The 288,358-nt window shown below is 36.9% G+C and overlaps 4 protein-coding genes, 3 long non-coding RNA genes and 1 pseudogene across 11 annotated transcripts; 3 read left to right on the forward strand and 5 right to left on the reverse strand.

Moving 5' to 3' along the window:
- Positions 1–38,150: 38,150 nt before the first annotated feature.
- Positions 38,151–47,884, reverse strand: LOC149791164 (uncharacterized). The gene is made up of 3 exons (XR_016423319.1): positions 47,775–47,884; positions 44,864–44,954; positions 38,151–41,483 (listed from the first exon to the last, which is right to left on the reverse strand). It is a non-coding gene; the product is annotated as an uncharacterized LOC149791164 (long non-coding RNA).
- A 3,588-nt stretch (positions 47,885–51,472) lies between these two features.
- On the reverse strand, positions 51,473–53,535 carry LOC149791165 (uncharacterized). Its single transcript, XR_016423154.1, has 2 exons — positions 53,379–53,535; positions 51,473–52,437 (listed from the first exon to the last, which is right to left on the reverse strand). It is a non-coding gene; the product is annotated as an uncharacterized LOC149791165 (long non-coding RNA).
- Positions 53,536–58,041: 4,506 nt separating this feature from the next.
- Positions 58,042–71,902, forward strand: LOC149791166 (uncharacterized). 2 transcript variants are annotated; one of them, XR_016423155.1, is made up of 3 exons: positions 58,042–58,364; positions 60,937–61,031; positions 71,380–71,902. It is a non-coding gene; the product is annotated as an uncharacterized LOC149791166 (long non-coding RNA). The 2 variants fall into 2 exon arrangements; XR_016423156.1 differs by having other exon boundaries at positions 60,940–61,031.
- Positions 71,903–80,345: 8,443 nt separating this feature from the next.
- Positions 80,346–89,131, reverse strand: LOC149791167 (uncharacterized; annotated as a pseudogene).
- A 3,177-nt stretch (positions 89,132–92,308) lies between these two features.
- LOC149791168 (centrosomal protein of 70 kDa-like) lies at positions 92,309–169,712 on the forward strand. Its single transcript, XM_089969617.1, has 19 exons — positions 92,309–92,373; positions 95,865–95,942; positions 97,240–97,345; positions 101,102–101,228; positions 104,691–104,787; positions 106,737–106,940; positions 115,450–115,535; positions 120,265–120,333; positions 122,625–122,733; positions 125,532–125,620; positions 129,674–129,751; positions 130,468–130,579; positions 131,120–131,218; positions 134,686–134,850; positions 140,368–140,508; positions 149,787–149,958; positions 152,907–153,021; positions 159,970–160,049; positions 162,759–169,712. The coding sequence occupies exons 1-19, from the start codon at positions 92,332–92,334 to the stop codon at positions 162,818–162,820; spliced, it is 2,031 nt and encodes a 676-aa protein (XP_089825743.1). The 5' UTR covers positions 92,309–92,331; the 3' UTR covers positions 162,821–169,712.
- A 4,792-nt stretch (positions 169,713–174,504) lies between these two features.
- LOC149791169 (uncharacterized) lies at positions 174,505–181,408 on the reverse strand. 3 transcript variants are annotated; one of them, XM_089969620.1, is made up of 2 exons: positions 180,874–181,408; positions 174,505–180,773 (listed from the first exon to the last, which is right to left on the reverse strand). In XM_089969620.1, exon 2 carries the CDS (start codon positions 177,940–177,942, stop codon positions 177,058–177,060), a length of 885 nt encoding a protein of 294 aa, XP_089825746.1. In that variant the 5' UTR covers positions 177,943–180,773; positions 180,874–181,408; the 3' UTR covers positions 174,505–177,057. The 3 variants fall into 3 exon arrangements, with proteins under 3 accessions (XP_089825746.1, XP_089825745.1, XP_089825744.1); XM_089969619.1 differs by having other exon boundaries at positions 174,505–180,824; XM_089969618.1 differs by having other exon boundaries at positions 174,505–178,350; positions 180,774–181,408.
- Positions 181,409–184,674: 3,266 nt separating this feature from the next.
- LOC149791170 (uncharacterized) lies at positions 184,675–196,220 on the reverse strand. Of its 2 annotated transcripts, XM_089969621.1 has the most exons (3): positions 196,136–196,220; positions 191,506–191,695; positions 184,675–189,771 (listed from the first exon to the last, which is right to left on the reverse strand). In XM_089969621.1, exon 3 carries the CDS (start codon positions 189,743–189,745, stop codon positions 185,471–185,473), a length of 4,275 nt encoding a protein of 1,424 aa, XP_089825747.1. In that variant the 5' UTR covers positions 189,746–189,771; positions 191,506–191,695; positions 196,136–196,220; the 3' UTR covers positions 184,675–185,470. The 2 variants fall into 2 exon arrangements, with proteins under 2 accessions (XP_089825747.1, XP_089825748.1); XM_089969622.1 differs by lacking the exon at positions 191,506–191,695 and having other exon boundaries at positions 196,136–196,202.
- Positions 196,221–202,616: 6,396 nt separating this feature from the next.
- On the forward strand, positions 202,617–229,342 carry LOC149791171 (perlucin-like). The gene is made up of 5 exons (XM_089969149.1): positions 202,617–202,775; positions 214,554–214,684; positions 220,307–220,406; positions 224,187–224,409; positions 229,092–229,342. Exons 1-5 carry the CDS (start codon positions 202,724–202,726, stop codon positions 229,123–229,125), a joined length of 540 nt encoding a protein of 179 aa, XP_089825275.1. The 5' UTR covers positions 202,617–202,723; the 3' UTR covers positions 229,126–229,342.
- Positions 229,343–288,358: the final 59,016 nt, after the last annotated feature.

Consider the following 288,358-nt stretch of genomic DNA (forward strand, 5'->3'; position numbering starts at 1 on the left):
ATGTCTCCTAAACCGTGTCCTCGCTGTCGAGCCACCCCTCGGTACACTGGATACATGACTTACTTACGAGTCGTGAGAGAACCGTTTTCGAAAATGGAGTTTCACCGTGACTTTTCCTTTGGTGAATGGAATATTTTGTCCCAGATCTCCTTTTATAGCAATGTTGACCGTGTCCAAATACGACTTGCTGACGGGCAAATAGTGAGGATGTACAAATTCGCGGTGGATGTGGTAAGTGTTTCCACCTTCCTCGTCAGTGGCCGTGGCAGAATTTACTTTGAAAGGAATGACACGTAGTAACGGTACGGAGGTGTGTCCCACCACGTTGTACTCCACCACATCGGAGTACACGAAGATCAAATTCAGTCCTTGGTTCAGTTCTACCGGGTAACGAAAATACCTTGCAAAATGCCCGTCGTTGTCAATCTCTGCCATTTTAATCTTTTTGGTGTCCTTATCCATGACCATTTTGAGGTCTCCACCCAAAATGTCATACAATCCACGGCAAAATTTAATACGTATACTTTTTTCATCACTTTCAAATCTGATGAGTAGACGGTGAGACTGTTTGTGGTACTCGATGGTGACACGTTTTTTTGCATTGGTCAGAACTTTGTCAAAGGTTGCATAGAATTTGTCAGCGATGGCTTCCACCAGATGTTGACCACTAAAATAATGGCCTGGGTTAATTTTAAAGTGATAAACGAAAAGAGGAGGAGGAGGAGGAGAAGAAGAAGAGTCACTGCTGCGGGATAATAGCTCCTTTGCAGAATGTGAGTTATGTTGAGGACTGCCCGTCATCTTTTGCTGCAGTGCTGGGTCCAAAATTTCGACGTAAAAAGTGTTCTGAGTTTCAGTGATGTTTTGGATTTGTGTTGGGTGAATCATTTCTACTAAAGCCACTTCCCAATGGGCTTCGTGATCTAAGGGGATGGCTTGAGGTAATTTGGCCGTGTAACAGCACAACGTGTTGTTGGGAAACACCTCCATGGAACTGTCACTGGGTAACGTTAAGTAAAATTGGTTTTGGTGACTCATAATTCCAGAGTTCTGTGGCTGTCCGAGGGGTTAGTGGACGTCAGAGGCGTGTCTCCGTCTAAAATGGGGTTCTGATTGTGGTTGTTGGAGTGGTGACTGACACTGGCGCTGGACACAACGTTCCCGTTCGAGGAGAATTTCAGGGAGGGATTGGGAAGCAGGTAACCGATGCAACTGCTCAATAAAATGGTCCACAATTGTTTGCCTCCTTGTTGCAAACTCAAATTGGCAATGGCTGCCCCGATGACACAATACACCACGAAGATTTGGCAGAAAAAGACGATTTGCGTTTTAGGCACACGTTCTCCACACCACACCCACAAGGGTTGTTTTTGTAAATCTTGCACAGAAGAACTAGGTGAAGAGGGAGTGGTCGACGTAGCTGCGTCTGATGTGTGAAAGGGCATGATGGTCACTTCTTCTTTTTATAGTCGATGACTTGCGAAGCGTCGATCCAAGAATCGAAACTGGGTGGATATCCTTTCCAACGTACATTGACTTCTTTGACACGTCGTTTGCCCACTTTACGGGTTCTGCGTTCGAGAATGCTTTCGATGTCGTACACGTCGTCTTCTTTTTTGGTGACACGTTGTAACTCGGGCAAATAAAACGTTCCTTTGAGCACTTCTCCGTTCATGTCTTCCAATTTATAGACGGCAGGATGACGGCCATGCACTCGTCCAGTGACGCGAAACAATTCGGTCGTCCAGTTAGGTAAGTAACCTTTGTCGAAAGTGCGTTTGGTTTTGCCAATGCGCACCCAATCTCCTACGGTCAACTCTCCACTTTTCTTAGGGACAGCCCTCGTCGGGGACGTACCGAACAGGCGCTCAAACAGCAGCACTTCGTTGTCGGGAGTCACGTCTTGCGGGGCACGTCCGATGCTTCGATGGTAAGATTGGTTGTACGCTTACACCAGGTGCGGTAAGATGTCTATGTACTTCAGAGTGTGGTGATGCGTAAAATATTTCCACATGCGTTCTTTCAAAAGTGCGTTGAAAACGTTCCACGATGCTGGCTTTGGTTTCGGGATTCTCGGTGGTAAAAAAGTGAATGTCACGTTTCTTTAATTCTTTTTGGAAAGCTTGGTTCAGAAATTCGGTGCCTTTGTCCGTTTGCCATCGAAGAGGGTGACGACCGCTTTGTTTCAACACCCGTTGCAGGGCTCGCACTAACTCGCTGCTGGATTTGGAAGTCAAAGGCACAACCCAGGCAAATTTGGAAAAGACGTCGATGACACAGAACAAATATTTGTAGCCACGATTGTAGCTGGCCAAATGAGAGACATCGGCTAAATCGGCTTGCCATTGATGATCGATGCCTTCCACTCGGGTGCGACTTCTGGCAAACTTGCGTCGAATGGGTTTGTGTAAAGTGTAGGTAGCTTGTTCTTGTAACCATCGTTGCACTTGAGGTAAACGGAGACTTTTCAGTCGCGTTTTGGCAGCACGATACAATTTTTGAACTCCTGCGTAACCTGCAGGATGGGAGGGATCGTAGTAAATGCTGGCTAAGACTTTTTCCATTTTTTTTTTCTGTTGATTGGTGTGTTAATAAGGCACCCACTCTTGGAAGAGGCTACTCTTTTTCTCTTGGGGTATTTTCTTGGATTGCAAGGCTTTGCGTGTGCGACCGGCAATAGGTGTCGAAGAGGAGGAGGAGGATGTCTGAGCGGGGGATATCGCTTCTTGTTTCACTTCTGTCTTCACTTCTGTCTTCACTTTCTTTTTCTCTTGTGAGGAAGAAGGGGTGGCCATCATCTTTTTAATCCATCCAATTCTGGAGGTAGGTGGTGTTGTTAACTTGCGTACTTTTTCTGGTGGAGTTTGAAACCCTTCCTCTTCTTCTTCTCCTTTTTCTGTCTTGGTCACGGGTACTGGTGGTACTGGTACTGGTACTGGTACTGGTGATGGTGCTGGACTTTTCATCAAGGTCTTAAAATCTTTCAGAGTGGGTAAAGCTGTTTCGTCTAAAGCTTTCTGGTGAAAGAGTTGCAGTCTTTGCAAGAGTTGACCGTACTTTTGCGATTTTTCTGTTTCGGACAAATCTTGGCGATCCATCAAGGATTTCAATTCGTGTTGTAACTGGGACATCTCGTTCAAATTGGGATTGGGAGGTAAATGCGGGGTGCGTTGTTCTTGCCACCGATGGTATTCCATCCATCGTTTGTAAGGCACTAAAGCTAGTTTTCGTCCTTCCATGGGGTTGTCAGGGGTGAATTCTGAGATCTTGGGACTTCCGAGGGCCTTTCTATCTTGCTCCCACCAGTCCTCCCAACATGGTTCCCAAGACTCCTTTCAGTATGGGGCCTAACAAGAGAGGTAAAATACCTCCACGTTGGACCAACATCTTCTTTTTTTGACGAATGGGAATTTTCTTTTGAACCATTTTCCGAAGAACGTGACGATGTTTGCCTAAGCATTGTTTCTGGTGTTTGGACAAAGGGATCGTGCCTTTCAAAACGTTCAAACAACATTCGCACACGGTATCGATGACCTCTTTGGAGGCCGTTTGAATGAGGTTTTTTCGTAGGGGTGGAGAAGCTTTGGACAGGACAGATAACAGGTCCCCATGTTTGGCTAAACGTGGTGGCAGTCCTTTCCTTTTCTTTCCTTGGGGTTTTCTGGAGGGTGACATCTTTGAGTCTTTAGGAGCACCTAAAAACACTGATACCCTACTCGGTCACAGGCCGTTTTTATACTGGAACGCGTCGCCATTGATTGTCTCTACGGCGTATCAGTTTGAGGACAGGCATGACACGTCGTGCAAGGGTACGCAACGGACTAAATCGAGCCAGTTCTTGCTTGGACAAATCCAGTAAACTTTGTAACATACCCGATCTTTCATGGACTTTGATTTTGGGAGAAGGTACTTTGTGAGCAGCAGCCACTGCCGCTAAATTGGAAGGTCCTGCCACTGGGGAAGTTCTTTTGGGGGTCATCAACGGAGAAGTTCTTGGTGTGATCAACGTCTCCAAGTACTCTTCAGTTCCTGGTGACATCAACGGAGAAGTGGATAAACGTGAGGCTGCCGGAGACACAGTCACCGCTGTGGCATGTCGTGGTTTGCGAGTGTAAGGTTGCGTCCTGGCCGAAGTGCCTCTCTTGCGACTAGTTTTCTTCTGTGGACTTTTCTTTTTCTGAGGACTTTTTCTCTGTTTCTTTTTCTGGGGGCTTCTTTTCTTTTTCCGGGGTGGTGGTGTCTGGTAAGAGGAGGGTCCTGCCACTGGAGAAGTTATTCTTCTTGGGGACCTGGTCTTTTTCTTTTTCTTCTTGGGGCTTCGTTGGACTTTTGTCTTGGGGAGAACTTTGGGGGCATTAGGATCCCATCTTAAGAGTGAGCGAATGATGACCCCTCCTAGAGTACCGCTCCCTCCAGGTTTCAAAATGATTTGTTTTTTGGTTTGAGTGTCGATGCGGGGATCGGCCAGTTGGACCAAAGAGACTTTGTTTCGATCGAAAAAGCGTTTGGTTTGATGAGGAATCTGAATGATTCCTTGGAGTAATTGACGTGCCGTCACCGTGAACCATCGTAAGACTTCTTTGAGACTAGCTTCTAAGACACGAGCTCGTGTTTGTGGATCTTTTTCTCGACTGATGCCATACAAGGCACGAATCAATTTGACGGGAAGATGCGACTGAAGGGACGTCATGTTCACACTGTGTGAGACAGACGAAAAAGGGTCTGAGGTTTTTATAGATTTTTTTTCATGGGGAGTGAGATGAAGTCGAGGACAGAGACGTGTACAGGACAGGCCCTCCGTCTTGGCACCAGTGGTGAAACAAGTGGGTACGAAATCGCAAATCCTCGGGAGTCGTAGGTTTCAAATCGACGAGTAAATAGGCGTGTGGAGTTTGAGTGGCATTGTCGTACGCCTGAGTCAGCCAAGGCGTTCCTAACTGTTTGGCTAAGACTTGCACTTGCGATTTATCTCGAGGGCTTTTAAACAAGACCACGTAATGCGCATTGAGACTGATGGTACGATGGGCTTTACTTTGTTGAAACAAATTTTGGGTGATGTAAACGACACTGGCATTACGGTGATGCCCTTTGCGCGTGAACCACAATTTAATTTCTTCTTCGTCTTCTCCTAACATGTCGTCGAAAATGACCAAATGGGTTTGACAGGAGTCAGAGACGATGCCGTCGTCTTCTTTAGGAATGCCTTCCACAAACACGATGGAATCGCCTTGACTTTCTCGCAATAGGCTGTACGCCGATTGCCACTCTTTGTAACACCACACGATCCGTTGAGGGGGCCGATCGATCAAATGATGTTTATGTTCGATCAAACGTTTGACGAATTCGGTTTTGCCTGAACCGCTAGGTCCAGCAATGAGCATGTTAAAGGGATGGCGAAGATACAAAGCCTCCCAACTGGCACGATCTAAGTGTTCGTCGATGACTTTGACAGTAGAGGAAGAGGGAGCAGAGACAGTAGAGGTAGCCATGGTGTGAGAAATGTCACTTGTGACACGAAAAACAAACAAGACAAGAGTTTATATACTTTTTCAGAACACGTTTATTGAATGTTTTTTTTTCAAACATGAATACGAAAGACAAAAATACATAAAAGCCAAAGGCTTAAGTACAAGGATAAAAGGCACATGATAACTATGAATGTGGAATAAACACAAGTGTCTGTACAACAACCACATGTTTTGGGTAATGTTCTAACCAGTTCTATAGTAGGGGGTAAGGTCACACAAGTGTCCTCCCGAAAGGGTCTTTCAGGCCTGTCCACGACAGTCCTGTCCTGGGTGACCGGTTCTTCTGGCACCGTCACTAACACGGGTTGAAAAGTAACTTTTTTCCTTGAACAACTCTCGTGCATACTGGGCCACTTCTTGGGTCCAAGCTTCAAAACCCCATTCTTTCCAGGCACGGACATCTGTCCAATGGGGATGTAAGTCACAAGCTACACACCCATCGTCATACACGTCTTGGGTAGCTAAAAGTTGACGAATCTTTTTTTCCTGTTGAGGTCGAGAAGTATCCAGATGAAAACGCAAGGCTTTGAGCAAAAGGAGTTTTTCGTGACCATTTAAGGCCATGGAGGTGGTAAGTACTGATCGTAAAGAGTCCACAAAGAATCGGCTGGTAAACGAAATCCCAGAAAACAAGTCACTAAGACACACACCACTTGTCGTCCCAAATTGAATGGATACAATTCTTGTAATAATCGATGGTAATGATCCACGGTTTGAATATGGTCATTGAGTTCCTTCCACGGAATCTGTTGGATTACATACGACATAAGTCGTGGCATAACAGCCTGTTTTTATAGTCTCTTTGTTTCGAAAAGAATACACGTACTTTCTAGCCAGTGATCTTCGTTCTCCAGTTGGGAATGTAAATCTTGCATACTGTAACCGAAACGTCAGAGTTCGATTAGAACTTTCCTCTTCCGCTAAGTAGATTCCACGTAACAAATGTTGGTAATCCTTTACCTCGTCTTCCTCAATGGGTTGCTCTAGGTGAATCTCGAAGTAACCAAAATGATCAACACGTGAATCATCAGGGGCCTGGAAGTATCGAACAAGGTCTGACCACTGAAACAATTTCTGACGAATCAGTTCTCTTATACCATTCAGGTACCAGTGGTTAAAGATCTGGTGACGTAACGGATGCAGTTGTTCTTTACGTTTCACTTGTATTTTCACCAGCTCTCGGTAAATGCGTTCTCTCAACTCCACAGGCAAAGCACGAATGTTCTCTAGCAAAGTATCCATGAATAGGTCATACTAAATCCTCTTTGGTCTGACACAAGAAATGTACTCTTTGCACAAACATGGTTTCACTTCAGTGTCGAATTTAAATCGTTGAGTCACTAATCTACACATTACAATTCGTTCAGAAGTTTCCTCTTTCACTAAGTTGACATTGTGTTCAAGATGTTGGTAATTCGTTAACTCTTCCTCTGGAATTCGATGCAGTACGTTTACAATGATGTAACTACAATCGTCCATACCAAACCAATCCTTTTTAAAACTAGAGGATCGTTGATCAATGTCTGTCCGATGGAACACTTTCAATTGAATCAATCCTTGTATAGCCTTCAGGTACCAGTGGTTCAAACACCGGTGACGTAACGGATGCAATTGTTCTTTACGTTTCACTTGTATTTTGACCAGTTCTCGATAAATGCGTTCTCTCAACTCCACAGGCAAAGCACGAATGTTCTCTTGTAAAGTATCCATGAACAGATTATTATGGTAAGAAGTTACTTCAATGTCTCGGTCCCACTAAGGGTAAGTAATGACAATTCGGTGACCATCGAGCATGTTCTACGTAGGCCGAATCTTGCGGTTCCCAGTGGTGAAGTGACACACCGCAACTGAAGCACTTGACTTTATCTCCTTCGCCCAAGTAGAAAAATCCGGCTCTGGCTAATTCTTCAGGGGTCGGTCCTCCCAGATACTTTGGCCATTTTCCTTTGAATGATTGAAGACGATTTTCAAAGTCGCAGTATTCCGACAAACGCACAGGAAACGAATATTCGTCTTTCACAGGTTCGTTTCGATGAGGGTTGAGTGACATGGGCAGGAGTTTGTTCAGGGCTGGATGACATCCGTAGGGGGGTAGACGTGAAGGTGAACATTCCCCTTTAAAACGAAACCCAGTAAAATGTCCAAGAGGACGAGCGGCATCGCTTTCGCATCCCACAGGTTTGACACGCACAGCATCACTTTCCATGATAGGGGTAGGGACACTAAAGTTCCCATGATGCTTTACGGCATCGCTCAGGTCACAAGGTACAGCATCGTATCCATCGCAAGGCTCACAATCGCACTCATCTGCAAACTCCGTTACGCAATTACAATGGTAACCACATGGACAATCGCAGTTTCCTTCCGGACATTTTCCGTCGCAATGCATGGGTCTTATCCATCCAATATTAGTCACACTAGAGGAAGATACAACTTTTTTACAATCCCCAAACTGGAACGATGCCTCTTTCAAAGTATTCATCTTGTTCGCTCGGTCTTGGTAGTCACAATGAACTATCGATCTTGCCTAGGGTTCCTTTTTTATATACAGACCAATTCCGACGTGTCCATACGGTAAGGTGAAATGATTGGGAAGTCGCACTCGCTTCTGGTATACGATTTGATAGACTTTTTCCAGGGGTCGACTGACGATGTGGTGAGTGGGTAAACGTACAATCTTGTTCGGTTGGTGAGTGGTCACTTTAAAGTTTCCATCCTCTCCCGATTGCAAGGCTTCTTTCAATACCCCAAAGTTGACCACTCGACTGGTACGATAATTCAGAGTCAGTCCCTTCACTTTGCACGTCGTGTGCACTTCTCCTTGTGGGTCCCGGTATTCGTAGCCGTAATTTTTGGGACCACCACTGACGAAACTTAGAATCTTGTCGTCGGGATGCTCGTCTGTCCAGGCTCCTAAACGGTCTCCTTCGATGTCAGGGTGATGTTGAATCGGGTGATGGATGTAAATGCAACTGTCTGTGTCAAAGTACAGGACGCGTTCTTCTAACAGTTCTAAAGCTTCGTACAATTTTAAGCGAGCATGGGCTGTCACGTAAGCCGCAATGATGACATTTCCAAAAGGGTCGTCTTGTACAAAGTCCAGATCTTCTTCGTAATTGACCAAGATCAAATCCTCACGAACGACGTCCACGTGTTTCATGTATTTGGTTTTGTCGTGAATCATTTGGAAGTAGCGGGAAGGTTCTGTCAAATATTCCGTCTTGGGTAAACACGGTCGTTGTGCCATTTTACCCCACAAGCAATTTAACATCACTTTGGCAAACGATCGCCTGCCTTCGTTTTTCTCGATGTGGTCTAAAGTGATGCCTTCTTGTTCATAGTATTTCTCTTTGAATTGTATTTGGTCTTCGGGAGTGTGACACCAGGAAGGATAGCCGCTGGCTTCTTGTTTCAGTTTCAAAAAGGCATCCACGTAGTCGGCGAAAATGCTTTTCTGAGTGGGGTCACCCTTGCGGTATTGTTGTGTCTTGGGAAAGTGGCAAATTTCGTACACTTCTAACAGTTGGTATCCCATGTCCAGAGCTTTGAACAATTCCACGCTGACCCAGGTTCCCGTCAAGGCACGTTCTTCCTGGCTGTGATGGCAAGGTTGGTCCTGGTTGCACGTTTCGGCACAAGTACGGCACAAGGGAAACATCAGTTTGCCTTGACAATGGTGAGGTAAGACGGGATGGTATAGGTTCGTGGGAGGCAAAACTTTGCACTTGATCAAGCCTTCGTATTGTCGAATGTTGACCAGGTCGATGTGTTCCGTCAGCAATTGCGGGTGCCCTACAGGAAAGCGACAATATTTGCACACGTAGGGATACAGCGAACACAAGTCCAAGTATTTGATTTCTTCTCCTTTCTCTTCGTCGGCTTGGTACAGCAAACAGGTGGCATTGGTCCTTCCTCCTTACAAACTTTCCCTCGGGTTTAGCGGGTCCATCAGCTTGTAACTTTCCACGGCACGTTTAAACTCGGGATCGGTTTTCATACGGTGATCGTATTCGTGTTCCCACATTTCCACCACTTGGTATCCTTCCTGTTCCAACTTTAGGCGCCGCTGACAAGTGTCCTGGTACAAGTCTTCCATGGTTCGTTGCAAAAACTGATTTTTAGTGCCACGGTCAGGGTAACAGACGGGACATCCGTGAAATAAGCAACCGTTAAACTCGTACACGATCTTGGGGTTTTCTAAGTCCCAGCCATCGACCGAATACCTTCCGATGGTCTTTTCGCCCCCTCCGTTGCGGGCATGCTGAATCCACTTGTCTTCCTTGTCGCACAAGTAATGTAACCAACGTAGGGCTTTGACCGAGTATTGACGTTTGACAAAGTGGGTCGTTTGAGGACTGATGACAGCCACGGTGTTTTCAGGCATGAATCGTTGTCGATACACTAAGGAACACGCTTTGGCAATGGTGCAAGCTTCTTTCAAAGGATCGACCCCTCCGTGTTCCATGAACAGTTCTCGAAATTTTCCACAGCAACGCCGTAAAATGTCCACGTCGGAACGACAATACTTTAGCATTTCTTCCTGAAAGTCGAAACGGTCCGAGGCGTGAGCCTGGTACCAAGCGTAGAAAGCTTCTCGTTGTTCGGTACGCATGTTGTCGGGGTCGTAATAGTGAGCCTCAGGTAAATGGGGTAGAACGGCGTGTTGATTGGCTTCCGTATTGAAAAAGTGTGGAAAGTACCCTTTAGCCATTTCTGTCATTCCAAACGTTTTAGGCATTCGACTCAAAGGCATGGCCAAGTAACTCATCGAATCTTTAAACTGTACTTGTCCCACTTGCATGAAAATGATTTTGGCTCCGTTCAAAGTCACTTTAGGACGCTCGGTGCCTTGTTCCGTATAGTACCTCAAAAGAAACTGTCCATCGTATCCGGAGAAATTGTGAGCCATCACCGTGGCATGACGATGACAATCTCCGTAACGTTCGATGTCCTCTTGGCTCCACGTCTTGTCGATGGGGTCCAAGACCCATTGGGCAAAATCGGCTAGCGTGTTAGGTCCTCGAAAGATTTTTTCACGCCCTCCGGGAATCTTGCTGCAGTGAGGGCAATGACTGAAGATAGGTTCTTGAATGCACTTCTCGCACGCTCGATGAGCCACGCAGAAATTAGGAATGTGAATGCCGGTCTCTTGCATGCATTCGAAATCGAAAAAGATGAAATTGCCTTTTTTATTCTTGTGACCGTCCTCTTTCTCTGGTGGGGGTTGGTATTTTTGCACGTAACATTGGTGTTCCAAGTCCACGATATGGTGACAAATGCGACATTTTTTCTTTCCTCGACATATGTGTGCCTTGGTATTATTGGTACGTATGCCTTGTCCACACGTAGGGCACAATCTCAGGAGTTGACAAGCACATTTCTTCTGTGAACCTTGTGTCTTCAGATGTTGTTGGTAACAGGTAGGGCTGACAAACGTGCGCAGACAAGTTGAACAAGGCACTGGTTCTTCGCTCAGACAGGGTGGAGAGGCCAAACATCCTGAGCATTTCGATCCACAATGTTTGTGTTGCTCTCGATTATTATAACCATAGTCACATTTCTCACAATAATAAACATATCCCAGGAATCCAGTGATACTGGTAATGGTATCGAAATGTTCATAGTGATGATAGACATGAATGTATTTTCCGTCCTTAAAATGTTGGCCTCGAAACAACAGAGGCCTGCGCATTTCTTGAGGGTGCACTTTCAAGGTGTAGCGTGGAGCTAGGACATCTTGCAATTTTTGCATCTCAGGAATGCCACAGGGTGTGTCTTTGGACAGGCCAGCTTGTTGCAACAGGAGTTCTGCTTCATTTCGTTGTTTGGCTCGATCGGATCGTTGAATAGTTTTCCAGGTTCTTTTCCATTCTACCGTGTCGTTCTTGTTGGCATAGGTTCGTCCCACCACGATGGCACGGGCTAAACACATCTGGTCTTGAGGGTTGTGAATTTGGACGAGGCTCTTTTTGGTACTGCGAAGTTCGTTCACCAATAACACCTTATTGCGTTGTCCAGTCCCTTGAGGAAGAGAGACGTGGGCCATTTTCAGTGTGGCTTTACCATCGGTGATGTCAAACTGGTCATTAGATTGTTGTACGTGTTGAATCTTGTCCATGATTTTGGAAGGGGTTAGTTCTGCGGGTCTGCTAAACTCGATCCAAACAGGGGATTTCAAACCGTCGTGATCTATGGATAGTGTCAAGCGATCGTCTTCTTTGGGTTGACATTGTCGCTTAAGTGAAGTGAGCAAAGAATCCCACATCTCGGTGATGAACCCTTCTGCTTTCTCCAACGGTACGTCGGACTTGAAATCTTTAAACTTCACCGTGTAGGTGTAAGCCGTGGTTCTAAATTTTCTAGAGGAGCGCTTTTCCGTCTCTCGAATGGAATAGTATTTTTCAGGGTTGACTAAGGGTGACGAACTTGGTTTAGAGGGTTCGGATTCTGGTTCACTCATGTCCTCTTCAAAATCACTGGCATGAATTTGTGCCAAGATTTCAGCCCTGGTACGAGGCGATAGATCACGTTTCTGCCTCTTACTTTCTTTTTCTTTCCTCTCAAATGAATGGGATCGTTTCATCTTGAGTGAAAAACGTCAAATGACTCAAGTTCAAACACCATAGATTAATTTATAGTCATGGCAGACTAGCGTATATAAAAGGGTGTGTGTCTTGTTCTTTCACTATTCATTTCACTCTAAAGCCGAGCACAACGATGGAAGAGACTAACCAAATCGAACGTTTCGTCAGAGCTTTGCGAGGGGTCATTAGAAAATTCTCTTCAGACCAGCCTACGGACTACTCTCCTTCCTTTCGAGATAAAAGTCAGGATACTTGCTATATCTGTCAGAAGAAAGGGCATTGGTCTTCAGAATGTCCAGACCGTCAAAAAAGAACAAAAACAGGGACTAAAAAAGACAAAAGTCAAGATACCTGTTATTATTGTAAAGAAAAAGGACATTGGTCTCCAGATTGCCCAAAAAAGAAACAAGAGGAGTCAGAAGAAAAGAAGGATTCTTCAGAAGAAGAGAGGGATTCTTCGGAAGAAGAGAGGGATTCTTCAGAGGAAGAAGACGAAGAAAAAAGACAATTCTATTTAAATGAGGCAAAGAAACACGAGAAGAAAAGAAGAAGGGAAGAAAATGAGAAGAAAGAAGAGGGAATGAAGGTGAAGAAATTCAAAAAACAGAGAGACTAAAAAAAAAGAGAAAGAAGAAGTCAATGAACTTTTTATTAAAGTGTTCTGTGGTGAATTGTGAATTGGATTGTAAAAAAAATGGAGAAAAGAATAAATTAGGTATAAAAAGGTAAGTGTCTTTGAGTTATGATTTTAAAATAAGAACGTACACTCACGCACTCATACACAAACACGTACTATAAGGGTAAAATGGGTGGGTTTTTTTTTTTGAGTTATTGGCAATTTGAAATTGTATATCTTTTCGAGAAATGTGGCTGGCCCTGAAAAGGGCCTTTTATTATTTCGGTGCAGGGGTGAGTTTAACCAATCAACTTTAACTGCCTTATGCTTTTGCCACGGCCAAGGCCTACTTCTGAACTGTGTAATGTTGATGATTGGGTTGAAATCACTAAGGGTGGTACGGTAGGCTTAGTCACAGGGTTAACGTGTTTAGCTCGGGAAGGTCGTATTCTCTTCGGTCGTGATAAAGAAGTCTGATACATTTGTTTCATACTTCTTAACTCCGCTAAAATGTCCAACAGTACCGTGACCGTTTGATTTTCACCCTCTTGTTTCTTTGCTGCTACTTCTTCTTGCTGTTGCTGCTGTTGTTTTTTTCTTACCTCTTCTTCTTGCTGCTGTTGCTGTAGGAGAAAAACTTGTTCGGCTTCCTTTTGTCGTTGTATAAATTTCTCCAATTCTTCTTTCTGTCTCTGTCTAAAATTTTCCACTTGCGGTAATGAAGAAGGTAACACAGGTTCCGGAACAAATTCTTGCGAGGAGAGAAAATCCACAAAATCCCAATTCACCTCTTCTGAAAGTAAGTCCGGGTTCCCTTGGGCGGTCTCCCCTGCTGGTGCACCCCATTGGATCGTTTTCTGAGTTTCCGTCATGTTGAATCACTGTCGCATAGATTGACTGCACACAAGCGCTAGCGAATCTGTATTGACTACGTGACGTCACAGACTGCTCTCTTCGGATTGGATGCGGGCTGACTGAATTCTGTAACGCGTGTTCGGATTGGTGAATGAACTCAATCCGTTTCAATCCTTTCTGTCCCTATAAATCAGCGCAGTTCACTGCATTGATTCACCTATTCTCGGAGCCTCAACATGTGGACCGACGTTGAATCTTCAACCCTTGTGTCAACAATGATGTTCAGGACGGACATGCTCATGTATGTCCGATCCAAGTGGACCGTTGTCCACAGGACCAGCAGCAGCCTGTGGATAAGAAGAGTCTATATACAGAGACAAGGTTGCCTCAAGAGGACTCTGATGTATGGCCCTGCTGTAAGACGAAGTTTGAGGACAAGAAGATGTCGCAAATGCCCTTTATGTTAAGGGCATATTAGCATAAACCAAAGGCCCTTTTCAGGGCCAGCCATATATCTCGAAAAGAGATAGCCTTTATAATTGCCTACCCTTTTTTAAAAAAAAAAAAATCCCATGTTAATTTCCCTTGACGCTAATCAGACCCAAGATTTTTTTTTCTCCATGTTAATTTTCCCTTGTCGCTAATCGGACCCACGATTTTTTTTTCTCCATGTTAAATTTCCCTTGTCGCTAGACAGACCCACGATATTTTTCTCCATGTTAATTTCCCTTGTCGCTAATCGGACCCACGATTTTTCTCCATGTTAAATTTCCCTTGTCGCTAATCGGACCCAAGGGTCTCTGTAATGCTAATTCCCATTGTCGCTAATCCTACCCCTTTCACTACTGTTTTTGTCCATGATGCAGATGAAGATGATACCACATGAACTATACTGGTAATACCCGCGGTTAATACGAGTAACCGTTCAACATCCTCAGATTTTTTTTTAATCGCACCAATATTTGTTCTAATTTCAGTTAGTTTTATACCAGCCAGAAAGGGATCTCCAAAGAATTCTTCACCGACTCTGTTTAATTTTGAAAAATTTCTTCTGAGTTTTGCAAATGACGTTAAATGAACATCATATTCGGCAGGTAAAAGAGCTAATTTAACATTTACGTCCTCGACGTATTTTTTTGTTACCGCGTCTTCACCTGCTGTCGGGTATCCAAGTGAAGACATTTTATTTTTACCCATGTTAAATTCTCCTAACATTGTATCGCCGGCAATTTTCACGCGACTAGATGATAATTTATTAATTTCTTCGTTAATGGTCGCAAATGATTTTTTTTTTAGTCTTTAATCTTACCGTTACTGGTAAGGATTGGAATATTGTCCTCAACAGCATCTAAAACGCATCTAATTAAATCACTTAATTTGATATTGCTTGTTTTTAATTTTCCATGTTGATCCTAAAGAATAACAACTTCGTCAGGATCTATTCCTAATATTGCTAAGAGATTATTAAGGTCGTCTTTTGTTGCATATTTCGACAAATCAACCTCAACGGGAGTTTTCTTTAGTGTTCGCGATGACAGAGATCTTCCGTAAATGTCAACCATTAAAATTTATCGCGATTGATTTAATTTATCAGACGTGTATCTCAGTACAACCTTGTGGTATGGTTTCGTCGACGTTGATATTGCATCAAGAACATTAATTGCTTCCCTGCCACATATTGGTGGATCAATTAGCGTCTGCGTTGGTAACATTGAATACCAAATTGGAATATTTAATTGTTCTGCATATTTTAGAAATTCTCGTGGCGGCGCTAGCCCATACGAGTCAAAGTAAATAATTTCACGTGATTCATCGCGTAGGATATCCATTGTGTTCCTGGACCAATGCTGTCAGCGAGATTTATAATTCCGGTTTCGTTACGATTTGGTTGAGCTGGTAATTGATCTCGCATAAATACGCCTCTGAAGAATTTTATTTTTCTATTTCTAGCTTCGTTAGATAAATCAAAATTCGACATCGGCGTTATCGTGGGAGATTCTTTTGATGCCATGACGCTGATGTTCCTGGTAGTCGAAGACCTTTTCCGTATCGTGGTTGTGTCCCTGGCAACCCTGGATTTACTCGTGCTTTAAAAATGTATATCAACGACAGATTGTTTTACTAAATCGAGATGTTCTAGTGAAACCTAATAGATTGGATAAAGTTTCATAAAATCTAACTGTGATACTTGCAATCCGGTGTCAATATTTTGATCTCTGCCCATAAAACCTAACAGACGGTGATATGCACGAGCCACTGAATAATCAGCAAAATCTAACGATAATTCCTCAGATGGTTCCTGTTGTCCATTTATTCGCAACGATATTTCGCTAGCATTAAAAGAATCAAATATCATGTGACTACGTTGCTGACTATATCTATTAATATTCTGAAGAGCAACAAAGATATGTCTAGGTGCAGAAACACCCTGCTGTAATGCCATGTGCCAAGTAAAATTACCGTTAATATCACTAGTGATACTATCAGTGGTTGTTGTTAACCACGACATTACTGATTTACCGCCTTGATCCATAAGGGAAAGTAATTTACTTTCTTCAGATATTGATGGAGTCCTCGCTGGAATCCACAGGGTAATTTTACTTATACTACTTTAGCGTTATCTTCAGCGCCAGCACCAGCCTCTCTCCAGATTGCATCATCGCTATTACCTTTTCGATAAAGAACAATTGTGTGTTTGGCTCCAAAAACTACCTTTCTAAAATTTCTACAAAACCCAAAAATACGTGATAACGGAATTGCACAAGAAAATCTTCTGCGATCACCTGATAACATACCTGCGCGTGTAGCAAAACCTAAATTAAAATTAGCATTACCAGAAATAACTACTGGTTCAACATCAGCGTCATCATTCGAATTATGTCTTTTTGGTCTTCTCATAGTATACTGTACATTATCAGCGTGATCAGAATTATCCTTGGCAAACATCATGCTTGGGCCAGCTGATCTAGTAAAATCATCTGAATATCTAGCCAGGCCTATAATTGTCGTAACAAGATCAACATCATTATTAATTGATTTCATTTCTCTTCCATCAATCATGTATACGGCGCTCTTAAATAACGTCATAATGCCATTATTGACAAATCCTATTTTAAAACCTGCTGCATATGCGGTATTGTCAGTTTTTATAATTTCACCCACAACTCAATAAACGCCTCACATGGCAGAAAATATCTACTTGTGTCATGAAACTGAATTTCAACTCGATTTTCACTATTTGGTATTTCTGAATCATACGAATAATACTGAAAATCACGTACTGACGTATCTTTACTTATAGATTCATCCATGTCAATGCTGCATTGGATGTCCGCGCAAACATTTTATTATAAAGATTATCTTCTAAAACGAAGACCACTTCCCGATATCGCACTAGTATTTATTATTTGATTGGCTTCCTGATTCACTAATTCTGTTAGTTTTTTTTTTGTTTTTTTTTTTTGCTGCGCCATTTATCACTTTACTGACATCGCTAGGAATCACTGTGGTGCTAGGTAATTTAACCGGAGAGGCGTCAGGTTGTTTTTGTCCGCGTATCAAATTTGATATCCTGTCCGCGACTGCACCAAACGCTTTACTGTCAATTTTACTAGCAACAGAACGAACGAGACCCATAGCTTTCATTGATAATTGTTTTGCAACAGATCCAGCTTTAGGAGCTATCCTTGTGATTAAACCGTAAGTAAACCTGTACATGGGCAACCGAGCATTTACTACTCGAACAGGTACAAGTTTACGATGATGTTTGTGAACGATCATTTTATTTAATTAATGATTTATCTAACAACTAGTCGCTGTGATCGTCAATAATTTCATCAATGAGATTTCTATAAATGTGAACATCCATGATATCACCGCGAAATAATCGCTGACAAATATCAGCTGCCTCGTTAATTATTTCCGGTGAATTATTTCCAGCTCGTTTTCCTCCAATAAGAACCTCTAATCGTGATACGTCAATGATGACACTATCAGGACAAACAGGATTATAACCGCTACCGGTAGCACCTAGATCTTTTAGTAAATCATAAGGTTCCTCTGGTTCTTCTTCACGAGGAAGTTGTTGAGGAAGTTGTTCTTGAGAATGTTGTTCTTTTAGAGCTCGTTCAGTCCTTAATTTTGCTACATTTTTTATAAAATTTTTGTAGCCTGGATCTGATGAATTAGGTTTAGATCTCATAGCGGCAAAATATACTGAGTGAACCCATTTACTTTTGACCATTTTTGCAACATGTTCTTGGGTTAGATATTGATCTCTTTGATCATAACCAAATGCAGCAATTCTAGTTAATTCTTCTCGATTTTCAAAAGTATTAAGAACATCGTCGGTAAACATTACATCGGGCGTAGGTTTTGTTTGCAAAGGTTGAGGTAGTGTTTGTTTTCTTTGTATTTGGACAGATGGAGATTGTTGTCTTGGTAATGTAGAAGATGAACGTTGCTGTAATTCGTCATATACCACATCTATCTCTTTAAGAAAATTAATATATCTAGGACCGGAATTACTGACACGATTAACATCATAATATATATAAAATATCCACCTGAACCATGTTTCACGATCTACAGGTTTATCAGCATATTCAAGTTTTAAAACTTGTTCTCATTCATTATATGTCGATATAGCAATTTTAACATATTTAGTTGCTCTTATACCATTAATACTATCTTCGGTAAATTTTTCAATCGCAGCAACTCTGCCACTAGCTTGTTCTGTATCATCATCAATTATATCTGTGTCATCTTCGGGTGTTTCTTCAGCTTCAATTTCAACTTCAGCTTGAGGTTTACATCCAGTCTGAGGTCTAGCTTTAGATTTATGTTTAGATTTAGGTACAGTTTGAAATCGAGGTCTACGAGCAGGTGCAGGTCGCGTTTGTTCTTCAATTTGTTTTAACACCGGAAGGATACCACGTTTTCTTACTTCAGGATCTTTAACATCTCCTAGTAGAATTTTTTCAGTGGTTGTAGTTATTGGTTTAAATAATAATTCAGTAGACTCAGTAAATCCTTGTTTTGCATCTTCAAGTGCACGTATTTTTTGTTTGACTGATTCTCTCACAGGAAGATACTTATTTATTATTTTTAGTCGTTCTCGTGCTAATCTAGCAGAATGTGATTCTCCGATAGACGTCATTATTAATATACTAATAATTTTAATTGATAGTAATAAAAAAATTACGGATCGGTCTCGACCATATATTTTAATTTTTTTTTTCATTACCTCAGCTATGTCGCCAACATATATGTTATGTCACCGTTACTTGTTGGAGCAAAACTAAAGTCCCGTAGAAGCTTTTAATTTTGAAAATAGAAGTTTCTAGAAAAGATTATTTCGCAGGAGCCTTCAATCGAGGGAATAAATCTGGTCTGTCTGCCCTTGCTGCTGCTAACCTTGAGTTGCTATTGGTTTATCTGCTTTTTCACAACTATCGATTCCTATTTGATCTATTGCAAGATTATATTTTAGCGTACACATGGGTATGTTAGCACCGCTGTAACACCTACATTCATTCGACACGTGGAAGAAAATCAACATTAATGTTAGCATTATTGGTAAGCTGGTGCAACACTCCGTCACCAAAATTCCGTAACCTCATCACCGCGGTCAGAATCCGTTACTTATATGTAACGATAAATCTAATCTAAACTACAAACTCAAATAACGCTTTCGTATCAGTCTACATAGAGGTTGGTTACTTCTAACAAAATTTCATCTCCAGGGACAAACGATTTAGGTACTGCATATGTGAACAATTTCTTGAAAGTTGGCGTCTTTAATGTCAAGCGAATGTTATAAAACAATAGGCAGCTGATTAATTGTAGATACTTTCACTGTCCCCTACTTACCAATACATCTGTATAAAATGAACAAATATGATCCAGACTTAACCGAGATGGCAAATGGGAGTGTGAGAATTTAGTTTATGACAAAATTAAATGTCCAATTGCTTCTTATATTGATTCCATGTTGTATGCGCCGGAGGAGAAACAAATGTTTTTTTCCAGGTTGCACCATCTTCTAATAAAAACAAAAATTAGTTATTCCCGGGAAGCCCACCGAACAGACGTGATCGGATATTAGGTCATCTATAATAAACGCGCAATAACTATACAACAATCTCAAGTGTGAGTGATGATAAGGCCAACATTACTTAAAATTATGGCTTCTTTGATGAAATTGTAAACCTAGAGGTGACACTCACAGTTGTTTAAACAGCACGTTGCATATACTGCATTGAGTACGCTATAAAGTACTCACAATTGATCACTTGTGTAAGCTTTGTTCGTTATATTCATGAAAAATGTCTTCAACGAGTTCGTGCATCTATAAACGAAATGTCCCAAAGTCGTCTAAAGATTAATTGTCTTAGTTAATATTGAAAAGTCTACACTGTGATGGCTTTGTTTTCAAATTAGAAGACCGATCTGTTGGCCTAGGGTTAGAGTGTCCGTTTCGTATGCAAAAGGTCGCGGGTTAGAACCCCGGCCAAGTCATATCAAAGGCTTATAAAAATGGTACTAACAGCTGCCTCACGAGGCGCTCAGCGTAAAGAGTGTGTCTCTGTGTGTGTGTGTGTGTGTGTGTGTGTGTAGGTGTGTGTAGGTAGGTGTATAGGTAGGTAGGTAGGTAAGTGTCAACATTTTTCCTAAAATATAGAACTTCGAGACGAATATTTAAATAACCTATAGGTATAATCTACCCCACCATCATACTTAATAAATGTATTTCACAAAGAAATTTCTTCGGGAAAAAAGCCAAAGTTACTAATTTCAAACTTGTTTCCAACATATAAAGAAAACGCAAATGCATATTTCTGTGGTGATAATTTAATAATGTTTGTCATTAGTATCTGACAAAATATAATTGTTAAGTTTAAGTTGACTTAGAGTATTGAACACATTTCACCAAATTTGAAAACAAATTACGTGTAATCTCAACACATAAAACACGGTACAAAAATAGGATCAACGAACGAAAAAATCCCCCCATATAAATGAATACAAATTAAATAGTCATAATTACACAATTACTGTTTTACAACTAAGAGATATGGCTCTTAGATGAATAGTTCCATTCTAGAGGATGTATTTTAGAAACCTTCATATCAAATTGGTGTACATTCAAACGTAAGGAAAAAATTCATTCTCCACACTGTTGTCTTATTCTTCTTATGGAATTTTAACCTATTTACTCGTTCTGTTTTTAACTTCTTCATTGAAATTTTTTAACAGCTTCTCTTTGCTCAATTTAGAGGACTTTTCCAACTTTTATAATTAATGTCTACCTGAAAGAATGACATACTCTTCTGTGTACTAATATCACCATGCCATAACAAATACGGTACCTGTTTTTATTTCAGTATGAATTAGACAACGTCATGGTTGTTTTGGAATACAAACAGAATAAGAGCAAACAGGAACAACTCTCCCTCGGGTAGGCCACTGATTCTACACTTATTGCCGGATGTGGAGAATATAGAAGATCATTTGTGTGATGTTTCTGAAGGGGAGATAGAAGTGGGCCGCATTGAATGTACTGAGGAAACGATATATCCTTGTGAGAAATAATTATTCCAACTTTGCTGTCTCCATATGGAGGAAAACAACTGGAATCTACCAAGAGCTATCACCGAGGCAATAGACTTATATTTGCGCCTACGCAACTGGCTTTTAACACAACTGTGACCGGTTTGATGCCAGATATAGCAAGTTCTGTACATCTTAATGTGTCACAAAAAACCTTCCTCAATGCATGTGTCAAACAGTCAGTAACATAGATTTATTTCGGGGAGGCGATATACAGGTGTTTATCTTTGCTTTCCTACCCGATTAAAGTCATATCAATTATGTAAATACTACTAATAAACATATTCTTCTAACCGATTTTACTGTAATATCCTCTGAAATTACTTTGCATTTTTAGTAGCTCTGTATGAATTACGGTTAACAGAGGTTAGGCGAAGATATGTCGCTGTCGATAGGTTGCCCGCTTTGCACCTGGGTTTTTATTTCTCACTCCTCACACAGCTGGTGGTCAAGAAACATGGCAAATACCTTTGTGTTGAGGTGTAATGGGTGCTAAACGAAAATGATTTTGCTTTTTTTGGCATTCAACTCGATGCAGTCACCTTGAAAGGTTTTTAGTCGTTACTCCTATTGGATGGATGGTCATATCAACATGAAAATGTCTCTTCTCCAGGAACACTTCTTACAATGCATTACTAGTAAAATAAATAAATAATAATCGTCCTGATCTAGTATCCAATAGCATGGCCTTCGTAGAAGCCATAAGGCCGTGACGGCCGTGTTATCGCCTCGCCGTTTGAACAGATAGCAACATCGATATATGGTTTCTCACTTGAACACTTCATACGACATCCTTAAAAAATCTTGTCATCGTTTTTCCTTAATGGACGACATTTTCAACAGAGCAAAATTTAGGAAAATATTTAATATAGATTGTTCTAAATGAAAATGGTGTTGATATGACACAAATACGATCACCCTGCAGCCCCATTGAAATCTTGTAACGCGAAAAATGAAAATAATGAATCAAATGCAGCCATCTTTCCACAGTGCGCTGGGCTGCGGTAAAATAAATGTTACATGAATACAAAAGAACGATACCCCACCAGTGTAACTAATACATGAAAAGTAAAATAAAGAAACGTTCCTTCGGTGCATTTCTGAAAATTTTATATCGAGACTGTACATAGATTTTACATTCAGATTCAGTTCGGAACTGTGACCTTGGACTGGTAAACGAATTGATATTATCCATTTGGATAAGTCTCTCTTTTAGAATGCGAATTAATTGTAATATCAGGGTAAGCTATTGTGGCTTTTCTCATTTTTGACTCGTCGTCTCTGATTGGTTATGTTATACGTTGACTCATGTCTTCACATGACGGTGTGATTACAACGCACTTTTATTACTTCATAATGTGTAACACGAATCCCGCGCAATCGGGACGTCCCCTGCACTTTCCATCGCATGATGCAACAAACCACCTCTGATGTAAACAATGACCATTTCGAACTGATTTTACGTCCGTTGGTGTTACATTATAATAAGTTAATGAGACCACAATTACTACATTACGTGTCATCACTAACGGCAATGTAAACAATAGCTTTAGATCTTGGAAAGCAAACGATTTCTTCAATTTGTACATTACAATGTTTCAGTAAAAAAATAAGATATTAATTAGTTTCGATAGCACCGCCAACATAAATTATAATATGACATAGGTACAACCTATGCCAGCTGAATGACATTGCGTGTTGTCATGGAATTGTGAGATGTGATGCCTTTTGTCTTGTGCGCGTTCTCAGAACTTGTAATCTAATACTCCCTCGTTGCAAGAAATATTTATTGATATTGTTAGTAGTAAATAGGGGCACTTTAGCCTCAATGGGAATTAGCATTACAGACCCCCCTTGGGTCACTTTAGCCTCAAGGGAAATTTAACATGGAGAAAAATCGTGGGTCACTTTAGCCTCAAGGGAATTTAACATGGGAAAAAAGTCTTGGGCTACTCTAGCCTCAAGGGGAATTGAACATGGGAAAAAAGTCTTGGGTCACTCTAGCCTCAAGGGGAATTGAACATGGGGGAATAAAGTATGGGTCTATCTAGGGACAAGGGGAATAAAACATGGGATTTTTTTTTTTAATTTTTTTTTAAAAAAAGGGGTAGGCAATGGAAAGTCATTCTCTTTTCGAGATATATGGGTGGCCCTGAAAAGGGCCTTTGGGTTTATGTTAATGTATCCATTAACATAAAGGGCATCTGCGGCATCTTCTTGTCCTCAAGCTGCGTCTTACTCGAGGGCCATAAATCAGTGTCCTCTTGAGGCAACCTTGTCGTTCTACGTACACTCTTCGTATCCACAGACTGGTGTCTGACTTGTCGACAACGGTCCACTTGGACCGGACATACATGAGCATGTCCGTCCTAAACATCATGGAAGACACAAGGGTGGATGATTCGACTGTGGTCCACATCTTGAAGCGACGAGAACAGGTGAATCAATGCAGTGAACTGCGCTTATTTATAGGTAGAGGAAGGATTGAAACGGATTGAGTTCATTCACCAATCCGAACACGCATGACAAAACTCAGTTAGCACGCATCCAATCCGAAGAGAGCAGTCTGTTACGTCACGTGGTCTATATAGATTCGCTAGCGCTTGTGTGCAATCAATTTATGCGACAGTGATTCAACATGACGGAAACTCAGAAAACGATTCATTGGGGTGCACCAGCAGTGGAGACCGCCCAAGGGAACCCGGACTTACTTTCAGAAGAGGTACATTGGGATTTTGTGGATTTTCTTACCTCGCAAGAATTTGTTCCGGAACCTTCGTTACCTTCTTCATTACCGCAAGTGAAGAATTTTAGACAGAGACAGAAAGAAGAATTGGAGAAATTTATACAACGACAAAAGGAAGCGGAACAAGCTTTTCTCCTACAGCAGCAGCAGCAAGAAGAAGAGGTAAGAAAAAAAAAATAACAGCAACAACAGCAAGAAGAAGTAGCAGCAAAGAAACAAGAGGGTGAAAATCAAACGGTCACGGTACTGTTGGACATTTTAGCGGAGTTAAGAAGTCTGAAACAAATGTATCAGACTTCTTTATTACGACCGAAGAGAATACGACCTTCCCGAGCTAAACACGTCAACCCTGTGACTAAGCCTACCGTACCACCCTTAGTGATTTCAACCCAATCATCATCAACATTACGCAGTCCAGAAGTAGGCCTTGGCCGTGGCAAAGGCTTAAGGCAGTTAAAGTTGATTGCTTAAACTCACCCCTACACCAAAGAAAGGCCCTTTTCAGGGCCACCCACATTTCTCGAAAAGAGATAGCCTTTCAATTTGCCAATAACTCAAAAAAAAAACCCAACCCATTTTGCCCCCTATAGTACGTGTCTTTGTATGAGTGCGTGAGTGTACGTACTTATTTTAAAATCAAAACTCAAAGACACTTACCTTATATCATTAATTTATTCTTTTATCCATTGTTACAATCCAATTCACAATTCACATCATAACATTTAAAAAAAAGTTCATTGACTTCTTCTTTCTCCTTGTTTAGTCTCTCTGTTTTTTAAATTTCTTCACTGTCACAGGCTTTTCCTCTTCTTCCTCCTCACTTTCTTCCCTTCTTCTTTTCTTCTCCTGTTTCTTTTTCTTCACCTGTCTGCTTTCTTCCTCTGCAGAATCCCTCTCTTCTTCTGAAGAATCCCTCTCTTCTTCTGAAGAATTCCTCTTTTCTTCTGACTCCTCTTGTTTCTTTTTTTGGGCAATCTGGAGACCAGTGTCCTTTTTCTTGACAATAATAACAGGTATCTTGACTTTTGTCTTTTTTAGCCCCTTTTTTTCATTTTTGACCGTCTGGACACTCTGAAGACCAATGCCCTTTCTTCTGACAGATATAGCAAGTATCTTGACTTTTATCTCGAAAGGAAGGAGAGTAGTCCGTGGGCTGGTCTGAAGAGAATTTTCTAATGACCCCTCGCAAAGCTCTGACGAAACGTTCGTTTTGGCTAATCTCTTCCATCGTTGCGCTCGGCTTGAGAGTGAAATGAATAGTGAAGGGACAAGACACACACCCTTTTATATACGCTGGTCTGCCATGACTATAAATTAGTCCATGGTGTTTAAACTTGAGTCATTTGACGTTTTTCACTCAAGATGAAACGATCCTATTCATTCGAGAAGAAAGAAAAAGAAGAAAGTAAGAGGCAGAAACGTGATCTATCGCCTCCTACCAGAGCTGAAGTCTTGGCACAAATTCATGCCAGTGATTTTGAAGAAGACATGAGTGAACCAGAATTTGAAACCTCTAAACCAAGTTCACCACCCTTAGTCAACCCTGAAAAATACTATTCCATTCGAGAGACGGAAAAGCGCTCCTCTAGAAAATTTAGAACCACGGCTTACAAATACACGGTGAAGTTTAAAGATTTCAAGGCTGAAGTACTGTTAGAGAAAGCAGAAGTGTTCATCACTGGGGTGTGGGATTCTTTGCTCACCGCACTCAAGCGACAATGTCAACCGAAAGAAGACGATCGCATCTAGACAAACTCTGACGTTTCAGTTACAGTATGTAACATTTAAATTCCCTACTGGAGAACGAACATGTCTAGTTAGAAATTACCTTTATTGCTTCCGAAACAAAGAGACTATAAAATCAAGTTGCCATGCCACGGATTATGTCACATATTATTGAACAGATTCCGTGGAAGGAACTCAATGACCATATTCAAACCGTGGATCATTACCATCGATTATTACAAGAACTGTATCCATTCAATTTGGGTCGACAAGTGGTGTGTGTCTTAGTGACTTGTTTTCTGGGAGTTCGTTTACCAGCCGATTCTTTGTCGACTCTTTACGATCAGTACTTACCACCTCAATGGCCTTAAATGGTCACGAAAGACTCCTTTTGCTCAAAGACTTGCGTTTTCATCTGGATACTTCTCGACCTCTACGGGAAAAAAAAGATTCGTCAACTTTTAGCTACACAAGACGTGTATGACGATGTGTGTGTAGCTTGTGACTTACACAACCATTGGACAGATGTCCGTGCCTGGAAAGAATGGGATTTTGAGCTAGTCTCAAAGAAGTCTTACGATGGTTCACGGTGACGGCACGTCAATTACTCCAAGGAATCATTCAGATTCCTCATCAAACCAAACACTTTTTCGATCGAAACAAAGTCGCTTTGGTCCAACTGGCCGATCCCCGCATCGACACTCAAACCAAAAAACAAATCATTTTGAAACCTGGAGGGAGCGGTACTCTAGGAGGGGTCATCATTCGCTCTCTCTTAAGATGGGATCCTAATGGCCCCAAACTTCTCCCAAAGAAAAAAGTCCAACGAAGCCCCGAGAAGAAAAAGACCAGGTCCCCAAGAAGAACTTCTCCAGTGGCGGGACCCTCCTCTTATCAGACACCACCCCGGAAAAAGAAAAGAAGCCCCCAGAAAAAGAAACAGAGAAAAAGTTCCCAGAAAAAGAAAAGCCCACAGAAGAAAACTAGTCGCAAGAGAGGCACTTCGGCCAGGACTCAACCTTACACTCGCAAACCACGACCTGCCACGACGGTGACTGTGTCTCCGGCATCCTCACGTTCATCCACTTCTCCGTTGATGACACCAAGAACTGAAGAGTACTTGGAGACGTTGATCACACCAAGAATTTCTCCGTTGATGACCCCAAAAAGAACTTCCCCAGTGGCAGGACCCTCCAATTTAGTGGTAGTGGCTGCTGCTCACAAAGTACCTTCTCCCAAAATCAAAGTTCAAGAAAGATCGGGCATGTTACAAAGTTTACTGGATTTGTCCAAGCAAGAATTGGCTCGATTTAGTCCGTTGCGTACCCCTGCACGACGTGTCATGCCTGTCCTCAAATTGATACGATGTAAAGACAATCAGTGGCGACGCGTTCCAGTATAAAAAAGGCCTGTGACCAAGTCGGGGGTATCAGTGTTTTTTTTTTCGGTGCTCCTGAAGACTCAAAGATGTCACCCTCCAGAAAACCCCAAGGAAAGAAATGGAAAGGACTACCACCACGTTTAGTCAAACATGGGGACATGTTATCTGTCCTGTCCAAAGCTTCTCCACATCTACGAAAAAAACTCATTCAATCGGCCTCCAAAGAGGTCATCGATACCATGTGCGAATGTTGTTTGAACGTTTTGAAAGGCACGATCCCTTTGTCCAAACACCAGAAACAATGCTTAGGCAAACATCGTCACGTTCTTCGCCAAATGGTTCAAAAGAAAGTTCCCATTCGTCAAAAAAGAAGATGTTGGTTCAACGTGGAGGCATTTTACCCCTCTTGTTAGGCCCCATACTGAAAGGAGTCTTGGGAACCATGTTGGGAGGACTGGTGGGAGCAAGATAAAAAGGCCCTCGGAAGTCCCAAAATCTCAGAATCGACCCTTGATAACCCCATGGAAGGACGAAAATTAGCTTTAGTGCCTTACAAACAATGGATGGAATACCATCGTTGGCAAGAACAACGCACCCCGCATTTACCTTCCAATCCCAATTTGAGCGAGATGTCCCAGTTACAACACGAATTGCAGTCCTTGATGGATCGCCAAAATTTGTCCGAAACAGAAAAATCGCAAAAGTACGGTCAACTCTTGCAACGACTGCAACTCTTTCACCAAAAAGCTTTAGACGAAACAGCTCTACCCACTCTGAAAGATTTTAAGACCTTGATGAAAAGTCCAGCACCATCACCAGTACCAGTACCAGTACCAGTGCCACCACTACCAGTGACCAAGACAGAAAAAGGAGAATTAGAAGAAGAAGGGTTTCAAACTCCACCAGAAAAAGTACGCAAGTTAACAACACCACCTACCTCCAGAATTGGATGGATTAAAAAGATGATGGCCACCCCTTCTTCATCACAAGAGAAAAAGAAAGTGAAGACAGAAGTGAAGACAGAAGTGAAACAAGAACCGATATCCCCCGCTCAGACATCCTCCTCTTCAACACCTATTGCTGGTCGCACACGCAAAGCATTGCAATCCAAGAAAATACCCCAAGAGAAAAAGAGTAGCAACCAACACAAAAAAAAAATGGAAAAAGTCTTAGCCAGCATTTACTACGATCCTTCGCATCCTGCAGGTTACGCAGGAGTTCAAAAATTGTATCGTGCTGCCAAAACTCGACTGAAAAGTCTCCGTTTACCTCAAGTGCAACGATGGTTACAAGAACAAGCTACTTACACTTTACACAAACCCATTCGACGCAAGTTTACCAGAAGTCGCACCCGAGTGGAAGGCATCGATCATCAATGGCAAGCCGATTTAGCCGATGTCTCTCATTTAGCCAGCTACAATCGTGGCTACAAATATTTGTTTTGTGTCATCGACGTCTTTTCCAAATTTGCCTGGGTCGTGCCCTTGACTTCCAAATCCAGCAGCGAGTTAGTGCGAGCCCTGCAACGGGTGTTGAAACAAAGCGGTCGTCACCCTCTTCGATGGCAAACGGACAAAGGCACCGAATTTCTGAACCAAGCTTTCCAAAAGAATTAAAGAAACGTGACATTCATTTTTTTACCACCGAGAATCCCGAAACCAAAGCCAGCATCGTGGAACGTTTTCAACGCACTTTGAAAGAACGCATGTGGAAATATTTTACGCATCACCACACTCTGAAGTACATCGACATCTTACCGCACCTGGTGCAAGCGTACAACCAATCTTACCATCGAAGCATCGGACATGCCCCGCAAGAAGTGACTCCCGACAACGAAGTGTTGGTGTTTGGTACGTCCCCGACGAGGGCTGTCCCCAAGAAAAGTGGAGAGTTGACCGTAGGAGATTGGATGCGCATTGGCAAAACCAAACGCACTTTCGACAAAGGTTACTTACCTAACTGGACGACCGAATTGTTTCGCGTCACTGGACTAGTGCATGGTCGTCATCCTACCGTCTATAAATTGGAAGATATGAACGGAGAAGTGCTCAAAGGAACGTTTCATTTGCCCGAGTTACAACGTGTCACCAAAAAAGAAGACGACGTGTACGACATCGAAAGCATTCTCCAACGCAGAACCCGTAAAGTGGGCAAACGACGTGTCAAAGAAGTCAAAGTACGTTGGAAAGGATATCCACCCAGTTTTGATTCTTGGATCGACGCTTCGCAAGTCATCGACTATAAAAAGAAGTGACCATCATGCCCTTTCACACAGCAGACGCAGCTACGTCGACCACTCCTCCTTCCCCTAGTTCTTCTGTGCAAGATTTACAAAAACAACCCTTGTGGGTGTGGTGTGGAGAACGTGTGCCTAAAACGCAAATCGGCTTTTTCTGCCAAATCTTCGTGGTGTATTGTGTCATCGGGGCAGCCATTGCCAATTTGAGTTTGCAACAAGGAGACAAACAATTGTGGACCATTTTATTGAGCAGTTGCATCGGTTACCTGCTTCCTAATCCCTCCCTGAAATTCTCTTCCAACGGGAACCTTGTGTCCAGTGCCAGTGCCAGTCACCACTCCAACAACAACAACCAGAACCCCATTTTGGGCGGAGACACGCCTCTGACGTCCAGTAACCCCTCGGACAGCTACAGAACACTGGAATTATGAGTCACCAAAACCAATTTTACTTAACCTTACCCAGTGACTGTTCCATGGAGGTGTTTCCCCACAACACGTTGTGCTGTTACACGGCCAAATTACCTTAGGGCATCCCCTTAGATCGCGAAGCCCATTGGGAAGTGGCTTTAGTAGAAATCATTCACCCGACCCAAGTCCTCAATGTCCTTCCTAATCAAAATTTTTTTGATGTGGAAGTTCATGACGAGCAAATGCAACAGTGGATGGATAGCAATGTCAAATATGACAAGAAAACCCGTACACAAAATCAAAAGTACACCACCTGTCACTTGTTCATTCCCCCAGGCTATTATTTTAGTGGTCAACATTTGGTCAGCACCATAGCCACCAGGTTTAATGGCGTGTTTCTGAAAGCTTTGGAGCATGTCAACAAAAGTGTCACCATGGAGTACCACAAAGCAGCTCGTCGCTTCTCGATGAAATTTGAACGGAGTAAAATCATGTCCATTTTATTTTGTCCTGAATTGTTTGACATGTTGGGCGGAGACATGAACATGAGAATGGCCATGATGAAGAAAAACGAATTACCTATCGTTTACGACAACGAGTCTTTTGTCAAGTTATTTCGTGCCCCAGTAGAACTGAATCAAGGACTGAATTTGATGTTCGTGTATTCCGATGTGGTGGAGTACAACGTGGTGGGACACACCTCCGTACCGTTACTGCGTGTCATTCCTTTCAAAGTGGATTCTGCCACGAACGCTGACGAGGAAGGTGGAAACACTTACCACGTTCACCGCGAATTTGTCCATCGTCACTATTTGCCTGTCAGCAAGTCGTATTTGGACACGGTCAACATTACTATAAAAGGAGATTTGGGACAAAATATTCCATTCACCAAAGGAAAAGTCACGGTGAAACTCCATTTTCGAAAACGGTTCTCTCACGACTCGTAAGTCATGTATCCAGTGTACCGAGCGGTTGCTCGACAGCGAGGACACGGTTTAGGAGATATGCTGAAATCGGCCTTTCGTTCGGTGGCCCCGGTTTTGAAACCGATGGTGACACGCGGATTGCACGCCTTGAAAGATGCGGCACTGACGCAAGGCAAAGAATTTCTCCAAAATGTCATCATCGACAAACAAAACCCTAAAGAAGCCTTCATGAGGGCAGGCAAAAATGTCTTGCTGCAAACGGGCAAAGACATTTTGGGCCGACGAGACACACCTATAAATGCCCTGCACGCTACCGAGTCAAGCATTCAGCAAGGACAAGGCAGAAAGAGACGACGAAGAAAACACCCTTTCACCAGACTTCAAGCTAGAAAGGCCAAGAAAAGAAGAACCGTTCGAGACTTAGACGTTTTCGATTATTGAAACACAGAGAAAAATGATGCACCGAGAATCTTGCGCTTGTTCCAAGTCGGAACTGGATCTGTTTGCCATGCCCCCCACCATGATGACGATGCAAGAATCCCTGGAAAATCTCTTGACGTACAGAATAGACGCCAAGAACACTCATCTCAATGCCTGTGTGCTATGGGAAGCTGACGAAGCTAACACGTTTGAAAATTTCGAAACTAATGCTACCAAAGACAACAATGACGGATTTGTAGAACGAAGAAACAGAATCATAGAAGTCAACACAAGTTTAGAACTAATGGATCGTTTGCATTTGGACATGTGGTTGCAAGAGAAATATTTGCTGAACGGGGTGAATGTTCGCCTGAGACTGAATCGTAGCAGTGCCGCTTTCCATTTGATAGGTACTACCGCTTGCAAAACTGTCATCGAGGAAGCCAGGCTCTACGTACGACGCGTGGAAGTGTTACCTAAAGTGGGTAACGATATCAGTCAGACGTTGAGCAGAACGACCGCTAAGTATCCGATGCGACGCGTGGAAGTGAAAACCTTCACCATTCCCAAGGGACAGCGATCCATTATCGAAGATCATCTGTTCCAAGGACAGCTATCCAAACGTTTGATCGTTGGTATCGTCGAGAATGAAGCCTTCAAGGGAGCTTTGGGTAAAAATCCTTTCTACTTTCAACACTTTGGCGTGTCCAAGATCGAAGTCAGTCGCGATGGCAAAACCTTGTGTACCCGACCCTTTGAGCCTGACTTTGAGAAGAAGAATTACTTGAGACCGTACTTGTCCCTGTACGAAGCCACGGGACAGTTAGGAACCAACACCAGTCACGGCATTACGTACGACGATTACAAAGGAGGCTATGCTTTGTGGGCTTTCCATTTCACTCCAGACCAAGTCAGCGACGAGGGACATTTCCACCCTATAAAATCTGGCCAGATTCGTGTGGAAATTCAGTTTGCAAACCGAGACCCTGATGTAACGATGAACGTCATCCTGTAAACAGAATTCGATAATACTATAGAAATCAACAGTTTGAGAGAAGTCATTCTAGATTACTAGAAGTCATGGAAGACTGTTATCCCTCTTTACCTAGTGGAGAAACTTTGGACATGAAATGTGAGGAGACTGTGGAAGAAGAAGTGATCATAATGAAGTCGAGATGGCCAGAACAAGAAGCCCATTCAGTCTGCTGTTTTGCCAAACAATTGGTCGAAAAAATGACGGAACTGATCAAGAAAAATTGCTATGGATGTCAAAACGATCATCCCAGTCAAATTCAACACGATAAATGCCTGATGTTGAGTCAAGAAGAAAAATTGGACGAATATCTGGACGAAGCTTGGAGTCTCATCTCGGACGAAGACGTGTGGCACCAGTGGTATAAAGACTTGCGTGAACATTCTTGTCCACGATTAACCACTCAAGAGATCCATCGCATCGAAGCTCTCCTGAATCAGAGTGAGGACACGAAACGAAGAAACGGTTATTTGTCAGACATTTTCAAGCAAAAAGTCAGGATCGAATTGACAACGTATTATTACCTGTGAAGAAGAAAAAAACAACACACAAATGGATACCTGGGAACTTTATTACCTTTTGAACCACAGTTCGTATACGGCTTCTTGGAATCCTGTCGTCTGTGCTAAAGATGAACTCCCTCATCGCAAACCTAAAGACCATCTAGCTTACGTGATCAACACGGACGACAGTCATCTCCCAGGAACCCACTGGGTAGCCGTCTACTTTCCTCAAGAAGGATGTGTGCAATATTTCGATTCGTACGGATTGCCCCCTTTGGAAGACGATATCATCGACTTTATGAGAAGAAATGCTCAAACCACCCGATTCAATAATGTGAAATTACAAGGCACAGATTCCTTGGTGTGTGGACAGTACTGTGTGTATTTTCGGCATCATCGCAGCCTGGGCTATTCCGTAGAACATTTAGTGACTCATTTTGATCCTCGTTCTTCTTCTAGAAACGATGTGAAAGTAGATCGATGGTTTTGTGACCATTATGCTTATCTTTTGTCTCAAGCTAGGAAACATAGTGTCCATCATTGGCCTAATGATTTCCAACAGTGGAAATCACAATTTCATTCACAACGTTGTCAGCCCTGTTTAAAGTAGAGTGTGAATTGAGAAAAATGTTTGTCATTTTTTTGAAGAAAAAAATGTTTGATGTTATCATGTTGGATTATTGTTAAAAATGTTAGAGTTGTTGTTGGTTAGTGTTAAGTGATTTTTTAATAAAAAATGTTGTGTTTTGAAAAAAAAATGCCTTTGTCTTTTGTTTAGCTATAAGAATGTTTGATTGATGCTCTTTAATTTCTTACTATCCCTCTCATGACACTCATTGAACGTTGCGACTCGAAATCCGTGTGGGGATGTTTTCCTTCACGTCCGCTCTTTGACTTTAAGAACCGGGGTTGTTTCCAGTCTAACCATCCATTGTCGACTCATCTTCCTACGAAGATGTTCTCCAAACTAGCTAAGCTCAACGAAGCTTACGTGAATTTGCATAGGGTCAGACACAGTCTGATACCGAAGCCAGAAGAAATAGAGAATGTGAGAATGTTAAAAGTCACTGAAGACCTGATAGAAGAGCTCTTCAGAGAGGAAGTGAACAGGGAGAAAGAAGAATGGACAGAGAAGTACAGACTTCAGAGACAGCAGCAACAGCAGCAACAGCAACAGCAACAACAACAGCAGCAGCAACCTGAACCTGACAGAGGCTTTGTCGATTGTCGTATCGACACCAAAGAGTTCTTCTTCTCTTTCCGAAGAAGCAGACCTATTGCCAGAAAGTCCATCCTCAGAGGACATCGCATTCCTAGAAACTAAAAAAGATTGCCATAGCAAACAAAAAAAACCCAGCCCTTTTCAGGGCTACCCCAATACTCTAGAAAAGAAATAACGATTGATTTGCCAATGTGTGTAGGTAGAGTAGTGTGAATATAAACACTAACTCCTTTTTTTAATAGTGTGAGTGTATGTGTTTGTGTGTTTGTGTTTGTAACCGCTCACGTACGTTGGTGTGGATAGTAGATTAAGATGATTTTTTTTGGTGTTTGAGGTGTGGGAGAGTAGATTTGGGGTTGGATTGCTTTGCGTATGTGGATAGTCTTTTGAAGCGGTTAATAAAAAAAAAGTTTAGAATAGGAATGGGTAGTATAAAAAAGTGAGTGTTTCTTTTAGGTCCGCGCGTTGTTTTGGTCATGATCTAGGTAAGATCAATTTTATGTTTTTAGGGGGATGTTTTCCTTCACGTCCACGCTTTCACTATAAATTGAAACTCGCTGGGCAGTCTAGCTACCCTTGTTGATTGATCAACACCAGAATGAATACCAGAATAAGCAAACTTCTTGAACTCTAGATACATCTGGAATATGTCAGGCGCCTGTTAAATGAACTGGCTGCGGAGGCTATAGTAGAAGAGGAAAGAATAAAGAAGGAAGAGGAGGAGAGAAGACAGAGGGAAGAGGAGGGAAAGAAAATAGGAGAGAGGATGGCTTACAAGATACCAGAGACAGAGGATTGGGGTGATGAAGCTAATCATCCTCCCTCTGCGCTCCCAGCCAAACGAGTCAACTGGAAAGACTGGAGTAGAAGATGCATGTGTGGCGCCAGGCCAGGAAGGTGCCATCATTAGATAGGTGCATCTGGAGTTCAAAAAAAGAAACAACAGCCCTTTTCAGGGCTACCCAATACTCTAGAAAAGAAATAATTATTAATTTGCCAATGTGTGTAGGTAGAGTAGTGTGAATATAAACACTAACTCTTTTTTCATAGTGTGAGTGTATGTGTGTTTGTGTTTGTGTTTGTAACTGCTCACGTAAGTTTGTGTGAATAGTAGATTATGGGTTTGTTTATTGTTTCTTAGCGTATGTGAAGAGTATAGTTTGGGTTTTATTATACGAAATGAGAAAGTAGGAGATGTTTTCCTTCACGTCCGCGCGTTGTTTGGTCATGATCTAGGTAATATCAATTTTATGTCTTAGGGGGATGTTTTCAATCATGTCCGCGCTTTAAGTATAAAACTAACAGTGTTTGCCATTGGAGCCCATTCTACGGAATAAGCAAACAAGAATATGCCATCAGCTTCAGCTTTGTATAACAACCTTATGGGAAGTTGGTATTGGATGGTGGATGGATTGAATGTAGCAGAAAGGCTTGAACAGGAATGGAGGCATGCAGTGACAAAAGACTTCGTCTCAAGACAAGTAACCAGCCTCCACTTTGCCATCGATATTTAAAAGAAATGATAGAGGATGAGGAGAAGAGAATCAGAGGTTTAATTAACCCACCATATGTGAAAGTGGGTAAGTTGAAAGAAGCGATAGTTTATGTGACGAGTGTAAGGTGTTTTTTAGAAGACATTGTAGAATGGACAGATTGGTCTTTTGTGAAGTGGGGCTTAGACAAGCTTAAGAAAGCGGAAGAAGTAATGAGGAATGTGCTGACCGAAGAGGTCAAGAAGATCAAAGAAAAGTGGTCAAAGGAAAGAAAAGAAGAAGAAAATAGAAAGAAAAAGGAAGAACTAGAGAAACTAAACGCTAACTGGATGAAAATCCAAGAGAAGTTCCGAGCCATGGGTCACCCGGACTGGATGCCGGAAACAGAAAAATAGAAGAAGAAAGGAATGATGGAAAAAATAAGAGGATGGTGGAAGAAGTTAAGGAGTTAGATAAAGAAGAAAAAAACCCAAAGGCCCTTTTCAGGTCCACCAATATTTTTCGAAAAGAGGATGACTTTGAATTGCCTACCCCTTTTTTTAAAAAAATTTTAAAAAAATAAAAAAATCCCATGTTCAATTCCCCTTGTCCCTAGATAGACCCACACTTTATTCCCACATGTTCAATTCCCCTTGAGGCTAGAGTGACCCAAGACTTTTTTCCCATGTTCAATTCCCCTTGAGGCTAGAGTAGCCCAAGACTTTTTTCCCATGTTAAATTCCCTTGAGGCTAAAGTGACCCACGATTTTTCTCCATGTTAAATTTCCCTTGAGGCTAAAGTGACCCAAGGGGGGTCTGCAATGCTAATTCCCATTGAGGCTAAAGTGCCCCTATTTACTACTATTGTTATTCAATTAAATGTAAATGTGTCACACGACTACTGTGTTATTTACGTTAATATACCCAAATAATATTTTGTAGGTGCATAATAACACATAATGGGGTCACAAATAACGTCATGCAAAGGAAATGCGTAACGACTAAGGCTTCCGAATGTATTTCGAAGTCATTACACTACATCCTTTTATTTCTTTCCATCCTTCCTTCTGTCTCTCTCCACGATGGACAAAATTACGTGGGAAAATGTGGAAGGAGAGATAGAAAGAAATAGTTTGAGCTGGATGAAAACCTCGAACTTATGCCAAGCAGCCTAGAGGGACCGGAGCCGTTATAGTGTTGTGTTTACAAGTTTCCTTGGGATTTGTCAAGTCTCACACAATACTAGAGACACAACTTCGCACTTGCCTGTCGAAACAAGAAGGCCATACCTGGCCAGGTAGCACTTATATCCTTACAATCGATTTTATGTTTGATTCTGTTTTTAAGTTCTCTTTAACCTATAAATGTAACATCTCTAAATAAAAAAACTAGCTTAAGACCCCCTCTCTCTGTGCACGTTGGTCAGTTAACATGTACATTTCCACTTTAACCGATCATGATCACGCTCTGACTCTCCCTGGATATATGATGGTAAAAACTGATAGACTAATCGAGCAACAAAAATCCAAAGAGATGGATGATATATACATTGTTATGGACAGCCCCTTTCCGCGAAAAATAATTGATCCAGCATACCTTCATCTCTCTCTCTCTCTCTCTCTCTCTCTCTCTCTCTCTCTCTCTCTCTCTCTCTCGCACTGAGCGTCTCAAGACACGGGCGGAAATCAAAAAGACGTATCGGATTTGCATGAGACCCAGTATATGATGGTACATCTGACATACAAAGTGACCAACAGCGACAGAGATATGGAGGATAAAAACAATCTTATGGTCAGTAGCAACGATAAGTAAAGCACTGTAAATAACTGTTACATGGGTGATGCGATGATCCATCGGACCAGCCTGGGTCAGTTATAGTGGTATGCCATTGAGCAGGGCACTTTACTCCAATTACTTAAATAACATACCTGTGTTGTTGTGCCATAGGTAACTAACTTGTGTTGCTGTACCATAAAACACTAAACCGAACCAAAATTTAAATGTTTGAATTACCTCTTGTTGGTTAGTTATTTCAGTTAGCATATTCCTCACTCGTTTAGAAGTACTTGCCGGTTATCGAATTGCAGCACTTTCACTGTTCGGTATGCTAGCCATACAATGCCTGTAGTGCACTCTTCATTTAAACCAATTTTCATTTTTAAATTCTACGCGACTATAACAAATGTAAATGAAGCTAAAAAATGGAGCAAACTAAATATTTTCAAAATGATTGTGAGTAACTATAACAGATGCAGTGCTATATTTCGTAGCAGGTGTCCCACGTGGCCGTGTAGTCGAAAGGGCCGACCTTTACCGACTACTGCCATTCCACCTCTGTCCTCGAGGGTTCGATTCTCGGGTCCGTCTTTCGTAGGTATGTGAGAAAGCTTGCCAGTGACTTCCTATGGGTCGGTGGGTCATATCGAGGTATTCCCTGATTCTTCCTCCACCAGCTATACTAACAGACATGTATTGTTTATCTTGCGCTGTAAAATGTTCAAGCCAAAAGAACGACATTTCGTACCGGACTCAGTAGGAATGGATGTATAAAGAACACTCCCTCCGTCATTGCAGTTTCTTGTAGTCAATCTTACCCGAGTTGGAAACATAACTATGTGTATTTGTGTGGGTATAAATAAAGCATGTATGTTATGCAAACATCACGAATCTTAATGGAGAGATTATGGCTTGAATCTTGCAAAGAACGTCCACACGCTGAAAATTTATCGGGATAGTGCCAGTTTATATGATGATGTCACAGTGTCCAAATTGATATTTTCTGGCGCAGCTGCTCATATGATACAGATAAATAAAAAAATAAATGCATAACTTTGTGTGGTTCATTATACATATTTTATAAACTTTCACAGGATTGATTGTCCAAGAAATGAATAAGAGTATAAAGCTTGGCTATCTATTTCAGCTGTATAGTAATCCATGGTATGCATAAATAATCATATAATGTGGATGGGGACACAGTATGTATCGACAAGAGAACTAAACCCTGAAATCAAATGTGCCAATTTAATCCCATGCATGAAACAGACAAGAATTTATTAGAATTCAAGCCATTATTCATAAATGTAGTATGATGGATCGACAGACAAAAAGAATGGATAATCATGGAGGAAAGGAAAATATCAATACAGACTTTTATCACATGTCCTTCAATATGAAATTCAGCAGAAAAGACTTCCAAGAGTCATTATTCTTGTTTTCCATTGACGAGATTCGTACATTGCTGAAACAGAAAATTTGCATAATATACATAATATACTTTTAAATCAAATCCAATTGATATATATATTGAAACATATTAACTTATATGAAAGATGCAAAACAATGTCATCAATCATCACAACTTCAATCCTGAAAGAACAGAAATAAGTCAACGTTTACCCTGAAAAGAAATGAAGAAGTGGAGTATGTGCTCTACTGGAATTGTTCACAAAGAAACAAAAACATTTACCTTCTAACACTGTACAAATATATAAACTTTTAATAATCTGAATTTATGGAAACAAACACAAATCACATTATTAATCAAAGTACATGCAGCTGTGACGTAATCATCAGAGGTCTGAAATATAGAAACAAGATTTATTTCAATGTCCTTAAACTTTCATGCTTAAAAAAAAAAAAAACACGGAACAAAATTATAATGGTAGGTTACATAAATATATGTTTTCATCTGTGTCTGAATATATTATCCAGTTACACAAGCATAAATGCAATGTTTCACATAATACAAATTGAACATAATTATCCATTATTTTTCTGACATTTCAGAATACAACATTCTTTTCTGTTTTCCCTTCAGAATAAGTATTCATTGCAATAAATTGTAATATTAACATGGTTAAAATGAAACAATAAAACTACAAAGAGACCTGAACAGTAACAAAAAATCTTAATCAATGTATTGAACATTTCAGAATTAAAAACAATAACATACGGATCGATATTAAATGATGAGTAATTAATGTAATGATGGTACAATCTATCTTTGAATACTATTGTTATTATCCCTTACATCAGTTGATATTCAGCAGCATCTCGAAAAGAAATTACTGTCAAACTTTTCTGGACTGCTAAGCACATTATTGTGATAGTTTTTGTTGGGTTTTTACACGGCAGATCATTTCCCTCTTGACAGTGTCATAGGTCAAATAAACACTAAACATCCCAAACATTGCTTGAAAGGATATTTTCAAATTGTTCTCGCATATCTGAGAAGGTTTCATAAGTTGTTGGCACTCTTAGAATACTTCCACCTGTATGTGCTACTGGGCGTCTTTCAAAGCCATATAACCTTGTAAACGCAACAGTGATCGTCTCACTCATAAGATTTGAACCTGTGCAAAACCGCAGAAAGTTTTCCATGCCTTTCTTGTCCAACCCTTTTACAAACATTTTCAGGTAGTTAGATGTGGTTTGTTGGTTGCACAGTCCATCACAGCTTGAAAGTTCAAAACATTCAATATTTTCTTCACTGTTAGCTTCTTTTCTTTAAAATTGTGAGAAAGCACATTTTTGTCCATTTGTAGATTGGTTCCAAACACCTTTCTCCAACTTTCAATGACAAACCTTGGTTCCTGTAAGAATTCTTTGTGTGTAATTTCTTCAACGATGGACTGGATGTTTGCAACTTTTTACACTCATGGGATTCCAAAACCTCCAACAGGTCATTCATATCAACCAACTCAAAGTTATCTAATGCTGCTTGAATTATGGTTCTTTCTGAAACTGGTATGAAGCCAAGAAAGGTTGTTGTAAGGATTACTGTAATCATACCAAATATTGCATCTTCAAGACCAATTTGCGCAATTTGTACTGGAAAGTATTTCAAGGTTGACAAACCATCACATATGATTATACCTACTGATTTCCATTCATTTTCAAGAATATCATCTCGCAAAATAGGAACCTTGATATCTGCACCCTAACAACAGTTGGGATATAAGCTTTTCCAGAATTCAGTGAAAATATATCTGGGAAGTCCAACACCTTCATCTCTTTCATCTTCTCCATTGTGTAATACCCTTTCCACTGTGCAACTGTTAAGACACATCTCTTCCTTCTGATATAGCTTTATCAGTTCAGTAAAACTGTTACCTTGATGTATCCTAAGTGTCAAATCAAGTCTATCTTGCTTCTGTGTAGATTGAAGCGTATTTATTTGTGGAGTTGGATATAAAGTATTGCCAGATTCAGAAGATACTGATTCAAACACAACAATATCGTCTATGTCATCCATACATAAAGTTCCAGCCTCTGATATCGCAGTACTGGTTAAGGAATTGCACGAGACTGAATGAGACTCCTCTGATGCCAAAGTTTGTAACTTTCGGCACAAAGTGAAAACATTATTTCATTATCTACTTGAACTGTCAACAAACCTGACTGGAGATCTGAATCACTGGACAGCATGGTTGATGATGGTGTAGAGCCATTCAGTGCTGTTGGTGTTTCACATAATGCTGTGAATGTTGTTGGCACATATCTTTCAGGACTGTCACAGGCTGAGGCAGATGATAAATCTAATCCAAGGACTAATTTCCCAACACAAATGGTTAATCCAGGCAAATTCGCCTCCAGAGGACTTTTATCACCTGCATCTACAGCAACAACAGGATGACTTTTTCTCGTATAAGCATAGAATCTAAAGTATTCTCATTTGTGTTATTTTGTACAGATCTTCCACTGTTGCCGAATCATCAACTGCTGACTGCAGGAAATCTTTTAAATGAAATTCAAATTCCGATTCACAACCCTTTTTTGATACACCTCCAGCGGAAAAAAGTCCCTTTCCATATTAAAGAATGTCTTCTGCTTTCCAGTATTTGTTCATTACTTTCGCTTCCCTTGTCTCACCACCATTTTTATTTCTAACCTGTTGGTAATTTTCTGAGCATATATTAAAATCGCACCAGCCAAGTTCAATCTTTCTCTCATTTGTAGAAGCATTTGCACTGCCAAAAGCTTGGCTCTTCTTTGATCTGATGACTCATCTTCTGCATCAGAGAAATCAGGTTTTTTGTATTCTGATCCTAGCTTTCAACGTAGCTTCTCCAACTTTTTTTTCTATTATACTTCTGTTGTTTGCTAAATAATTCCTGGACAAATCTTTTTGTGGCATATACATCAACAAGCTTTGGAATGTACAGTTGTAACTGACTGTCTGGCATTGCACATAGGGTTTGGCAGTCAATCTAAAAGACAAAAAAAATAAGGTCAATCATTTCATTAATACAAATTTCTTGTGATACGTACAAGTAAATGAGAGAGATTGGTAACAATAAAACTTGACTCAAAGTTGGCACCAGAGTGAAGGACTGATGAAACCCTACAGCCCGATGTAATGGACTATAATACATTTTCAAAGCTGGAAAAGTAAAATGTTTCAAGGCCCTAGTCCAGGACAAGTGATCTTTTGCCTATTTTACAACAAATTGGGAAAGCACACATTTCATACTTGAATCACTTTATCAACCTTTATTTGGCCACTCATGCCCTCTGGCCATAGCGAATGCTTGAATCAAACTCACATGTGTGATTTATATTACTACTTGATTGCATATTGGACTAACTAGCCAAATTATCAAAATATCTAAAACAAACAAATCTGACATGATGAAATAGCATCTTTTTTAAATGACCTTGTTATTGTGTTTACTCAACATCATCTTGTTTAAATGACCTTGTTATTGTGTTTACTCAACAGATACTCATGAGCAGATCATCATTTGACTTCAATCCACCATGAACTGAAATTAATGAAAGGCGATTTATAAATACAAGTGTCTTTTCATTTATGAACTGATTAAATGACAGTAACGAGTTGCTAATTTTTTAATTGATTACACAGAAGATTTTAGCATGCGATACTGCATTTGAAGTTGAATAATTACACCAAAGCAGCGGTATGTGTCTGCATTTACAAGACAAGATGTTTGTTATGATCACTTTAGTAGAAGAAATTGTACAATGAGGTGATCTTTTCTATTTGGATAAAATGAGTTTACTAAATGATTTTTGCAAGGAAGATCATCAACAGAAAACTTTGTAGGATAACATTTAAGGTTGTTAATGAGTCTGATGTAACTATTATTCCAAAGAGACATACGCCAGATACCGTGGCAACAAGAAATGTCAAATATAACAAAACTATGAGCCAAAGAAATTTTCTGACACATTGGGTTAATAATTATCCATGGTTTCAATTTACTGAGTAGGAGAAAAGATGTTCTTTAGTTGTTACAAACAATATCTCAACTGGCACAGACTGGAAATTCAACCAATGTATTTGTGAATGGAACTGAAAATATCAGTATTAAATCAAACACACTTCAGGAGAGTTTTGGACCTTGAAAATTATGTGCAGCAATGTATTGCATGACACTTACCAGCATGTTCAGAAAATCCTGAAAGTTAGAGTTGCTAACACTCCACTAGGAAAGACCATTTTAAAACTAAATGAGAATGAAATTCAAAACAAATAAAACAAATATTTTAACACAGCCTACACCTTAGGCCAAGATGGAATGCAATATCTTGATGTGGAAACGGTGTGTGCACTCCAGGAGAAGACGGATTTAAACTATTAAAACATCTCAGGGCAAGATTCTTTGTTTTGTCCATTGACTGAGTCCTGTGAGAAGAATTTAGGCAAGATCTAAATTCCAGTAATTTCATTTCCATTCTTGCAAATGGATGCTACGATACTGGAGGAAGAAATAATGTATATAAGTTACCTTGACAGTAACATAAACTAAAACATTAAGTCCTTTGAAGAAATAGATATGTTGTACATTTCTTTGTGGCTAACATGTTTAATATTGATTAAAATACATACGTCTAATCCTGTTCAAGCAAGAGACTGAAATTTTGGGACAAGTGAAAATGCAGAGCGGACAAGTGACTTTTCAGAAATCACTGGACAAGTGGCTGAAAAGAGAATTTGATTAGTAGGCTGTGGTGCATTCCTGCAAATTCCTCTCTCTCACTAGACAGAAGTTGAGTTATATCACAAGAGTGAAGAGTTCACATTGAGTGTTCATGAAAATGATGAGATGGATAACATATTAGGCGTGTTAGCATCACAACTAAAAATATTTAGTTTCATGCTGGTATCCTTTTTACCTCTTCCTGATTTCTTGAATGTAACAGGATTCAGTTGGCAAGACAAGCGTTTTCTAACGCATCTGACAAATATAGGACAAACAACTTTTGTTTATTCAAGATACTGTTTCACATTGCTACTGTATACATACATACATGATAAGGACAGTTCTTGCATACCTATACTATTGCCAATTTTGTAAATGTCTACAGCCAATAACCTACACTTAGATGACTGCACATGTGAATGTTGCAGACTTTAATGTTGTATTATTTGCAGGTACTATAAATTTCTTTGCATATTAAAATCTCTCCATGAGAGAGAGAGAGAGAGAGAGAGAGAGAGAGAGACAGAATAAGAGAAATGAAAATGATGTCATCTGAGCAAAATTGAAAGGACTAGGTTCAAGAATCATTCACTGAGAATTTTAAATAAAATTTGACAAGTCGTTTATGAGAGCATTAATGCATAGTTTTAACAAACATGGGACGGTTGGAGGTCTTTATAGGTTTGATATTAATCACATGGATCCTTGTTTTCTATTGTTTAGGTTACTAATTAAAAAAATACATGTATCATTTTAAATAGCAGTAAAATGAAAATAATTAAAAGCTGATTGTATTACTTACCCGAAATAATGATAGTAACAACCTTAACTTCACAAACTTCTCAATTCATGACATAATTTACTTCATAAAAGTTATAACGGCTATGTCCTTTCCAAGGTTCCAATAATTGTGTCCTATTCTTTTAAACTATTACAGCCACAATATAAAATTTGCAAATTAAGACTAAACAAGAATGAAGTCCAATAAATCTTCAACAAAGTGGTGTCTTTTGCACGTTTCCATAAGATTACAGATATATTTCTGGTACTAAATTTGTAAGAAGTCTGTATTAAATATGTGTCTACTGGTCTGAACATTTTATTAAATTTACTCAGTTTATCATGGCAACATTAACATGTTTAAGGGCAGACGACATATATGTAAATTACAATCAAAAGAGCATCAATCAAGCCAGTAGCCAAAGTGAGCTGAAACATAAACATAGTCTTATAATTGTGTTTGTGAGTGATTTGGATTTTTTACGTAGCTTTACCAATTTTTCAGTCAAACTGCTATGATGTCTGCAGTGTGTTAGTTTATAGTGATGTCTAGCACTGGGGCATCATGCTGAAGACATGCAACATCATGTCCCACCCAGTCAAACTTTCCTGACACCAGGTTGACCAGTCCTAACACCAACCTCTTAATGCTGAGAAACAAGTGAGGCAGCTGCTAGTACAATTTATGTAAGTTTTTGGTACGACTCAGCGGGGTTCAAAACTGCGACCTCCTGCATCCAAGGCAGACGTTGCAACCGCCTCCAGGGTGGTTCATTGTGCATACAATCAGATCATTCCTGTGACTTACTCACATCCTGAAAAGAGAACTCATGGACGACATTAAATTTCTCAATCTATTATACCTTCTGCTCTTGCGTTTTCTCAATCAAATATTGCTGAAGTCACCATTTCTTCAAAAGAATCCTCAAGTTGTCTACCTTCTTCCATCAGAATCTACCATACATGAAATAAACATATATCTTATATTCAATATTGTGAATAAGTACCTGAATTATTAAGTGACTTATTGTGAAATTATTGGTACATAATAAAATACAAAACTTACCTTTAATAATCATCATACCTTCATAAGCAAAGATGCTGAATTCCTTTTCATGACAGATTCGTCTCATTCCACCTTGTATTCATCTAGAGTCAAAGTAAGTCCTATATATTACAACACATTCATATTCATCTAGAGTCAAAGTAATTCCTATATATTTCAACCCTTTCATATTCACCTAGAGTCAAAGTAAGTCCTACATATTACAACCCTTTCTTATTCATCTACAGTCAAAGTAAGTCCTATATAGTACCACCTTTTCATATTCATCTAGAGTCAAAATAAGTCCTATATATTACAACCCTTTCATATTCATCTAGAGTCAAAGTAATTTCTATATATTATTACCCTTTCATATTCATCTAGAGTCAAAGTAATTCCTATATATTATAAGCCTTTCATATTCATCTATAGTCAAAGTAATTCCTATATATTACAACCCTTTCAAATTCATCTAGAGTTAAAGTAATTCCTATATATTACAACCCTTTCAAATTCATCTAGAGTCAAAGTAAGTCCTATATTTTACACCCTTTCATATTCATCTAGAGTCAAAGTAATTTCTATATATTACTACCCTTTCATATTCATCTAGAGTCAAAGTAATTCCTATATATTATAAGCCTTTCATATTCATCTATAGTCAAAGTAATTCCTATATATTACAACCCTTTCAAATTCATCTAGAGTCAAAGTAATTCCTATATATTACAACCCTTTCAAATTCATCTAGTCAAAGTAAGTCCTATATTTTACACCCTTTCATATTCATCTAGAGTCAAAGTAAGTCCAATATGTTATATTGATCCAGAAAATAATATCTCAAGCCACATCAGCAACTAGCACATAACCTGTATTGTAGAAAACAAAGGGATTTAACTGGTGACACATATATCAGTAAATCACATCATGACTCTTCTAAGCCGTGTTTGCACCAATAAGTGGATGGTCAGACAGATGGATGAACAGATATAAAGACAGAGATTAATTAACCAAAAAAAACAAAACAAAAACAACATATGGTTTGATTACATATTTTCAGGTGGACAGGTAATGGTGTCCTTGTTGAGTTTAACACCATTTATCAGTGCAAGACAAGTGTGAAACAAACGAAAACTTCAAAACCTCATCCCTTTGTAAAGATAAGAACCACTAAACTGCCCTTATAAAACTTGTATGCAGAGCACATTCGAAGGATTTGCTTCCCTAAGGACAAATCTGGAGGTAATTTTTTTTTTATATTATAGCATTTAAGTTTTAACTTTGCAAATTATAATGTTAACATTTATTCTCAAGATTTGACATGGAGATAAGCGCTGAGAAGACAAAACTGATGACAAACAGTGGCAAACAAATCTCAGCCAAGATTAAAGTCAGAGGACATGAACTGGAAACAGTGAGCCAGTTCAAATATCTTGGTTCTATAATCACTGAAGAGGTATCAAGAGCAGAAATTTTGTCAAGAGGAGCACAGACAATGGCAGCTTTGTCAAAGATAAGACCCATCTGGAGAGACAAGAATATCTGTCTGAAAACTAAAAACAGACTATTGCGGGCTCTAGTCATCTCACTCTTTTTGTACTCATGTGAGGCATGGACCCTGACTGCAGAATTACATCGAAGAATCCAATCACTTGAAATGAGATGCTACAGAACCATCCTTGGCATCTCTTACATGGACAACATCACAAATAAAGAAGTGCGTAACACCATCAGTCGCGAAGTAGGCCAATATGAGGACCTCCTCACCACCGTCAAAAAGAGAAAGCTGAAATAATATGGCCATGTCACTAGAGCCAATAGTCTATCCACAACAGTCCTGCAGGGCAGCGTCCAGGGTGACTGAAGGAGAGGTAGACAGAGAAAAAAGTGGACTGACAACATCACAGAATGGACAGGAAAAGTTTTGTGGAGACACAGTCATTGGCACATGATCGAGACAAGTGGAGGGAACTGGTCAGATGTTCAGCAGCACAGTGCCTAAACGACCACACTAGGTCATGAGACTGATGATGATGTTGATAACGTCGATAGACCTTTACTTACTATAATGGTCAACCCCCATCCAATGCTTTCCAGTCATGTACATTTCATACAAACGTAAGGTGCATTTGCTAAGTAGTGCTCCCTCTTTACTAAATCGAGATCTCGGATTAGAAAACCGAGATCTCGGATTACAAAAATATGTGAAGTGAGCCCCTTCACGGCCTCCGTACATTGGCACTGCAGTTTATGGAAAAACAATTAGTAACGTGATACCAATGACAAACAAACGTCAGGCCCGCTCTCATGTTTGTTATTTTCTTTTGTCCTAAATCGATTTTATTGCTATTATTAGGAGCTCATGTTACTGTTAGTCTGGCTCCCTGCTTAATATGCTCCTTGCGTTGCACTCCGCTATAATGTTACTGTGTGTGAATTATCGCTGAGCTAACAAGGCCAGGGTACCAGGCTAAGGTAGAATACACAAGCGCTGTGAAGCAAGCAGAATAATCAAAGAAGTCATCATATACGTAATATTAGCTCTCGCATTCTCTTTAAAAAGGCACTTCGTTTACTTCTTTTGGATGTTACGAATGTTACTAAATGAAATTTAATATAAGTACTGCGCAACGCGCTTAGTTGTCTACTGCGCACTACATATTACAGAAAACTGATATCTTATCTTAGTCCACGTGGATTTGAGTTTCTGTCTAGGCACAACTGGGTACCTGATAAAGCTTGCTGGCAGCTTCCCATGGATCGATGGTTCTTTCCGGAGTTCTCAAGAACTCTTCCTCTACCACATATACTGACAGCGATGTATAGCCTATGATGTACTGAAAAATGACGTTAAAGGCTATTGGTAATACGAATAGGCATAACAGTGTATGTGGGTGTGGTATTGCCAAAACTAACGTATAATACGTAACAAGCGAAAAACTAAAGATAACTTAAAAACGTGTGATTTAAACGTTCAAGGACAATCTGTCTTGCAGAATATATATATATATATATATATATATATATATATATATATATATATATATATATATATATATATAAGCTAAAATAAGCAATTTGATCATGGCATTGAGATAGTATTTAGCTTTTGCATTGTAAGCATCTTGTTACATCAAGACAGTGGAAGATTTAACGAGTATTACATGAATCATATACATTAGGACATGCGTTTAGAGCATGTGGCAATTACAACGATGCTAAGTAATGAGGGCTGCTATAAATGGGTCTCCCTCCGGTGAACACATTCCTATGAATGAGAGTCATATTACACGAATATCTGTAACTCAAACGTACATGTCAACTCTCACGCCAGGAGGAAAAAATAACATCCCTTGTTTTGGGGTCGTTCGACACCTACCTTCCGATCACATAATATCTCCCTATTTTGTTTGCAGAGAATTCACGAGTATTACATTTTTGTCGATTTTCATTTCTCCCCCCTAAACAAAAATCCACATAAATTGATATATCGTATGCAATCCACATACATCGTGTTCTATTTTATCATTTGTGAATATTGTTGTGACGAAATAATTAATATCATACTACAAAGGGTTTTTTCTTCAGCAAATATAATAAGGTGGAATATAAAACGTGGGAATAACAGTTGCCACATATACTGTAACTTGTGAGTGCAGATTTTAACTTTCAAAATAATGTCACAGGCATGTTAAGTTACAACAAAATAGGGATAGTTTATTTGCCAATTAGTTGCTGGTGCTTAGACACATACACACATGCACAAGCGCACACACACACACTGTTACGTGTTTCGGCTCAAATAAACAGTAACAAAAGAAAGAGTGAAAACAACAAGATTTGATAAAAATAACAAATAATTTATTTCCCTGTATAAAAAAGTAAAAATTGAAGAAGAAAAAAAAAGAACTTACGGTTTTAAGAATCAAATCCAACATAATCCAAGAATAATCTACGAATTAAATTTTATAAGTCTTAGTAATGAAATGTTCTAATACATTCAAGGTCGAGTCCCGACGAAAAATCAAAAATGGAAGGCGATGACGTATACTGTAGTCAGTATAGAGCTGATGTGTACAGTCCTTGTTGAACTACAAAAAAAAAACAATATTCCGGTGTTTGAATTCCAAATAAAATTTAAATAAATGTCCTTGTTCAAGATTTCTGTATGAGCACTCAAGCATTTCCAGGAAAAATAATTCATCGTTTAGAATCCAAATAATCTGAATAAAAATTGTAACTCCTAACTGCCACAACAGACACTTTCCAATTTAAAGAGAAAAGCCCAACTGAGAAATATCTCTATTCACATCGGTATAAAACCTGACTACTGTGCAATTTCGGAAAACCCATAATTGCGAAATAGAGGCTGTTTACATTTTTTTTAAAAATTACGTACTCCAAGTATGGCCTTGATAAAAACCAATCATTTCACCCCGAGAATAAAATAAAAATAACAAGTTGTTTACTTGTCTCAGTGATTTCTGAATCAAGGTCGGGAACTAAGTCAGACATAGAAACATTTTTTCTATTATTACGTATTTATGAAAAGATTCAGGTCAAACTAAATTTTATGGAAAATATCAAATTCCTAGCAAACAAAATTACATTACATTGACATGTCATTAAATTAAAAATTAAAACAATTAAAACTTATAAACAGACAATTAAATTAAATCAACTATAAATTAAATCAAATATGCATAACCACACACACACACGCACACACACACACGCACACACACACGCACACACACACAAACACACTGTTGAACATGGTTTTTTGATGTCGGGGAAGAGTACTTTTCACAAGATAAATGCAACGATAAGAATTAACTGTTAATTAGTTACTCTGACTTCATTGTTCGTGTACTTAAGTTTAACCTTTATCTATTATGTAGTTTAGCCGCAGCCGACTATAATACGAAAGTAAATGGGGCACGTCTTGGGGGCAAATAAGGCGAGTCTCAGGGAGAACTGTGCGTTCCATGGCCGCTCCCACCGTTTCACCTTTAAACATGATTTGGCCAAAATTCTTAAAATTTAATGGCTGACCACTCCATGTTTGCTCCCCCCTCCTCCTCCGGAAGAATTTCTGCAGGCACCGCTGGTGCCTCATTTGAGTATTTAATGCATGCTGGACCTAGAAGATCGATCAATATTTACTGAAACCGGCGGTTGAAAAATGCAACGTAAAAACCTCCCGATTTTAGGTTCCAATCTCCCTATTTTTTATTCATTCTCCCCTATTGGCGTTTGAAAAATTTACCAGTGATCGACACGAGCTTAATGTCGGATAATATCAATAATCAGAAGGAAACGATATCATACCGAGTGACAAAATTACCTCAGATTATCCCCATGACCCGTTTTGACCTAAGACCCTGTCTATTATACTATAAAGAAGTCCTATGTCAGAAGGGATCATGTCGGTAATATGAGGCAATTTTGTCACTCAGTATGATTTTTTTCCTTTAGATTATTTATTTTTTTGCAACATCAAGCTCGCGTCCAGCACCTGTGCCTATTTCCAGGCAAACAAAACAAATTACCGGGGATGGTCACACGTGCTCAACGTGTCTTTTATGCACAAATCTAATGTTGCATACACCTGCCTAATATAAAATTCATAAAAATAAAATACATGAGTAAGGACAAAAGGGTCCATATTTTGGGATAGGTATAATAAAGCTAAACATAATAATAACATTCACTTAACCTGACAAGACAGTGGAAATTCCAAGAATGAAAAGTTGATGACCCCCACCCCCAAGTTTATACATGCATATTTCGTGTCCGAATGTCGTTTTTGAGAACACGTGATGCTCACAGTGCAAACACAAGCCCGATCCCTGTGTAATCATTTTTGAAAAATAGTGTGTACTTAATAACGTAATGCGATTAAAAATAGTAGTCATTCAGGCAGTTTTTGGGACATTCTACTTGCCTTGAACCAATGTGTCTAATGCTATAAATGGCTAGCTCTGCTTCCTAGCCGACTATTGGTATTTCACTGGCTACATGCCATTATTCATTGACAATGCTGACAGAATCCAAGGAGTGGATTGTACAGTTACAAAAGGTGACTGACTATGAGACACCATCTTAGTTAGCAATGATAGAACCTCTCTAACTGTAATAACTATTTGTTGAATATTTTTTAAATTATATAATGTAAGAAAAATGTCACCAGACATATACATTTATAATATACTTTAAAATTAATTCTCGCCTGACAAAGAAACAATATATCCTGACCAGGTATTGTTGTTCTAGTGATGCTGATATAAAGGGTGGGTGGGGGTATACACCAGTGCCTAGCTAACTACTAAATTTGGCACAAAAAAAGAGACAGGAAGGAAATAAAATGAGGCTAAGGTATAATAATTACCTGGACATGCATAAAGAACAAGACAATAATAACACATGTGGTTCACTGCACTAATACAAAATAGCAGTTTTTATTATGGGTGCAAGGGACAGCTTTTATGCACAAATTTAATGTTGCATACACCTGCCTAATATAAATTTCATAAAATAAAATACATGAGTAAGGTCAAAAAGTCCATATTTTTGGGATTGTTATAATAAAGCAGAACATGAGAATATCATTCACTTGACTTGACAAGACGGTGGAAATTCATAGAATGAAAAGTAGATGAACCCAATCCCAAATTTATACATGCATTTTTCGTGTCCGAAGGCCATTTTTGAGAACAGGTCATGCTCACAGTGCAAATACAAGCCCTTTTCCTGTGTGATAATTTTGAAAAACATTTTGTGCTTAATAGCTTGATTCAGTAACAAATATAGTTGTAATCTAGGCAGTTTTTGAATTAATCCTCTTGCTTTTAACCAACGTGTCTACTGATATAAGTGGCTAGCTCTGCTTCCTAGCCAACTATTGGTAATACTATATTTATGAAAACCTAAGATTAAATTTGAAAATTGGCCTGTAACAATTTAAATTAGATTTTTTTTTTTACTTGTAGAATACAATCAATTAGAAAGACTAGCGGTATTATAGAAAGCAGAATCACATGATGTGATTGTAATCTTGATGGTGCCTAACATATGCCACCAATAAAACAATATTTGCCTACAAATAATGTAAAGGCGATATGCAACAAATAACACAAAATCTCGAATGTTAATAATGCTTATATGCCACTTTCTGGTAATTTTATGATTGTTCCCAACAATGATAAATATCGATCCATGTTGACTGAGCTTGGTAATTGTCCTATGCTGCATAAATCAAGTACCTTCAGCAATTTATGTTGTCACTGTATGGTTGTTGTAGTTAAAAGAAACTATGGTAACATCAGAATTGGACAGATTGTGGATGGGTCACCATTGAGCTTTCCATCCTTTTGGAGCTTGGAGTGGAACCTATGGGTACAAAGATGTGAAATCATTGTGTTACCATAATACCGTTAGACTTGATAATATTTTCATATACATTAAAATCAGAGATTACTGTAATTGATAAGTTAGCCACATGTTTAGTCTGACATTATCAGGATCACTAACTATATACATTGATTGAAAGTGGTCTTCTAAACTATCTGCATATTATTGTGGCCTTAAGTCCCCACAGAACAGGATTGAGATTCGTAGCACAATCATTGTTATAAATTGCAATGTGTACGTTCATGGTAGCTGATGATTCACTATCAACAATCCTGAAGCTTCTCGTTCCTCATAAATCTTTTTGTGCATTTCTTACACAAAATAGTAAACACACAATCACAATCTCGGAGGATTTGTTTTCTACATGTTTCAGTGTCAGTCAATAACATCACATTCATAAAATAAATATAGTGTGCTCTAGTGATGGTTTCCACGTACTTTCTTTTAACACAGAAACGCAAAGGGAAAATATTGGACCTTGCTCTTACATTTTGTACATTTTGCCTTTAACACATTACATAAAGTCTACGAAAATGGTTAGAGACCTAAACTCAAGACCCATTAATTAGTAAAGCATATAAGCTTAATAATATAATACATAACTAGATAAATGTACATCATGTAATGAAGAAAATGAGAAGAGAATATGAAAATATTCTACATGACTTTTTGTGAATCATAATCATTGTGTCATTATTATTATTATTATTAGGAAAGAACATGTAATATTGATCACCTTCTTCATCATAAAATGCTGCTTATGGCCAGTACAGGCCTTCCTACCTCGTTTAGGAACTGCTGTTCTTACGACTCCGTGGTCTTAAACAAGTAACAGAGAGAAGCGAAACCAAGAAGTTTATTAAAATCAATAAATAAATTATCTCTCTAAGTTACAATGTAAAAATTTAAGAGGAACTTACAGTTTTGTGAAATAAATCCCAAATAATCCTAAACATTGTAACATAAGTCCAAACGCATAGAATGTTCCGAATGACCTGATGCACAATCTGTCTTGAATATGCTGATGTACCAGCTGATCTGAATGTACAACAATTATATCATCCAGAAAGTCTTTGAGTACTTCCTTAATCCTTAAAAATCAAAAAGTATTGTTTTATTCCAAATGTTAATGAACAATTTGTAATGACAATGAATAATTGTAATAAATCATTTCGCTCAAATTATAACTGAACACAACTACACCTGATTCAATACATTAAACTAAAGAAAGGAATGTACAATTTGGTTAACCATGTCCTTATATACTATTTTCACTTGACCTAAGACATATAAAAATGACCTGAATGTGGGTCACCTGCTCGCTTCCAGAAAATTCTAAGTTTGTAAATAAAGCTAGACCTTGAACTCAGATATTAGTAAATAACTTATTTATAACTTACAAACATGACAAAAATAAAATACGCACAAAACTCTATCCACAATCGTGGACAAAGGTCATGCACACAAAATATATTTTATATACAAGACACTGTTAAGATTGTTCAGGACCAACAAAGATCACTTTATTTGCAAACATAACTGTTGCAGAAAAACAGATTATATTGAATGTTTGCAAGATTTCTTTAAATAAAATCCACCTCTCGTTGCCACTAAATGGATAATTCATAAGTATCAGTGACATTTCTTTCACAGTGCTTACAGAATCCACATTGCTGTACATACAATCAATGTTTGTAGACAAAGGTATGGAAATTTGGTATTATAAGTTGTTATTTCACACATTTATTGCTGAATGTAATTTGATACATAAGAAAGTGAGAAAAAAACTTACCATATTTTTATCCGTTGTTTCACAGCAGAGCACCCCCCCCCCTTTCAACTGTACTGATTTGTGTATAACCTATAGCCTTAACGCCTTTCGATATTATACTTTCCTAGTCTATAGTGTAGCTCATATAGAGTTGACAATATAACTTCCAGCAAGTTAACTTACTAAACAGGTCACGTATTTCTCCAGCCAGCAAAGGAAAAAAGAGACAGTGTATCAGCTGCACCAAAACAATTTAGATAAGACATTATCATGGATATATAGTGTATGATGAACTAGTTTTGCACTTTACATCAATATTGTACAGCAACATAATGGATTTATTAGCTGAACAACTATTCATCACATCGGAAACTAAGCCTTTAGCTCCTTTTTGAATAGTACATACTTTAGTCCATTTGTATACTTATCTTATAGAATCGTCAGCATGTTTCGCAGTAAATTAATTTACCAAGTAGTTCCATAAATGTGATCCCTCTGACTAGGAGGGCGTTACTTCTGAGACGATGGGTGTCTCATATTACTCACTGAAATTGTGTGTACACATATATTTTATTGAAATTGTTTCCCATCTTTCGACGCATTATTTCCAGTGTAGTATATTTATGGTAATACTGCCGGTAATCATGTGACTGTTAACTGGCTTAAGCAGGGCAAAGTAATTTAATTTCAAACTGCTTCAATCCCTTTGATTATGTTGGCATTGTAAGTTAATTTCAGTGTATGGAGTTTGTCGACTTCGATTGCACTATGTGTAGTTAAAAGGTATCAAATTAAAACGATATGAACATCACATCCGCCCTTCCCATAAAACTGATTATAAAATCTGCTATCGTGGCAAGAATGGCATTACACGTCAAGTAGATACTCCATCTCATCAAAGTATATTACACGCAACAGTATATACGACATTGCTGAAATCATGTCCGTGAAATCTGCATCAAATGTGAATAAAGATGTACTTGCTGAAACACTGCTGGTTATCTTTGTACGCAAAAATTATAAAAAAATCAATGGTAGCAGATCATTTTACAGATCTAGTCAAAATAACGCTCTCTTGCTACGAATTCACACAAACAAATCTCATTCAAATGGGTGAAAACTACATGCATAGTGACCCAAGGTTTGGCTCCTCATTGGGATAAGAACGTCCAGCAGTGACAATTTCACAACTTGAATAAAAATCCTCCCTCTTTCTAAATAAAAACTCGTGACCTAATTTTGCAAATCTCTTGATTTGTCCACACCTTTCTCATATGCTCTATCACATGAATGTAGTTCAGTCTGTTTCCCAACAAGCCACAAGACATTAGATTGGCTGTACTTGAACAGTTAACATAAATATACATCATCCAAATATAGTTTATCGTATGCTGGTCTGACTAAGCAGATAGATGGCAGTGACAACTATCCCACCGACCAACCCCCACACAACAAAAATAGTTTACTTTACCTACCATCACCTTAAATCCCAACTTACCACTGCCGAACCGATACTACTGTCCCGAATACCATATATATATATATATATATATATATATATATATATATATATATATATATATATATATATGCAAAGATGTACAGTGAAATCCCAATACAGCACAATTTTTGGGGTCCACAGAATGCCAGCGTGCTATTGCCGTATCATGTCCATTAGTTGTAGCAAGCAAAATATTGTAGGTGTACCCACATGCGGTTTCAAAGATTTATAATTTATATTTAAATATTCATAGTATTTATATCCATATAAACTCCAGTTAGTTTAAATCCCATGAATAATCATTTTGTTAATGCTTCTTGTTTTCTCAGCAAGCCATTTCGATTCCCATCAAAGAAAATTGCCTTTTATTAACAACTGCATAGAAACTTCCTGTAGTTAGGTATTTAGCCTGATCGTAACTCCCGCTAAGCATAGTTGTTACTTTAAAATCAAAGCATCGGTACCTAAGAAACTTACATGAGCAAACATATGGCATTATTCTTGACCGTGTATATTAAGATTGTTACATGAAATAAAGAAACATTGAAAATATGTACCAAGCAGCAAAACTAAAAATGCTAAAAAATAAATATCTTCATTTGAAAGCAGTTTTTATTGCATTTGGAGAAAAGCAATTATTATGCAAATGGTACTCATTTTGTTCTTCCTCATCTTGGTGTCATGCCTTGCAGGTGCAAAACATCTTTCGTAGCAGTCTTCCTGGAATCCCTTGCAGAGCTGCAAGCCATTTTCTGACAAGTGCAGCCGAACTCGTAAAACTGTCATTGCTGGTGATTTGAATAGCTGCATTCACAGGAAGTCACCATATTAATTGAACAAGCTGCTCCTGCAGTTCTTATAAGCCAACAACCTCTTGTCTACCTTGCGATGCACCTCTTTTTGCCATCATAACGAAATGTTACTGCCCAAGAATGACTAAATCATTTCTAACAACAACGACAATCTTTGTACTGTAAACATAGCGTCTCATGATCCAATAAAAACGTCTGATCATACACTTGTTAAGGCATGAATTAAGGGTAAGCTCAACAACCAGAAAAAGAAGCAAGCAAAGGTCAAAGACGTATGCCAAAAAAAAAAACAGATAGAACAAATGCGACCTGAGTATATACAGAGAATACCATTATTAAACAGATAAACCTTTAACAAACTGTCTAGGCAGCAATGTCTCATTCCACGTATCACTAGATGAAACCCATCTAGAAATTGTCTGTAGCAAGCCACATCAGCTGCCATCCTGATCAGGACACCATAAGAAACCCAAAGGCAAAAGCCCGTGAGGTGAAAATAAATTTTCTGCCCACTGAAGATCAAAACAAATGCACAAAGAATGGTTAATGAGAGGCACAACTCAGAACAGAGATGACCCTCTGAATATTACCTGCAGGATAGCAAAGTGTGAACTAAGAAAGGGCTTCTTCAAACTGAGAGGGTAGCTCTATACATAAATCATGGTAGCAGCTGAATTTGATCAACACCTTTTCTACAGACTAGTCAACAGCCAGAGGAACGACCTCCCATGATCTACAGAGTTCAACATCTGGGATGACAACACTTTATTACACCCTGAGGAAACATTACAGCGATGGAGATACCATTTTGAGCTAAAAAGCATCCCCCATTACAAGGAGCATTATGATGAGTCCAAGCTGAAATTGGTGTCAAATGATTATCTTTGGAAGTTGCAATCCATCAAACCCATTCATATACTGGAATAAAAAAATGGAGTATGCGTCAAGAAGCCATGAAATAGCATGGCACCAGACCTCCTTGGCATAAGGGCGGAACGTCCTAAGTAGGGTTGCCAGCTTGTGGCTATATTTCTCACTAGACATCTGAACAATAGCATCAGGAGTCAATATGCAAGAAGTGTTAAAAATCGAGATGCCAATATAATAAAAGTGAAGGACCATACTCTGCCTTATAGCTACAGAGGCATCACTATGACAACTACCACTAGCAACCTATTAGAAACAATGCTGTAGCCCGACTGGAAAATAAGCTGATTCCTACCAAATAAACATCCAAAGGGATTTCAGATTAGACAATTCCCATAACCACAAAGTGCTACGGTAAAATCTGTCTTGAGAGACAACTGCTATGCGACCACAAGTCTTTATAGGCCACGTTCTCCGTGCAGATTTAATGATTATATAATGCTGTTATCACCTACCATTATTTTTGGCCCAATAGGTTTTCTTTCAAGTCTGGTTCCACTTCATTGGGACCTGAAAAATCAATAAGTCGGGGGAAGCAAATAATGATCACAATTTTTTTCTACCGACAGATGGCGAACCTTGCTTACGGTGGAGCTCAGGGTGGACAACATGTCCCAGGGAATGTGTATATCATGGCTCAACACCCAACCAGTATTAAAATTGGATGTACCATGAGACTGCCCGAAATAAGACGTGCTGAAATAATGCGAGAGCTTCGAATAAGTGAGCTTACATTGCTGGCCAGTTTTAAAGCTGATGATATGGGAACAGCAGAATCTATGGCTCATGTTGCCGTAATTGGTCTTGGTTTACAAAGACAGAGTATTGATTGGTTCACAGTTCCTATGGCAGTTGCTTTGCCAGACGTTATAAATGCAGTTAAAGTTGCTGTCAAGTAAGCAACAATAATTATTAATTAAGATAAACATTTTAAAGTACTTTAAATGATTCAATGTTTAAAATAGTGTTTAAATGCATGATTCAATGTTTAAAATAGTTTGTAAACGCATACGTTTCAATTGTTTTTGGAGAAAAATGTAACATCTGTTGCCATGATTTTCTCATAGTCTTATAATACTGTCCTCACGTTAAATGATTGCAAAAATAAGTTAACTTATTTCATTTTAATCTCACTAGATATATGTGCTGCACATATTTGAAAAGTATCACAATAATATTTAGCTAATGGATTCATTGTTAAAGATCTCGTTTATTAACTGAATCATGTAAGAGTCATACAATTTCAGTTAATAAATATATACATCTGAGCTAAGAAAGTTTCAGCACAAAAATATTCCCAATAATCTAAATGCAAACATGTTTCCCAGCTTCACAGTTTATTGGAAGAGTAATTCATAACATGAAAAAGTCACACCTTTGTAAAGCTTTTCTACATCCTTCAGTTAGCCAGAATGTATTTAGTAAGATTAGTATTAGGCTAAATGTTGTGAACAATAGGTCTCTTCATAATCCCATTATTTTAAACACAAGTTTGCAAGCCATTGTTGTAATCATCTCTTTTTATCAATGACTAATTTTATTTCATTTATATAACACGAAACAAAAAGCAATTACCAGCCAAATACATTAGACAACATCGTTCACCAGGTGCCTACCCTATTTGTTCTGCTTATGGATTTCAATGCCTATTACATTTTATGGGGATCAAAGTGCATAAATGATGGAAGTATAAAGGTAGAAGATTTAATTTCCAGACACTATTTGCATAAATAATACCAAATCGTTGACATATTTTAATCCGGGAATGGGTAGATATATGTGCATAGATCTGAATTTGATATGTGCATAGATCTGACTTTGATATGGGCATATATTCGAATTTGTTCTCGTTCTCTGCTGTTGGATTATGATTCAACGTTCACTGACGACCTTTGCATCAGTGGCCACTTCTCAATCTCTCTAAAGAACATTAACTATACCATCAATAAGCCATTTGCACACTGGAATTAAAAGAAGGCCTGTTGGGCCAAGCTTGAAACAATTTGAAAATCTAGACTTAACAGAGATGACTTATATGATATAAGAAAGCGTCATGGAAAAACTGTTTCTACTTTAAATTCTCGTATCGCTATAAAGAACGTATCAGACATGATCCACGAAATAAATAATAAAGGAAACAACAATTCTTTCAAAAGATTTTGAAACACCTACCAGAACCCACATTAATCGCTCTTTTGGAAACAAACTCTAACAAAGATGCAAAGTTGGGACAATGTTATTGGTTTCAAATTCTCAAAATCAAAAACATTAGGCATGCATTTCTGTAAGCTACAAAGACAAGATGATGATCATAAACTCGCGCTGGATTGAACGCCTGTACCGTTTATCGAGGAAACAGACTTTAGCTATTGTCTTCAACTAGAAACTCACATTCATTCCAGACAGTAAGAAATTTAAAGCTAAATGCTTACAAGCCCTTAATTTACTAGTTAGGCACACTGCTTGAGGTGCTGATAGAAAAGCTTTTCTTAACCTATAATGAACCTTTTTTTAGATACAAACTGCACTATGGATGCGTTGTTTATGATTCAGTCAGAAAGTCATACTTAAACATGCTTGCCCAGTTCACAGTCAAGCAATACGACTCGCACTGGGGGCAATTAGAACATACCCTTCTGAAAGCTTTTAGGATGAAGTGAATGAGCCACTATATCACATTGTGGAGAAACAGCTTTACAAAATTCCAAAAAAATGAAGTTCAACCTTTCAAAGCTTCCTTTTGCGTCAATTTCCAACCCAAATACAATACATTATTCCAAGATCAACCAAATGTCACTCCTACCTTTCACACTAAAATATCTTCCAGCCTTGACACTAGAAAAAAATGACCTTTCAAAAATCGAGAAGTAATTTGTTTCTGTAACACCTCTTTTTTATGCTGTATGAAGGAAAAATGTCAAAACCTCCCATTTTCCATAAATTGTATAATGATCGTCTCTACCAATTTAAGAACTTCACAAGAATTTATACTACTGATGACTCTGAGAATGGCTCTGAAGCATTTATTAGTGGAAATCACACTATAAAACGTTGCTTGCCAGATGTTTCATCGATATTTTCAGCAGAAATCATGGCAATAGATCATGCCTTGAAATATATTGATACCAAACATGGATGCATTTAAAACGCTATCATCGTCTCCAATTCACTATCAGCACTTCAGTTACTACACAATAGCAAGTTTGAAAACCCATTATTCATCAATATTCTAATCAAGCATACCAAGCAGTGTACCACTAACAATATATTATTCAATATATTATTCTCTTCGTTATGCAGACATGGCAATATTAAAGGAAACAACGCTTTTAAAATACACATTCTGCATATAATGTGAGTTTAAATCAATTAAGTGAGTGATTCAGGTTTGAAAAACAGTTAATGCAACCAATGCGGCGTACAAAAAATGTCATAGTGCTTCTACAAAAATTTTTTTTTTACTGAAGTAGATCGAATAGTGAGCATAGGGCTAGGCAGAGGAGGTAAAGTAACAGGCCGATCTTATGAAGTCATCGTGTCAACAGATGAAGAACTAGGACAGGTAAAATGCAAAATATTATTTTGTACATGCATTTAATAATTTAGAATTTTGAAATATCACTTTAATGAGATACTTATTTTAGATCATATGAAAATTAGAACTGTGTAATGGGCAATATCACTATGTACACTTTAAAATTGAACGTACACTTTAAAAATGTATATGCGCTTTAAAAATGGGTGTATACCTTAAAAATGGATGTACGCTTTAAAAATGAATGTACATTTTAAAATGGATGTACACTTTAAAATGGATGTACACATTTAAAATGGATGTACACTTTAAAGATAGGTATGTGCATGTACCTTGTAGACAAATACACTTTAAGGATAAAATTTGCAATGGAAATCTAGAGTCAGTGGACTTGAAGCATTCATGGTTTTAACAATGACGACAGATTTAAACGTTAGGAACTTTGCATTTCAGCAGAAATTGATCTATCTACCGTATAGAGTGAATATCATCTGATTTTTGAGGACATCCTAAATACATCAAACTACCTTCAAATCAATGTTGTCTGCAAACCGAGAGCTGTAATAGTTCCGTTGGTACAGTGTTGGACCTTCAGCACAATCCATTGATGTACTTGATGATTTTAGTGTTCGACAAAGAATAACTTCAGTGTCATTGATGCACAGTTTGATATGAGAAGATAAGGAAATAAATATCCCAGCCATGCATACATCTGCATTCTTGCATGAGCGAAGTATATTCAGTTATAGCCACCACAATTTATTTCAGTGCATACAGATATCGTTTAGTGAATGTTTGACAGTTTTCTAAATATTGCAATTATTCAACATTACATTCTTCATTCTTGTAACTGAACTCTTAAGAGGGGCATATTATGTTACGGTTTGTTACCATGTATCTTTACCCCATCTCATTTATGAAAAATGTATCAAACGTCTGCATCATCGACCATTACGGAGCTTTGCAAATATATTGCAGTTGATATCAAGGAAAAAACTGATTTTGATTTCAAAACTAAATGTCAAAGTCAAATGGCATGAAAGAAAAAAAAACCTGTTTGGCTTGCATTTGAAACAAAGAACAGTCTTTGCATTTTGGGCTAAATGGTCAAGGTCACTGGAACTGAAAGAAGGAAAAGCGTCTTTTACAATACAATAAAGATTATGTGCCACATGCCTTAAATACAATTTGCAGATGGATTGCTTTTGAGACAGCTAAGACTGATTAAGTTTGGAGATAAAGGTCAGAGAGCATGGTCAGATGGACTACTATAAGGAAAATAGTTTCCACAAAATAATTCCAGTCCGATGCGATGAACCGAGACCGAACTGACTTACGTTTGAGACAAGAAATGCAACAATCGATTTTGTGGTTAAGAAGTGAAAGTTAAGGCTGTTGAGAGTTAAAAAGAGGAAATATGCCATCAAAGTTAGTGTACTCTTGTTCTACTGTCGGCAACAGTCTTGCTAGTAATATTACATTAATGTTTTAAAACTAGCTTTGTCGCAAAAAAGTAACCAGTTAAAGTTTGATTTAGGTTCATTTTTATTGACCCTTCTATTTGTCAACTTTGTTCACACAAACATTCAGCAAGACAATGAGAATGAAGTCCATTCCGCCTAGTTGTTGTTGTTGTTGTTGTAGGGTTTAACGTCAGTTTTCAGCACACGATAGGCTGTACATGGCGGCCAGTATTAATGGTGGAGGAAGAACCCGGGAAATCCCCGGAAAGAAACAACGACCCTCGAGAAGCTACTGGCAAGCTTTCTCACATACCAACATTGGCCGAATCCAAGACTCGATCCCACGCAGACAGAGGTGAGATGGCAGTGATCCATAATGGAGATCGCTTTGGACCTCTCGGCCTCTCGGGACCCCTATCCTGCCTAGTACTTTACCCAGTTAACTAATAATGGAACTGTTCTAAGTACTAATTCAAAATTTGATGTACTTTTAAATAATAGGTAAGCACAAGATGATCAAACATGTTAACAGATATATTACCCTGTTTTAAGGAAACACATTGTACCTAGTTTATGCTCCACATTTTACAGACCTCTAACCCTCAAAATGTTACGAAAAACAGTAACCCTTAATTCCATTCATACCAATACTTTACCCAGTGTTAGATATTATGTAGAAGGCTTACTTGGCTATTTCTTGCTTTGCTACCCATGCACAAACGGTATCCAGTAATATTTGCAAAACTAAAGCCATTCATTATAGTACTCAAATACTAAATAGTCCAATATTCCAATAACAAATAATCTAGCCGTTCTGACTCCTAGTCAAGATGATATTTATTTCAAATACGAAGAAAGAGCACATCACTGAGTTCATACTACGAATATCACGGATTCATATTCCAGTGCTAATGAAGCACACTGCAATAAGTTCATACTCCAAATGTATGGACTTATTTGCCAATATCGAACAAGCGCCATATATTGAGCTGATAGTCAACATTTTACGGATTTATGTCCATATATTGACAAAGCATACCACACTGAATATATACTCAATATTTTTCCAGATTTGTTTCAAGTACTGGTAAAGCACACTATAACTTGATCATAATCTATATTAAAAGGATTTATTTCCAAGAATTGACGAAGTGTACCAGACCAAGTATGTACTCTCGTCTTTTAGAGATCGGGTACCATTGCCCCTATTAATTGCAATTATTTTATATTAAAAGCTACAAAAGAACTAGACTTATTGAAGTTATTCTTGTCTTTGATTATGCGATTGCATGGCTTAACATTTTACATGCGAGATTGGTTGTATGTTGAGAGCCACAGACTGTGTCAGATGTTTGCCAAAGCTATGATGAAAACATGATTTCACAACATTCATAATATAGAAAGACTGAGTCGACTTAGTACTGAAACGTTCATTACAACATGAAAACGACAAAGAGATATATTGCAAAATGTTTCTTCATGTAAAATGATCATTTAAAGTTATACAATAATTGTGAAAGACAGAATAAAGGAAAGCAAAATAAATGAAAACAATAAAACTCCGGTTTAAAGAAGTATGTATTCCCTGTGTAATGGATACCTAAAAGCTTGTTTGCATGCTGCATGCAACGTTCTTTATTAGTTTTCTTTAATATTTTGCATTGATATAAGCATTGTTAAAAATAGATTGTACCAAAGTATTTATATGATATGATATTGGGTTTCAAACGAGAATTATCATTACGCCGTAGGTTTCAATGTAGTGCTCACATGGTCTCAATATAAATTTTGTATAACCTCAATGCCAATTTAAAGGAACTGTATTGTTACATAGTTAGAAGTGGTTGACCTCAATATTTCTGCTCACAATCCAAAACACACCCTATTATCCAGCACAGTACCCCACACAATAACATCACCACGCCTTTTGTAGTGACCAATACCCCACACATATTATCCAAAACACAATTTATAGTGACTAATATTGCACACTATACTATCAACATGTCGTGTATACTGACCAATATTCGCCCATCTAATATCCAGCACCCACCCTATACAACTAACATGTCGTGTGTACTGTCCATTATCATACATATCCTATTCATCACCACGTGTATAGTGACCAAAACTTCATACTTACTCTCCAACATCCCACATTAAATCATGAATGCGCTTCGTGTAGCGACCTGCTTCCTAGTAGCAATATGCATATATATGAGATATATATAGAAAACATTGCCTAGACCTCAGGTCACGATGGATACGGCAGTACATCTGCGTAGATTATACTGATGGAGTAAATTACTATAATTACACAAAATTGGACATGACTAAAAGTAGAACTTAACTTTTGAGTCTTTTGTAGAATTTAGCAGAGACCAGAATAAATCCAGAGACTTAGATTGATTGTGACTCAAAGTAGTGATAAAAGTTCAAAACTATTAGCCAAGACTGAAAACAGTCTAGACGAAAAAGGAACGCTTTTGGCTTAGATTAAAAGTTGTTCTAAAATTCCGAAAATGTAACGGCCGTTAGAAGAATCAGAAGAAAAATAAAATATATTGTTTGGCTTACTCTAAATGTAATACTTAAATTTGAAAAGTGTCAGTTACGTTACCGAAGACTAAACTTGTCGGGACATATTTACAAAGTCCAAAAATGTTTTACTTGTATCAAAAAGATTTAAAATTTAAAATAGATTTTGCAAAGTTTATAAGATATGTATATAATAATACAAAATTTCATGCCATGGTTTTTATATTAACCAACATTTACATTTAATAACCAATGAAAATGTAAGAGTGAACAAAACGATTTCATGGTTTGAAAATAAATAATAGAAAAGAGTGAGAAACAACAAGCTTTACAAAATTTAACAAATAATATTATTTAGGTAGAATACGAAGTGAAAATGTTACAAAATCTTACGCTTTTGCAGATTAATTTCCACATAATCCTAGAATTTGGAACACAAGTCCTGCTCATTAATGGTTGGTTCAAACGTTAGTGGTGATTCAAAATAAATCCAACGTTTGAAGTGTTTTGTGCCTTCTTTGGCCTGTGTCGTGGTGATGTGCCAGCAGTCTTTTGTTGAATCCCAAAAATACAATCTAAGAATATATTCTGTTTTGAAATTTCACTATAAATCGGAGTCTGTATTTTCCAGAATGCCATTTTTGAGCACTTTTAATTTCTGGTGAATAAATAATTTGAAGTAAAAAAATTCCAGCCCATAATAAATGCTGTTCACAACAACAGTATAACCGATTCTGCTCAAATCTTAAAGCACTAATAAACAGTTTTTCCAGTAACAAGATTATATAGTCCTCTACCTGACCTCTGGTCACAACTAGCATTTTCTAAAGAAAAACAACCTGTTACCCATGGAGAATTTCATTCTAAAGGGTTTCAAATGTTTACAAGATAAAAGCTTAGTTATAATTAGAAGGTCTGTTTCTAAAATTATAATAAAGAACATGATAAACACGATGTCCTTGACTCAGAATAAGATAAATATGTTCACTTCTATTAATGGTCTTAATATTAAACATATGCTTACAGATAACATATTGGCTACGTATTAGTTGTTTACAAATGAAAAGATCGATTATTCAGGTCAGGTAGTAAATTAACATGATTTTGGACAAGTTCAAGTCCAATATGCAATTATTTATAGCTTATAATGAATTAGAGAAAAAATAAAATAAGCTAACAAACGATAAAAATTAAATATACATATCATATTTAACACCCTACATTTACTATCCAAAATGCCATACGTATCATCAAACACACCATTAATTAATTTTATTTTTGCATGTCCTGAAATATGTGTTTGAGCATCGTATCCATACCATACAAGTAAACCAAGAAAAGGTACACTTTATACATTTGGTATATTCCCTGAATATAACACAATGAAATTTCATAACACATCAAATAAGTCCATGTATAGCAAATCTTGCACTGAAAAACACAAAACAACAGAAACAAAAACAAAAATTAAAAGAACTGAAATAGAACAACGAAATTTCAGAAAGCACATTTGAAAATAATAATTGAAAATAAAGACCTAAAGAATGAAAATAAACAATGAAAAATTGATGAAGATTGAGGAAACTGATATTTGAAAACTGAATTTGAGATTAAAACGTTAAAAATGGCAATTGATAAAGTTTAAAATTAGAAGTAAAAATTTCAGAATGCATTTTGGACAATTATCTTTGAAAATGGATATTGAAAATGAAATATTAAAGATGGAGAGTTTTAAAAAATCAAACCATTAATGAAATAAATGAAATGAAAATGAAATGAAAATGAAAACTGAACATGATTATTTAAATAAATGCAATTTGGAAAGCTAACTCTAAAGATGAAAACTTGAGAACCAACACAGAAAAAGAAAACTGTGGCTTCGAAAACATGTTGAGTGCTAGTGCAAACTTTAAAACTTGTCTTTAAAAAAAATGGTCGACACCCTCTACTTCAGCAAATAGACATAGACATCAAATTTCGTAACCATCATCCTCTCTTATATGATATCATGTTTTTGGGTAAAGTATTTAAAATAACTTTTACCTTTGCTTGTGTGTGTATATGCGCCTGTGTATGTGATTTCATTCATTAATTCAAGAGAATATGCCGAAACACACAAGTGTATCGACTGCTTGTTGTTAGAGCATCCGTCTCACATGAGGGAGGTCGCGGGTTCGATCCCCGGACAAGTCATACCAAAGACTTATAACAAATGCTCAGCATTAAGGGCTTAATGTTAGGACTGCTCGGCCTGGTGTCAGGATAATATGTGTGCGGCATGAGGCCCCAGTACTAGACAAGACATTACTATAAACTGCCACACTGCAAACATCGTAGCGATTTGACTGAGAAATGTTAAAGCTACGTTAAAAATCCAAATCACACACACATACACATACACACACACACACACCCGCAAGTGTATCTTTATCGTGATTTATTATTTTGGTATGGATACCATACCCCAAAATCCGTTTACGGACAGAAAATATTAATAAAAATGGCATGTTAGATACTATTTCAATAGTGAATGTGGGTTGTTGGATAGTAGATTACTGGATGTTCGCCAAACTTCTTATTTTTTAGTTATTAAGTGTTAAGTGTGGTAAAATCTTGAAAGGGTTGCAATTTTAGTGCTAGTTTAGTTTCAATAAAATTTTTTAAATCGTTTTCTTATTTGATTCAGATTCTAAGGAGTTTAAGAAGTTTAGTATTACCTTTAGTCTAATCCAGATATAAGTCAGTCTCCGCTCATTTTTGTTACATTTTTTCTGATACGTTTCAGTATCTGCTATGACCATTTTATTCTTAATTTTGTACTATTTTTCGTTCAATCGAAAACTGTTGACATTTTTAGGGGTAAAGTCTGTGACACAGTCAAAATTTTAGTACGTTTAGGGTAAGTCATTTTAATTTAATTATTGGGTTTTTTTTTTCTTGTCTCCACTAAAGTCTGTGACATTTTCGAAAGTTTACTACTATATTTATTCATCAACAATTCTGTGTTATTATTTGTTGTTTTTCTTAATTATAACTACTTAGGACATCGGTAAAATATGTGCAAATGTACTGACGTATCCAACATGATCTGAGATATAGGCAATGTTTTATATATGAATCTCAGATATATGCACATACCTACTAGGCAGCAGGTCACTACACACTTTGTGAAATGGTATAATGTGGTGTGTTGGATAGTAAGTATGGGGTTTTGCTCACAGCACGTACATTGTTGGATAGTATATATAGGGTATTGGTCTGTACACATGGCATATTAATGGTATAAGTTGTGGAGCTGAATAGTTGATAAGTAAATATTGGTCACCACATATGGCATGTTGATAGTACAATGTGCAGCATAATTCACTGCAAACGGTATTTTGGTGAGTAGGTGAACGTATTAGTCACTACAAACGCCATGTTGATGGTATAGTGTGGGGTGATGGATAATAGGGCTTTTGTTGGATTTTGTTAAAAGGTAATTACTGGATAATATAGCGTGTGTTGGATTTCATTTTAAAAATTCAGGTGCTGGATAGTATATGTGTGTTGGATTGTAATGAACAGTTGGTGTTGGATAGTATCTACTAGTTTTAACATTAAATTTCTCTTAGAGACCTACGAGGAATTTTCAACACAGAAATAGCCCATAACAATCATCAAGTTAACATTGCATATCCTGAAGAGACCAATAGTACCTCCGCTTAATAACATATGGACAATTTTTACATAGTATTTCCCCTCCATGCCTCTAGTGGCTCATTTTGTGGTTAACCCTCACAATGCTACAACTTAACACCATTTCTAAGACGTTTACAGTGTAACCTCACTGTTAAATAAATATTAAGATCAGAGTTTCTCCCACTTGTTAAACTTATGGAGTCATGCTAGAGCTTTAGACATTAAGGTCAACCACTTCTAACTATTTAATAATGAACACAGTTGTAACTTTATTGCATCATTGTTAAAATCCCGTTGAAAGCACATGTTGAACTAGCTTGTGTCATTGTTTTTTTTTTTTTGTTCTTCTAAATTTAATTGTGAATGTGAATCACATTTACAGCGAGTCTTTATCGCATGCGTTTTGGCAACATTTTTGGGAATTATGGTACCAATATTCAATCATATTCATATCCCATTGTTCAGGGACCGACCATTTTTATCCTGAGTGTGTGGTACTGAGAATTTCTTTCTAACAAGGATTCTTTTTATCAACATATACTTTTTATTTAAATGATATTAAGGACACAATTAGTTATTCTTTCTTCAAATCAATAAAAGAGTATCTTCAAGCTATTCAAGATTCGAAGCCCTATCCACCCAAGAACATGATATGCTCAATCCCTTAGCATACTATAGCAGGAGACGGTCGGAATATTCTGTCCCCACTGTTGGATTAAATAAACACTGTACACGATGGTTTTAAAATTCTCAACATAATATGGCATTTGAGCACTTTTAAAGTATTGGGCACTATTCGAAGTCAGAAGAGGGTGTATATTATGGCCTCCACCCTAACCCACTACATCGGCAAGTACGTGCTATGCAGGATTAACATGACTGGTTCTTTTGGAACTCAGTAGTCATAAACAAAAATGTCCATTTGACAGTTTCCAGTTCCATACATGAAAAATGTATACAATTTAAATTTGGGGGTCTTTTGAGACAGACAGCATTGAACAAACACAACATAAACATCAAATGATATGTCCAGCACCATGTAGGCCATTCTTAACACTGTACGTTATTAACCATTGGACCTTAATGACCGGGACGTTTGGTCAATGTATACAGTCGTGAACTAATTTTATTGTACAGAAATCATTATTTTTTAATTAGATTTATCAGGACGTCTTGAGTTTAGACACAAGAAGGATTTATTTATAACGTTAAGTGTTAGCCATCTGGTTAGATAACATACTCTAGAACAAACATCTTCAAAACCGTGACCCAGATGGATCAGAATAAAACATTTTGCCGCAATAATCATGACCTGTTCACCCAAATATCGGTGGGAAAAACCCAACTTTCTAAACATTCGATTAGTTTCGAGGCAACTCCTCTACCTCAAGAATTTGTTCAAGATGGTATGAACAATGTAGATTGCGGAAATGTGTTACTGTGCACAAATAAATCTGGTGACAGATCAATGGAAAGAGATCATAAGATAATACATGCCACTTTATGACTGGCATATAAAAAGGTCCTTATAGAAATGCACCCCTATATCCTTTGAATAAGCAGTGTAAAACAATTTCCATGATATATTCAAAGGCAGAAAATATAAATAATTTCTCAGTTATTGTTGGCAGTTACATTTTGTCAGGTTAATTGAAAATAGTGATATAGTTTTAAAGTTGTATGACAGGGTTAATACTATAACTGAAAACTCTGTGTGTGTGTGTGTGTGTGTGTGTGTGTGTGTGTGTGCGCGTGCGTGTGTGTGTGTGTCTTCTTCCATCCATTTGAGAAGTGAGGTGACTATATGCATTACCATACCAAGAATCAGTTAAATTCACACGTCAATCTGTTCACCATTTTTCAGTATATAAGGCATGCATGTCTGTTTACAGATCTTGCTCCAAAACCTGTGAAAAAATGATGTAGACTTGTCCGGTTCAAATAATAACATCAGAGCACGTTTCAATGCATATTTACAAATGAATAAGCGTTTGATTTGAAAACTATCAAGCTTCCCAACCGACCAATCACACACACACACACACACACACACACACATATATATATATATATATATATATATATATATATATATATATATATATATATATATATACACACACATATATATATATATATATATATATATATATATATATATATATATATATATATATATATGTATATATATATATATATATATATATATATATATATATATATATATATATATATATATATATATATATATATATATATATATATATATATAAAGTGTACGTACCTTTCCATATCCTTAAACTTAACCCTTTGCCAGTATTTGAAAACATCGAGATCTCTTTCGGCATAACTAAGTAGTAAATTGGGAAAGATGAAATTTGAAAAATCAAACCTTATAACCAACATCAACATGTCTTTAATATTGGAATCAGAGAAGATGCACACCTTTCCTTGAGCATTTTAAATTTGCATGACAGAGAGATAAATATATTGAAGCTTCCAAAACTCGCAAAATAAAGTATTTATTTGAAACACGGGAATGTCAAAAATAAATGAGTTGTTTGTTATTACATCTATTATTATTATTATTATTATTATTATTGCACAAGTTAAAAAGTGCATTATATGGATAATGTACCTGATTTGAGTACAATTTGAAGTATATTTGTGTTCATTAAACTTTTTCATTTCAGGTAAAACAAAATAAAAATAGTTCGATATGGAGAAACGGAGCTTTGGGGATCATTTCAGAAACCACCATCCCTGGTTAATGTGTAGCAGACGCAATCCAATGCAGCTGTTTAGGTGTTTGAATTAACTCAACAAAAAATGAAGAAGCAAAATAATATTTTCAGAAAGTGAATGCATACATTATGTGAAAACTTTAATGTTTTCTAATTTATCTGATATTATAACATATGAGCAAATTCCAAGGCAGCACACAGCAAACATACAACATTGTTATTTTATGATTTTGGTAAGCATGGAACTGTGATATTTCGCCATTATTCATGGTCATAGCCATTAAGCAAGGAAAATTTCTAGCTTTAAAAGTTTTTTCTTTGACGACAAATATTTATGGTTGATGAACTTTAACAACAACAGAGAGTAGTTTACATGTAGGTTTTTACGTTGTTGCTTTAGTTTGTGTCACTGTACTAAACACTTTGTAAACTTATAAAAGGAAAAATGACATTAAAATCTATATCGACTGTACGAGTATTCTTCCGCATTGTACTTCCATGAAACGATAACCTATCTTATATGCTGTTTTCAAAATTCTTGTCAAATATACAATTACCGACGAAGACTACCCGAAATGTTATGGTGCTTACAAATATCATTGAGCAAAAAGTGTAAGGATGCAAGAAAACCTAGGATGTCCGAAGACCTAGAGTAAATAGGGAAACACGTACTTTTAGGGAAACAGATCACTAAATATTAATTGAGCAGGTTACCAATCTAAAATTTAAGAAGCGTAATACTTGTGGACTAGACCATTGACTCTGATATCCACATATTGAGTCCCTTTTGTAAATTTACAAGACTTGTATCAGCGGTGTCAGCTTCCCTGATTTTGTGCATGCACTTCCAATGACTTTGATTATTTCTGGCATGCTTAAATTATCTTGTACCTACAAGGAACGCAACTTATGACAAAGGTAACTTTTATCGGCCCCCTGCTTTTAGGACATTTATCTCTAGAAAATGCGAAGATTCACCTAAATGTTTTCTTTCAAATTCTTTGAGATTATTTCTGCCATTAAGTACTTGAGTTGGATGTCGAGTCATCTGGTTCACAAATAAGTTGTATTTTGTCAAACGTTAAAATTGATATCTACAGAAATTAAACAATGGTTGATACGTTGCTAACATATCAAACATGGTTACACATGTACAAAACATCGCAAGTAAAATTATTGCTGACTGTGCATTACATATAGTATCATACATCTTGGCTGTATTTTGTGTAATGACGCGGCTCTACTAATTATTTCACATTCTGACTAATACCATGAAGACTTAATCATATATAAGCCTTGAATTAAAATGTAAATAGTTTAAAACTATACAAAGATCCATTTTAAAAATTAATCGTCAATGCATGAAACGAAGGTTACTTTAAATCATTTTGTTATATTGTATTTTTCAGTGAAGTTAAATAATAGCTGGACAAAAGGCATGTACGTATCATCTTTAGAATTATGTTAGAAACTAGCACTTTAATATAGGTCTAAACTAAAAACGAAAATTTCATAGAAACTCTATGAAGATCACTGTGGCCAACTGTATTAAAGGAACTTCGCATTTACTAGAGGAAGTATTTGACTAATTATATAACATCTGCAGCTGGAATGAAGAAAAAGCAGAAATAAATCGGTAAGTTTGAGGTTAACCAGGATATATATCTTCTAGACATGAAAAGTGGGAATCTGTGACCACTTTTATTTCTCTTCAATAACGCAGAAATCTTTAACGTCACAAGTTTGTTCATTTGTAAGCAGCAAAGTCTTTTAGGAAAGATAAATAGGTCAGTATGACCTATTATCACCCATAACAGTTATCCACCAAAAAAGTCTATGCTACGTTACTAGAAGATGTAACGATAATCCATTCGGTTATGATAAGGACGCCTCCATCAAGACCACATTGTAAAGTCCGGGCCTTGTAAGAGTGATAATTCTAATGTGGCACTGATGATTTATTAGTTACCAAATCTGAATATTTGGCTCGTATGATAATAGCAAACGACAATGACTGCGACCAACCTGATTGGTGTTTAATAGATGTCAATGGCCCAATCCTGGCCCCTAAACGTATCTTTTTATGTAAAATACCTTCCTTCCAGGTGACAAAAAACGTCCATCATTTGAAATGCAATTGCGTGAATAAATCAGAATGGCCAAAAGCGACGTTAATCAAGATTGTGCGTCTCATATTTTCGTTGACGCCACCACAAACGACAACAAGGAGCTGCAACTACTATTTATAATCTTGTGGATGACAGCAAGTACATACGTAAAATAAAATTTATTGTCGAGCACGTTAGTCAAGTTGGTCCAACTTGGATCATTCGTATTAACTCGACCCTGTTAAGGAATCACGATGACATAACAGCGTTGTCACAAAAAGGACAAAGTACAAACCAGGCACGTTTACCGGAATATACAAACCATTATACAATAACGCTGTTATATTCGTTCACAACTTTATGAGACGGTGATTGTGACTTTGACACGGCGTTAAGTACAGCAAGTACTTCAGGACCACATATTGGTGGATCGGTTATTGTTTGTGTTGTCTGTGTTGCTAATATTGATACCAGATCGGAACGGCATTACCACTGATATACCGTAAACATTCTTTGGGTGGCGCCAATCCGAACTCATCAAAATAAACAACACCTCGTGCTACGAATGCACCCCAATGTGTACCATCAAGAGTAATGATGCCAGTTTCAACACGGTTTGGTTTTTCATGTAACTTATCACGCATGATAACACATCCGAAGTGTTTTATGTTTGATAGCCGAGCAGCTTCAAGTAAATCAAAATTGTACATTGGGAGCATTAAACCGTGTCCCTTTTTCTGAAGTCTTTAGACCGCGTCCCGTTATTTTTCCAGAGATATACCGGCAGCTGTTCCAAAGGCACTAGCTAAGTCTTCTTTTTCAACAGCTGGAGATGCAGCGGCAATCAGCGCTAGTATCGCTGCTAGAACTTGAAATATACCGCCGGTTTTTGCTGTATCGCCGATCACGTTGGCAGAAAGATCAAGTCGAACGCTGGTCTTTGATTTATTGGCGTCATTTTAGTGTTTGAGATGACGTTCAGTCAGCGATACTATTTTGGGCCTTGCAACGCCGCTGATGTCAGAGATAGTGTTGTCCCAAAAGTATTCTTTGATTGCAGCTTTTTTAATCCGACCGGTGTCAGAGTAACACTGAAGTGATGATATGACATTAAGTACACGTTTGGAAAACACTTATATGTTTTGAACAGATTCATCAGTGACTCGTATTCGTTCACCAACGCCTTCAATCAACATGGTTTTCTCTGAGAGTATAACAGCGATTGCTCTCTAACCACCAGGACCAGCCGGCATATCATGTACAGTGGCTCGCACGTGTATATCAATGACAGATTGTCTGAACAAATCTAGATGTTCCAGTAAAATGTAATAAATCGGATATAACAACGAAACATCACGCTGAACTATCTGCAAAATAGAATCAACATTCAGAGCACTCAGCATTATATCTTCGGATGCTTCCTGGTTTGATCTAAGTGAAATCGTAGACACTGCTAGTCTGCCAAACACAACTGGGTTTCTTCTTGATTTTCCAATCTTGAGTTCTATTTTCAAACGCAAGGAATATATGTCCTGGTACTGAAATTCCCTGTTGGGATGCTATGTGCTATACAAATGATTTTTCTGCGCTTGTAATCGAGTCCGTGGACATTGTCAGCCACGACAGCTTTGACTTACGACCACTATCCATGAACGATAACAACCGAGCTTCTTATGTTACTGATGGAGTTAATGTTGTCATCCAGAAAGCAAGTTTTGTTACTATTTCTTTTTCTGCAGCTGCATCATTATCTTACCAGATTGAATTGTTGTCGGTGGACTTTCGAACTAACTCATCCGTATGTTTGGCCCCACATATAACTTTTCTAACATGCCTGCAGAATCCAAAGATACCTGACAGCGGTATCAGGCAGCTGAAGCTTCCTTAATCATCAATTGGAGATCGTCGTGCTGAAAATCCCAGAGTAAATTCTGCATTAACGGCTGTGACTACCTGGGCTATGTCGGCATCAGCGTTGTTGGCAAAGTTTCTTCGTCGTCCTATGTTACACTGTATGGTCAGGATGGTTAATAATATTCTTTGAGAACATCATTGATGGACCCGCAGACCTTCAATAATCAGAGGAATATCTTGCAAGACCGAGTATCATCGTAGCAACATCTACGTCATTGTGACATACTCCGATTTGTCCACTATCAATCATATAAGCGGCACGTTTAAATAACTCCATAATACCATTATTAACGAATCCACATTTGTCACCTGCAGCGTATGGAATATTGTTAACTCTCAAAAGTCTACCCTGAACTTCAATGGATGTCTCGCTCACGTTGATTTGGTTCTCGCGCTTCATAAGAATAATATTGATTATCACCCACCGACTCATCCTTGAGTATTACTACGTCCATGTAAAAACGGGATTAGATACACCCTTGAAAGGTTTATTATATTCGTTGTTGTCTAAAACGATGTTCTATCGCTATTCAATATTACCAACGACGAGTCAGACCATTACCACCTATTATGTTTGCGGTGATATTTTTTCGGTCGCCTCTATGGCATGTCTTGTCAGAGAGGTCCCACCAGCTACTTCTTTCAACCGCTCATTTGCAGCTTGATTTATTATTTTACTGACACTTGTCATCATTTCGGTGCTGGGCAGTTTTATTGGAATGCATGCATTCTGCTGATATTTGCGTTGTACTAATCGTGCGAGTCTGTCTTTCAATGTTGAGAATCCTTTAGCAGCAACACTGCCGACAGTGCTAATACCCTTATCACAAGCAACTTATATGGTTTTGATTCCTAATTGTTTTGCAATCGGGACGGCTTTTGGGGCTTTCCTTCTAAAAAACCTTGTTTAGAATTGCCCTGTCCATATCCGTAGATCACTTTATAAACCGGCATTCGTTAATTTATCACCCTGACGTTTTCAGGTCGACGTTGGGGATTGTGTATAATCATGTTATTTTGTTATCGTCGATCTAATTCATCAATCACTGTAGTGATAATTGGTACTTTCATCTATTAGTGCCTGATAAACGCTACTGTCCATTACGCGACCAGTAAATAAAAACCGACAAATATCCGCTGCTTCATTGATGATGTCGTGGGAAATATTGCCGGCTCGTCTTCCACTAATTAAAATTTCTAGTCGATCAACATCAGCAAGGATGTTATTTGGACAACGTTTATCCTGAGTCACCAGGGGGGTTAGTTTATAATGACGTGGATCGCGAGTAGCAAGGCCACTTCCGGTTGCTCCTTCAGGTGGTTCGTAGTTCGGGTCTGGTTGAGGATTAGGAGAGCGCTGCTGAAGTGACTCTGACACAGCCTTTCTCTTTTCCTTCTTTGTTTAAGACCTAGTTTTTTTACACATGATTTTTTCTTTCTTCTCTCGCTTTTTTAAGCAATCTCTCCATTTCTTCTTTTCATTGTCTCCTTTCTTCATTTACTCTCTTAGTATACTCATCTACTACCCATCTAAAAAGTTTAAATATGTATTTTCACCTCTGACCTGATGAGCACCGGTATTAATGCGATATAAATATTTACGCCAATGAGCATGACTTAAATTTTTAACATGTTCAGGTTTAAATATTTTTCTTCTCCTTGCCACCCAAATGTGGCAATTTTAATTATTTTGTTTTCATCACTGATAGCGGCAACACCTTCTTGATTAAATTGTTCTATCATGTCACAATAAACTTTTGATGGTGGTGATGGTTGTACTTGAACTTCGGGTGGTGGCTGAACAGGTGATGAAGGGGATTGAAGACGGACATCAATATCAGCAGGTAATGTCTCAGGAGTTTTCTGTGTTGCTTCAGTTGCTCTAACAATTTGTTTGGTTGGTTCGACAAGTGATTTAAATAACTGTTATGTACCCTTTGTAAATTCCACATGAGCTTCTTCACGTTGTTGCATCTGCTGTTTGACAGAATCATGGACTGGAATATATTTCTTAACTGTGTTTAGTCGCTGTCGCGCTATTCTAGCTGTACGAGATTCCATTTCAAGTGCAGAATAACTCATTATTGCTGTTATTACAACAACGATTTAATTACAGATCACTAAATATCTTACTGCCGGAAGTGTGGAAAGAGACATAGCTAATAAATCAGCATTGCCACAGATAAAATCAACATTGTTACAAGGCCCGGATTGTTAAATGGAGCCATGATTTGGGGTCTCAATTTCGACGCACTTCACTGAGGTCAGAATGGACCAGTAACCGGTGCCAATAATTTTCCATTAAGGGCAGAATGGACAGGAACCGGTGCTCCAACCAGGCTTACATTCAAGGCTCAGATTGGCTTTTGGTAACTATTGAATCAGTATTTGTAGAAATAACATTGTTTAGACCCCGTTTTCCAAATGGTTGACGCCACTTTTTTGTGATTGGCCGACCCCCTTCTGCTGCTTAACCTTTATTCTCTGTCTGCGTTCTGGTCGCGTTAGATCTAAGTGTTATCCATAATATAAATCAGCAGGGGATAATGAGACGATAATGTCCTACCCCACATGCCAAGGGCAACAATTGAGATAAATCAACGTTATTCAATAACCAACCTTTGACATTATTATAAAAATGATTAGTCCAGTTTAGGAAAAAATGAACAGATTGAGAAATGCAATGGTTTTGCACACGAAATAAAGAAAAGCTGTTTTCAAAATCAATAAAAGTAATGTATGCTCCAACCCTCCTAAAAGCAAGCAGACATTTGAACCTCTGTGTCTGTACTTAATGAAACCTGTCGGACGCTCACGAAAAACCTTTGATGCAATGTGTTTTGTTCTGCTTACCCTGATTTTACAGCTAAATACATATAAATGGACTGATTGATCTCCAATTGGATAGGTCAGTCAAATCCTTTTTGCGTTTGGGAATCAAGTCATTATACCATAGTTCTTAACATTGTGATTGAATAGTTAAAATGCTCTACAGGCAGACCCTATCGAGACTCACAATGCCCGTGTGAAACATGCGCACGCACGTCTAACCTGTTATACGTTCGACGGGTACGATAGTCATAAAATAGAGTAAATCTCGGCCTTCGTAATACTTAAGTCTGCGGCAATTGTGTCTTATGGGAACGCCATGTTCATATAGATACAAACTAATTACTCCACTAAATGGTGTGCTAATCGATCTTTCTCATCTTCCCCCAAAAAAGTGTTACTTGGTGAATGACAGTCGAGACGTTTCTCTTCTTGGTCGAGGCAATGAATGTTTAACAAAATCAACTTGGAATCTAAGCGGGGTGGATGTGTCCATAAATTCCACTTCGTCATTGTGAAAGCAACCCCTTCATATTCATGTGTTTTTATGTGTATTCTGTGACTGAGCTTTTTTAAGAGCGAAATGTACACCAAGCTAACCTTGAGTTGCTGTTGGTTTATCTGCTTTTTCACAACTATCGATTTCTATTTGATCCGTTGCAAGATTATATTTTAGCGTACACGAGGGTATGTTAGCACCACTCTAATGCCTGCATTCATTCAACACGTGGAAGGAAATCAACATTAATGTCAGCATTATTGATAAGCTGGTGCAACACTCCGTCACACAATTCTGTAACTCATCACCGCGGTCAGAATCCTTTACTTATATGTAACGATAAATCTAATCTTAACTACAAACTCAAATAACGCTTTCGTATCCGTCTACATAGAAGCTGGTTACTTCTAAAAAATTTCATCTCCAGTGACAAACGATTTAGGTACTGCATATGTGAAAAATTCTTGACAATTGGTGTCTTTAATGTCAAGCGAATGTTATAGTACAACAGGCAGCTGATTAATTATAGATACTTTCACTGTCCCCTACTTACCATTAGATATGTATAAAATGAACAAATATAATCTAGATTTAACCGAGATATGGCAAATGTGAGTTTGAGAACATTTCTACATTCGACAATTGTAATAGTTGTTACTAATTTATAACAAAACTAAATGTCCAATCGCCTCATATATTGATTTCATGTCTTATGCACCCGAGGAGAAGCAAATGTTTTGCCAGGTTGCACCATCGTCTAATGAAAACACAAATCAGTTATTCCCGGGAAGACCACCGAACAGACGTGATCGGATATTAAGTCAACTATAATACACGCGCAATGACTATACAACGATCTCAAGTGTTAGTGAAGATAAGGCCAAAATTACTTAAAAGTCTGGCTTCTTTGATGAAATTGTAAACCTAGAGGTGACATTCACAGTTGTTTGCAACAGCACGTTGCATATGCAGCATTGATTACGCTACAAATTACTCGGAATTGATCACCAGTGATAGCTTTGTTCGTTATATTCATGAAAGATGTCTTCAACGAGTTCGTGCATCTGTAAACGAAATGTCCCCAAGTCGTCTAAAGATTACTTGTCTTAGTTAATATTGAAAAGTCTACACTGCGATGGCTTTGTTTTCAAATTAGAAGACCGATCCGTAGAGTGTCCGTTTCGTATGCAAAAGGTCGCGGGTTCGAACCCCGGCCAAATCATATCAAAGACTTATAAAAATGGTACTAACAGCTGCCCCTCGAGGCGCTCAGTGTGTGTGTGTAGGTAGATGTGTAGGTAGGTAGGTAGGTATGTGTCTCCATTTTTCCTAAAATATAGAACTTCGAAACGAATATTTAAATAACCTATAGGTATAATCTACCCCACCATCATACTTAATAACTGTCTTTCAGAAACAAATTTCTTCGGGAAAAAAGAAAAAGTTACTGATTTCAAAATTGTTTCCAACATATAAAGAATGCACACAATGCATATTTCTGGAGTGATAATTTAATAACGTTTGTCATTAACATCAGCTGATTTAGCAAAATATAATTGTTTAACTTTAAGTTGACTTTGAGTATTGAATACATTTCACCAGATTTGAAAACAAATTACGTGTAATCTCAATACATAAAACACGGTACAAAAATATGATCAACGAACGAAAAAAAAATAACCCATAAAATGAATACAAATTAAATAGTCAGAATTACACAGTTCCAGTTTTACAAAATAATATATATGGCTATTAGGTGAATAGTTCCATCCTAGAGGATGTATTTTAGAAACCTTCATACCAAATTGGTGTACATTCAAACGCAAGGAAAAAATTCATACTCCACACTGTTGTCTTATTCTTCTTACGGAATTTTAACATATGTACTCGTTCTGTTTTAACATCTTCATTATAAATATTTAACAGCTTCTCTATGCTCAATTTAGAGGCCGTTTCCAACTTTTAATTAATGTCTACCTGAATGAATCACATGTTTTTCTGTGTACTAATATCACCATGCCATAACAAATACGGTACCTGTTTTTATTCCAAGATGAATTAGACGAGGTTATGATGGGTTGGAATACACACAGAATAGGAGCAAAGCGGAACAACTCTCCCTCGGGTAGGCCAATGATACTACACTTATTGCCGGATATGGAGAATGTAGAAGATCATTTGTGTGATGTTTCAGAAGGGGAGATAGAAGTGTGCCGCATGGAATGTACTGAGGAAACGATCTATCTTTGTGAGAAATAATTATTCGAACTTTGTTGTCTCCATATGAAGGAAAACAACTGGAATTTACCGAAAGCTATCACCGAGGCAATATACATATTTGCGCCTACGCAACTGGCTTTTAACACAACTGTAACCAGTTTGATGCCAGATATAGCAATTTCTGTACATCTTAATGTGTCAAAAGAAAACCCTTCCTCAATGCATGTGTCAAACAGTCAGTAACAGATATTTATTTCGGGGAGGCGATATAAAGGTGTTTATGTTTGCTTTCGTATCCAATTAAAGTCATATCATTTATGTAAATTCTACTAATAAATAGATTCTTCTGACCGATTTTGACTGTAATATGCTCTAAAATTACTTCGCATTTTTATTAGCTCAGGTAGGCATTAAGGTTAACAGAGGTTAGGCAAAGGTATGTCGCCGTCGATAGATTGCCCGCTTTGCACCTGTGTTTTTATTTCTCACTACTCCCACAGCTAGTGGTCAAGAAACATGGTAACTATCTTTCTACTGAGGTGTAATGGGTGCTAAATGAAAATTATTTTGCTTTTTGGGGCATTCAGCTCGATGCAGTCATCTTGAAAGTTTTTAGTTGTTACTCCTACTGGATGGATGGTCATATCAATTCGAAAATGTCTCGTCTCCAGGAACACTGTAATACATTGCTAGTAAAAAAAAAAAAATAACAATCGTACTAATCTAATATACAACAGCATGGGCTTTGTAGAAACCATAAGGCCGTGAAGGCCGTGGTATCGCCTCGCCGTTTGAACAGATAGTAACATCGATGTATGGTTTCTCACTTGAACACTTCATACGACAGGTAATCGGTCCTAAATATAATTACAAAAATATGTTGGTCCAAGTTCCCGCATGATTAACATGTCCAAAATGGCTGCATCCTTAAAAACTCTTGTCATCGTTTTTCCTTAATGGACGACATTTTCAACAGAGCAAAATTTAGGAAAATATTTAATATAGATTGTTCTAAATGAAAATGGTGTTGATATGACACAAATACGATAACCCTGCAGCACCACTGAAATCTTGTAACGCTAAAAATGAAAATAATAAATAAAATGCAGCCATCTTTCCACAGTGCGCTGGGCTGCGGTAAAATAAATGTTACATGAATACAAAAGAACGATACCCTACCAATGTAACTAATACATGAAAATTAAAATAAAGAAACGTTCCTTCGGTGCATTTCTGAAAATTTGATATCGAGATTGTACATATATTTTACATTCAGATTCAGCTCGGAACTGTGACCTTGGACTGGTTAACGAATTAATATTAGCCATTGGGATACGTCTCACTTTTAGAATGCTAATTAATTGTAATCTCAGGGTACAGTATCGTGGCTTTTCTCATTTTGGACTCGTCGTCACTGATTGGTTATCTTATACGTTGACTAATGTCTTCATATGACGGTATGATTATAACGCACTTTAATTACTTCATAATGTGTAACACGAATCCCGCGCAATCGGGACGTCCCCTGCACTTTCCATCGCATGATGCAACAAACCACCTCTGATGTAAACAATGACCATTTCGAACTGCTTTTACATCCTTTGGTGTTACATTATAATAAGTTAATGAGACCACAATGACTACAGTAGTGTCGTCACTAACGGCAATGTAAACAATAACTTTAGATCTTGGAAAGCAAACGATTTCTTCAATTTGTACATTACAATAACCTACCTGTGTTGTCGTGCCATAAGTAACTAACTTGTGTTGCTGTACAATAAAGCACTAAACCAAACCAAAACTTCAATTTGTTGAATTACCTCTCGTTGGTTAGTCATTTCAATTAGCATATTCCTCACTCGTTTAGAAGTATTTGCCGGTTATCGAATGTCAGCACTTTCATTGTTCGGTTTGCTAGCCATACAATCCCTGTAGTGCACTTTTCATTTAAACCAATTTTCATTTTTAAATTCTACGCGACTATAACAAATGTAAATGAAGCTAAAAATGGAGCAAACTAAAAATTTCCAAAAGGGTTGTGAGAAACTACAACAGATGCAGTGCTATATTTCGTAGCAGGGGCCCCACGTGGCCGTGTAGTCGAAAGGGCCGACCTTTACCGATCACTGCCATCCCACCTCTGTCCTCGATTGTTGGATTCTCAGGCCCATCTTACGTAGGTATGTGAGAAAGCTTGTCAGTGACTTCCCATGGGTCGGTGGTTCTTAACGAGGTATTCCCGGGCTCTTCCTCCAACAGTTATACTGACAGCCATGTATTGTCTATCTTGCGCTGAAAAAATGTTAAAGCCAAAACAACGATATTTCGTACCGGGCACAATGGGAATCGATGTATAAAGAACACTCCCTCCATCATTGCAGTTTCCTATAGTCAATCTTACCCCAGTTGAAAACACAAGTACTGTATGTGTATTTGTGTGGGTATAAATAAAACATGTATATTTTACAAATATCACGAATCTTAATGGAGAGATCATGGCTTGAATGTTGCAAGAAACGTCCACACGCTGAAAAATTTTCTCGATAGTGTCAGTTTCTATGATGATGTCACAGTGTCCAAATGGATATTTTCTCTGGATATTGTCAGTTTCTATGATGATGTCACAGTGTCCAAATGGATATTTTCTCTGGATAGTGTCAGTTTCTATGATGATGTCACAGTGTCCAAATGGATATGTTCTCTGGATAGTTCCAGTTTCTATGATGATTTCACAGTGTGCAAATGGATATTTTCTCTGGATAGTGTCAGTTTCTATGATGATGTCACAGTGTACAAATGGATATTTTCTCAGGATAGTGTTAGTTTCTATGATGATGGCACAGTGTCCAAATGGATATTTTCTCAGGATAGTGTCAGTTTCTATGATGATGTTACAGTGTCCAAATGAATATTTTCTTTGGATAGTGTCAGTTTCTATGATGATGTCACAGTGTCCAAATGAATATTTTCTTATGCAGCTGCTCGTTTGATACAGGTTAAATAAAAAGTAAATGCATAAATTTGTGTGGTTAATCAAACGCATTTTATAAACTTTTACAGGATTGATGGTCCCAGAAATGAATAAGAGTATAAAACTTAGTAATCTATTTCAGCTGTATAGTAATCCATGGTATGCATAAATAATCATAGAATGTGCATGGGGATAAAGTATGTATCGACAAGAGAACATACGAGATTGATGTTCCGCGAAAACATAACTGTAAAAACCAAATCTTTGGAATTATGTTAATTGAAATTACAATTTTTTATCTTATATTCTAAAGTAAGTCACTAAACCCTGAAATCAAATGGGTCAATTTAATCCCATGTATGAAACAGACAAGAATTTATTAGAATTCAAGCTATTATTCATAAATGTAATATGATGGATCGACAGACAAAAAGAATGGATAATCATGGAGGAAAGGCAAAATATCAGTACAGACTTTTATCACATGTCCTTCAATATGAAATTCAGTAGCAAAGACTTCCAAGAGTCATTATTCTTTTGTTCCAGAGACAAGATTCGTACATTATTTAAACAGAACATCTGCATATTATGCAATCTATACATAATATACTTATAAATCAAATCCAATTGATATATGCTGAAACATATTAACTGATATGAAAGATGCAACAACCATTTAGGTTAATGAAACCTGTATGAAAAGTTCTGAATCATAATGAAGATGTAAAACAATGTCATCAATCACAACTTCAATCCTAAAAACAACAGAAATAAGTAACCTGAGAAGAAATGAAGAAGTGGAGTATGTGCTCTACTGGGATAGGTCGCAAAGAAACAAACAAATATAGCTCATTTACTTTCTAACACTGTAAAAATATATACATTATTTATCATCTGAATTTATGGACACAAACACAAATCACATTATTAATCAAAGTACATGCAGCTGTGACGTAATCACAGAGGTCTAAAATGTAGAAACAAGATTTATTTCAATGTCCTAAAACTTTCATGCTTTAAAAAAAACATGGAACAAAATTATAATGGTCGGTAACATAAATATATGTTTTCATATGTGTCTGAATATATTATCCAGTTACACAAACTTAAATGCAATGTTTCACATAATACAAATTGAACATCATTATCCATTATTTTTCTGACCTTGTCAGAATACAACATTCTTTTCTGTTTTCCTTTCAGAATAAGCAGGTATTCCAATAAATTGTAATATTAACATGGTTAAAATGAAACAAGAAAACTACAAAGAGACCTGAACAGTGACAAAGAATCTTAATCAATGTATTGAATATTTGAGAATTAAAAACAATAACATACTGATTGATATTAATTGATGAGGAATGAATGTAATGATGGTACCATCTATCTTTAAATATTATTATTATTAGCTCTTATGTCAGTTGATATTAAGCAGTTTCTAGAAAAGAAATGATTGTCACAATTCCCTGGACTGCTAAGCACATTATTCTAAGTGTTTTTGTTCGGTTTTTACATGGAGAGATCTTTTCCCTGTTGACAGTGTCATAGGTCAAATAATATTATATGTACTAATATTGCATGTACTAAGAAACAACACTAACACTAAACATCCTTCCTATATGCTTTGATTCACATTAAACAAAATTCATCTCCCAAACATTGCTTGAAAGGATATTTTCAAATTCTTCTCGCATATCTGAGAAGGTTTAATAAGTTGTTGGTATTCTTAGAATACTTCCACATGTATGTGCTACTGGGCATCTTTCAAAGGCATATTACCTTGTAAACTCAACAGTGATCTTCTCACTCATAAGATTGGAACCTGTGCAAAACCGCAGAAAGTTATCCACACCTTTCTTGTCCAACCCTTTTGCAAAACTTTTCAGGTAGTTAGATGTGGTTTGCTGGTTGCAGTCCATCACATCTGGAAAGTTCAAAACATTCAATATTTTCTTCACTGTTGGCTGCTTTTCTTTAAAAATGTCACAAAGCACATTTTGGTCCATTTTTAGATTGGTTCCAAACACCTTTCTCCAACTTTCAATGACAAACTTTGTCTCCTGTAAGATTTCCTTGTGTGCAATTTCTTCAACGATGGACTGGATGTTTGCAGGTGTTGGGAACTTTTTACACTCATGGGATTCCAAAACCTCCAACAGGTCATTCATATCAAGCAACTCAAAGTTATCTAATGCTGCTTGAATGATGGTTCTTTCTGAAACTGGTATGAAGCCAAGAAAGGTTGTCGTAAGGCTTACTGTAATCGTACCAAATATTGCATCTTCAAGTACAGGTTGCGCAAGTTGTACTGGAAAGTATTTCAAGGTTGACCAACCATCACATATGATTCTACCTACTGATTTCCATTCATCTTCACCCATATCATGTCGCAAAATAGGAACCTTGATATCAGCACCCTCACAACAGTTGGAATAGAAGCTTTCCCAGAACTCAGTGAAAATATATCTGGGAAGTCCAACACCTTCACCTCTTTCATCTTCTCCATTGGGTAATACCCTTTCCACTGTGCAACTGCTAAGACACGTCTTCCTTCTGATACAGCTTTATCAGTTCAGTAAAACTGTTACCTTGATGTATCCTAAGTGTCGAATCAAGTCTATCTTGCTCCTATGCAGACTGAAGCATTTTTGTTTGTAGAGTTGGAATTTATGGTGATAAAGTATTGCCAGATTCGGAAGATACTGATTCAAACAATATAGTCCATGTCATCCATACATAAAGTTCCAGCCTCTGATGTTGCAGTATTGGGTAAGGATTTGCACGAGACTGAAGGAGACTCCTCTGATGCCAAACTTTTATAATTTTCGGCACAAACTGAAAACATTATTGCATTATCAACTTGAACTGTCAACAAACCTGACTGCAGATCTGAATCACTGGATTGCATGGTTGATGATGGTGTAGAGGCATTCAGGACTGATTTCCCAACACAAATGGTTAATCCAGGCAAATTCGCCTCCAGAGGACCTTTATCACTTTTTTCTACAGCAACAACAGGATGCTTTTTTCTCATATAAACATAGAATCTAAGTATTCTCATTTGTGTTATTTTTTACAGATCTTCCACTGTTGCCGAATCTTCAACTGCTGACTGCTGGAAATCTTTTAAATGAAATTCAAATTCTGATTCACAACCATTTTTTGATAAACCTCCAGGGCAAAAAAGCCTTTTCCATATTCAAGAATGTCTTCTGTGTTCAAGTATGTTCTCACTTTCGCTTCCCTTGTCCCACCACCATTTTTATTTCTAACCTGTTGGTACGTTTCTGAGCATATATTAAAATCGCACCAGCCAAGTTCAATCTTTCTCTCAGTTTTAGAAGCATCTGTATTGCCCAAAAGCTTGGCTCTTTTTTGATCTGATGACTCATCTTCTGCATCAGAGAAATCAGGTTTGTTGTATTCTGATCCTAGCTTTTGACGTAGCTTATCCAAAATGTGGTTTTGCTATTATACTTCTGTTGTTTGCTAAATAATTCCTGGCAAAAATTTTTTGTATCATATACATCACCAAGCTTTGGAATATACAGTTGTAACTGACTGGCTAGCATTGCACACAGGGTTTGGCAGTCAATCTAAAACACAAACAAAAAATAAGGTCAATCATTTCAGTAATACAAATTTCTTGTGATATGTGCAAGTAAATGAGACTCAGAGAGATTGGTAACATTAAAAATTGACTCACTGTTGTCACCATAGTGCAGAGCTGATGAAAACCTACAGCCTGATGTAATAGACTATAATACATTTTCAAAGCTGGACAAGTAAAATGTTTCAAGGCCCTAGTCCAGGACAAGTGATTTTTAGCCTATTTTGCAACAAATTGAGAAAGCACAAATCTTTATCCTTTAATCACTTTATCAACCTTTATTTGGCCACTCATGCCCTCTGGGCATAGAGAATGCTTGAATCAAATGATTTATATTACTACTTGACTGCATATTGGGCTAAGTGGCCAAATTATCAACTAATCAAAACATCTAAAAAAAACAAATCTGACATGATGAAACAGCATATTTTTTAAATGACCTTGTTATTGTGTTTACTCAACAGCAACTTTTTTAAATGACCTTGTTATTGTGTTTACTCAACAGCAACTTTTTTAAATGACCTTGTTATTGTGTTTACTCAACAGCATCTTTTTTAAATGACCTTGTTATTGTGTTTACTCAACAGCATCTTTTTAAATGACCTTGTTATTGTGTTTACTCAACAGCAACTTTTTTAAATGACCTTGTTATTGTGTTTACTCAACAGCAACTTTTTTAAATGACCTTGTTATTGTGTTTACTCAACAGCATCTTTTTTAAATGGCCTTGTTATTGTGTTTACTCAACAGCATCTTTTTAAAATGACATTGTTATTGTGTTTACTCAACAGCATATTTTTAAATGACCTTGTTATTGTGTTTACTCAACAGAAACTCATGAGCAGATCACCATTTAATTTCAATCCACCATGAACTGAAATTAATGAATGGCGATTTATCAACACAAGTGTCCTTTTCATTCATGAACTGATTAAATGACAGTAATGAGTTGCTAATTTTTTAATTGATTATACAGAAGATTTCCTTTAGTATGCGTTTCTGCATTTGAAGGCGAATAATTACACTTAAGGGAAGACGACAGATATGCAAATTATAATCAAAATAGCATAAATCAAGTCAGTGACCAAAGTGAGCTGATACATAAATATAGCCTTATATTTGTGTGTGTGAATGATTTGGATTATTTACGTAGCTTTAACAATTTTTCAGTCATATCACTATGATGTCTACAGTGTGGTAGTTTGTAGTGATGTCTAGCACTGGGGCATCATGCTGAAGACATGCAGCATCATGTGCCACCCAGTCAAACTTTCCTGACACCAGGCTGACCAGCCCTAACACCAACCTCTTAATGCTGAGAACCAAGTGAGGGAGCTTCTAGTACCATTTTTATAAGTCGTTGGTATGACTCAGCCGGGGTTGAAAACTGCGACCTTCTGCATCCAAGGCAGACGTTGCAACAGCTTAGGCTTCCAGAATGGTTCATTATGCATACAATCAGATCATTCATGTGACTTACTCACATCCTGAAAAGAGAACTCATGGACGACACTAAATTTCTCAATCTATTATACCTTCTGCTCTTGCATTTTCTCAATCAAATCTTGCTGAAGTCACCTTTTCTTCAAAAGAATCATCAAGTTGTCTACCTTCTTCCATCAGAATCTACCATACATGAAACAAACATGTATCTTACATTCAATATTGTGAATAAGCACCAGAATTATTAAGTGACATATTGTGAAATTATTGGCACATAATAAAATACAAAACTTACCTTGTATAATCATCATACCTTCATAAGCAAAGATGCTGAATTCCTCTTCATGACAGATTCTTCTCATTCCACCTTGATCATGGGATCCTATGTGCTAAATGCACTGAATGTTTTCAGAATAATCTCTATCTCTCTCTCTCTTATAAAGTAACCATTTTAAAAACTGTACCACATCCATCTCTGGCTTCTGTTACATGTACCTTGACCTCTGACCCAGAATATAAAGTGTTAAACAATATATGGCACTGCAACACAGGTTTGAGCTTTATTCATTTAAGATCCTGGTACATCTGGGGAATTCATCAGGTAAAATGAATCTGAATCTAGTATTCAGGGAAACAACCCTATATATCTGCTCCAGAAACTTCAAAAAGTTCAAAACACAACTGCTCAGATCATACTTAGAGCACCACAATCAGAGCACACATCCCCACTGCTCTGTACCCTACACTGGCTATCCATTCGATCCCGAATCAAACACAGAATTTGTTCCCCGTGCTACGTTTCACTGTCGGACTCTAGTCCAACATACTTATCTGACCTCACCCATGTGTACACACCAGCAAGATACTTACGCTCCTCTTCTGACAATCGTATAATCAGTATTCCCACTATGAAAACAAAGTCATATGGACAGCGTTCTTTTGCATAGCAGGGCCCAGCAACATGGAATGAATTGCCCACTGAACATAGACACAAAGACACAGTGATCCCATTCAAAAGTGCTCTCAAAACTCGCTTATTTCGACTGCAAGAACAAACTTAAAGACCTAATAATGTTTCTTACCTTAAATATTCTCAGCATGTTTTTTATATTTTCTAATTTCATGGTGTTTGTTTTTGTAATCGCATCATTGTATGTTTTTTATCTTATAGGTGTTGTCTAATGTTGTAAAGCACTTAGAGTTTCTAAAGATTAGGCGCTATACAAAGTCCTCATTATTATTATTACAACCCTTTCTTATTCATCTAGAGTCAAAGTAACTCCTGTATATTACAACCCTTTCTTACTCATCTAGAGTCAAAGTAACTCCTGTATATTACAACCCTTTCTTACTCATCTAGAGTCAAAGTAACTCCTGTATATTACAACCCTTTCTTACTCATCTAGAGTCAAAGTAACTCCTGTATATTACAACCCTTTCATATTCATCTAGAGTCAAAGTAACTCCTGTATATTACAACCCTTTCTTACTCATCTAGAGTCAAAGTAAGTACTATATATTACAACCCTTTCATATTCATCTAGAGTCAAAGTAACTCCTATATATTATATTGATCCAGAACATAATATATCAAGCCACATCAACAACTAGCACATAACCTTTATTGTAAAAAACTAAGTGATTTAACTGGTTACACATATATAAGTAAATCACAACACATCATGACTCCTCTAAGCCGTGTTTGCATCAAATTAATGGATAAGTGGATGGTCAGACAGATGAATGAATAAATGAATGCATACAGTAGATGAACAGATATATAGACAGAGATTAACTAATTCAAAAAAATAAATAAAAAACAATCAAAACAACAAAAATAACATATGGTTTAATTACATATTTTAAGGTGGACATGCAATGTTGTCCTTGTTCATTTCTTAGTGCAAGAGAAGTGTGAAACGAACAAAAATTTCAAAACCTCATCCCTTTGTAAGAACCACTAAACTGCCCTTCTAAAACTGGTATGCAGAGCACATTCGAAGGATTTGCTTCGTTCAGTACAACTCTGGAAATAAATGTTTTTTTTATAGCATTTAAGTTTTAAATTTGCAAATCATAATTTGAACATTTATTCTCAATATATATATATATATATATATATATATATATATATATATATATATATATATATATATACATATATATATATAATATATATATATATAATTGGTCTGTGTACCTCGATAGACCTTTACTTACTATAAAGTGCATCTGCTAAGCAGTGCTCCCTCTTTGCTAAATAGAGATCTTGATTGGTACACCGAGATCTCAATTACAAAAAATGTGAAGTGTGTCCCTTCACGGTCTCCGTACATTGGCACTGCGGTTTATGGAAAAACAATTAGTAACGTGATACCAATAACAAAAAAATCTCAGACCCGCTGTCATGTTGGTTATTTTCTTTTGTCCTAAATCGATTTGGGTGGCAGGGTCCAGTATGGTAATTTGGCCCGTGGCAAATTTCTTAACCTAAGGATGTGGTGTGACGTTTTCTGCTATTATTGTTTACTATATATATATATATATATATATATATATATATATATATGAATATATTTGTGAACTACGTGTTTCGGGCATGTGTTGTTCTTGAAATTGATGTCAGGCATATACACCTTCCATAGTTGCTCTGCAGTATGTTGATAGTGAAATACCAATAATCGGATAGGAAGAAGAGCTAGCCTCCCATAGCAGTAGACACGTGGGTTCAAGGCAAGTAGAGCATCTCAAAAACGGCTTGGATGACAACTATTCTGAATTGCACCAAGCTGTTTAGTAGACAGTGTTTTCCAAAATTTTCATCCAGGGAAAGCGCTTGCGTTTGCACTGTCAGCACCACTTGCTGTCAAAAATGACCTTCGGATGTGACAAATGCATGTATAAAATAGGGGTTGAGGTGCCTGCTATGAACTGCCATTGACTTCTCTGGTCAAGTGGATAATATTCTTATGCTTTGTTTTAATATAGGTATCTAAAAATATGGACCTTTTTGACCTCACTTGCATGTTTGATTTTTTTATGATCTTTTTAAACTAGGTCGCTGATTGCGGCATTAAATTTGTACATAAAAACTCGCCCCTGCCCCCTTGATTGCTATTTTTAGGCACTGATGTTACTGTTAGTCTGGTTCCCAGCATAGTATGCTCCCTGGGTTGGACTCCGCTATACTAAGTGCAACGCAGCGAGCATACTAAGCAGGGAACCAGACTAACTAAATGGGCAGCCCCTATATTCCGATTAACAATAACCGAGGACATTCCGATTGAATTGGTAGCTGTAAACAATCATGGCGGACACAAAACGAACTTTTCAAAGTCCATCTAAAACGGTAACTTATATGAACAGAAATACACAAACTCATGATATTTTTCAAGTTAAATTTAATTGCACAAAACATATATATTGGTGTCATCTACCCTATGCTTTAGGAAGCACATGCAAATACAGTATTGACTGACAAAAGGCCCGCCAATTTTGTTCTGCACGGGCACGTAAACTTTTTCGTTGTAGATGCGTAGTCTTAGTAAGACTGTAATATATTCGGTTTACGTGTGTCTCCATCTTCTTTAACAACAGGATCATTGGCCAGTTATAACAGTATTGCTAATAAAGCCAGACAATAGCATATGAAGCACTACTCCTACAACGTAAGACGCATCACCCGTAGTCCTACAATGTAAGACATAGCACATGTTGTTTTTGTTTCAGTGCTATGCTTACTATCCAGATAACTGCGTTGTATGGGTTGTTTTCACAGACGTCACGATTGAGTACGCAAATACCCACAATGCAATGCGCGCGCACATTGCGCCGCCATCTTGAGTCTCAAACAAACATTTGTCAACATTGGTCATCATGTATATTCAAGATAATAATCTGATTTAACTGTCAATAAGGACATTTACTTCGTTGAAACAATACGTAGATTAAATTTGAGATTAAGTGCCCTATAGAACGAAAATAAAATTAAGGCTGGAAGTTCCCTTGCTTTTATCGAAATACAGAATAGTGAATCTGAACCGTAATCATGTATATTGCTATCAAATAGTAATGCATTCTTATTTTTCAATATTGACATTTTTAAAAAGTGTGTCGTATCATATCCCTAAGCTTATCATCTTGAAAGAGTATTTCCGGACAATGATTTTCGGGATACAATATCAGTTACGAATTACAATTTCATAGCATGTGTTTTATGCCAGAACTTTTATGTACAAATACTTTTCGCGACAACAGGTGTTTGTGCCCAAGACAGTTGACAAACCAGTTTAATTAGTATGGTCAAATATTGTATTTGTTGTGGAGATGATAGACGTATGATGATACGGAATGAAAGTGATAACCATTCAAAGAAGTGTCATCTTCAGTGTGTTCAAACGAAACACTTGCCAAACAGAACATGACTTTGTGTCGAATGTCAAAACGAAGTATTCCTGAAATGCTTTTAGAAATATGAAATTATATATTAACAATTAGCTTTTAACTTTAAAGATAACCAAATGATTGATTTCAGCCCATGAAAATTGAAAATCATTATCTGCTTCTACTTGTGTGTGTATCCATTTGTTTGTGCATTTGTTTATCGATCGATCAATTTGTTTATGAAAGAATAACAAATATGGTTGAAATTTAATGTTTGACTTGAAGAAAACAAGTAGAAAAGTATTTGGTCTCGTGCAGTTGACATGCACAACAGAATATGATGTATTATTATATTATATTATTATATTATTACGCACAAAATGAGACGTGCCTTCGTAATTATGCGGGAAGAACAATGTTATTAGGTGCCGATTAGAGGGGCTAGGGGCTCAAAATGGCGGATATGGAAGTACACACGTTTTTTGACGTCACATGAAAACAACGGATAGCGTGTTCTGATGTCGTTGACATTGGAATGAGTAATCAAAGTTTCAGGAACATCTCGCACACTTGGCAGCCTATATCGACACTCTTCCACTAATTTATGTGTAATTAGTATACTTAATGTGCTGTCTTTATCCTGGTGGAATGAAAATATGACACTAGCAAATGGATGCATTTTCATGTTTCATTGACATACATTTAAATTTGTTGCAATGCAATGGTAGTCGCGGTATACTGAAATATGTTTAAGTATATTAATGGTGGGGGATATGTTTCTTGAATGAAATGAAATGCTGCTTACAGTTCCAATAGGCATACTATATTTTTATTCATTTCGTTAAAGAATAATATTTTAACTTAACCCAATTTTGGCATTCTCAGCTTTAATCGCGTTTTTGCCAACTGAAATGTAGGCCAACAAAACTTGAAAACAGGTCCATTTCTTTTGTGAGAATTTTAATTTACTAGAGAAAAGATGGGTAAGTAAAGTCTGACAAAAACATTATAACTTTACTTTGCAAGAAAGCGTCATTATTGGTTGCCAGATATTCTTTATTTTAAACATCAAATATATTAATATATATATATATATATATATATATATATATATATATATATATATATATATATATATATATATATATATATATATATATATAATTAGTATATGTATTGCACTGTTTTTTTACTATCAGGGAGCAGGAGTACTAAGGTTGGCATTGTGACACAGGAATGGTTGGCTGACCAAAAACATATTGTTTTACCAAATAACAAAAAACATAATTTAATATAAAAAAAAATAAACATAATTTAGATTATAATATGTTTAGGTAAAATAGTTATAATGACTACATTTCATTGATCCATTTTTAACTGATCCTCATTATCCAGAGATCAAAATTAAATAATTAAAGTGTATTAAAAAGAGCAATTATTATTTCATGTTTATGATAAGATGATCTGGTGCTTTAATTTAAAATCATAATTGTACAGCATGATAAACAAGATTATAACAATTCCTTTACTCATCTTAATTAGAAAAAGAAAAAAGATGTTGACAAAATTGCTTTTCTGTTTTAGTTTTATGTATACACATCAAGTAATTATAGTGGCACTGTTTTCATTGCACATGACTCTCTAGTGTGAATCTCTATGCTCTAGCACAGAAATTCATATATATATATATATATATATATATATATATATATATATATATATATATACTTATTTTCATCTGTCATATATACACACATAACTTATTTTCTGTCATATATATACACATTACTTATTTTCACCTGTCATATATACACACATTACTTATTTTCATCTGTCATATATACACACATTACTTATTTTCACCTGTCATATATACACACATTACTTATTTTCACTGTGAGAAAGCTTGCCAGTAGCTTCTCGTGGGTTGGCGGTTCTTTCCGGGGTTTTCCCGGGTTCTTCCTCCACCATTAATGCTGGCCGCCATGTATAGCCTATCGAGTGCTGAAAAATGGCGTTAAACCCTACAACAACAACAACAACTTATTTTCACCTGTCATATATACACACATTACTTATTTTCATCTGTCATATATACACACATTACTTATTTTCATCTGTCATATATACACATATTACTTACTTTCACAAGTCATATATATACACACATTACTTATTTTCATCTGTCATATATACACACATTACTTATTTTTACCTGTCATATATACACACATTACTTATTTTAATCTGTCATATATATACACATTACTTATTTTCATCTGTCATATATACACACATTACTTATTTTTACCTGTCATATATACACACATTACTTATTTTAATCTGTCATATATATACACATTACTTATTTTCATCTGTCATATATACACACATTACTTATTTTTACCTGTCATATATACACACATTACTTATTTTCACCTGTCTTCTCACCATTAGAGCACAGAGGATGTAGATAGAGCTAGTTTAGAACTTGACTCAGAAGTTACTGATCCAAGCTCAGGTAACAATAAACAGGTAAACATTCTAACACATTAATTATCACTTTTCTGTTTACATAATACTCTTCTTCCTTTCATTTTCACATTCTTTTTGTCTGTAGCACAAGCCTTCCTAGGTAGTTTTATTAAAGTATTTTAACATTTCCATTAAATTGGCACAGACATTATTTGTCTTCATTATTTTACTATTCATCTATTAATTTTGCAGAGTTAAAAATTCTTCCTTAAATTAAGCTGGGTCTATTTTAGGATGTGTGATAGTACTATTTCTCAAATATAGAATCAAAACATCATCAAAATGTGCAAAATTCTGCATAGTATTTTGCAAGCACTACTTTATTTCTTTATTAATTCAATCCTCCCTCCCTCATTTAGAAAATTGTTTCCTTTCATTTATAAAAAAGTGAGGAACCTTTATAAATTTTTAATTCTAGAATTGACCCTGAATAAGGTAAAAAAGTCTTGTTTGCCATGTGACATCTAATGATGTCTACTTTGTCCTAATTAGTGCCAATCTGACCTCCAATACGGCCACCACAGCAGCTAATTTGGAAATCTGATTATTGCTGTAGAATCTCATAGGTGCTTTACACCAGAGGTGCACAACCCATGGCCCGCAGGCTGGATCTGGCCCATGAACGTGTTCTGTCCAGCCCTTAGGGCAAATTAAAACAACACAGAAATCTGGTCCATGAACAGTAATTGTGTTAAAAAAATTAATGTTTGCGGCCCTTGAGTGGTCTTAGAAAATGCAATCTGTCCCTTATCCGATAAAGGTTGTACACCCCTGCTTTATGCAGTCAACAGTTAAAAGGATGAAGTGGTCTTATCTTGAAATTCCTGGGAAAGTGTTCAGCCAGTAGAGTATCAGTCGCTTCAAGGAACTCTTGTTTTTGCCATCTGCTTACCAAAAATGAAAAAACTATAGTCTGATACACTTGAAACAAAATGAGATTCACCTAATTCATACTTCGAAAAGAAAATTTCACAAAGCCAATAGTGACATTTTAGTCAAAAGATTTAATTAATATCCAGCTAATTGTGAGATATGATTTGCATTTATTACATGCTCAGTATTATTTAATGTTATCTTTTGTCATGGAAACATATGTAATTAAAGGCCAAAAAGCAAGGGATACATCAAGGAACGATACTATCAGTCGGTAATCTTCATTACAAATCACTGTTAAAGACTTAGAGGAGTAAATATAATGTTCTGTATTCCTTAATTTAATGAAAAGAAAATGGCTTGGACTAGACAGAGGTCAACAAAGGCTTAGTAATGTACTTGACTTTTGAGTTCTGTATTCTAGAGAAAACAAAATGATGTGGACTGGACAGAGGTCAATAAAAAGTTGAGGCAACATGGACTACAGCCCCTCAAGTTCCTACATCCTGCTGATGTCCAACATCTGGGAGGTATTAACAAAACAATTCAGCTCTACTCAGTTTACTTCCAATGAGCAACGATGTATGTCGGTTTATCTCACGTACTCATATAGTCCTTGGGCATTTGCATGATGCAGTTTTTTAGGTGGAAGCCAGAAGACTCTGAGGAAATCACTAACTATTGAAGGCAGCTTGTTTCTCATAAAGTTGTTATTTGTTTGTTTGTACCTGGGCCTTTAGAATTGCAAAGTTAGCACATTACCAGTGTACTAGCCAAGCCCATATTATCATTGTAGTTGAATTTGTTCTTACCATGTGTTTTAACATCATCAGCATTAATGGTCTGTGACTTGTATTAAGAAAAGCAGGCACAAATGTCAATATAAAAAAATTATGTATCATTTTTGTGCAAATTTTTAAAGACAAAGATACTGCAAATTATTAACTTAAGTATGCAACATGTATATTGTCATTTACCTGAAGTATGCAACATGCATATTGCCATTTAGCTGAAGTATGCAACATGTATATTGAAATTTAGCTGATGTATGCAACATGTATATTGCCATTTCGCTGAAGTATGTGGTATGAACATTACTATTTAGCTGAAGTATGCAACATGCATGTGGCCATTTAGCTAATTGTGAATAATTTGTGTGCAGATTTGTTGAATTTACTGAATTTGTGCAAGAGTTTTTAGTCTTGGTGTCAAAAGATATAAAGTCTTACATTATTGTGAATTAAATCCCAAATAATCCTAAATATTTATCCAAAAGTGTAGAATGTTCTGAATTATTTCCAGTAGATTTAAATATCTGGATGTACTACAATGATGTGATCCAGAATGTCTTTGAATTAGTTCTCAATAATCTGAAAGTAGTGTTTTATTCCAAATGGGTCAATGAGCACTTTGTAATTTTAATGAATAATTTAAATAAATAATTTTTCTAAATTATATCAGAATGCAACTGTAAGTGATTTCACAGACTCATCATTGAACAGGAATGAATAATTTTGTATCAGTCCTCTAAATACACACACCTAACATGACCTGCAACACAATGGGAACTTTCATCAACTCTTAATACACACACCTAACATGACCTGCAACACAACGGGAACTTTCATCAGCTCTTAAGCAAGGTTTATCTTTGAACTTAAATTTTAGTAAACATTTTGTTTACTACTTGTAACCATGTCAAAAATCAGGTAGGCAAACCATGGCAGCATTCAGATAAGCAAAACCTCTACCTTCAATCATGGACAAAGATAAAGCACACAATAAAAATTGAATATACAACGCAATTAGATTTACATAAAATACCTACCACCAAATTTTGTTTTGCACATGTCTTGCACTTATGATAAGGAAGAAATGTATTGATTAGTGATGAAAGAGATCAACCAGATAAAATGATTCATTCAACAAAAATGTCCAACAACTGTAATTCTAGACCTAAGATTTTTACTGAACTTCATGCATTTTTTTCAGACGATACCTATCAATTTTTAGGTCAAAAGCCAGGGACATAGAAACTAATTTCCACATGGAAACCAATTCTAGCCTATTTACCTTTATCAGTTGTTGTGGATGACTTGCATTCCATGTAAGAAAGGCACCTATTCATTTTTGGGTCAAATGTATAAGGTTATAATGGTCAGATAAGGAAAAAAATATGTACCCTAAATTTAATCTTATATTGTAAACTTGACCAAACTTTTTATATGACTAACACCAACATTTGTATATGACTAACACCAAACTTTGTATATAACTAACACTGAACTTAGTGTATGACTAACACCAAACTTTGTATATGACTAACACCAAACTTTATATATGACTAACACCAAATGTTGTATATGACTAACACCAAACTTTGTATGACTAACACCCAAAAAATTGTATATGACTAACACCAAACTTTGTACATGACTAACACCAAACTTTGTATATGACTAACACCCAAAACATTGTATATGACTAACCCCAAACTTTGTATATGACTAACACCAAATTTTTTACATGACTAACACCAATCTTTGTATTTGACTAACACCAAACTTTGTATATGACTAACACCCAAAAAATTGTATATGACTAATACCAAACTTTGTATATGACTAACACCAAACTTAGTATATAACTAACACTGAACTTAGTGTATGACTAACACCAAACTTTCTATATGACTAACACCAAACCTTGTATGACTAACACCCAAAAAATTGTATATGACTAATATCAAACTTAGTATATGACTAACACCAAACTTTGTATATGACTAACACCAAACTTTGTAAGTGACTAACACCAAACTTTGTATATGACTAATACCAAACTTTGTACATGACTAACACCAAACTTTGTATATGACTAACACCAAACTTTGTACATGACTAACACCAAACTTTGTATATGACTAACACCAAACTTTGTATATGACTAACACCAAACTTTGTATATAACTAACACTGAACTTAGTATATGACTAACACCAAATTTTGTATATGACTAACACCAAACTTTGTATATGACTAACACCAAATTTTGAATATGACTAACACCCAAAACATTGTATATGACTAACCCCAAACTTTGTATATGACTAACACCAAATTGTTTACATGACTAACACCAAATTGTTTACATGACTAACACCAAACTTTGTATATGACTAACACCAAACTTTGTATATGACTAACACCAAACTTTGTATATGACTAACACTTGCTGCAAGAACAAAACCTTTTTAATTTTATGGTAAAACGGTTAATGTCTGATGTCACAGAGATACCAGGCAAGAGAAAGGTTTCTTATGTTGCACAAGGTATAATGAAACCAAACTTTTAGGATAACTTGCTAATATGGGAACAAAATAAGCTAGAAATGTTTTTGGATTTTAGGGTTGATATGTGAAGGTCACCACAAACCAAAGAAGACAGCCATTTTTTTTAATCAGTGCTGTCTAGGGTCAGTCATGCTCTGATGACAGACTATGGCAGGTTATAATGTACTGTTGTAATGTTCTGTGTATAGCACCCATGTATCTGTCTTGTTCTTATTAGCCAATATGATTTGTTTTTCTAACTTTCTCTGATTTATAATAGACCACTGTAGTAAATATTATTCAGTGGGAAACAGTCAGCATGACATTGTGAAAAATACCATTATGCTCCATTTTACAATAGAGTATAACTTGTAATACACTAAAGCTTTTTAAAGTGGAATACTTTATCAATAGTGTATAACTTGTAATACACTAAAGCTTTTTAAAGTGGAATGCTTTTACAATAATGTATAACTTGGAATACATCAAGGATTTTTAAAGTATAATACTTTTTTGCCATAGTTAATAATTTGAAATACACTGAAACCTTTTAAAGTGGAATACTTTTACAATAGTGTATAACTTGCAATACACTAAAGCTTTTTAAAGTGGAATACTTTTACAATAGTTTATAACTTACAATAGATTGAGGCTTTTTAAAGTGGAGTACTTTTACAGTAGTGTATAACTTGCAATTTATCGAGGCTTTTTAAATTTGAGTACTTCTGCAATAGTGTATAACATGAAATACAGTGAGGCTTTTTAAAGTGGAGCCTTTTTACATTAGTGTATAGCTTGCAATACATATAGGCTTTTTAGAGTGAGTATTTTTACAATAGTGTATAACTTGCAATACATATAGGCTTTTTAAAGTGAGTGTTTTTACAATAATGTATAGCCTTCAATACACATAGGCTTTTTAAAGTGGAGTATTTAATTACCTCTCTATTCACAGGTAATGCCATATGCCTGGATGCACCAGGGAGTAAAATTGCAAGAGAAAACTACATCGCTTTAATAGCAGACTGTGACCGAAGGCAGGATCTTGTACAAGAACTCATTCTGACCAACAACCAGCTTAAGTAAGGCCTTTGAACTAGTCTGATTAATTAAATTTTTGTTTCTTGACCATTCAGAATGGACTGGAATACTTTATTCCTTTGTTAAAGTGTTTTTCTTCTAAAGTAAACAACATTTCATTAACTGAGTTGACATAATGACATTTATATACTGTGTACAACACATTTACACAAATATACATTGTCATAAAAGTTTCAGTGTTTTCTAAAACAATAAATTGTCTCAATTTTATCTCATCTGATTATGGTAAGGCCCAGTGTCCTTTATTCTGTTGTGCACCTTACTTTGTTCATCTATCAACACAGTGTCCTTTATTCTGTTGTGCACCTTACTTTGTCCATCTGTCAAAACAGTGTCCTTTATTCTGTTGTGCACCTTACTTTGTCCATCTGACAAAACTGTGTCCTTTATTCTGTTGTGCACCTTACTTTGTCCATCTATCAACACATTGTCCTTTATTCTGTTGTGCACCTTACTTTGTCCATCTATCAACACAGTGACCTTTATTCTGAAGTGCACCGTACTTTGTCTATCTATCAACATGATGTCCTTTATTCTGTTGTGCACTTTACTTTGTCCATCTATCAACACGGTGTCCTTTATTATGTTGTTCACCTTACTTTGTCCATCTATCAACACGGTGTCCTTTATTCTGTTGTGCACCTTACTTTGTCCATCTATCAACATGGTGTCCTTTATTCTGTTGTTCACCTTACTTTGTCCATCTATCAACACGGTGTCCTTTATTCTGTTGTGCACCTTACTTTGTCCATCTATCAACACGGTGTCCTTTATTCTGTTGTGCACCTTACTTTGTCCATCTATTAACATGGTGTCCTTTATTCTGTTGTGCACCTTACTTTGTCCATCTATCAAGATGGTGTCCTTTATTCTGTTGTGCACCTTACTTTGTCCATCTATCAAGATGGTGTCCTTTATTCTGTTGTGCACCTTACTTTGTCCATCTATCAAGAAGGTGTCATTTATTCTGTTGTGCACCTTACTTTGTCCATCTATCAACATGGTGTCCTTTATTATGTTGTTCACCTTACTTTGTCCATCTATCAACACGGTGTCCTTTATTCTGTTGTGCACCTTACTTTGTCCATCTATCAACATGGTGTCCTTTATTCTGTTGTTCACCTTACTTTGTCCATCTATCAACACGGTGTCCTTTATTCTGTTGTGCACCTTACTTTGTCCGTCTATCAACACGGTGTCCTTTATTCTGTTGTGCACCTTACTTTGTCCATCTATCAACATGGTGTCCTTTATTCTGTTGTGCACCTTACTTTGTCCATCTATCAACATGGTGTCCTTTATTCTGTTATGCACCTTACTTTGTCCATCTATCAACACGGTGTCCTTTATTCTGTTGTGCACCTTACTTTGTCCATCTATCAACATGGTGTCCTTTATTCTGTTGTGCACCTTACTTTGTCCATATATTAACATGGTGTTCTTTATTCTGTTGTGCACCTTACTTTGTCCATCTATCAACACGGTGTCCTTTATTCTGTTGTGCACCTTACTTTGTCCATCTATCAACATGGTGTCCTTTATTCTGTTGTGCACCTTACTTTGTCCATCTATCAACATGGTGTCCTTTATTCTGTTATGCACCTTACTTTGTCCATCTATCAACACGGTGTCCTTTATTCTGTTGTGCACCTTACTTTGTCCATCTATCAAGATGGTGTCCTTTATTCTGTTGTGCACCTTACTTTGTCCATATATTAACATGGTGTTCTTTATTCTGTTGTGCACCTTACTTTGTCCACCTATTAACAAAGTGCCCTTTATTCTATTGTGCACCTTACTTTTTCCATCTATCAAAACTTGTTTGGGAAAATTCTAGAAGCTTTGATCAGATTTTCTGTGCTACCTTATATAATCAAGACCTTGGATGAGGTTGTTATGTGCAGCATCCATGAATGTAAATGAGGTGAACTTGCATTGGATTGGCTGAGCTTTGGGAACACTCTGGAGACCATATTTCTGATCAGAATTGAAATCTAGGTTCAGTAAAACCTGTTATGGGCGACCTCTGCTATGAGCGACCACCTGTCATTTCCGACCACAATCATAATGCATGGATCAATTTTATTATATAAATGCTCAGTCGTGAGCGGCCATCTGCTGAATGAAACCAGTGGCCGCAGTGTCTTGGCAAAATATGAATTTTGACACTGCTGTGAATGATTGTATCGCAAAAACGAGGATAAACTCCACCGACCTTTACTCAATCTCAGTAACAATAACCACTCATACCGTTCTAAAAAACAAAAGGGCTGGCTACCGCTATCTGAAATTTTGTAGGTACGCTTATAGTGTTTTATAGTTTCTGTTGTAAACTAGACTAAAGTACATGTAAATTATTCCCTTGTCTGGTTCCATGATTCTTATGCTCCCTGTGTTGTTCTCCACTATTCATATAGGGGAGAGCAGCTCTAAGCATATGAAGCAGTGAACCAGACTAATTATTCCCGCACTTAGCCTGCTTCCTGGGTTTATCATAGATCACATGTATGAGAAGGACCCAACATCTCTATGAATGACTCTGTCACGAGACACAGACAGGCACCACTCCAAATTTCTGAAAAACCCATTCTTAAAGAGAGACCTTTTCAGTGAAGAAAAATGAAAACCATAAGCACATTTCCAACACTATGTGTGCTGTGACAGAAATATATATGTACTGTACATATTTCATGGATTATCTGTACTGTACATATTTCATGGATTATCTGTACTGTACATATTTCATGGATTATCTGTACTGTACATATTTCATGGATTATTTGTAATGTACATATTTCATGGATTTTCTGTAATGTACATATTTCATGGATTATCTGTAATGTACATATTTCATGGATTATCTGTACTACACATTTTAATGGATTATCTGTGCTGTTCATAATTCAAGGGACTGCTCCGGTGGCCTAGTGGTTAGAGCGCCCCCCCTCAGATGAGGGAGGTCGTGGCTTTGATCCCCAGTCGAGTCATACCAAAGACTTACAAATATAGTACTTACAGCTGCTTCACTTGGCACTCAGCGTTAAGAGGTTAGTGTTAGGACTGGTCAGCCTGGTGTCAGGATAATGTGACTGGGTGGGACATCATGCTACATGTCTGCGGCATGATGCCTGAGTGCTAGACATCACTATAAACTGTCACACTGCAGACATTGTAGCGATATGACTGAAAAAATGTTAAAAAATCCAAATCACACACACACATAATTCATGGATTATCAGTACAGTACTGTACATATTTCATGGATTATCTGGCCAGGCAGACTGCCTTGACAGAGAAATATTTTTGTACCATACATATTTCAGGGATGATGTGCCCAGATGGTCTACCTTTACAGAAATATGTAATTACTGTAGATATTTCAAGTATTATCTAGCCACTCAGTCTTCCATGACAGAAATATTTATCTACCATACATATTTCAGGGATGATGTGGCCAGACAGTCTGCCATGACAGAGAAATATTTTGGTAAAATGAAGGATCTCAAGATCATGTTGGAGAGCTCTAGAGCAAGAGTTCAGGTACAAATAAATACAGGCTCTAATTCAGTATGGGACGGATTACCAATATTGGCTGAATAAAGATCTTACTTGCTAATGTGATACCAAATACAAAAGAAAATTGAGCAATTTTTGTACAATGTATGAAAATCTCAATTCCAGGTATGTGAAAAACTTGTAGCTTTTTGAGTACAGAAGTATTTTCTAATGAATATTAGTTAAGATGTATTTCTTGTTATATTTATGAATTTGGGATGGATTGTTGATGGATTTGGGATAGAAGTCATTGGTACGTTTATTTATGGATGTGGCATAAAACTGAATTAAACTTTTGTTTGATGAAGAAGGGTTAGGGTGTAGATAATGAAATTTTGTGTAAATTGACATGTAGACATTTCTTATCTTGCTGGTACTTACTGTTAGTTTAACTCTAAAGTGTCAATGTCAGATTTGAAAACAAGGATTATTTTATGAGGGGTTGGTTTAGGGGCTTAAATTCCTGGTAGGTCTGCAGAGTGAACTGGGTTAATTATTGGTTTCTTTAGGGAATTGACTAGTGTACAGATGGAGCTGGCTTATGAGGGGCTTCTTTAGGGAATTTACTAGTGTAGAGATGGAACTGGCTTATGAGGGGCTGATTGAGGGACTTGACTAGTCTACAGATGGAACTGGCTTATGAGGGGCTTCTTTAGGAATTTACTAGTGTAGAGATGGAACTGGCTTATGAGGGGCTGATTAAGGGACTTGACTAGTCTACAGATGGAACTGGTTTATGACGGGCTTCTTTAGGGAATTTACTAGTGTAGAGATGGAACTGGCTTATGAGGGGCTGATTGAGGGACTTGACTAGTCTGCAGATGGAACTGGCTTATGAGGGGCTTCTTTAGGGAATTTACTAGTGTAGAAATAGAACTGGCTTATGAGGGGCTGATTGAGGGACTTGACTAGTCTACAGATGGAACTGGCTTATGAGGGGCTTCTTTAGGGAATTGACTAGTGTAGAGATGGAGCTGGCTTATGAGGGGCTGATTGAGGTACTTGACTAGTCTACAGATGGAACTGGTTTATGACAGGCTTCTTTAGGGAATTTACTAGTGTAGAGATGGAACTGGCTTATGAGGGGCTGATTGAGGGACTTGACTAGTCTGCAGATGGAACTGGCTCATGAGGGGCTTCTTTAGGGAATTGACTAGTCTACAGATGGAACTGGCTTATGAGGGGCTTCTTTAGGGAATTGACTAGTGTAGAGATGGAACTGGCTTATGACGGGCTTCTTTAGGGAATTTACTAGTGTAGAGATGGAGCTGGCGTATGAGGGGCTTCTTATGGGAATTGACTAGTGTAGAAATGGAGCTGGCTTATGAGGGGCTTCTTTAGGGAATTGACTAGTGTAGAGATGGAGCTGGCTTATGAGGGGCTGATTTAGGGAATTTAATTCTTTGCCAGTCTGCAGAGGAAACTGGTTTGATAAAGTTCTGGTTTAGTCACATTTCACAGTTGATAATTGAATATTTGTTGAGTCTTAAATTTGTAGCAACCATGAAATTTGTAAAAATTGGTGTAGCATGAATAAAAGTGAAAGCACAGTATTAAAAAAAATATACCCTTTTGGTCCCTACTGACACATAAAATACATCCTTTGGGTCCCTACTAATGTAAGATAACTGCTTTAGGTCCCTGCTGACACGTAACATACATCGGGTCCCTACTCATGTATAACACTTTCTTTAAAAAAAGCTAGATTGACTTGACACTGTTTATTATTTGTAACATGCTCAATCAGTAATTTAAAAACTTAAATCATTATGCTATGGAAATGTCATTTCTAATAAACATGAAAGATTTTGAACCTGTCAGCATTTGTTTGAAAAGTTGTATGTAATTACTTTCACTATCATGTATTTTGTATGTAGCATTAGTATATTTCAGAGTTACATGCAAGTTTCAAAGTTTAAAATTATTTCCTGTAGGAGATGGAGAAGTCAGCCACAAAATCTAGTCAAAGATCTTCCTCCCATTCCCCGTCTCGCTCAGTGTCCACGGAAGATCCAGAAATTCTTGCAAACACAAAGGCTGCCATTCATGCACGTTGTAAACAACTGGAGTACAAATGTGAGGTCCAAGAAAAGGAACTTGAAAGACAGAGAATTAAATTACGTAAAATGGCAGCTGAGGTAGGATAATTTGTGGAAAAAAATTATTCATTGAGATTTTAGGTAGATTTATTCAATGAAAATACATGTAGACTTAATCAGTGGCGTTACAGGTAGCTGTTCAGTGAGATTTTAGGTAGACTTATTCATAGAGATTACAGGTAGACTTATTCAGTGAAATTACAGGTAGACTTATTCATTGTGATTACATGTAGATGTATTCATTGAAATTACAGGTAGACTTATTCATTGAGATTACAGATAGACTTATTCATAGAGATTACATGTACTTATTCAGGGAAATTACAGGTAGACTTAGTCATTGTGATTTCGTGTAGATGTATTAATTGAAATTACAGGTAGACTTATTCATTGAGATTACAGGTAGACTTATTCAATGAGATTACAGATAGACTTATTCAGTGAAATTACAGGTAGACTTATTCATTGAGATTACAGGTAGACTTATTCAATGAGATTACAGATAGACTTATTTAATGAGATTACAGATAGACTTATTCATTGAGATCACAGGTAGACTTATTCAATGAGATTACAGGTAGACTTATTCAATGAGATTGCAGATAGACTTATTCATTGAGATTACAGATAGACTTATTTAATGAGATTACAGATAGACTTATTCATTGAGATTACAGGTAGACTTATTCAGTGAGATTACAGATAGACTTATTCAATGAGATTACAGGTAGACTTATTCAATGAGATTACAGGTAAACCTATTCATTGAAAATACAGGTAGACTTATTCAATGAGATTACAGGTAGACTTATGCAATGGTGTTATGTATAGGTTTCTTCAATGAGATTACAGGCAGGATTATTCAGTGAGATTACAGGCAGGCTTATTTGATTATTTTTGCACATACTTTTCATTTCTAAAATGTAAAATAATGAAACATCTTGCAAAACTGCAAAGATATTTATTTCTTCTTCAGATACATTCCCCAATCACATTACATTAAGAATATTAACCTGCTACCTTGTGAATCTAGCCTACTAAAAGACGAAAATCTTCTTTTCCTTGCAATCTCATATTATCAAAGGGCAAGATCTTTTGCTAGTTTTTAGCTTCGCAACTGTACTGGTAACTTCATACAGTTTATCCTCTGACAATCCATTTTTTGTGTTCTAATTGAACCATTCCTTTTGTGTGGATTAAACATTCTGCTGCAGGTTGTGTACATTTATTTTTACAGTTTCTGCTAAATTTTCACCTTCAGTTCCAAGTCCTTCCCTTTGGCCTAAATATCAGTCTAAATATCAGTCTTAGGGCTTTTGTCAAGATTATGGATTGCATTGTCATCCTGTTCTGATTGGCTTTGTCTACAACAACAGCAATATACCAGGATGACATCCTCGGAAACACATCCAATAGGAATGATCACCTCTCACATTTAGATCATCTAGGTTTTCTAGTGAACTGGGAAAAGTCAGACCTCTGTCCATCTCACACTTTTATCCTTTTTGTGGAGTTCTTAACCAGCTTTAATCTGGTGTGGCTTGCATAATCAGAATCATTGAACTCATTGAGTCCATTTCCAACAGGACTTTGATTTCAGCGAGAGACTTTTGGAACTCCTCTGATTATTCAGTTTGGCTGCAGACTTGATCCCGCTCAAATGTCTTTTTATTCACCCCTTACAACTGTCATTGCTAGAACATTGGTGCCCCTTTTCATGTCACTGTGATGAAACAGACGTGATCATGCATGCCTGAGATGCGATCACTCCTGCATCAGTTGCTGACCAGATGAATCCTGCTGGAGAAGCCCCAGCATACTCTTAGATCTCACAAGATGATAGTCACCTCATGAAGATTCAAGCCATCTCAGTGAGCCTCACGTTTGGATGTAACATTTTGATCTGGGAGGTAATAGAAGCTGTTGGGTGGCATGCAGTCAACCTTCTTGAGTTTTTACCTCACAAATGTAACTTCACAGAGGCAAACCCTGAATCAGGTGGGTCAAGTGGCGGCAGCACAGATGACCACCAGACCAAATTAAAACAATCAACACAGCCTGTCATCCTTGCTGAATTCACCAGTGAAATTTTATAGGTACAGTGTGACCCCACTATAGCACGCTCCGTTATAATGCAAATTCGGATATAACGATGTCGTGGCATGGCTCCCGAAATTTTATATACATGTATTTTTCTTGTGTAAAAAAAAATAATCTTAAAAAGTATGAAAAAAACGTAAAAAGTTGCTTATCATTTTGGGGAAGAGATCGCGTATGAGTAATACAAAATGATCGTGGCTTGGCTCCTGAAATTTTATATGTATTTTTCTAGTACACGAAAAGTATTTTTTTTTTCTTCTTAAAAGTAAGAAGAAGAAAAAACGCATAAAAAGTTTATTCTGGGATCGCGTAGGTCTTCGCCAATGTCGCAAACTTGAATTGTTTTTCCTTATTGGCTGCAAAACATACCATGTGGCTTTTTTATTTGTTGGCGACATTGTTGGCTGTTTAAACTTTTATATACAACCATTGGTTTGGAGTGCAGAAATTCAGAGGCCACATGAAAGGAAGCCGCAAATTGGATATAAAATGCACTGAAATTTATCAAATGTTACATAAACAAATTCATTGTCCATACTGACAAACTATCTAAACAGTGCATTGTTGTATCATAATATGCTTATCTTGACATCTAGCATGAGTTCTGTATGTTGTGAAATATCCGATTTTTTGTTGTTGACTCTTCTGGTAATGGAGATCAACCGGACAAGGCATTGTTTCGCAATCTATCTTTCATCGGATTTTCGGCCGCTCGCTAGTAATTAATATATTTACAAAGACTGACATTTGTATGTGGATGGTAAGTAAAATTCTTCTTCGTTTCACTCAGAATTAAAGTCTTCAGATTGCTCACGTTTTCTGTCATAATCCCTGTCATCAGAACACCTGCGTCTCTATCGTCCGTTGACCCTTTGTTAATTTTCAGACGCATGCATGGAAGGCAGCATCACACTGCTGCCACAAATGTAAAAAAAATATATAAAAAAAATAACAAATCTTACTTATTGGTTTATTCAGTAAGCATTGAGGGACAGTAACTAGAATAGTCTAAATGACGGCCAATTCCTTTTTAAAAATGTATCCAGATAAAATAAATTGCTGAAATTTCAAAGGAAACAGATTACCTTTGAAGCACCGACTGTTATGAAAACGTGCTGAGCAGATGGAAAAAATACCAGTATCAATCATGCAATACAATTATTTGATGTTGCTGCCACAATAAGAAATGGGCATTCGTTTGGTTCTCCAAACCTGTCCTTTAGCGGTGACTTCAATAGCGCATGCAGCCTTCATCAAAGAAAGCCGACTACAGTCTTTCAATAACAGCAAAGAAGTTTTCTTCAGAGGAAGTCAGTACCAAACTTAAATAAAAGTGATGGAATCTGATGGATTTTTGCATTTTCCAATGTGGCTGGAACTCATTAACTGTGCTGTGAAAGTTTCCTTTTTGTAGGGAAAAAGTTTATGTCAATGGCAGCTTAAAACGCAAACTAACTTTACCGACTTGGAACGTACTTTAAAGTAAATGTGCTTCGTCATTCATTACATGATTGTGCTATGTTTTTCCACTGAATTCGGACCAATATGACCTGTTACAAAATTAATGAATATTTTAAAGCTGTGTGTTCATATTTTCGATGGAATCACTTGTATTGTGGATTCAATGTATATGATGGGTTACGGTTCGCAGGTGAGTACATGGTCTTGATACTCTATTCATGCTATACATTAGACATTTATATGTAAACAGGATTCACATATATGTACCAATTCATGGTTCTCTAAATAAAGTAAACTATTATATTATTATGTCTTCTCTGTTTTCACTACAGGTGTATTTCTCATTTAATATGCATCAATTCAAGATCGTAACTGTGCCGATGAAGCACGTATTTTACTGCCCACATTTATTACCCACATCTCCCCCAATTTTTTTTTTTTTTTGGGGGGGGGTACATTTTCTTCATCTAACTGACTTGGTTGCATATAACACGGTTCAGTGTATAATGCGGTCGGGTTTTATGGCTCCCAACTACCGTGTTATAGTGGGGTCACACTGTACAAAGATTTTAGTATTTATCTTAACTGTAAGTAAGGGTCACAGGTCAAGTGACTCTAGGCTATGTTTTTTATATAAGTAGGATAATGGGTTATCATTCACATAGGGAATCCAGCCATCCTTTTCTAGGAAGATGCCTCAGATAGACATTGGATACTCCCTTCTACTATTACCTATCCACATAATGTGATTGGAGAACATAATTTTGTGTGTGTGTGTGATTTGGATTTTTAACATAGCTTTAAAAAAAATTTGAGTTATATCACTATGATGTCTGCAGTGTGGCAGTTTGTGATGTCTAGCCCTTGGGCATCATGCCGCAGACATGTAGCATGATGTCCCACCCAGTTACATTATCCTGATACCAGGCAGACCAGTCCTAACACTAACCTCTTAATGCTGAGCGCTATTATAGTACCATTTTTGTAAGTCTTTGGTATGACTCGGCCAGGGATTGAACCCATGACCTCCCGCATCCAATGCGGAAGATTTAACCACTAGGCCACTAGATTGGTTGTGAACATATTTGAAGGAGAAAGCAAATTTTTAAGTTAATTCTCTTTCTTCAAGGATACTTACCCAGTCACATTACTTATAAACCCTCCCAACTACTCCGTCATGTGAGCACAGTTGTTAGTATATCACTAAGTTAAAAACTAGTGGCACCTGGCATTGGCAAGGGAGGCAATGGGCAAGAGTTATTGCCTTTGTCAATTTGAGATAGAAAGGAAAAGACTATTTTCAACTTTTAGTAGGGCTAGATTCCCAAGATAGGCTGAATACCTGACAAAATGTGATATTCCCAGAGAAACATAATTTACTTAAAAATTTGCTTTCACTGTATTTATGATCAAAGCTAGAGTATTTATGACCAGATGAGTAGGATGTTGATAATGGAAGTCAAAGGCTATATTTTCTTTGTTAGATACCTTACCCATTCATAATACAATAAGAGTATAATACACAGACACAGCTAATCCTCTTCTCTGAAGCTAAGAAGGATGTTCACCACATTATTTTGCACGACCAATGCCAAAGAGTCTTCTTTTTACTGTGATGGAAGTTAGATGATGGTGGTCTCACACTGGATAAAGAGATTGAGCCAGGTTCTGTCAGTCATGCTGCTACTCCCACTCATGTTTTGTCAGCATGCTCTCAGGAGTGGTGACCCACTGGATAGAGGGACTATGCCAAGTCCCTTTAGATAGAGGGACTGAGCCAATTTCCTTTAGATAGAGGGACTGAGCTTAGTCCCTTTAGATAGAGGGACTGAGCCAAGTCCCTTTAGAGAGAGGGATTGGAACAAATCCCATTAGTCATCTTCTTCTGCCCATTCATTGGCAATGTGCTGCCCTAAAAATGGTATCCCCTTAGATTGAGCCATGTCCTAACATGCATCAGTTACTACTTCTGTTAATGCAGTGTCAGAAGACCGTCACAAGATTAGTCTCCCCTTAAGTATAGAGATTGGGCCAAACCCTATCAGTCATCAGATACTACATATATTCATGCATTGTCAGTTTCATTGTCACATGATTAGTTTCCCCTTGGAAAGAGAGATTAAGCCAAGTTTTATCATGCATTGTCAGTACATTGTCACATGATTAGTCTCCCCTTGGATAGAGAGATTAAGCCAAGTTTCATCTTGCATTGCCAGTACATTGTTATATGATTAGTCTCCCCTTGGATAGTGAGATTAAGCCAAGTTTCATCTTGCATTGTCACATGATTAATCTCCCCTTGGATAGAGAGATTAAGCCAGGTTTCATCTTGCATTGCCAGTACATTGTTATATGATTAGTCTCCCCTTGGATAGTGAGATTAAGCCAAGTTTCATCATGCATTGTCACATGATTATCTCCCCTTGGATAGAGAGATTAAGCCACGTTTCGTCATGCATCAATTATTTCTTCTGTTCATGCATTTTATCAGCATGCTGTCATGCCTTGCCTATATCTTTCATTTCGTGCCTCATAACTGAACCATCCTTTCAGAGTTATCTCACATCAGTTCTTTCCAACTGTTTTAGTGTAAATGTTGTTCTGTTAAGATAGATGAATATTTTGAACTTCAAAATCTCTTTGCTGTACATTAAGCTAATTGGCACCTTTATTGCATGATTTGTACATTTGGCTAATTGGCACCTTTATTTCCTGACTTGTACATTAAGCTAATTGGCACCTTTATTGCCTGTCTTGTACATTAAGCTAATTGGCACCTTTATTGCCTATCTTGTACATTAAGCTAATTGGCACCTTTATTGCCTGACTTGTGCATTTACAATTCTCTCTGTGCTTAGTGTAAGCTTTTTGAAGTAAAGTATCATTTACTCCTGGTAATTATACCATTTCTGTCATCTTCTATTTATTTTCATGTGTCTTAACTCTACGTCCACTTCACAGTTATCTTACTACAATGTTTGAAAAATTACACCTGTATATGCTGTTGTTTTGCACTGTCATCTTACAGGTATCATCATTGATGAGTAAAGTAAAGCCCTATAACAGCAGTGACAAGTAAAGTAAAGCCCTATAACATCTTACTATCCCAGATCACTTGGCAGCTTAATAACACCATGGGTTACTCTGCTTCTGCTGGCTTTTTGTCATAGCAGCATCGGTTCATTGACCAAGTGCTAATCCTAACCCAAATATAAAATGTCACTTTTTAAAGCTAATTTACATACATCAGTATACTGGAATTAGGCCACATGAGACTTTCGAAGCTATTTCACATATGTTAATATACGGGAATCATTAGCACACTAGAATCAGGCCAAATTTACTGTAAGGGACATAACTTCCTCAGCCTTGTACCAATTCTATTAACGTATTATGTTTGGGTAATGTATTTGAAGAAGAAGTGCTTATTTGAAAATAACCTGTTTCATTGCTAATGCTTGATGAAATCAGTGGAACCCAATTGCAATTATGTGTATCCATCTTTCCTTCCTTCCATCCATCAGAAAATTTTTTTCTGTCAGTTTGCTGTAAATTTGGTTTATGGATTTATATTTATGACACCTAGAATTAGTTAAATTTTTGTGTCATGCTTTAGATGAACTAAATCCCTTGATTCCATCACCTCTTTTTAATTTTGGTTTCCACAGCATCAGCTTACCATCAGTTGTTAAATTTCAACCCAGTTTATGTTGTTGAGACTTTGTATGAGTTCGATTTCCAATTTTCCACAAAGTCTGTTTACAGGAATTCATGCTTCTGATTGCCCAGCTTCCTAACTTTGTTTTCCGCAAGATAATTTTGCTATGGAATGTATGATTTAAACAAAATTTGGCTTGCAGTGTTTTGTTTATTAGACCTTGAATTAGGTTGATTTTCAGTTTCTGAGCATCATTTACAGGAGTTATAGTCACTGATTGCATGTCCTTCTAATTCAGGTTTCCGAATATATCATTGGTTACAATGTTCCTCTGTTTTAGGCTATGAAGAGTAATGGCCCTTTATTGTCATGTTGATAAAGTTCTTCTGTCGAAGGCTTTACAGAGTAATGGCCCTTTATTATCATGTTGATAAAGTTCTTCTGTTGAAGGCTATGCAGAGTAATGGTCCTTTATTGTCTTGTTGATAAAGTTATTCTGTTGAAGGCTATGCAGAGTTATGGCCCTTTATCATTGTGTTGATAAAGTTATTCTGTTGAAGGCTATGCAGAGTAATGGCCCTTTATTATCATGTTGATATTGTTCTTCTGTTTTAGGCTATGCAGACTAATGGCCCTTTATTATCATGTTGATAAAGTTATTTTGTTGAAGGCTATGCAGAGTAATGGCCCTTTATTATCATTGTGTTGATAAAGGTCTTCTGTTGAAGGCTATGCAGAGTTATGGCCCTTTATTATCATGTTGATAAAGTTCTTCTGTTGAAGGCTATGCAGAGTAATGGCCTGTTATTGTCTTATTGATAAAGTTCTTATGTTGAAGGCTATGCAGAGTAATGGCCCTTTATTATCAGGTTGATAAGATTCTTCTGTTGAAGGCTATGCAGAGTAATGGCCCTTTATTGTCTTGTTGATAAAGTTCTTCTGTTGAAGGCTATGCAGAGTAATGGCCCTTTATTATCATGTTGATAAAGTTCTTCTGTTGAAGGCTATGCAGAGTAATGGCCCTTTATTATCATGTTGATAAAGTTTTTCTGTTGAAGGCTATGCAGAGTAATGGCTCTTTATCGCTGTGTTGATAATGATCCTCTGTTTAATACCATACAGAGTTAGAACTGCAATATGACCTTGACATTGATACATATATTTCTTTATGAACAAAACAAACAAGTTTGTTGAACATGAGAGGGAAACATTAAAGTCATTTAATAAATTTCGTACAATATAAACATTTGTTTCATGAATTTCATACAATATGAAAACTGTCTTCATAAAGTATATGGAATGAACACTCATATTAGATCCCTTGTTTAGGATGAAAAGAGATCGAGCAGGCAGCAGCAAGTTTTCCAGGAGTTCAAGAAGAGAACTGCTAAAGCCCATAATGTAATGGATGAAAAGTAGGTATTCAATGTATTTGTACCCACAATTTTATTTTGACTGATGTGTATTGAATTTACATTTGCTGTGTATTAAAATCATTATATCAAACTCTTTAGGATCTTAACTTTGACATTTGTATGGATATGGTATATTATTATTCAGGCAATACATTTGATTTCATTGTCTTGGCTGTAAAAATAACAGTTAAAATGGGGTACTTGATTTGCACATTAATATAAAAATATATTCATGTATGGTTGGTATGGAAGGATTTTACACTGCCAACAATCTGCTACAGAGATATGCCGCCTGGTGCCATTTACCTTTTGCTGTAAATCTAGGTACACCACCTGGTGCCATTTATCTTTTCCTGTAAATTTAAGTAAGATGTAGTGAGCTACTATTGGAAAAAGAAGTCAAACTTATCAAGATGAACTTCCATATGCATGTATTGTATGTCTTACCTCCCTTTCTTGCAGGGGATTGCCTCCCCTTGGTAGGTATTTTACTATACTGCTGAATGAGTAATTTTATGAGTTGAAACTAATTGTAAAGAAATAATTATAAATGAATTATATAAATTGTGTATTTATGCAAAATACAGTATTTCTGAATGTACCATGATGCATACAAAATATTTTGTACAGCAGTATTTCCAAATGTACCACAATGCATACTGCAGTATACATCATTTATATTAGGGACAAACAAGTCAGTATTCTAGGGCTTGGATCTTTTTTATATTTTGGTCTCAAATAGCATACTCGGATTTATGGCCAAAATAACACTTTAATATATTATCAGAAGAAAGAAAATAAATTATCTCTGCTTGAAAGATAATGACAGCCCATCATCAGTCCCCAGAAATGTAACGGACAGTGTCATGTAGTACATGAAATTTCCATGTCACATAAACACAAACTGAAATGTGATGATTAAGCTTGCACTATAATTGACTCCCTGTAAAAGATATTGTGCTGAATATAGAGGGTTTGTTGATGAAAATAGGAATGATTAACACTGACACCAATAATCTACTAGCTATACTTTTGATACAATAGGCAGGGAAACTTTGTGTGGGATGCCATCTCTCCTGCAAGTTATTTATTAGAGTGGGCCTGTAAACATAAAACACACCGACTCAACAAACGAGGAAATATTTAGTGGATTGGAGATATTACATAAAATTCAAACAAATAACAAGTGCTTTCTTGTAAATTTGTGGATGATTCTCAGTGTTATCTAGGATTACAAGTACCTAACACTTTAATATATTCTAGTAATTTCATTTTTAACAGCTTTTTTAAAATCTAAAATGCTTCCAAAATTTGGATATGGTCTGAATATCTTTTGAAATATATAAGACGTGTCAAACATGTGACTGAAGGTTCATAAATATAATGATATTTTTAATATTCAAAATTAGTTTCTGACAAAACAACTTTTGTAAATTTTGTCAAGAGAAATACAAATTTTCTTTTAGTGACAGGTATTTATGTGTGAACTGTTGACAATGTGCATGCCACACCTAGTTTTTTTAATTTCTAAAATGATTTTTTGTACTCGTCTGTAAATGATAATTACGTAAAGCTTCTTTAGGATTGATGTGTTATTATTTTTGTTTTGATGTGTGTATGTGTGAGATGAAAGGAATCATGCTGCACCAGATATACTGTCTGGACATGTGCATATGATGTATTTGATATACTGCCTAGACATGTGCATACAATGTATTTGATATACTGCCTAGACATGTGCATACAATGTATTTGATATACGGCCTGGACATGTGCATACAATGTATTTGATATACGGCCTGGACATGTGCATACAATGTATTTGATATACGGCCTGGACATGTGCATACAATGTATTTGATATACTGCCTAGACATGTGCATACAATGTATTTGATATACTACCTAGACATGTGCATACAATGTATTTGATATACGGCCTGGACATGTGCATACAATGTATTTGATATACTGCCTAGACATGTGCATACGATGTATTTGATATACTACCTAGACATGTGCATACAATGTATTTGATATACTGTCTGGACATGTGCATACAATGTATTTGATATACTGTCTGGACATGTGCATACAATGTATTTGAGATACTGCCTGGACATGTGCATACAATGTATTTGAGATACTGCCTAGACATGTGCATACAATGTATTTGAGATACTGCTTAGACATGTGCATACGATGTATTTGATATACTGCCTAGACATGTGCATACGATGTATTTGATATACTGCCTAGACATGTGCATACGATGTATTTGATATACTGCCTAGACATGTGCATACAATGTATTTGATATACTGCCTAGACATGTGCATACAATGTATTTGATATACGGCCTGGACATGTGCATACAATGTATTTGATATACTGCCTAGACATGTGCATACAATGTATTTGATATACTGTCTGGACATGTGCATACAATGTATTTGATATACTGTCTGGACATGTGCATACAATGTATTTGATATACTGCCTAGACACGTGCATACAATGTATTTGATATACTGCCTAGACACGTGCATACAATGTATTTGATATACTGCTTAGACATGTGCATACAATGTATTTGAGATACTGCCTAGACACGTGCATACAATGTATTTGATATACTGCCTAGACATGTGCATACAGTGTATTTGATATACTGCTTAGACATGTGCATACAATGTATTTGAGATACTGCCTAGACACGTGCATACACTGTATTTGATATACTGCCTAGACATGTGCATGCAATGTATTTGATATACTGCCTGGACATGTGCATACAATGTATTTGATATACTGCCTAGACACGTGCATACAATGTATTTGATATACTGCCTAGACATGTGCATACAATGTATTTGATATACGGCCTGGACACGTGCATACAATGTATTTGATATACTGCCTAGACATGTGCATACAATGTATTTGATATACTGCCTAGACATGTGCATGCAATGTATTTGATATACTGCCTGGACATGTGCATACAATGTATTTGATATACTGCCTAGACACGTGCATACAATGTATTTGATATACTGCCTAGACATGTGCATACAATGTATTTGATATACAGCCTGGACACGTGCATACAATGTATTTGATATACTGCCTAGACATGTGCATACAATGTATTTGATATACTGCCTAGACATGTGCATACAATGTATTTGATATACTGCCTAGACATGTGCATACAATGTATTTGATATAATGCCTAGACACGTGCATACAATGTATTTGATATACTGCCTAGACATGTGCATACAATGTATTTGATATACTGCCTAGACATGTGCATACAATGTATTTGATATACGGCCTGGACATGTGCATAAAATGTATTTGATATACTGCCTAGACATGTGCATACAATGTATTTGATATACTGCCTGGACATGTGCATACAATGTATTTGATATACTGCCTAGACATGTGTATACAATGTATTTGATATACTGCCTAGACATGTGCATACAATGTATTTGATATACTGCCTAGACATGTGCATACAATGTATTTGATATACTGCCTGGACATGTGCATACAATGTATTTGATATACTGCCTAGACATGTGCATACAATGTATTTGATATACGGCCTGGACATGTGCATACAATTTATTTGATATACTGCCTAGACATGTGCATACAATGTATTTGGGATGCTGCCTGGACATGTGCATGCAATGTATTTGATATACTGTCTGGACATGTGCATAGGAAGTATTTTGATGTACAGCCTTATCATGCACATGGGATGTATTGTATATACTCTATGGACACGTGTATGCAGTGTATTTGATATAATGTATTTGATATGTGTATATAATGTATTTGATATATAACCTGGACATATGCATACAATTTCTACAAGGTTAATAAGAAAAACTGCAATGGTTTATAAACTTGAAATTGTCTTTCTTTATAAAAAAACCTGTATGATACTCATGAAAGGCTTTCTAAATGAACATTGTTTTAGGGGTAAATAATTTACAGAATATTTGTGAACATGATCAGGAAATCATCATGATGTATAATGGTTGCATACAGTAAAATCACTTCTTGCTGGTTTTTACTTTTTCTTAACTATACCATATTTGATGTGAAAATCAACTATACTTTCGTAAAAGAATGAAATTTTTTTTTTTGAACAATTACCTTAAGCAGCAGTCTGAAAGCATATATAATCTGAATGGGTAATTCCTTAGGCCTTGAAAGATTTTATTTGAAGTATAATTCCTGTGGCATTGAAAGACATAATTTGGTTGGGTAATTCCAATAGCATTTCAAATACAAATGAAGCACAGACATAAGGAATTTAAATTTCAGTTGAGATATTATTTTTTAAAGCACAGACAAAATGCAGATTTTATAGAATTATCATTTTAAGGGTCTGTATTTCTCTTTTAATCTCTAAAATAAATTGAATTATTGGTAGAAATATTAAATCATAGTTGTTATTGGCTACTAAAAATAAAGATTATAAACTTTTAACAACAAATTTAGTCTCTGTTTGAAAACATGGATGTACCATCAATAATTCTAATTTTAAAAAAATGTGTGTGAAATTAAAGGGTTTTTGAAAGTTTATATACTATAATGGTAATCACACAGAAATATTTATAATGATAATCACACAGAAATGCTTATAATGGTAATCACACAGAAATATTTATAATGGTAATCACACAAATATTTTCTTCTTGCAGACTTTTGGATGTGATTGACTCCTATGAAAAACAGATACAGAGTTTGCAGAGGGAATTAGAGTACTTTAGGTTAGTTTCTTCAGTTTGCAAAATGTAATGTTGCACTTGGCAGGAATTTACAAATTAGTGGCAACTATTTCTTTTTATTCAATTTCTGAGATAATTTTGCGTTTATTTTTGAGTTAGAATGGCATGCATCCACAGATGCATTATAATTATTAATAAATCTCTTTTCTTTAGAGTCATAATTAGGATCCAGCTTTGAGATGTGTGGGCCCTATTGTAATCACTTTTTATGTCCATCCATCTTCATGTACATTCAAACTTCTTGTAACTACCAAAACTGTGAAGTCCTTGCACATAATTGGATATCATTTGGTAAGTGAATTGCATGTTTAATACATGTAAATGTTGATCTTTTTCAGTCCACTGTTGACAAATTTAATACCATTTTAAAATTAATTTAAATCTTAGCTTCAGTACATCCTTGAAATCAGTATGGCTTGTGAACCATTCATCATACTCTGATGCAGTTATGTGTGCATTGCATCAAAGACCTAAATGTACCTTTTAAATTCAACATACTCCAATGCAGTTATGTGTATATTGTATCAAAGACCTAAATGTGCCTTTTAAAGATTTTGTCTCATCAGCTCCATTATGGACAGGGTTATGTCCCTTGAGAATTAACTTCAAATTTTCTGTATAGGGTTATGGCCCTTGACTTTTAACTTCAAATTTTCTGTAGAATGTATCCATCATAGATAAAATACCAATCAACATGTTCTGTTGTAATTTAACATGAACGTTATTTAATAGACTTACAGTTGTCCTGTTTTGGGTTTAGTCTTATTTATTCCTTGTTGGACAGAGTTAATCCCCTTGTCCAGCAAATTGACTTCTTCACATGGAAACTTGATGTTACTTACAGTTAGTATAGGGTGAACTCAACACATATAAGGTAAATTTTACCAGACTCAACAATACCAGCTTCTGAAAGTACAATGAATGGATTGCCAAATATTTACAGTGTAAAAAAAACTTTATCAAAACTTTTTTTTACAATTTACCTCCGAAGTCATGAAGTGAAAATGACCAAGTGGAGCTTGCAGTGTTCTTTTATTATTTGTCCACAATTGAACTAAGACCAAGCTTTATATTTTATAACCGGAGTTACACGAATCATTCATACACCAAAATAAGGGGAATTGAAAATTCTTTGAACAATACCTATGATATACAAGGTCTTTTTTAAATAACCAGTAAAACCAATGAGGAAAACCAGGGAATTTTTTTTTTTTTTAAACCCTGTGCAAAATAAGAAACTGTAGGGTGCCAACATAGCTCTGGAATCATTCAGTGGATTCTGACCAAATTTGATAAGTACATTCATTTGACTCTTTGAGCTGGATATACATTTTTTAGGTTTAATCTTGTTTGCACTATTGTCAAGAGAGTTAAGGCCCTTGTCAGTCAGTTGCATGTCTTTACATCAGATATTTCTTGTAATCTGAGATATCAAGAACCATTCTTAGACAATTTGATTTGAATTTTTTTCATGACTAGATGTGCATTTTCTTGATTTGGTCATGTATACACCAATAAGGATAGAGTTGCATGCCATAATTCAGATGAGTTATGGCCCCTGAATACCAGTATTCACCTGCATTGGTTTTCCCACACAAATTATTCTGCTTAAGCTCCAAGAACACTGAATTGCTGTTAGACTTATAAAGATAACAAATATATAGATCAATTGGTCAGGGACCGACAGATCTGTTGATTGTACAGCTTTTTAAACAAGTGTACAGCCACATGTATCAAAAAAAGTTCAATGGATTCGGTTCATTTATTGCTAGAAGAAAGATCCAGTTATAGAATAACATTATAGTGAGATTTTGAAAACTGGAATTACTGATCTTGATTTAGTTGTTGTTATTGTGGGGTTTAACGCCATTTTTCAGCACACAATAAGCTATACATGGTGGCCAGTATTAATGGTGGAGAAAGAACCCGGGAAAACCCCGGAAAGAATCACCGACCCATGAGAATCTACTGGCAAGCTTTCTCACATACCCACATTAGCCAAATCCGAGACTCAACCTACACAGACAGATTTATAAAGTTTGCTATTTAAAATTAATGTATTTAAATGTTAAATAACAAGAAAGTAAATCATGAGAGTAACTGTGTGTATGTTTATAAATACATCTTTGTGTGAGATATATACTAATTAGGAAATTTTTAAAACCCTTGCAATTAATGTTTTAACAATAAATACTTGTAATATTATTAAACCTCACCAATTTATGCATAGTTTCATATTTTCATGTGGAAATAATTTTATAATAAAATAATAGGTCACGAGATTCAAGTGATGTAGAAAGACCTGAGGGATTTTCTGACACTGACTCCACATCCTTCATGTCTGTACCAGAAACATCTGACAATCTAAAAGACTTGATACGGGTAAGTTGTTCACTTTAGGAAGCCTGCAGCATGGTGACATTGTATTTGGTTTGTATCTCTACAGTCAGGGGCTTATACCCTGGTTCATGCAGGTGCAGATATGTTATTGTCATGCAATATAACATTTATCATCAAATCAAAATAATTGTACCAAGTTATCCCAGTACGATACTGATCATGGGTGCTTTGAAATTATACTATATGTTAATGGTATAATCCCAATCATGGGTGCTTTGAAATTATACCATGTTATAGCAGTATAATACTGATCATGGGTGCTTTGAAATTATACCATATTATACCAGTATAATCCTGATCATGGGTGCTTTGAAATTGTACCATATTATACCAGTATAATACTGATCATGGGTGCTTTAAAATTATGCCATGTTATACCAGTATAATCCTGATCATGGATGCTTTGTTATTATACTATATTATAATGGTATAATCCTGATCATGGGTGCTTTGAAATTATGCCATGTTATGCTAGTATAATCCTGATCATGGGTGCTTTGAAATTATACCATATTATAACAGTATAATCCTGATCATGGGTGCTTTGAAATTATACCATATTATACCAGTATAATCCTGATCATGGGTGCTTTGAAATTGTACCATATTATACCAGTATAATACTGATCATGGGTGCTTTAAAATTATGCCATGTTATACCAGTATAATCCTGATCATGGATGCTTTGTTATTATACTATATTATAATGGTATAATCCTGATCATGGGTGCTTTGAAATTATGCCATGTTATGCTAGTATAATCCTGATCATGGGTGCTTTGAAATTATACCATATTATAACAGTATAATCCTGATCATGGGTGCTTTGAAATTATACCATATTATACTGGCATAATCCTGATCATGGGTGCTTTGAAATTATACCATATTATACTCGTATAATCCTGATCATGGGTGCTTTGAATTTATAACATGTAGCAGTAAAATTCTGATCATTGGTGCTTTGAATTTATAACATGTTATACCAGTATAATACTGATCATGGGTGCTTTGAATTTATAACATGTTATACCAGTATAATACTGATCATGGGTGCTTTGAATTTATAACATGTTATACCAGTATAATACTGATCATGGGTGCTTTGAATTTATAACATGTTATACCGGTATAATACTGATCATGGGTGCTTTAAAATTATACCATGTTATAGCAGTATAATACTGATCATGAATGCTATAAAATTATTCCATGGTATAGATGAGGTTGTCTAATACTGGGATACATTATACATGATGCCTTATTTACCCACTTAGATTTAAACCATGACAATATTTGTGTTGTGTCATATTGGGGAATATGTTATATCGAGGTAGCCTTACATGTGTATATCTTAATATGTGTATTAACCTTCCTGATTATAGATTGAAAAGGTCATTTTGTAAATAACATTAAATACTAAATTTCTTTATAGTTGTGGGCTTCTATTTAAAAGATCATCATACATGCCAACCATTATGCTTTTGGCATAATCATTATGCTTTTTTCATCAAATTATGTTTTTACAGAGACTGCATATAGATTAACTTTTTTTGCTACATTAAAAAAATATATAAAGCAATAAAAAGTTGTTTTTGTCATTTTATTATCATCTCTTTAATTCCACTTATAACAAATTTGGGAATATTCTTAAAAAGGTGACTGCTATGTAAGAATAGTGTACATGTACTTTCTTTATTTGTTATTTATGGCAACTGCATATGACCCCATTTCCAAGAAAACAGACAGGTTTCTTCAAAAATGCACTTTGCCTAACAGATTCATTTTATTGATAAGCTAGTTAGTTAGTGAACCAGTCTTTATTTTTAAAGAAAAAAATGGTGTCAGATGTTAAGTGAAATGATTTATAGTTTGAGTTGTGGATGTTATCTGATGGAAAATGTTAGAGCAGATGGTGCTTTTCAAACTTCAAAACATATCAGATCAGAAAAAGTGACAAATCAACACTGCTTTACAAACTTTAAAATAAGAAAATGAGAGTAATGTAATACATCCCTCTGACCACCTGGCCATGATCATTGCAGAGTTTCAGTCCACAATCATTCATCGATGTTTCACATGTGGACTGGTTGAAGTGAGTGCTGAATATAAATAATTTTCAGTATATTTTATTATGGTTCTAATCCATATTGATTTTTTCCATTGTGACAAGAATTTTAATTGGCTTCAGAACCAGTTTAACTGTAAAAATATGTATCTTTTTTTTATAATTGCTGTAATTCTGGCATGTAATATATAGATTACACTTTTTATGCCCAAATTACACCTTTTTTGCCACTTATAGTAGCAGTAATTATGCTTATACCTCATGGAATCGGCATGTATGGATCAGGTCAATTTTTTTAAAAACTTGGCTTCAAGATAGTGGGATGTACTTTTGATCGAAGTAAACTTGTTGATGAGTTTAGGTCATTGGATTCCTCCAAGGAAAATCCATCTGACCTAATTACAGATTGGCTAGCTGCTAAAGTACTTGATCAAGTTGACAGTAGTGAAGTTTGAAGGAACATGATGGACACAAAAATGTAGACAATAGACATGTCAATAATTTAAAGAAAACGAAAATGATGGACACAAATAAGTCAATACGAAATAAAAGCAACATCAAACACTTAGATTCATCAGACATATAGGTTATTAAAAATACAAAAATAAAGACATGATACTTATTTTGCCTATAGTTTCAGATAGTTTACTTGCTTCTACACTCATATAAATATTTCTACGTTGTAACAGCCATGTTTCCCAATCAATTTCAGAGCTATGAGAAAACTATTAAAGACCAAAATCATCAAATCAAGAAACTGGAAGAAACAAAAGACCTTATACAACTGGACATGGGTTCAAGGTTTGATTCTGTCTAACTAGCTTATCTCTTATGTCTTAGCCATTTTCCATACATTCTGTTTGATGTATTTCTTCCATAATATGTTACATTTTTACAGCCTAACCAGTTCATTATTTTGGCATATTTCTAGTGATGTTGTGTGTCCATATGTTCAACCTTTTTTTGTCATATCATTTTCTTTTTGTCCAAGTATATCTTCTTCTTGTGTGCTTATGCACTTCACCTTTCTAGGTAAGTATCACATGGAAAACAGCATCATAGTACAAAATAACACATTGCATACAGGGTTATAACACAAAATATTACTTAGCAGACAGTGGTATAATTCAGAATAACACATAGCATACAGTGTTATAACACAAAATATAACATAGCAAACAGTGATATAATACAGAATAACAGACACCTGACAGTGTTATTAAAAAAATATAGGTCAGTTGATAATGATTAGTCTGTAATGGGTCTATAAACATTGACCATTATATATACTGTATAAATTATACATGAATGATGGGTCCATAAACATTGACCATTCTATATACTGAATAAATTATACATGAATAATGGGTCCATAAACAATGACCATTCTATATACTGTCTAAATTATACATGAATGATGGGTCCATAAACATTGACCATTCTATATACTGTCTAAATTATACATGAACGATGGGTCCATAAACATTGACCATTCTGTATACTGTATAAATTATACATGAATGATGGGTCCATAAACATTGACCATTCTATATACTGTCTAAATTATACATGAATGATGGGTCCATAAACATTGACCATTCTGTATACTGTATAAATTATACATGAATGATGGGTCCATAAACATTGACCATTCTATATACTGTATAAATTATACATGAATGATGGGTCCATAAACATTGACCATTCTATATACTGTATAAATTATACATGAATGATGGGTCCATAAACATTGACCATTATATATGCTGTTTAAATTATACATGAATGATGGGTCCATAAACAATGACCATTATATATACTGTTTAAATTATACATGAGTGATGGGTCCATAAACAATGACCATTCTATATACTGTATAAATTATACATGAATGATGGGTCCATAAACATTGACCATTCTATATACTGTATAAATTATACATGAATGATGGGTCCATAAACAATGACCATTATATATACTGTCTAAATTTTACATGAATGATGGGTCCATAAACATTGACCATTCTATATACTGTATAAATTATACATGAATGATGTGTCCACAAACAATGACCATTCTACATACTGTATAAATTATACATGAATGATGGGTCCATAAACAATGACCATTCTATATACTGTCTAAATTTTACATGAATGATGGGTCCATAAACACTGACCATTCTATATACTGTCTAAATTATACATGAATAATGGGTCCATAAACAATGACCATTCTATATACTGTCTAAATTATACATGAATGATGGGTCCATAAACAATGACCATTCTATATACTGTCTAAATTATACATGAATAATGGGTCCATAAACAATGACCATTCTATATACTGTATAAATTATACATGAATGATGGGTCCATAAACAATGACCATTCTATATACTGTATAAATTATACATGAATGATGGGTCCATAAACAATGACCATTCTATATACTGTCTAAATTTTACATGAATGATGGGTCCATAAACATTGACCATTCTATATACTGTATAAATTTTACATGAATGATGGGTCCATAAACAATGACCATTCTATATACTGTATAAATTATACATGAATGATGGGTCCATAAACAATGACCATTCTATATACTGTCTAAATTTTACATGAATGATGGGTCCATAAACACTGACCATTCTATATACTGTATAAATTATACATGAATGATGGGTCCATAAACAATGACCATTCTATATACTGTCTAAATTTTACATGAATGATGTGTCCATAAACACTGACCATGGCATAAGTGAGGACACAAGACAGTGACTTTGACTTTGCCTTAAACTTTGATTTGTTCGACTGTTAGGAGGAGTGCTATAGTGAAAGTCATACAAGTCATGTAGGCATTCATCACTTATTGTTTCACTAATGGGTGTCATATTTTTAGAATTTGATTCTGTTTACATTTAGCTGACAATTATTCACTTTATTTGGATCCTAATACATCCAAATTCCTTTGGAAGGTCATTATTTAAATGCCCAGAGAAGTAGATATGGCAGAATCCATGTTAAATTATGGGATCATTTTTGGACGTTATCAAACTAAAGTTCTGATCTACTACAATCTGGACTGAATATCATGCACTGTGATGTCACAATGAAAGCTACACATGTTGATAAACAAGTTAATACTGCCTTATATTGTGACAATTACACTAAATATGCTCTTCAGTTTAGTACCTGACCACCATTGTAAAAATCCATAGCTTGCGATAATTTTTGTTTGGAAGTTTCTTGATGACAGTTAAGGTGCAGAGCATTCATTAATCATAATTGAATTGACTTTGGTTACACTGTCCCCAATCCTATATCTAGATTTTAAAAGAAACTTTAAGAAAGGAGACAAAAGACCTATATATATATATATATATATTCTATTAAAACTTAGTCATTGTTCGAATAGATCACTGCACATTTTATAGAACAATCCACAGATTATCCAAACTACAAAACTTGTCTACAGTGTGTCGTTTTAACATTACATTAGAAAGACCCACATCCACATGTTATTGACCCACACCCACATGTTATTGACCCACATCCACATGTTATTGACCCACACCCACATGTTATTGACTCACACCCAACACCCACATGTTATTGACCCACACCCACATGTTATTGACCCACACCCACATGTTATTGACCCACATCCAACACCCACATGTTATTGACCCACACCCACATGTTATTGACCCACACCTACATGTTATTGACCCACACCCAACACCCACATGTTATTGACCCACACCCACATGTTATTGACCCACACCCACATGTTATTGACCCACATCCACATGTTATTGACCCACACCCACATGTTATTGACCCACACCCACATGTTATTGACCCACACCCGCATGTTATTGACCCACATCCACATGTTATTGACCCATACCCACATGTTATTGACCCACGCCCACATGTTATTGACCCACACCCAACACCCACATGTTATTGACCCACACCCACATGTTATTGACCCACACCCACATGTTATTGACCCACATCCACATGTTATTGACCCACACCCACATGTTATTGACCCACATCCACATGTTATTGACCCATACCCACATGTTATTGACCCACACCCACATGTTATTGACCCACACCCAACACCCACATGTTATTGACCCACACCCACATGTTATTGACCCACACCCACATGTTATTGACCCACATCCACATGTTATTGACCCACACCCACATGTTATTGACCCACATCCACATGTTATTGACCCACACCCACATGTTATTGACCCACACCCACATGTTATTGTGATTTAGCAGCTTTCATGTATTGTAAATGACTGTAAATTAATTTATTCATTAACTTGTATTGTCATCTGAAAGGACTCTTAGGTCTTCCAAAATAAAGTCAACTTTTTTGGCAGAATAAGTAGAAATATTAAAACTGCTGTTTGATATTTGTAATTTTACAATGTTCTGGATGTCCAGTCATTCAACTTTAGAGACTAAACAGTTTTGAGTTAAATATAAACATTTATATATCATAAGTACTCCCTCATTATAATGGTATCAGTGTGAGCCATAGATTATAGCACCTTATAGTGATATCACCTTATAATGAAGTACAAAATACAGTATTCATTATAATGAGGGCAATGGGAGCCATAGATTGTACCACCTTATAGTGATATCACCTCATAATGAAGTACCAAATACTGTACTCATTATAATTAGGTCAATGGGAGCCATAGATCTTATAGTGATATCACCTTATAACGAAATACATGATTGCAGACATTTTATGCATTTGAAATAATAATATAAAAGCTAACTATAATCACTCCATTGTTTTCAGGCCAGAAGTGAAGGATTATCGAGCCTCTCAGCTGAGGATAAAGAAGCTGGAAAAACTGTTATCTTTACATAATATTGGGTGTGGAAAATAATCTTTTTTCTATTTTTCTCATGCTTTCTCTCTTTCTTCTCCTTTTTCCTTTCTTTTCAAAACAAATCAAAAATGCAAACTTAACTTTAATTGCTTTCATGCAGTAAACATCTGGATAGTTTTATATTTATAATGCTATATTCTAGTAAAGTCAACAATATTTAAATCTACTGTAATTTTGTTTGTCATATTTGGTCTCGCAAGTAAATTTTGCTTGCTGTTGATTGTTTAAATACTTTCATGTATTTACTCTCATCATGAAAACAACAAATTTCCTTTTAAAATGAAATCAAATAAAATAACAAATTGAAAGTCAAATTATCTAAAGTTTATCTTAGATTAGTAGAAAAATCGCTACAGTAAGGTGGCATGATGAACAGTTTATTTAAATTTGTATCCCATATTAAAACTTTTGTATAAATCTGGATCCCATAATGATACGTTTGTATTAATTGGTATCCGACAAAAAAACATTTCTATAATTTTTATTCCACAATGATATATTTATGTACTTTTTAATCCCACAGTAATACATTCATTTAAATTTTTATCTAATAATTATTCATTGTGGGACTCACAAATATTTTATCCCATAGTGATACGTTTGTATTAATTTTTATCCCACTATGGTACATTCACATGCATATTGATCATACAGTAATCAGTTTCTTTGAATTTTTATCCCATGCTAATCACATTTTCAGAATACCAGGAGAAAGGAAAGTAATAGACCCATACCGGCTCAAGAGAAAGTTTAGCACTAGGGTTGATGATTTAGAGTTCCTTCCCTTGGACGTTTGCCATCACTATATCAAGGTGATGTATTATGGAATCTTACCTTCTTGCTGGAAAAGAAAACAATGTATTAAATACAAGTAAACAAACATCATCCGATATATCTTTAAGTTTTGGTGTGCATAATTTCAGGCTGTAGACTTTTTAACAATTAATCAGCAGTTTTTGCCTAGAGACTTTTTAGCAATTAATGAGGAATTTCTGTTTCCATTACCTTTAATATTTAAATCATATGTTTGGTAAATAACACAAGGTCCATATTGTTTAATACATAACAGTACATTTCTATATATTTTTGTCAAAGGACATGCATATTTTTATTTTGGCATTGCCCTTCAGTAGAGCGTAAATCTCTTTTAATAGAAAGACATCTGAATGTTTTCAGTACAAAATATACCTTTATTGAAAGTATCGCACCCCCCCCCCCCCCCCGACATTTTGTTCATATTCTGTATTATGTACAGTTGAAATGAAAAAGGGATTAATTAATTCAGCTAATCCTGGGCAAGTCAGTCAAGTGATTGATGCCAGTAGGTTTATCTGAGATTTACTCTTTTCCAGGGAATCTGTGCAGAATTCGAGATTGATGATTTGGAGGAGATGCTACCCAGGATTCAGAAGTTGGCCAGTGATTTAGACAGTGTCCAGATCTATGAAGATGTAAGTCCATGCCTTCAAAATTTCCATTGCTCATAACCCAGGGCAAGTTAATTATAAAATGGATAAGCAGAACTCCTGCTGACTGCTTCCAAATGATGAAATTTAATTTGTACTGCTATATTTTTTTTTATAACTCTTGCTACATGATTGTATTTATTTTATTTGTAAGTTTTGTTCATGACTATAAATTGTAATAATTGCCTATAGTCATGATATTAGATAGCTATTTTTTTTACTCAGGGTATATAATTCTTTGATAAGACATTACAGATGTAGATTGTATGTAGGATCTATAATTAGATGTTAGGTTTCTAATAATAAAACCTGATGACATCTTTGGGGTAATATCCCATTGGACAGGTCGGTCAGGTGGGTTCTTAGGATAATGAAGTTATTTCCCATTGGATGGGTTTGTTCATGTGGGTTCATTTACGATTTGGATATTTGCAATTTGCCAAATATGAGTAGGTACAAAATGCTTGTATGGCTGTCACAAATAGCTGTGGCTGGACAATTTTATCAGTCTTATTTCTTATGGTCTTACTGTAACATCAGTCTTATTTCTTATGGTCTTATTGTAACATCAGTCTTATTTCTTATGGTCTTACTGTAACATCAGTCTTATTTCTTATGGTCTTATTGTAACATCAGTCTTATTTTTTATGGTCTTACTGTAACATCAGTCTTATTTCTTATGGTCTTACTGTAACATCAGTCTTATTTCTTATGATCTTACTGTAACATCAGTCTTATTTCTTATGGTCTTATTGTAACATCAGTCTTATTTCTTATGATCTTACTGTAACATCAGTCTTCAGACGTATCTAATGTTGTGTTTAGATTTCATTTGAGAGGAAACATTTGCTTAGATTATTCATTAGAACTACAAAGTGATCACTGAACAAAAATATTATTTTGGGACTATTGTGAGTTATTCAGAGGAGTTCTGGACAAGGCCATTTTGATTCTTAAGGACTTTTGGCAGATCTGTACATTCGAGGATTTGAAATTCATTCAGAACATTCAGACTTGAATAGATCATTTTTAGGATTATTTTGGATTCAGTTCACAATACTGTAGGTTCCTCTTCATTTTTATTGTCTAGTATAATAATTAAATTATTTATTAAGTTTTCCTTCTGTTACTTAATTTATGACCAGAGTCATACCAGATTATACCCTTGATATACTTACAGATAGGCAAATAAAGTATACATGTAAGTGGGGAAGCAAACAAACCTCTAAAATTCACTACGTAATGAAAACGTTATTATCAAAAATATTTTGACAACATGTCAAAGTATAAACAGCATCACTTGATTAAATGATGTCACTTCAGTGTCAAAGGCACAGTTATTGGTAGTTTGTGGTCTCGAAAATAAAATAAACGTATGGATTAAGCCAAGTGCTGAAACAGATTATACAGTGTGTTTCTATTTTGAAAATTCCCCGACAATTTTTAAAATGAACAAATTGTTTCATGTTCTGGAAATGATGAAAGTTATTGGATTTAAGTAAATGCAACCTTCAGATTTGGAGTATTTTAATGTAGTTAATTATTTGGCAGGTATTGTGATGCAGTGAAAGTAAATAGCAGGGATTTGGATCTTGGCTTGGGGTCCCTGGACATTGTGTACTTACGAATAGACTGTAAGATGGATGCAGATTAAACCTTTATAGCTAGTTCTGAATGAAAGTCTCTGATCTTTCGCCATCATGACTATCTTTGAACTCTTGTTGTCACTACTCTTAAATGAATGGCAGGATTGGGTTGTTGCTAAATCAGTTTCGCAATATGTAATTGGTTCTGAAATGAAAATGGAACTGATTTGACCACCAACATATCTGCACTTTTGTGAAGGAGTTTGAAAACCAAACCTTGAAAATCATTGCTTGTATGTTTTATACATCAAGGAGCTTATGCGCATAGTGACTTGTACTAACACAAATGAATTTTGACCAGCCTTTGTATTTAATTGACCAGCCATTGTATTTAACTGACCATTGTGTTTAATTGATCAGCCATTGTATTTAATTAACATGCCTTTGTATTTAGTTGTCCAGCCTTTGTATTTATTTGACAAGCCTTTGTATTTATTTGAGAAGAAAAATTGACCAGCCTTTGTATTTAAGTGACCAGCCATTGTATTTAAATAACATGCCTTTGTATTTAGTTGTCCAGCCTTTGGCTTAGTGGTTAAGCGTCCGCCTCAGATGCGGGAGGTTGTGGGTTCGATCCCCGGCCTAGTCATACCAGAGACTTACAAAAATGGTACTAACAGCTGCCTCGCTTGGCGTTCAGCATTATGAGGTTAGTGTTAGGACTGGTCGGCCTGGTGTCAGGATAATATGACTGGCTGGGACATCATGCTACATGTCTGTGGCATGATGCCCCAGTGCTAGACATCACTTTAAACTGGCACACTGCAGATATCATAGCGATATGACTGAAAAACTGATAAAGCTACGTTAAAAAAAATCAAAATCACTTTGAATTTATTTGACAAGCAAAACTGACCAGGCTTTGTATTTAATTGACCAGCCGTTGCATTTAATTAACATATCTTTGTATTTAGTTGTCCAGCCTTTGTATTTATTTGACAAGCCTTTGTATTTATTTGACAAGCAAAATTGACCAGGCTTTGTATTTAGTTGTCCAGCTCTTGTATATAATCATTTTCATTCTGATAAGTTGATAACACTCTGACTTTGATTTTAAGATCAAAAGTATTGATTCAAGGTTTTTAGCTGTACTGGCTTGTAAGCATGATAACAAGTATGAATGGATTTTAGCTGTTCTGCCCTTTAAGCATGATAACAAACAAATATGCATGGGTTTAGCTGTACCTACTTGTAACCATGATAACAGACAAATATGAATGTTTTTTTTTTTATCAAACTCATCTTGTGGATGAAGCCAATTTAGTAATTTATATTTGTCTCCCCAAAATATTAAATATAGATTTAAGCAAACCTTGGTATGTGGGTATATTGTATCGGTGTCTGATTCATGTCAGTGATCCTCAACCCATGATATTAAATCCATGGTCAATAACTATGACAGATAAAATTTGTATCATGTGAACATGTTAACTGAAGCATATAAGAAAATGTATTTGCTGTTAAATTGGTATGTTTGAGCTTCTCAAGAGTACCTTAGCTGGTTTCACTGCAGCGCAGTTGCAAACAGTAAAAGAGCACTAGAAAGACATTTATTTTGGATTCTTTGAAATTCTTTAAGTTCTGAAATGGAATTTTAAAAATTATGTTTATTTTCAATCAGAGATAATCCAGTCAGAAAATAACTGTACATGCTTATAGCCAGTAAAGTCATACACATTTACAGCTTATTCACCTTTACTACCAGTAAGATACTAAAAATATAAATATAAAAATATATATATTAAAATATATATATAAAAATATAAGAACCATTTTGTATTAAAATTTCAAACTCATTGTTTTCAGTTTTGCCGCAATGTTCAAGATCTCATAAACAGCCGAGATGCATTATCAGACACCAATCGCAAAACTCGCTTGGGAAGTCCTAAACGACTGCAACTGACCAGTGGCATGCTCGACCACTTAATGTCCATACTGGAGAACTGGAAACAGGACGAAGATGACCTAGAGGTATGAAAAATGAATTTTTATTTAATTTATATCTCAGCAGGAATTAGTCAAAGATGTCATCAGTGGTGAGCTTACGTCCAAGATGTAAAAATGTCATCAGTGGTGAGCTTAAGACCAAGATGTCAAAATGTCATCAGTGGTGAGCTTAAATCTAAGATGTCAAAATGTCATCAGTGGTGAGCTTAGGTCCAAGATGTCAAAATGTCATCAGTGGTGAGCTTAAGTCCAATATGTCATCCATGGTGAGCTGAAGTCCAATATGTCAAAATGTCATCAGTGGTGAGCTTAAGTCCAAGATGTCAAAAAGTCATCAGTGGTGAGCTTAAGTCCAATATGTCATTAGTGGTGAGCTTAAGTCCAAGATGTCAAAATGTCATCAGTGGTGAGCTTAAGTCCAATATGTCATTAGTGGTGAGCTTAAGTCCAAGATGTCAAAAAGTCATCAGTGGTGAGCTTAAGTCCAATATGTCATTAGTGGTGAGCTTAAGTCCAAGATGTCAAAATGTCATCAGTGGTGAGCTTAAGTCCAAGATGTCAAAATGTCATCAGTGGTGAGCTTAAGTCCAATATGTCATCAATGGAGAGCTTAAGTTCAAGATGTCATCAGTGGTGAGCTTACGTCCAAGATGTCAAAATGTCATCAGTGGTGAGCTTAAGTCCAATATGGCATCAGTGGTGAGCTTAAGTCCAAAATGTCAAAATGTCATCAGTGGTGAGCTTAAGTCCAAGATGTCAAAATGTCATCAGTGGTGAGCTTAAATCTAAGATGTCATCACTGGAGAGCTTAAGTTCAAGATGTCATAAGTGGTGAGCTTAAATCAAAGATGTCATCAATGGTGTGCTTAAGTCCAACCATGGATATATCTTCTTTGGTGGCGGAAGTGCTTGGATCCTGCATGTTGATCTATCACACAAGCCAAGACAGTTTATATGGATCTGCCATTGTTAGCTCTGCATGATTGCTTATGTTTTATGGGAATTTGATTATGATTGATGACAATTTTATTGGAGCTTGATTGTCAGTCCCTCTTGGTATCTCTTCTTATTGTGAATTCACTCCTTTCTATTGGGTACAGGTTTGGTCCTCATGGACCTGTATATGTAGTATGTTTATTATCATGCATGGTCCTGAATAATGTGCTGTGTTCATTATCATGCATGGTCCTGGATACTGTAGTATGTTTATTATCATGCATGGTCCTGATTACTGTGATTTGTTTCAGTATCATGCATGGTACTAAAGAAATACTTTGGTTTGTTCATTATCATGCATGGTAATGAATACTGTGGTATTTGCATCAGTTTGCATGGTCCTGAGTAATGTGGTGTTTTAATTATATACATGGTCCTGAATACTGTGGTATAATCATCAAAATGCATGGCCCTGAATATTGTAGTGTTTTCATTATCATGCATGGTCCTGAATACTGTGATATGTTCATCACCATGTATGGTCCTATATACTGTTGTATGTTCATTATCATACATGGTCCTGAAAAAAGAGATTTGTTTAAATATATTGCTTATCCTGAAAAAATACTGTGGTGTGTTGATTATCATTCCTGTTAATGAATGCTGTGATGTGTTCATCCACTTGCATGGTCCTGAATACTGTGTTATTTTCATTATCATGCATGGTCCTGGATACTATGGTATGTTCATCAGCTTACATAATCCAGAATACTGTGATGTGTTCATTATTATGCATGGTAATGAATACTGTGGTATGTTCATCAGCTTACATGGTCCTGAGTACTGTGGTGTTTTCATTATCATGCATCGTCCTGAATACTGTGATACATTCATCAGCTTGCATGGTCCTGAGTACTGTGGTGTTTTCATTATCAGGCATGGTCCTGAATACTGTGATATGTTCATCAGCTTGCATGGTCCTGAATACTGTAGTATATTCATTAGAATACTGTAGTATATTCATTATCATGTATGGAGCTAAGTAATGTGATTAATGGAATCTATGTTGGGATTAGCACAAAGACAAGGAAGCCACTGTCAAGAGGTTGCATTATTTTAACAATATGTGCCAAAGAATGTGTTTAAGGTTACCTATCTGGTTTTAATGTTTTTCACACAGTATATGCATAATAGTCTGGTTCTGAATACCGTTGTCTTTAACTGGGAAGTTAGTGAATTTCACATTGCACACATGTGACACATCCAAGACATCAAATCGGTAGATTAAAAAAATTTTGTCAGTTGATTGGGTGCTAAATCAGTAGGATTTTTTATGGACTTGAATGTTGCACATTTTTGTGAATTGAATATTTGCCATAATATGTATTCTTTTCAAATAGTAAAAGTGCAAATTATGAACATCAGTGAGATTCTGATGGCAAATGTTAAAATAATAATTAAATTGAGTTAGGGTGTTGTTAATTAGTATTATTAATTGTCATTTTTAATTGGTATTGTTAGTTAAATGAAAAAGAAGTCTTGTACCTGATAGTTCACTGTAAAGATTTTTTTAATAAAATCAACAGTCATATTTAGTTTCCTTCACATGTTTGCTGACTGATGTCCACTGATGACATTCATCGTGATTAGAAACGTTTGACACTAGAGGCTCACAGTGATTTTCTGTTTTGGATTTTCCCTTAAGCCACTTGGAATGCAGAATACCCTTCTTGTCAGCACTGGAATGCGACAATAATAGAACATTCGATCTGATCTATGTAAGACCTTTAAAGTGGTTGTTTTTGTTACAGAAGAATTATTGCTTCTATATGATGGGGTCTGTGTATCCATGGCAATATTATTGGGGTCTGTGTATCCATGGCAATATTATTTCTGCCCCCACATACTATCCTAGTATTCAGTTTGCATGAAACACACACTGCAAACTCTAGACCTTTGCTACTTGCCTGCACATACTTAAGCTCTCATTTTTAAGCATTGTTGAATTAGCTGTAATTATTTCTTAGCAGGTGTTATTTTTTTAGCATTTACAAACAATATACATTGTAGCATTTTGACATGAGGTGAGCAAAACAAGATAAGACTTGTATGTGTGTGTATATATATATATATATATATATATATTCTTTTAATCACAACTATGTTTTTTTTTAAAAGACTAATAAGCCATTGAGGATGACCTTTGATCCCTTTGCGACTTATAAAACCTCATCCTGCATTTTAAACTTTCAAAATTTCATCAGTGAGGTAATTAATTTACATCTTTTTGTATGCAAAAATCAGTCTAAAGATCATCTTAATCAGCACATATCGTTACACAGCAATGAGGTAATCAATTTACAGCTTTTCTTTACACATGTCAGTTTCTATTGGATAATCAGCACATATCATCTCACAGCAATGACGTGATCAATTTAAAGCTTTTTCTTTACACATGTCAGTTTCTATTGGATAATTAGCACATTTAATTACACAGCAATGAGGTGATCAATTTACAGCTTTTTGTTTTACACATGTCAGTTTCTATTGGATAATTAGCACATTTCATTACACAGCAATGAGGTGATCAATTTACAGCTTTTGCTTTACACATGTCAGTTTCTATTGGATAATTAGCACATTTCATTGCACAGCAATAAGGTGATCAATTTACAGCTTTTTCTTTACACATGTCAATTTCTATTGGATAATCAGCACATATCATCTCACAGCAATGAGGTAATCAATTTACAGCTTTTTCTTTACACATGTCAGTTTCTATTGGATAATCAGCAAATTTCATTGCACAGCAATAAAGTAATCAATTTACAACTCTTTCTTTAAATATGTGTCTTAATCAGATAATCAAAACAGGTTGTTGCACTGGTTGAACAGTTCCAGTCACCAGTAGACTGGTTCTGACTGGTTTTTATAATGTGTGGGCAGATTATGTTGAAATAAAAAAAATTCTCCCAAATTTTACAGAAAAATCTTTCAGTTTTCCAAAGCAGTAAGTTTAAGGTAAAAACATGTTTGCCATGAAATATATGTTGTACTAATTTGTGAGATAAACAAAAAATTTTTTGTAAAAGAGGACTTTCTTATATCATTCAGTTTTTGAACCTATGACTCAAAACTAATGGTTGGTGGTTTTAATGGCACTTTAACAAAACTAATGATTGGTGGTTTTAATGGCACTCTAACAAAACTAATGGTTGGTGGTTTTAATGGCACTTTAACAAAACAAATGGTTGGTGGTTTTAATGGCACTCTAATAAAACTAATGGTTGGTGGTTTGAATGGCACTTTAACAAAACTAATGGTTGGTGGTTTGAATGGCACTCTAACAAAACTAATGGTTGGTGGTTTTAATGGCACTCTAACAAAACTAATGGTTGGTGGTTTTAATGGCACTCTAACAAAACTAATGGTTGGTGGTTTTAATGGCACTTTAACAAAACAAATGGTTGGTGGTTTTAATGGCACTCTAATAAAACTAATGGTTGGTGGTTTGAATGGCACTTTAACAAAACTAATGGTTGGTGGTTTGAATGGCACTCTAACAAAACTAATGGTTGGTGGTTTTAATGGCACTCTAACAAAACTAATGGTTGGTGGTTTTAATGGCACTCTAATAAAACTAATGGTTGGTGGTTTTAATGGCACTCTAATAAAACTAATGGTTGGTGGTTTGAATGGCACTTTAACAAAACTAATGGTTGGTGGTTTGAATGGCACTCTAACAAAACTAATGGTTGGTGGTTTGAATGGCACTCTAACAAAACTAATGGTTGGTGGTTTTAATGGCACTCTAACAAAACTAATGGTTGGTGGTTTGAATGGCACTTTAACAAAACTAATGGTTGGTGGTTTGAATGGCACTCTAATAAAACTAATGGTTGGTGGTTTGAATGGCACTTTAACAAAACTAATGGTTGGTGGTTGTAATGGCACTCTAACAAAACTAATGGTTGGTGGTTTTAATGGCACTCTAATAAAACTAATGGTTGGTGGTTTGAATGGCACTCTAACAAAACTAATGGTTGGTGGTTTGAATGGCACTCTAATAAAACTAATGGTTGGTGGTTGTAATGGCACTCTAACAAAACTAATGGTTGGTGGTTTGAATGGCACTCTAATAAAACTAATGGTTGGTGGTTTGAATGGCACTCTAATAAAACTAATGGTTGGTGGTTGTAATGGCACTCTAACAAAACCATAAAACTAATGGTTGGTGGTTTTAATGGCAATCTAACAAAACTAATGGTTGGTGGTTTGAATGGCACTTTAACAAAACTAATGGTTGGTGGTTTTAATGGCACTCTAACAAAACTAATGGTTGGTGGTTGTAATGGCACTCTAACAAAACTAATGGTTGGTGGTTTTAATGGCACTTTAAAACATGCTTGGCTATATCGTGCTAAAGAAGTGAGAACTTGGTCGTTTCCATAGACTCATGGAGGCGGGGGCTGACATAGAACTGTACCAAACCTATGATCCTGGGACTGAACATGATGTTTCTTGATCTCTGGTACTGCAGCTCCCTTCCTCATATATAAAACTTAGATATTTATTTACTAAATTGCATTTGAACTATCTTTATAGGAGCTACAGCTGTCTCTCAACCGACTGAGTGAACGTGTAGCCCCCTGGCTGAAGATTCATCTTACTGGAGAGCCGTCTGTCTCCAAAATCATTACAGCTATAGATAAGCTCACTTATGATGATGATGTTAAGGCAGAGAAGGTAAGTGTAGCAGTGTGTGTGAACAGTTGTAACTTTTTTGCCTCGATTGCATCAGTGGATAGTGAGACACAGTATACCTATTTTAGTGGTGACAGCATTTAAGTTTTTTGGCTTCAAACAATTTCAGACCCTCCTTGCACTATGACATAGTGTCCATTTCTATCTTACTAAATATAGTTTGTATTAATAATAATAGTAACAAACTTTATGGCCTTACTAAAATTAGTAACAAACTATAGTTTTTATGGCCTTTCAGGTCAACTTTATCTGTAGAATAAGGCAATTACAATTTAGACAAATGATTAGCCCTGATAGTAGTTTTCTCCCTTGGTTAGTTTTTCATTGATTGTAATACTTGATGCATAATAAGAAATTCTTTTAAAAGTAAATCACCACAATATTTTCTCCAATGTTTCAGATGTTGATAAAAATTCTCTAGTAATGTAAAAAGAAAAGAAACTATATAACTATTAAGAAATTTTTTTAGAGCAGTCTGTTTACAGTAATAAATAAGACCAGGAAGAGTGCAGTCTGTTTACAATAAAGGACCATGAAGAGTGCAGTCTGTTTACAATAATAAATAGGACCATGAATAGTACAGTCTGTTTACAATAGTAAATAAGACCAGGAAGAGTTCAGTCTGTTTACAATAAAGGACAATGAAGAGTGCAGTCTGTTTACAATAAAGGATCATGAAGAGTGCAGTCTGTTTACAATAAAGATCATGAAGAGTGCAGTCTGTCTGCAATAATAAATAAGACCAGGAAGAGTGCAGTCTGTTTACAGTGGGGGCGCTCACCAATGAATATGTACTTTAGAGAGAGTGACGTATGTAAGGTGAAGTAGTTCGCATTTGAAACATGCACAGTGGAGAGAATGTTGGCATACCTATATGCTACAGTAATGTAATGTAGATGATATTTCTTTGGATATTGTACTTTTGGAAATTTCACATGATTTAAGCACACTGCTAACTAAAATGACTGCTCCCTTGTGTTAAAAAATCAGCCTGAATTAGTCTAAAGTCTATACATAGCAGCTATTAAAATAGGGAAAATGAATTTTCCAGACTAGACAATACCAGCTTCAGAAAGTGCAATGAATGAATTACCAAATATATAAAATGTAAAAAAGATCATTGGCTCTTTTTTATACAATTTACCTCTGAAGTTCAGGAAGTGAAAATGACAAAGCAGAGCTAGCACTTTTTTGAAAGGTGCACATCTAAAGTAAGGCCAAGCTGTATACTCTATAACCCATAGTACACACATCAATCATACACCAAAATAAAGGGAATTAAAGGCTGTTTGCATTATACAAGGTCTTTTTTAAATAACCAGTATGACCAGTGAGGAAAGCCGGGGATATTCTTTTTCTTTAAAATCCTAACCCTATGCAAAATACAAATCTGTAGAGTGCCACCAATAAAGGACAATGAAGAGTGCTGTCTGTTTACAATAAAGGATCATGAAGAGTGCTGTCTGTTTATAATAAAGGATCATGAAGAGTGCAGTCTGTTTACAATAGTAAATAGGACCATGAAGAGTGCAGTCTGTTTGCAGCAGTAAATAGGACCATAAAGAGTGCAGTCTGTTTACAATAGTAAATAAGACCAGGAAGAGTGCAGTCTGTTTACAATAGTAAATAAGACCATAAAGAGTGCAGTCTGTTTACAATAGTAAATAGGACCATAAAGAGTGCAGTCTGTTTACAATAGTAAATAGGACCATAAAGAGTGCAGTCTGTTTACAGTAGTAAATAGGACCATGAAGAGTGCAGTCTGTTTACAGTAGTAAATAGGACCATAAAGAGTGCAGTCTGTTTACAATAGTAAATAGGACCATAAAGAGTGCAGTCTGTTTACAATAGTAAATAAGACCAGGAAGAGTGCAGTCTGTTTACAATAATAAATAGGACCATGAAGAATGCAGTCTGTTTACAATAATAAATAGGACCATGAAGAGTGCAGTCTGTTTGCAGTAGTAAATAGGACCATGAAGAGTGCAGTCTGTTTACAATAGTAAATAAGACTAGGAAGAGTGCAGTCTGTTTACAATAGTAAATAGGACCATGAAGAGTGCAGTCTGTTTACAATAGTAAATAGGACCATGAAGAGTGCAGTCTGTTTGCAATAATAAATAGGATCATGAAGAGTGCAGTCTGTTTACAATAATAAATAGGACCATGAAGAGTGCAGTCTGTTTACAATAGTAAATAAGACCAGGAAGAGTGCAGTCTGTTTACAATAATAAATAGGACCATGAAGAGTGCAGTCTGTTTACAATAGTAAATAGGACCATGAAGAGTGCAGTCTGTTTACAATAGTAAATAAGACAAGGAAGAGTGCAGTCTGTTTACAATAGTAAATAGGACCATGAAAAGTGCAGTCTGTTTACAATAGTAAATAGGACCATGAAGAGTGCAGTCTGTTTGCAATAGTAAATAGGACCATGAAGAGTGCAGTCTGTTTACAGTAGTAAATAGGACCATGAAGAGTGCAGTCTGTTTACAGTAGTAAATAGGACCATGAAGAGTGCAGTCTGTTTACAGTAATAAATAGGACCATGAAGAGTGCAGTCTGTTTACAATAGTAAATAGCACCATGAAGAGTACAGTCTGTTTACAATAGTAAATAGGACCATAAAGAGTGCAGTCTGTTTACAATAGTAAATAGGACCATGAAGAGTGCAGTCTGTTTACAATAGTAAATAGGACCATGAAGAGTGCAGTCTGTTTACAATAGTAAATAGGACCATGAAGAGTACAGTCTGTTTACAATAGTAAATAGGACCATGAAGAGTACAGTCTGTTTGCAATAGTAAATAAGACCATAAAGAGTGCAGTCTGTTTACAATAGTAAATAGGACCATGAAGAGTACAGTCTGTTTACAATAGTAAATAGGACCATAAAGAGTGCAGTCTGTTTACAATAGTAAATAGGACCATAAAGAGTACAGTCTGTTTACAATAGTAAATAGGACCATGAAGAGTACAGTCTGTTTACAATAGTAAATAAGACCATAAAGAGTGCAGTCTGGTTACAATAGTAAATAGGACCATAAAGAGTGCAGTCTGTTTACAATAGTAAATAGGACCATGAAGAGTACAGTCTGTTTACAATAGTAAATAGGACCATAAAGAGTGCAGTCTGTTTACAGTAGTAAATAGGACCATGAAGAGTGCAGTCTGTTTACAGTAGTAAATAGGACCATAAAGAGTGCAGTCTGTTTACAATAGTAAATAGGACCATAAAGAGTGCAGTCTGTTTACAATAGTAAATAAGACCAGGAAGAGTGCAGTCTGTTTACAATAATAAATAGGACCATGAAGAATGCAGTCTGTTTACAATAATAAATAGGACCATGAAGAGTGCAGTCTGTTTACAATAGTAAATAAGACTAGGAAGAGTGCAGTCTGTTTACAATAGTAAATAGGACCATGAAGAGTGCAGTCTGTTTACAATAGTAAATAGGACCATGAAGAGTGCAGTCTGTTTGCAATAATAAATAGGATCATGAAGAGTGCAGTCTGTTTACAATAATAAATAGGACCATGAAGAGTGCAGTCTGTTTACAATAGTAAATAAGACTAGGAAGAGTGCAGTCTGTTTACAATAGTAAATAGGACCATGAAGAGTGCAGTCTGTTTACAATAGTAAATAGGACCATGAAGAGTGCAGTCTGTTTGCAATAATAAATAGGATCATGAAGAGTGCAGTCTGTTTACAATAATAAATAGGACCATGAAGAGTGCAGTCTGTTTACAATAGTAAATAAGACCAGGAAGAGTGCAGTCTGTTTACAATAATAAATAGGACCATGAAGAGTGCAGTCTGTTTACAATAGTAAATAGGACCATGAAGAGTGCAGTCTGTTTACAATAGTAAATAAGACAAGGAAGAGTGCAGTCTGTTTACAATAGTAAATAGGACCATGAAAAGTGCAGTCTGTTTACAATAGTAAATAGGACCATGAAGAGTGCAGTCTGTTTGCAATAGTAAATAGGACCATGAAGAGTGCAGTCTGTTTACAGTAGTAAATAGGACCATGAAGAGTGCAGTCTGTTTACAGTAATAAATAGGACCATGAAGAGTGCAGTCTGTTTACAATAATAAATAGGACCATGAAGAGTGCAGTCTGTTTACAATAGTAAATAAGACCAGGAAGAGTGCAGTCTGTTTACAATAATAAATAGGACCATGAAGAGTACAGTCTGTTTACAATAGTAAATAGGACCATGAAGAGTGCAGTCTGTTTACAATAGTAAATAGGACCATGAAGAGTGCAGTCTGTTTACAGTAGTAAATAGGACCATGAAGAGTGCAGTCTGTTTACAGTAGTAAATAAGACCATGAAGAGTGCAGTCTGTTTACAATAGTAAATAGGACCATGAAGAGTGCAGTCTGTTTACAATAATAAATAGGACCATGAAGAGTGCAGTCTGTTTGCAGTAGTAAATAGGACCATGAAGAGTGCAGTCTGTTTACAATAGTAAATAGCACCAGGAAGAGTGCAGTCTGTTTACAGTAGTAAATAGGACCATGAAGAGTGCAGTCTGTTTACAATAGTAAATAGCACCAGGAAGAGTGCAGTCTGTTTACAATGATAAATAGGACCATGAAGATCACAGTCTGTTTACAATAGTAAATAGGACCTTGAAGAGCACAGTCTGTTTACAATTGTAAATATAATCATGAATAGCAGTTTTTCCAGAGTTATATTCTTCCACTTAATCTTATGTAAATTAGTATCACTTGGATGCTACAAGCCATCAGTGTTTTTGTACTTTGATTAGTAATGCCTACCGAGTCCAACGAATGAAAAATTGAATATGAGACTGTACATGAAAATATTCACTTAGGTTCAATTCATTAGTCCAAGAAATAAAAATAGGGTCATGAATACGACACTATTAGTTTGAAGTCCAATTCATTCACCTCCTACTGTGTCATTAACAGTTATTTATAATTAACACACATTGAAAAGTACTTTTGCATATTTAAAAAAAAGTATTGAAAAGTTCACCTAATTTTAAATTGATAATTAATTTACAATTAACATACATTGGAATGTATTTTTATATATTTAAAAAAAATACTGAATATTTCTTGAAATCATACCATAGACAACTTAGCTACCATAGTTCAATGTATGGTAGGGCAGACCCAACATCTTCATATACTGCTAGATGCTAGGTAATAACTTTGTGGGTTTCTGAGCTACCAGACTTCAATATATTTTGCTCCACACCCACCATCCTTGTATCCCACGGGACAATGGATAAAGCCGTTAACATGTACCCGTGAAGTCGGGTAACTCCCCATTCATAATTACCTGGCTAATAAAACCATCCTTGTATCCCACTGGACAATGGATAAAGCTGTTAACATGTACCCGTGAAGTCGGGTAACTGCCCATTCATAATTACCTGGCTAATAAAATTAGCTCTTGAGTACTCATTTAGTTCATGTAAAAATATCCCCAAAACATGTTTCCAAGTAAGATCAAAGACTATATCTGTCAATGTCAGGAGCAAGTGAAACAAAGAATAATGAGTACAGTTTGAGACTCGTATCATGTGACTATTGGCTACTGCATATTTATCCATCTACTGATCTTATATGTTCGATGTGTGTCTACACTCAACACCATCAAAATATTTTTGGTAGTACCTTTACTTTTGTTACTATAATTAGCAACCCAAACTATATTTGGTTTGAGAGAATGGACATTAAGCCCATGACCAATCATAGGTCCATAAATGATGTTGTCAAAACACTAAGGCCATGACCAATCATAGGCCGATGGCTAATGATGTCAAAACACTAAGCACATGACCAATCATAGGCCCATGGCTGATGATGTCAAAACACTAAGCACATGACCAGTCATAGGACCATGGCTGATGATGTCAAAACACTTAATCCATTACCAATCATAGTCCCATGGCTGATGATGTCAAAACACTTAACCCATGACCAATCATAGTCCCATGGCTGATGAAGTCAAAATACTAAACCCATGACTGATGATGTCAAAACACTTAACCCATGACCAGTCATAGGCCCATAGCTAATGATGTCAAAACACTTAACCCATGACCAATCTTAGGCCCATGGCTGATGAAGTCAAAACACTTAGCCCATGACCAATCGTAGGCCCATTGCTAATGATGTCAAAAAAATTAGTCCATGACCAGTCATAGGCCCATGCCTGATAATGTCAAAACACTTAGCCCATGACCAATCATAAGATCATGGCTGATGATGTCAAAACACTAAGGCCATGACCAATCATAGGCCCATGGCTGATGATGTCAAAACACTAAGGCCATGACCAATGATAGGCCCATTACTGATGATGTCAAAACACTTAGCCCATGACCAATCATAGGCCCATGACTGATGATTTCAAAACACAAAGCCCATGACCAATCATAGGCCCATGGCTGATGATTACAAAACACTAAGGCCATGACCAATCATAGTCCCATGGCTGATGATGTCAAAACACTAAGGCCATGACCAATCTTAGGCCCATGGCTGATGATGTCAAAACACTAAGGCCATAACTGATGATGTCAAAACACTAAGGCCATAACTGATGATGTCAAAACATTAAGCCCATGACCAATCATAGGCCTATAACTGATGATGTCAGAACACTTAGCCCATGGCCAATCATAGTCCCATGACTGATGATGTCAGAACACTTAACCCATGACCAATCATAGTCCCATGGCTGATGAAGTCAAAATACTAAGCCCATGACTGATGATGTCAAAACACTTAACCCATGACCAGTCATAGACCCATGGCTAATGATGTCAAAACACTTAACCCATGACCAGTTGTAGGCCCATGGCTGATGAAGTCAAAATACTAAGCCCATGACAGATGATGTCAAAACACTAAGGCCATGACCAATCATAGTCTCATGGCTGATGAAGTCAAAATACTAAGCCCATGACTGATGAAGTCAAAATACTAAGCCCATGACTGATGATGTCAAAACACTTAACCCATGACCAGTCATAGACCCATGGCTAATGATGTCAAAACACTTAACCCATGACCAGTTGTAGGCCCATGGCTGATGAAGTCAAAATACTAAGCCCATGACAGATGATGTCAAAACACTAAGGCCATGACCAATCATAGGCCCATGGCTGATGATGTCAAAACACTTAACCCATGACCAATCATGGTCCCATGACTGAAGATGTCAAAACACTTAACCCATGACCCATCATAGTTCCATGGCTGATGATGTCAAAACACTTAGCCCATGACCAATTGTAAGCCCATTGCTAATAATGTCAGAACGCTAAGCCCTTGACCAATCATAGTCCCATGGCTGATGATGTCATAACACTAAGGCCATGACCAATCTTAGGCCCATGGCTGATGATGTCAAAACACTTAACCCATGACCAATCATAGGCCCATGACTGATGATGTCAAAACACTTAGCCCTTGGCCAATCAAAGGCCCATGACTGATGATGTCAAAAAACTAAGGCCATGACCAATCATAGGCCCACAGCTGATGATGTCAAAACACTAAGCCCATGACCAATCATAGGCCCATGGCTGATGATGTCAAAACACTTAGCCCATGACCAATCATAGGCCCATGGCTGATGATGTCAAAACTCTTAGCCCATGACCAATCATAGGCCCATGACTAATGATGTCAAAAAACTAAGGCCATGACCAATCATAGGGCCATGGCTGATGATGTCAAAACACTAAGCCCATGACCAATCATAAGCCCATAGCTGATGATGTCAAAACACTATGGCCATGACTGATGATGTCAAAACACTTAGCCCATGACCAGTCTTAGGCCCATGGCTAATGATGTTGAAACACTTAGCACATGACCAATCATAGGCTGGGGCCCCGAGCGGCCGAGTGGTCTAAAGCACTCACCATTACGGATCACTGCCATCTCACCTCTGTCTGCGTGAGTTCGAGTCTCAGCCTCGGCTAACGTTTGTACGTGAGAAAGCCTGCCAGTAGCTTCTCGTGGGTCGGTGGTTCTTACCGGGGATTTTCCAGGGTTCTTCCTCCACCAATTATACTGGCCGCCATGTATAGCCTATCTTGTGCTGAAAAATGGCGTTAAACCCTACAACAACAACAACAACAACCAATCAAAAGCCCATGGCTAATGATGTTGAAATACTTAGCCCATGACCAATCATAGGCATAGGATTATCATCAAGCATGGGATTATCATCAAGCATGGGATTCTCATTAAGCATGGGATTATCAGGGATTATCATCAAGCATGGAATTCTCATTAAGCATGGGTTTATCATTAAGTATGGGATTATCAGCAAGCATGGGATTATCATCAAACATAACATTATTTTCACACATGGCATTATCATTAAGCATTGGTTTATCAACAAGCATGAGATTATCATCAGGCATGGGCTCGTCATCAAGCATGAGATTATCATCACACAGTGGATTATCATCATACAGTGGATTATCATCAAGCATGGGATTATTATCATTAATGAAGGGATTACCATCAAACATGGAATTATCATCACACATGGGATTATCATCACACTTGGGATTATTATTAAGTATGGGATTATCATCAAGCATGGCATTATCATCAAGCAATGGATTATCATCAAGCAAGAGTTTATCATTAAGCAAAGGATTACCATCAAGAATGGGATTATCATTAAGCTTGGGATTACCATCAAGCATGGGTTTATCATTAAACTTTGGACTATTATGAAGCATGCAATTATTATTAAGCATAGGTTTATAATCAAGCATGGGATTACCATCAAGCATGGGATTACCATCAAGAATGGGATTATCATCAAGCTTGGGATTATCATTAAGGATAGGTCCATAATCAATCATGGATTATCATCAAGCATGGGATTACCATGAAGCATAGGATTATCAGGACCCAAATTTGATTTTTATTTACCCTAACCCACAGGATCACCATATTGAAGTGTTCACTGTTCCTGCTAAATGCAAACAAGAGCCACTTTAGCTTCAACTTATAACAGTAACAACCGTATTTCACCAAGACTCATGAAAAGTTGAAAGGTCATATAAAAGCTTCTCGAAGACTCTCTTGTTCAACGATGCTAGAATTTGCACTGCTTCTGTAATAAAAAGCAACAATATATGAGTTTATGAGCTCATAAAATGCGGCAGTTGTGATAAAAAAAAATTAAATCTAAAGTCAATGATACATGTGCTCACCAACTAAAAATGTTTAATTAATTTTTCAACAGGAGAACAAGGATCGGATATCCAGAACAGTGCTTGAAAATATTGTACAGCATATCCAGACCCTCTTTGACATACCGTCCATATCGGGGGTTTATGCCCGGATGAATGATGTGTACACCAAACTGGGAGAAGTTCACAATGTTCTCAACACCCTTAGGAATCTGCTTGGCTTAAGTAAGTACATCTAGATCTATGTAGTATATGTCTGGCTTAAGTAAGTATATCTAGATCTATATAGTATATGTCTGGCTTAAGTAAGTACATCTAGATCTATATAGTATATGTCTGGTTTAAGTTAAGTACATCTAGATCTATATAGTATATGTCTGGTTTAAGAAATTACATGTAGTGCCATGTATAGCATATATCTATCTCAGATTAAAAAAGTACATCCAGATCTATATATATATATATATATATATATATACTTGGTATAAACTGTACATCCAGATATATATATATATGTTATATACTTGGTATAAACTGTACATCCAGATCTATATATAGTATATATACTTGGTATAAACTGTACATCCAGATCTATATATATGTTATATACTTGGTATAAACTGTACATCCAGATCTATATATAGTACATGTTATATCCAACCCTGACATAAAATACATTACATGATCATAATGTATTAGCAGAACGTTCATTACTTTGCACATTCAACCCTTCCCAGTGAAAAAAAATGTTAACCACATTAATTCTCCAGACCATAAGGCAAAGTGAACTCATGGTGTTGTTCTGTCTGTTGTCAACAGTTGCCTTTTACTACTATGGAGACCAGTTTCTCTAATCCAATTTTGATTTCATTTGTAATATGGAATTATATTGTCCTCATCAGTGTCTTGTATTGTCCTCATCAGTATCTTATATTGCCCTCATCAGTATCTTGGATTGTCCTCATCAGTATCTTGGATTGTCCTCATCAGTATCTTATATTGTCCTCATCAGTATCTTGGATTGTCTTCATCAGTATCTTATATTGTCCTCATCAACATCTTATATTGTCTTCATCAGTATCTTGGATTGTCCTCATCAGTATCTTGGATTGTCCTCATCAGTATCATATATCGTCCTCATCAGTATCTTGTATTGTCCTCATCAGTACCTTATATTGTCCTCATCAGTATCTTGTATTGTCCTCATCAGTATCTTATATTGTCCTCATCAGTATCTTGTATTGTCCTCATCAGTATCTTATATTATCCTCATCAGTATCTTATATTGTCCTCATCGGTATCTTGGATTGTCCTCATCAGTATCTTATATTGTCCTCATCAGTATCTTGTATTGTCCTCATCAGTATCTTATATTGTCCTCATCAGTATCTTGTATTGTACTCATCAGTGTCTTGGATGAGTTCAGTGATGAACAAGATTCATGCATGTTAATGAACATATGAATGTTGAATGAATTATTTATGACAGTTGATACTATGTTTTACTGAATCTTGATTTGACTATATCTATGTTGAATGAATTATTTATGAAAGTTGTTATCTATGTACTTACTGAATCTTGATATGCTGGTAAAGTAAGTAGCAGAAATATGCAAATTCAACAAGTTTTGTAAAACTTACTAAATAATTTAATGATCAAAGTTATAACTGAAAATGTAAGAGGAACTTACGGTATTATGAATTGATTCCAGGATAATCCACAAAAGATTCTATGCAAGTAAAAAAGAATTAAATATTCAGAATGAATTTCAGTTTCAAGATATCGGTTAAATTTAACTTGTCAACACCTATTTATCATTTAATATCTATATAAAAAAATAGAACCTATACCCATGGACAAAAAATGAACTATATATTATTTTCTTTGTATAAGGCCAATTGATACAGTTTGCAGTCATGACCAGAATTACACACAGTATAGGCATAATCATCTTCCAAAGTTACAAAAAATATATACACATCAATACAATCTCTCTTCCGTCTTTCTGCCTATCAAAATGTCTTTATTTGAATGTCTTTGTACCTGCAAACATGTCTATATTTGTTTATCTATCTACTTACCAACATGTCTTTATTTGTGTGCCTTTCTGTCTACCAAAATGTCTGTATTAGTATGTCATTATATCTACCAGAAATGTCTCTACTTGTGACTTTTTATCTTCCAAAATGTCTGTATTTGTGTGTCTTTCTGTCTACCAAAATGTCTGTATTTGTGTGTCTTTCTGTCTAATAAAATATCTGTACTTGAGTCTCTTTATACTACCAGAATATCTGTACTTGTGTCTAACTACCAAAATATCTGTACTTTTGTCTTTCTACAACCAGAATATCTGTTCTTGTGTCTAACTACCAAATATCTGTACTTGTGTGTCTTTCTACTACCAGAATATCTGTACTTGTGTGTCTTTCTACTACCAAAATATCTGTACTTGAGTCCCTTTCTATCTACCAAAATGTCCGTAATTGTGTCTTTCTATCTTCAGAATGTCTGCAGTTGTGTCTTTCTATCTCCTAAATTGTCTGTATTTGTGTGTTGTTCTTTTCTTATTTTTCTGTGTGTGTAGGCCTTATTTTTTAATTTAGTCTGGAATGTAATGTACACCAGCATATTCATATCCAATTGTTCTAGAATACAAAACACACACACACACACACACTAAAATCCCATTGTTCTGCAATATGACACACAAGCAGTTCACAAAGAGCAGTTATACAAATTAAAGTAGTTATGTTTGGTTCAAAATAACATGCATTTAGACACATCCTTTTAGACATGGTTGTTTGATTCAAAGTAATGTCCATTGAAACACATCATTATAGACATTATTGTCTGATTCAAAATAACATGCATCTAGACACATTGTTATAGACATGGTTATTTGATTCAAAATAACATGCATTTAGACTTCCTTATAGACATGGTTATTTGATTCAAAATAACATGCATTTAGACATCCTTATAGACATGGTTATTTGATTCAAAATAACATGCATCTAGACACATCCTTACAGACATGGTTGTCTGATTCAAAATAACAGGCATTTAGACATCCATATAGACATGTTTATTTGATTCAAAATATCATGTATTTAGAACAAATCTTTATAGACATGGTTATTTGATTCAAAATAACATGCGTGTATTAATTATAGGTCCAACATGTAAGTCTTCAGCAATAGTGGATGCAGTCGGTCGACTCTTTACAGCTCACCAAAGTACAACAGTTCAGCAGCTGAAACAACTCTTGCAGACAGAGGATCTGGATGGGTGAATATACACTCTTTTGATTTTCTATTTCAATGCTTATGATGAGGTTGTAGTTCATGCAACTTACAATAATGTATGATTTAAATGCCTACATTTGAATGCTTACAGTGAGGTTGTAATTCAACCATCCTACAATAATGTATAATTTAAACACCTACATTTGAATGCTTGTGTTCTACAATAATGTATGATTTAAATACTTACATTTGAATGCTTGTGTCTTACAATAATGTATGATTTAAACACCTACATTTAAATGCTTGTGTTCTACAATAATGTATGATTTAAACACCTACATTTGAATGCTTGTATCCTACAATAATGTGTGATTTAAACACCTACATTTAAATGCTTGTGTTCTACAATAATGTATGATTTAAACACCTACACTTGAATGCTTGTATCCTACAATAATGTATGACTTAAACACCTACATTTGAATGCTTGTATCCTACAATAATGTATGATTTAAACAGATACATTTGATTGCTTGTGTTCTACAATAATGTATGATTTAAACACCTACATTTGAATGCTTGTGTCCTACAATAATGTATGATTTAAACACCTACATTTGAATGCTTGTGTCCTACAATAATGTATGATTTAAACACCTACATTTGAATGCTTGTGTTCTACAATAATGTATGATTTAAACACCTACATTTGAATGCTTGTGTTCTACAATAATGTATGATTTAAATACTTACATTTGAATGATTGTATCCTACAATAATGTATGATTTAAACACCTACATTTGAATGCTTGTATCCTACAATAATGTATGATTTAAACACCTACATTTGAATGCTTGTATCCTACAATATGTATGATTTAAACACCTACACTTGAATGCTTGTATCCTACAATAATGTATGATTTAAACACCTACATTTGAATGCTTGTATCCTACAATATGTATGATTTAAACACCTACACTTGAATGCTTGTATCCTACAGTAATGTATGATTTAAACACCTACATTTGATTGCTTGTATCCTACAATAATGTATGATTTAAACACCTACATTTGAATGCTTGTATCCTACAATAATGTATGATTTAAACACCTACATTTGAATGCTTCTTTCCTACAATAATGTATGATTTAAACACCTACATTTGAATGCTTGTATCCTACAATAATGTATGATTTAAACACCTACATTTGAATGCTTGTATCCTACAATAATGTATGATTTAAACACCTACATTTGAATGCTTGTATCCTACAATAATGTATGATTTAAACACCTACATTTGAATGCTTGTATCCTACAATAATGTATGATTTAAACACCTACATTTGATTGCTTGTATCCTACAATAATGTATGATATAAACACCTACATTTGAATGCTTGTATCCTACAATAATGTATGATTTAAACACCTACATTTGAATGCTTGTATCCTACAATAATGTATGATTTAAACACCTACATTTGAATGCTTGTATCCTACAATAATGTATGATTTTAACACCTACATTTGAATGCTTGTATCCTACAATAATGTATGATTTAAACGCCTACATTTGAATGCTTGTATCCTACAATAATGTATGATTTAAACGCCTACATTTGAATGATTGTGTCCTACAATAATGTATGATTTAAACGCCTACATTTGAATGCTTGTATCCTACAATAATGTATGATTTAAACACCTACATTTGAATGCTTGTATCCTACAATAATGTATGATTTAAACACCTACATTTGAATGCTTGTATCCTACAATAATGTATGATTTTAACACCTGCATTTGAATGCTTGTATCCTACAATAATGTATGATTTAAACACCTACATTTGAATGCTTGTATCCTACAATAATGTATGATTTAAACACCTACATTTGAATGCTTGTATCCTACTATATGTATGATTTAAACACCTACATTTGAATGCCTGTATCCTACAATAATGTATGATTTAAACACCTACATTTGAATGCTTGTATCCTACAATAATGTATGATTTAAACACCTACATTTGAATGCTTGTATCCTACGATAATGTATGATTTTAACACCTACATTTGAATGCTTGTATCCTACAATAATGTATGATTTTAACACCTACATTTGAATGCTTGTATCCTACAATAATGTATGATTTAAACACCTACATTTGAATGCTTGTATCCTACAATAATGTATGATTTAAACACCTACATTTGAATGCTTGTATCCTACTATATGTATGATTTAAACACCTACATTTGAATGCTTGTATCCTACAATAATGTATGATTTAAACACCTACATTTGAATGCTTGTGTCCTACCATATGTATAATTTAAATACTTACATTTGAATGCTTGTATCCTACAATAATGTATGATTTAAACACCTACATTTGAATGATTGTGTCTTACAATAATGTATGATTTAAACACCTACATTTGAATGATTGTATCCTACAATAATGTATGATTTAAACACCTACATTTGAATGCTTGTATCCTACAATAATGTATGATTTAAACACCTACATTTGAATGCTTGTATCCTACAATAATGTATGATTTAAACACCTACATTTGAATGCTTGTATCCTACAATAATGTATGATTTAAACACCTACATTTGAATGCTTGTGTCCTACCATATGTATAATTTAAATACTTACATTTGAATGCTTGTATCCTACAATAATGTATGATTTAAACACCTACATTTGAATGATTGTGTCTTACAATAATGTATGATTTAAACACCTACATTTGAATGATTGTATCCTACAATAATGTATGATTTAAACACCTACATTTGAATGCTTGTATCCTACAATAATGTATGATTTAAACACCTACATTTGAATGCTTGTATCCTACAATAATGTATGATTTAAACACCTACATTTGAATGCTTGTATCCTACAATAATGTATGATTTAAACACCTACATTTGAATGCTTGTATCCTACAATAATGTATGATTTAAAGATCTACATTTGAATAATTGTATCCTACAATAATGTATAATTTAAACACCTACATTTGAATGCTTGTGTCTTACAATAATGTATGATTTAAACACCTACATTTGAATGCTTGTATCTTACAATAATGTATAATTTAAATACTTACATTTGAATGCTTGTATCCTACAATAATGTATGATTTAAACACCTACATTTGAATGCTTGTCTCCTACAATAATGTATGATTTAAACACCTCCTCTTACCTCTGAACGCTTGTATCCTACAATAATGTATGATACATACTCTTTGCATTACTGCATAGTACATACTCTTTACATTACTGCATATATACTCTTTACATTACTACATATTACATACTCTTTACATTAGTACATAGTACATGCTCTTTACATTACTGCGTATATACTCTTTACATTACTACATATTACAGACTCCTTACATTACTACATAGTACATACTCTTTACATTACTACATAGTACATACTCTTTACATTACTGCATAGTACATACTCTTTACATTACTACATAGTACATACTCTTTACATCACTGCATACATACTCTTTACATTACTACATAGTACATACTCTTTACATTACTACATAGTACATACTCTTTGCATTGCTGCATAGCACATGCTCTTTACATTGCTACATAGTACATACTCTTTACATTACTGCATAGTACATACTCTTTACATCACTGCATACATACTCTTTACATTACTACATAGTACATACTCTTTACATTACTACATAGTACATACTCTTTACATTACTACATAGTACATACTCTTTACATGACTGCATAATACTCTTTGCATTGCTACATATTACAGACTCTTTACATTACTACATAGTACATACTCTTTACATCACTGCATACATACTCTTTACATTACTGCATAGTACATACTCTTTACATTACTGCATAGTACATACTCTTTACATTACTACATAATACATACTCTTTACATTACTGCATAGTACATACTGTTTACATTACTACACATACTCTTTACATTACTACCTAGTACATACTCTTTACATGACTGCAAAATACTCTTTGCATTGCTACATATTACAGACTCTTTACATTACTACATAGTACATACTCTTTACATTACTACATAGTACATACTCTTTACATTATTACATAGTGCATACTCTTTACATGACTGCATAATACTCTTTGCATTGCTGCATATTAGACTCTTTACATTACTACATAGTACATACTCTTTACATTACTACATAGTGCATACTCTTTACATTATTACATAGTGCATGCTCTTTACATTACTACATAGTACATACTCTTTATATTACTGCATAGTACATACTCTTTACATTACTGCATATATACTCTTTACATTACTACATATTACAGACTCTTTACATTACTACATAGTACATACTCTTTACATTACTACATAGTACATACTCTTTACATTATTGCATAGTGCATACTCTTTACATGACTGCATAATACTCTTTGCATTGCTACATATTACAGACTCTTTACATTACTACATAGTGCATACTCTTTACATTATTACATAGTGCATACTCTTTACATTACTACATAGTACATACTCTTTGCATTACTGCATAGTACATACTCTTTACATTACTGCATATATACTCTTTACATTACTACATATTACAGACTCCTTACATTACTACATAGTACATACTCTTTACATTACTACATAATGCATACTCTTTACATTATTACATTGTGCATACTCTTTGTGTTACTGCATAGTACATACTCTTTACATTACTGCATAGTGAATACTCTTTACATTATTACATAGTGCATACTCTTTACATTACTACAAAGTACATACTCTTTACATTACTGCATAGTACATACTCTTTACGTTACTGCATATATACTCCTTACATTCTTGTATTACTACATGCATACTTTTTATATTACTAATTACACTGTACATTATTAAATACATACCTTGGCATTGCTGCATATGTATTATTTACATTACTATGTACATACTCTTTTCATTACTATATGCATATTCTTTATATACTACATACATTATTAAATACAAACCTTTTGCATTATTTCATATATACATTTTACATTATTACATACATACTCTTTACATTACTACATACATAATCTTGAGAGAATGTAGATATATTTTTTCATTACTACATACATACTCTACATTATTACATACATATTCTTTACATTACTATATATTCTTTACATTACTACATACATTGCATTATTACATACATGGTCTTTACATTACTATATATTCTTTACATTGCTACATACATGCTTTGCATTATTACATACATATTCTTTGCATTACTATATATTCATTACATTACTATTTACATGCTTTGCATTATTACATGTTCTTTACATTACTACATACATGCTTTGCATTATTACATACATGTTCTTTACATTACTATATATTCTTTACATTACTACATACATGCTTTGCATTATTACACACATATTCTTTATATTACTATATATTCTTTACATTGCTACATACATGCTTTGCATTATTACATACATGTTGTTTACATTACTATATATTCTTTACATTACTACATACATGCTTTGCATTATTACACACATATTCTTTATATTACTATATATTCTTTACATTGCTACATACATGCTTTGCATTATTACATACATGTTCTTTACATTACTATACATTCTTTACATTACTACATACTTTGCATTATTACATACATGTTCTTTACATTACTATATATTCTTTACATTACTACATACATACTTTGCATTATTACACAGATATTCTTTATATTACTATATATTCTTTACATTGCTACATACATGCTTTGCATTATTACATACATGTTCTTTACATTACTATATATTCTTTACATTACTACATACATACTTTGCATTATTACATACATATTCTTTCCACTACTATATATTCTTTACATTGCTACATACATACTTTGCATTATTACATACATGTTCTTTACATTACTATATATTCTTTACATTACTACATACATACTTTGCATTATTGCACAGATATTCTTTATATTACTATATATTCTTTACATTGCTACATACATGCTTTGCATTATTACATACATGTTCTTTACATTACTATATATTCTTTACATTACTACATACATACTTTGCATTATTACATACATGGTCTTTACATTACTATATATTCTTTACATTACTACATACATACTTTGCATTATTACATACATGTTCTTTACATTACTATATATTCTTTACATTACTACATACATACTTTGCATTATTACACAGATATTCTTTATATTACTATATATTCTTTACATTGCTACATACATGCTTTGCATTATTACATACATGTTCTTTACATTACTATATATTCTTTACATTACTACATACATACTTTGCATTATTACACAGATATTCTTTATATTACTATATATTCTTTACATTGCTACATACATGTTTTGCATTATTACATACATGTTCTTTACATTACTATATATTCTTTACATTACTACATACATACTTTGCATTATTACATACATGTTCTTTACATTACTATATATTCTTTACATTACTACATACATACTTTGCATTATTACATACATGGTCTTTACATTACTATATATTCTTTACATTACTACATACATACTTTGCATTATTACATGTTCTTTACATTACTACATACATACTTTGCATTATTACATACATATTCTTTACATTACTACATGCATACTTTGCATTATTACATACATATTCTTTACGTTACTACATACATACTTTGCTTTATTACATATATATTCTTTATAGTACTAAATGCATACTTTGCATTATTACATACATACTGTTTTACATTTACTACATATATACTCTTTACTACATACATTGTCATCAAGACTGATGTGATCCAACAATCCATAATAAGTTACTTACTGATAATCACACTGTACAATAATAAGGATACATTTGTCACTTTTCAGGATTATAAGAAGACTAGAGGAGCATTCCGAGTTCTTCCCTGCATTTTTTGAGATTATGAACCGGTTATTTGAAATATTAGGTAATTTCAAAGTTTTATTTTTTTCTTTGTCATTTATACTAAAATTACAGCACCAATGCATCATAGCAGGGGACGGCAACCTATGGCATGCATGCCACAAGGTGGCACATCAAGAGGTTTTGTGTGGCACAAGAAGGGCAGCCAAAAATCTCAAATTTAACAGTGTTACTGGTGGCACGCACTTGTTCATTTTGTAATGAAACCAGAAACAAGTGGCATGCTATGTAAAATAGGTTGCCAACCCCATCCTCAAAGTATTGTAGACAGACAGCAGTAATTTTTCTGTTCATTCCAATCCTTAGACCTATCATTTTAAAAAAGCATACTGTAGTTTTGACCTGTCATTTTTGATAAGCATTCAATAGTGTAGACCTCTCATTAGTAGTAATCATATATTAGTGTAGACCTGTCATTAGTAGTAATCGTACAGTAGTGGAGGCCTGCCATTAGTAGTAAGCATACAGTAGTGTAGGCCTGTCATTAGTAGTAATCATACATTAGTGGAGGCCTGTCATTAGTAGTAAGCGTACAGTAGTGGAGGCCTGTCATTAGTAGTAATCATACAGTAGTGGAGGCCTGTCATTAGTAGTAATCATACAGTAGTGGAGGCCTGTCATTAGTAGTAATCATACAGTAGTGTAGGCCTGTCATTAGTAGTAATCATACAGTAGTGTAGACCTATCATTAGTAGTAATCATACAGTAGTGGAGGCCTGTCATTAGTAGTAATCATACAGTAGTGGAGGCCTGTCATTAGTGGTAATCATGCAGTAGTGGAGGCCTGTCATTAGTAGTAATCATACAGTAGTGTAGGCCTGTCATTAGTAGTAATTGTACAGTAATGTAGGCCTGTCATTAGTAGTAATCATACATTAGTGGAGGCCTGTCATTAGTAGTAAGCGTACAGTAGTGGAGGCCTGTCATTAGTAGTAATCATACAGTTGTGTAGGCCTGTCATTAGTAGTAATCATGCAGTAGTGGAGGCCTGTCATTAGTAGTAATCATACAGTTGTGTAGGCCTGTCATTAGTAGTAAGCATACAGTAGTGTAGGCCTGTCATTAGTAGTAATCATACATTAGTGTAGACCTATCATTAGTAGTAATCATACAGTAGTGTAGGCCTGTCATTAGTAGTAATCATACATTAGTGTAGACCTGTTATTAGTAGTAATCATACAGTAGTGTAGGCCTGTCATTAGTAGTAATCATAAAGTAGTGTAGGCCTGTTATTAGTAGTAATCATGCATTAGTGTAGGCCTGTCATTAGTAATAATCATTCATTAGTGTAGACCTGCCATTAGTAGTAAGAATACATTAGTGTAGACCTGTCATTAGTAGTAAGCATACATTTGTATGTCCAGTTTCTTTAAACTTCATTTGGAAGCCTTCTGCTGCTGTACATCCACTGTTCCATTAAACATCGTTTAGCAGGTTTCTGCTGCTGGTCCATTTGTACATTCACAGTTTCTTCAAACTTTGTTTGGAGGCCTTTGTTGCTGGTCCATTTGTACATTCACAGTTTCTTCAAACTTCGTTTGGAGGCCTCTGTTGCTGGTCCATTTGTACATTCACAGTTTCTTCAAACTTTGTTTGGAAGCCTTTGTTGCTGGTCCATTTGTACATTCACAGTTTCTTCAAACTTTGTTTGGAGGCCTTTGCTGCTGGTCCATTTGTGCATACACAGTTTCTTCAAACTTCATTTGGAAGTCTTTGTTGCTGGTCCATTTGTACATTAACAGTTTCTTCAAACTTTGTTTGGAGGCCTTTGTTGCTGGTCCATTTGTACATTCACAGTTTCTTCAAACTTCGTTTGGAAGCCTTTGTTGCTGGTCCATTTATACATTAACAGTTTCTTCAAACTTTGTTTGGAGGCCTTTGTTGCTGGTCCATTTGTACATTCACAGTTTCTTCAAACTTCGTTTGGAGGCCTTTGTTGCTGGTCCATTTGTACATTAACAGTTTCTTCAAACTTTGTTTGGAGGCCTTTGTTGCTGGTCCATTTGTACATTCACAGTTTCTTCAAACTTCGTTTGGAGACCTTTGTTGCTGTTCCATTTGTACATTCACAGTTTCTTCAAACTTCGTTTGGAGGCCTTTGTTGCTGTTCCATTTGTACATTCACAGTTTCTTCAAACTTTGTTTGGAGGCCTTTGTTGCTGGTCCATTTGTACATTCACAGTTTCTTCAAACTTCGTTTGGAGGCCTTTGTTTCTGGTCCATTTGTACATTAACAGTTTCTTCAAACTTCATTTGGAGGCCTTTGTTGCTGGTCCATTTGTACATTCACAGTTTCTTCAAACTTTGTTTGGAGGCCTTTGTTGCTGGTCCATTTGTACATTCACAGTTTCTTCGAACTTCGTTTGGAGGCCTTTGTTGCTGGTCCATTTGTACATTCACAGTTTCTTTAAACCAAGCAAAAACAGACCTGGATTGCGTTCAGAATGTAAAGTCTTATTGGTTTATAAGAGGTTTTAAAATGTCACATGTTTTGTTTTAGTTGTTACAGATCATTAACCATTTATAAAATTTAGTCACCTGCTCGAATCTAAATACGACTTTAAAGAATTTATAATTTCTGCTTTTCTTTAAACCTTTTTCATATCTTTTTTAACTACGCTTCAATGCAGGACATTTTTTGATATCTTGCACTTTGTAAAAAGTGCCTTTGGGGACAAAATGGCTTCTACTTTAGACATTTTTTCTTTTGCAGATGTTCGTCGAATGGATCAAGTGATTCCAGCTGTTCGTGCACTTAAGATGTTAGCCAATTGATGGACACTTAGCATCTTCAACTGCCAAAAAAGTTTTTTGTATTCAGGGCAAGACTGTTAGGTTATTCTGTGATATATTAACTCAGTCTCTTGGTTCTGTTCTGAATGTGTACCCCTACTTTGGAGAAAACATGAGGCTAAGAAAGTATCCAGTTATAATCATTTATAGTTAACTGTTAGTTTAAACATTTATCAGAGCTTAATAGATGAATTGTCTTTTTCAGACCATACAACACTTTTTTTTTTTCTTTTCTGCATTTAAAATCTTAAGAGGTCAAGGTCATTCATGCTGAGTGTGAAGTGCCATGCTTGTGGTTCCAAAATTAACTCAGTTTGTCAGGGCAGCCACAGGAAGTAACATCTGAGAATGCATACCTGGCATTTGGGCAAAAATCCCAAACAGGTAAAGTAGATGTCCATGTTTTTGTACTACTGAGTTATCCCACCAAGTTGTAAGCATGCAAAATAAGTGTATACCTTGCATTAGCTCCTATTCAAAGATGGCCACCTTTACCTAGCTTTCTTTTAAAGGTTACACTTAACTGTCACCATAACCTAGTTCTATTTAAAGGCTAAACTTAACAGTTGCCATGACAGTTAAACAAATGCAAAGGTGCAGAGCAGCTTACTTCTTCTAAACTGTGGATTTCATTTAAAAAATGGACATTTCAAAACAAGATTATCAGATAAGGGTAAGTTGCTTTGGGTGTTTTGGCTTGGATGGATTAAAATCCCCTCCATGGAATGTTGTCTGCAGTTCTATTACCAAGAATTAGTTTTTGTTTCCTAGTAACAAGGTGTTTTCTGATTAGTTGGAGTGGTCTTGACAAGCCAGTAAAACTATTCAAAGGGACATAATTCAATTTCTGATCCTTGGCAGAAATGATTAGATTGATTGGTTACCTCCCTTGGTATATTCTAATGCTTCTGTATAACGTTCATACAAGTTAATGCTTAGATATTTTTTGCAATATTTTATGGGTTCTTTTTATCAATTTTTTCCATACAGAGAAAGAGAAGAAAAGATATAATGTTGATAATTGAGATTACATGAATTTAGAAGGGTATTCTCATATGCATTTTGGACCATAGTGATAATTGAGATTACATGAATTTAGAAGGGTATTCTCATAAGCATTTTGGACCATAGTGATAATTGAGATTACATGAATTTAGAAGGGTATTCTCATATGCATTTTGGTCCATAGTGATAATTGAGATTACATGAATTTAGAAGGGTGTTCTCATATGCATTTTGGACCATACTGATAATTGAGATTACATGAATTTAGAAGGGTATTCTCATATGCATTTTGGATCATAGTGAATATGAACAACATAATCAAAATCTCAGTTATTTGTACCCCTTTGATCCTGCTAACTGGACCATGTTACCCAAATCCATTAGCCATTTACTTTTTCAGACCATTCTCTTAAATGGATGCCCTGATCTTTAATTCATTGAACCATCTAACTCAAATCCTTAAGGCAATGAACCATGTTACCCAAATCCTTAAATCAATGGACCATGTTACCCAAATCCTTAAGTCTGACAGTGAACCATGAACCAGTGAACCTTAGGTCAATGGACCATGTTACCCAAATCCTTAAGTCTGACAGTGAACCAAGTTACCCAAATTCTTAAGTCAATGGACCATGTTACCCAGATCCTTAAGTCAGTGGACCATGTTACCCAAAACCTTAAGTCGATGGAACATGTTGCCCTAATCCTTAAGTCTGACAGTGGACCATGTTACCCAATCCTTAGGTCAATGGACCATGTTACCCAAAACCTTAAGTCGATGGAACATGTCGCCCAAATCCTTAAGTCAATGGACCATGTTACCCTATTCCTTAAGTCTAACAGTGGACCATGTTACCCAATCCTTAAGTCAATGGACCATGTTACCTAAATGCTTAAGTCTGACAGTGGACCATGTTACCCAATCCTTAAGACAATGGACCATGTTACCCAAATCCTTAAGTTGTCAGTATTCTCAATGCAGTTTTTCCGCATTTATCGTGGTATAAGCTGTCCGTCTCCAAATCACACAGCAAATAATGTCAGAATAGAAGTCAGTATTCAAAGGATGGGGGGTTTTGTTTTGTTGGATATAAAACTGACTCAAGGATTTGACACTTTCATTGATAGTTTCAACATGATTTGGTTCAGTGTGCTCATGTATGAAACTTTACTGATATGTAGTTTTAATGGAATGTTCAGAATTCTGACATTTTGGACACAAAAGTTACATGCAGATTACAGGTGACACAACAGATGTTGACCTAGCATGTAGGACATGTTGACAGATTACAAGAAACACAATAGACCTTGGCCTATCATATAAGACTGTTGACAAATTACAAGCAGCATAATAGACTTTGGCTTAGCATACCGGACTGTTGACAGAATGCAAGCAACAAAATAGACCTTGGCCTATCATACCGGACTGCTGACAGATTACAAGCCACACAATAGACCTTGGCCTAGCATACCGGACTGTTGACAGATTACGAGCAACACAGTAGACCTTGGCCTAGCATACCGGACTGTTGACAGATTACGAGCAACACAGTAGACCTTGGCCTATAATATAGGGCTACTGACAGATTACAAGCAGCAAAATAGACCTTGGCATAGCATATAAGGCCTGTTGACAGATTATGAGCAACACAATAGACCTTGGCCTAGCATATAAGGCCTGTTGACAGATTATGAGCAACACAATAGACCTTGGCCTAGCATATAGGCCTGTAGACAGATTACATGCAGCACAATAGACCTTGGCCTAGAATACAGGGCCTGTTGACAGATTACAAGCAACACAATAGACCTTGGCCATGTATGTAGGCCTGTTGACAGATTACAAGCAACACAGTAGACCATGACCTAGCATATAGGGCCTGCTGACAAATTGCAAGCAACACAATAGATGTTGGCCTAGCATATAGGTCCTGTTATAGGGCCTGTTGACATATTACAAGCAACACAGTAGACGTTGGCCTAGCATATAGGGCCTGTTATGTGGCCTGTTGACATATTACAAGCAACACAGTAGACGTTGGCCTAGCATATAGGGCCTGTTATGTGGCCTGTTGACATATTACAAGCAACACAGTAGACCTTGGCCTAGTAAATAGGGCAGTTGACAGATTACAAGCAACACAGTAGACTGGCCTTGCATACAGGGCTACTGACAGATTGCAAGCAACACAATAGACATTGGCCTAGCATACAGGGCCTGTTGACAGAGTGCATGCAACACAATAGACCTGGTTTAGCAAACAGGGCTACTGGCAACATATTTATACCAATTTATGTCAATTATATTTAAAAAAAAGATTTATTTTGAAGAAAACAAATTATAAAGATTTATTAGGTTTTGTCAGAATCAGTTTATACAGTTTTCAGAAGAATAGTCATGCTCTAACATTTTTGTTTCATTTTAAAGGCAATCAGTATGTATGCCTTCTCTTTTACTGTTGTTGTTGTTGTAGGGTTTAACGCCATTTTTCAGCACATGATATACTATACATGGTGGCCAGTGTTATTGGTGAAGGAGGAACCCGGGGAAAACCCCAGAAAGATCCACCGACCCACTAGAAGCTACTGGCTGAATCTGAGACTCGAACCCACGCAGACAGAGGTGAGATGGCAGTGATCTGTAACAGAGAGCGCTTTAGACCATTCGGCCACTTGGGGCCTCCTTCTCTTTTGTTATTTACATTGGTTATTTTGCATGTGATTCTATAAATAGAAGTTATTATAAAGTAGTTCTACATGCTGTTTATGAAAAATAAACACAGCTCACCCTGATCATATGGTCATATTCAGACCGATGGGAATTTTTGTTACATTTACCAACTAATGAAGTTGCAAATATTTTCATCTGATTTTGTCATTTCTCTTACTTGTGTCCTTCTATCACACTTCACTTGTTAGCAAGATTGTCATGTATTTTGCATCTGGCCTTCTGTCCCATGATGCTTGTTAGCAAGATTGTCATTTCTCTTACATCTGTCCTTGTATTCCATGATGCTTTTGAGCAAGATTTTGCAAACTCAACATAAACAAATGACATTTTCCTGTGTATGTTGATAAGATTGACGGCCATTATAGCAACTTTACCATTTTTGGCATATATTTAACATAGAAGAATTACTAGATATAGGCAATGGAAAAATGGTAGGCATCTTTATATTTAGATAATTGGTACACATTTATATGTAGATGACTGGTTGGCATATTTTTATGCAGATGACTAGTAGGCATATTTTTTCGTAGATGACTGGTAGGCATATTTTTATGCAGATGACAGGTAAGCATATTTATATGTAGATGACAGGCAGGCATATTTTTATGCAGATGACTGTTAGGTATATTTATATGTAGATGACAGGCAGGTATATTTTTATGCAGATGACTGGTAGGTATATTTATATGTAAATGACTGGTAGGCATATTTATATGTAGATGACCTTTCATTATCAGGTCATTAAAGCAATTTTTCTTTTTAAAGCTTGAGGTAGACAAATGAAAATTAGTATGTATATATGATTGATTGTATGTGTATGTTTATCACCTATGTAGATTTTCAATCCATTATGACAATTTTTCAGATCTTTATAAACATATTAACTTTTGGGGATATTTTTTATGTAAATAGTGTCTAAGTACTTCTGAACCATTCCAAGGTGGCTTGGGTCTTAATGAATATTCTAATCAAGCCATTTCATGTCAGATTCATTAACCAAATGGCATGGGTCATAATGAATATTCTAATCAAGCCATTTCATGTCAGATTCATTAACCAAATGGCATGGGTCATAATGAATATTCTAATCAAGCCATTTCATGTCAGATTCAGTAGCCAGATGGCTTGGGTCTTAATGAATATTCTAATCAAGCCATTTCATGTCAGATTCAGTAGCCAGATGGCTTGGGTCTTAATGAATATTCTAATCAAGCCATTTCATGCCAGATTCATTAACCAAATGGCATGGGTCATAATGAATATTCTAATCAAACCATTCCATGCCAGATTCATTAGCCAGATGGCTTGGGTCTTAATGAATATTCAAATCAAGCCATTCCTTGCCAGATTCATTAGCTAGGTGGCTTGGGTCTTAATGAATATTCTAATCAAACCATTCCATGCCACATTCATTAGCTAGGTGGCTTGGGTCTTAATGAATATTCTAATCAAACCATTCCATGCCAGACTCATTAGCTAGGTGGCTTGGGTCTTAATGAATATTCTAATCAAGCCATTCCTTGCCAGATGGCTTGGGTCTTACTGAATATTCTAATCAAGCCATTTCATGCCAGATTCATTAACCAGATGGCATGGGTCATAATGAATATTCTAATCAAACCATTCCATGCCAGATTCATTAGCCAAATGACTTGGGTTTTAATGAATATTCTAATCAAGCCATTTCATGCCAGATTCATTAGCCAAATGGCATGGGTCTTAATGAATATTCTAATCAAGCCATTCCATGACAGATTCATTAGCCAGGTGACATGGGTCCTAATGAATATTCTAATCAAGCATCTAAACCATATGGTTACCTTGATCAGTATAATTTTTTGTCCAGCCACAAAACGATTGCAGAGTAAAAGGCTACACGGGGTGTTAGTCATACATTTCCACCTTACTTTCATCTAGTTATTCATACAATTAAACAAACAAGTGTTGCAGAAGGCAGTGTTTGACGTTTGAATGGTGTTATATTGATCCAGCTTTCTGCCTACTTGAGTGTATCAGGAACTGCAGACATATCAACATAGACTTTTAGTATATATAAAAGGTTATGCCAAAACTTTCATATCAGCACAGCAAATGATGTATAGATTATGACTTTCAAAAATCAGTCCCAGTCATTGCTAATGATAATAGAAATGATAATACTGATGTTCTTGGGGGAAAAATGTCAAAGGTTTGTGTATTGGTTTTAACAGTACTTTTAACACATTATCAGCTAAAATATACAGAAGAAATGGAAGCAAAGTGCTTTTCCCACCCAGGCAGCCAATGCAGGTTGACTTGAGCAGGGATTGAACTTGCAACCACAGCTCCCTGGGAGAGTGATACTTAAGACGTACCTTTCACAGGCAAGACAAGAATGAATCTGAATGAAAAACCATGTAAACCTTTCTCTTCAGTTGGTCTCATCTGTATGTAAACCTTTCTCTTCAGTTGGTCTCATCTGTATGTAAACCTTTCACTCCAGTTGGTCTCATCTGTATGTAAACCTTTCTCTTCAGTTGGTCTCATCTGTATGTAAACCTTTCTCTTCAGTTGGTCTCATCTGTATGTAAACCTTTCTCTTCAGTTGGTCTCATCTATACGTCTTTTAACCGTAGTGTGATTTTGTTGCTGAAAATTACTTCATGATATATATAGGTCTGCTTTGTCATGTTAAACAGATTAAATTTATGAGCCAAAATTCTCAGGTTTTAACTTTGTGTTTAAATGCCAGTACTTTGAAATAGTACATAAAGAAAGCTATTTTTGGGGGCAATACAACTAGTTTTAATTTTGTTGACTGCATATAAATGGGCAATACTTACTGTTTTCGTATGATAACTATCATAGATCTTATGAAAATGTGCATTTATACAATTTATTTACAAAGAGATTTCCTAATATTTGCAATCGAACATTTATTTATAGTTTTAATTGAAGTAATCCATACATTGTTAATCTAACATTTATTTATAGTTTGTGTATTGAAGTAATCCATGCATTGTTAGTCTAACATTTATTTATAGTTTGTGTATTGAAGTAATCCATGCATTTTGTGTTTGAAAGAGAATGGGAATAGTTAGTGATATTATTACTTATAATGATACTTTTTAATATTGGAAATAAAACTTTTGTACACATGTTGAATCTTTTCATTTCTAAACATTTCACATCTTGTTTATTTAATTATATAATTGTTACATCTTTCAGTTCTTTTTGATACAATGTTGGTAATAAGGTATATTAAGCTATACTTTCTTTGTTTGTAGTAAGGCATAATAATTTTGTTACAAGACCAAGCTATACTTTCTTTGTTTGTAGTAAGGCATAATAATTTTGTTACAAGACGAAGCTATGGTTTTATTGTTAGCAGTAAGGCATAATAATTTTGTTACAAGACCAAGCTATGGTTTTATTGTTAGCAGTAAGGCATAATAATTTTGTTACAAGACCAAGCTATGGTTTTTTTGTTAGCAGTAAGGCATACTAATTTTGTTACAAGACCAAGCTATGGTTTTATTGTTAGCAGTAAGGCATACTAATTTTGTTACAAGACCAAGCTATGGTTTTATTGTTAGCAGTAAGGCATAATAATTTTGTTACAAGACCAAGCTATGGTTTTATTGTTAGCAGTAAGGCATAATAATTTTGTTACAAGACCAAGCTATGGTTTTATTGTTAGCAGTAAGGCATAATAATTTTGTTAAAACACCAAGCTTTGGTTTTATTGTTAGCAGTAAGGCATAATAATTTTGTTACAAGACCAAACTATGATTTTATTGTTAGCAGTAAGGCATAATTTTGTTAAAAGACCAAGCTTTGGTTTTATTGTTAGCAGTAAGGCATACTAATTTTGTTACAAGACCGAGCTATGGTTTTATTGTTTGTAGTAAGGCATAATAATTTTGATAACAGAACTTAGTGCTAAAACTTCAGCTAGTAAGGCATTTAAATTTGGATACAAGATTGAGCTACATTTTCATTGCTGGTAGTAGGGCATATTCATTTTTATACAGGACTTTGTGATACGGTTTCCAAATTTGGTAGTAAGGCATATTAATTCTGATTAATACAACTTGAAAACTTGACTGGCAAGGTTCTAAGCCATGGTGGATGGAAAACTTGACTGGCAAGGTTCTAAGCCATGGTGGATGGAAAACTTGACAATGGAAAACTTGACTGGCAAAGTTCTAAGCCATAGTGGATGGGAAACTTGACTAGCAAGGTTCTAAACCATGGTGGATGGAAAACTTGACTGGCAAGGTTCAAAGCCATGGTGGATGGAAAACTTGACTGGCAAGGTTCAAAGCCATGGTGGATGGAAAACTTGACAATGGAAAATGTGATGGCATGGTTCTAAGCCATGGTGGATGGAAAACTTGACTGGCAAGGTTCTAAGCCATGGTGGATGGAAAAGTTGACAATGGAAAACTTGACTGGCAAAGTTCTAAGCCATAGTGGATGGGAAACTTGACAATGGAAAACTTGACTGGCAAGGTTCTAAGCCATGGTGGATGGAAAACTTGACTGGCAAGGTTCTAAGCCTTGTTGGATGGAAATCTTGACTGGCAAGGCTCTAAGCCATGGTGGATGGAAAACTTGACAATGGAAAACTTGACTGGCAAGGTTCTAAGCCATGGTGGATGGAAAACTTGACTGGCAAGGTCCTAACCATGGAGGATGGACAACTTGACAATGGAAAACTTGACTGGCAAGATTCTAAGCCATGGTGGATGGAAAACTTGACAATGGAAAACTTGACTGGCAAGGTTCTAAGCCATGGTGGATGGAAAACTTGACTGGCAAGGTTCTAACCATGGAGGATGGAAAACTTGACAATGGAAAACCTGACTAGCAGGGTACTAAGCCATGTAGGATGGAAAGTATTATCATTTAATGTATTCACTATATAAAATGAGAGCATGAAAACTCAATTCATGGAAAGAACAATCAGTTTATATTAAACAGATTTTGTAATTCTATAAGACTACTGTCTTAAATGATGAAGATTCTTCTCCAGGCTGTAAAATTGATAAATTAACAATATAAGTAGATGGTAGAACTAATCTGATATGGTTATGCAAGTGTGATTTGTACAGGTAAACAAAAACATTAATGGAGTATGAATATTATTTTATATTCACAAAGTGTAAGTTTGAAATACAGATAAATGTACCAGTGATATACTATCCATATCATACAATATAAGTAAAATACAGCAGTGATATACTATCCATATCATACAATATAAGTAAAATATAGCAGTGATATACTATCCATATCATACAATATAAGTAAAATACACCAGTGATATACTATCCATATCATACAATATAAGTAAAATACACCAGTGATATACTATCCATATCATACAATATAAGTAAAATACAGCAGTGATATACTATCCATATCATACAATATAAGTAAAATACACCAGTGATATACTATCCATATCATACAATATAAGTAAAATATAGCAGTGATATACTATCCATATCATACAATATAAGTAAAATACAGCAGTGATATACTATCCATATTATACAATATAAGTAAAATACACCAGTGATATACTATCCATATCATACAATATAAGTAAAATACAGCAGTGATATACTATCCATATCATACAATATAAGTAAAATACAGCAGTGATATACTATCCATATCATACAATATAAGTAAAATACAGCAGTGATATACTATCCATATCATACAATAATCTTCTTACAGTTGCTGGCACTAAAATAGCTTTGCATTATTTTAACTATCATGTGTACATCCATTCATTATTTTAACTACCATGTGTACATCCATTCATTAACTGCCATGTGTACATCCATTCATTATTTTAACTGCCATGTGTACATCATTCATTATTTTAACTATCATGTGTACATCCATTCATTATTTTAACTATCATGTGTACATCCATTCATTATTTTAACTGCCATGTGTACATCCATTCATTATTTTAACTGCCATGTGTACATCCATTCATTATTTTAACTGCCATGTGTACATTCATTCGTTATTTTAACTGCCATGTGTACATCCATTCATTAACTGCCATGTGTACATCCATTCATTATTTTAACTGCCATGTGTACATCCATTCATTATTTTAACTACCATGTGTACATCCATTCATTATTTTAACTGCCATGTGTACATCCATTCATTATTTTAACTGCCATGTGTACATCCATTCATTAACTACCATGTGTACATCCATTCATTATTTTAACTACCATGTGTACATCCATTCATTATTTTAACTGCCATGTGTACATCCATTCATTATTTTAACTGCCATGTGTACATCATTCATTATTTTAACTATCATGTGTACATCCATTCATTATTTTAACTATCATGTGTACATCCATTCATTAACTGCCATGTGTACATCCATTCATTATTTTAACTGCCATGTGTACATCCATTCATTATTTTAACTACCATGTGTACATCCATTCATTATTTTAACTGACATGTGTACATCCATTCATTATTTTAACTGCCATGTGTACATCCATTCATTATTTTAACTGCCATGTGTACATCCATTCATTATTTTAACTGCCATGTGTACATCCATTCATTAACTACCATGTGTACATCCATTCATTATTTTAACTACCATGTGTACATCCATTCATTATTTTAACTGCCATGTGTACATCCATTCATTATTTTAACTGCCATGTGTACATCCATTCATTATTTTAACTATCATGTGTACATCCATTCATTAACTGCCATGTGTACATCCATTCATTAACTGCCATGTGTACATCCATTCATTATTTTAACTGCCATGTGTACATCCATTCATTATTTTAACTGCCATGTGTACATCCATTCATTATTTTAACTACCATGTGTACATCCATTCATTATTTTAACTGCCATGTGTACATCCATTCATTAACTACCATGTGTACATCCATTCATTATTTTAACTGCCATGTGTACATCCATTCATTATTTTAACTGCCATGTGTACATCCACATTCATTAGCCTTGGTTTCTTCTGACCCTTTCCACCCCATTTTCGATAAGAAGAAGATAAATTTTTACCGATTTCATGCAAGTATGGCTTGCTGTATTCCTTTAAGTCTGCTAGGCCCCCTAATAAGCAGCAACCCTACATCATCTCTGCACAGTTGCAGTGAATGCCAACTTTTCAACACACAATGGGCTCTGAACCTACACATGAACATAACTATCAAAATATTCAAATGGGGTGGGAAAGGTCAGAAAAACCTGAACTATCACACTCATGAAGCTTTAACGCTTTTTTTAATGTCATATTGCCACAATGACTGTGCTGAGGTGTATGTGTGTGTGATTTGTATTTTAACGTAGCTTTAAAAAAAATTCAGTCACATCACTATGATGTCTGCATGTGGCAGTTTATAGTGATGTCTAGCACTGGGGCATCATGCCGCATACAACTAGCAGTAGTCACATTATCGTCATACCAAGCCGACCAGTCTTAGGACTAACCTCTTAATGCTGAGCGCCAAGTGAGGCCAGGTGAGGCAGCTGCTAGTAACAATTTTAGAAGTCTTTGATATGACTTAGATGGGGTTCGAACCCATGACCTCCCGGATGCTCTAACCACTGGAGTGGTATACTACAACACTATGATAGATGGATTTCATAACGGGATTATTTATTTAATATGTTGATTGCATACATGTTTGTATGTAGATATGTACTGAATATAAAATTTACATGTACAGTATGTATGTACATGTACAGTATGTATGTACACATAGTACTAAATATTTTTCATTAACAATCAATAACATTATTTTGATTGCTTTGTAAACATAAAATTGCAATTTATTTTGATTGCTTTGTAAACATAAAATTGTAATTACATAAAATTACAAGCTTTTGAAAATAAAAATACAACTCAAAATTATTACTTGAAAACTTTAATAACCATTATCTAGAAAAATTCAAGTTGCAAAGATAGATTACCTATCTATTATTACAACAATGCACCAAAAGACAAAGTGATCTAACAAGAAATAAACAATACACAACTATAGTGTAGATCAGTACATTCCTGTATTAAATTTATTGTATAAAAATATGAATGCCTGCAGAATATAAAATAATAAATCATGCAGAAACACAGAAATAAGCAATGATAATGCAAACTAAAAATGTCTGCCACCTGACACATGTATACAGTGCAAACTAAAAATGTCTGCCACCTGACGCATGTACACAATGCAAACTAAAAATGTCTGCCACCTGACAATTGTATGCCCCTACAAGTATGATGCAATTAAAGGCTGAAGTCAAATGGACCATAGCAAAATCTAAATTGATTGCAAAGTTCTAAGTCAAACAGGGGCCATAATTCTATCATCTTTGCCAAGAAACATTAAAATCAACCTTTGCCTATGTCCTTATAATGTGATGCCATATACCAAATTCATCCCAGTTTATGATGTCATTCTAAAGCATGGAAACAAAATGGCATGGTCCAAGTTAACAGACAACAACTCCATTAAACTTTGCCAGAAAATCTGCCCTAGGTCCTGTACCAACTTTGATTTCATTTGGTTAAGATCTTTAAAAGCAACTGAGCAGAAATGAAATGGATGTGCAAAGTTCTATATCAACATGGGATATAACTGTAAAATTCTGTCAGAAAACTGAAAACTTAAATTGACCTACATCAGCTTAATGTAATATCTTTTCCAAATCATACCAGATTTGATTTCAGTCTATTAAGTTGTTAAATGTTTACTGAGGGGACACACAATTTGTGATGGACAGTGGATGGGATGGTTAGACATGATCAAATGATGGACTGTGTATGGAATGGCTAGATATTGTCAGTACTATATGATAGAGAGTGGATTAGATGGCTAGACATTGTCAATGCTATGTGATGGACAGTGGATGGGATGTTTAGACATCATCGGTACTATGTGATGGACAGTGGATGGGATGTTTCGACATCATCAATACTATGTGATGGACAGTGGATGGGATGTTTAGACATCATCAATACTATGTGATGGACAGTGGATGGGATGGCTAGACATCAATACTATGTGATGGACAGTGGATGGATGCCAAGACATTGTCAATACTATATGATGGACAGTGGATGGGATGGCTAGACATTGTCAATATTATGTGATGGACAGTGGATGGGATGGCTAGACATTGTCAATACTATATGATGGACAGTGGATGGGATGGCTAGACATTGTCAATAATATATGTACCTGCTATGGATATGGCTGGCATTTATTACAAAATTTGCAGGGCTTCTTTTCATTTATGTTGTATTCATTTCTTTATTTTATTTACCTTTTTTAAATAAAAAAATCAGATTCATCAATAATAATCGGAACCAGTTAATAATGGTCTTTAAATCCAAGCTGTTTTTACATGCAGTGAGTTATACATCTATAGGTACACTGATCTGGGTCTGTGTCGTTTACAGTTGTTTCTGACATACACATCATGATACAACATGCACCATTATTTCTTTGTCTTGTGTTTTCAATATGCTTTTTTTTATTAACTTTGAATGAAAACATTAATTGTTCATTACTGACAGAGACAGTGTTCCAAATTAACTGAGACCCAAATTTAGCTTGCAAGGCCACAATATAGCGAATTTGTTAGGCCATAATATCCAGTATGATCCACAGAAACTGACATTAAATTATGTCTTTGAGCGTTATTTAAATATATCCTCCACAGTGCAGCAGTGAATAATGAGTGTAATAAAACCTGTTTGATAAATAGTGTAGCATTACTTAGCAGTGACTAAGTAGTGAATGCAATAACATCTGTAGCATTACTTAGCAGTGACTAAGTAGTGAATGCAATAACATCTGTAGCATTACTTAGCAGTGACTAAGTAGTGAATGCAATAACATCTGTAGTATTACTTAGCAGTGACTAAGTAGTGAATGCAATAACATTTGTCCCACAATTCCACATGGTGCCACAACTGCAGCATTATCACTCCTAAGTGACAGTGAGGTTAGATACTGTGTATTGGGCAGCAGGAGTATTGTGTGTAAAATTACTTAAATTCAGTATGCGATCCTCTGATTCTTGTATCATATTCAATTGAAAAGAAATAATTGTCACAATGGAAGTAAACAGATCTTACTGTTAAAAGGTGTTTTATAAGGTCTTTTAATTAAACCAAGCAATTCAACTATCCTTTGAGCTAATGTCCATCATGTACACACAACATACACCCTGAACACTGCGGACAAGTGATTGTCTCCACTAAATAAATGCCTCAGACATAATAAAACAAATCTTTATTTTATATTTTACATCTGGGTTTTATTTATACTTATGTATACATAGATATCAGGTGGGCTTCACAACTCAAGGATGCCCTTGTTAACATTAGCTGTGTCCATGTGACAGTCAAGGATGCCCATATTAACATTAGCTGTGTCCACATGACAGTCAAGGATGCCTATATTAACATTAGCTGTGTCCACATGACAGTCAAGGATGCCCATAATAACATTAGCTGTGTCCACATGACAATCAAGGTTGCCCATATTAACATTAGCTGTGTCCACATGGCAGTCAAGGATGCCCATATTAACATTAGCTGTATCCACATGACAGTCAATGATGCCTGTATTAACATTAGCTGTGTCCAAATGATAGTCAAGGATGCCCATATTAACATTAGCTGTATCCATGTGACAGTCAAGGATGCCTGTATTAACATTAGCTGTGTCCACATGCAGTCAAGGATGCCCATGTTAACATTAGCTGTGTCCACATGACAGTCAAGGATGCCCATGTTAACATTAGCTGTGTCCACATGACAGTTAAGGATGCCTATATTAACATTAGCTGTGTCCACATGACAATCAAGGATGTCCGTATTAACATTGGATGTGTCCACATAACAGTCAAGGATGCCCATGTTAACATTAGCTGTGTCCACGTGACAAGCAATGATGCCCATGTTAACATTAGCTGTGTCCACATGACAGTCAAGGATGCCCTTGTTAACATTAGCTGTGTCCACATGACAGTCAAGGATGCCCATATTAACATTAGCTGTATCCACATGACAGTCAGTGATGCCTATATTAACATTAGCTGTGTCCAAATCACAGTCAAGGATGCCCATATTAACATTAGCTGTATCCATGTGACAGTCAAGGATGCCTGTATTAACATTAGCTGTGTCCACATGACAATCAAGGATGCCCGTATTAACATTGGATGTGTCCACATGACAGTCAAGGATGCCCATATTAACATTAGCTGTGTTCACATGACAGTCAAGGATGCCCATATTAACATTAGCTGTGTTCACATGCCAGTCAAGGATGCCCATATTAACATTAGCTGTGTCCACATGCCCATGTTAACAGAGTGCAAATGGAGGATATAAATATACTTTATATATTATTTTGCAAAAAGAAAAAGGGCAGTTACAAAAACAAATGAGGGCCATAAATCATCAAATTTTGCTGGAAAACGGTGAAAAATCAAACTTTTCCCTACCTTTCTTAATGTAAATCCCCATACTAAATTTGATTTACTTTTCAACTCATTATGTCCTTCAAATGTAACTGAGCAAATAAGGAAATGACAGGAAAAGTCAAACTATTTGCCAGAAAACAATACCATGTGAAGATTAAAAATTATTCTGTCTCATAAAATTGACTCCATAATAATTTTTGATATTTACTGGCGTACAATAATAAAGAGTTTGTTGTCAACAATGTAATGACTGTATTACCTCCCCTGATTAAAGTCCATTTGTTGTCAACAATGTAATGACTGTATTGGTGGCGCTATACAGTTTCGAATTTTGCATAGGGTTAGGAATTTAAAGAAAAAGAATGTCCCCGGCTTTCCTCACTGGTTATACTGGCTATTTAAAAAAGACCTTGTATATCTTAGGTATAATGCAAAGAACCTTTAATTCCCTTTATTTTGGTGTATGATTGATGGGTGTACTATGGGTTATAGAGTATACAGCTTGGCCTTACTTCAAATGTGCACCTTTCAAAAAAGTGCTAGCTCTACTTGGTCATTTTCACTTCCTGAACTTCAGAGGTCAATTGTATAAAAAAGAGCCGATAACTTTTTTTACATTTTATATATTTGGTAATTCATTCATTGCACTTTCAGAAGCTGGTATTGTCTAGTCTGGCAAAATTCATTTTCCCTATTTTAATAGCTGCTATGTATAGTGTACTTTAGACTAATTCAGACTGATTTTTTAACACAAGGGAGCAGTCATTTTAGTTAGCAGTGTGCTTAAATCATGTAAAATTTCCAAAAGTACAATATCCAAAAGAAATATCATCCACATTACATTAATGTAGCATAGAGGTATGCAAATGTTCTCTCCACTGTGCATGTTTTAAATGCGAACTACTTCACCTTACATACGTCACTCTCTCAAAAGTACATATTATCTGGTGAGCGCCACCATAAAGAAGATGTAGGTATTATTTTTTTATGATTTATTTATGTTTATATGGCTGAAACATTTAAGTCGCAAGCATCAAAACAATCCTTATGAATAATTCTCCTGCCTTTTTCCCCACAGAACAGTATTTATGAGTGTCAGAGTCTCTAACAAGTCCAGCCTACCCCCCCATGATAAAAGTTAGCTATTTTAAGAATGCACATTACATTTTGTAAACATAGCAACCAATGTTATGCTGAATGACAGGAACATGAAACTGGCCAGAATTATTTCTGAGATATCAACAATGAATTTTACAATTAGAAAAGGGAGGTAATTCATCAGCTTCATAAAGGTCAAAGGTCAAAGTGTAAAATATTTGCCTATTGTTTAATATGGAAGAAGCGAATTCACTTTCTCTTATTTTTTTATTTCATTGCAAATAAATGAAAAGAAACATTTTCACCATATATTTCTGTCACTTATTGCAACAGTTTTAAATTTATGTTGACTCTATTCCTATATTCTAAGTCTTCAAATTTCCCCATAATTAAGGTCACTACTCACACAAACATACCTCATGGCAAATTATGTAAGCAAGAGAAAAATGATCATAATTAGCTTATTTTCATGCTTAAATGCAATATGAATGTACTATTTTATTCAGAACATCATACATAATTATATGAAAATAAAAAAAAATAATTGCAAACATTTTTTTATTTTCTTTAAGGTGGCGCTATACAGTTTCGAATTTTGCATAGGGTTAGGAATTTAAAGAAAAAGAATGTCCCCGGCTTTCCTCACTGGTTATACTGGCTATTTAAAAAAGACCTTGTATATCTTAGGTATAATGCAAAGAACCTTTAATTCCCTTTATTTTGGTGTATGATTGATGGGTGTACTATGGGTTATAGAGTATACAGCTTGGCCTTACTTCAAATGTGCACCTTTCAAAAAAGTGCTAGCTCTACTTGGTCATTTTCACTTCCTGAACTTCAGAGGTCAATTGTATAAAAAAGAGCCGATAACTTTTTTAACATTTTATATATTTGGTAATTCATTCATTGCACTTTCAGAAGCTGGTATTGTTTAGTCTGGCAAAATTCATTTTCCCTATTTTAATAGCTGCTATGTATAGTGTACTTTAGACTAATTCAGACTGATTTTTTAACACATGGGAGCAGTCATTTTAGTTAGCAGTGTGCTTAAATCATGTAAAATTTCCAAAAGTACAATATCCAAAAGAAATATCATCCACATTACATTAATGTAGCATAGAGGTATGCAAATGTTCTCTCCACTGTGCATGTTTTAAATGCGAACTACTTCACCTTACATACGTCACTCTCTCAAAAGTACATATTATCTGGTGAGCGCCACCATTACCGACCCTGATTAAAGTCCATTTTGTTGTCAACACTGTAATGACTGTATTACCTCCCCGGATTAAAGTCCATTTTGTTGTCATCAATGTAATGACTATATTACCTCCTCTGATTAAAGTCCATTTTCTTGTCAACAATGTAATGACTGTATTACCTCCCCTGATTAAAGTCCCATTTGTTGTCAACAATATAATGACTGCATTACCTACCTGATTAAAGTCCATTTTGTTGTCATCAATGTAATGACTATATTACCTCCTCTGATTAAAGTCCATTTTCTTGTCAACAATGTAATGACTGTATTACCTCCTCTGATTAAAGTCCATTTTGTTGTCAACAATGTAATGACTCTATTACCTCCCCTGATTAAAGTCCATTTTGTTGTCAACAATGTAATGACTCTATTACCTCCCCTGATTAAAGTCCATTTTGTTGTCAACAATGTAATGACTATTACCTCCTCTGATTAAACTTTTCAAGTAGAAATCAGGATTTTGTGGTAAATGTTTACAAATTGTGATAAAAAGAACAAAGAAAATGAGTCACTATTTTCCATTTTTTAAAACTGAGAATTAAGAAGGATGCAGAAAATAAGAATCTACCAATCACAATGTGTCACAGTATTAAATATTCATATTACAATGACCTACCGGAGTATGTTGATTGTACATTTTTTTTATTATTCTAAGCATTTTACACACAATCAAACTATCACATATCCTTCTAAAGCATTACCACACTGCCCATAGATGTAACACTAGTCATTTCAATTCATTACTACATGCCCAAAGACGCAGCACAAGTCATTTCAATTCATTACTATATGCCCACAGATGTAGCACTACCACACTGCCCATAGATGTAGCACTAGTCATTTCAATTCATTACCACAAGCCCATACATGTAGCACTACCACACTGCCCATAGATGTAGCACTAGTCATTTCAATTCATTACCACAAGCCCATACATGTAGCACTACCACACTGCCCATAGATGTAGCACTAGTCATTTCAATTCATTACCACAAGCCCATAGATGTAGCACTAGTCATTTCAATTCATTACCACAAGCCCATACATGTAGCACTACCACACTGCCCACAGATGTAGTACTAGTCATTTCAATTCATTACTACATGCCCATACATGTAGCACTACCACACTGCCCACAGATGTCGTACTAGTCATTTCAATTCATTACTACATGCCCACAGATGTAGCACTACCACACTGCCCATAGATGTAGCACTAGTCATTTCATTACCACAAGCCCATACATGTAGCACTACCACACCGCCCATAGATGTAGCACTAGTCATTTCAATTCATTACCACAAGCCCATACATGTAACACTACCGCACTGCCCATATATGTAGCACTAGTCATTTCAATTCATTACTACAAGCCCATACATGTAGCACTACCACACTGCCCATAGATGTAACACTACCGCACTGCCCATATATGTAGCACTAGTCATTTCAATTCATTACTACATGCCCATACATGTAGCACTACCACACTGCCCATAGATGTAACACTACCGCACTGCCCATAGATGTAGCACTAGTCATTTCAATTCATTACTACATGCCCATAGATGTAACACTAGTCATTTCAATTCATTACCACAAGCCCATACATGTAGCACTACCACACTGCCCATAGATGTAGCACTAGTCATTTCAATTCATTACCACAAGCCCATACATGTAGCACTACCACACTGCCCATAGATGTAGCACTACCACACTGCCCATAGATGTAACACTAGTCATTTCAATTCATTACCACAAGCCCATACATGTAGCACTACCACACTGCCCATAGATGTAGCACTAGTCATTTCAATTCATTACCACAAGCCCATACATGTAGCACTACCACACTGCCCACAGATGTAGCACTAGTCATTTCAATTCATTACTACATGCCCATAGATGTAGCACTAGTCATTTCAATTCATTACCACAAGCCCATACATGTAGCACTACCACACTGCCCATAGATGTAGCACTACCACACCGCCCATAGATGTAGCACTAGACATTTCAATTCATTACCACAAGCCCATACATGTAGCACTACCACACTGCCCATAGATGTAGCACTACCACACCGCCCATAGATGTAGCACTAGTCATTTCAATTCATTACCACAAACCCATACATGTAACACTACCGAACTGCCCATATATGTAGCATTAGTCATTTCAATTCATTACTACAAGCCCATACATGTAGCACTACCACATTGCCCATATATGTAGCACTAGTCATTTCAATTCATTACCACAAGCCCATACATGTAGCACTACCACACTGCCCATAGATGTAACACTAGTCATTTCAATTCATTACCACAAGCCCATACATGTAGCACTACCACACTGCCCACAGATGTAGTACTAGTCATTTGAATTCATTACTACATGCCCATACATGTAGCACTACCACACTGCCCACAGATGTCGTACTAGTCATTTCAATTCATTACTACATGCCCACAGATGTAGCACTACCACACTGCCCATAGATGTAGCACTAGTCATTTCATTACCACAAGCCCATACATGTAGCACTACCACACCGCCCATAGATGTAGCACTAGTCATTTCAATTCATTACCACAAGCCCATACATGTAACACTACCGCACTGCCCATATATGTAGCACTAGTCATTTCAATTCATTACTACAAGCCCATACATGTAGCACTACCACACTGCCCATAGATGTAACACTACCGCACTGCCCATATATGTAGCACTAGTCATTTCAATTCATTACTACATGCCCATACATGTAGCACTACCACACTGCCCATAGATGTAACACTACCGCACTGCCCATAGATGTAGCACTAGTCATTTCAATTCATTACTACATGCCCATAGATGTAGCACTAGTCATTTCAATTCATTACCACAAGCCCATACATGTAGCACTACCACACTGCCCATAGATGTAGCACTAGTCATTTCAATTCATTACTACAAGCCCATACATGTAGCACTACCACACTGCCCATAGATGTAACACTACCACACGGCCCATAGATGTAGCACTAGTCATTTCAATTCATTACCACAAGCCCATACATGTAGCACTACCACACTGTCCATAGATGTAGCACTAGTCATTTCAATTCATTACCACAAGCCCATACATGTAGCACTACCACACTGCCCACAGATGTAGCACTAGTCATTTCAATTCATTACTACATGCCCATAGATGTAGCACTAGTCATTTCAATTCATTACCACAAGCCCATACATGTAGCACTACCACACTGCCCAAAGATGTCGCACTAGTCATTTCAATTCATGCCCCCGGTGCCCATAGATGTAGCACTAGTCATTTCAATTCATTACCACAAGCCCATACATGTAACACTACCGCACTGCCCATAGATGTAGCACTAGTCATTTCAATTCATTACTACAAGCCCATACATGTAGCACTACCACACTGCCCATAGATGTAGCACTAGTCATTTCAATTCATTACCACAAGCCCATACATGTAGCACTACCACACTGCCCATAGATGTAGCACTAGTCATTTCAATTCATGCCCCCGGTGTCCATAGATGTAGCACTAGTCATTTCAATTCATTACCACAAGACCATACATGTAACACTACCGCACTGCCCATAGATGTAGCACTAGTCATTTCAATTCATTACTACAAGCCCATACATGTAGCACTACCACACTGCCCATAGATGTAACACTACCACACTGCCCAAAGACGCAGCACAAGTCATTTCAATTCATGCCCCCGGTGCCCATAGATGTAGCACTAGTCATTTAGGTTTCAAGAATGGAAGCTTCAAAAATAAGTTTATTTATTATGAATTTAATTTCGGTCCATTCAAGTCCTTAAAAAGTTATTGTGTAGAAACAATTTAATTTCAGTCCATTCAAGTCCTTAAAAAATTATTGAGTAGAAACAATTTAATTTCAGTCCATTCAAGTCCTTAAAAAGTTATTGAGTAGAAACAATTTAATTTCAGTCCATTCAAGTCCTTAAAATGTTACTCAGTAGAAACAATTTAATTTCAATCCATGAAGTCTTTAAAAAGTTACTGAGCAGAAACAATTTAATTTCAATCCACGAAGTCTTTAAAAAAGTTACTTCAAAGGTTACTGAGCAGAAATAAAACTGATCGGCAAAATTCTACATGAAAACAAAACTATAAATGCATACAAGTTTTCCAGAAAAACATGAAAATCGAAGCTGACCTAGGTCAGTATTGTCATGCATTAAATTTTATTTCAATCCTTGAAATTCTTCAAACATCATTGAGCAAAAAATGATAATTAAGGGGGAAAATTCTTAAACCAGGAACACTACTCCATAAAATCAAACAAGGGTATTAGTTGTATAAAACTGAACAGACATACATATTCTAATATTAAATATAATAACAAATTTTATTTGAATCATTATGTCCTTTAAAAATTACATCAAAACCATATTTTATTTGAATCATTATGTCCTTCAAAAATTGCTGCATGGAAACAATTACATCTGGCGGGATACGGGCAACACTATCTGCTCTGTCCATTTATACCGTCGATGGCTGTAATGTTGCAAAAAAATATCGAAATACAATAATAGCAAGAAGGCCAGTGATTCCATGTAGAACACACAAAAAAAGCATAGCTAAAATATGTTGACCTCAATGTCAGAAGGTTATGCAAACAAATCATCTTATCTTCTATATGATTCATCCAGAATAGGAAGAAAATCCATGAAGGCATTATGAAAGATAAGCAAAAATAAAAAATAACCCTTAGGGAAAATCTACTATGACCACGACATTACATAAAGGTTGAAAGGGGTGAGTTTGCATTTCAAACAATGAATTGTTTTAACTAATGATTCAGCCAAATTACAAAGAAAATCCCTCAAGGAAATATAAGCAAAGAAAAAAGTTTACACAAAACCTTAACACAATCTTGTTTACATACGCAGAAAAGTGAATACCATGTCTAGATTTCCCAATAATGGGGGCACAACAAAAATAGCATCAAGGAACATCAATACAATGTTTTTATGTGAGCTTCTCTGCACTTCTTGCTACATAATTTATCAGGATCTAACAGACCATTATGGGTTTCCAGGTCATTAATTCTTGTCAAAACAACACGACAGAACTGAACAGGGAAAGAGCACAAATTGTTTCCTGCTTCTATTCCTTGACTTGACTCCAATATCTTGACAGAATCCAACACATCTTTGCTGTTAATGTCATCCTTGTCATTGTGTGTATCGACATCAATGTAAATCTCTGTCATGCAGTCACTGTCTGAATATTCAGAATAATTTCCCTCACTTTCACTGGTGTCACTACAGAAGGAATACTTATAATATGTATTGGATCGTCCCGCTCTTTTACGATTGGATCTTTTTGATCTTGGTCCTCTGTTTTTCTCTTCACATGACCGTTTACCAAGTCTCTTTCTGCTTCTGGCAGTTCTATCACTTGTTTGTTGCCTTCTCTTGGGCTTTTCTTTACTGGACGAATCTGTCATTTTCTCCTTCATCTTTACTTGATGGTTCTGTACTGGAAGGTCATTTTCAGAAATCACAGGATCAGAACTCTCTGGTTCTTGTTGTGAACAAAATGATAAAAAGCAGTCATTGAAGGACCGTTCTGCTTTGCTTTGAACCTCCATATCTTTTTTTACATTTGGTTGTGGAAGATAATACTGAGACAGATTTAGTGCTGGGTTGGAGGTGCTAGGGTCTAAATCTGACTTTAAACCATTTTCTCCTCCTGAATCCAGTCTATATGCTGATTCATCTAAAGGTTTTGTGAGATTCTCCACCCGTTTTGCAAATATTCCACTACCATCATTTAGCTCAACCAAAAAGCTTGGTTTGGAGATACCTTCAGACTGTGAATCTGTTGAAGTTTCTGTTTTAGACTGGTTATTAGATTGAATTTCTATACATACTGCACTTTGATCTGGAGATGAAGGCCCTGTCAGGTCCACTTCAATATAACTTGTAGGCATGCCACCTTTTTCCTGTGATTGTCTTGTACTGCTATCCATATTTACTGCCCCTTTCTCTGCAATTTTATTTAGCAACTGACTAGAATTGCATGTAAATTTATTGTTCCCTTTTTCGATCTCTTGTAAGTTTTCCTCCTCGGCTGTTAAATCTACAAATATTTCTGTAGCAGATTTTGTGCCACAGTTAGAACTGGACGTGGACAACACCTTAGCCTTCTGCTTGTCTGAATAATCAATGGATCCTTTGTTTCCAGACATAACAGTAGCAATGACCCTTGAGCTCATCTCCAAAAACTCGGCTGAAGATGTCTCTTCAGTTAGATCTATCACATCATTTGTAGGGGCAGATGAAGAGACTGTCAATGGAATTGTATTAGTGGTCAGAGATGAAGCCTTAAAGGGGGCTTCAATAGTAAAATTAGCACAAGGAATTACCACAGGGGCTGTGGAAGTAGTAACCTTTTGGTTTACAATCTCAACAGGAGGACACTTTAACAATGTCCCAGTTTTTGCATCCTTTTTCCATCTCTTCTCCACATCCATTTGTACTGTAGCATACATATTTGTGAAAAGAGACTCACTTGCTGTTCTCCCTTTTTGATGGCCTGCTCTACTTACACTAATGTTTCCCAAAGTATTAGGATTAGATGCCAATGCTGATGACTGAATTGATGAGACACCTTTCGATGAAATGATCTTATCTGCACCAAAGACCATTCCTGTTGACAATGAATGGTTAAAATTGCCCTTTTTAGCAACTCCAGTTGATACTGTAGAATCTTGTTTAGCTGACACTGATTTTATTAGAATCTGACCTACTTGTGTGCCCTGCAAAGATCTGTGGCCATCCGATGACTGACTAACAAGAGTTGATGACTGGTTAACAAGAGTTGATGACTGGTTCACAAGAGTTGATGACTGGTTCACAAGAGTTGATGACTGGTTCACAAGAGTTAATGATGGGTTCACAACAATTTGACCACCTTTTGATGCTGTTGAGACTTGTGTTCCTGATGGTGTGCATAACATATACTGACTTTCAGATAATAAAGAAGTTGACACGCTTTTATCACCTCCCTGGATAGATGGATTAATATAATCTTGACCCATTTTCGAGGATAACGGCACCACTGATGAAGGACTTATTAAATACTGGTTTATTAGCTCTACACCCATTTGTGACACTGTAGAAAATGGAACAGAAGTTGATGTGTTTGCAGATGTTACATGAATCACTCGATTAGGTCCACCCCAGTAGTTGGGCAATCTTGTTTCTGTATCTTTTGCCTGAATTACTATAGCATTCAACTTCTGGGTACTTTGTGATGAGACTGAAAGATTTTTATTTTGGTTTCCTAAATTTGGAAACACATTCAAAGGAATACTAGCATGCTGTAAAACTTGTGATGATGAACCAGTCTGTTTAAATTTGTCCAAATGGGACACAACGGACAAAGATGTAGATTTGGTCTTACTCTGCCTGGTTGTATTTGTTCTAGCACCCACAACACAAGTATGAGATTCAATATGTGATGATGCTACTGCCACTGGTTGATGTGACACAGTCTGATTTGATAGGCTGGTTTTTGGTTGATGTGACACAGTCTGATTTGATAGGCTGGTTTTTGGTTGATGTGACACAGTCTGATTTGATTGACTGGTTTTTGGTTGATGTGACAGAGTCTGATTTGATAGGCTGGTTTTTGGTTGATGTGACACAGTCTGATTTGATTGACTGGTTTTTGGTTGATGTGACAGAGTCTGATTTGATAGGCTGGTTTTTGGTTGATGTGACACAGTCTGATTTGATTGACTGGTTTTTGGTTGATGTGACAGAGTCTGATTTGATAAGCTGGTTTTTGGCTGAGATAACTGTTGCTGACTCAGACTAGTTTTTGTTTCTTTGGCTGACCTTCTTACATTAAACTGACTGAAATCAGTAATTTGTTTGTCAGACATATTTGCATCTGTGACATGTCTCAGTTCTACCAAGTTCATCTGTTTTTCCTGTAAGTTAATGCATATTACTGCAGGTTCTCCGGTGGTTTTCATCACTCTTTTGAATAGTGTTTGAGGCACTGGTGTGGAACTGGGTGTTTGATTCCACACACTGGACACTGGTGTGGAATTGGGTTTTTGATCCCATACACTGGACATAAGCTCAAGATCTGAGGGTTTTCCATCTAAATGCTTTGACTTTTTATCATTAATGGTGACTTTTGGCTCAATCCAGATTGGGCTTTTTGTTTTACTTAACACGACTGGTGGTGGGGTTTTTGTATTACTTAACATATTTGGTGGTGTGGGGGTCCTCCATCGATTACCTAGCTTTTTTGCTCCTACTGGTCCCTGTTGTGTTTTTTGATCAAATGTTTCCATGACACCAATGCAGTCATTGTTGGGACTGTATATAAACTGTTTCCCTGAAATATGGGGTTTAGACAGGGACTGTACACTGGAAATAACTGGACCTGGTGGTGAGGGTGTTTGTCTCACAGAAGACTGTGTTGACACAACAGTTTCCACAGATACTGATTGCTGCTGTGTTGAAGGCACTGCTTGAGTAATATTACTTGGGAGAGGGCTTTGATTGACAATGTTAATGGTCCCCTGGTTTATCATGCTAGGCATCTGGGTAAGGATTGGAGGGAAATTACGAACTACCATTGAAACACCCTGTGGTGCCACTGCCACATTTTGTTGAATCCCTTCCTGTATACTTGGTTGTATAATTGGTACAGTTGGCATTACACTAGGCATGCTTGGTTGTATAATTGGTACAGCTGACAATACATTATGTATGCCTGGCTGTACCACATTTTGGTGAAAAACGGGTGCCGTCTGAATGTTGCTGGTCAAATTTGACTGCATGTTGCCGGTCAAATTTGACTGAATGGGACTAGATAAATTTGACTGTATGGGACTAGATAAATTTGACTGTATAAGTCCTGGGACTTGTGGCTGACCATGCAGATTAACCCCAACAGCTGGTGTTCCTGGCACCCATGGAATAGAAAGAACAGCCCCTAGCGGTATGCTCGGAGTCATTGTAAAAGAAACAATAGCTGGGTTAGTACTAACAGGAGCTGCCAATGGAACATCTGGAACTATATTATGTAGTATTGTTAGAGGTGTACCCTCAGACTGAGACAAAGGGTCGTTAGTTTTCCCATCCATTTTTGCCATCAAGGCAGGTGGACTTAACTGGACAAGCTTTCCATCAATAAAAGCAAATGTTCCTGCATCAGACATCATTTTGTCAGTTAAGGAAGAAAACAATGATTGAAGCACCATAAAAAACACTTGACTCTGAACGCCATCTGAAAAAAGAATAAGTCAATGAGTATTGGAACAAACATTGTACTTTTACATAGCCAATAATGTGAAAGAATTAAACGAAAAGAAAAGAACAAAGAAAAATACGTGCAATAACATATACAGAGTTTGTATTTTTAAAATTTAATGTCAAAGTATGTCACAGACTATAAATAAAACCAACAGAGTCTCTCCAAGGAACTGAGGCTACAATGTTCTTTAAAAGAATAGATAGGAATTCAAGATAAGACTGTTTCTTAATTTTTTCACTTGTGTGTATTGAAACTATCTGATATTCTTGAGCAACAAGATGTTCAACTTAGCCACTGAGACATGAGACACCCTTGCCGCGAGAAGATTTACCAAAAGTACGGATCTGTCTGGAAAAGATTTACCCCCCCCCCAAAAAAAAACTTCTTATCATTTCTATACACCTAGTTATAAAAACATCAACCACAACTGGGTATATGTCTAATCCATCATGCTCCAAATAACCACTGAGACAAGACCCCCAAAATGTTAAAAAGAACCTATTAATTACAAACATTATAATATTAATATATATGACAGGACAAAATATGTTTGTGGCTCCTAATGGGGAAGACAACCCGCTGTTGCCAGCAATGTATCAGTGAATATTGTTGGATACATGCCGATTTTACTAAAAGGTGGTAGCCCTGTTCCATGTAACCAATTTATGGTTGGTGTGCATGGAAAAACTCCATTATGCAACCTGCTTAGTGGCTGCAACTTTAGTACAAATCCTCCAAACTGCATCCACCAGGGAATTGATCAGATTGATAAAGTGCAAGTTCATTACCAAATTGCTCAATTTTCATTTAGAGCCCATATTACCTTGCGATAAACATATGTATAAAGTATTATGGCAATCTTCCAATTATTTTATTAGTCGTGACAATAAACTTGTGCTAATGGACCAATAAGCTCTTCTTGTCTAAATATGACAATGATTGCCCTAATTATGTCAAATCATTTTGACTGGTTCAGGAATTTAACTGATATCTATATATAATACGATTATAGGTATGAAGATTGAACCATGTCCAAAAATGAGGTCGTCATAGGGAAATATGCCATTAAATGAAATTGAGACTACAAATCTTGTGAACTTACTTGTACAAAATACTGACCACTGTATAATAAAGGTAAACCCAGTTTATTTACTGTAAAAGTGAAAACTAGGAAAATAACCTGCTCGCATATATAAACACTTTACATCACACAGTTGATCCAAGTGAGAATAAGAATTGATGTGCATCACTCCTTTGTCTCCCTTTGTATACTCTCCAACATTAAATAAAAGAAAAGCCTGATGTCACATGTTGGCTCAATGTAACACTGATGAATATTGATTTTATACTTACTGAAGTGACTCATTCATTAATTCCTTCAACTGTCTCAAAATGAAAGGTTGTTTCACCTTTATTATTACCTTTAATGACCTCATGGCTTGCTTTGGTTAGGAAATTGCTTGATCATGTATTTTGTAATGTGCCATATCATTTTATGGCTTTCTATTGACAACACCTTGAGTTAATTTGTTAAAGTGTTTTCACAACTAGACATTTGTCTCAACCACCAGTTTCTCAGTGCAGGTAAAATGTTAGTTCATGATCAACTTGAATATTTTATTTTTCTGCAGATTATGAAAACAAAAAAAGTTGCTTTGTTGTAATGAATTTCATAGTTTATGTTAACTACAATAAGCTCATATGTACCAAACTTGATCCTTATTGGCTGCACAAATTTTAAAGAAGGTGTTGACAGTGCTGAAGGTATTGAAGTCAGATTTGTTGACAATTCTCCACATCATGAAGTCAGATTTGTTGACAACACTGTCAGTATTGAAGTTAGATTTGTTTTCACTTGAAGACATCAGGTAGCAAAAACTGTCTTCAGCCTCATAACCTGAAAAAAGGAGGTTTCTGTATGGAAATCTAACAAAAACAGAGTCCACCAAATATTTATCCACATCCAAATATACAAATGGTTCCAGCAATCTGATTGAAATCAGATCTTCACTGTTTTACATGAAGATTTGACAGCGATTGTTTAGGGGTCACGTTCTGATAGCCCATTACCATAATTGCTAATTTTATCAACCAATCAGATGAAGTCTTATGTCTTCGCATTTGGAGATGGAGCAGTGTGGATAAAGAGCATGAATGTGTACCAAATGATTTAATTTCCTTTCAGAATTTTGGAAGCTGCATTTCGATTGGCTAATTCAACGGTCACAAGAACATGACACTTAAGTGGTCATCATCAGATCCTCACGAAGGACAGCAGAGATCTGATTTTAGTCAGACTGATGATTGCTGTACCATAATGGCCATTTTAGAAAAGGCAATAAAATTTTTTTAGAACATATATATAATTTTTACATTGTTTTACAAAGGAAAAAGTTTGAACAATTATAAAAGTATTTTTGGGAACAAATGTTTCTATTTATGTGTCTAAAAACTACCTGCAATACATACAACAGTGTCAGAGAAAATGAGATAAATGCAGAAGTTTCATAACATCTAAAGAGCAGGAAATACAGGTCACAGCGATCTACATCTAATTAGCCTCCAAGATAAATAACCAATTAATTTTCATGACTGAATATGCAAGTGTCTGAGAAACTGAACTACTTGCAAAAATGAAACATAACCACGAAAGTATGATAAATAAATCACTATGACTAAGTTTTGCCCATTGTAAAGTATATATGCCAAGATGAATACACCCATCAAGATTCAAGACATTATATATAACAATGGTTTCAGAAAAAATGAGCTAAATACAAAAGCATGTATGTCTTGCCCATGATTTGTTGATGTGAGCCTCGTTAATCCGGACTCCGTTTATCCAGAAACCTCGCTATCCGGACATAATTCAACGGGAACGGAATTCCTAAACGTTAATTTGCTCCGTTAATCAAGAAATCCGTGTTCCGGATCCGGAAATCAAAATCGGGGACCAAAGTGTAAAATTACATTAAAACTTGTCTCGATAATCCGGAAATAATCTGTCCAAAAATAAGAAAATTCGAAAAATCATATGTGAAAATACAATCAGAAGAATAATACATAAAACACAGTAGTGAAGCCCTTGAGAATCTATGGCCACCATCAATAACTAAGTAGCGTGACCATATTGTAACCAGCGATTGTATAAACAATGTCTGTTTTAGTTAGTCGCCAACGGGGGTGTTAATAATTAAATAAACACACTGGGATCAAATCGTCCACGCTTTTTGACATAACATATGGTAAATAAATTAAAAGTGTCATTAAGCCTCTTTGTTGTTTACCAATTGTGTGTAACAATCACAGTTTATTGTTTGCTGTGCAAATACAGTTGACATTTTTAAGCTGTGGACAGTATAGGGCTTCAAAGAATCCAGGCAAACAAAGGTTACAGATTTCTTCAGGAAATTGACATAATAAATGTATGTACAGTACATACATGTACATGAACATAGTGTGATGTGTTCGATGTGTTAATTGTCTAAACTTCTATTTACTGTATATGTACGTACAAGCACATGTTATAATAATGTGAAATAAACACAAATTAATAGATGTATTCATTAATTTATTTCAACCATTATTGAATATATAGTACATTACATTTAAAGCTAGCATATACAAGTACATATATACGGTGTGATGATATCGTAAAATAAAAAATGAGCATGATTCAATTATCCGGAAAAATCGTTAATCCGGACATATTCGCTGGGAACGAATGTGTCCGGATTAACGAGGCTCCACTGTATATATATATATATATATATATATATATATATATATATATATGAAATTAAAATTGCCTTAGTTTTCAACTGAATCTTCTAATAATAAAAGCTCAGAAAGTCTTTGAACTTCACCTAGTTAGACATTACTGGAAAACCTCAAACTTTTTTATATAGTTTAAGTTTTTAAGGTAATTGCCTGCATGCATTTCCAAAAGATCAAAAATGTCTATAGCATATATAAATATCTCTGTACAAAAGCCATGTTCAGTTCGTAATTATTTATATTCCGCAAGTTTTATATTCTGTCAGCTCATCATAGTACCTACATGTTTTCTATTTTGTATCTATATCTACCATATACTTCTGTTTATAGGTGAAATGATACATCCCTGCTGTTTATAGGTGAAATGATACATCCCTGCTGTTTATAGGTGAAATGATACATCCCTGCTGTTTATAGGTGAAATGATACATACCTGCTGTTTATAGGTGAAATGATATATACCTGCTGTTTATAGGTGAAATGATACATCCCTGCTGTTTATAGGTGAAATGATATATACCTGATGTTTATAGGTGAAATGATACATCCCTGCTGTTTATAGGTGAAATGATATATCCCTGCTGTTTATAGGTGAAATGATACATCCCTGCTGCATATCAATAAAACTCATGATACACAACATATGATACAATACATTATTGATACATTTATCAAATTTCATAGTCTTTTAATCTTTGGAAGGTCTGTCAGTGGTGGGGTGTTGCCATCTTTAATGTGTGATATATTGTTTGTATTTCTAGCATGCAGAGTACAACGTATCATATAACCATATGCCATCATTCTTATGCATGACAGGATGTAAAAAGTAATTTCAAACTGAATATCATTAGATGTCACTGATTTTTCTAAAACATCTTACTAATAATTTCATGTCTTCACATAAAGATGGAATTCAATACAGTGCTATTTGCAAAACAGAAGATCAGGAAATCTTATCTAGAACATGTCCATGTGTGGCAGCAGAGATAACTAACAAGCAAATTCTTCACAATGTATGTCCTGCAAATGCAAAATATTTGTCACAGCTACTGACACTTATTTCTGCCAGTCAAAATGGAAATTGTTGACAACACCCACTCCACTTTTACAAATTAACAAGCTCAGCAAAACTTGTACAGTTTGGAATCTTGCCATGTGCCAATTCTGTGCTATTTTTATTCATTCCATTGGCATGTTCAATCACTGATTACACATATCAGCATTAAAATAATTAATAGCCACTTTTAGGCCAGTTTAGTTCTGATTGGTGATGACTGTTTTACTCTGGACTTCAGCAAATAATAACTACAGTAATCAGAATAAAATGTGACACATTTCTCATCATAGCACACCAGATGTGCAGCCCTCAAATTTGATGCAAATAGAAAGGATAAGAAGCAACAGAGAAACTTGATGTAATGTGGTTATTAAATATTCAGTAAAATACTTAAGTCATACATGGGGAACAAATTTGGTGTTATGTATATTTAATCTGTATTTTTTATACTTTTTTAAAAAATCTTTATATGTTATGTACATCTTTATTTTGTAACTGACCTTTGTTCAAATCAAGTTATTGGTATAACTGACATTTATCTTGTAAACAACATAATATATAGCTAATAATTCTTTAACATTGTGGATCAAATATTCAGATCATTATTAGTAGCAAATATGAGTTCAAGATACAGACTTGATTCTGACCAAAGAAACCTCCACAATGGAAATTTCCTATTGACAGAGTATTGCAGAAAATGGCAATTGTGACCAAATGAGGTTATGGAGTGGGTCTTCATGCTGACATTTAGAAATTACATTTTCAAAATGCATTTTGAGTCGAAATGTGGGATATTTTTGTACACTTTATGAATATCACTTTTCTTAATTAAAGTACGATTGTTCTTTCTTGATACAAAATGGATTTGTGTCCCAAAATAACTTGTGATCCAATGCTTACAGACATGACTTATCGTTGCGCAGAATTACCCGACGAGCAGAATTACCCGACGAGCAGACCTACCCGACATGGTGGTAAACAAGAATATTCTATCAGTCGAAACCATTAAAAATAGAAAGTCCCTTTAAATTTCTTACAAAAGACAGACCCAGTGTGTATATAGATTTTACCTTAGTTACATGAAAGTAAACCTTAAAATAATAATATATTAAACGTCATCTTCACTTTTTTGTGGGGTTTTATTCCCTAATTTGTAACTCGGGTAACTTGCCAGTAAATACATGAGTTGACTCCCTTCCTCAAACATACAGGCTCGTAGCCTAACCGGCAAATTTAATACGGTGATGGGATGTTTAACTGGAGATAATGCTTCATTGATAAAACATGATGTGTTTAAGTTCCCATTCAACATGGTCGGTCTGCTTTAGGTACTGCACCATATTCCGGTACGGCAGTAGCAATAAATAAATGCAGTCCAAAAAGTACATTCATAGTATGTTGACCTAGTTATCATCGTAATCTAAGTTTAACATAAATATACTGTGAAATATCGTATTACAATTCCGTTAGAATCTCAACTAGATATGAATATTGGTATCCTACCTTACACTTTGTCATATACAAGGTTGAGAAACTGTTTAACGCGTTTTTTGTTATTATTCACCATGCATCACTAAAACTATCTTGCCTTAGAAGAGTATCTAATAAGGGACATAAATGACAGGTGGTCGCTTCAATCGAAACACAATCGTGCCTTTCCGCTAATGTTAGGAAAAAGTAATTCATAATTCTACAGATTTAAACAAAAAGAAAAGACATTAAAAATGATAATTAATAATATGGGATACACAACGCTATGGGATCTTCAGTCCTATTTTATAGGCATAGAGAAGAATGCGTACCGATTCGGACCTTGACTTATTCAACCCAGTTTACCGGTTGATTCAGAAAAGCCATGGAACACACAGATCTGATTTATTTTAGTAGTTATTACTGATTTCGCAAATATAGTTTTTAAAAAGTTGATTTTCAGCTTCTTAAATTTACAGAAAATAGTTGATAGCAAATTTCTAGCCGAAAATAGAATAAATAGATATGAGCAATACAAGCATTGCGAGATTTTGTAACCAAAAAAAGTTTTCAACGTTTAAAATAAAGTAAATTAAAAAAAATCTTATTTAAAATGAATCTATCTGAAAAGCATTTTGAAACTTTTCATAAATCCGGCCAGCTTGGTCGACTTTCAACACTATAAAGCAATAAGGCATATAAATTTACCACGACCCTTGTATTGATTTCTCATGCAAGTCGTGCGTTCTTGTAATACATTTACAAATTTACAACGCAAACTTGAAAAAAGCAGTTATTGATGAGTATTACAACAGTGTAACACACTTACCGTTTTCGTTGAATTTGTATAATTTTAGTAAAGTAGTTTTATTAGTGGATACCCCCCCTTCATTGATCTAAATATAATGTCTTTTAAGTGTTAATATCCTAGTCCGATAAATCACCCCACCCCCACCCCCCGATATGTGCGGACACTGATGGACGATAAGTGGGTGTGATGTCGCCTGTTCATTAACATGTGCAATTTTGCTGCATGCAGATCTTTCCGTAACACACATGTGTACACTTTAGACACGTACAGGCATTTGGTAACAGCCATATCTGGTACGAAATTCAATATGGCCACATAACAGAGGATAATGCTATTCCACGTGGATTTACAATTCGCCACGCATAGAATTTGCTCCGGGAATATAATGTACATGTTGCCAAAAGAACCCGTTTCCGATTGTAGCTACACAGCCTCGATAAATACCGTCAAGTGTATAAAATGTACACCGATGTGTGCAGACAAGTATGGCTGCACATTTGTGCAATTTTGAATAAATAGGCGATATCAGCCCTTAAAAGATCAGTCAATATCCTCTCAGGTGTGATGTTGATTTATCGGTCTAACTCTGGATGAGCCGGAATACACGTAGACCAACAGGTTGCCCCTCGCCACATTTATATTTTTTTTTTTGGCAGTACGGACCGTAGTGGAGAACATAGAGTGCCAAATTCAGTTTCAAAAAGTCACGTCGTAACAGTTTACTTAGGAGTTCAACAGCCGTGGACTGAGAAGTGGTAGATTAGAAGATAGATTTGTAATAAAATATATATTGATGTTTACACATTGGGATTATATTTATAATAAAGTTTGCTTCAATAGGGTGGAAAGACAGGGTGATCAAAACATGGAGATCAGCAGAATCTGCCAATAGAACAGGATGGTCGAAGCACATTTCGATGTTTACAAGCTTAGTTGTTTACAAGTTTCGACGGGATTACAGTATGGTTAAAGTTAATTGTGATGCTTGATACATATTCAGGATAATAGCGATATTGATTGACATACCTTATATATAAAAAGATGAACTGCAATGAAATCAAGAGCATCTGCCCAGATAACAGGATGATTAAAACCATGACATAAACATAATTTGTCACGTATACTCTCTACAAATCTTTATGCTGTTTTAAATGTATGAGAAAAGAAGCATCCCATCAATACCAGATCGTAAAAGTTATGTTGCTTACAAAACATCGATATATTGAGGGAATACACTGAACCAGACAACAGATAATAAATATGATGAATTGAAGAAACGAATAGCCCAACGATTTGCATACATATTGCACAGGCAAGTTAGCAAACGAAATACCCATATTATGATCCATATCGCTCTTGTGGATCAGTAGCAAGTAGCGTTCGTTGATATGCATGAGTATGAAACATACAACGATAAATACAACTAAGTCTTGGCAGTGTTTGATTTATTTTCAAAACATACATGGTCTGATCGAATAATAACGAAAATGGACATAACATGCATGCATGTTTCACGAGCATCTTCAGAGAAAAAGTCTCGACAAATGCATTTTGATTGGGGAAACATATTTTTACGACATGAAAGTCAAGGACATTTAGTCCTGGGAAAACTTTTAAACTTACTCAGACAAAAGGCATATTTATTGGAAATGTTTAACAGAATACTCAAAACAACATGTGGATTTAAAAAATAAAAAATAAACCAGAAAATGGTTTGTACATCTACCAAACTTAACTGGAATAAATTAGCACTCATATACTAATATATCTATAGATATGACTCAGGTTGGAGCGAACAAATTACATAAACATAATATAAAAATGCAAAATAATATTTTCAGAGTTATCTTCCTACCTTCACCTAGCAAATATTCAAATTCGGGCATATAACAATATGTGATCAGGTATTTAGCAGAGTGGAACACTTGACAGAAGAAGACATAGGAGGCATTTTATAAGCAAGGGTTAGGGTTAGGGTTTAGGGTTTTATAGGAGGCAGTTTATAAGAAAGGGTTAGGGTTTAGGGTTTTATAGGAGGCAGTTTATAAGCAAGGGTTAGGGTTAGGGTTTAGCGTTTTATAGGAGGCAGCTTATAAGCAAGGGTTAGGGTTATGGATTAGGGTTTTATAGGAGGCAGTTTATAAGAAAGGGTTAAGGTTTAGGGTTTTATAGGAGGCAGTTTATAAGAAAGGATTACTGTTGGGGTTTAGGGTTTTATAGGAGGCAGTTTATAAGCAAGGGCTGTCATTACACGACACACAGGATGACTTTTACAAACTTAACAAGATTTAGAAGTCCAATAAACTGAAAGAAAAAGGTATAAACTCGTGAAATTAAAAGGACAACAGTGGTTTGTTGTTGTTGTTTTTAGGGTTTAACGCCATTTTTCAGCACATGATAGGCTATACATGGCGGCCAGTATTAATGGTGGAGGACGAACCCGGGAAAACCCCGGAAAGAACCACCGACCCACGAGAAACTACTAGCAAGCTTTCTCACATACCCACATTAGCCGAATCCGAGACTCGAACCTACGCAGACAGAGGTGAGATGGCAGTGATCTGTAACGGACAGTGCTTTAGACCACTCGGCCACTCGGGGCCCCGACAACAGTGGGAAACCCACATCAACCATTATTCCATAAATAATAACGATAGAAGCCAAGTTTATGGAAATTTCAAGCGGTACAAGCACGCAGAGTGTTTACAGAAATGACGTATCGTTGCGCAGAATTACCCGACGCGCAGAATAGGCCGACATGGTGGTATATCAAAGATACAACGTACATAATATAAATATATTTTATTTACATCACATACAAACACATAAGCTTGCATTTCCAACCAAAGACTAACCACAAACAGCTGTGTATTGATAGAATGAATGAACTCTTCACAACCTGGTCCAGTGTGTCCGCTGCAAAATATAGTTCTGAACCTTTTGTGCATAATGGCATTCTCCTTTTCAAATTGATAAGTTGCTTATTTTAGTTTTCGAATTTTTTTCATTGATATTGGTTAAAGAAACGTAAGATACCTTTTAAGATGGCTTCAATGAAGAGATCTGAGCACTACAAAAACAGCAGGCATAACTACTTCACATACAGAATAGCTTATTGAAACGAGCTGGAGATATAAACTCAGCGAAATGAGGAGCCAACTAGAGGCAATTCAAAGACATAAGTTTTACTGCTGTTCTTGTTTTCTTTTCTTTTTGTTGTTCTTTTTTTTTTTGGGGGGGGGTCTTTTTTATTGTATTTTTTACAGTTAATTTAAGTCATTATGATTTAATTAGCATTGTTACCAACCATACAATTGTTTATATCCTCCATTTCTAACTTTCCCCATTCCGTTGCTTCCTGTGCCTACATTTTTCCATAGTTCGTAGTCCAGAGTCCAGATACATCGCCTCGTGACACGTGCGAAAATACTCCCTACGATCCTCGTTGGATTTTTTGTCTTTTTGTTATTGCATTTTTTGGCTAGAGTCTTTCTACGAAGGCCAGCAGAGAGAGAGAGAGAGATGGTGTTTTGGGTTTGGACGACTTAACATAAAGACTATTATTCATCCCTATGTGTCTTTATTGGTTGGTTAGACTTACACATTGATAGAGGAAGGTTGAGAGAGCGCAGAGTGGCCTTCGGACATTATACTATTAAATAGCAATTTTTTAGACCCATATTAGATGGTTTTATAAAACATGAAGAAAAAAACTTAACATAAACAAAGCATGCTATAGATTACAGTATATAGATTGCTCCCTACAAATAAATGTACCGTACCGGTGTTGACTGGTTAACGCAACTTTGTATCATTATTATTGTGATCACTGCATTAATATCCCATGAAACGTTTACATCCATCCGTTACGAAGTCCTAGGTTCTTGTTGGTTACTTGGTGCAATGTTAGTTTTCTTTTATCTCGCACTCCACTAACGTCCCCGTATCTCTGTATTCTCAATCGATGGATCGAGAGAGAGAGAGAGAGAGAGAGAGAGAGAGAGAGAGAGAGTCAAGGGTTGGGGGAAACAGGAAGATTTCAATGAAATTCTGCACTATGTATAATTCATTTAGAAGACAGGATTATTAATACTTTATTTTTATTTTATTACAACGCTAATGATTAATCATTGGAAAGTCATCATAGATTTAGAAAATATAGAAGCAATATCATATTGTTCAAATATAACCTAATGTTGCAACAATATTTATTTATACGTATCATTGGGCGGATCGCAATTTTATATACCAACAGTATTGGTATATCATATTGCTTATTACCAACACTTTAAAAGCCATGTTAATAAACAAGGAATTATCAGGTAACTTGAATGCTGTTGAAGTAGGTAAATGAAAATTAGATGACATGAAAGCACACTTATTCCTCAAAATTCAAAATTACAAGTATTCGTTAAACATCCGAAGACAAAAGAGCATACATTGTTGAGCGTATTCCAGATTTTTAATACCAATTTTGAGTGTTATGCATATTTAATTTTTGAAATTTTGTACATGATTATAATATATGAAGTACAGTCTGTACCTTTGTCCAAAATCAAGTTAATAGTGTACTTGACTAGTGATATTTATTTTGTGAATAACATAATGCATAGCTAATATTTCTCTTTCATTATGGATTAAATATTTAGATCATTAATAATTGTAAATATATTTGCTTCGATTTAATTTATAGATACAGTCTGAATCCGTCCTTAGACTAATGTGCTAACATATCGAATATGCTAATGTGCTAACAGTCTTTATGTTAGTCATTTAGAAAGAAAGTCCTATGTGTCTTCACTTGAGCTAGGATTCGCGGTTATCATTGTATTTATTTATTCTGTACCCATTTTCATCCAGTATTCAACTGTCCCAAGGCCATAATTATAATGTCATTTGTATACAGGCCCATTATCAATCATTTATTTTTCATGCACAAATATATATATATATATATATATATATATATATATATATATATATATATATATATATATATATATATATATATATATCCAATCACAATAAGCAGGAATATTAATATCAGTTCAAATGATACTGTTTTAGATATATGTTATTGTTTGTTACTGTTTTCACATTTGAAGGTTGATGCGAAACCTATATCATTTTGGTACGTTACATGCCATTAAGATAATATGACTGAATTTCCAAAAACATTCATATCACACTTTGCTTTTTACCTGTTAATGGAACCATCATGGTCAAATTTTAAGTGCAGTCATTACAATTGTTCAGTGACTCGTACGAGAAACGATTATTTTTCTGTACAAATTCATTTGCTATTTCGTTGTTTACTGGAGTATTAAGCCAAGGTGCAGATAAACTACATTATTAAAAATTTTGTTTCAAATCCGAATACCATTTTTTATTTACAACAAGTATTTCCGATACTGTAAACGAAAAATGCAAACACGATCGGTTTGTGAAAGTTATTAGCTTAACTTTTTATTTAGATATCTTTCCGTAACTTGCATAGATTTTTTGAATAAGTGATTTACTTAGATGACATAGTTATATTTTTTTTACCTGCATATAAGTTTTGAATTACTAAGATTACTTCTGTATCGTTGAGTGACGTGCCTTATTTGCAGGATCTGCTTGCTGACAAATGGCACATGTATATTGAAACAAAATTCTACTGGCAACACATTCAAAGATTATAATGTCAGTAGTTATTATCAAAACCATGTGATGTTAGCAGATGGCTCCAAGTCACGTGTAAATGGTCGACACAGTGTATACACCAGCTTCATCATTATACTACAATATTCACTGTAAAACATTTGAAAATGACGCCTGTCGTATTGTTTGCGACTGTTTCTATTATTTTCATACTCAATGGTGAGTATATATTCATATATTATATACGTTTATAATTGTCTAACCTGACGGACCTCAAGCGTACATTTAACGAGTTTATCAAATATATTACATGGCGATAATATTTTTAACGATATGTGACTGGTTTACCAGGAAACTGTACTAGTAGGAAAAAAGAATGCTCGTTAAACGTCATGGAAACACATTTTGAACTGTGAGGTAACGACTGAATGCATGAATTAAGGATCACGCACACTCTGACACGCGCTTTTTTCAATAGGAGCACAGCGAGGATCGACTGTTGCTATCAATAGATAGAGATGTCGTAATATCGCAAGACATTTGCGTATAAGATCGGATGAAACACGTTTTTGTTAACATCCATTGAAGGTACGTGTACATATTTTCACCAAACGACTTCAGGTGCTCATTAGACACATTCACAGGACTGTGATGATTTCCTATTGGCTGAACCATTCCCGTTTTTTTTTTTTTCTTTCTCCAGATTGCAGATAACTGTATTATAATAAACTTGTGCAAATAGTTCCATTAGACAATCATGATGATTTTGAAATGGTTTCTTTTTCCTGGAATAGTCTAGAGTATAAAAGATTTCCCCTTCATTTTTAAGCGATTACCACCATCAAAGCATATCTCTGAAATGGACTTTCGACCCCCCCCCCCCAGTTCTTTGGCTAAATGTTGACCTTTCCTACAGTTCCGGTCTACAGTTTTGCATAGGGTTTGATTTTGCAAGATAAAGAATTTACATGGGTTTTTCTCGGTACTTATCCTGGTTATTTATAGCAGAACTTGTATATTTAAGGTATTATTAAAACACCTTTATTTTAGTGCATGATTGATAGGTGTAATTTGAATTACAGATTATACAACTTGCCCTTAAGTTGGATGTACATCTCCACTTGATTGTTTTCACTTCCTGTACTTCAAACGTAAATTGAAAAACGAACCATTAGGTTTTGTTACCTTTTTATGTATTTTATAGCTAATGTATTGCACCTTCAGATGATGGTATTATTTACCCTGGCAAAATTCATATTCCCGATTATGATAATTGCTGCAATTAGTGATTTGATTGGTTTAGGTTGATTTTACGAACATATAAGAACAACCGTGTTGACATCTGTCTGCTTTGGGTAGTATACAATACAGATATTTAGGTCACAGTGCATCAACGTATCATAGGGGTCTGTCAACATTGTCTACATCGCACATACTGACAATGAAAAATATTCTTCTCTCTCAGAAGTACATAATACATGTAGAGAGGTACCAAAACAAAATTGCGAAGAGAACCATACTTAATATAAACCAAATGACTGATGTGCAGATAACTGTGGAATTTCAATATTGACATAAAATAATTATGACCACCTGGGTCGTTTGGTGTTGCAACTATTTGCTGAGGGTACGTGATAAAATAAAGATATTCTGTCCAGGGAGAACTGGTAAGAGAATTGCCGTTTTGTGTTGCAACTATTTGATAAGAAAATAAAAAATGATTTTCTGTCCAGGGAGAACTGGTAAGAGAATTGCCGTTTGGTGAAGTAAATCAGTAAACTGGTACATTTTTGGACTAGTCAGCTGCCTGTTTATACGCGAAAAATGCCTTATTTAAGCTATTTTTATTATGACACACAAACATAGTTTTATTTACAGTAATCGTCTTTTAATATTTCTTACTTTTGTTCCTACCGCTCCGGTGGCCTAGTGGTTAGAGCGTCCGCCTCGGATGCGGGAGGTCGTGGGTTCGATCCCCGGCCGAGTCATACCAGAGACTTAAAAAATGGTACTAACAGCTGCCTCGCTTGGCGCTCAGCATTAAGAGGTTAGTGTTAGGACTGGTCGGCCTGGTGTCAGGATAATGTGACTGGGTGGGACATCATGCTACATGTCTGCGGCATGATGCCCCAGTGCTAGACATCACTATAAACTGCCACATTGCAGACATCGTAGCGATATGACTGAAAAATTGTTAAAGCAACGTTAAAAATCAAAATCACATCACATCAAATCACATCACTTTTATTCCTCGAAAGTCATTCTGGCTCCAATTACAGACAGCGTACATAAACGCTAGTTGTTAGTAACTGACTTGTATTGCATACAGTCATGTGGACACAAACCATTCAGTAGATTATTTACCAGATATATACGGTTGTGCTCTATCCAATGGACGTTTAAACAACATACATTTTTTTATCGGCTATTTGGTTGTATTCCATCCATTTAAACTTTTTTACCCGATAAGCAGGATTGTATTCTATCCAATGTCCCTATAAACAGCATGTATTAATTACCGAAAATATTCGGTTGTATTCAATACATTGACCCTATAAACAACATAAATTATTTACCGGATATATTGGGTTGTAATCTATCCATCGGACCTTTGACTTAAAATATTCTTATCTGGGTTTCCTCATATGCGTATGACCTCTGTCAAGCTTGCTTTAAATGGTTACAGTTTGGATTGGTGTGACGTCATTTCTGCGGTCAAACAAAGTTTGAGGGTGAGTCGGAGTGTGGGTGTTAAATTATTTGTATTTTATATAAATGACCTTCATTTAGATTTAGAGCACTCAAAGTATCTTTTAGACGGGAAAGTTTATAAACTCTAAAGGACAGGATAGAGATTTCTAGCTACACCAAAGACATGTAGGCAGGGTATATGAGTGATACGAGAACTGGCATTTCCAAAGACATGTAGGCAGAGTATATGAGTGACACGAGAACTGGCATTTCCAAAGACATGTAGGCAGGATATATGAGTGAACCGATAACCGATATTTCCAAAGACATATATGCAGAGTATATGAGTGACACGAGAACTGGCATTTCCAAAGACATGTAGGCAGGGTATATGAGTGACACGAGAACTGGCATTTCCAAAGACAAGTAGGCAGGGTATATGAGTGATACGATAACCTACATTTCCAAAGACATATATGCAGAGTATATGAGTGACACGAGAACTGGCATTTCCAAAGACATGTAGGCAGGGTATATGAGTGATACGAGAACTGGCATTTCCAAAGACATGTAGGCAAGGTATATGAGTGATTTGAGAACTGGCATTTCCAATAACATGTAGGCAGGGTATAAAAGTGATATGAGAACTGACATTTCAAAAGACATGCGAGGAATGGCAATTGAAAATGAATGTCAAAAGTGTTTTCATGTCAGTTTTACAACTAATAATTAAACATTCTTGCCGTAGGTTTTCAGTGGGAAGTCGAAAGCCAAATGAGAGTAATAGGACTGAACAGAACTCAGTTGCAATACACATGAAAAGGTCACTATATCCGTGTTAAGTCCATTATATCAGTGTTAAGTCCACTATATCCGTGTTAAGGTCACTATATCCGTGTTAAGTCCACTATATCCGTGTTAAGGTCACTATATCCGTGTTAAGGCCACTATATCCATGAAAAGGCCACTATATCCGTGTTAAGGTCACTATATCCGTGTTAAGGCCACTATATCCATGAAAAGGTCACTATATCCGTGTCAAGGCCACTATATCCAAGAAAAGGCCACTATATCCATGTTAAGGTCACTATATCCGTGTTAAGGTCACTATATCCGTGTTAAGGCCACTATATCCATGAAAAGGCCACTATATCCGTGTTAAGGTCACTATATTCGTGTTAAAGTCACCATGACCAAAGCACTCTCATTTACAATATCAATGTTAAGGGCACCATATCAGAAGTACAGTCGGTTGCAATATGAATATTAATGGCACTATATCCATATTAAGGTCACTATATCCATATTAAGGTCACTATATCCATATTAAGGGCACTATATCCATATTAAGGTCACTATATCCATATTGATGGCACTATATCCATATTAAGGTCACTATATCCATATTCAAGTCACTATAACTAAAACATTGCAAATGTTATTTTTTTATTATTTTGTTGTTTGTTGTGTTTCTTTTGTAAGATGAAGACTTGAATACCTTTGTAAGATTTGGTCTCCTAGCCAATCTGTTTTGATCCAACAAACTTGAAAGGTTCAGTGAATTTTAAAAAAAAAATAATTAACGCGTTTTAAATCTTGCTTGGATCTTACAAATAATTCATATGATTAAATCAGCTATTTTATAACTTTGATGCACTTTTAGAAAAGCTGGAACTGAAAAGGAGCTGGGGAAAATCTCTTTCAATATGTTGCTTTTCGATGCTAAAATTTGTGAAAATTAAGCCCTTCATAGTATATATAAATCCTGATAGGCGTAAATACTTAAATTTATTACTGGTCCACTAAAATACACTGAAATAAAGATACAGACTGGTTAAGATGACGTCAACCGAAGTGTATCTCTCCTTACTGACTGTAATTCTTGATGCTCTTTAAAAACGAACCCTTGAAAATGTTTCTTCACATAGGAACAATTAGAGATTAAGGAATTTGGATCAATTTGCTGACAAAACTTATAAGAAATGATATTTAGAGTGCAAGAAATGATGCAGTAATATCCTTTAAAGTGTTGCCTTCATGTACTTCCGATTGTATCTTATCAGCAGGTGCGTGAAAATCAGCAAATATACAATGAATAAACTTTCTTAACGAAAAATCTATGTAACTGAGTCGAATCTAAATTAGAAAACCATAAGGTATCAAACGGGAAGAATGACTGAGTGGGATCTACAAAGCTTAATGAAAGTTCCGTTTATTTGCACGAGATGAGTAAAGGTTATCACGGATTCCATAAATAGAATGAGAGATAAGAGTAATTTTACTGAGTATAGCTGGGCTTGAGTACATTGAGCACCTGTTGATCCCAGTGTCGTATATCCAAAAACTAGTTTCGTGCAAATCAGCTACCTATCAAATAATGTCTCATGTAATAAGTAACACACTGTTAATTGATCAGTGTATCGTATTTAATTGATCAGTGCATTGTATTTAATTTATCCGTGTATTGTATTTAATTTATCCGTGTATTCTGTTTAATTGATCAGTGTATTGTATTTAATTTATCAGTGTATTGTATTTAATTTATCCGTGTATTTTGTTTAATTGATTATTGTATTGTATTTAATTTATCCGTGTATTCTGTTTAATTGATCAGTGTATTTTATTTAATTTATCTGTGCATTCTGTTTAATTGATCAGTGTATTGTACTTAATTGATCAGTGTATTGTATTTAATTGATCAGTGTATCGTATTTAATTGATCAGTGTATTGTATTTAATTTATCCGTGTATTGTATTTAATTGATTATTGTATTGTATTTAATTGATCAGTGTATTGTATTTAATTTATCAGTGTATTGTATTTAATTGATTATTGTATTGTATTTAATTTATCAGCTTATTGTATTTAATTGATTATTGTATTGTATTTAATTGATCAGTGTATTGTATTTAATTGATCAGTGTATTGTATTTAATTTATCAGTGTGTTGTATTTAATTGAGTATTGTATTGTATTTAATTGATCAGTGTATTGTAGTTAATTGATCAGTATATTGTATTTAATTTATCCGTGTGTTGTATTTAATTGATCAGTGTATTGTATTTAATTGATTATTGTATTGTATTTAATTGATCAGTGTATTGTATTTAATTTATCCGTGTATTGTATTTAATTGATCAGTGTACTGTATTTAAATGCAACTGGACAAGAAAGCGTTGAAAGCAGGTAACTGAAAACATTGATTGGTTTCACAAGACACTTCAGCTGGGTGGGGATCATTATTTGTTGATGAAGCACTGCACATTCGCTAGCACGTTTTAAAAATTAATAATTGGCAATGAAGTTAGAGACAAACTGGATATATTTCAAATGCTTTCATTGGTAAAAACTAGAAAAGAGTCTCTGAACAAAGCACTAAGAATTCGCAGAACAACATTGGTGGCGGAGAGTCCTAATGTACTATTGAGCTACGACTTCAACCTGTACTTACCGGATTTCAGCACGTGCCTTGATTCTATGGGTACGTTGATTTCGACCCAGATACTAAATTCCTAAATAATGTAAGACACTTCGAAATTGCGAATATTATATTAATAAAATTTCGTGCATTTGATAACAAAGCACTGACAAATAAAGCGAAGATGTCCCATATGCTGAATTTTTACAATTCATAGTTTGAAACATGGGCAATCTACATTTTATTTTTATCGAGACTGAAAGAACAAACATGATTTCAAAACAGCTTTCCGAGTTCTTTAGGACCACGCCATTGTACTGGTTCTCTTTATTCAAGGTTGAAGTTTTATATTGTGAAAATGACAACGTAAACTAGTCTGCCACCATATTTAAATATTTGGATTGTACCTAGCCAGCCTCTGCAGTGGAAAATCCACGAGATGTTCAGATTGAAAGGGCTTGAAGTTATATATTTTCAATGAACCCATTAAAAAACCTGGTCCAGCAAACATCTTTTGCTGAGTTTTCAAATGTTACTGTCCTTGTTTCAATTAAGTTCCATACCAAGAAAATTCTTGTGCCACAATACGATAATGTATTTTTTTTGTGTCAACTCTGGTGACAAATATATACAGTTTTTCGATACGAATCAAGACGTATTTCCTCTTTTTCTTTCTTATTTCAAAACAACAAGGGCTTACAATTATTCAAGAGATAATAGCAATCCGGCTGATGTTGTGATTTTCACAGAGGTCAAACGTGAGTTTCAATTAGGGTTCTTAAGTGATATATAATTTGCGATTTTCGTATTTGTAAAAATTGATTGAAAAGTATTTCCTACGAATTATGCCACCATCAGAAAGGTTGTATTTTGAAATAAAATAATACGACTCTTTGTTCATTAAATAAGTAATAGAAAAGAAGCGAAAATATTTGTAAATTTCAAAAAATAATTTATTTCCCAAGAATAAAAGGTAAAAATGTAAAAGTAAGAACTTATGGTATTGCAAATTAAAAACAAACACAATGATAGAATTGCAGACGCAAGTCCAAATTATTTAAGTTCTGAAAAAAACTTCATTGGAAATCCAAAATCCAACGTTGGAAGTGTTGATATGCTTTTTGGGGCCCGTGCAGTAGGGATAAGCCACAGTCTTTTGTTGGATAACAATAATACAATCCAAGAATATATCCGTACTTGAAATTTAAGTATAAATTAAAGTCTGTATTTCTATGAATGTTCTTTCTGAGCACTTTGTATTCCCAGAGAAATATTATTTGAACTAAATAATTTGAATAAACAAATTCCAGCCCAAATTAATTACAGGACACAACAATAATACAACTGATTCTGCTAAGATTTTACAGCACGAATAATGAATTTCTAGAAAAACAAAATTATATAGTCCTCTGACTGACTTCATGTCACAATTAGCATTTTCTAAAAACAAAACCTATCCCCTAATCAAAACTAATATCAATGCTTCATGTTAGGTGGAAAATGAACTTGATTTTGTACAAGGTCAAGTCCAAAATAAAATTATTTCTTGTGTTCCTGTTGTAACATCAAGTCTGCAGACATGCTTTATGTTGAACACTTGATTTTGTACAAGGTCAAGTCCAAAATAAAATTATTTCTTGTGTTCCTGTTGTAACATCAAGTCTGCAGACATGCTTTATGTTGAACATAGATATCATCTGAGATGAAAAACATTTGTTTGTACTGTTCAATGGAAATAGAAAGTGCTCATTGCACTATACTATTATTTTGAAACTACTGAGAATTATTGAAAGAAGTTCTGGACAACAACATTTTGACACGATTCTTGGAGGACCATTCACTTTATTGTTCCGAAATTTATACTGACAGTTTTGAACTTTAAAATCGTTTCAGGATTAATTTGGATTCATGCCATTAAACTATAAGTTCCTCTCACATTTTCATTTATAACTTTGATAGTTAAATTATTTGCTATTACAAAACTTGTTTCTTTCGCCTCTTTATGTTATTTAGTTTACGACCGTAGAGTCGTAACACTGCACACTTTGTCAGAATGAACTAATTTTTTATAATCAGAAGAAAATATGGTATTGTCCGATGGAAGAAATTATGGAAGAAATTTGTGAAGTGTATTTTTGAAAGAATAGAGTATTGTCATTGGAAATGATATAAAACAATACAGCTGCAGAATATGCAAAATATAGTTTGTACAGATTCGTTTTGTACATAGATGTTTTGTACAGAGACGTTTTGTACAGATACGTTTAGCACAGATTCGTTATTTTACAGAGACGTTTTGTACAGGGACGTTTTATATAGAGTCGTTTTGTACAGAAACGTATTGTATAGAGTCATTTTGTACAGAGATGTTTTGCACAGATTCGTTTTGTACAGAGACGTATTGTATAGAGTTGTTTTGTACAGGTGCGTTTAAAATGGGGGCAAATGAAGATTAGAGTACGAAAAAAGACCGCAGATTCTATAAATGGATATTGGAAGTTATAATTTGCTTAAGCGATTAAACATTTTACTAAATTTCTCTGGGGTTTTTTAAACATCGTTTATAACGTTATTTGTGGGAGAACACACACAGTTGTATGGCTTCCCTGAGTTAAGCCAACCAGGTCGCATAATTATCTTGAATTTTTTTGGTATTTAATTGGAGCATGTTGGATTAGGACTGCAACACAAAGTGTAGTTCAGTGATGTGCTCCAAGGTCTGGACTTATGAAAGTAAATTGACAATTATCATGGAAACGAGTCCTTAATAGGTCCTTAATAGTGGGACGGGCTTTTTTAAATGGTTTCCAGAACTTGTTTCGTGTGGCAAAGATTGAATTATGGTTGCTAACAGAATATGATGGGACGAACGTTTCGAATATAGATTCGGGAGAAAAATAATACATGTAATCGACTAACATTATCGACGTGTCAGAGACTCAAGCAGACGACTGTTTTATTTAAGTGAGATTGACTATTTATAAAATAGTAGTCCATTCACTTGGTTGGTCATTAAATAATTATTGAGGTCACCAAATAATATAAGTACTTACCTAGAGTTTCAAGCAGATCATCCATATTTCATTTTCAAATCTCTCGAATCAAGATGATAGCGAATTTGAGAGAGAGAGAGAGAGACTCCGTCTGGTACTTCATCCTTCTGTTCAAACTGAAAGCCGTCGACAGACACTAAATGATCAGCAGTGCTATCATTAGGAACTGTTTCGCAAATGTCCTAGATTGTCAAGAATATGGGTGTTAATAATCACTGTATGCTTGCGTTCATCTAGTTTGCGTTGACATGCAATATAATGACATCTGCTTTCTAAAGGTATTTTAGAACTAGAATCAGGTTGAGAGGTTTTCTGGTCATGTGGTAGATAGTTTACATCAACCTGTTCAATAATAAAGAAAATATCATTTTCATTGTGATAAAAATGTGTTATGGGTTTTCAGTTTGAACAGAAGGATGAGGTACCAGACGGAATCTCTCTCTCTCTCTCTCTCTCTCTCAAATTCGCTATCATCTTTAAATAATGCGGTATCTTCCTAAGAATTGCCGTTTAAAAGATTACCTTTATCATGCATGTTGGTTAAAATATAAGATTGATTCCGGAGATTCACTAACCTGGCTACTCTGGTGAATTTGTAACAGGTCCTGTATGCATATACATTAGGACTTTTGTACTAAGAGGCTGAGTAAGGTATCTGCTGGTATCTTAATCCAGGTCGAGAGGTTACAGGAGTAGCAACGTACACAATATCTAGTCTTGTTTTGTTCCTAGGTGTAATGACTTTGTATTGAGAGTGTAATGACTTTGTATTGAGAGTATAATGGGTTTGTATTGCGCATTAGTTGTATGCGATACCCCTACGATTATTTTCCCGCTATTTTTCTGCACGTGGTGAGCCTTTGCTTGATGATTTCCACGTACATAATTTCAAGATTATATATATATATATATATATATATATATATATATATATATATATATATATATATATATGCATATTGTTACATGTTTAGGCTCTTTTAAACAGTAACAAGAAAAGAGTGAAGATAAGATTTGTAAAATGTAACAAATAATTTCCATAGAAAAACAAGTCAAAAATGAGAAAAAGAACTTACGGTTATACGAATCAAATCCAAAATAATCCAAGAATAAAAAACAGAAGTTCTAGTAATAAAAAGTCCTAATAAAACTGAGTTCGAATCCCGATGAAATCCAAAACGGAAGGCGATGACGTATGCTGTGGTCAGCGTCGTACTGATGTGTTAACAGTTATTTGTTGAATCGCAGGAAATAATATTCCAGTGTTTGAATTCCGTGTAAATTTTGATAACTGTCCTTGTCCAAGAATTAATTTAGAGCACTAGTATTTCCAGGAAAAACAATCTTGAAATCCAAATAATTTGAAGAAAAATAAAATAATTTGCCCCCTAAACAGGTCACAACAGAAAACACCTGGACGTCTCCAGTGTTAAGGCACATAAATGACTATTTTTTCTCAAAAATCAATAATAAATCTAGATACGACGCAAAACAGATGCCCGGATGTGGGTCAATCCACTGGAAAAACCTAATTGATACATGTTATTTGTCAAATACTCCAAGTATGGCCTCGATTTCAATTTATGAATCTTACTCTGAGAAAGAATTTAAAAAAATAATTAAAAAATTGTTTACTTCTACTCTTACTAGTTCTTAGTCAAGGTCAGGAACTAGATCAGCATTAGATACAAAGTTTATAATATTAGTTGTTTACGAAAATCAGTCAGGTCAAACAGAACTGAACTGAATTTTAGGAAAAGGTCAAATCTGGTAAATAGCATGTAATGGAATAAAAAAATTAAAACTAACAAACAAACAATTAAATTAAATCAAATATAAATTAAATCATATATATATATAATTATTGATTAGTTCAGTAGTTTGAGAAGTTCATTACATGACAGAGTTATATCCAATTCTTCGAGAAGCTTGTGGTGATACAGATTATGCTGATTTGGTGCATATATAGCGACTACGTAATTAAAATACACGAACCGCGTATTCATTTTATTTTTTGTAAGAGTCACTGAGAATAAATAGCGTTTTTTTAAAAAAAAATAATATTTGTTCGTTGGATTAGCAGATTACAGATTCTTTAAATTTTAACAGCCAGTAGCTATTTTAGTATGTGAATGTATTGAAGGACTTTAATACTTAATGAATTTTGTCGGATTATTAGAAACTTTAAAGGGCTTAAGTTATATTATGCGTAAAAAGTAATCCCATTTGGATTTAGAATTGTGTTTTTAGTGCAGTTACACGGTAGCATATAAATACATTATAACTTTCATTTGGAGTACCTTTGCACAGTTTCCAGATTTTTGTTAAATTTATAATACAGTTTAGGATAATATTCTAGTTATTCATATACTTTACCATATTTTCAAATCTTTTTTCACTTTGTTTGATTTTGTCTTCATTTAAATGTTGGAAAATTGAATTCTTGTTGGGTTTACCGTGTCTTGTTCCTTAAGATCATGCCCTTAGATGTAACACTTCCTGCTATTGTCGCATGTATGAAGCGGGATTAGAACATACTTTTAAATTGTCATTGTGAGAATTGCAGTAGTTAATGATATATGCGGTCTCGTAAATGTTTGCAACAGGGACAAAATACAATGAAAGGTTTCGTCAAGTTTCGCCGAGATTTTTGGAACGCGATTTGTTAAAGCACAGACCGGAGGAGAGACAATATGTGTCACATTATCTTGGGCTCGTAGATAAAGCGAGGGGATACGTTATATGCAATCACACAACTGCCATTAGGATGCCAAGAGTCATCCAGGCCCAAACTTTGACCGATGTTGTAATTCACTTCTTCATTTCTGTTTTAGTTGAAGTAGCAGAGCTGCAAGGGCCACAAGGACCAATAAGGGTCGACGGGTGTCCCCTGTTTTTTGAACGTCATGGCGATTCGTGTTACCACGCCTTTAACACTCCACTTTTGAACTGGTGGGATGCAATGGTACACTCTCTCTGTCTCTCTGTCTATCTCTCTCTCTCTCTGTATGTCTCTCACTCTCTCTGTCTCTGTCTAGGGGCCCCGAGTGGCCGAGTAGTCTAAAGCGCTCTCCGTTACGGATCACTGCCATCTCACCTCTGTCTGCGTAGGTTCGAGTCTCGGATTCGGCCAATGTGGGTATGTGAGAAAGCTTGCCAGTAGCTTCTCGAGGGTCAGTGGTTCTTTCCGGGGATTTCCTGGGTTCTTCCTCCACCATTAATACTGGCCGCCATGTAAAGCCTATCTTGTGCTGAAAAAAGGCGTTAAACCCTACAACAACAACAACAACAACTGTCTCTGTCTCTGTCTCTCTCTCACTCTCTCTTACATATACATAGGTACGTAAGAATGCATACACATGAAAATGTAAGCAGAATCAAAGATGATGATAATATTGCTTTTGACAGTATTGGGATGGCGTCCTTGGATACAGCATCTCGGTAAATTTGAATTAAATATGAAGAAATCGTTCCAATGAATTTGAACTTTAATGGCTCATAAAGCAACAGCAGAAGAGTACCTACACTAATTACCGGTATGATATCTGAGATGTATCAAAGTGAATTAATCTACAATGTTTTTGCAGCAGATTCAGTCTAGAAATGCGACAGATACGTTCTCTTGCGAACGATTCATACCGAGCATGCTGAACGTATTCACGAATAGATACTAGATGAGTGGGCTTTTCCTGTAAGGGCTTGCTGTTTAGATCGAGTTTTCATCTGTCTTATACATCTGAATTTCGGTGAAGTTCTTACTAATTCACGCATGTCTCTCTCCCACTCTCTCTCTCTCTCTCTCTCTCTCTCTCTCTCTCTCTCATACACACACAATTTCGCACACGCACGCACACATAGTCAACCAATCATTCATAAAACTGTGTGTGTATAAAGTCGCGCAAATGAAGACATATTTAGAGCACCATCTAACTATAGGTAATTGCGAACGGAAAATCTCGGTCTCCAACTAAGGAAATTGACGCGTACCGTTCAAGTTCACAATATACATGTGCATTAGGCTGTACCCTCGGTGTGTAAGCTTTGTACGGGTTCGTATCATTGTGAGTATGCGTATGTATTTAACCTCCGCCGAGCAAACTACAGTGGGGCACTTTAGGCTCACATAGACTTCTATGTTAAAAAAGGGTTCCGGCACTATAGCCTCAAACTAGAATTGAGCATGGGCCTGTTTAGACTCAATAGGAATTTACGTCACGGTAGTGGACACTGGCAACAATGGCTGACTTGAATACGTCCTACCCTAGGGAGAGACAAATACAGGAGAGATATAGACATATATAACACATACAGCACATAAACATAGATTGATACCGTACGGCAAATGAGACCATATAAGGAAAAACACCCTGGGAACGTATAGCGACAAGGGGAATTTAACATGGGGAAATTTAACATGAGTACTATAGCGGGACAATTGAAGGCTTAACATATGTTGGGACTGTATAGGGACAAAGGGAATCGAACATATGGAATGTATAGCGACTATGGATTGGGACGGTCTAGGGACAAGGGGACTTGAACATGGATGGGCCTGTCTAGGGACAATGGGGAAATTGTATAAGGCCTAGGGACAAGGATGGTAGAGTGCCAAACACAACAGAGACAGACATATACTAATACACCCCCGAGATTTGTATATAAATCATTATCTAGACCTGAAATTATGTTGGGGTTGTTTATAAATTTGCATAATCGTAATGATGCTATAAATAGCTATAATCAAAGAAAAGACCAACGCCAAAATGGATGTGACTGAAAGTAACGCTAAAATGTCGAAATTGTCCTAGAATTTAAAAGAGACTAACCATATCTGTAGGTAGGTTGGTAGGTGAAATGAATTTGATAGGATAAAGAGTTTTATAGAGACAAACACACAAATACACAACACACACACATAAATACACACACACGAACACACACACACACACACCACAGAGGGAAGAAGAAAAAGCCCAAATATAATATCCACACAAACGTACGCGAACGCATATAAACACACTCTCTGCTATCCACAAAGAAGGGAAGGGAGAAAAGAAACGCACTCTACTATCCACACAAACGTACGCAAACGCATACAAAAAACATTCTACTATCCAAACAAAAATACGCGAACGCGTACAAACCCCAAATATAATATCCACACAAACGTACGCGAACGCACACACACACACACACAGACAGACACACACACTCACACACCACAGAGGGAAGAAGAAAAAACAAACCCAAATATATTATCCACACAAAAGAACGCGCACTCATACAAACACACTCTCTACTATCTACACAGAAGGGAAAGGGGATAACCACCCCCCCCCCACAATATATGCTATCCACACATTGGAAGGAGAAAAAAAAACCCACAACACATTATATACTATCCACACACGGGAAGAATAAAAATAGACCCAAATATACTATCCACACAAACGTACGCGAACGCATACAAACCCCAAATATGCTATCCACACAAGCATATGCGAACATATACAAACCACAAAATCTACTATCCACAAAAACGTACGCGAACGCATACAAACCCCAAATATACTATCCACACAAACTTGCGCAAACACATACAAACACACATACACCACAGAGGGAAGAAGAAAAAAGCAACAGCCTAAATATCTGGGAGACCTACCACCAAAGAATTAGCCAGACCTCAGTAATCTCTGGATGTATACTTTACAAGAGAACAGTTATAGTTTGCCTTTGGAGTTGAGAGAACGCATTTACCGAAAGTTGGTTAAAATACAAGTGAAACGCAAACTCAGAATCATTTCTTCATTTTCAAAGTATGCTCTTTTTCAAAGTAAACGAAGATTAATTATGGGAGGACAATAAGAGACTGTACGAACATTACACACTGTCCCTTGGACACCTTTGTTACCATAAACATGTTGTACACTGACTTTTCTATATTCCACTTTGATAGTTTTGATGTTTATCGCTGTATTTAACCATTTGGCTTTTATGTGCTTTTGTCTTTCGTGTTGTTCCATTTTAAAAATGTGTTGAAATAAACGTGTCCTGAAAAAAAGTATTAAAACTCGTGTCTTCGTGTCAAAAGTGACATTTCCTGCACTACTGCTACCTCTACGGTCTCTGCTCCCTCTTCCTCCACTTTCAAAGGCATCGACGAACACTTAGATTGAACCAGTTTAGAGGCCTTATATATTCGCCATCCCTTGAACATGTTAATTGCTGGGCCTAGCGGTTCAGGCAAAACCGAATTTGTCAAACTTTTGATCGAAAATAAACATCATTTGATCGATCGTCAACCTCAAGAGATCGTGTGGTGTTACAAAGAGTGGCAATCAGCGTATAGTCTCTTGCGAGAAAGTCAAGGCGATTATATCGTGTTTGTGGAAGGCATTTCTGGCGAAGATGACGGGATCGTGTCTGACCCCAGTCAAACGCATCTGGTCATCTTCGTCGACAAGTTAGGAAATGACGATGAAGAAATTAAACTGTGGTTTACGCGCAAAGTACATCATCGTAATGCCAGTGTAATTTACATTACTCAACATTTGTTTCAACAAAGTAAAGCCCATCGCACCATCAGTCTCAGTGCTCATTACCTGGTCATGTTTAAAAACCCTAGATATAAATCGCAAATGCAAGTCATAGCAAAACAGTTAGGAACGCCTTGGTTGACTCATGCGTACGACGATGCCATTCAAACCCCACACGCCTATTTAGTCGTGAATTTAAAACCCACCCACCCCTAATATTGCGATTTCGTACCCATTTGTTTTACCACTGGTGCCAATACGGAGGGCCTGTCGTGTATACGTCTCCTTCGTCGACTTAACAACAACAACAAAACAATCTTTGAAAACCTCAAACACTTTGGTCCTGTCTCACACAGCGTCAACATGACGTCCCTTCAGTCTCATCTTCCCGTCAAATTGATTTGTGCCTTGTACGGCATCATTCTCAAAAAAATCCACAAATAATTGCTCGTGTAGTAGAAGCCAGTCTCAAAGAATCCTTACGATGGTTTACAGTGACAGCACGTCAATTACTACAAGGCATCATGCACATTCCTCATCAGACCAAACGCTTTTTTGAGAGAAACAACGTAGCATTGACGCAACTGGCCGATCTCCGCATCGACACTCAAACCAAAAAGCAAATCATTTCGAAACCTGGAGGTAGCGCTTCTCTAGGAGGTGTCATCATTTTTTCCCTCTTAAAATGGGATCCCAATGCCCCCAAGTCCTCCCTAAGAAAAACGCCACTCCCAAGAAAGCCAAACAGACCCAGAAGAAGAAAAGGGGCATTGGTGTCAAGACCAAGTCACAGAAACAAAAAAAAAAGAGGAAAATATTATAGAAAAGAACCTCTCCCAGAAAATACCCCAGAAACAGCTTCTGCCCTCAAGAGGCAACGACCCACAGCGACTGTGACAACGTCTCCAGTAGCCTCATGTTTTTCCACCTCTCCGTTTTCTAGTGATGCCAGCCAAGCCGAATGTGAAACCCGTTCATCCAAACTTGATGAAACAATGGAAACCCGCGTTTCCAAAAAAAATTTCCTCCAGCTGTGACACCCTCCTCCTCTTTAGCTGCAGTGGCAGCTGTTCACAAAGTACCTTCCCCCAAAATCAATTTCCAGGAGAGATCGGGCATCTTACAGGGTTTATTGGATTTATCCAAGCAGGAACTGTCCCGATTTAGTCCATTGCCAACCCCTTCACGAACTGTGATGCCTGTAATCAAGCTGATAGGTCGTAAAGATACTCAGTGGAGACGCATTCCAGTATAAAAATGACCTGCGGTAAAGGATGGGGATAAATGTTTTGTGATCCTGAATGCCCAAAGATGTCCCCTAAAAAAGGTACAGCCACTCTCTGGCTAAAATAGGAAAGAAAAGGAACGCAATTCCTCCTCGTTTAGCCAAACACTGGGGCTTGTTGTCTGTCTTGTCCAAAGCTCCTTCACCCATGCGAAAACAACTCATTCAAACAGCTTCTAAAGATGTCGTCGATACCGTGTGTGAATGTTGCCTGAATGTCTTGAAAGGCACGATACCTTTGTCTCCACATCCAAACGAATGTTTAGCCAAACATCGACACGTTCTTCGCCAAATGTCCAAAATAAAATACCCTTGAGTATCAATCTATGTATATGTGTTGTTTCTGTTATATATGTATATGTCTATATCTCTCCTGTATTTGTCTCTCCCTAGGGTAGCGTGTATTCAGGTCAGCCACTTGCAACATTGTTGTCAGTATTCCGCCCAAGTGAGGTCAGCCATTTGCAACAATATTGCCAGTGTCCACTACCATAACGTCAAATCCTATTGAGTATAAACAGGCCCATGTTCAATCACAGTTTGAGGCTATAGTGCCGGGACGTTTTTTGTAACACAGAAGTCTGCGTGAGGCTATAATGCTTGAGGCTATATTGCCTGGACCTTTTTTTAACTTAGACGTCTACGTGAAGCTAAATTGCCCCACTTAACTACTGATTTGCGTTATTCGCATCGTAATTTTTACTTGTTTCACTCAATTTTCATTTTCTTTTTTTTCAAATGTATTTCTCGTCCATAATTGCAGACCTTTTGTGCTTTATATGCCGATGGTAAGGGTTCATTAGCTATGATTGAGGACAGCTCCGAGCAAACGTACATAGAAGGAGTCCTGAGATCCAAGTTTCGTGAGTATGATTTTCTTGCCAATTTGACCCAAATGTGGTATACGTATTTACTACTACAACTACCAATAATAATAACTTAATGACTTAATGATGTTTGCTTCCTTAATTACTGTCAGCATGTTTTGGTTTGGATTTTCATGTTTGTTTATGTAACCTTCTCGTTGTATAGATTTGTATGTGTTTTCGAATATTGTAAAGTAATTAGAACTTCAAAACATTAGGCTATGTTCTAAAGCCACATTATTATTATTATTATTATTATTATTATTATTATTATTATTATTTGTAAAATGCCATTCTATCTATTAACCCTTTTGGCTTCGATCCCAAAGTTTCAACCTTTTGGGTAGACCACTGAGTGCATGGAACTTATAGTATTATAAAGTGAATCCAAAATAGTCATCATAAAGGTCAATGAAAGTCCTAAATGAATGAAAAGTTCCTTATTAATTTAAAAACTTTAAATGTACTGGTCTTTTAAGAAATGTAAAGTTGTCAAGATGGTGGTTACCAGAATTCCTACGAATAATTTATAACAAATCCAGAATAATGGTGTAGTTCTAATAATGAGTACATTATATTTCCAATGAACAGTCCAAATAAATGTTTTTCCTCTCGAATAAAATCAAAGTACAATATAAAATAATAATAATAATGAGAACTTTGCATAGCGCCTAATCTTTAGATGCTCTAAGCGTTTTAGAACATTTGACAACACCTGTAAGATTAAAAAACATATACTGATATGACTACAAAAACAAACACCATGAAATTAGAAAACATTAAAGAAAAACATGCTGAGAATATTTAAGGTAGGAAACATTGTTAGGTCTTTAAGTTTGTTCTTGCAGTCGAAATAAGTGAGTTTTGAGAGCACTTTTGAATGGGATCACTGTGTCTTTGTGTCTAAGTTCAGTGGGCAATTCATTCCACGTTGATGGGCCCTGGTATGCAAAAGAACGCTGTCCATATGACTTTGTTTTCATAGTGGGAATAATGAGTATACGATTGTCAGAAGAGGAGCGTAAGTATCTTGCTGGTGTGTACACATGAGTGAGGTCAGATAGGTATGTTGGACTAGTGACCGACAGTGAAACGTAGCACAGAGAACAAATTTTTGTGTTTGATTCTGGATCGAATGGATAGCCAGTGAAGGGTACAGAGCAGCGGGGAGGTGTGCTCTGATCGTGGTACCCTAAGTATGATCCGAGCAGCTGTGTTTTGAACTTTTTGAAGCTTCTGGAGCAGATACTGAGATGAACCAGACAGAACTGAGTTGCAATAGTCCAGTCTTGAAGGTACTAATGAATACACGAGTGTTTGAGTGACATCAGCTGAGAGATATTTGCGAATTGAGTTGATGCGTCTCAGCTCAAGATATGCAGCATTGCATATGTTCATGACATGTTGGTGCAATGTGAAAGTACTGTCCAGAGTAACACATAGGTTTCGTACTGATTGTTTGAATTTAATGTTGGTGTTGCTGATATTTAGTGTTTTAGGTAAGGTATGTGAATGAGAAAGTCTTTTGTGTTGTGATCAGAATGGCCTCAGTTTTATTATCATTCATCTGCAGCTTGTTACATGTCATCCATGATTTCACATCAGAAATGCACCTCTCTACACCTTCAGTTGGGTGGCTAGATTTATATATTTGGGTGTCATCAGCGTACAATTGGTGAGACACTGGATGATGATCTATGACACTTGAGAGCGACTCAGTGTATAGAATGAAGATAATAGGTCCAAGAACAGACCCCCGTCGAACACGACAATACAGATGAACTGGGCTGGAGTGTATTCCATTTGCAGATACAATTTGTGTCCTGTTGACCAAGTAGGACTTGAACCACAGAAAGGCTGTATCATGAATGTCAAATACATCCTGGAGACGGTGAAGCAATATATCATGGTCTATTGTATCAAATGCTGCAGACAAGTCAAGAAGGGTGACGACTGTAATCTGTCCGCTATCCAACACAGAGAGAATGTCATTAACTACATTTAGAAGAGTAGTTTCAGTACTGTGGCAAAGGCGATATGCATATTGTACTTTGCAAAAGACTGTTAGAATTCAGATGAGATACAAGCTAGGATAGAACAACCTTTTCTAAGATTTTCTGATATGAATGGGATATTAGAAACTGGGCGGTAGTTCTTTAAATCGTTATGGTTTAGTGTTGGTTTCTTCAGCAGATGCTTTACAATAGCAGTTTAGAAAAATGACGGGAATTCCCCTGATGAGAGAGAGGTATTAATAACATCAGTTAGTGAAGGCAATACTGGACCTAAGCACTCAAGCAGCAGTGATGTTGGAATTGGATCAAGTTCACATGATTTTGGTGCACTCTTCATCAGGATTGATCTTACGAAATCCATAGAGACAGGTTCAAATGCTGCTAATGGTTGCCGCTCAAATCTGTATCCAACCTGTATGGTGACGTCGAGTCAATTGAAACTGTCGTGTCAAGCTTATCTCTAAAGGTTTATATTTTGTTACGGAAGAAATTTGCAAACATGTCCGGAAGGTCGACTGGAGAGAAGGTAGTTGGAAGTGGTGTAGATTTGTTCCTTGACATATATATATATATATATATATATATATATATATATATATATATATATATATATATATATATATACTACCACATGCAAATGCTGTTCGATCTTAGAATCAGGATTACTCATTATAATATTTGCAAAGGTTTAATTTTTTCAGCTGAAACAATACGCGTTTGTTTCTTATTGTTTTGCATACTGTTCCATCAAATTTTACCATCATAAGCAAAATCTTTCTTAAAATGTCCCCTTCCTACCTCTTGGTATACATAATTATATGTTCTCACTCGACCCTGTACTCCATGTGTTATGTCCCATATAAACTTAAAAACATTAAGATGCCCTGTGTTAATTTTTTAAAGATATGAAAGTACCAAATCTGTATAAATGTGTGTGTCATGCCCATTAAGCGTACCTATGTGTTAGGGTGGGGCACAGGATGTTTACCTAATCATTACCCAGGAGCTAAGTCCCTTGGGGTAGGTATGGACTCTGGGAACAATATTAGTTGCAAGCATTAAGTTGATTTTCATGCACAGTAAGTGTATATTTTGTTGAAGAGTGGGATCTCAAATGTTTACAAGTTATGACCTAGGTGTTATGCATATCAAACGTTTACAAGTTATGACTTTGGTGTTTTGGATCTCAAATGTTTACAAGTTATGACCTGGGTGTTATGGATCTCAAATATTTACAAGTTATGACCTGGGTGTTATGGATCTCAAATATTTACAAGTTATGACCTGGGTGTTATGGATCTCAAATGTTTACAAGTTATGACCTGGGTGTTATGGATCTCAAATATTTACAAGTTATGACCTGGGTGTTATGGATCTCAAATATTTGCAAGTTATGACCTGGGTGTTATGGATCTCAAATATTTACAAGTTATGACCTGGGTGTTATGGATCTCAAATGTTTACAAGTTATGACCCAAGGGTTAAGTTAATAAGGTGAGGATGAATGCCAGGCGAATCTTAGTTGCAGCTGTGAATTTGTCTTTTCATGATCAGTTCATGTTCGACATAAATGAAATAAGTAGATCCAACGGAGCTTGTTACAATATTGATGCTGACACGTTAATGTATGCATAATGTAAAAAACAATGTCTAGACGAAAATGTTGCTATATCACTTGGACTTCACATTTATTTTCATGGAGAGAGAGAGAGAGAGAGAGAGAGAGATAATCGCCTAAATCCATTTGATACATTTCTTTCAGCTACGCACACTGCGAGGGATTACTGGCTGGGTGCAAATGACCTTATTCAGGAGGGGACATGGGTATGGATTAAAAGAGATGAAACCGTTGAGTACACCAAATGGGGGGCCGGGGAGCCCAACAACGGGAGGGCTGAGAACTGCCTGGCTCTGTACGACGATCTCGACTACCTATGGAATGACGCCCCTTGTGAATTGCAAGAGGCATTCATATGCGAAGTGCCGTAAATATTCATTTAATTTATAATGTGTAGTTTTTGAGGCCAATATGTCAAATCTGAAACAACACATATGTGTATCTATCTACATACATACATACATACATACATACATACATACATACATACATACTGGTATCTTGATAAATGAATACTGAATACATACATACATGCATACCTACATACATACCTACATACCTACATACATACCTACATACCTACATACATACATACATACGAACTGGTATCTTGGTAAATGAATAATGCAATCAGGTTTTTCACAGACCTCTTTACACCAACACAAGGTGTCACGCAAATAAATCCTTACAGCAGAAAGTATCATCGATCGAAACAAAAAGACGGTAAAATCAAGCAAATTCAATAATATCATGTCCTGACTTTTATATAAGTCTAGCTTTTTTTTGCACTTAAGGTAATGATTATTTAATTTGCATTTAACGTGATTATTATTTAATTTGCATTTAATATAATGATTATTTAATTTGCATGTTTGTACCGTCTCGAGTTCATGATATGAAATGTTAAATTTTTAGTACCCATTTGTAACTACAGTAGTGGCTAAAATGTTTGGAAGCAACTGTTTGATCTCAGTTTGATTCTCACGCTCCTATTCATTTTACAACCTATTCATTTTACAACCTATTCATTTTACAACCTATTCATTTTACAACCTATTCACTTCTTCATAGCAAAGAATTTGCAATGATGCCGTGGTAGCTCGACAAAAGTTCGATACGATTTCAGAAAGTAAATGATACTGCTGAATAAATTTTGTTTATGAAGTTGTGTATCCTTCATAAAATTGTATCACTATATATGACTTCAAGCTGTGTATCCTTCATAAAATTGTATCACTATATATGACCTCAAGCTGTGTATCCTCCGTAAAATTGTATCACTGTCTATGACTTCAAGCTGTGTATCCTTCATAAAATTGTATGACTTCTATGACTTCAAGCTGTATATCCTTCATAAAATTGTGTCACTATCTATGACTTCAAGCTGTGTATCCTTCATAAAATTGTATCACTATATATGACCTCAAGCTGTGTATCCTTCGTAAAATTGCATCACTATCTATGACTTCAAGGTGTGTATCCTTCATAAAATTGTATCACTATCTATGACTTCAAGCTCTGTTTCCTTCATAAAACTGTATCAATATATATGACTTCAAGTTGTGTATCCTTCGTAAAACTATATCTATATCTGACTTTAAGTTGTGTATCCTTCGTACAACTGTATCTATAACTATGACTTTAAGTTGTGTATCCTTCGTACAACTGTATCTATATCTATGACTTTAAGTTGTGTATTCTTCGTAAAACGATATCTATATCTGACTTTAAGTTGTGTATTCTTCGTACAACTGTATCTGTATCTATGACTTTAAGTTGTGTATCCTTCATAAAAATGTATCCATAAATATGACTTTAAGTTGTTTATTGTTTGCAAAAGAGGAGCTATATATATATGACTTTATGTTGTGTATCCTTCGTAAAATGTCTCACTATGACTTTAAGCTAAGTATCCTACGTAAAACTATCTATAGTATGACTAAAGCTGTGTAGCCTTCGTAAAACGGTATCAATATATATGACTTTAAGCTATGTATTCTTCATAAAACTGTATCTACATCTATGACTTTAAGTTCTGTATCCTTCATAAAATTGTATCAATATCTATGACTTTAGGCTGTGTATCCATCACAAAAATGTATCACTATTTATGACTTTAAGCTGTGTATGCTTCATAAAACTATCCATATCTACGACTTCAAGCTGCGTATCTTTCATAAAAGGATCAATACGTATGTCATTAAGCTGTGTATCCTTCGTAAAACTGTATATATATATATATATATATATATATATATATATATATATATATATATATATAAGTTATGAATTCTTCTTAAAATGTTATCTTTATCTAGGACTTCAAGTTGTGTATCCTTCACAAAACGGTATCAACATGTATGACTTTAAGCTGCGTATCCTTCGTAAAACTGCATAGCTACCTATAACCTGAAGCTGAGTATCCTTCGTACAAAAAAGGTTCTATATGTGTGTCACTTAGCTGTGTATCGTTAGTAAAACTGTATCTAGATCTATGACTTTAAACTGTGTACCCTTCATAAAAATGAATCAATATGTATGGCATTATGCTGTAAATCCCTCGTAAAACTGTATCTATATGACTTTAATCTGTGTATCCTTCATACAAATGTATCAATATGTATGACTTCAAGCTGTGTATCCTTTATAAAACTATTAATGCATATGTCTTTAAGCTGTGTATCCTTTATAAAACTATTAATGCATATGTCTTTAAGCTGTGTATCCTTTATAAAACTATTAATGCATATGTCTTTAAGCTGTGTATCCTTTATAAAACTATTAATGCATATGTCTTTAAGCTGTGTATCGTTCACAAATCTATTAATAAGTAGTATATCTGTAAACTGTGGCAAGGCCAAAGAACGTCATTGGTCTAAAACTTTAAAAACTTCCGTCGTTTTCATTTTCGATTTTTTTTTCTTCTATTGAAGCGCCCATGGAATTTATTTTAAAAAATGTAACGGCTCATGCATACTATTATGAAACGAAATGACGTTTGGATGTCCATGGGTATATAATACCCCTTAATTGGAACAGAGAGTGTCTTTCTTCACGTCGCCATTAACAACCGAAGTGTCCATATTCTCCCATTCAGAACACACTAGGACCAAATTTCGCCACCATACTCTTAAGTTAGGTTTAGATTTAAAACATTTGATTCGTCTTATATAAGTCATTTATAAAATTCAGCCAATAAGATTGATGGACTCAAAGCTTAAATTTAAATCTAGCCTTTAGTTCTGTTGATGAAATTCAGTTTTTGGTCTTTCTGCACGTCTCCAGGAAAACCCAAAGTTCATATTCTCCCAGTGGAATAGATAGGGTCTTTATACTAAACAGAACATATAGGGTCTTTATACCAAACGTAACCGATAGGGTCTTTATACCAAACGGAACCGATAGGGACTTTGTACCAAACGGAACAGATAGGGTCTTTATACTAAACAGAACAGATAGCGTCTTTATACGAAACGGAACTGATAGGGACATTGTACCAAACGGAAACGATAGGGACATTGTACCAAAAGGAACCGATAAGGACTTTGTACCAAACGGAACAGATAGGGTCTTTATACCAAACGTAACTGATAGGGACATTGTACCAAATGGAACATATACGGTCTTTATACCAAACGGAACCGACAGGGTCTTTATTCCAAACGGAACAGATAGGGTCTTTATGCCAAACAGAACAGATATGGTCTTTACACCAAACGGAACAGATAGGGTCTTTATACCAAAAGGAACAGATAGGGTCTTTATACCAAAAGGAACAGATAGGGTATTTATACTAAACGGAACAGATACGGTCTTTATACCAAACGGAACAGATACGGTCTTTATGCCAAACGGAACAGATAGGGTATTTATACTAAACAGAACAGATAGGGTCTTTATACTAAACGGAACAGATAGTGTCTTTATACTAAACGGAACAGATAGGGTCTTTATACCAAACGGAACAGATAGGGTCTTTATACTAAACGGGACAGATTGGGTCTTTATACTAAACAGAACAGATTGGGTCTTTATACTAAACGGAACAGATACGGTCTTTATACCAAACGGAACAGATAAGGTCTTTATGCCAAACGGAACAGATAGGGTATTTATACTAAACAGAACAGATAGGGTCTTTATACTAAACGGGACAGATTGGGTCTTTATACTAAATGGAACAGATAGGGTCTTTATACCAAACGGAACAGATATGGCCTTTATACTAAACGGGACAGATTGGGTCTTTATACTAAACAGAACAGATTGGGTCTTTCTACTAAACGGAACAGATACGGTCTTTATACCAAACGGAACAGATACGGTCTTGATGCCAAACGGAACAGGTAGGGTATTTATACTAAACAGAACAGATAGGGTCTTTATACTAAACAGAACAGATAGGGTCTTTATACCAAACGGAACAGATAGGGTCTTTATACCAAACGGAACAGATAGGGTCTTTATACCAAACGGAACAGATAGGGTCTTTATACTAAACGGGACAGATAGGGTCTTTATACCAAACGGAACAGATAGGGTCTTTATACCAAACGGAACAGATATTCGGTGAAGTTGAGAAATAACAACGGATGTAGTTGTAGGAATGCACATAAATTTGACGGTGATTCCCCTCCCTTAGAATGCACCACATATGTTGCGAAAGACATTGTCGATAATGTTCAGATTGTAATTTTTACTTCTTTCGCCTACATATTGTACAATGTGAACAAAGTATTTCCGAATATAGTTCTCAATGGCGACAAATTACCTCCGATGTAAATTTCACGATTTGATTGCAGGCAGATTTTGACCTGATTGCACTTTTTATATATTCTCAGGAGCTGAAAAGACCCACCTCGAAAATATTACAGTGGCGGGAACTGCATATATATATATATATATATATATATATATATATATATATATATATATATATATATATATATATATATATATAATTGTACCCACTAATAATATTGATAATAGGGCAAAGCCTTTGTTATTTTCTTTTCAGTTATATTTACAGAAATTTCTTTTTCGTTTCAGTTGGCATAGCGTGCAGCCAGCTGTCGTTGGGTGATAACCTAAACAACTTATAAGTGCCACTTATCGCCTGGAAAACGTTATGGCATTCATCATTGATCACCAGGGTAAAGAAAAAAATAAAGCTATAGCAGCAACAGTTTAACTTTATATTGAAAAGAATCTTTTAAACGAAGAAGTTTCACATTTACTGTAACGACTACAATCGATTTTGTAATTTTAATTAAACAAAATGGCGTTTTATTTACAAACTGCGTTTGGCTCCAGTCGTCATTACTATCATAGCAATAGCAGCAGTAGTACATGTGGCAACAGTGTTCATCATCGTCGTCATCATCATCATCATCATCATCATCAATTATTAAATATAATTGCCTTGGCAAATCCTCAGTTTCAGGTACCACTAATTTCAATACACAGAGCAGATTTATAGCGTATTGCATTTGTATGGGTAAATATGGACGATGCTGTTTTCTTAAATTAGTACTGCACGAGATTTGTGAGTGTAGTATCAGTCCGAAAAAATTAGTTATTTTCCCATACAAATACAGTAACCTTGTTTTATATAATCACTTCGTTTTTCTACGTAAGGCTTAATTAGAAAAAGGAATACACTACAAGAAATAAAACAATTAAATGTATGCCCTATTTCAAATTAACTACACAACAGTATTTTCATCAATACACGGTAACACTATTAATGCGCATCGAAATACCGCAGTAAGGAGAATGTGATTTCAGTTGGAAAATGTAGTCGAAAATAAAGTACAATTTTCGTGTGCATCAGGTTTTCCATGACATGGGTCATGTCATTCGGGTTTGCAGAACTAACTGTACAGAACTAAATGTACATAACTAACTGCACAGAACAAAATGTACAGAACTAACTGTACAGAACTAAATGTACATTTTGAGGAAATTTTAGTAAGTGCAAGTATATTTTACTATTCGTATTAGCAGCTAAAGAAGACATGTTTAGACCATGTCACTTGAATCCTCGCTGTTGGAAGGACCCCAGCTATGATCGGTATCATATAGTGTATATCGCTAGCCAAACAGTGTATCAAGACAGCTAAGCGGTGAAATTTGCAAAGCAGCTGTTGTGTGACAGTCCATTTATCCAGCGGAAATAACACTTTTAATCGTCTTGGCTTATTAGCCCTGAGGCTCTTAGTTTCCTATCAAAACCTTAAACTGCATTTTTCTTCTCGAATTTAGTGCTTTACTGACTAGTAAAATTCTTGGTCTCTGAATGACATGCGATAACACTTGCCTCAATATGCCTTTCTGTATTATTTGTTTGGACACTGGTCATAGTCTGAACCATTCTATTTGCAAAAAGATGCGAATGTTTCTCGTAACTGTTTAAATGATCCGAATGATATTTTCAAATATTGCGTCTCTCACGTTTGCTGTTGACATTGCGAATATCACATTCATAATTATGAATACCTATTAGAAACATGTTGATAAATGATAGCTTATGAATACACCTGTTAGAGACGTGTTGATAAATGATAGTTTATGAATACACCTATTAGAGACATGTTGATGAATCATAGCTTATGAATACCTTTTAGAGACATGTTGATGAATCATAGCTTATGAATACCTTTTAGAGACATGTTGATAAAATGATAGCTTATGAATACACCTATTAGAGACATGTTGATGAATCATAGCTTATGAATACCTTTTAGAGACATGTTGATGAATTATAGCTTATGAATACCTTTTAGAGACATGTTGATGAATCATAGCTTATGAGTACCTTTTAGAGACATGTTGGAATATGATAGCTTATGCGTACCATTTAGAGACCTGTTGACGAATCATAGCTTATGAGTACCTTTTAGAGACATGCTGAAGTATGATAGCTTATGAATACCTTTCCTTTTAGAAACATGTTGATGAATCATAGCTTATGAAAACCTTTTAGAAACATGTTGATGATGAATCATAGCTTATGAAAACCTTTTAGAGACATGTTGATGAATCATAGCTTATGAGTACCTTTTAGAGACATGTTGGAATATGATAGCTTATGCGTACCATTTAGAGACCTGTTGACGAATCATAGCTTATGAGTACCTTTTAGAGACATATTGGAGTATGATAGCTTATGCGTACCATTTAGAGACCTGTTGACGAATCATAGCTCATGAGTACCTTTTAGAGACATGTTGGAGTATGATAGCTTATGAATACCTTTTAGAGACATGTTGATGAATCATAGCTTATGACTACCTTTTAGAAACATGTTGGAGAATGATACTGATATTCCAATAGAAGGCATCCACCCACTACGAACAGGTGATAACAAATCCATCCAAAAGTGGTTTAAATTGTTTGCATCATCACATTTTCTGTATTTTACAGTTTTAGAGAATGATGAATTTTATTCTTTTCCGGATCAGTTGTGTTTTAGTTACCTCCCCTAGATCACGGAATACTACTGTTGTTATTCGTGTACGGTCACGACCTCATTACATATCTCATTATGCACAAATTACATTGTAAATATAAAAAAGTATTTTGTTTATTTTACAGGATACAGAATGTTGTGACCAATTTTAATATCTTGTATGCTCTAGGGTACCAGTGATGTATGTTCTCTTACAAGTATGGTACAATCAACTAAAAAACCAATTTCAAAATCTTGTATGCTCTAGTGTTCACAGAGTTTTATATTTGTAGAAGTATGGTACAATCAACTGTAAAACCTTTTTCAAAATCTTGTATGCTCTAGGGTACCAGTGATTTGTTTTCTTACAAGTATGGTACAATCAACTGTAAAACAAATTTAAAAATTTTGAATGCTCTAGTGTGCAAAGTGATATATGTTCTCTTACAAGTATGGTACAATCAACAATAAAACGAATTTCAAAATCTTGTATGCTCTAGTGTACACATCAATTTATGTTCTCTTACAAGTATGGTACGTACAATCAACTGCAAAACCAGTTTCAAAATCTTGTATGCTCAAGTGTTCACGGTGATTTATGTTCTCTTACACGTGTAGTGCAATCAACAATAAAACGAATTTCAAAATCTTGTGTGCTCTAGTGTACCAGAGATTTAAGTTCTCTTACAAGTATGGTACAATCAACTGAAAAACCGATGTTGTACATTAAATCTTCTTCATCCTTTTATCCCGGGCAACCGGCATGGTAGAATATTGAACTCGGACTTTTAAACGGCATGGTGGCATATTGATGTAGCACTTTTAGACGGCTTGGTTGCATAGTGAACTCGGACGTTTAAACGGAATGGTGGCATATTGAACTCGGACTTTTAGACGGCATGGTGGCATAATGAACTCGGACGTTCAGACGGATTGGTGGCATATTGAACTCGGGCTTTTAAACGGCATGGTGGCATATTGAACTCGGACTTTTAAATGGCATGGTGGCATATTGAACTCGGACTTTTAGACGGCTTGGTGGCATATTGAACTAGGACTTTTAAACGGAATGGTGACATCTTGATCTAGGACTTTTGGACGGTATGGTGGCGTATTGAACTCGGACTTTAAACGGAATGGTGGCATAATTAGCTTGGAATTTTAGACGGCTTGGTGGCAAATTGAACTAGGACTTTTAAACGGCATGATGGTATATTGATCTAGGACGTTTCAACGGCGCGGTGGCATATTTGGAATTTTTAACAACTTGGTCGCATAATTAACCTGGATTATTTTAACGACTTAGTGGCATTTTGAATTTGGACTTCTAAACGGCTTGATGGCATTTTGAACTTGGACTGTCACTTAAGGAAAATTTTATCCTCTAAAGCAAATTAAAAGATGAAAATTAAATTATGTTTCCATATACTATAAAATAGTCAAAATGATATTTTGAAAATACGTCTTGAATAAAAGAAACTTGTGCAAAGACAGAGTACAGGGAAAATTGTACAAAGACAGAGTACAAGGTAAAGTTAACAAACACAGTACATGGTCAGTTATACAAAGACAGAGTACAGGGGTAAATTGTCATCAGAGATAATGGTAAGAAGTATATGAGAGGATCTCAAAATTATATATATATATATATATATATATATATATATATATATATATATATATATATATATATATATATATATATAAATGCAATAAACTGACACCGAACAGTCTGAAACTATTATCTAGTATCGCACTGTTCGTTGTCAGTTTATTGCATTTATCTTAATCCCTGACACACGTGATCCCTTGGTGGATCCAGTGCACATGAAAGGTTTGTTTTTCGTCATATGATTTGTATTCTTTATATATATATGCACACACACGTACTTTTATATATATATATATATATATATATATATATATATATATATATATATATATATATATATATATATAGAAGTACGTGTGTGTGTTCTATTTTGGCCATGATTTCTTTAACGTCTCTTGTATTAGCTTGTTAAACTGACTACTTCACTTTTAGTTGTACCCACTACGTGTAATGTTTTATTCATAGGAAATGACCTTTGTTAAGGAATAGATTTGGATAAAAAGGGACAAAACCGTGAATTATACCAAATTGCGACCAGCTGAACCCAACCACCAGAGGGAGGAAACTGTCTGGGGTTGTAAGACAGACATAACTACCTTTGAAATGACGTCCCCTGCATCTATATGTCTATCTATCTATCTATCTATCTATCTACCTATCTATCTATCTATCTATCTATCTATCTATCTACATGCAATTCCCTCTCGGTCTACCTATATGTGTTTGTACTTGGATATTCATAGGCCCAAGGGAGTTTACGTATCAATGTTTTGAACCGTCAAAAAAAAAGGAAACAAGCGGGCATTCAGCAGTAGTTTGTATAGACTGCTTCAGCTTGTCATCAGTGGAATTACTGATAAGAACTTTAAAATGGGAACAGGTATTGACCGGTTTATGTGCAGGGTCGTAGAGAGCGATCATGGGCCTTGGCGTAAGAAACACCCGGGCCTGTCTTAGTTCTTGTTCAAAGAAGTATTTTCTTTTCTAAAATTTAAAAGTATCGTTTGTCCCCACCTTAACGCCTCCCCCTTGTCGTCCCTGTTTATGCACACATGAAGACTTCAAAATGAGATTAGGTTCTGTTCCAGTACACTCATACTTACACGTGTCCTGTGTTTTTGCGAAGCTTTTATCAACTCTGATAACGTTGACTTCCCTTGCTTGCGCCGATAACTTGAGAAACGAAACGCAATATATAGGTGCGATTGGTTTTGACCCATAAACCTACCTCCCAGTACCCATGATAGCACACACACACACACACACACACACCAATACCCATGTTATTACACACATGCACAGACGTCCCAATACCCATGTTATTACACGCACTCACTTCCCGATACCCATGTTATTACACAAACACAACATACCTTTCCCAATACACATGTTATTACGCACACACACACTTCCCGATATCTGTGTTATAGCCCATTTCATACAGACTTCGGTGAACTTCGTAATTTGCTCGGAATTTTGATCACGTGGCGGGTGGTCAGCTGATCGTAATAGGTGGTGGGTAAAATATGGCTAACGCTTCAGCATCAGCATCAACTTCTGTAACTGCTTCTATATCGTTTATCGAGTTGAACAATGCATATTCAACAGCGATGCTGCCGCAGATATTGACGAAATTTAATATTGGAACCATCCTGTCATTTTTTCTGGAAACCAGGGCAGATTTCAAACCCATACGAGAGAGTAGCTTTGAGCTGTTTACATCTGGACATGTACATGTAAGTAAGGAAACGGTGTCGAAGTAAACAAATGTAATCCTGGCAATCAAAAAGCAAGTTGTTTAAACTATTTCTGTGCATCCGAAACGTCACTATAATCAAATGCATTTACTATGAGTTTATCAGATTTGTTTTTGAAAGTCTGTGGATAATTTACATATAAATTTCAATCATTTAATTTATTTTATTTCTGAAATATTTCTAAACAACAATGGACGCCATTTTGTTATGTACATGTACCCACCAGCATTTGATTGGCTGGAGTATAAAGTAATTCGGGAGGTTATTCGGATAATTACGGAGCAACTCGGTTAAATTCGGTATGAAATGGTCTATTACACCCGCCCTCTTCCCGATATTCATAACACATATCCACTTCCCCCTTTAAAGTGTATCAGCAGCGGGGCAGATCAATAGGAAGCAACTCCTCGTCTTCTTCTTCTTTTGGACTTTTAAACAAGATTCATGTAATGAACAAGGTCTTGTGCAAAAAGTAAAACAATTTTTTGAAAAGAACACAAAATTATCCACCATTTTATTTCAACTTCACGAACGCTAGTTTCAGAATTTAGATGTTCTGGCCTATCCAGCAATATACTTCAGTTACAGAAAGGAATCGTCTTGCCATATTATCAAATTCACTCTGCTATCAGTGGTGGCTAAATCAAACAGGACACACGTTATATCCTGTTAACTTTGCCATGGATCGTTCACTGACCATCCCCATTTAGGTGGCAGGGTCCAGTTTCGTAAATTGGCCCTTGGCAAATTTCTTAACTTAAGGCTATGGTGTGACTTTTTCAGTTATTATTGTTTACTATTTATAGATATGGATATATTTGTGAACTAGGTGTTTCGGGCTTGTGTTGTTCTTGAAATTGATGTCAGGCATGTACACCTTCCATAGTTGCTTTGCAGTATGTTGAAGTTCCAAACTCCTCAAATGATGATGACTTCCCCATTCTCAAAGAAGAGGTGGAGTCAGCAATAAGAGCACTGAAGAATGGGAAGGCAGCTGGAGTAGACAACATCCCAGCTGAACTTATCAAGAATGGGGGAGAATCAGTGAAAGAGCTACTAACAAAAATCTGCAACAAGATCTGGCAGACAGGTGAATGGCCAACACAATGGACCCAGTCACTGATTATAACACTTCCCAAAAAAGGCAATCTCCAGCTGTGCCAAAATTACAGAACTATCAGTTTGATCAGCCATGCTAGTAAGGTAATGCTGAAGATCATCTTGAACAGACTGAAACCACAAGCAGAAAAAATAATCGCTGAAGAACAGGCCGGGTTCCGGAGTGGAAGAAGCACAACATAACAAATATTCAATCTCAGGGTTCTGTGCGAAAATTACTCGCAACACCAACAAGACATCTATCAGGTGTTCATAGATTTCAAAAAGGCCTTTGACCGAATGTGGCAAGAGGCATTGTGGACCACAATGAAGAAGTATAACATGGGTCAAAAGTTAACCAATACCATCAAGCAGCTGTACGCCAAGGCTACCAGTGCAGTAATTGCCCAAGGTGCTATGGGGGACTGGTTCCAGACAATAGTGGGAGTGCGTCAAGGCTGTCTCCTGTCACCCACGCTTTTCAACATCTACTTAGAGCGCATCATGAGCGAAGCCCTGGAAAACCACTGTGGGACAGTCAGCATTGGAGGGTGTAACATCACCAACCTCCGCTTTGCAGACGACATTGATGGGCTGGCAGGCAGTGAAGATGAGCTAGCCACCTTAGTGAAGAACCTGGATGAAACATCTTCCAGATTTGACATGGAGATAAGCGCTGAGAAGACAAAACTGATGACAAATAGTGGCAAACAAATCTCAGCGAAGATTAAAGTGAGCCAGTTCAAATATCTTGGTTCCATAATCACCGAAGAGGGATCAAAAGCAGAAATTTTGTCAAGAGCAGCACAAACAATGGCAGCTATGTCAAAGCTAAGACCGATCTGGAGAGACAAGAATATTTGTCTGAAAACTAAAATCAGACTATTGCTAGCTCTAGTCATCTCAGTATTTTTGTACTCATGTGAGGCATGGACCCTGACAGCAGAATTACAACGAAGAATCCAGTCACTTGAAATGAGATGCTACAGAACCATCCTTGGCATCTCTTACATGGACCACATCACAAATGAAGAAGTGCTAACACCATCAGGCGCGAAGTAGGCCAATATGAGGACCTCCTCACCACCGTCAAAAAGAGAAAGCTCAAATGGTATGGCCATGTCACTAGAGCCAACAGTCTATCCACAACAGTCCTGCAGGGCAGCGTCCAGGGTGGCAGAAGGAGAGGTAGACAGAGGAAAAAGTGGACTGACAACATCACAGAATGGACAAGGAAAAGTTTTGCGGAGACACAGGCATTGGCACATGATCGAGACAAGTGGAGGGAACTGGTCAGATGTTCAGCAGCACAGTGCCTCAACGACCACACTAGGTCATGAGACTGGTGATGATGATGATGATGATGATGTTGATAGTGAAATACCAATAGTCGGCTAGGAAGAAGAGCTAGCCTCCCATATCAGTAGACACGTGGGTTCAAGGCAAGTAGAGTATCTCAAAATCGGCTTGGATGACAACTATTCTGAATTGCATCAAACTATTTAGTAGACAATGTTTTTCAAAATTTTCATCCAGGGAAAGAGCTTGCCTTTGCACTCTGAGGACCACATGCTGTCAAAAATGGCCTTTGGATGTGAAAAATGCATGTATAAAATAGGGGTTGGGGTGCATAAACTTCTTCTGCTATGAACTGCCATTGACTTCTCTGGTCAAGTGAATACTATTCTTATGCTTTGTTTTAATATAGGTATCTAAAAATATGGACCTTTTTGACCTCACTTGTGTATTTGATTTTTTTATGATTTTTTAGACTAGGTCGCTGATTGCGGTATTAAATTTGTACATACAAACTGGTTCCTGCCCCCTTAGTACTTGCTTCATTACGATGGCCCTGAGGTTTAGAAGAGGGCTTTTTATCGGCGCACAGCATTCGTCAGAGTGACATCTGATTCGAAAACAATAAGATTTGACATATTGATTCTCTGAGAAGAACTGAGTCTGTTTTGTTCGTTGATGCACGGAATAAACTGACCAGTCAATATCATGGGCCGGTAATTTATTTAATAGTTGTCCCCCTCGCACTCCTATTAGACGTGCATTAGAGTACATAGCAGGGAGTCCGTAACAGGGAATATTTGAAGAAAATAGACTACTGAGAATGGTGCATCATGGAAAAATAATACGACTGTTCAGTATATTCCCTAGGACGGAGGATGCAAGATCGCAATGAAATATCTCTGGTTGGATCTGGAGTCAATATGTTTTATCTAAATTTAGAGGTTTTGTTTGAATGTACCTTTAACTGTGAAATATTCATAACAAGGAATGCATTTTACAGTGAATTGATGCGGAAGGAGTCATTCGTTATTTTGTGATGCCTTTGATTGTGGTTGTGAAAACAGTGTACTGGAAGTGTACACGTAAAGTAAATATAAAATTTGTTTAAGAACTATATTTTCATTGACCCTGAAATGGAATCATGACACCAGGCGACTTTTATTCCACTCTGATTTTAAAAAATGCAGGGTAACAAGTTGTAGTATGTACTATTATTGCATTGTCACCCCTAGGAATCATAGTGTCATTTGAATGTTGGTCTGAGTTTAGTTGGGGGGAAATGCATATAATAAAATAATTAGTGGTCTGACCTCTGTGGGGTCTCACAAGCACAGGAAGTGTAACACAATTGTCCACGAACATGAATAGGACTCTGTGCATCGCGTGAAGGAAACACCTAACATATTAAGAACACCAGGATGTACGCTCACATGCACGGATATATCGTCTGCTTCTTAAAGCAAGGTTATATAACAATACATTGAAACCAACTTTTATTTAGTGACTAGAACCACCTTTTATTTAGTGACTAGAACCAACTTTTATTTAATGACTAGAACCAACTTTTATTTAGTGACTAGAACCACCTTTTATTTAGTGACTAGAACCAACTTTTATTTAGTGACTAGAACCAACTTTTATTTAGTGACTAGAACCACCTTCTATTTAGTGACTAGAACCACCTTTTATTTAGTGACTAGAACCACCTTCTATTTAGTGACTAGAACCAACTTTTATTTAGTGACTAGAACCACCTTTTATTTAGTGACTAGAACCACCTTCTATTTAGTGACTAGAACCAACTTTTATTTAGTGACTAGAACCAACTTTTATTTAGTGACTAGAACCACCTTCTATTTAGTGACTAGAACCAACTTTTATTTAGTGACTAGAACCAACTTTTATTTAGTGACTAGAACCACCTTTTATTTAGTGACTAGAACCAACTTTTTTAGTGACTTAATTCTTAGGAAGAATCTATTATTTTATATCAACGCTGCGTACATATTCTGGCGTAAAAATTGCGGATATTCAGCGGCTTTTCAATAATCAAATTGCCACACAAGAACAATATTCAGAAGAAACAGAAAATACCGATGCAGAAAAATAAATGTATAACTGCACAGGAACAACAGTAACTGCTTGGTCGACGATGACTCCCACAAATTTCTTTTTCGCGTATCACAGATAGATAGAAGGCAACTCCATTGGCGCCGCATATATAAGCCTTCTTCCATAGGGCTCATAGTTCTTACAGTAACTATGGAAACGCCATACTATTGAAAGTCAACAGCTTTCTATTTCTAAATACTCATGACTTAACCTATATCCCCATCCTTGTTGTATATTTTTTGTGGAGAAAACCATATAAACCGAATTAGACTATATATAGAGAAGCATATGGGCGTAAAACATACATTACACACTTCACACTTAGGGAATAACTAAAGCCTATTTTATTATTCAGGTTTCCTAAACAAAGTCTGTCAAACAATTAACAGTGCCTGAATAACATCTCGCTTCCAGTTCAATTTACTTAAAATTAAGTTCACTTTAACAAGATATTCAAATTACATTTTTGTACCTTATTATCAACCAATTAATGCCCATCCAAAACCCTATACCCGCTATTTCATGCGATCACCATTTCTAAACTGGTTCTAATCGTTTCCTATTGAAACAGTTCAAGATTATTCGTATATCCGTTTATTGCTTTGATAGATTTGAGAGATTATGGGGTGCCCGTATTGAGTAGATATGGGGTGTCCGTATTGGGTAGATATGGGGTGTCAGTATTACGTAGATATGGGGTGTCCATAATAAGTAGATATGGGGTGACCGTATTGGGTAAATATGGGTATCCCGTATTTTGGTAGATATGGGGTGTCCGTATTGGGTAGATATGGGGTGCCCGTATTGGATAGATATGGGGTGCCAGTATTGGGTAGATATGGGGTGCCCGTATTGGGTAGATATGGAGTGACCGTATTGGGTATATATGGAGTGTCCGTATTGGGTAGATATGGTGTGTCCGTATTTGATGGATATGGGGTGCCAGTATTGAGTAGATATTTCACAACCTTAGTAAATAGCCTGTTAGTAGGAGCGGACCTCATGATGTGCATCATTTACGTGGCTATTTGGAAGTACGGATTACTTTCGCCCACTAATATAATAACATAATGAATTCTCAGGATATTCTAATATATAAATGTTTGATTATTTGAGATAGGAGCAATTCTGTGTACTAGATGATTGGGTCAAGGAGCAATTCTGTGTTTTAGATAATTGGGTCAAGGAGCAATTCTGTGTATTAGGTGATCGAGTCAAGGATCAATTCTGTGTATTAGATGATCGAGTCAAGGAGCAATTCTGTGTATTAGGTGATCGAGTCAAGGAGCAATTCTGTGTATTGGATGATCGGGTCAAGGAGCAATTCTGTGTATTAGATGATCGAGTCAATGAGCGATTCGGTGTAATAGGGGGCGCTCACCAGTTAATATGTACTTTTGAGAGAGTGACGTATGTAAGGTGAAGTAGTTCGCATTTAAAACATGCACAATGGAGAGAATGTTGGCATACCTCTATGCTACATTAATGTAATTGTGGATGATATTTCTTTGGATATTGTACTTTTGGAAATATTACATGTTTTAAGCATACTGCTAACTAGAATGACTGCTCCCTTGAGTTAAAAAATCGGCATGAATTAGTCTAAAGTACACTATACATAGCAGCTATTAAAATAGGGAAAATGAATTTTCCAGACTAGACAATACCAGCTTCTGAAAGTGCAATGAATGAATTACCAAATATATAAAATGTAAAAGAAGTTATTAGCTCTTTTTTATACCTCAGAAGTTCAGGAAGTGAAAATTACCAAGTAGAGCTAGCACTTTTTTGAAAGGCGCACATCTGAAGTAAGGCCAAGCTGTATACTCAATAATCCAGAGTACACCCATCAATCATACACCAAAATAAAGGGAATTAAATGTTCTTTGAATTATACCTAAGATATACAAGGTCTCTTTGTCATAGCCAGTATAACCAGTGAGGAAAGCCGGGAAAATTCTTTTTCTTTAAAATCCTAACCCATGCAAAATACGAAGCTGTAGAGCTCTACCTTAGGTGATCGAATCAAGGAGCAATTCTGTGTATTAGGTGATGGAGTCAAGAAGCAATTCTGTGTATTAGATGATCGAGTCAAGGAGCAATTATGTGTATTAGATGATCGAGTCAAGGTGCAATTCTGTGTATTAGGTGATCGAGTCAAGGAGCAATTCTGTGTATTAGGTGATAGAGTCAAGGAGCAATTCTGTGTATTAGATGATTGGGTCTAGTTTTGTACCACGTCAAGAAATACCGATCTACGACATAAAAATTCTTATGTTAAATCATACAACTCTGAAGCAGGAAAACCAGAGAAGTATGAAATTAAGGTCTCGTGAATGTGTGGTCATTTGTTTATTACAGGAAACTTATTTGCGTTATTATCACGTATAAGAACTCTTGAGTTGACAACGACTGTTGTTTGATGTCCTCTTAATAGGGAAAACATCGATTGCAATTCATCTTCAACCAGGTGTTGTTTATTTCTCTCGATAGTGATATGGTGTTAGATAGTGATATGGTGTTAGATAGTGATATGGTGATGGACTCCTTAGTATGTTAAAATAAGATTCAATTTCTTGGTGAGCACCAAATATATATTTTTAATTCTTTGGCTATACAAGAAAATACGTACGTTGTTACGACTCTATGATTATAAACCATGTCACAGAAAGAAGCAAGACCATCAAGTTTTAAAAAATATAACAAATACTTTAATTATGATAGGCATAAATGAAAATGTGAGAGGAACTTACAGTATTATGAAGTGAACACAAACTATTGCTGAAAATGTTCTAATAAAGTCCAAAAGAATGAAAAGTTCCGTATAAGTTTCAGAACCGGAAATCTAGTGGTATGCCAAGAATCGCGAGCTTGTCAAAATAGCGCTGAAAAACTCCTTTGAATAATTAACAATAGTTCAAGAATGATATTATAGTCAAATGAGCACTTCCTATTTGCTCAGAAGAATCCGAACAATTATTTTTCCTCTCAAATAATATTGCAATAAGCCAATGGGGTCCCTTTACCAAGCGAATCCAACCCTCGCTTGAATTCTGAGAGAAGTCATTTGTATTCCCCCATACCGTAGATCTATCTTAAGTATTACAGAAGTACAACACCTCGATGATGCCACATTAATAGGTATTACTACCCATAAGGGGATTCCTACTTACCTTTTGTCAATATCTATTTACCTTATGATCTTGTGGAAACTTTTGGGGAAATAGTAGATATAGAAAATAAATAAATAAATTAATTAAAAAGAAAGTTTTACATTTGTCAAGAATATATCAAGATATAATATATTATTTTTTAAAATTAAATTTATTTATTATCTTTTCTATATCTTTAATAAGTGTGCATTATACATAATAAAAATATTGATAAAACTGTTTATCTCTATTTAGTCATAAATTATATATATATATATATATATATATATATATATATATATATATATATATATATATATATATATATATATATATATATATAAGAGACAGAGACAGAGAAAGAAAACTGGGTTGTGGTTTCTTAACAATTTTCGTTTTGCTGATGATATGTCATTGATAAGACCTTATATCACAGGTTTAAGTAAATTATTAAAGATATGTGAACAATACGCCTTTGAGAATGATATCATCTATAATACAAACAAAATCGGTATGCATGGTCTTTCAGTCAACTTCTTTCAAATTATCATCTCCTCCCCCTGTACATCTTAGCGACAATGCTCTTACATATGTCAACAGTTAAACGTATTTGGGTCAAAGTTTGAAATCCAATCTGTCAGATAATGAAGATATGATAAGACATTACCGAGTTTTGTGTACTCGAACAAACATGCTTCTACGAAAAATAAGAATTGTTCTTTGAATATCAAAATTAGATTATTCGGATCTTATAGCTGTGCTATGTATGGTGATCCTCTGTGGACAAACTTTAGTGAATGAATGAAAAGAAAACTAGTTATTGGTTATAATAATAGTCTTCATTTTCTATTAGGTCTTCCTAGATGGAACAGTGCATCCAACATGTTTGTAAATTATAATGTATAGTGTTGATGAAGTAATGAGAACGTATGTATTTTCAATGATGACAAGAACATATATATATATATATATATATATATATATATATATATATATATATATATATATATATATATATATAAGTATCTGTGTGTGTTTTTATGTCTACACTACAATGTTTTTACTTTATATCTATATTTTAATTGAGATTCATGGACTATGTATTCTGAAATAAAGAATTCTTATCTTATTTCCTTCCCAATTATTCCATTGTACAAAATATTAGTCTCTATCACAAAAAGTCCACATGGAGATACACAATCAATCAACACAATTAGATTGTAATTGAAACTACTTAGCTAAAGGCCCACGTGATCTGAACTCAACACGAAACTTAACTATGAAATCGCATTAACACTGCACCCCGTGACGTTTGCCCCTAACAATTACTGGGCTGAGGAATAGTTCCCCAGCACCGATTTCCCATAATCACACACGTAATCACAAAAATCTAATATGTTTTATTTCCCGGAGCTAAATTATGTCTTTCCTCAGAGGGGAATGTCTAAAACATTTAATAAACCGACCCCACCCTATCCCATCTCCATTTGCTTATCCAATCACTATTACTTTCTCTAACCGCCAAAACAATTTTACCACTCCATCCCAAGTCAGAATAATCCTCTCTTATCCACCTTTTAACACCTATTCTAGAAAATATCATTTTATGACAATTGTTTCAAATGACCCAAGAATTCGCAAATATTTTGCTCTGGTTTTTCTTACTCGGTCATTTTCCGCCATATGTCATTAAACTGTCAGATCTATTATTAAACGGACTCTAATTAACATTATATTCATGCCCCAAACAAATCATATCATATCACTAGCAGTTACCAATTTATTTCGAGTCTAACTCATATGTCAAACTTAATGATTACGTGTCACGCTGACCAAGATATAATGCACTGCGAAATTTTCTCTACAATTACTGTCCAGTGGGAAAAAGACTGAATCTCGTAAACATATTTATTAACAATTATATTATTAGTAGCAGCCAAGACGGATGTAAGCATCTATTTATAGATCCTATGCAATTTTACGTTCTTAAATATCTTAACGTAGACCCTATGCGCGTACGCCAAAGCCAGCTATATATATATAATTACTACAATATACAGCCATGAACAAAAATTTGCGAGCACTGAATAACATCTTTGTTTAATATTCGAAAATTTCTCCACCACCCTTTTCCGTTTAAAAATAAATGGATTTTTAAAAAATGTTTCTTCGCACTTCGATGGTACAAGTCTGAGTACTACCCAAAACATGCTCCTGTCTGTGTGTTTATTATGCTTCACTTGGAAAATCAAACATCTTGTTCAACGTGCAAGCGTACAATTTCGAGGTATTCCTAATGTTGTTAGCACCATGCTGTTTACATAGCCAGCATTTGGTCCAGTTGGAGAAAATATCCCCCAGTCACTTTATCTTTGGGCGAAGTAATTCATATGTGTCAGCTATCTGCGAAAAGACTTCTTTTGAAATTTCCTTACTATGTTTCGGCAAAAGCATATAAATACTGCCCTCTCATACAAAATGAATGTTCAAGCTTATACATGCAACTTTAAACGGGGGGGGGGGAGTAGTTATGTGGGATAGGATAGCGACAATGAAAATTAGCATTACAGGACCCCTTGGGAACATATAGCGACAATGGAAATTTAACATGGAGAAAAATCGTGGGAACATATAGCGACAAGGGAAATTTAACATGGAGAAAAATCGTGGGAACATATAGCGACAAGGGAAATTTAACATGGAGAAAAATCGTGGGACTGTTGAGCGACAAGGGGATTTGAACATGGAGAAAAATCGTGGGAACATATAGCGACAAAGGAAATTAACATGGGATTTTTTTTTTAAATTTTAAAAAAATAAAAAAAGGGGTAGGCAATTCAAAGACTATCTCTTTTCGAGAAATATGGCTGGCCCTGAAAAGGGCCTTTGGGTTTTTTCTTCTTTTAACTTCTTAACTTCTTCCACCATCCTCTTATTTTGTCCATCATTCCTTTCTTCTTTTTCTTTTCTGTTTCCGGCAACCAGTCCGGGTGACCCATGGCTCGGAACTTCTCTTGGATTTTCATCCAGTTTGCATTTAGTTTCTCTAGTTCTTCCTTTTTCTTTCTATTTTCTTCTTCTTTTCTTTCCTTTGACCACTTTTCTTTGATCTTCTTGACCTCTTCGGTCAGCACATTCCTCATTACTTCTTCCGCTTTCTTAAGCTTGTCTAAGCCCCACTTCGCGAAACACCAATCTGTCCATTCCACAATGTCTTCTAAAAAACACCTTACACTTGTCACATAAACTATCGCTTCTTTCAACTTACCCACTTTCACATACGGTGGGTTAATTAAACCTCTGATTCTCTTCTCCTCATCCTCTATCATTTCTTTTACTATATCGATGGCTAAGTGGAGGCTGGTTACTTGTCTTGAGACGAAGTCTTTTGTCACTGCATGCCTCCATTCCTGTTCAAGCCTTTCTGCTACATTCAATCCATCCACCATCCAATACCAACTTCCCATAAGGTTGTTGTACAAAGCTGAAGCTGCTGGCATCTTCTTGTTTGCTTATTCCGTAGAATGGGCTCCAATGGCAAACACTGTTAGTTTTATACTTAAAGCGCGAACGTGAAGGAAAACATCCCCCTAAAAACATAAAATGGATCTTACCTAGATCATGACCCAACAACGCGCGTACGTGAAGGAAAACATCCCCTACTTTCTCATTTCATATAATAAAACCCTAACTTTACTCTTCACATACGCTAAGAAACCCATAATCTACTATTCACACTAACATACCTGAGCTCTTACAAACACAAACTCACTAACACATACCCTCAAAATTTTTAAGAAAGAGTTAGTGTTTATATACACACTACTCTACCTACACACATTGGCAAATCTATCGTTACTTCTTTTCTAGAGTATTGGGTAGCCCTGAAAAGGGCTGTTTTTTTAAACTCCAGATGCACCTATCTAATGGTTGCACCGTCCTGGCCTGGCGCCGCACACGCATCTTCTTCCCCAGTCTTCTTTCACCTTTCTTCTGGGGAGCGCAGAGGGAGGATGATTCGCTTCAACACCCCAATCCTCTGTCTCGGGAATATTGAACGACATCCTCTCTTCTCTTTTCTTTTCTTCTTCTTCCCTCTGTCTTCTCTCCTCTTCTTCCTTCTTTATTCTTGCTTCTTCTACTATAGCCTCCGCTGATAGTTCGTTTACTATCCGCCTGGCATATTCCAGGTGCATCTGGAGTTCTAACAGTTTCACTATTCTGCTAGTCATTCTTCTGGCTGTGTTGATCAATCAACAAGGGTAGCTGGACTGCCGAACGAGTTTCAATTTATAGTGAAAGCGCGGACGTGATGGAAAACATCCCCTAAAAAACATAAAATCGATCTTACCTAGATCGTGACCAAAATCAACAACAACGCGCGGACCTAAAAGAAACACTCACTCACTATTCTAAAATTTTTTATTAATCACTTCAATAGACTATCCACATACGCAAAGCAATCCAATCTAACCCCAAATATACACCTCTAACAGCCAAAAAACTAACATCATTTTAATCTACTATCCATACCAATTTACTTGAGCTCTTACAAACACAAACACACAAACACACAAACACATACCCTCACATTTTTTATAAAAGAGTTAGTGTTTATATACACACTACTCCACTTACACACATTGGCAAATTAATAGTTATTTCTTTTCTAGAGTATTGGGTAGCCCTGAAAAGGGCTGTTTTTTGTTTTGCTATGGCATTCTTTTTTTTAGTTTCTAAGAATGCGATGTCCTCTGATTATAGACTTTCTGGCAATAGGTCTGCTTCTTCGGAAAGAGAAGAAGAACTCTTTGGTGTCGATACGGCAATCGACAAAGCCTCTGTCAGGTTCAGGTTGCTGCTGCTGCTGTTGTTGCTGTTGCTGCTGTTTTTGAAGTCTGTACTTCTCTGTCCATTCTTCTTTCTCCCTGTTCACTTCTTCTCTGAAGAGCTCTTCTATCAGGTCTTCAGTGATTTTTAACATTCTCACATTCTCTATTTCTTCTGGCTTCGGTATCAGACTGTGTCTGACCCTATGCAAATTCACGTAGGCTTCGTTGAGCTTAGCTAGTTTGGAGCACATCTTCGTAGGAGGATGAGTCGACAATGGATGGTTAGACTGGAAACAACCCCGGTTCTTAAAGTGAAAGCGCGGACGTGAAGGAAAACATCCCCCACACGGTTTTCGAGCCGCAACGTTCAGTGAGTGTCATGAGAGGGATAGTAAGAAATGAAAGAGCATCAATCCAACATTCTTTATAGCTAAACAAACCACAAAGGCATTTTTTTTCAAAACACAACATTTTTTTATTCAAAAATCACTTAACACTAAACAACAACTCTAACATTTTTAACAATAATCCAACACTATAACATCAAACAATTTTTTTCAAATCACAAACATTTTTTTCTTCAAATACAATCTACTTTGAACAAGGCTGACAACGTTGTGAATGAAATTGTGATTTCCACTGTTGGAAATCATTAGGCCATTGATGGACACTACGTTTCTTAGCTTGAGACAAAAGATAAGCATAATGGTCACAAAACCATCGATCTACTTTCACATCGTTTCTAGCAGAAGAACGAGGATCGAAATGAGTCACTAAATGTTCTAAGGAATAGCCCAGGCTGCGATGATGCAGAAAATACACACAGTACTGTCCACACACCAAGGAATCTGTGCCTTGTAATTTCACATTATTGAATCGGGTGGTTTGAGCATTTCTTCTCATAAAGTCGATGATATCGTCTTCCAAAGGGGGCAATCCGTACGAATCGAAATATTCCACACATCCTTCTTGAGGAAAGTAGACGGCTACCCAGTGGGTTCCTGGGAGATGACTGTCGTCCGTGTTGATCACGTAAGCTTGATGGTCTTTAGGTTTGCGATGAGGGAGTTCATCTTTAGCACAGACGACAGGATTCCAAGAAGCCGTATACGAACTGTGGTTCAGAAGGTAATAAAGTTCCCAGGTATCCATCTGTGTTGTTTTTTTCTTCTTCACAGGTAATAATAAGTCGTCAATTCGATTCTGACTTTTTGCTTGAAAATGTCTGACGAATAAACGGTTATTCGTTCTGTTTCCTCACTCTGATTCAGGAGAGCTTCGATACGATGGATCTCTTGAGTGGTTAATGGTGGACAAGAATGTTCACGCAAGTCTTTATACCACTGGTGCAACACGTCTTTGTTCGAGATGAGGCTCCAAGCTTCGTCCAGATACTCGTCCAATTTTTCTTCTTGACTCAACATCAGGCATTTATCGTGTTGAATTTGACTGGGATGATCGTTTTGACATCCATAGCAATTTTTCTTGATCAATTCCGTCATTTTGTCAACCAAGTGTTTGGCAAAACAGGAGACTAAATGGGCTTCTTGTTCTGGCCATCTCGACTTCATCATGACAATTTCTTCGTCTTGGGATTCTCCTTCCACGGTCTCCTCACATTTCATGTCCAAAGTTTCTTCACTTTGTAAAGAGGGATAACAGTCTTCCATGGCTTCTAATAATCTAGAATGACTTCTCTCAAACTGTTGATTTCTATGGTATTATCGAATTCTGCATACAGGATGACGTTCACTGTCTCTGGCAGAGGATTTGCAAACTGAAGTTCCACACGAATCTGGCCGGATTTTATAGGGTGGAAATGTCCCTCGTCGCTGCCTTGGTCTGGAGTGAAATCAAACGCCCACAAAGCATAGCCTCCTGCATAATCTTCGTACGTAATACCGTGACTGGTGTTGGTTCCTAACTGACCGGTGGCTTCGTACAAGGACAAGTACGATCTCAAGTAATTCTTCTCTTTAAAGTCAGGTTCAAAAGGTCGGGTACACAAGGTCTTACCATCGCGACTGACTTCGATCTTAGACACGCCAAAGTGTTCAAAGTTGAAAGGATTTTTATCGGCAGCTCCGTTGAAGGCTGTATTCTCGACCATACCAACGATCAAACGTTTGGGTAACTGTCCTTGAAACAGATGATCTTCGATCATGGATCGTTGTCCCTTGGGAATGGTGAAGGTTTTCACTTCCACGCGTCGGATCGGATACTTAGCGGTCGTTCTGCTCAACGTCTGACTGATGTCGTTTCCCACTTTAGGTAACACTTCCACACGGCGTACGTAGAGTCTGGCTTCTAGGATTTTGGTTTTGTACTCGTCAGCATTACCCAATAAATGGAAAGCGGTACTGCTCCGATTCAGTCTCAGGCGAACATTCACTCCGTTTAGCAAATATTTCTCTTGCAACCACATGTCCAAATGCAAACGGTCCATCAGTTCTAAACTCTGTCCATCTTTGATTCTGTCTCTTCGTTCTATAAATCCCGCATTGTTTGGTGTTTTTTTTACATCAATTTCGAATGTTTCAAACTCGTCTGCTTCGTCAGCTTCCCATACCACACAGGAATTGAGATGAGTGTTCTTGGCATCTATTCCGTACGTCAAGAGATTTTCCAGGTAGGCACGATAAGGGTAAGTATCCATGCTGCTACTGACCAGTTTGTTATTCAAGTACAAGTCCACTCCACTGAACAAGGAATGCATGAAATTGTTGACGGGAGCTACTGCTTCAGTGTCTATAGGACCTCCAGTCTTATCTAGAATTTTGACTTTCAGGTACAAGTAACTGCTATTCAGATCGATGTAATCTTCGGGCTGTCCTTTGATTTCAAACTCGATGGGAGCGGAATCGGTCAATGAGGAGACGGGGTGAAATTCCACCCACTGAGATTCTTGCATGGTCATCATGGTGGGGGGCATGGCAAACAGATCCAGTTCCGTCTTGGAACAAGCGCAAGACTCTCGGTGCATCATTTTTTTGTTCTGTGTCTCAATAATCGAAAACGTCTAAGTCTCGAACGGTTCTTCTTTTCTTGGCCTTTCTCGCTTGAAGTCTGGTGAAAGGGTGTTTTCTTCTTCGTCGTCTCTTTCTGCCTTGTCCTTGCTGAATGCCTGACTCGGTAGCGTGCAGGGCATTTATAGGTGTGTCTCGTCGGCCCAAAATGTCTTTTCCCGTTTGCAGCAAGACATTTTTGCCTGCCCTCATGAAGGCTTCTTTAGGGTTTTGTTTGTCGATGATGACATTTTGGAGAAATTCTTTGCCTTGCGTCAGTGCCGCATCTTTCAAGGCGTGCAATCCTCGTGTCACCATCGGTTTCAACACTGGGGCCACCGAACGAAAGGCCGATTTTAACATGTCTCCTAAACCGTGTCCTCGCTGTCGAGCCACCCCTTGGTACACTGGATACATGACTTGCTTACGAGTCGTGAGAGAACCGTTTTCGAAAATGGAGTTTCACCGTGACTTTTCCTTTGGTGAATGGAATATTTTGTCCCAGATCTCCTTTTATAGTAATGTTGACCGTGTCCAAATACGACTTGCTGACCGGTAAATAGTGAGGATGGACAAATTCGCGGTGGACGTGGTAAGTGTTTCCACCTTCCTCGTCAACGTTCGTGGTAGAATCCACTTTGAAAGGAATGACACGCAGTAATGGCACAGAGGTGTGTCCCACCACGTTATACTCCACCACATCGGAGTACACGAACATTAAATTCATTCCTTGGTTCAGTTCTACCGGTTTTCCAAAAGCTTTGTAAAAATCCATATTACTGTTGATCTTGGGGCTCCAATTGTTTGTGACCATTGTTGAATGTCCACCCAAAATTTCAAACAAAATACCATTGAACCTGAAGGACAATGTGTCCGTATCTGGAAATTTCATCAGTAAGCGACGAGCCACTTTATGGTACTCCAGGGTGACACTTTTTTTGACTCTGATCAGGGCTTTGCCAAAGGTGAACTCGAACCTGTCCGCAATAGTGTCCACCAAATGTTGACCACTAAAATAAAACCCTGCTGGAATTTTCACGGTGTAGATACTGAAGGCTGGTTTGCTGGCTGGTCTTGTGATCCCTGAAAACCCGATGTCAGTCATGGCTTCTTGTAATTGTTGGTTCAGGATTTCCACCTCAAAAAAGTTTTGTTTTTCGGTGATGTTTTGGATTTGTGTAGGGTGAATCATTTCTACTAAAGCCACTTCCCAATGGGCTTCGTGATCTAAGGGGATGGCTTGAGGTAATTTGGCCGTGTAACAGCACAACGTGTTGTGGGGAAACACCTCCATGGAACTGTCACTGGGTAAAGTTAAGTAAAATTGGTTTTGGTGACTCATAATTCCAGAGTTCTGTGGCTGTCCGAGGGGATATTACTGGACGTCAGAGGTGTGTCTCCGCCCAAAATGGGGTTCTGGTTGTGGTTGTTGGAGTGGTGACTGGCACTGGCACTGGACACAACGTTCCCGTTCGAGGAGAATTTCAGGGAGGGATTGGGAAGCAGGTAACCGATGCAACTGCTCAATAAAATGGTCCACAATTGTTTGTCTCCTTGTTGCAAACTCAAATTGGCGATGGCTGCCCCGATGACACAATACACCACGAAGATTTGGCAGAAAAAGACGATTTGCGTTTTAGGCACACGTTCTCCACACCACACCCACAAGGGTTGTTTTTGTAAATCTTGCACAGAAGAACTAGGTGAAGGAGGATTGGTCGACGTAGCTGCGTCTGCTGTGTGAAAGGGCATGATGGTCACTTCTTTTTATAGTCGATGACTTGCGAAGCGTCGATCCAAGAATCAAAACTGGGTGGATATCCTTTCCAACGTACTTTGACTTCTTTGACACGTCGTTTGCCCACTTTACGGGTTCTGCGTTCGAGAATGCTTTCGATGTCGTACACGTCGTCTTCTTTTTTGGTGACACGTTGTAACTCGGGCAAATAAAACGTTCCTTTGAGCACTTCTCCGTTCATGTCTTCCAATTTATAGACGGCAGGATGACGGCCATGCACTCGTCCAGTGACGCGAAACAATTCGGTCGTCCAGTTAGGTAAGTAACCTTTGTCGAAAGTGCGTTTGGTTTTGCCAATGCGCACCCAATCTCCTACGGTCAACTCTCCACTTTTCTTGGGGACAGCCCTCGTCGGGGACGTACCGAACAGACGCTCGAACACCAGCACTTCGTTGTCGGGAGTCACGTCTTGCGGGGCACGTCCGATGCTTCGATGGTAAGATTGGTTGTACGCTTGCACCAGATGCGGTAAGATGTCGATGTACTTCAGAGTGTGGTGATGCGTAAAATATTTCCACATGCGTTCTTTCAAAGTGCGTTGAAAACGCTCCACGATGCTGGCTTTGGTTTCGGGATTCTCGGTGGTAAAAAAATGAATGTCACGTTTCTTTAATTCTTTTTGGAAAGCTTGGTTCAGAAATTCGGTGCCTTTGTCCGTTTGCCATCGAAGAGGGTGACGGCCGCTTTGTTTCAACACTCGTTGCAGGGCTTGCACTAACTCGCTGCTGGATTTGGAAGTCAAGGGCACGACCCAGGCAAATTTGGAAAAGACGTCGATGACACAAAACAGATATTTGTAGCCACGATTGTAGCTGGCCAAATGAGAGACATCGGCTAAATCGGCTTGCCATTGATGATCGATGCCTTCCACTTGGGTGCGACTTCTGGCAAACTTGCGTCGAATGGGTTTGTGTAAAGTGTAGGTAGCTTGTTCTTGTAACCATCGTTGCACTTGAGGTAAACGGAGACTTTTCAGTCGCGTTTTGGCAGCACGATACAATTTTTGAACTCCTGCGTAACCTGCAGGATGCGAGGGATCGTAGTAAATGCTAGCTAAGACTTTTTCCATTTTTTTGTGTTGATTGGTGTGTTAATAAGGCACCCACTCTTGGAAGAGGCTACTCTTTTTCTCTTGGGGTATTTTCTTGGATTGCAAGGCTTTGCGTGTGCGACCGGCAATAGGTGTCGAAGAGGAGGAGGATGTCTGAGCGGGGGATATCGGTTCTTGTTTCACTTCTGTCTTCACTTCTGTCTTCACCTTCTTTTTCTCTTGTGAGGAAGAAGGGGTGGCCATCATCTTTTTAATCCATCCAATTCTGGAGGTAGGTGGTGTTGTTAACTTGCGTACTTTTTCTGGTGGAGTTTGAAACCCTTCTTCTTCTTCTTCTTTTCCTTTTTCTGTCTTGGTCACGGGTACTGGTGGTACTGGTACTGGTACTGGTGATGGTGCTGGACTTTTCATCAAGGTCTTAAAATCTTTCAGAGTGGGTAGAGCTGTTTCGTCTAAAGCTTTCTGGTGAAAGAGTTGCAGTCGTTGCAAGAGTTGACCGTACTTTTGCGATTTTTCTGTTTCGGACAAATCTTGGCGATCCAGCAAGGATTGCAATTCGTGTTGTAACTGGGACATCTCGCTCAAATTGGGATTGGGAGGTAAATGCGGGGTGCGTTGTTCTTGCCACCGATGGTATTCCATCCATCGTTTGTAAGGCACTAAAGCTAGTTTTCGTCCTTCCATGGGGTTGTCAGGGGTCGATTCTGAGATCTTGGAACTTCCGAGGCCTTTTTATCTTGCTCCCATCAGTCCTCCCAACATGGTTCCCAAGACTCCTTTCAGTATGGGGCCTAACAAGAGAGGTAAAATACCTCCACGTTGGACCAACATCTTCTTTTTTTGACGAATGGGAATTTTCTTTTGAACCATTTGGCGAAGAACGTGACGATGTTTGCCTAAGCATTGTTTCTGGTGTTTGGACAAAGGGATCGTGCCTTTCAAAACGTTCAAACAACATTCGCACACGGTATCGATGACCTCTTTGGAGGCCGTTTGAATGAGTTTTTTTCGTAGGGGTGAAGAAGCTTTGGACAGGACAGATAACAGGTCCCCATGTTTAGCTAAACGTGGTGGCAGTCCTTTCCTTTTCTTTCCTTGGGGTTTTCTGGAGGGTGACATTTTTTGCTTGTGGGTTCCGGGACATTCACCGAACAGACACTAACGTCGATGACTTAACGCACACCCTTTTATCTTTTTTTTGGGACTATCGCTTTGTCATAAAGGTGACAATGTTTTTCCCAAAATCACCAAGGAATCCTCCCCTTTGTTGATGCCTCTTTTTCTTGGAACGACTGTGTCTTTTCTTAGGGTAATGTCGATGCTTGGCTAAGCGCTTTGTCGGATGACGCGTCTGCCTTTGTCTCTTTCTTTTGTGGCTTCTTGGAGGTGACATCTTTTTTACAAGTTCACTGATACCCCGACTTGGTCACAGGCTCTTTTTATACTGGAACGCGTCGCCACTGATTGTCTTTACGTTTTATCAGTTTGAGGACAGGCATGACACGTCGTGCAGGGGTACGCAACGGACTAAATCGAGCCAGTTCTTGCTTGGACAAATCCAGTAAACTTTGTAACATGCCCGATCTTTCTTGGACTTTGATTTTGTGAGAAGGTACTTTGTGAGCAGCAGCCACTGCCACTAAATGGGAGGGTCCTGCCACTGGGGAAGTTCTTTTGGGGGTCATCAACGGAGATGTTCTTGGTGTGATCAACGTCTCCAAGTACTCTTCAGTTCTGGGTGTCATCAACGGAGAAGTGGATGAACGTGAGGATGCCGGAGACGCAGTCACTGCCGTGGCAGGTCGTGGTTTGCGAGTGTAAGGTTGCGTCCTGGCCGAAGTGCCTCTCTTGCGACTAGTTTTCTTCTGTGGACTTTTCTTTTTCTGGGGACTTTTTCTCTGTTTCTTTTTCTGGGGGCTTCTTTTCTTTTTCCGGGGTGGTGGTGTCTGGTAAGAGGAGGGTCCTGCCACTGGAGAAGTTATTCTTCTTGGGGACCTGGTCTTTTTCTTTTTCTTCTTGGGGCTTCGTTGGACTTTTGTCTTGGGGATAACTTTGGGGGCATTAGGATCCCATCTTAAGAGTGAGCGAATGATGACCCCTCCTAGAGTACCGCTCCCTCCAGGTTTCAAAATGATTTGTTTTTTGGTTTGAGTGTCGATGCGGGGATCGGCCAGTTGGACCAAAGCGACTTTGTTTCGATCGAAAAAGCGTTTGGTTTGATGAGGAATCTGAATGATTCCTTGGAGTAATTGACGTGCCGTCACCGTGAACCATCGTAAGACTTCTTTGAGACTAGCTTCTAAGACACGGGCTCGTGTTTGTGGATTTTTTTCTCGACTGATGCCATACAAGGCACGAATCAATTTGACGGGAAGATGCGACTGAAGGGACGTCATGTTCACACTGTGTGAGACAGACGAAAAAGGGTCTGAGGTTTTTATAGATTTTTTATGGGGAGTGAAATGAAGTCGAGGACGGAGACGTGTACAGGACAAGCCCTCCGTCTTGGCACCAGTGGTGAAACAAGTGGGTACGAAATCGCAAATCCTCGGGGGTCGTAGGTTTCAAATCGACGAGTAAATAGGCGTGTGGCGTTTGAGTGGCATCGTCGTACGCCTGAGTCACCCAAGGCGTTCCTAACTGTTTGGCTAAGACTTGCACTTGCGATTTATCTCGAGGGCTTTTAAACAAGACCACGTAATGCGCATTGAGACTGATGGTGCGATGGGCTTTACTTTGTTGAAACAAATTTTGGGTGATGTAAACGACACTGGCATTACGGTGATGCCCTTTGCGCGTGAACCACAATTTAATTTCTTCTTCGTCTTCTCCTAACATGTCGTCGAAAATGACCAAATGGGTTTGACGGGAGTCAGAGACGATGCCGTCGTCTTCTTTAGGAATGCCTTCCACAAACACGATGGAATCACCTTGACTTTCTCGCAAGAGGCTGTACGCCGATTGCCACTCTTTGTAACACCACACGATCCGTTGAGGGGGCCGATCGATCAAATGATGTTTATGTTCGATCAAACGTTTGACGAATTCGGTTTTGCCTGAACCGCTAGGTCCAGCAATGAGCATGTTAAAGGGATGGCGAAGATACAAAGCCTCCCAACTGGTACGATCTAAGTGTTCGTCGATGACTTTGACAGTAGAGGAAGAGGGAGCAAAGACAGCAGAGGTAGCCATGGTGTGAGAAATGTCACTTGTGACACGAAAACAAACAAGACAAGAGTTTATATACTTTTTCAGAACACGTTTATTGAATGTTTTTTTTTTCAAACATGAATACGAAAGACAAAAATACATAAAAGCCAAAGGCTTAAGTACAAGGATAAAAGGCACATGATAACGATGAACGTGGAATAAACACAAGTGTCTGTACAACAATCACATCTTTTGGGTAATGTTCTAACCAGTTCAACAGGGGGTAAGGTCACACAAGTGTCCTCCCGAAAGGGTCTTTCAGGTCTGTCCACGACAGTCCTGTCCTGGGTGACGGGTTCTTCTGGCACCGTCACTAACACGGGTTGAAAAGTAACTTTTTTCCTTGAACAACTCTCGTGCATACTGGGCCACTTCTTGGGTCCAAGCCTCAAAATCCCATTCTTTCCAGGCACGGACATCTGTCCAATGGGGATGTAAGTCACAAGCTACACACACATCGTCATACACGTCTTGGGTAGCTAAAAGTTGACGAATCTTTTTTTCCCGTAGAGGTCGAGAAGTATCCAGATGAAAACGCAAGGCTTTGAGCAAAAGGAGTTTTTCGTGACCATTTAAGGCCATGGAGGTGGTAAGTACTGATCGTAAAGAGTCCACAAAGAATCGGCTGGTAAACGAAATCCCAAAAAAACAAGTCACTAAGACACACACCACTTGTCGTCCCAAATTGAATGGATACAGTTCTTGTAATAATCGATGGTAATGATCCACGGTTTGAATATGGTCATTGAGTTCCTTCCACGGAATCTGTTGGATAACATGTGACATAAGTCGTGGCATGGCAGCCTGTTTTTATAGTCTCTTTGTTTCGGAAACAATACACGTTCTTTCTAGCCAGAGATCTTCGTTCTCCAGTAGGGAATCTAAATCTTGCATACTGTAACCGAAACTTCAGAGTTCGTTTAGAAGTTTCCTCTTCCTCTAAGTGGATTCCACGTAAAATATGTTGATAATCCTTTAACTTGTCTTCCTCAATGTATTGCTGTAGGTGAATCTCGAAGTAACCAAAATAATGAACATTTCGATCATTCACTAACTCAAAGTGTTGAACAAGGTCTGACCACTGAAACAATTTCTGACGAATCAGTTCTCTTATACCATTCAGGTACCAGTGGTTAAAGATCTGGTGACGTAACGGATGCAATTGTTCTTTACGTTTCACTTGTATTTTCACCAGCTCTCGGTAAATGCGTTCTCTCAACTCCACAGGCAAAGCACGAATGTTCTCTAGCAAAGTATCCATGAATAGGTCATACTAAATCCTCTTTGGTCTGACACAAGAAATGTACTCTTTGCACAAACATGGTTTCACTTCAGTGTCGAATTTAAATCGTTGAGTCACTAATCTACACATGACAATTCGTTCAGAAGTTTCCTCTTTCACTAAGTTGACATTGTGTTCAAGATGTTGGTAATTCGTTAACTCTTCCTCTGGAATTCGATGCAGTACGTTTACAATGTAGTAACTACAATCGTCCATACCAAACCAATCCTTTTTATAACCAGGAGGTCGTTCATCAATGTCTGTCCGATGGAACACTTTCAATTGAATCAGTCCTTGTATAGCCTTCAGGTACCAGTGGTTCAAACACCGGTGACGTAACGGATGCAATTGTTCTTTACGTTTCACTTGTATTTTGACCAGCTCTCGGTAAATGCGTTCTCTCAACTCCACAGGCAAAGCACGAATGTTCTCTTGTAAAGTATCCATGAACAGATGATTATGGTAAGAAGTTACTTCAATGTCTCGGTCCCACTAAGGGTAAGTAATGACAATTCGGTGACCATCGAGCATGTTCTACGTAGGCCGAATCTTGCGGTTCCCAGTGGTGAAGTGTCACATCGCAACTGAAGCACCTGACTTTATCTCCTTCGCCCAAGTAGAAAAATCCGGCTCTGGCTAATTCTTCGGGGGTCGGTCCTCCCAGATACTTTGGCCATTTTCCTTTGAACGATTGAAGACGATTTTCAAAGTCGCAGTATTCCGACAAACGCACAGGAAACGAATATTCGTTTTTCACAGGTTCGTTTCGATGAGGGTTGAGTGACATGGGTAGGAGTTTGCTCAAGGCTGGATGACATCCGTAGGGGGGTAGACGTGAAGGTGAACATTCCCCTTTAAAACGAAACCCAGTAAAATGTCCAAGAGGACGAGCGGCATCACTTTCGCATCCGACAGGTTTGACACGCACAGCATCACTTTCCATGACAGGGGTAGGGGTACTAAAGTTCCCATGATGCTTTACGGCATCGCTCAGGTCACAACGTACAGCATCGTATCCATCGCAAGGCTCACAATCGCACTCGTCTGCAAACTCCGTTACGCAATTACAATGGTAACCACATGGACAATCGCAGTCTCCTTCCGGACATTTTCCGTCGCAATGCCTGGGTCTTATCCATCCAGTATTAGTCACACTAGAGGAAGATACAACTTTTTTACAATCCCCAAACTGGAACGATGTCTCTTTCAAAGTATTCATCTTGTTTGCTCGGTCTTGGTAGTCACAATGAACTATCGATCTTGCCTAGGGTTCCTTTTTATATACAGACCAATACCGACGTGACCGTACGGTAAGGTGAAATGATTGGGAAGTCGAACTCGCTTCTGGTACACGATTTGATAAACTTTTTCCAAAGGTCGACTGACGATGTGGTGAGTGGGTAAACGTACAATCTTGTTCGGTTGATAGGTGGTCACTTTAAAGTTTCCATCCTCTCCCGATTGCAAGGCTTCTTTCAATACCCCAAAGTTGACCACTCGACTGGTACGATAATTCAGAGTCAGTCCTTTCACTTTGCACGTCGTGTGCACTTCTCCTTGTTTGTCCCGGTATTCGTAGCCGTAATTTTTGGGACCGCCACTGACGAAACTTAGAATCTTGTCGTCGGGATGCTCGTCTGTCCAGGCTCCTAAACGGTCTCCTTCGATGTCAGGGTGCTGTTGAATCGGGTGATGGATGTAAATGCAACTGTCCGTGTCAAAGTACAGGACGCGTTCTTCTAACAGTTCTAAAGCTTCGTACAATTTTAAGCGAGCATGGGCTGTCACGTAAGCCGCAATGATGACATTTCCAAAAGGGTCGTCTTGTACAAAGTCCAGATCTTCTTCGTAATTGACCAAGATCAAATCCTCTCGAACGACGTCCACGTGTTTCATGTATTTGGTTTTGTCGTGAATCATCTGAAAGTAGCGGGAAGGTTCTGTCAAATATTCCGTCTTGGGTAAACACGGGCGTTGTGCCATTTTACCCCACAAGCAATTTAACATCACTTTGGCAAACGATCGCCTGCCTTCGTTTTTCTCGATGTGGTCTAAAGTGATGCCTTCTTGTTCGTAGTATTTCTCTTTGAATTGTATTTGGTCTTCGGGAGTGTGACACCAGGAAGGATAGCCGCTGGCTTCTTGCTTCAGTTTCAAAAAGGCATCCACGTAGTCTGCGAAAATGCCTTTCTGAGTGGGGTCACCCTTGTGGTATTGTTGTGTCTTGGGAAAGTGGCAAATTTCGTACACTTCTAACAGTTGGTATCCCATGTCCAAAGCTTTGAACAATTCTACGCTGACCCAGGTTCCCGTCAAGGCCCGTTCTTCCTGGCTGTGATGACAAGGCTGGTCTTGGTTGCACGTTTCGGCACAAGTACGGCACAAGGGAAACATCAGTTTGCCTTGACAATGGTGAGGTAAGACGGGATGGTATAGGTTCGTGGGAGGCAAAACTTTACACTTGATCAAGCCTTCGTATTGTCGAATGTTGACCAGGTCGATGTGTTCCGTCAACAATTGCGGGTGCCCTACAGGAAAGCGACAATATTTGCACACGTAGGGATACAGCGAACACACGTCCAAGTATTTGATTTCTTCTCCTTTCTCTTCGTCGGCTTGGTACAGCAAACAGGTGGCATTGGTCCTTCCTCCGTACAAACTATCCCTCGGGTTCAGCGAGTCCATCAGCTTGTAACTTTCCACGAGGCGTTTAAACTCGGGATCGGTTTTCATACGGTGATCGTACTCGTGTTCCCACATTTCCACCACTTGGTATCCTTGCTGTTCTAACTTTAGGCGTCGCTGACAAGTGTCCTGGTACAAGTCTTCCATGGTTCGTTGCAAAAACTGATTTTTAGTGCCACGGTCAGGGTAGCAGACGGGACATCCGTGAAATAAGCAACCGTTAAACTCGTACACGATCTTGGGGTTTTCTAAGTCCCAGCCATCGACCGAATACGTTCCGATGGTCTTTTCGCCCCCTCCGTTGCGGGCATGCTGAATCCACTTGTCTTCCTTGTCGCACAAGTAATGTAACCAACGTAGGGCTTTGACCGAGTATTGACGTTTGACAAAGTGGGTCGTTTGAGGGCTGATGACAGCCACGGTGTTTTCAGGCATGAATCGTTGTCGATACACTAGGGAACACGCTTTGGCAATGGTGCAAGCTTCTTTCAAAGGATCCACCCCTCCGTGTTCCATGAACAGTTCTCGAAATTTTCCACAGCAACGCCGTAAAATGTCCACGTCGGAACGACAATACTTTAGCATTTCTTCCTGAAAGTCGAAAGGGTCCGAGGCGTGAGCCTGGTACCAAGCGTAGAAAGCTTCTCGTTGTTCGGTACGCATGTTGTCGGGGTCGTAATAGTGAGCCTCAGGTAAATGGGGTAGAACGGCGTGTTGATTGGCTTCCGTATTGAAAAAGTGTGGAAAGTACCCTTTAGCCATTTCTGTCATTCCAAACGTTTTAGGCATTCGGCTCAAAGGCATGGCCAAATAGCTCATCGAATCTTTAAACTGCACTTGTCCCACTTGCATGAAAATGATTTTGGCTCCGTTCAAAGTGACTTTAGGACGTTCGGTGCCATGTTCCGTATAGTACCTCAAAAGAAACTGTCCATCGTATCCGGAGAAATTGTGAGCCATCACTGTGGCATGACGATGACAATCTCGGTAACGTTCGATGTCCTCTTGGCTCCATGTCTTGTCGACGGGGTCTAAGACCCATTGGGCAAAATCGGCTAACGTGTTCGGTCCTCGAAAGATTTTTTCACGCCCTCCAGGAATTTTGCTGCAGTGAGGGCAATGACTGAAGATAGGTTCTTGAATACACTTCTCGCACGCTCGATGAGCCACGCAGAAATTAGGGATGTGAATGCCAGTCTCTTGCATGCATTCGAAATCGAAAAAGATGAAATTGCCTTTCTTCTTGTGACCGTCCTCTTTCTCTGGTGGGGGTTGGTATTTTTGCACGTAACATTGGTGTTCCAAGTCCACGATGTGGTGACAAATGTGACATTTTTTCTTTCCTCGACATACGTGTGCCTTGGCATTGTTGGTAAGTATGCCTTGTCCACACGTAGAGCACAATCTCAGGAGTTGACAAGCACATTTCTTCTGTGAACCTCGTGTTTTCAAATGTTGTTGGTAACAGGTAGGGCTGACAAACGTGCGCAGACAAGTTGAACAAGGCACTGGTTCTTCGCTCAGACAGGGTGGAGAGGCCAAACATCCTGGGCATTTCGATCCACAATGCTTGTGTTGCTCTCGATTGTTATAACCATAATCACATTTCTCACAATAATAACCGTATCCTAGGAATCCAGTGATACTGGTAATGGTATCGAAATGGTCATCGTGATGATAAACGTGAATGTATTTTCCGTCCTTAAAATCTTGCCCTCGAAACAACAAAGACCCGCGCACTTCTTGAGGGTGCACTTTCAAGGTGTATCGTGGAGCTAGGGCATCTTGCAATTTTTGCATCTCAGGTATGCCACAGGGTGTGTCTTTGGACATGCCAGCTTGTCGTAACAGGAGTTCTGCTTCACTTCGTTGTTTGGCTCGATCGGATCGTTGAATAGTTTTCCAGGTTCTTTTCCATTCTACCGTGTCGTTCTTGTTGACATAGGTTCGTCCCACCACGATGGCACGGGCTAAACACATCTGGTCATGAGGATTGTGAATTTGGACAAGGCTACGCTTAATGCTGCGAAGGTCATTCACCAATAACATCTTTTTGCGTCCGGTTCCTTGAGGAGGAGAGACGTGGGTCATGTCCAATGTGGCTTTTCCATCGGTGATGTCAAACTGGTCATTAGATTGTTGCACGTGTTGAATCTTGTCCATGACTTTGGAAGCGGTCAATTCTGCAGGGGTGCTAAACTCGATCCAAACAGGGGATTTCAAACCGTCGTGTTGTATGGAAAGTCTCAAGCGATCGTCTTCTTTGGGTTGACATTGTCGCTTGAGTGCAGTGAGCAGAGAATCCCACACTCCGGTGATGAACCCTTCTGCTTTCTCTAACGGTACTTCGGACTTGAAATCTTTAAACTTCACCGTGTATTTGTAAGCCGTGGTTCTAAATTTTCTAGAGGAGCGCTTTTCCGTCTCTCGAATGGAATAGTATTTTTCAGGGTTGACTAAGGGTGGTGAACTTGGTTTAGAGGGTTCTGATTCTGGTTCACTCATGTCCTCTTCAAAATCACTGGCATGAATTTGTGCCAAGATTTCAGCCCTGGTACGAGGCGATAGATCACGTTTCTGCCTCTTACTTTCTTTTTCTTCTTTCTTCTCGAATGAATGGGATCGTTTCATCTTGAAAGCAAAAAGTCAAATGACTCAAGTTGAAACACCATGAGCTACTTTATAGTCATAGCAGACCAGCGTATATAAAAGGGTGTGTGTCTTGTCCTTTCACTATTCATTTCACTCTCAAGCCGAGCACAACGATGGAAGAGACTAACCAGATGGAACGTTTCGTCAGAGCTTTGCGAGGGGTCATTAGAAAATTCTCTTCAGACCAGCCTACGGACTACTCTCCTTCCTTTCGAGATAAAAGTCAAGATACTTGCTATATCTGTCAGAAGAAAGGGCATTGGTCTTCAGAGTGTCCAGACCGTCAAAAAACAGGAGCTAAAAAAGACAAAAGTCAAGATACCTGTTATTATTGTAAAGAAAAAGGACATTGGTCTCCAGATTGCCCAAAAAAGAAACAAGAGGAGTCAGAAGAAAAGAAGGATTCTTCAGAAGAAGAGAGGGATTCTTCAGAGGAAGAAAGCAGACAGGTGAAGAAAAAGAAACAGGAGAAGAAAAGAAGAAGGGAAGAAAGTGAGGAGGAAGAAGAGGAAAAGAGTGTGACGGTGAAGAAATTCAAAAAACAGAGAGACTAAACAAGGAGAAAGAAGAAGTCAATGAACTTTTTATTAAAGTGTTGTGTTGTGAATTGTGAATTGGATTGTAAAAAATGGAGAAAAGAATAAATGAATGATATAAGGTAAGAGTCTTTGAGTTATGATTTTAAAATAAGAAGCTACACTCACGCACTCATACACAGACACGTACTATAAGGGTAAAATGGGTGGGTTATTTTTTTTTTGAGTTATTGGCAAATTGAAATTGTATTTCTTTTCGAGATATGTGGGTGGCCCTGAAAAGGGCCTTTTTTACGATGTAGGGGTGAGTTTAAGCAATCAACTTTAACTGTCTTATGCCTTTGCCACGGCCAAGGCCTACTTCTGGACTGCGTAATGTTGATGATGATGATAATGATTGGGTTGAAATCACTAAGGGTGGTACGGTAGGCTTAGTCACAGGGTTGACGTGTTTAGCTCGGGAAGGTCGTATTCTCTTCGGTCGTGATAAAGAAGTCTGATACATTTGTTTCAGACTTCTTAACTCCGCTAAAATATCCAACAGTACCGTGACCGTTTGATTTTCACCCTCTTGTTTCTTTGCTGCTACTTCTTCTTGCTGTTGTTTTTTTCTTACCTCTTCTTCTTGTTGCTGTTGCTGTAAGAGAAAAGCCTGTTCCGCTTCCTTTTGTCGTTGCATAAATTTCTCCAATTCTTCTTTCTGTCTCTGTCTAAAATTCTCCACTTGCGGTAATGAAGAAGGTAACGAAGGTTCCGGAACAAATTCTTGCGAGGAGAGAAAATCGACAAAATCCCAATTCACCTCTTCTGAAAGTAAGTCCGGGTTCCCTTGGGCGGTCTCCGCTGCTGGTGCACCCCATTGGATCGTTTTCTGAGTTTCCGTCATGTTGAATCACTGTCGCATAGATTGACTGCACACAAGCGCTAACAGATCTATATTGACTACGTGACGTCACAGACTGCTCTCTTCGGATTGGATGCGGGCTGACTGAATTCTGTAACGCGTGTTCGGATTGGTGAATGAACTCAATCCGTTTCAATCCTACCTGTCCCTATAAATAAGCGCAGTTCAGTGCATTGATTCACCTATTGTAGGAGCCTCAACATGTGGACCGACGTTGAATCTTCAACCCTTGTGTCAACAATGATGTTCAGGACGGACATACTCATGTATGTCCGATCCAAGTGGACCGTTGTCCACAGGACCAGCAGCAGCCTGTGGATAAGAAGAGTCTATATAGAGAGACAAGGTTGCCTCAAGAGGACTCTGATGTATGGCCCTGCTGTAAGACGAAGTTTGAGGACAAGAAGATGTCGCAAATGCCCTTTATGTTAAGGGCATATTAACATAAACCAAAGGCCCTTTTCAGGGCCAGCCATATTTCTCGAAAAGAGATAGTCTTTGAATTGCCTACCCCTTTTTTTATTTTTTTAAAATTTAAAAAAAAAATCCCATGTTAATTTCCTTTGTCGCTATATGTTCCCACGATTTTTCTCCATGTTCAAATCCCCTTGTCGCTCAACAGTCCCACGATTTTTCTCCATGTTAAATTTCCCTTGTCGCTATATGTTCCCACGATTTTTCTCCATGTTAAATTTCCCTTGTCGCTATATGTTCCCACGATTTTTCTCCATGTTAAATTTCCATTGTCGCTATATGTTCCCAAGGGGTCCTGTAATGCTAATTTTCATTGTCGCTATCCTATCCCACATAACTACTGGGGGGGGGGTCAAATTCATAATCCCTGTTCCTATTGACTTAGTTTATTTGTTTAACAATCCAATGAGCATATCCAGGGCTTTGTCTATAACAGAAATCGCTTGTGAAAAGAAATGATCTTTAATATTTAAAATGACTAACCCTTTTTGTACTTGACTGTATACATTTTAACTGGAACTAAGCGGTTCAATTAAACCATCAAACATCATCTTCATCGCCATTGAACCGATGAAGATACACCGTTCATTTGATTTTACTAAGAACTTTAACTATGCATTTATTAACCAGGGAGCGATAAACCGTGCGCGTACGCCACACAGAGAGAGAGAGAGAGAGAGAGAGAGAGAGAGAGAGAGAGACTATCCGTGTATTTTGGAGGCACATTCGTAGAATTGATTCAGATGTATCATTCGAGGAGATTGTCGTCAGATCCGAATGGGACTCTGACGGTGTTAGAGGCCTGAAGTTGTGGGGTGGCGCAATGCCACTTCTAAATAAGGGACTTTCCATTAACTTTAAAGGTGAGGGTGGGGTGGTGAGGGAGGTTACGTGTGGCCAGTGATTGTTGGAGAAAAAAATCCGTCTGTACAAAAATATTCTTGCACTGATTTATAACAAAACAAACAATAACAAGAAACCTATTATGTTAATTGAACAGAATAAACTGACTTGAGGATATGGGAAAGAAAAATGTTCCGGCTCAAAATAAAACCAGAGCCAACAACCCCCAACCCCCAACAATTTTATAGTTGGTACCTAATAACAATAAGAGCTAAGCTAAATTTAGGGAAGGGAGCTGGAACTATAACCTTTGATGTCATGGGTAGTTCCACACGTCAGTCCATTTAACTCAAGAAATACGAAGTTTCAATGATTAAATTTGTTTAGCCATGTTCAGTACATTATGCTGCAACCTGGTAAATAACAAACACCAATTTTAAACCTTTTGTGCCCCTAGAAAATATCGATTATTCTTTCCTGGGGTCGTATCACTAAACATTTTCCTCTCGAGTATTTACCGAGTATAAATATAATGGACAACTCAGCACGAGGTGTCGTACAAATCCGGAACAAAGTCGACCTGGACTGTATCATGCATGTCTCCTACCAGTCAAGAAAGAAACGTTACAGTTGAGATATTCATGACAACATCCGAAATGCACGAGAATAACTCCCAAGACCTGAAATTAAAGGCATGGGATATATTGTCGTCACGTTTCAAAATGCAGCTTAAAAATTGCAAGCGAAAGATGGTCCTCTAGGTTGGAAACATGGTATATGAATCGACAAAGGTAAATTACAGGGGTAAAATTTTCATAATAAGTTCGACAGACTTTTTACTTAAACAAAGAGTTGGCTTTCCAGATGCAAAGAAGACTTGTTACACTTTTTAAGTTTTGTTCGCGGCCATAAAAGCTGACATTTGAAGTTTATGATATACGAATCGAAAACTTTACTCATGACTTGTATGAATTACGAACATCCACATTTTATGGACTTTATCATTTCACTTGTACAAGTTCAGTTTTTCTTTGAAGAGTCTATTTAGAGAATTGATTTGCACCTGACTGAGATAGAGCGAAGAGATCGTGTTTGCATCGAGGATATCTCGAAGATTCCTTGTCTGCATATGACAGAGATATCTCGAAGAGGTCTTATCTGTATCTGAATGAAATATCTCGAAAAGGCCTTGTCTGTCTGCATCTGACTGAGATATATCGAATAGATCTTGTCTGTAACTGATTGAGATATCTAAAAGAGGCCTTGTCTGCAACTGACTGAGATATCTAAAAGAGGCCTTGTCTGTAACTGACTGAGATATCTAGAAGAGGCATTGTTTGTATGTAAATGAGATACCTCGAATAGGTCTTGCCTGCATCTGACTGATATATCTTGAATGGGTTGTGCTTGTTCATCTATTTCGTCTTGTCTACATTGGTTGGCACAGGTCGACGGCCCTATGTATGTCTAAGTTTAGAAACATTAAAAAGTTTATTTTCGACTAAAACAAGTTACTTATTTTGAGTGTGAGGAGTGATGGCTCACCGGTTCGCGAGGTAGACTCGCGACCAGGGCGCGGGTTTTAATCTTGATTAGACTAGGTCAGCTCGGCCGCTGTGATGTGTCACTGTCAATGCACATGTACTCTGCTAAAGGTGCTTCTTCAATACCGCCATGATTGCTAATCCAAGGGTCGCGGGTTCGATTCCGGCCTACGCCAGCCAGGGTGGCTGCTTCAGTTAGTCTTAGGGAAAGCGCTTAGCTCCCATATCCTCAACACGATATAGCCAATAATGTGTTTATATACCCTTGAAACAACATAAACGAAACAGAAAGAAAACTAAATTTACTGTGTTTTAATTAGTCGGACACAATAGCAGCAGAGGGGGTGAACAGACCGAAACTAAAATAGTACTGAATAGACAAAAACAGTTTCGGTTTACTTATTTCGACGATAAACCTTTCCATGACGACCACAGAATAAAAAAAAAATATCCCTGAACGTCGAATAATTTCTCTCGGAGAGACTCTTCGACGACCGGGGAAATGCAATAACATCCGCGCGCTGACGTTCTTGGTTTACTTCAATAAATCTGAAACTATTCCCCCGCGGGTCATCATTGACACGGTCGGTCGGTCCAGCCCCCCCCCCCCTCTGCTGCTCTACGAAATGAGTTTCCAAGGAAAAACATTTTTATGTTAGCGGAATTAAATCATTGACAAATAAATAATGGCAAATATTGGAGAAGCACATACGACTAGATTAGCTCGAGAACGTCTCGAAGCAATTCAGAAATTTCTTCCTGTCCGTGATAGTGTCAGACAAAAATTACAACTAAGACAGCAAGCACGGGAAGGCTTTGCAGAGACTACGGAGGAATTATTTAAACCCGTGACCAAAGCTACTGAAAAATCCGCAGCTGTTACCAAAGAGGCTTTAATAGAGCAAAGGAAAATTTTACAGGATATTTCAGCTGGACTTAAACCCCCGCCTCCACCCGATGAAGTTGTTGTGTCAGTACCTGCTGGTAAGCGAGTAACAGGGAGAATTACTGACCCCGCCAAAAGATTTACGCCGGATTATATTGAACTTCTTAAAAATGTACCAGAAGAGAAATTACCTGAGACAATACTGTTAGGATTGATTAGAAGAGATGTGTCTTTAAACCCAGAACACGGTTCTATGACAGATGATAATTTTATCAAATATTCGTATCGTATACGTGAAAATAAAAAACAAATCAGCAGGGACGATACAAAATACGATAGACTTGTAGATGCTATACGTAAACTTGAAATTCCACCATCGCAACCTCAAGAAGAAAAATCACCGTTGCAACACACAGAACGACAACAATATCCTTCACGGCGAAGAGCAATAGATCCTGACCTAACTCCGTTAAGTGAATACGAGGCTGCATCTGAAGGAAGTCCGCGGGGCCAAAAATTCAAACAAACTAGGTCGCCGATAATTAGCTTAACAACATCTTCTGAAAGTTTGCCTCAAGACATTTTATCCCCAAGAATTGTACCATCAACAGGGGAGGGTTTAGGATCCGGTTTTATTGCCTGCCCTAATAATATCATCGATGATGTATCACGGTTGGAAGTTCTCATCGGAGGAAGACGTGCCGGAAACAATTCTCCGGAAATTATAAATGAAGCCGCAGATATCTGTCAGAGACTATTTCAGCGTGGCATCATGGATATCAGCATCTACCGGGGGCTCATTGATGAACTCGCAGACGGTTACCACAGCGACTAATAATTAAATTTGCTAGCAAATTCAGTTAGATAAACAATAATTAAATAAAATGATACTACACGATTCTTTTCGCAGACCAAGAAGTGTCAGAGTAGTAAACTCACGATTACCAGTATACGAGGTTGTTTACGGAGATGGAGTCGGTGATGTTGTTAGGGATTTAGTCACAAGAATCGCTCCGAAAGCTGGACCGTTAGCAAAACAATTCGCGATGAAAGCCGCTGATGTTGTCAAGGATAAAGCCATTGGCACTGTTGGTAGTCTTGCCGGGAAAGCATTTCAATCAATCAAGGATCGACTAGCACAGCTGATACGAAAAAAAAACCCAGTCGAGAGGTTGGTGCCAGTAAAACTACCATCCACTGAAGCTATGCCGGCAAATGTTAGTAGCGTAGTAAATAAGGCCGTAAATCAGAAATTAGCTGAGATCGCAACAGCAGGAATTACCTCCAAAGCGTTGCAAGATAGTGTAACTGCTAATTTGATAGCTGGTAGTGGTTTCCGGTGACGATAACATTTTAATTAGATCATCACAAATAATAATAATGTTTGCACGAAAATCCAATGACGCGTTTGATATGTCCAAACCAGTACTTAAAGATGATTCTGTACGTGATTTTCAATATTATTCTTATGAAGCACGTGATCCTAACCAACGCGGAAGAATTGAACTACAGGTCCAGGATACAAGTAGATACTTCTTGCCCGCTGAGGCCTTCATCGAAGTTGAAGGTAGGCTTTTAAAGAATGATAACACTAACTACGGAATCGGCGACCGAGTTGGATTTGTTAACAACGGCATCATGGCGTTATTTAAATCCGCTATTTACATGATAGATGGAAAAGAAATTGAAACAATTCATGATAACGTCGACGTTGCCACAACAATTCTCGGGTTGGCGAGATACTCGGATGATTACACCAGATCAGCCGGACCATCAATGATGTTTGCAAAGGATATAACCGACAGCCCCGAGAACAGGAATGTAACAATGAATAATGCCGGTGACGCAGTTGCATCGATGAACGAAAATTTTAATTTGGGTTTTGCAACACGTAGATCGATGTTAAGTGGAGATGAAGAGTTCTCAGGTGTGATTCCATTGTCTCACATCTTTGGATTCTGCAGAGATGTCCACAAGGTCATATTCGGTGCCAAACACACAGTTGTACTTGTGCGAAAACCTGATGATAATGACGCTATCTGGCGAGATGCTGCTGTTGCCCCTGGTCAGGTAATACTAACTAAACTGTGGTTGTGGATGCCAGTGTTGTCTCCGTCAATCACCGAAGAACAACGACTGTTGTCTTTCATGGACACGGGCGGTAAATCACTGCTATCCTGGAAAACAACAACCACAGACGTTATTCAGGGTGATAATGGTGGGTTGTTTACATGGCATATATCATCGCAACAAGGAGTATCAGCACCACGACATATTTTCATTGCATTTCAATACCGTGCTAGAACAGATAGCCAGGAAAGAAATCCAATGGTATTTGATACACTTGGAGTTTCTGAAGTTTCGTTGAGAATAAATGGGCATCAGGAGCCATCTGAGGATATATTAATAGATTTCGAACATCATCGTGTCGCACGCGCGTATCATCGTCTGATGTCATTTATGGGGCGCGACCTTAATGTAGACACTGGCCTGCAAATATCACAGCGAGACTTTATGAGTTTATATCCGATTTATTACTTTTCGCTGGAACATCTTGATCTGGTTAAACAATCTGTTGTCGACCTACATTTCCGAGCTCGTGTAGGTGTTCCTGCTGGTGGTTACAGAGCGATTGCTGTCATACTCTCCGATAAAGCAATGCTGCTTGAAGGTGTTGGCGGACGAATGAGGGTCATCGACGCTCCAATCGAGAATATGTAACGCAATTAAAATCAAACTTAGGATATAATGTCATACAGTCATGTTAATGTCACCTTGACTTCCGGTCAAACGAAGAAATTGCAATCAAAGAACGCAAGCACGTGCGGGACATCAATAACACTAAAACGAGATCAGATTACTGGTGGTCCAAACAAATTGTCGTTGACTAATACTCAGCTTAAACATTTTAATAAGGCACTAACAGCAAAAACCGGTGTCCGACTTGATTTCTCTGCTGCAGCTATCAAGGACATGACTAAAACCGGTGGAATATTTCCTCTTCTCGCAGCAATACCGGCGTTGATTGCCGCGGCAGCACCAGCCGTAGCAAAAGCCGCAGCACTCGGTGCAGTTGGAACTGCAGCTGGAATGGCACTAAAAAAGGCAACGGGAAAAGGATACAAGAAAAAAAAGGGACGCGGTCTAAGACTACCAGGAACTCCACCATCATGGTATCCAAAAAAATTCTAACGCCGTTGAGCAATTTTGATTTACTCGATGCTGTTAAAAAATTGCGTGTAAAACATTTCAGAGGCGTATTTATGCGAGATCAATTACCGCAACGACCGAATAATCCAGAAACTGGCATTATCAATCTCGACAACAAAGATGGTCCGGGAACTCACTGGGTTGCTTACGCGATCGATCCACGTGGAATTATCTATTTTGATTCGTACGGTTTAGCACCGCCAGTTGAGTTTCTCAAGTATGTCAGCAGATTTTCTAATGTTCCAGTGTGGCAGTCGACGTTACCAACACAAACATTAATTGATCCGCCCATTTGTGGGAGGGAGGTTTTAAATGTTCTTGATGCAATCTCAAGAAATCCAGCAACTCCTCCTCATAAAGTAGTGTATGAATATACCGCATCGAGAAATGCTAGCATTTGAAAAACAGCAATAAGAATAATGGTGGATATTTACGGAAGACCTTTCACACGAGGAGGTAAACCAAGCACAGATGCTGATCTCTCAAAATATGCGACCAAAGATGAAGTCGATAATCTTTTGAATATAGCTGGAGTTGACCCAGATGAAGTTGCTATTTTCCAAGACAGGCAAGGAAAACTAAGAACGAGCAACATTAAGTGGAATGATATAATTCGCAGAGTTCTTGGAGCTACCAAGGATAACTTCGTTGCATTTAGTGATGGCGGCCGGATCAAGGACTCGAATATATCAATCGCAAGCATCAAAGACAGTATTGATAAAGGTGTTGATAAATGTGTGAAAAAAGCCGGTGACACGATGACAGGCGAACTCAGCATGAGCGGCAACAAAATAACCGCGTTAGCGAATCCCGAATCCGACCAGGATGCGTCAAACAAACAATACGTGGACATCGTCAACGGTAAACTAAATACGCTGCGTGCAGAGCATGATGTTCACGTGGGCGCGTTTACAAGATTTCGAAGAAACTTCGTAAAAACTGATGAGGTCGTGGATAAGTTCTTTGGGACTCCTCCAGTCGTCGATGTAAAACTCGCTGATGTAAAGACCGACATTAACACGATCAAACAAACACAGCAGGATATCGTATCGGGTATTCCTGATATCGTTAACAAAACCAGTTTGATTAAAGTTCCCACTGGAGTTACTCCGGGGCATATCACCAACATCGTATTCACGGTATCATCGGGATTCGCAACATGGTCACGACAAAATAACACTATCAAATATACAGCAACAGCCACCGGTGTTTACAGGTTGTCTGTGTTTTCAGCCGCTAAATTTGAAATCTTCACAACATATCCTTGGAGACATTCCACCGATAAGTATTCCGGGGTTTGCACTGTAATACTAAACAGCGGAACCGAGGAAACATTTATGCTTGAAGCCGAGGACGATAGTTTAACAGCAACATCTTACTGGTTTTGTTTGGAATTCGTCGCTGCAACGCCTCAATTGGTTACCGCGTAATTGAATAATGTCAACGACGCCAGATGCTCAACAATATCGATACAATCAAGTCCGTGAGTGGCAATCTGAGTTAAAAACTGTCATCGAAGTAACTAGTCAAAAAGTAAAAAAATACAAGCGCCGCATAACAGTGCTGGATATTATGGTTTATTCAGTATCTGCCGTTGTTGCATCTGCCGGAGCAATACTATCAGCGGTCACTCCGGTAACTGCAGCAGTCGCCGCCACGATCTGTGTTTCCGCGGCCACAACAACAGCTGGAGTTTTCGGCATCATAGCAAAAAAAATATCATCATGTGCTAACACAAAATTACACGATTACACGACAAAATTAAATACAGCCACGACCGCATATCAGAAATTATCATCGCTGATATCATCATCGTTAGACGTGCAAAGTAGCGACGCTACGATATCAGATTCTGAATTCAAACTAATGTCAGATGCGTACAATGACTATTTGAAAACTAAACAAATAAATAATGTCAATAGAACTGCTTCAACAAATAGTCACAAACACAACACCGGTAAGGACCACAATGATCTCAGTGTCCTCGACGACACCAGAATTCGGTATTAATTTTCGAACTCCAATTCCAGTGAGTGAAATCGCGTTAGCAAAGCTCAGTGTGTATCACAGCTGGCCCAATGTTAGGTCGGCATCATTTGGTGGTCTGCAGCCAAATAATTCATTCGTGTTCGGGAAAAGCAAAGCCGACTCCGGCGAACAGGGTGAACTTGACTGGAATACAATTACACTTCCCACTGGGAGTTATCAGATCGAAGAAATCAATAATGAGATACAACGCCAAATAAAACGAATCACCGGCAAGGAAGCCAAAATATCTATAACAGCTCATGAACCAACGCTGTCTGCGGTCATTGAAATCTCAACGCCAGGATACGCCGTGGATATTTATAACAGCTCAATCCGAACATTATTAGGATGGCCAAAGGCCCCCGAGGTTAAACCTCGTCCACCAAAACCTGAAAAATCGGATTTTATGACCTATAAAGAAGCACTACACGACCTCGAGTACAATTATTATTTACTCCTTGCAGATCAATTACTAGCAAGAAAAAGTACTTTAATGCCCGATACTTGGAGTATAGAAGCTCCACGTGTTAAGGGGGGGGCAGGAGCTCCGTGTTTACCGTCTAGATGATATAGAATCTGAATTATTTATTCCGATCAATCTAGTACATAAACAACAGCTACAACTCCTGCGAGTATATTTCCAAGATTATATTTCTGATTTAACAAGTCCGCGTGATAATATTATCACAACCATAGAAAAACTAAACAAACTCGCATCGGCCATGGAAACTATAAATCTAAGAATAATTCAGGCTTTACTGGATCTTAAAGACTATATCGATGATAATTATAGACAGATAGCCAGAGCAGATTTTGCAATTAAATATGGTATTCAAGTGAATGATATTTCAGATTTTAAATTTCCTGGATATAACGTGCCCGAGCTGAGAAAATCAGTCTCTGATCTCATCGATCAATCTTTCGAAGATATTCTTGCCGCGTACGAACGAATAAAACCACAACCTGTTATTCTCAAGCACGACAACAGTACAGCATCCGATGGCAGACACATCTCACCCGGGATCGTAAATATCACAGATGTTATTGCGGTCAATCTTGTATGTGACGTCATCGATGGCAGTTACAGCGCATCAGATACTACGACGGCACAACAGGGGTTTATCCTGTATACGTTCACACCAAGAGACCCCCCTGGTTTTCTGATTGTGCAAGAACCAATCAATCCGGTCTATCTACGGTGTCATAACCCGTGGTTGTCAACGATAAATTTCAAACTCACCGACCAGAGGGGGAATTTGTTGGACCTGCGTGACGAGACTGTTAGTATAAACTTACTGGTGAAGTCCTAAGTCAAGGGATCCATAATATTTATAATAGTTTTTTTTTCTGCACTGATCCATTTTCGTCATTTTATCGTGCAAATACCCTATCAAAACCAGCATAAGTTATCGTTGAAAGTGCTAGCACGCATTTAAAAAAAAACGGTTGTGTATAATGTATCAACCCGAGTACATTCATGCACGAGTTCATATTCATGATAAGCAAATTCTTTACGAGGCAATAAAAACCGCATTTCAAATACAGACATTCCCAGAACAGTATTTCCCCGTTAAAATAGTTATTGACGTGTATGGTGACGAAGACTTCTTGTTAACTCCGTCACAATTAACAGAGCTACAGCAAAATCATATGATCATAGTTTGGTGTCAACGAGAACAGATTATGAACTATTCTCATTCCTGTATTGATGTTGAAACGCTTAAGCAAATCCTGAAAATCTGAAAGCGCCCTTCACTTGAGAAACTCTTTGAGTTTCCAAGGGCAAAAAAAATAATACACTTTTTTTTTTACCCGTGGAAATGTGCTTTACACTCCAAGCGGGGGGGGGGGGGGGGGCGCTAGCGTTCTCAGGTTCTACTTTCACTTTGTGCTGTGAGTCACACGCTATGCTAGGTTTATACTTCCTTGTCGGCCTCGTAGTCAGAAACACTAGTATTTTTGTCAGAAATGCAAGGCATTTCCGTGTCTAGATTCTTTATATAACCTTTTAACCTTCTCACCCTGGTGCTAATTAATTTTCGAGTCTCATACTCTTGTGACAATCCAAGACGAATCTTCTCAACTGCACGGCACAGTGGAATAAATTCAGATACCTGATTTTCAGTTATCCCGGCAAGTGATCTGTAAACACGATCTTGCAAACCCTTAATGAATCTATAACGAGCAGGGAGATTGTTCTTCCCCAAGCGTGATAGCTCATTCAAGGATTCAAAATCTGACATAATTGTTTCAGTGTCTAGTAAAATATTAAAACCTCGCTGTTGTAATTCTTTAATTTCAACAAGTATGGTATTTATATTTTCGTGATTCATATTATTATATATTTTTATATTTTTAATACAAACACTTTGCATAAAAAACGCTAGCTTTCCAAAACAAAACGAGACAGTCGGAAACATTTATCCCCTGCAAGGGCCTAGATCGTCAAATAACGTTCTAGAACCCCACGAGGACTGCTTCCGACATGACAATACAACATGTAACACCAAACACTTTATCCCCTGCAAGAGCCTCTAGATCGTCAAATAACGTTCTATAGGCTCAAGAAGACGTGTTTAGTGAATTGACAAGGACAAACATATAACACGTAACTTATCCTAAGGACGGACCCCTCTGACTGCCAAGTGACTCAGAGGCACATTTATTTACAAGACGAGACAGCCCTGGCTTCTAGGATCGAGTTCTCTAGCAGGCCCGGCAAACATTTATTTGACAACACAAACAACCTTTACCTCTGATTCGAGTATCACAGCAAGCAAAGGTACAATGAACATGTAATCTTATCCTAAGAGACGGTACAGAACAGACAACCTTTACCTCTGATTCGAGTATGACAGCAAGTAAAGGCACAATGAACATGTAATCTTATCCTAACTTATCCTAAGACCTTATCCTATGACGACACAAACATACACAGGTGGGTCATTTTCTACGGTCAGCAGCAGAGCAAAACCATCCATTGAATCGACCATTGGATGGTGCACAAAAGACACCCGCCATTGGCGGATTAAATTTATGGTTTTGCTTGCGCGTGCTGACTTTCGATCGACCCAAAGGTCTTAGGGAGCGATTTCGTATATAACCCAACTGTTACTTGCGAGTTGGAAATTCGCTCTAGCAGTGGGCGGGACTTGTTTAAAATATTTTAATTGTATGTTTTCTTAAGCGCGGTCATATAACAAGCACAGAAGAGCAAAACAGTCGGATATATTCAGTAAAACGAGGATATTGTTTGTAAAAAAATATATATTCTACGGTAAATAAATGATTACATGTTATGAACTCGATAAAATATTTTATCAAGGTGGCTTTCTTAGGGGGAGCAAATCCTCTGACCAGCAACGACAACTCTGCAAAGCGTTACACACTCTCGGAGGAGTTATCGTCGTTTGTGTCAACGATAAGAGTTATATAACAGAATGAAATCTTCTGTTTGAGCTTCTTTGAAAATGCTGTTTTGTAGATCCCATCTGCGACATGCTGTACAGAAGGTGGACAAATACCGAAATACCTACCGGCGGCGTTTATTGACTGGAATACAATTTCTTCACCTGTAATTGCGTTTATAGATTTAATAGCTCTTCTTGCAACTGTTTTACAACGCCCTGTGTTACCCAGTAGGCAGTTCTTGCTCTGAGTGACCACGCGAAGATTGTTTATAGAGTTATCAAGTATGTTACCGTTAATGTGATCAATGACAAAACCCTTAGGGATCACTCCAAAGAAACATTCGTAAATAAAACGATGACATAAATACCTCTTTCCGCACGTGGCAGTAAATCTTGAATAACCACCATTATCAACTCCACCAACTGGTCGTCTTCGCGTGCAGTGTCGTACTATGCCATCTCGGTTTGCCTCATAATTTGGAATAGTTGGATGTCGGACGAATTCTTGATTCATTATACTATAAGCAAATCATTTGTCTAATTCATAATTTGTCTGAAAACTTATTTATGTAATCACGCTCCGAGAGAGCGTTATCACAGTCTGGATTTTTTTTATCATAATACCGTTTTAGTTCTCGATAGCGTTTTCCCCCACACGCTGAACATAATTGCGTTTTTCCTCGTACTCCAATGCCGCATCTGATACACGGTATCGGTCCTAGACTCCCACCGCGGACCTGTTGAGCATGTTGTCCACAGTATTCGCCTCTGCAGGGTTTGCTACACGGCGCTGATGAATTTAGTTTGATCCACTTGCATTGGTTCATCATATAATATATTTGTCTATTTAAATATTTGTCTTAATTATAATAATGGGTTTTGAAAGACTATCCAGAATAAAACCCATATCAGGTTCTAGATTCGATCTTGACCGGTTAACCGCTGATCCACGACGAAGAGAGTTAGCAGAGGTAATTGGTGTTATCAAGAATGCCAAAGAAGAGTTTCGTCGTGATGGTGCCGCACACACGTGGTCTTCGTATAAAATTATCCTCGGAAACGCGAGCGTTTCTCGGGAAATGCAAAGCATTTCTCGTGACCGTATCATTGATGCTACCATGAACGATACAATCGCGCGTAACATAATTGGGTATCTCGACGATAGAAGATATTTCGTACAGATAAAATTTATTGTTGGAGTCGGCGAGGGAACGTGGATTATCAGAGACAAACTAGACCCTGTTCTTGATGCCAGAAGGGGCGGAAAAACCGTTCTGTTAAGTAAAGACTCAAAACCGGGAGTACTTGTTGGGATTGATATACCATATTATTCCAGAGCGTATCCTGTGACCGCAGTCATTTATGGAATTTATCCGATGAAGAAACCACGCGTTGATAAACTCAAACCGATGAAGGTGTCGCCGTTGACAGAGTCAAGGATGAATTGTGTAGCTGAGCGAGTAATGGAACATTTTAAAAATGCAATGCGAGGAAACGGCCTAACACCGCTAAGACAAACTAAAATAACAGCGTGGGCGACACGAGTAGCGGATAAAGGAGCGTCAATAAATGATGTTGCTGAGCTAGAGCGATTACTAAAATTTCCTATAACGGTTTCATCGTTAACCGGTGAGGTATTGTATGAGTGTAAATACAATTCCCGTGGAACACCAATAACTATTATCGATCATAACAGTCACGCCTGGACTGACTCGGTTAGGATATTTCCGCAAGACCGTGTTGTGAAGTATTATTCGCAAAGCAATTCTGGGAGCATGTTTGATTTTATTTATCAGATAAGTAAAACCGATCCAGTGTCTGTGTGGTTATTCAGAAGTAGCGAAGATGGAGAATATGATCAGTTTGTGAGACCCAACGGGGAAATATACAGAACAATGGCGTTACAGCAGGAAATGAAAAAACTCGCAGAAAAATATCATGCTGGCAACACTGATACGTTACTGACACACTGTTTTACTGTCCCGGGTGTTGTCGCGCATGTAGCCCGGGAACGAAATTCATGGAGACCAACTCCGAAAAGTTTTCTTGCTGATATCCAGCAGAGCTGTGTCGAATACGGACACGGCGGTTTGTGGAATACTCAGTATGATCACCGCGGTATGATATCCGTGGACATGACGGCGTGTTATCCAGGAAGTTTCCTTGGGCGTGGAGAATGCAGCGAATATTTTAAACGATTTGGCCACGCTGGCAATACCATGACAAGAGTAGCTGTCAACGGTGTTTTACCCGATTTTGACTTGACCGGATTTGCTTGTGTGTCGTCGTTTAAATTCGCTAAGGATTTACATCCTGTGTGTTATGTTTGGTTTGGCAGACATTTCGTTGAGAAGCGATGGGCACCGATAGTGTTATTGCGATACATGCTTGACAGTCGAATACTGTTGTCGCTGACGGTCAGCGAAGCGATTATATGTTATTGTCGTCAAACCGAAGTTTGGTTGCCAACTCCAACGCCGGTTACGTTAGAAGAAGTCATCGAAGATTGGTCACGAGAATATCCAGAAACTTCTATCGACGCTATCATCAAGAAAGCTCCTGAAGTACTTAAAAGCAAACTCAGAAATGATGAAAGCACAGCAAAAGATCTAGGACGAAGAATAATAGGGAAATTCACTCAAGGTGGAGCGTATGATCATAAACAACATCACAGTCGATTAATCATGGACAAGACTGAATTGGATCTTATTGTCGCTGATGCAGCCACGAACAACATGTTCTGTAACCGCGAAGATGTGTTTCTGTCAAACGGGGAAAAACTAGGGACTGTTTTTAGTTATATCGACGGAGAATCATCTCAGTACACACATTTGAGATCTTCGATGCTGGCTTATGTATCCATAAATTTGTTGTCGATGATCAATAGATTCCCCGTTGCCGCAGTGAGAGTTGCAACGGATTCATTTTATATCGATAAAAAACACTCAGCGCTGTTGGATAATGTTATATCGGATGATCCATCGTGGGGCTCGTGGAGAATAAAGAATGAAATGTTACACGGATATTGTAAATCGGCTGATGTTGAAATCGAGGATGAGTATCGCAGCGCAGAAATATCTTCGACGGTTTCGTCGGGGACAACTTCGTTGTTGCCGCCGGTGCACGATCCTGTTACAAGACACAAAACAGTTTATCTGAACGGTCCTGGTGGTTCTGGTAAAACAACTCGAGCGATTGAATTATTTAGAAACTCTGACATGATTGTGCTAACACCCACACACAGACTTGCCAGGGAGATGAGACAACGGGATGTTAACGCGTGCACGTATCACAGTTTTTTCAAATACACCGGCGGCACGTGGACACCTGAACGAATGGGAACGAAATATATTCCCGAGAAAATCATCTGGGATGAGATAGACACTGTGCCGTTGGATACATTAAAACAGTTTCTGGATTGGCTGCTAAAGAAAAATACCGCAGTGGTGATGTGCGGCGATCATGGTCAACCACCCCCATTTACAGGTGAATCTCCACACGAGTGGCTGAAAACTTTTGTAGATTATTATGAGGAAATAACTAACGATGTTAGAGCACTCGATGAAACGCTGAAAGAGTTTAAGGCACTGATCAGGCTACAAACCAATAAAGTCCAGTGTGAGATAATGCGTGAAATAATTCCAGAGACTTCGCTGAGCGACTTTTGGGAAACGTGGAAACCAGGTGATTTAATTGTGGCAAGTAGAAAGATAGTCAGGGACACACTTCAGCAGCGGTTATTTCAGTTACATCAGAAGAAATTTCCCATGTTGCCAGTGCCGTTGTGTTATAGACCAGCTGATACGCGATTGCAGAATATTGATGTTGATATTCCAGGGCGCCTGACTGCGTCGGGTCCGGAGAAACAGAATTTAGTATTAAATGATATTGTCACAGTTGATGTTGATGCTGTTGAACAGGCACTGAAAATGAGCAAATCCCCGTGGACGCTAGGATACGCTATGACCATCCACAGTTCGCAGGGACTAACTATTTCAGATACAACAGTTTGGATTGTTGATGATCGCATCGAGTGGTCAAATTTAGTTTATTTAGCCGTGTCAAGAGTAAGAAGGATAGGTCAGTTACGAAGAATTGTATTAGATGATGTTGTCAACGACAGCTCAATCGCTGATGACACAATAAGAAAGAAATTAGCCGGTTACAAACAGAGCGACAAAAAAAATGGTAGAGAGTTTGATCCCAAACAAAGTTTGGATGTTGAATTTGTAATACAATTACAACAACAGCAGAATAATCACTGTGCGAGTTGTAATTGTTTATTGCTGTGGCAGTATTCGAAAAACGACCCAAGGCAATTCACCGTAGATAGAATAGATAGCAGTCGCGGTCATACACGTGAAAATGTGATGTTGACCTGTCTTGAGTGTAACCGACGCAGAGGTGTTGCTGCAGTTATTTAAATGATTGAATCACTTCAGTGCGGATCACTTTAGTGATCGGGGTGGTAATTGTGTATCCTCGGGAATCACCTGAAGTTGCTCGCGTTTAAATCCGCGTTGAGGAGCAGTCGAATCTAATCTGTAGATTGCGTTTCTCCCAGTTGATCTGGTTATGCTGGATATCTTATGTGTAGTAACACTCCATGTGGGATCGGTTGCTCTTTTTTTTCCTCCTTCTAGTTCGCCTGGTTCGTATAAATACCTAACGGTGACATTACCCAGCAGTGGGGACGCTAGCGTCCCTGGCTGCGTTGAAACATTTTGTTGCTGTTGTCCGCGTTCACTGACGCGGGGTATATATTTTTTTGTGATTGCATTTACAGGTCTCATGTTTGTTGTTCTGGTAATTTCATTATTCAGTGCGGCTATCACGTTTGGCAGTCTTGCAACCCATTCACGAGATCTCGTATCGTAAATGAATTCCCTCGCGTACTGGTATCCGAATAATCTCTCAGCGAGTGTTCTATTAAATCGCTCAACAATTGCCTGATCCCGATGAATTTCAGTATGTCCTCGTCGTATAACAACGTTATGCTGCTTTGTCAGTGATGACACCGCGCCCTGAAATTCCTTGCCAGGATCAACTTGTAATAATCGTGGCCAGTTTAGAGGTCCTCGCTGATAAATTCGTTTAAACGCAGAGGCAACTTCAGTGGCTGTTTTAGTCGCTAACGGTTCTGCTTCTTTGTATCTACTGGCAACATCAACTACTGTTAGCGCGTATTTGTATGTTTTTCTACGGACAGTATCATGAGGCAGGAATAGTATGTCAGCCTGATGAACTTCATTGGGGGTACTAACATCAAAATGTGCAAAGTTGATTTGTCGAGGTGGTGGTAAGTAGATTTGCCATATTGCTTGTTTTGATAGCCAATTTTTGGCAACCTCGCGTGTTACTGATGCCGCGTTGGCGAGTTTATTAATTGCTGAGTTACCTCTCCAGTATCCGATTGGGGAATAATAAATCGCTTCCATTGTTATTAATTATCCAGCGCCTAATGCTAATTTAGATTTCATCGCTGATCTTATTAACCAATTAGCGAGTGACTCCTTAAATGATTTATTTTTTATGGCGCTTAGTGCATGAATTAATTTCACATCCGCGATATGCCTGTCTTGTAGATCTTTACTTCGATAAGCAACATCATGTATGTGACACGCTGCGTCGATAGCGTTTATCGGATACTCTCCCGGTTTTGGTTTAGACTGTTCATCAAGTCTGATATCTAGTCGTGTCCCTGGACCGCAGTAATTGTATCCTGGGAGATGTTTTTCTCCGGGATACTTTGCCCAGGGAGTTCCGGGGAGCTTTCCAAGTTTGGCTGCAATGTCACCTCCGCTAAATTCTCGCTTTTTTTTTGAAATCTAAATTTTTTTGTGCCACATCGCGTACACTTACCAGAAAGTGCTTGTCTGTTATTTTTTGTTGTAATGGTTGTTAGATCATTCGTAGGGGTTCGTGCCTTACACTTCACACAATATAGATCCATAATTATTATTCTTTATATACAAATGGAAATTACAGATTTTTCTGCGACGCGAAGAAAGGAGCCAGTTAAGCATAATTCAGTGCTACCAAACTCTATCAGAATGATCATCATAGGACCGTCAGGATCGGGTAAAACGCAACTGCTGTTGAACATGATAATGAAGTGGATGAAGTGGGATAAGCTGTATTTGGTAGCACCATCTGTAGATGATCAGCGATGCTATAATGTTATAAAAGATTTTAATGAGAGTGCAAAAGCGCTGAGTGAAGACGGCGAGGAAGTAGTTGAATTTATCACTGATATCGAAGAAGCTCCCAGCGTTGAAGACCTTAACGGGGAAATAAATAACCTAGTAGTGTATGATGATGTGATGCTGGACAAGCAAAAAAATCCTGCAAGAATATTTTCCCGGGGTCGTCATAAAAACACCGATGTCATTTATATTACTCAACGTTACACACAAATACCAAAAGTAATCAGGGATAACTGTAATCTTCTTGCTGTGTTTAATGGAGTTGATGTTCATACGCTGAGAAATATTCATCAAACCTGGTGTAGCGGCGATATGGATATTAATAAGTTTAAGAATTTCTTTAGTCACGCTCAAAGAAACCAGCACGGATTTGTGACAATAAATTTACACGACCCGCGGACACGATACCGTATCGGACTTGATACATTGTATGGTTAACATAAAAATGTTTTTCCTTGGAAACTCATTTCGTAGAGCAGCAGAGGGGGGGGGGGGGGCTGGACCGACCGACCGTGTCAATGATGACCCGCGGGGGAATAGTTTCAGATTTATTGAAGTAAACCAAGAACGTCAGCGCGCGGATGTTATTGCATTTCCCCGGTCGTCGAAGAGTCTCTCCGAGAGAAATTATTCGACGTTCAGGGATATTTTTTTTTTATTCTGTGGTCGTCATGGAAAGGTTTATCGTCGAAATAAGTAAACCGAAACTGTTTTTGTCTATTCAGTACTATTTTAGTTTCGGTCTGTTCACCCCCTCTGCTGCTACAATTCAGTCTGGTTTGGTGGTTTACGGCATAGCAGCACAGTTAGATCGCGAAATCAGAAAGGTAGCCACTGATTCCTCCCCCTCCCCCGGGGGGCTCCGGCCTTCAGTTGTCGACTCTCATGATACGTCAATCTGATTGAAATCCGATCCCCATTGTCCTACGTAAAGATCTGACAGAAACCGCTTAGGGGTCATGTTCTGGTGACCTTTAAATTAGCCAGTGGAAGTGCAACTTTCAGATACGAAGGTGAATCAAATCGTTCGACACACATTCATGCTCTTCAACCATACTATTCAATGTTCCAAACGCAAAAGGTATAAGATTTCATCTGATTGCAGATAAAATTAGCGATTATTGTAATAATAAAGGTTGCCAGAACATGACCCTTAAGCGGTCGCTGTCAGGTATTCACATAGGATGGTGGAGATCTGATTTGAATCGGATTGATGACACGCAGGAGGTACATCACACTCGTTTTACATTCTAGGGGACATATTTGCAATTTTGGATTTAAACTCAAGAATCGTACACCTTCTAAACTATATTTTTATGTTGAGCTTGTAATGTTACAGCTAACATAATTAACTTCATTTGTATTCATTGATGATTTGCAATAGCTTGTGTAGTGATAATACTAGTTAAGTAAGTTTATTTAATCGGTATTCTGATTTCCATGCAAAGAGATGATTATTATTACTGTACTATTTATAATATATATATCTATCATGCTTAGTGTACTATCTCCGCCCTCTATCTATCATGCATACTGTACAATTTACACCGTATATATATCATGCTTAGTGTACTATTTCCGCCCTCTATCTATCATGCATGCTGTACTATTTACACCCTGTATCTATCTTGCATGATGTACTATTTAAACCCTCTATCTTTAATGCATACTGTACTATTTACACCCTATATATATCTTTCATGCTGTACTATTGACACCCTCTATCTATAATGCATACTGTACTATTTACACCCTCTATCTATAATGCATACTGTACTATTTACACCCTATATCTATAATGCATGCTGTACTATTTACACCCAATATCTCTCATGCATTTTGTACTGTTTACACCATATATCTATCATGCATGCTGTACTATTTACATCCTTTATCTATAATGCACAATGTACTGTTTACACCCATTATTTATAATGCATATTGTACTATTTACACCCTCTATAGGTTTTTTTCGGCTTCAACACCATGCAAATTAATACAGTTCCGTAGACAAGTCAGAATTGAATGTTGCCATCCTGAATGTACTCTGAACATTTCCTTACAATTCCTGTATTTTTAATGATAAATGCAATCACGAAATATAATTATTGCACTTTACTTATTTATTTCATAAGTTAGAATCGTGTTAGGACATTATTTAAACAATAAAATAATAGTATGACTTTACCTCCAAACACGTCAAAAAATGATTTAGATTGTAACATTGCCCAGAATTATTGATATGATATGTGCACCTCAGACATTTTCACCTAGCGGTGACAGGATTTTACGACAATGGTACAGTGTTTTCACATACCGCTGACATGATTTTAGTGCAAGGGTAAGTGTGTAAGCATACCGGTTATAGGACTGTACTACAATGGTAAAGTGTTTTCACATACCCGTGACAGGTTTTTACTCCAATAGCAAAGTATTTTCAAATACCTGTGACACGATTTTAGTACAATGGTAAAGTGTTTTCACATATCGGTGACAGGAGTTTAGTACAATGGTAATGTGTTTTCACATACCGGTGGCAGGATTTTACGACAATTGTAAAGTGTTTTCACATACCGGTGACAGGATTTTAGTACAAAGGTAAGTGTTTAAGCATGCCGGTTATATGACTGTGCTACAATGGTAAAGTGTTTTCACATACCTGTGACAGGATTTTACTACAATAGTAAAGTATTTTCAAATACCTGTGACACGATTTTAGTACAATGGTAAAGTGTTTTCACATACCGGTGACAGGATTTTACGACAATTGTAAAGTGTTTTCACATACCGATGACAGGATTTTAGTACAATGGTAAGTGTTTAAGCATACCGGTTATAGGAGTGTACTACAATGGTAAAGTGTTTTCACATACCGGTGACAGGATTTTTCTACAATTGTAAAGTATTTTCAAATACTTGTGACAGGATTTTAGTACAATGGTAAAGTGTTTTCACATACCAGTGACAGGAGTTTAGTACAATGGTAATGTGTTTTCACATACCGGTGATAGGATTTTACGACAATTGTAAAGTGTTTTCACATACCAGTGACAGGATTTTAGTATTGTAATTTGTTTTCACCTACCGGTGACAGGATACCGGTGACAGGATTTTAGTACAATGGTAATGTGTTTTCACCTACCGGTGACAGGATTTTAGTACAGTGGTAACGTGTTTTCACATACAGGTGACAGGATTTTAGTACAATGGTAATGTGTTTTCACCTACCGGTGACAGGATTTTAGTACAATGGTAACGTGTTTTCACCTACCGGTGACAGGAGTTTAGTACAATGGTAACGTGTTTTCATATACCGGTGACAGGATTTTAGTACAATGGTAATTTGTTTTCACCTACCGGTGACAGGAGTTTAGTACAATGATAACGTGTTTTCATATACCGGTGACAGGATTTTAGTACAATGGTAATGTGTTTTCACCTACCGGTGACAGGAGCTTAGTACAATCGTAACGTGTTTTCACACACCGGTGACAGGATTTTAGTACAATGGTAATGTGTTTTCATCTACCGGTGACATGATTTTAGTACAATGGAAAAGTGGTTTCACATACCGGTGACAGGACTTTAGTACAAAGGTAATGTGTTTTCACCTACCGGTGACAGGACTTTAGTACAAAGGTAATGTGTTTTCACCTACCGGTGACAGGATTTTAGTACAAAGGTAATGTGTTTTCACCTACCGGTGACAGGATTTTAGTACAATGGTAACGTGTATTCACATGCCCGTGACAGGATTTTAGTACAATGGTAATGTGTTTTCACCTACCGGTGACAGGAGTTTAGTACAATGGTAACGTGTTTTCACACACCGGTGACAGGATTTTAGTACAATGGTAATGTGTTTTCACCTGCCGGTGACAGGATTTTAGTACAATGGTAACGTGGTTTCACATACCGGTGACAGAACTTTAGTACAAAGGTAATGTGTTTTCACCTACCGGTGACAGGATTTTAGTACAATGGTAACGTGTATTCACATGCCGGTGACAGGATTTTAGTACAATGGTAATGTGTTTTCACCTACCGCTGACAGGATTTTAGTACAATGGTAATGTGTTTTCACATACCGGTGACAGGATTTTACGACAGTTTTACTACTATGATACACCTTTGGTACCACCAAGCATATCAATAATTGGTTAACGCCGACATTGCGGATTTCTCCCAAACTCCCTGTTTCATCCATCAAAGTACCCGTATGTTACTTCTCTTAAACCAGTTGCTAATCAAAAGTCGAGAACCAACACGACACAAATAAAGGCTTACCTGGAAGTTAGTTTGCTTTATGATGGCGACCATGGGAGCAGAGACTTGACTTAGCTTTTCGGGATTTTTAAATACTCTATATATCGCATTGTGTTTTTGATGCAATTATTTTAAAGATAATTTACACTCTATTATTAATTAAAATCACATATGCTTGCAGACATATTTTTTTTATAAAGCAACCGTTTGTATTTAGAAAAGCTAATAAAAGAACAATTGTCACTTGATATAAAAATTTAAATAATAAATATACAAAATTCAAAGGCAGTCTCACTGCTATATGCGGAGTATCTCATTCACTTATCTTCCAAACTTTATGGTGTTGCCCTTCTGTTTGTTCTATCGATGGATATTCTAAACGCTGGCGTTTCTGAAATAGAAATGTGACGGTTGCTGCATATACAGGCCCACAACAATTATTATTGCTTAACTTTATGAAGGCCGTTTAAATTGTCATGCCTTCGTATGGGTTAAAATACTGATAAATCATTTGTTTTTGGACAGCATGATATAGGATGTGTGAAACCTTGCTTATTGTGTGAATAATTAAGCTTCATTCATCTCCGCCCTTCACTGTTATCAGAATTTTTTCCCTCCATTGCGGTGACCATGTGACGTCAATAGCTCAACCATGAAAACCCAAATAAAGAAATACAAATGAACACATCCACCAAACATGGGAGGCATTTAACAGATTAGTTGTCAGGATGTAAACACGCTCAGTAATGGTAAAGACTATACAATTTATTGTTTACAATGATATTTCAATTTCAGTTTTCGATAACCATAATTTCTTCACGTTGGAGTGGGGGGGGGGGGACCGCCACCATATTGTCTAATCTTGTCTTCGAGGCTGTCCAGTTCCGGAATGTACATTAGGGCTTCAGTTAACGTGTATTCTATGAATTACAACAAGTAAATATAAGTAATATTTATTTATATTCGTGCTTGAAAAAAAGTTGGTGGTGTTAAAATCGATGAAAAAATTACATA

The sequence above is a fragment of the Sinohyriopsis cumingii genome, chromosome 9, assembly GCF_028554795.1.
Source record: "Sinohyriopsis cumingii isolate HCF-2022 chromosome 9, ASM2855479v2, whole genome shotgun sequence".
In the NCBI taxonomy this organism is placed as follows: Eukaryota; Metazoa; Mollusca; class Bivalvia; order Unionida; family Unionidae; genus Sinohyriopsis; species Sinohyriopsis cumingii.

Bases quoted from the DNA above. Each gene is read 5' to 3' on its own strand.
- LOC149791168 (XM_089969617.1), top strand. From the start codon at position 92,332: ATGGCGGACACAAAACGAACTTTTCAAAGTCCATCTAAAACG. The intron at 101,229-104,690 runs GTAAGGCCTTTG...TACATATTTCAG, and splicing joins CTGACCAACAACCAGCTTAA to GGATGATGTGGCCAGACAGT. The intron at 140,509-149,786 runs GTAAGTGTAGCA...ATTTTTCAACAG, and splicing joins ATGATGTTAAGGCAGAGAAG to GAGAACAAGGATCGGATATC.
- LOC149791169 (XM_089969620.1), bottom strand. From the start codon at position 177,942: ATGGGCATCCTTGACTGGCATGTGAACACAGCTAATGTTAATATGGGC.
- LOC149791171 (XM_089969149.1), top strand. From the start codon at position 202,724: ATGACGCCTGTCGTATTGTTTGCGACTGTTTCTATTATTTTCATACTC. The intron at 214,685-220,306 runs GTACACTCTCTC...CCATAATTGCAG, and splicing joins TGAACTGGTGGGATGCAATG to ACCTTTTGTGCTTTATATGC. The intron at 220,407-224,186 runs GTGAGTATGATT...CATTTCTTTCAG, and splicing joins AGTCCTGAGATCCAAGTTTC to CTACGCACACTGCGAGGGAT.
- LOC149791170 (XM_089969621.1), bottom strand. From the start codon at position 189,745: ATGGTGCTTCAATCATTGTTTTCTTCCTTAACTGACAAAATGATGTCT.